Here is a 282,407-nt window from a genome sequence, read left to right as displayed (position 1 = left end):
GTAATGCCAGAAGACGGTGTCCACATAAGAAATGTGATGGGGTCAAAGGAGAGGCATCGTTAATATCCACGTAAGGGTATGTCAAGGGACGGCTGTTTAACACTGCCTCAACCTCAATGAGTATTGTGTTAAGTTCAATAATGTTTAGACAGGCTTCGCCTAGTTTTTTTGAGACATCTTTTTACTAGTCCAACAAGTCTTTCGTAGAATCCTCCCCATCACGGGGCTCGTTCTGTTATGAACTTCCATGTTATGTTATGGTTGGCGAGGAACTGTTGTGATGCATCTGGCTTGAGGACCTGATTTTTCATCGTTTGGAGTTCTTGAGCTCCAGCTTTAAAGGTTTTTGCGTTGTCAGAAATGATACATTCGGGAACTCCACGTCGACTGATAAATCTTCTGAATGCCCTAAGAAAGGCTTGGGTTGTCTGATCTTCTACTAACTCGAGGTGTACGGCTCGTATTGCGGCACAAGTGAACAGACAAACGTAAACTTTAGATGAAGTTCGATTTCCTTGGTCGCGAACATAAAGAGGACCTGCGTAATCGATGCCAGTAAATTGAAAGGCCTGTGATTGTAGAACTCTCGGTTTGGGTAGAGGTGGTGTAGGTACAGATCGAAATGGTGGTCCTTGGATTTTTCTGCATGTTGTGCACTTGGAGATGATTCTTTTAACCAACTGTCGACCTTGTGGAATCCAATATGTTTGTCTTAGCTGAGTTAATGTTTCACAAACTCCACCATGCATAACCGTCTTGTGCATAGATTGGACTATGAGTGAAGTCAAATAATTGTCTTTTGGCATGAGAATGGGAAACTTTGTATCGTGGGGTAGATCTGTGTACTGTTACCGTCCACGACAGCGAAGTAGGTCCTCATCGTCAAGATAAAGGTTGGGTTGTCGTACGATGGCAGGTTCTTTGAATTTATCCCCGTTCTTTAGGTATGATATTTCTTTTTGATAAGTTATTTGTTGAGTTGCTTTTAGTAACAAGTTTCTGGCTTCCAGCATTTCTTTTGTGGTGAGAATGTTATCATTATACGCTTCAGGTGTTTTCCACTTTCTTGCAAAGAGGACAAGAAGGGCAGTAATTCTGACTACACGTGTTAGGGTGCTGTATTTTGTTAACTCAATGATGTTCAGTATGTTGGGATTTTCTTTAATATCTGCCATAATTGTAACTGCCAATTGTGGGTTCTCGTACTCTCGGTTCTCGTGGGGATTGATGATGGTTCGGGTTGTGGAGGCCATGTGTCCTCTGGGTTTCTCAGCCATGGAGGCCCTTGAAACCATAGTTGTTTCTTCTCGTTGAACATTTTGGTATCAAGTCCCCGAGTCAACAAGTCGGCTGGATTCATCGATGTTGGGCAAAATCGCCATGTACTCGGGGATGTTATTTCTTTTATCTTGTGGACTCGTGTACTAACAAATGGTGGTAATTGTTTAGTAGACGATATCCACGATAATACTATTTGGGAATCACTCCAGTATGTGACTTCGCATTTGGTTTTTGTAAGTTGTAGTGTCTTGGTCAGATATTCAGATAACTGCGCTCCTAAGAGTGCTGCTAACAGTTCCAGTCGTGGAAGGGTCTGTGTTTTAATAGGTGCAACTTTGGTTTTAGCCATAACGAACGCAGTGTATACTTCAGCTCCTGATTTTCCTCTTAGGTAAGCCACTGCTCCGTAAGCTAGTTGGCTGCTGTCGCAAAATATATGAAGTTGCCGTGTAGAAATGTCTGTGAGGAAGTATGGTCTGGGTATTTCAATCGACGTCAAATTGCTGATATCGCTGATCCAGTTTAGCCATTGGTTCTCATGATCGCTTGGGACATCCTCATCCCAGCTTAAGTTCTGTTTCCATAGATCTTGGATCATGATCTTTGCTTTGACTGTAATGGGTTCAACATATCCCAGGGGATCAAACAACTTTGATGCAAAGCTGATTGTGGATCTTTTAGCAAGTTTTGTGATAGCTTCCGATTTTTTGATCATGTTTTCGAGTGAAAGTGATAGCGTATCGTTCGTTGAGTTCCACGTGAGTCCTAGAATTTTTGTTGTTTGAGCTGCATGTGCATTATCATCTTGTGCTCTGCGATTTAAAGCGATTGAGTTAGAGGTCCACTGTCGTAAATTCATGCCTGCTTTTTGTAGATAATTTCGCGACAAAGAATAATATTCTAAGGCTTTATCGTGGCAATTAGTTCCTGTGACCACATTGTCCATATACATGTTCTCTGTTAAGTCTTTCATTATCCAGTTATCGTTTTCGTTAAGGTGATATCGTATTGTCGCGTTTAGTAGAAAGGGTGAGGGAGCTGCTCCAAATAGAACGCGGCAAAATCTGTAAGCTTCCAAATTGTCCGCACTGTTAACGGATTTGTTCGTACCTTTTAGCCATAAGAATCTAGTAGCGTCTCTGTCTTGGTTGTTTAGTTCGATTTGAAGGAAAGCGTTTTCTATGTCTGCCGTGAAGGCAACTCTGTGGGTCCTGAACTTTAATAGGATACCAGTTAGATCCTGCATTAGATTTGGACCTGTATGTAGACAGTCATTTAAACTCAATGCTTTTGATGACACTCTGGCAGATGCGTCATAAACTATTCTCATCTTAGTTGTCGAGCTATCCGTTTTAAAAACAGGAAAGTGCGGGATGTAATGTAAAATACCTTCGTGAAGATTGAGGTTCCTCACTTTCTCTATGAAACCGAGATTGACTTGCTCAAGGAGTTGTTCGTTGTATTTCTCAATAAGTCCTGGGTCCTTCTTGTTGAGGCTGTTTAGTAGACTGTTTAACCGTCTTTTGCTTAAAATGAAGTTTGTTGGTAGATCTTGTTTGTTTTGCTTCCATGGGAGTCTTACGTTGTATCTACCGGTCGCTTCGTTAAATCGGATGGTTTTCTGAAAGTCTGTTATGATATCGTCGTTTTTGTCGCTTTCTTCTGGTATCTTGCTGATTTCCCAGAACTTGGTTAATAGGTTATCGAGTTTTGACTCTTGTACTGGCGTTATTTCGATCCTTTGGCACAGTGTGTTTAAGTCGTTCTCGTGGTTGCTCTCGTTTTGAACGGGTCCGGACAGGAGCCATCCGAATTTGCTTTCTATAGCAATCAAGGCTTCGTTTTCAGTTTTGATTATTTTTCCAGTAATCAGCTGACCGTAATAGTCGTTTCCAATGATGATATCAACGTCAAGATTTTCTGGTGATTGCAGACGATCTGCAAGTTTGAGTCCTTTCAATGCAGGAGGTATCTTAAGTTTTTCCATGACTGATAGCGGTGGGCAAATAATTGGAGTTACTAGTGCTTTTATTGTGATATTCTCTGTTTCTGTCGATATCGAGAATGAGACAATATCATATGTTTTCCTGGTACTTTGAAATGAGCCGAAAGTAGTTACATCCAGGAGTTCTTTTCCCGTTGGTTTCAGTTCAAGTTTGTGCGTCATATCTTGAGTAATAAAGGTTCTTTGTGATCCCGTATCGAACAGGATGCGAGCTTGACGATATTGTTTGCCGGCTCCACGTATCTTTGTGACGGCGAATTGCATCAGGATATGATTAGTAGGATGAAGGGAATGTGTTGCTCCCATGTGGGTTGTGTTTTTTGCTGTGGTATTTGTAGGTGGCTGACTACTGTTTGAATTGCTGTTTTCTTTCATCTGATATGATGAACTTTGGTTTGGATTCTCTTGTTTTTCTTCGCAGATTGAAGTATGGTGTTTTCTCTTACATTTCATACAACGACCTTTTGAGTAGCATTGACTTTTCGTGTGTTTGAGTCCAAGACAGTTTAGACATCTTTGTTGGCGTTGAAGGATAGATCTGCGTTCTTCTACTGATGTGATTTTATCGCATCTCTCTGGGCGGTGTGTTTCCGCGCAGTAAGTGCATGGGCGTGTTACTTTCGGTTTTCTGTTGAAAATTCTTTGTTTTTGCTGAGCATTGGCTAATGGCTAGGTAGATTAATGTGCATTCGAGGCGTTGGTGTTTGTTTGAAACTACTGTTATGGAACTGACTCACCGGCGTTTCTTGTTTACTCTCGAGAAATCGTTTGATTCGGAATTGCCAGTCCGATATATTGTCTTGAAACAATAGGGCTGATTCTGTGTCTTTTAGTATTTCTGGCTCTGTCTCCAAAGCCATTACAATTTTAGCATCCATGTGCGCTATTTCCCCAGCTCTTCGTGTGAGTCTGTCCACAAGTGCCTCTAATTCAGCGGGATCTGAATCCTTTGCAGCTATGAGTTTTTCTGCTTTTTTAAAGTCTTGCGTACAGTGTCCTTTGTAGGCTCCTCGGATCGATATCATTTTGGTTATATCCTCTGTCATCCTGGTCACGGCACCAATGTTACAACTATTGTAACTACGAAGTATCACGCGATGGTCAAGACAGCTGTGTTGTTTTATTCATAACTTAGAAGTACATCGCAAGCATTGTGACGTCATAATTACACAATTTATGACAGCCCCATGATGTTCCTCAGAAACCATGGCACACTCTTGGATCCGACCTGTTCTTTTGGAACAATTCGCCCTATTTGCTAGTATCTGATTACTATAGCAAATTCCCTATAATGAGGAAGTTGAGCAACATTCGATCAGATACAACAATTGCCCACCTGAAATCCATATTTGAGGAGCATGGCATTCCAAGCAAACTCGTCACTGGCAATGATACTCAGTTCACTTCCACCATATTCCAGGAGTTTAGCAGTAGCTATGGATTTGTCCACACAACCACTAGCCCATACTTTACACAGGCCAATGGTTTTATCGAGAGAACTGTGCAAACAGTAAAGAACATTCTACAGAAGTGCAAGGAATCTGGTGCAGATCCTCATCTCGCCATGCTATGCCTGCGAAGCACTCCTCTTGACCACAGTATTCCGTCGCCAGCAGAATTCTTGAACTCAAGAGTTTATCAAGCCAACCTTCCAGCAATATCCAAACCAAGCCTCTCCCTATCAGCAGATGGCGATACCAACTCCAAACTCCAAGCAAGGCTGGAAAAGCAACAGTTGCAATACGACAAAACATCCAAACCTCTCCCTGCGGTACACCCTGGAGATCCTGTGCGTGTCTTCAATCCCCACAGCCACAAGTGGGAACCAGGTGTTGTCAAATGCAACATGCAGACCCCTCGCTCTCACCTCGTCGACATGGCAAATGGCAGTGTCCGCCAGCGTAACCGCCGCCACATCCGCCCTACTGGAGAGACCATAACGTTGCAGAATGGCAGCCACGTTGAAACTGCAGAGCCCCCGCTAGCGCCACAACCCGGAACCAGCACCACTCCACCAAGCGCACTATCTAATGAAAGCACCCCCACAAGCGAGCAGGCCACACCAACCTCCCTGGCACCTAGCCCGGCAACCACACCAGGACCTGTGACCAGAGAGACTACACTGCGTCGTTCCACCAGGGTGATCAAACCCCCTGCCAAGTTGAACCTATGAACTGAACTCAAAACTGACTTTCTTACCAAGTTATTGTTGCAGTTTAGGATCATGAACATTTGCATGAACCGTGAACATTGCTTAATTTTTGTTAATCTCGTTAGTTCTGTTGTGCGTATTTTGTTTTACATAGTTGTTCTTCTCCTTCCTCATTTGGAAAAGTTTCTTCTTACGCAACACAAATGTATTGGCGCATGCGCAGGAGGATGTCCTTCGTATGTTTGGGGTTCGAATAAAAAATGTCTGTTACATTGCTTATCTGAACTACAACATTCTGTATACCAACTGTACATCTGTATATCTAGTTTGACAGATTCACTTCTTTAGCGATTTGGAGATGTATTACGCGTGTGGATTTGTGATTAAAGCTATGATAATCTGTTCAAGTTTTTTGGATTTCGGACCCTCGCTGGCATAACAGTCGCCTTTCATTTTAAGATTTAATCCATTCCAAACAGTTTTAGCATGTTTATAATCTTCATCTGAGATATATTCATCATTGATGATATCGTAAGACATTTTTCTTTGGTAATTATTATTCATCAAATTTATCAAAAAAATTCTTTTTTTATAACCTTAAACCGTTCATCTTCAAATTATTTTTTGTATATTTAAATGCTTCATTTGGTAGGTTACTTATTATTTATCAAGACTTGACCTCACGAACAGAAAAATGTAAATGAAAACCAATTTTAAACAACATTAAAGAAAAACCTTTTGAGTTTACTCTTCTAGAACGTACTCACTGTGCTGATGGAAGCTGTGGGAAGAAATTTAAGTTAACGGAAAGAAAGCATCATTGTATAAGGTGTGTAAAAAGCTGGCTTTTACTTTCTTTGTTGGTAACCAAGAATTAATGCCTCGTCATTGTGCCTCTCATTGTATTTAATCGGTAGAATCTCTATTACATAACAATCATGGAGCTGAGACGTTCTCGATATGGCTCTGGGAAATTATTTGTCGCTGTCCTAGCATTTTGTTTATACGCTATCACATATCGTAAGGACAAAGTTGGGGCTGCAACATACATCTCTTTCACGAACTCGTTTCTTTCTCATGGGAGCATGTTCATTTGCAATACTGTCAGAGATTTCTCCAGTAGTCACAAGCGTAATCCACATCAATAATTTATTCTGCTATTGTAATTATTATTTGATTTTTATCGTATTTTTAGTTTCACATGTATTATTTTTAACTTGTGTATAGATGTATAAACATACTGTAATGCGCATATGAAAATTTCATATTGTTAGCGTAATAGAAGTTTGATAAATTATTATTTATTAGCATTATTATGATTATTAATCAAACGGGAAGATTAATCCAAGTGCTTCTTTTTAACGTGATTAGCTCTTTCTTCAACGGAAATAACAGTTTTCATTTCGGCAATATCAAAGGCCACGATCAAAGCCGTTGACATGTGAGGTGTGTAGAAGCGAAAAAAGCAAGAGAAGTACCAGACGCAACGCCAATACATATTAGAACTAGAAGTCTTAATAAGAAGAACCTAGATAATACTACCTATTACATTGCTAAGAGCGGAAGACCGTTTTCAGACTTCAATCAATTGTGCATTCTTTAAGTTAAGAATGGTGTTACATTGGGAGAAACTTATCTAAATGACAAAAGATGTCGTGAGTTTACAGAAGCGATTGCTGAGGTGATGAAACGGGATCAAAAGGAGACAATGAATAATGCTCAGCCACGCTTTTTCACCATAATGGGAGATGGTGGAACTGACACCAGTAACAAAGATTTGGAAATAATCGATGACACAATTCATCCATAGTCGCTGAACATGTCTAAAACCATGAGAATACATCTTTGGTACTTATTCCATTTACTTAACTGTTACATTTCAACAATGTCAGATTACCATATTTCATCAATATGATTCACAATATCACGTGCTGAGTAACTTTCCGCTTAATCAGTCGATGTAATCAATCTGCAAATTGTTGTCGACAACTTATACTATCTCTTAATTGCTTTTCCCATTTTTGACATTTTAACACCAAGTCCAGGTTTTTGTTTTGAGTTGATCATATTTCTTGCCAACCAACGACCCCAATGTCTTTCATTATGAGGTGAATCATATAAACCTTTTATCACTTTTATATCTGCTATATTTTTTGCATTTTTCATCATCTTTACACACAGAATAATCAACATTGTGTTGCATTGCTATTGCATCTGTTTTGCCTGTTGGAGGGCCATTTCCAAGAACTTCTCCTGTTTTTGGATCATATTTCAATTTTTTTCTCAAGATTATTTTAAAGGTCTGTGTAGTTATTTCCAGATAATACCCAACCTTTTATGGGGTTTTGAGATCACACCAATCATTTTGTGGATATCAACAGCTCCACCTTTGTATTTCTCATTTAAAAAGTACGATAAAAAATAAACAAATGTTGTTGTCCTTAAATTTTTAATTTGATTGTTTTGATGTAATAGTATCAAATTTTTTTTGTTGGCATGGTTAACAATCTCTTCAAAGGGTGGCATTCCAAAACTATCAAAGTAATTTATCATACAATTTTTAACATATAGCAACCCAATGTAATCTACTCATATAAGAAGGATTTAAATTATAGATAAATGATTGCTTGTGGTTATGTGGAATTAATCCATCTCTTGATAACACACTTGTTCTTCGTATTTTCAAATATTCACATCATTTCATTAAATCGTAGTTGCTCAATAGTATGTTTTTATAAAATTTGGGTTTTAAACTATTGCTCCCAGTAATGGTATGCCATTGAATGGGCTGTTTTTGCTTAGCAATAAGACTTCTCCCTTTTTTTTTGTTTTATTAAGCTCCCATACCGATAGTTTTTCTTGGCCAATCACCTGAAAAGGGTGGTGATAAAAAAGCCTCCAAACTGGGTTTTTGTTGGTTTATATGAATACCTTGACCTTTTTTAATTCCATTAATAATGTCTAATCTTTGTTTTAGAGTAATAAATGAATGATGAGGCAGCAATTGATTTAAATTTTCAGGCCTCACAAGATAGCCACCTGATATTTTTTTGATTATTTGACTGACCCTTTCTATTACAAGCCAGCAAGAATTTGATATATATCCCTATTTTGTTCTGTATGATTGGTGTTCCAGGTCGAAAACTGAAGAGATTGCATCAGGGGTCTTTGTGATTGGAGCTATGGAGAAAATTTCCAACAACTCGGAGACTCCCTCACAAGCCGAGTGGACCGTGTGACCATTTAAGAAGAGAAGTACTAAGTTGGGGGAAGGTGTGGTCTTTTAAACAATGTCAAATCAATGGGACAGTATACTACAGCAAGAGCTACAAAGTAATAGCAAGAAACAATTTCACAGTGAACTTCTCAGGAAAGAAACGATCAGAAAATGGCTTTGTCCTGAATTATGTAAAGTTCAGGGGAAGTGTTAACAGACATCTTGTAGAGATACGCACTGTGACTGCTAACTAGCATTAACTACTATGCACTACTCAGAATTCTGGTTAAGCACAAAGAACAGCTACCCTATCTCAAGGGAACAATTGTGATTGATCATATCATTAAGGCTGCGGAGACAACAAAGGTTACTGCTGTTCCTCTACAGTGCATTGACCAAAAGTGTAGGTTGGTGGCAACTTCAAACAGAAGTTTCATTTGCCATTTAGCAAACAGATTCAAACAGATTCCTGTAGTGTCCTGTATGTTCATTGTGACTGTTTTTATTATTATAGGATATGTAGTAGGAGCATGTGGTCTCGAGAGGTCAAACGATTAAAAACATGTTGTTGTTATGAAGCGAGTTGTTTAGTATATTAGGACGAAGACACCACAATTCGAAAGAGGCTAAATGTGTAATTTCATCAATTTACAAATACTATATAAAGTTTTGACTTAGAAACTTGTGTTTACATAATAATAACATAGTAAATTTTTTGTCCAAACAAGCCCAAGAACACTATACAATGACCCTGCCCTAAGTGCTCAAACCAGGACTGCTCCACCCAATGACTAATGACTCCGTCGCTTACGATCTAGTGAAAACTGCATTGTCGGAGTCGGAAGCGAAAGCGGAAGAATAAACCAATCCAATGCTTACCCTTTTCGGAAGAGCTCTGTCTAAGAAAATTAAGGCTGTGCATCTACTGGCCCACACAAGGTGGAGACCAAGAATATAATGGTGTACTGGAGAAATAGCCAGCATCTGAAAAGACTTAGTCACTAATTTATACCATTCAATCAGATCAGGTGGATGACCTCAACATTCCCAAGTCAGCCATGCCTAACAACCCTAACTTAACTGCAGAACCAGCTAACAAATAATTGGCATCAACTTCAGATGACAGCAGTATTGATCAGCACCAGAGACTACATCACAACAGATGACTACCAGTGTACCTGAATGACTAACACTGTCCATGAACAACCATACCAATGTACTTATAGGCTTTAACCCATTGTTAGAATTTTGAGACTGATAACCAGCCATTTTTTATCAGTTGAAGTGTTATTGTGGACTTTGGACTTGCTTTTATTTTGTTTCAACTGGGTAGACGATGTTATTTGTCTCTTTAGTAAGACTTACTGTACGTATAGAATTTGATAACTACAACTTAACAGATTTGTTAGGTGGACCTATTACATACAGCTTGAAGTAGCATGCAACAGGCAATCAAAAGAAACACCACTTGACAGGATAAAGGTGCAAAAAACATGCATCCAGTATGCAATAGTAAACTGCAAAAAATGAGGCAATGAAGTAGTCACAAGTGAACAAGTTGTGAAGAAATATAATAAAATTTCAGAAGGTTCTAGCATTCAACATCACACGCATGGCTATTATGTGACACAACCAAGCCCTAAAACTGCAGCGTTATCTTTTCTGATCTTTTTTCCTCCTAATTTGGCTTTCATTCTCAATTCTTTTAATTGGCCATTTGTAAGTTCAGTGTTTGATTACTCTTGAATTAAACTTTTGGTGCACTCTAATGGTCTAATCTCCTCTCTAGTTTAACATGTTTTAACATAAAAATTCAGTAGGTTGAAGGTCATACCTGGTGGAGAAAGTACCCTGAAGCCACACTGGTTCAAGGGTTTTTTGCGAAAGGCATGTGATGTCCTTTACTGGCCTGGACAGGCCACTCAGTGGTCATTGCAACCTACTAACCTGGACTCAAAATCAAAATGTGACATGTGCAACACCCACAAGAAAAACAAACAGAAAGAACCTGTAGGATTAGGCTTTGCATTGCATGCTGGGTTGAAGGTCGATCATCTTGAATAAACCTTGTTCTAGCTTGTGTTTATTCGAAGTCTCCTTTCTTCTTCACCTGATACTACATGGTGGCAGTGGTGGGATCCCTTCCAACGCCATAAAACAGAATGGAGTCCAACTTGAAGATGCGCCTGTAGTTGAAAATCCACCTCCACCCCTTTATCCGCATATATAGCCTACACAGCCTGTAAATTCTCTCCCACTCCCAAGCAAGTTCGAAGGAGTGAACAACCTGAATCAAGCAGACATGTGGCCCAAATGGCTTCAACATTTTGAGTGTTATTGAGTGTTATTGTGCAGTTGACATTGTCAAAACGCTAAGCATAAACGAAGCAACTGCTTCCTTTGACAAAGTCAAAACAGCCCTCAATGGTTGTTTTACAGCCTGCCAGAATGTTATCGTTGAACGAGCACAGTTCAATAGACAAAGACAAAACCCCAGTGAATCCATGGACACCTTTATTCAAGACTTACACCGCCTTGCCAAAAATTGTGAGTACAGAACTCTGAGGGACGACAGAATTATTATTGGAGTCCTCGATGATACACTGTCTGACCGCCTACAAGCTAAATCTGACCTCACTTTCACGGATGCTGCTCATATGAGCAGACAAGCCAAAGCAATTAAACAAAATTGAACCATTGTGCGTGGGGTAGAAACTCAAAATGAAGTTGATTGCATTAGTCAGCCATGCTCTCACAACAAGCAAAAGGCAACAAACAACCAACCTGTATGTAACTGAAACAAAGGATTCATGAAAGAGCCCTCCAAGAATGACAGTCCCTGTTTTTGGTGTGGACGCCATAACCATGACAGGAAGTAGTGCCCAGCTTGAGACACTATTTGTAGTAACTGCAACAAAAAGGGCCATTTCCATTTTGTCTGTCTCAGCAAGAAACCTTATTCAAGAAAGGTACATGCAGTAGAAGAAGAAGAGGAAGAATACATACACTTCCTTGGTGAGATTGGCAGTGATAAGAACTACTTGCCTGCACAGATAGGTGTGAATGCCACATAACACTTCACCCTGAAGCTAAGCCTTTCTGTCTCTACAATCCAAGAAAGATTCCCCATCCACTGATTCCAAAAGTAAAAAGTCAGATGGAGACAATGCTTCAGCAAGGAGTGATCTTGCCCGCAACAGTGCCAACTGAAAGGTGTGCAGGTATTGTCTCTGTCCTTAGACCAAATGGCAGTGTGCATATCTGTGTTGACTTGACTCACCTTAACAAAGCTGTCCAACATGAGATACACCCAACGCCTTCAGTGGATGAGAACCTTGCTTAACTTGGAGACAGGAAGATCTTCTCCAAACTCAACGCCAACAGTGGGTTTTGGCAGATTCCCTTGGATGACAAATTAAAATTGCTCACAACCTTTGTCACACCATTTGATGTTATTGTTTTAACAGACTACCATTTGGTATCAGCTCCGCCCAGAGATCTCCCAACGCACTAAAGGGACACTCTGTCAGACGGATAATGTCCTCATTCATGGGGTGGACCAGTCGGAACATGATGAACACGTACAAGCTGTTCTTCACCACCTACAAGCTGGGTTGAACCTTCATGACAAACATGAGTTTTCATGATCTTCAATTCAATTCCTGGCTCACATCATCGATAGCTCTGGACTCCACGCAGACCCACAGAAGACCACTGCTGTGGCCCAATTCCCAGTCCCTTCAGATGTCACCAGGATACAGCGATTCATGGGGATGGTAAACCATCTTGGAAAGTTTATTTCCCACCTGGCTGACCTCAGTGACCCCCTTTGTCAATTATTACGCAAAAAGTGTTTGGATTTGGGTTTGGGGTAAACCCCAGCAAAAAGCCTTTGAGTAGATCAAGCAAGCACGAGTGTCACCGACAGTCCAAACTGCCCAACGATCATTTCAGCAGATGCTTCCAACACAGGACTTGGTGTGGTCTTATTTCAAGTTCAGGATGATGGACAGCACTGCCCAGTATGTTATGCATCAAGATCTCTCAGTGACACAGAGAAACATTATGCCATAGTTGAAAAAGAAGCCCTTGTAACAACAAGGGCTGGTGAGAGGTTCTCTGATTACGTGCTCGGCATCCCTTTCTCCCTAGAAACAGATCACAAACCACTTACTGTACTCCTGAATACATCAGAATTCTCAAAGATGCCCCTCCATATCCTTTCTTTCCACCCGAGACTTATGAGAAACAACTATTAAGTCCAATATGTACCAGGAAAACATCAAGTCACTGCAGATACATGTCGGGAAATGGTGCTCGCCGACAAAGGAAACTCACGCGTCTGAAGATTTTCACCAGATTTTAATATTTTTTCACTTTGTCGGTACACGTCGTGGTATTCTCTCCTAAATCGATCTTATCTGTCATTCTATCTTTTCTTTTCTCAAGACGAATAGCCTATTTTTACAATCACGTAACATAAAAGGTAACAGAACTCGCTTCCGGTCACGACACTCTCCCCCTATTTGATACCGGAGGTAACAAATACACACAAAAAGAAAATCATTTGTTCAAATTCATTGTTCGTCTTGTCTGGCAATGTCTTTGATACGTTCCGCTGCGGCAACAGCTGCTCTCCTGGGTGTGAATGCCCTGGCTCTGGGGTTGAGGACATTTGACTCTGGGTCTTGAGGCTCCTGATATCGGTCGCATGACAACTCCATGGGGTACAACTGTTGGAGTGCGCGCTCCAGGAACGATTTTCCTGCCCTCAGTCTGGCTGCCCTGACAACACCGTCTCTCCCCTTGATGAGCTTTGCTACAATTCCGAGGTTCCACTTCCCTCTGTTTCTTTCGTCACTTTGGATAAGAACGACGTCTCCGGGTTTAATCTGTGGTTCTTCTTTCTTGTGGTTGAGGTTATGTCTTTCTCTCAAACTCTTGATGTACTCCCCGGTCCATCGGGCCCACAACACATCCTTACAGCGTCGAAGATACTTGGCTCGCTTCCTTAAATCTTTACTCTCGATCGAACCTGGATCATCTTCTGGTAACAGATTGGGCTGGCCAAACATCATGGCATTTGGTGTCAGCGTGGGTAGCTGGACATCGTCTTCCAGATAAGTTAGGGGGCGGTTGTTAAGTGCAACTTCCACATCTAGGAGCACCTCCTCAAACTCGCTCCACGTGAGCCTCGCTCCCCCAACAGACTTGTACAAGGCCCGCTTTACAAGCCCCACCAACCTCTCGTACTGACCGCCCCACCACGGTGCCCTACTCAGGTTGAATTGCCACGTGATCTGTTGGTGTGCCAGGTAATCCTGCATCTTCTCGTCGTTCATGATGCTTCTCAACCATTTCGCCGCCGCAATGAAACTTTTTCCGTTGTCGGAGTACACCTTTTGTGGTCTTCCCCTTCTGGCTATGAACCGTTTCAAGCTTTTAATGAACTCTTCTGTGCTCTGATCGCTTAACAGCTCCAGGTGGATGGCTCTGGTCAGACTACAGGCAAACAACAGGATATAGGCTTTACCTTCCTTCTTCTTACTGATTTTGTATGGTATTGGGCCGGCATAGTCCACGCCCAGTACCTGGAAAGGAACTGAGCCCATGGTGCGGTCAACTGGCAAGTTTCCAGGAGGTGGACTTTGGAATGCCACAGCACGGAACTTTTTACATCCAAAACAACCCCTGATCACTTTCTTGGTTAGCTGCCTCAATCGAGGTATCCAATAGTCACGTCTGATGAAGGCCATCGTGAGTCCAACTCCTCCATGTAAGGTCAGGATATGTGCATCTAGAACCAACTTCTCTGTCAACACTGCACTTGATGGTAGATAGATTGGATAGCTTCCTTGAATTCTACCACGGCACTCGTACAACTCTTCGTTGTTCTTCTGTAGGTTGAGGGTCAACTTGTCCTCGTTGAACTTTTCCGTCATTTCATAGCTTGCTTGGGCCCTCTTTATCCACCATTGCACCTGCTTGTCCGTCTCAGCTGTTGTTAGAGGACCACTGAGTCGTACTGCTTTCTTCAACTTGCAGTTGTTCAGGAATCTCCTTATCCATGCTGTCACCCGTACCGTTTTCCAGAAACTGTTTTTCTCTAAAACTTCATCGAAGTCATCCTTGGTCTCTGTAGCAGTTGCGAAGATTTCTTTTGCGAGTTTAGCTTCCGCTTCGGTTTCTTTGCTCGGTTCTGTGAATACTTCAGCTGGCCAACGATCAGGCTCTGTCAACCATTTTGGACCCATTAACCACAGCTCTCTCAGCTTGTCCGCTTGGCAACCTCTACTGCCAATATCAGCGGGATTCTGGTCGGTACTAACATGCCTCCAGTGAATGTACTCTTTCTCTCGTATCTTGTTCACTCGGTTGGCCACAAATTGCTTGTAGGCACTCCCTTCTCCTCTGATCCAGTGAAGGGCCACAGTACTATCCAGCCATCCATGGACTGATCTAACTGGCCGGCCTTCTAGGGCGTTCTTCACATTCTCGGCGAGGTTTGCCGCCATGTGCGCAGATACTAATTCCAGTCTAGGAATAGTGAGGCCCTTTTTTGCCAAGCGCGATTTCGCTGCCAGCAATCCTCTGCTCACGCCTGAAGCTTGATGAACCACTGCATATACCACAGCTGCTGATCCTGCCCCACTTGTGTCTCCAAACGCGTGTAAATCGATTGCTTCAATGGTTTCTTGCAACCCTGCTAAACTGCGTGGGAATTGAAGGTGGTCTGGGAGGTTTTTTCTGGAATTTTTGCCATTGCCTTCTGATGTTTTCGGGTACGCTTTGGTCCCATGGAAGGTGTTGGTCACAAACTTCTCGATACAAGAACTTCCCCACGAGAGATACTGGTGACGCTAGGCCAAGAGGGTCGTAAATTGAAGCGAGGAACCGCAACATTTCCCTCTTAGTCACTTCTGGGGGTGCTTCTGGAAACTTCACAGCAATGGTGTCCTCCGTCTTGTCCCATGGTAGCCCCAACATCTTGGTTTCTCCGGTTTTAACTCCAAGTTGTTCCTTGGCATAACTTTGTCTCTCGTCTTCCGACTTCGGTTCTTTGTTCGTTTCCAGATCTGGCTCGTTGGAATGCCACTTGTGTAGTTCGAACTGCGCCTCCCCAAAAACTGCAACAGCTGTTTCTTTTAGTTTGCGCACCTTGTCTTTGGTTTCTCCACCGGTAATGACATCGTCCACGTACAGGCTCTTTTTGATCTCTTCCACTTCTTTTGGGTATCTTTCTTTTAGGCTTTCCAGGTGTTGCTGCAGTGTTCCCCCTAACAAGAACGGTGACTGCACCAGGCCAAACAATGCACGGGTAAATCTCAACACTTCCACATTTGATACATCTCTGTTCTTTATCCAGTGGAATCTTAAGGCATCTCGATCTTCTAGTCGAATACGTACTTGCAGGAAGGCCTGCTTAAGGTCACCAGCCAACGCCACTGGCTTCAGACGGTTTCTTATTAGCACATCCCACAGCAGGTTCTGAAGGGGTGGCCCCGTCTCCAAACAATCGTTAAGGGAGGGACTCTTCTCATTTGATCTCGCTGACGCATCGAACACGATTCTCAGCTTGGTGGATTCTGCTGACTCTCTGATGACAGGCTTGTGTGGGATGTAGAACTCTCTTCCCACTGGGTCTGAAGACACCTTCTCTACGATCCCTTTCGCCAACTGATCTTGAATGACTTCGTCATACTGGGCCAGAAGGTTAGGCTCTTTCTGTAATTTCTTTATCAGGCTTTCGAGTCTTCGTAGACTTCCACACTCGTTGTTTGGGAGGAGATCATGACCATGTTTCCATAGTAGCCCTGTCTCATACCATCCTTCATCGCTTCGTCTGAGTTGCTCTTTAAAATCGTCGTACACTGTTTGCTGATCACCATTTGGCCTGTCCTCAAGGCCCAACACGTCAAGACTACACAGCTGGTCGTAATCAGTGGACGACGTTCTGGTGAGATAAACACTGCTCAGGTGTGCTTCCTTTCCGGCCGACATCATTGTCCAGCCTAAAGTGGTTAGCTCAGCTATGGGTTCTCCGGCCTTTCCAATTCTTGGTTTTGTGTCGGTCTTTATCCGTGAGTATTCACTAGCCCCCAGTATCAGATAGATGGGTAGTTCCGATTTCGTGTCTCCATCATCCATGACTACTCCTTCGAGGTGGGTGAACTGGTTGATCTTTTCCGAATATCTTGGGTTGGGCACCGACAGTAGGACACTTTTATCGACTTTGCTTACTGTGGTTGCCATCTCGAAACTCCCATGGGTGTTTGCAATCTTAACGTTGTATTGTTGAATCTTCTGGTTTGTCGAACACATCATCATGTCAATTCTCTTGTGCTCTATTCTTGACGGCTGCTTTCCAAGTCGTTTGACAAGTGCTGCTGAGGCATACGAGCTTCCCGCCCCAGTGTCCAGTAACGCACGGCATGTTACGCCGTCCACATTGACAACCACGATTGGGTAAATGACTGCTCCTTCACTAGTGGCTAGCAACATCTGCTGGGAATCTCTGTCACATATTGAAGTATGATGTCTGCCGTTGCACTTCTGACAACTTCTCACAATACGACACTCAGCAGCTCGGTGTTTGTTACCAGTGCAGTTGAAACATAAACCTTTCTCACTGAGGTGCTTTCTTCTCTGTGCCACACCCACTATCTTGTCACAGTCGAGGGACTTGTGTCCGCTAGATTTGCAATAAACGCATGGTCTCGGTTTCCACTCGTCTTGCCTCGAGTTAAACAATTTGTCTCGGGATTTAGGCGGCAGGGTTCTGCCACTGCTTGGTTCTTCGGATGAAGGCAACGGATTTCTTTCGCACCACTTTCGAAGTGACTCTAACATCTGAGGAAATCCCCACTCTTGCCAGTTGTCGTCCAAACGGACAAGGTCAGCCCTGATGTCAGGTAGTTTGTCCAAGGTAACTCGAACGTAGCCATTTATCTCTTGAATTTTTCCCATGGTTTCCAGTGCTTGAGCATTAGTTGACAGCTTCTCGTAAAATGGGTGTATTTTTGCTGGCTGAGATCCCTGTATGGTGGGTAAGGAAATAATACACTGCATGTGCGCGTTGGACACTTCGCTCGGTTTCCCGTACTTTGCTGTCAGAATGCTTTTAGCTCGTCCGTAGCCTTCTGTATTGTAAGGCAAGCCATCTACCGATGCACGAACTTTGGGGGTGAGAAGCTCTTTGAGGTATGAAAATTTCGCTACTTGTGTAATACTAGCCTTATCGATTTCAGTTTCGAATTGGCTCCAAAACCTCAACCAGTCGAGGTGGGTTCCTTGAAATTTAGTGATGGTTAACTTGGGTAACTTGGCGCCACTCTCCTTTAGAGATTTGTTTCGATCCTCTTCTAATTTCTTTTCGTGGTCGCGTTTGACCTTCAATTTTGCCTCCTCGAGTTTCAACACTTCTTCGTAACGACGATTCCTTTTCTCCTCTTCTTTCTTTTCCTCCTCGTCTCTCAATTCGCGTAAAGCCTCCTCTCGTAGATTCCTTGCCTCTACTCTCACATTATCGGCGAGTTTTTCGAATACGTCGACTTGCCCTTCGATTTCCAATGTCCATTCTCTCACGTCGTTCGGGTCGTCTCCTTGCTCTATTTTTAGCGCTTGTATTTGAACCTTCTGTTCATGAACGCCGTCTAGCTGTTTTTCCAAATCCTTTTGCAATCGCTCTAACGCTTTCAATTCTTTCTTCTCTCGAATTCTAGGTACTTCTTCGGTCGTGAATTTCAACATTCGGAGCTTTGCGTCGATCTTTTTCACCGCTTGCTCAAGCTCAGCCATTTGTTGTTTTTGATAAAACCACGCGGTCAGTGTGATTTCTGTGATGAATTTTCTGTTTCTTTTAAGCCGTGTCCTGGCAGGGTCGCCACTTTTGTCGGGAAATGGTGCTCGCCGACAAAGGAAACTCACGCGTCTGAAGATTTTCACCAGATTTTAATATTTTTTCACTTTGTCGGTACACGTCGTGGTATTCTCTCCTAAATCGATCTTATCTGTCATTCTATCTTTTCTTTTCTCAAGACGAATAGCCTATTTTTACAATCACGTAACATAAAAGGTAACAGAACTCGCTTCCGGTCACGACAATACACTCTCATGTGCTCCTGTTGGCCTGCCCAGGCTAGAAGATAAGCTGCTTCTTGAAGATGTAGAGGCCTTCTCAACTGTACCCTAATGTGCAGATAAAAGGCCACCAGTTGGTAGAAGAAACCGACAATGCAACTTTGACAAGCGTCATAGGGCAAAGGAACTGCCAACACTTGAACCAGGTGACTGGGTTTGGATAAGAGATCAAGTTCAGTATGGCCTGGTGAAAGAGAAAACTTAGAAACCCTGATCTTACCTTGTCACTACAGAAAGGGGTACACTCCAAAGAAACCGCTCGGCCTTAGTAGCTGCAGCAAAACTCACTGAGACCGAACAACACTCAGCTATGCCAGTCGGTGATGTCAATCCTGCCTCACCAGTACCAGTCACCCCAGTATTGCCAGTGCCCAGCACTCTGCTGAGGCATCAGACTCTGCAGGTGCTCCCATCACCAGACAGCTGTGCCAGTAGCCACTCTCCGAATGACACTGGAAGAGTGCATACCTCCACAAAGTCCAAACCCTGCAGTCCTGACAACTTGGTCAGGAAGAACTGTGAGGCCTCAGTACTTCACATGAACATTTTGATTTGTCATTATTATTCCTCTTGTTGTTTGTTTGTTGTATTTACATAGCTTTCCCCTTTAGGGCGAGATGTAGGATTAGGCTTTACATTGCATGCTGGGTTGAAGGTCGGTCATCTTGAATAAACCTCATGCTAGCTTGTGTTTACTTAAAGTCTCCTTTCTTCTTCGCCCAATACTACAGAACCCGATACTACACGATCCACAAAAATGCCAGGTCTCATGTAGCAAAAGAACTCCTCACTTCTGACGAGAAGAATGGTTCATCTCTGAATGGAACAAAATCTTAACATGAAGAGTAGTGCATAGAAAAACCATGCAATCTATCAGCAGCTAAAGAGACCCTAGGAGGTTACCTTGCAAGTTACAGAATCAATATCTCATTTCGCATGAGACTAAATCATACCTGAACAGAAAGTTTAAGTTTAATGAATTTGCCTCCCACAACTGGAAAAGAGGACGAGCAAATATCAATGGCCACTCAGTTGTCAATGCAACTGCAAGTTACAGAATCAATCTCCCATATCACATGGGACTAAATCATACCTGAATGAACAATGGCATTGAATTTCTAGTTTCATTTGTGGCCAGGCTCACAAAATGCATGACATTTTTGTCATAGTTTTAGAGTTACTTCTGCAGAAACTATTTCCGATTGATAATCAAATAATCATACACACAGGATGTGCATCATAAATTTCCTGTATGTCACACTATCATGCCTAGCTTCAGAATCATAAGAATTTCCAGCTATTGTTTGATTCCTTCTAAAAGAAGTACAGTTAGTTGAATTCAGTAGTTCAGAGTGTCAAGACCTGCACTTACAAGTTCAGGACCTCTTGGTCACAGAAAGTAACTCCATTGTAACTGCAAGTTGGTGACCTATTTGACCAAGGATTTGGTATGTCACATTTGACTTTGTTATTATGTCTTAGAGTTTAAGTTCAAGAATAAAACAGTTCATATGTACTTATCTCAATCCAATTGTCTAGTCTTTGCTTGAATCCTTAGTTGATTCATGTTCAAAATTTGTGTAGAGTGTAGTCAGCTTTCAGAACATTGTATTAACCTGTACCTTTCATTCATTAAACATGTTATGCAACACTGTAGTAGGCGGAGTTCATTGGTGAAATCAGTTATTTCATTGTAGTTTTCATTGTTTAGTTCATCAGTAATGACAGATGTTGTCCTGTCACAGAATATGTTGCCAGTTTTCCTAGTTTTATGTCAAAAGGAAAATATGAAAATGCTATTGAGATTAGTTTTATTTAATATTATGTTGTTCTGAGCTACTGTTTTATCAGTATTTACTTGTTTTCGGTTATTTCATGTTTAATTCTAAAAATAGCTCACTATTCAATAGTCATATGTTTGGATAAGAGGATAAGTATTTTATTAAGTGCCACACAATGATCACTGTTCTGTCATGCAATACTTTGAAATTGTCTTGTTTATTAAATTTAGTGCATTGCCATGACAATCTATTGTACTTTTTCTGGTTGTTTTATTTTAATTATTTTATTGTAAATTATTTGTTAGTGATTTGCTATTTGTTATTTATTTCTTTTAGCTTGCAATCACCCTTTTCTTTTCTTGTACTTCCCTGAATAAATAAATTTATTTGTGGCTATAAGTCTGTCTCATTGTTCAAATAACAACATCAGAACCTGCCTCAGTCACACATTGTACAAATATGGCTTAGGTTAAAGTGCTATAAATACTCCATATTCAGAGCTTTCATCAGACTTGTGTTACATGACAAGGAGAAATTTAGAGAGCATCCTTTAGTCATTTGATGCTTTCAAGGAATTTTTTATTGAAAGCCATCTCCTCCCTTAGCAGAAATTGGGATGCAAAAGTTGTGCTTAGTGTTAAGTTTACTACCACAGTTTTTCACTATGTGCCAGCTGCCAGCTGAGAAACAGGTGTAGCAGGCTGTTTTTCAACCAGGGTTACAAAAGACCAGAACAAAATCAAGAAACTAGATCTCTTTTTAAGCCTGCTCATTTATGATCTTAGCTGGCAGACTCTTTCCTTATCTTCAGCCTGGCTGCCACTCTAGGATCTCATTTTAAACCTCACTATGTTCGTGACATGTTGGGTGACATGTGTAGTATCCTGTATGTACCCCCCCCCCCATAGCTTTTGTTTTGTATCCATGTGCTTTTGAAGATAATATATGTTTGAGCTCTTCTTGTTCCAGTATTCTGTCATTTCTTTTGCTGAATAGCTAATTGTTACATTGTTGTTATGCCTCACTGGACAGCAATGCCAAACAGTTCACAACTTTGACATAAACTATACTCATGACATGGAGGATAGATTCAGAGTAATGGTCCAGGAGAAATTGAAGAAAACTATACCCAAAAGACATTTAGCACCCAAAGATCTAATTGCCTTTAAACATGACAAGAAATTTTGTGTAGTAGAATACCCAACAGACTCTCTGGAACAAACAAAGTAGAATCAGAAGATACCTCTTGATTAATACTTGGCTCTGCCAAGCAATTTTCCTCTGTGTCTAAGGAGATCTCCAGATGAATTAATTTAAACAAGTATTTGAATTATATTTTAAGTAGTGAAATCATGTTGTTTCATAGAGGAATTTATGTTAAGTGTCAGGCGTTCACATAGAAAGGACTGGACATCCTGGTAGATGTCATATGACATAAGAAAAAAAACCTTGTGCTAGAGAGAACCTTGCAATAAAAAAGTTGTGAGGATAATCTTATGTTCACTTGGTAAAGAATACATGTGGAAAACCTAAAACCATGTGGATACTCTGTGTAACATATGGCATGGACATAACAAATTATTCTGCCCATAGCAGCAGAGCTGTATCTACATTCTTCTGTAACGCTAAAAGACTAAACATTCCAGAGATTTTGAAAAGTGAAGGGTGGTCTAATTCAAGCACCTTTACATTTTGTAAACTTTGTCCTGTTTACTAGGGATAGAACTCTGACGAACGAGACTCAATTAAACTGTTTTATTTCGCTCTCGTATTCGCTTATTTACATCAGGTGTGTAAAAAGCTACTCTGCAAAATTTGTAAGAAATCACTCTCTTATACGATATTTTCTACATTTTGATTGGTTGTTGCCGAGTACTAATTTAAAAGGGTCATTCAAGGTTGCGTTGATTATGTAAACCATTCAATGTCCATAGTGTTCGCACTCATCATCTGACATGTGTCACGCACGAATCAAAGTCTCCGACACACTCCCCCATGCAACATTGCGTGCAAGGGTGCATTCACCTAGGAGACTTAACGAATTCAACTAAACGAAGAAGTTCTCTATAAATCAAATGTTTCAATTAAGTTCACAATTTTGAAGTTCAGTGAAAAGGAAATTGTGATTCATTGTTCATCTTCAGCAAGGTCCTGGATTCGGGCTCTGGCAGCAACTGCAGCATCCCGTCTCGGCCTGAAAACTAGTGCGTTTGGGTTCAAATCTGCTGTGTGAGTGTCTGCATGTGTCTCACAAGTCTGGTCGCAGTTTAGCTCAAGAGGGTACAGGTGTTGAACAGGCCTCTCTGACATGCCGTTTGCTGTCTTGAGTTGAACTGCGCGGATGATTCCGTCCTTCCCGGGATAGGTTCTGTTTACTATCGCCAGTGGCCAACTCCCACGATTCTTGTTTTCGGTCTTTATAGTTACGACATCTCCAACATTTGGCTGAAATTTGGCCGCTTTGTGTGTCAGGTTGTGCCGCTCCCTTAAAGCTGTTAAATATTCTCTCTGCCACCGCCTCCAGAGATTGTTCTTGCAGTTCCTGAGGTATTTAGCGCGTTTGCGTAGGTCCAGGTCTTTGATCCTCCCTGTTTTCTCTTCTGGCAGCTGACTCGTTCGCTGAAACAGGAATGTTGACGGTGTAAGTGTTGGTAGCTCGACATCATCTTCTACATAACTTAATGGACGTCGATTGATTTGTGTTTCCACGTCGAGCAGTACCTCGCTCAGCTCAGTCCAGGTAAGTACACCTCCCCCAATGACTTTGTACATGGCGGACTTTACGTCTCCAATCAACCGCTCGAATTGACCTCCCCACCAAGGAGCCCGGCTTAAGTTAAATTTCCAGGTTATGTCGTAATCTTCAAGGAGACTTTGGAGGCGCTCATCTCCTCGCAATTGGCGAAGCCATTTCGCAGCCTTGATAAAGGTGCCTCCATTGTCTGAGTAGATAACGCGCGGTCTGCCGCGGCGAGCGATGAGGCGTTTAAGACAGGTAATAAAATTGCTTGTCTCTAGACTAGACAATAATTCTAGGTGCACGGCTCTGGACAGGCTACACGTGAAGATAACCAAGTAAGCTTTCTCCTCGCCCTTCTTGCGTTGTTTATACTTGATAGGACCAGCAAAATCCGTGCCAATAACTTCGAAGGCTGTTCCACCATCTGTACGGTCTGTAGGCAGTAGTCCTGGGGGTGGTACTGTTAAGGGTGAAGCTATGAAACGTTTACAGCCCCAACAAGCAGATCGCACAGACTTCACTAGCTGTCTCAGGGTTGGGATCCAGTACTGTTCACGAATCGCTGCCATGGTAAGGGCCACACCTCCATGTAAGGTTTCGGCATGAATCCTCTGTACAAGCTTCCTCGTAAACACGGCGTCTGCTGGCAGGTACACTGGGTATTTTCCTTGAATTCTCCCATGACATTCGAGAATTCTATCTGCATTGGAAACGAGGTTGAGTTTCTGCCTGGTCTGTTCAAAGTGCGGTTTCTGCAAATCTTGAGACTGGACTCTTTCTATCCACCAGTTCTTGGTCTCTTGAATGTCTTCGCTAGTAAGAGGTCCCTTGCGCACCCTGTGAGTGGTGAACCGTCGCACCCAAGCTTGGATGCGAAGAGCTCGGCGTAAATCATGGCGTTCTAGGAGTTCGTCGAACACGTTCCGTTCTTGTTCAGGTTTCTCATTTGCTAGGCTTAACACTTCTCGGATGACTTTTGCTTCTTCTTCTGAGGTTTCGGATTTCACGGTAACCGGGTTCTCTGGCCACATTTCAGGATTACGTAGCCACGCTGGGCCATTCCACCAAAGCTCTGCGTTGGTTACCTGGCCTCCTCGACTCGCCAGGTCCGCTGGGTTATCGGTAGTGGGCACGTGTCTCCACTGGATCTGTGGGTATTGTCTTATTTTTTGCACGCGGTTAGAGACGAACTGTCGGTACTGACCATTTCCTACAATCCAGTGGAGGGCGACGGTGCTGTCCAGCCAACCGTAGATCATGGGTTCGGGTAGTTCTTTTAGAGCGTTTCTTACGTTGATGACTAAATTGGTAGCCATGTGAGCGCTGACTAACTCCAACCTGGGGACGGTTAGTTCTCTCTTGGCTAATCTTGCTTTTGCTGCAACCAGGGTTTGTGTGATTCCATCTTCTTGGCGTACGACTGAATACACCACTGCTCCAACCCCAGAAGTTGACGCATCCCCAAACACATGCAGCTCAGCGGAGATGACTGGTTGTTGATAAGGTGCTATGGGTCTTCGAGTGGTTACTTCCGCCGGAAGTGACTGCTCCCACCTTTGCCAGCGTATTTTCAGATTCTCTGGGATAGGTGCGTCCCATGATACTTTGCAGTCGCACGCTTCTCGGTAGATTTGCTTCCCTTGCAGTGTAATGGGGGACGCTAAGCCAAGGGGGTTGTACACTTTCGCTAGTTTGGCTAGTACTTCACGTTTTGTCGGTGCACTACTCGCGCTTGGGAACTGCACGGCGATAGAATCTTCGAATTTGTCCCATTTTACGCCCAATAGCTTTGACTCACTTGGCTTGACTAGTAACTGTTGTTTTGCATAAGACTGATCTTCGCTTAATGTGGCTTGGGCGCTGTTTTTACGTAAAGTAGGCTGGGCAACTTCCTCTCCTTGTGCAGGTTGGGTGTCATCTTCCAGCTGTGCATTATTCGAGTGCCATTTGTGTAACTCAAATGTGGCATCCTTCATAATTTTTTGCGTCACCTCCTTTCGTGCTTTTGCTTGCTGTACGTCTTGACCGCCTGTCAACAGGTCGTCTACGTAGAAACTTCGGCGTAGCCGCTCTACCTCCTCCGGGTATTTCTCCGCCCAGGTATCGAGATGGCATTCAAGAACCCCACCTAGAAGAAAGGGTGAGGGGGCGAGTCCAAAGAGTACTCTCGTGAACCGGAATGTCTGCACTTCTGAGTCCGAATCTGTTTGCCAGTGAAAACGGAGGGCATCTCGTTCACTCTCGTGAATCCGGATTTGTAAGAAGGCTTTCTTAATGTCTCCCGCTAGGACAACTGGGTAGGCTCTCTGCTGAATTAGAACGTCCCATAGTTTGTTTTGCAGCGCAGGCCCTGGGTACAGACAGTCATTCAGTGATGGTGAATCGGGTGTCGCTCGGGCAGAGGCGTCATAGACGATCCGCATCTTTGTAGTTTCAGCGGACTTGCGAATCACGCTCTTGTGAGGGATGTAGAACTCTTTCTGTGGCTGTGAAACAGGGGGTGCCTTTTCGATAACGCCTTCTGCCAGCTGTTCTTGAATTATCGCATCGTATTGAGCCGTCAGTTCCTCGCGTTGAAGTTTTCTACTGAGGTTCTTGAGTCGTTTTAAGCTACCTTCCTTGTTTGAGGGCAGTTCTGCGTGGTTAGCTTTCCATGGGAGGGTGGTCTCGTACCAGCCTTCTGGCGAGCGTGCTAGGCGTTCCTTAAACTCATCAAATACCACCGACTGGTCATGATCTGCTATATCACGCAATCCCAAGACGTCCAATCTGCACAGATCTTCGTAGTTGCTTTGACTTGTCTGGGTGAGAAGCATGGTGTTTTTGTCAAACTCCTTTCCCGGGGACATCAGAAACCATCCGAATTTGGTGAGTTCTGCGATAGGGTCATTCTCTTTTCCAATTCTTGGCTTTGTTTCCGTTTTAATTCTGGCGTACTCCCCACTGCCAAGCACCACGTGAACCGGGAGAGACGCTTTTGTGTCATCATCGTAAACATTTACGCCTTTCAAGTGTGGGTGCTTCTCAATTAGCGTGCGATAATTAGGGTTTTCAATAGACAACAACTCTGTCTTGTTCACTTTGGTAGCTTTGACGGACAGCGAAAATTGATGGTTGACAGATCTTAATTCGAGATCGTAGACCTCGAGTTTGGCAATTTTAGAGGACATCAGCATATCGATCGTTTTTGTCTGGACATCGGTTGGCTTTACGCGAAGTAGTTCGATCAGCTTTGCCGACACGTACGAACTGCCGGCTCCAGAATCGATAAGCGCTCTGCATTTAATTCCGTTGACCTCTATGATGACTACTGGGAACAGACCCTCTCCAGTTTGGTTTGTTGTCAAAGCGACCCCATGTGCTGGTGGCTGGTTAACTTGGCTTGTCGGGTTTGGTGTGTCACAAATCGACGTGTGGTGACGCTTATGGCAGCGTTGACAGGCTGATTTGCTCGGACAATAGAACGCGCGGTGGTTCCCAGACACAATCGAAACATAAACGCTTATTTAATAAAATTTGTCTGCGATCAGCGACATGTGTCACTCTTGTACATTCGATGGCTTTGTGATCTTCGCCGCAGTAAACGCAAGGCCAACAGCGGGGTTTACCATCGGCGTCCCGACGTGTGTGGTAAATTCTTGCTTGCTGGCGTACGTTCCGTTTTGTTGATTGCTGTTCTTGCTCACGCTCACGCTGGTTTATATCCATTGGATTTCTCCTGGTCCACAATCGAACTGCTTCTGAAAGTTTTTCAAAGTCCCAGCTTTCCCAGTCGGGGTCGGTCCGGACGAGATCTCCGCGGATCGCTGGCAATTTGTCTAGTGTCATAGACACCGCCCCATTGACTTGTTCCAGTTTGTTTAGTGTCTGCAGGGCTTGCACACAGTACGTTAGCTTTTCGCTAAATTCACCAATTTTTCTCGGGTTTGGGCTTGATATTGAGGGGAGATCCAGAATCTCTTTGATGTAAGCTTTGACGATTTCTGACTCCTTTCCGAACCTCTCGCTTAGGATACTCTTCGCCCGATTGTATCCCTCAGCCGTGAAGGGCAACGCCTCTATTGCTCTTTTCACTTTGACATCCAGTAGTTCTCGAAGGTAGGTAAATTTCGTGATCGGTTGAGCGCCCGTTTTATCGATTGCTTCTGTGAACTGTCCCCAAAATCGTGGCCAGTCCATATAGGTACCGTCAAACTTCGTTATCATCAGTTTAGGCAGCTTGGCTTGTATGTCGCTTGGCGTCGTCGTCGCTTGTTGGGGGTGTGGCTCAACTTGGATTTCTGCCTGCATCTCTATCTTCGCTTTGTGAAACTTAAGTTCTTCTTGCTTGACAATTGTTTCTGCTTCTCTTTTGCGGTCGTCGATCCACGTGCACATTTTATCCACTTCGCAATCCGCTTTTTCCAGTTGTGCGTCGATTCCGCTGTTCCACGCCTCGATATCGGCAATTTCTTCTTTCGCAGCTAGTTTTGTCGCTTCTACTTCTATCCGCATTCGATTTAGTTCTTTACTGAGGGACCGCAGGGTGGACAAATGTCTTTCGATCGCTTCTGACTTCCCTGTTTCTACGATGGTGTTCGTTTTACCAATGCTCATTTTAAGCTGTGTTACTTTGATATCTAGATTCGCTTCAGTCGCTTCCATCTCCGCAATCTTCGCACGGGCGGAAAATCAGGACTAAAATTATACTCACAACAGTTGTCCTTACTGTTATCCTTCAGAATTGTCGCGTTGCCGGAGGTGCCACGTTTTGTAAACTTTGTCCTGTTTACTAGGGATAGAACTCTGACGAACGAGACTCAATTAAACTGTTTTATTTCGCTCTCGTATTCGCTTATTTACATCAGGTGTGTAAAAAGTTACTCTGCAAAATTTGTAAGAAATCACTCTCTTATACGATATTTTCTACATTTTGATTGGTTGTTGCCGAGTACTAATTTAAAAGGGTCATTCAAGGTTGCGTTGATTATGTAAACCATTCAATGTCCATAGTGTTCGCACTCATCATCTGACATGTGTCACGCACGAATCAAAGTCTCCGACATACAAAAAACTATGAAACCAATAGATAACTCACCAACCAAATTTATTTCTGACCTTCATGTTCATGTAACATCTGACATATAGCCTTCACTTTTAGTTTGTTAGTTATCTGTAGATACAGCCATCATTTCTTTTTTTAACTTTTAAACACAACACAAGGAATCACCGTCTAGAGAGTTTTGTATGTAGAAATTTATCCCTTTATAGAGTTTTGTCTGGCAGTTGACATCTTGTTTATGTCAGATTTTGCATATGTAATGTAGAGTAAATTCTTTTTCTCATGAGAATCTTTTTAATCATTGTTGTAATGACGTAGGAAGATCCCCATCAGAGAGTTCTAATAAAGATATTCGATTGTACTGCTATTTTTCACATTTTAATTTTGATTAGCTTCACCATTCTGTTTACATTATGATATTAACCTTTCTAGATAATGCAATAAGTTGAAAGTTTTAAGTTGTAATCATCCACATTTGATCACTTTTTCCATCCTTGTTTAAGTCTGTATTTTTCTTTTATTTTTTTCCGTCTCTTGTGTGAAAGTAACAAGTTTTGACATCCCACAAACCAGCAGTGTACTGTTTTTTTTAAATACATAAATTTACTTGCCTGCCTAGCTCTGCTAGCCTAATTGATTATTAAAGGCAGCCACCACTCTTCGTTACACTTCTCAGAACACAAATAAAGGTTTTTGTTATAATATTTTGGAGAACACTGCTAATAGAAATTTACATGTTACACATGCAATTAAAGCACTTTGACAATTCCTTCGAGTAATTTATCCATTTAAAGTACACCAGAGCCACAAAACGTCTGTTGAATCACTAAAAACTAGAGCTTCTGGCAAAATATTGGAAGTATAGTTACACAGATTTACAGTTACTTACCAAAGCAATTTTAACATATTGATACAAAAAGACATCCTCCATGAAACCATCCACAACACTCATCGCAGAAATTTTACCCGTCTTCAGACACAAGCTGAAATCATAAATTCAAAGTTTCCATCAACAATTTTAGTTATTGTGTTTTGTTAGTTTAGTGGCACAATTTATCTACCAACTTCTGTTCAAAATTTGTAAAATGAATGAGAACCTATAAGTCACTAAAGTAGTATTTACTTATCCAAACAAATTCTCGAGCCTGTAATAGCTTGCCACTTACCCATTTGATGTGTTTGAAAAAACACCAGGGCCGGAAAACTTGGTCAAGTAAATGAATTGGAGGCTTAATTACTGATGAACTTTACGGGAAAATATCATCCAACAATAAACTCCGCATGTCTATACCTTTTTCCCCACTCAAGCCATAAAAGTTTTGTTTAGAATTATAATAGAGTTCGAGTAAACAGGAACAGCCAACAATTCAATAAAATAACAATTTGGATTAACGACCTTCTAATTTGTGACGCTTGTGCTTCAAACTTTCCTTAAAGTAAACTTTTGTTGATCCAGATTAATTCTCACGTTTAAAAAAACAACGAAATGAGAAACATAATTGACACTAGTTTACACTTGTAATCATCTTCTACCGAAACTATAACGAAAGAAATTAAAAGACAAAAAAAAAACTATTGGCTGTGCAAACAAACGTAGCGCTTCGCTGTCATCCGCAAAGTTATAAAACTTGGACGGCACAAACATCGCAGCAAATGATTGCTATATTTGTGAGACCTACCGTGGTAATTATGGCTATTTCAGCGACGTTTCTCTACAAACATCAACTTTCTCTGGCTTGCGACGTGACAGAAACAGCGCTACTCAAACTTTCCGCGCTTTTTTAGCTCGCAAAGTCTCTTGGGACTGAATTGTTGGCGGGAATTATTTTCGAACGAGAAGTCTGCCAGTTAAAAGGTGAGAGTGAAATCTTGAATCTTTTATCCAGTCTCTTTCGGTAAAGCACAGCACCGAATTCAAAATACTGCAGCAGAGAGCAAACTAATTGTGAATTTAATAGATGTTCGTTAATCAAACGAAATATTCAACTCTGTCAGTCTCTGCATGGAATCCTTATGGGCGCGCTTTTCAAAATCAAGCGAGCGATGTTTCATATCAAGTAGTTTAGCTTGAAGGCAAGATTTGAATTGTGATGTGTCAGTCTCCTACAGTACTATGGCGTTGTTTTCGTTTCCACAGCAGATATCAGTCCGGCAAGTTTTTCCTGTCAAATTCGGCTTTAAACACAGCAATGATTGGATTGAGGTCGAACGAACGTAACACATCGACGATATGTGCACCACAACTAGTTATTGTGGAAGGAAACATCGGGGTTGGCAAATCCACTCTGTCTTGTCAGTTAGCTAGAAAGCTCAACTATCGCGTCTTTTTGGAACCCACAACGAAGAATCCTTACCTGGAAAAGTTCTACAAGGATCCGAAGAGATATGCTTTGAAACTACAGTTATGGATCTTCAAACAACGATTCAGGACTTACATTGCAGCAACCAAACATGTCCTTCAAACCGGTGGGTAGCTTCTGTGCAGTCAAACTTTCTATGCTATCAGAGCAATTTTACCTGAATTTTTTTTTTGAGAACTGCTATTTATTAACAAATTAAAGAAATTGGATCGTTATAGATCTCCATTTTGTAAGAAGAAAACATTCTGATCTTTTTCAGAACTCTAAAATATCTTTGGAGCTTAAACCCTTGTTCAGGAAAGCCAGGAGATACTCACCTTTAACTGTAGCATGTGATGAATCTCTCATTCAAATGTTGTTAAAATGTTGCCTAGAGAGGCAGCAAATAAAAGGTCCTTAGTTATCAGCATATAAAAGCTTTTTTAGGTGTAAGAATGGACTCAGAAATCTTCACACTATGGTTGAATATGCCCTGTGAAACTTATATTTTATTCCACAGGCAATACATGTATTTGTTTGTCATTTAATCACTCACATCAGTCTCACATGTGCCATGAAATTGAATTCCCTAACATGTGAATGTGATAAATCTCATTATGTCAATATTTTTTACAGGCCAAGGAGTGCTGTTAGATAGATCAGTTTTCAGTGATACAGTATTTGCTGACGTGAATTTTCAACAAGGGACAATATCTCTAGAAGGTATGAAGTCTCTTAGGCCTCACTCCTTATGTGGAGAATGTTATAACTTTCCTCCAGTAAGCACCCATGCTCTAACAAGTGCCTTCCCCTGATTAAGCACCCACCCCCTTAGGCCTTAATATCAAACAAGTGCCCTGTGTCAAGTAAGTGTCCTCCTTCTTCTGTCACTCTTAAATAGAAGAGATACAAGGAAAACCTATTTCTATTACCACTTTACTTTTACCTTTCTAAGCTTCAATTAAAGTAGAATCAGCTCAGGTTAATAATAAGTATATAAATTGTATATTCAATTGTATTCTTTTGTACTCATGTAAATTAGCCCAACTACCTCATCTTTGGGTTGTGGTTTTAATGTCTCTCAAAGATACTGACTAGGCCAGGTGGGCTAATCTTCATGAATACAAAAGAATACTAATCAAGTCCACCATTTATGCATAATGTCTATGGTATACAGCAAAGCTGATTGGTTGTGAATGTCACAATCCAAATGCAGTCAAACTGTTACTAAATCTTATTTGTGTAACTAGCTACAAGAAATTGATGAGATTTTAAATTGTTTTTAATCTGTGGTCTTGTAATAACTGGTAATCCTTCTGTACATGATCTATAGTTTAGATTAATTAGCTAAAAACAGTATATTAAACTGGCGTTAAGAGGGAATGATTGAAAGGTGTTATAATTGAAAGACAGCTTTAGGCAGTACATGTTCATAATCAGACCACTTTGATGCTGTCGTGCATGGATTTCCATGAAACCATGTAGATTGTAACTTAGCATGATAAAAAGTTGGATCAAACATAAATTTTACAAGTGGTTTTTGAAAAAAGTGAAGAGGTGGTAATTCAGTGTTTAATTGGGTCCTGAATTTAAGTGGAATACAATTAAAATTGTTTTATTAATCATTGCATCACCAGAGATTGATAATTTTTGACATCTTAAATTTCATTTTGTGATAGGTTATGAATATTACAAGGACTTGAAGAAAAAAGCTTTACAGTCAGTTCCAGTTCCTCACACCACCCTGTATCTTGATGTCTCTCCTGAGACTTGCCATGAGCGCATCCGTAGACGAGGAAGGGTATTGAACAATAAATTTCTATATTAACATTTATTTCTCTTAGCAGAGTTGAGAGGAAAAAGACCCTCTGACTTGTTAACCAAACCTGAAATAACTTTCTCTTCCTAAAAATGCATCTTAATTAATCTTATAATTGAATGAGATAGTTGTGGAACTTATTAAATTTTTTTTTTTTTTTTTTTTTATGGTAACTACCAGTTGTTCACAAAGTTATAGCAGCAACTTAAAGAAGTCTGTAGATTTTACTTTTTCTATCCATCCTTTCCCTTTCTGGGAGAAGAGAACTTCTGTCTGATCATTTTCTCAAAGTGATCAGCGTTAGCCCTTCAACCCTTATGGGTAACCAAGACCATTTCTCCTTACAACATCTAAATAATATCAAGCAGACAAGTGATGACAATAAGGACAAATCTCAGTGAGCAGATTACTGGTTGATCCAATTCAAAATTCTCTGAAGTGACATCATGAGAAGTGTATGGCAGACAGCAAAGAGAATCACTAAGTGATGAGATCTTGGGAGTGAAAGGGTTCAATCAGCCTTGATTATCCTAGATTTGTTGTACTGTTCTATTTTTCAGGCTTGGAATTTTTACCAGAAGGTGCAATCACAAATTTGTCTCATTATGTTTATTAATGTAACCCAATTAACAGACCCCTTGCCACTCATCGTGCTTTTTTTTTCAACTCAACCATTTTCACAAACATACTCCATAGGATTATGAAAGTGGGATTCCCCTAGAATACCTTAAAGGACTTGATGCATCCTATAAAAAGTTCTTGGAGGAAATGAGGTTAGATGAAACCTTTCAAATGATGTTTGTCTTGTTTTTCTTTTTAGGAAGTTTAACATACATAAACAAGCAGTCTTGCTGATAATTGTCAGTTGAAACCCTAGAAAGAGCATAGATATTTAATTTCAATAAGTCTCAAAATTATTAAGCCACTGCAACCACTTTTGAAGCCAAGTACCCAGGAGACTGGTACAAAATCATTGCATTTCTCACATGTGACATAGTTCCCTTTGTTAATACATTGGAAACAGTAATTTGGCTCTCAAAGTTTTGAAAGTAGTTAGAAGAAAATGATAAGGAATTCCTATTCCATGTGAGTTACACCAGTGCCTCCAATCTTTGTCCTTAGTCGTGCAGTTATGTAATTTAACAAACAAATTTTTTTATGTTGTTAATTTAAATTCAAGACAAGAGATAATAATAATGGTAGATCTGTATCCTTTTAGGCTTATTGTGTTGAATTTTCTATTGTAAGGTCACTCTTATTTGCACTAAGGGTATTCACATGAGAAAGGGATGACTGTCTCTATATTTGCAGAAATGTTAGATCCAGAGTTTTGGAATATAACTGGACAGATTTTGGATATAACTTTGAAGTGAGTATAATAGTTGATGTACTTCATACTGTATGTATGTTACTGGACTTGTGCCTTACTTTGCAATAAAAGGACTAAGGGGGAAAAAAAAGTTGCTTTAAATGCACCTCTTTATCAGGAGAATGAGAGCATACTTAAATTGTATCAGTTCCATGTAAGAAATAAGTTATTATTTAACCACATTTTAATGATGATCTCAACCCCTAAATCAGTAAGTTGTTCTTTCTTTGCAAGGATGTAAAGTTCAAATGAAACTTCTTGTGAAACTATGTTGTTTAATTGCCTGTCACTGTTTTTTATTTGGCTTAAGTATTATGGTTTTGTGTTCCATTAGGTTGCAGAAGATATTAAAAATGGTGTTGTTTCAAGCTGGAAGGAAGAAGATCTATATGTCTTTAACAAACTGTAAGTTTTGCTTAATTTTTTTGAGGAGGTAATATCAACACATACATTTAAATTTGATTGAAAGGTAAGAAAGAGAAAAGGTATGATAATGTTTTAAAATTACTTTGCTGAGGTATAGAGTATTTAAGGTTTGCATTATTCTACTTCAGAGTATCAGATGAATCACTCATCAAGGAAGCATTGATGCTAAATCATTTTGTTCCAGAGGCTGATATCAGTGAGGAAGAAGAGGTTTGCATAACTTTTTTCTATCATCTGCTTTTTACAACAGTTTACAGCAATCAATAAATCAGAACCACTGCAATGTATTGGCAGATCACAAAACAAAATTATTGAATAAGGAAGATGGTGAATTTTGAGCTTAGCTATGAGAAAAGGAAAGATCTTTGTGTCTGTCAGGTCTGGAACACTTAAAAAAGCATTTTGTTCCCCATTAGGAATAAAACTGCAGCCTTTATGCTTTGCCCTCCAATGTCCTGCCACTGATTTACAGGCAAATTGATGATGAGCTAGGCCATGCTGGGATTGGCTGAGTAGTAAAAAAGGAAAGTTGTATGAGGGTGTTACCATGGAATTAAAATCAGGGAATTGAAAGAGTGGTTTGAACTACTGCATCTTTAAAAGAAAGGTGCCCTTTAACCCTTTAACTCCCAAGATCTGATTGATAATTCTCCCTTCCTGCTGCTTCACATTTCCTTGTAGATTAGTTATGAGAATTTGGTGTTAGATCAGGATAAAAATTCTACCTGGTACACTTGAATACTATCATTGCCTGTTTGCTGGATAATGCATGAATATCATAGGGGGAAGTTTCATGTTAATCACTTCTAGGAGTTAAGGGCTGAAGTGTTTTTTCATCTGGGCTACTGGGGTTTCAGTAGATCCAATGAAGTATGAGTGGCTTTCACTGATACAAGAAACTCTCAACTTTTGAGTGACAAGCAGTTACTTTTAAACTAGACTGCAAATAAGACATTTCTATCCATTTTCGTGCATTTTGTTTCGTGGTAATCTCTTCTCTTAGGTTAAACTTTTGTTTGCTTGTTACTTACCTTTATTTGCTCTTAATGCATGCCCTTTCCAGTGTTTTTCTTTGATCAGTTATTTAAGTAAGGGTTTTTTTTTTTTAGGATGATACTTCAACAGTAGAACCACAATCCCAGCCTACGTGTAAATCAAAGCAAATCAGTGAGACATCAAATGCAAGTTCATCGCAGAAGTTAGAGTCATATTTGGAAAGTTAATTGCTGTAACTTCCTTAACTTAGTTGAAAAGTCCCAATGTTAACAATTTTGCTAAAACGCTATGTATTTATTGTGATCTGCTAAACTTTTATAAATTTCATATCTTAACAGCACAATCTTGGTTGTTAACAGACAAAAAAACCAGATTTGTAAAGATCCAATTTTTGCTGAAAGATAGTTCCATGATCACAAACACAGAAGTGAACAAAATTATAGTGCATTTTCAATATTGAAATTAAAAGCTTTTAAAAATGTTTTTTATCAACTGATACGAACGTTGGACAAAATTATACATTCTTTCTAATCATTTTAAAGAGTCAACTGGGTTATTTATGTGTATTTTAGGCTTGAATAGCCCAGGATTCAAATTTCACCTCACAACAAAGGTTGTTATTGCCATTATACAGAGTGAAGCTACTTTGCCTAGGAAGAGTTTACTTTGTCAAGTCTGGTCTATTTTTGTTAATGGCTTTGTTTTGGTGTGGTGGTATTTTCAAAAAATTCTGAGTGTTTCTCATTGTTCCCAGAAAGGTCATTGTTTTGTCATTTACCAAGGGACCATTTAAGGAAAATTTTAAAAATTCCTAGAACTTACTATATTTTTATAAAAGCCCACTGAGTCTCTCCCCCCATTCAAACACCCCCCCCCCCCACTTTTGTTCCTGCAAGTTGCTGGCAATCATTTGTTGTAAAACTAGAATGGATGAATTATCTATGAATAATACACTTGTGTATTTGGAATGTATTTGGTGTCATTTCCATCAAATAAATTGGCATTTTAACCTACCTGTATACTTAGTTTTCTAAGTTTTATTAGCAGAACATATTTTCCTTGTAAAATAACGGGCACCGTTGGCCATTTTTGGTGGGCTAAGAGATGAGTGGTGGAGGTGCAAGCAACTATCTTCTGTCCAAAGCCTTTTGCATGGTGCTCATCTCTTAAGGGAGCAAAAAACTGCCAGCTGCATAGGCTACAGTACTGCTTTCCATGCTCAGAAGGTCGTCAATGATGGTAGCAATTATTTTTCTCAACAGGAAATCAAGAAACACCTTGATTGAGTGATAACTTTTACTTTTTTAGAACAAACCTCTTCGTAATCAGTCATTAAAAATCAAGGAATTTCAAGCATGAATTTTCTTACTCCCAAAATTGGATTATTAATATCCCCCCCTCCCCCCCAGTTGCTACACATTTCCTTGTAAATTAGTGAGGATAATGTGGTGTGGTATTCTCGTTACCTGTCTGTTTGATTGTGTAAGGTTATTATAGAGAGAAGTTACATGTTAATCACTTGTCAACTTGAAGGGATTGACTAACAAGCCTATCACTTTGAAGCTTCAACATCCTACCCACTGGTAATTGACCGTTGCCATGCCCTGGGGGGTGAAAATTTGAACCTTAGCTGGCCGGGTTGGGGACATTGAACTGGAAGTGTTAAGTGTTTAAAGGTAAAGAGTTCACTTTTGCGAGCAAATGGCTCAGAAAATAATGTCTGCAAGAGTTGTCATGGTTGCTAATTTTTCCCTTTTACAAAAAAAGTTGACCATCAAATCCAGCACTTGGGTAAGGCATTTGAACACAATTTTGGTCCTGGAGCGGGAATTTATCAAACCAATCCTCAAAAATTCAAATAGCCAGGAATTATGCAGAGGGAGAATGTTAAAGCTGCCAATTAATTGACACATAAGTCTTGATCCTGCAGGTAGACATAACCATTTCGCCTCTCTCAATTGCAGCTACCAAGAAGAAATTGTTTGTTTGCAAACACTGTAACTGCCAGTTCATAAAATCAACATAAATGTTATGGGCAAATTTCACAAGCAAATGTCATGGGGCTGCAAGGGGTTACACCCATTGTTTTATATGCTAATCTGCATAAGACCCAATTAAATTGAAATATGGTTTATGAAAGAGAGCAGAAGCTAACGGACAAGTCTTCTGAAGTCAGCTGTCTATTTCCAATCTAAACAGAAGTCCTTAAAAACGAGTTGTGGGGTTTTTTTTTTTTTTGGTTTTTTTTTTAACGGGTTAAATGTTTTTTTTTTTTCAAAACAGGTTAAATCCAAATTCGAGACGGTATGTTTCTTGGTAACTTAAAATTGTTTTACATTGAAATGGGATGTTTGGTGGGAGAAAATTAAATATTCTTATTAAAACTTGCGTCTCAAACTCGCCTTAAGCATCCACATTCTCCATATACTTCTTAATATATTTCCTTTGGTAGTACTGACAAGAACAATTTGTTCAACAATCAAAATTTCAAGGTTGGAGACAATGAACTTTCTTCTCAAGATTTTATGAAATGTTTTGGGATATTACTGTAAAAGGAAATGAAATGGGGGTTACTGCAAGAGTTTAAAGATTTGTTAGCGGGTTCAGTGCGAATCTGCTCTCTACTGCAAGTATTTATCATGGTCCACGATTGAAAATATCGTGAATTTACACTGGATTACCGAAGGCTATATCGACACTCAGTTGATAATAACTTTTTCTTAAATGTGGTGGCTCCTAAAGGAGCCGTTTGGTGAAGAGTTGCTACCCTCCTTGGGTTTTTATTTCTTGGTGGTCTTCTTTGGCGATTTCTTCGCTGCTTTCTTGGCGGGCTTTTTAGCTGCGGGCTTCTTTAAAGCTGGTTTTTTAGCCGCAGGCTTCTTTGCCGCTGGTTTTTTAGCCACTGGTTTCTTCGCTACTGGCTTTTTAGCGGCGGGTTTCTTTGCAACCTTCTTCGCCGCTGGTTTCTTCGCTGTCTTCTTGGCGGCGGGTTTCTTTGGCTTGGCTGCAGGCTTCTTCTTTGCAGCTGGCTTTTTCTTTGGCTTCTTCTCCTTCTTTTCCTCCTTAGCTAACTTAAACGAACCAGAAGCACCGACTCCCTTGGTGTGGACAAACTTTCCACTAGTGGCGCCCCTCTTCAAAGCCATCTTCAAGTGCGAGCCAACCTCATCCACCTTGTAGTTGGCTTTGATGTACTTCTCGATGGCTTGGCGGGAAGAACCATTTCGCTCTTTCGACGCTAAGATAGCAGCTTTGATCATGTCTGCGTAAGGTGGATGCTCGGCTGGCTTTTTGGGCGCAGCTGGCTTCTTCTTAGATGGTGACTTTGCTTCGGACATGTTGTGTGCTGTAAAACCTTCGGAACTAAGACAAGTAATGACTGCTTAGAGCGCGCAAAGAAATATTATGCCTCACGTACGGACCACTGAGGAAACAGGGTTAGACTAAAATGGCGTCGTCTAAACTGTGTTAGTTTGCTTGACATTTTGGTCGATAACGAGCTTATTCAATTACTTCAGATCTTTTCTATTTATAGAGAACTTAGCTACGTTCTCTCATAAAATGTGGATGTAAAATTTACTTTAAATTACTCAAATTAAGAATGACATTTAAGGCTCAAAAATCTACAACGCGGTAAGACTACGAAAGAACTTTGGAAAAATGCGCAAAGAACTTCAGTTTAAGTCACCTTTTATCAGCATTTTAAGAATTACCAGAAAGATTGATTCCTTAATTTTTTTTTGTATGAAATACATAGCCTTTCGATGCATATTCAAAGGCAGAGCAGCCTCTAAACTTGAACAAGAAGAACAAAACTATAACGTCCGCCATTTCATACGTGACCTTAATAAGAGGTATGCTAAATGTCTCGAACAAAGAAAAAGACTTAGAGATGGGGTAACATTGAAGCAATCGTTTGAAACGAAGGGCGATTGAAAAACGCTTTGAGGTTATTTTGGTGGATTTGCCTTGCTTTACTGAAGAGACAGTTTTGCATGAACCGGTTGACGGTTGCGCGCTGTCGACTTCTGATCAGATTTTCATGCCAAGAGCGGAGTTAAGTTAGAGAGAATATTTTCTCAAAATGTGGCAAATTCATTCACGAAAAAAAACTTATAATTAGTTGGCAATGTAATCTTTTTGCTAAACGCTGCAGTAGGCTTCCTCTGAGGTGAGGTGTGCGATTTAGAGGGACGCGAAACAGCAGACTATTTGCGAATATCCAGTTTATTTAATTATCGATCGAATGGGAATAATTTGTCCGACACAATTTAGTAGGTACCGGATTCCAGTAAGACCAACTACCCCAGAAAAGAAAATTTAAGTTTAGTTACATCATAACGTTACGGCAGGATGGAAAGGGTCCTTAATTTCGCTTTTGTATGGAAAAATGATGCATATTCAAAGGAAGGCCGGCCTCTAAATTCGAACAAGAAGAACAAACCTATGACTTCCGCCTTTTCATACTTGACTTGATAAGCGGTGTGCTAATTCGAAAGAAGTAAGTGTAGTTTACATTGCAATTTTACATTTCATGCAGCATGTAAGTCAAGCGTGAGAAAACAAGTATCGTGATGTAAGAAACAGATCCAAAAGATGGCAAAATGTATCAGTTATCGCGGCATATTCATATAATATTAGCGCCAAAATAACATGCACGAAGTGTAAATGAAGAAAGGTAAGGTTAGTTTCTTTAGGTTACTTAAGAAATGAAGACATGGTGTGTTCCTAAGCACGGATATAGGCCAGACATAACTTATATGTCTGTATTGTCGCCAAGACGCGCACCGAGCAAACATGGTGTAACAATTTCAATGGGTTCAACTTCTCTTCAGTGTCGCATTTTATATTTTAAGAATTTATTTAGGTCAACAGGGGCTCATAGATTGGTCATTGCTTTTCTTTATGTGGTGGCTCCTAAAAGAGCCGTTTGTGATTTGAAGTGGAGTCTGCTTATGCTCGTTCTCCGCGGATTCGGCGGGCCAACTGAATGTCCTTGGGCATGATCGTGACACGCTTGGCGTGGATGGCGCACAAGTTGGTGTCTTCAAAAAGACCAACGAGGTAAGCTTCGCTAGCTTCTTGAAGAGCCATCACAGCCGAGCTCTGGAAACGCAGATCAGTCTTGAAGTCTTGAGCGATTTCTCGCACAAGACGCTGGAAGGGCAACTTGCGGATCAACAACTCGGTGGATTTCTGGTAACGACGAATCTCACGAAGAGCTACTGTACCAGGCCTGTAACGATGAGGTTTCTTGACTCCACCGGTAGCAGGAGCGCTCTTACGAGCTGCCTTTGTGGCGAGTTGTTTACGTGGAGCTTTTCCACCGGTCGATTTTCGTGCAGTTTGTTTCGTACGTGCCATCTTGTTCAAAGACTCAGAATAAATGATAATACATAAACTTAACTGAGAAATTGATTTATACCTGGCGGGCTTGTTTCTGATTGGTTCGAAATCAAGAGATTTGATTGGTTAGGTACGAAACCTGTGAATTATTTCTCAGATGTGTGATTATATTTTGATCCGAAATAACTGAAAGGTCGTTTGAGAATAAATTGAGAACTATCCACTCCTTAAATTTTCCATGTAGGATAACTAGAATGCTTAACCTTTTCTTAGCGTGGTTTCGCAACTGACTTCTAGATGCAACAGAGTTGTTTCCAACTATCAAACTAGCGCGCGCAGAATGCCGTGTGATTCATGTTAATACATGTTAATACTGCATTGATAATTATGATTAGATATTTTTCCTCAACCAATAGCAACATGTATTTCCACACTGCTTTCTGAGAGGTCATATCTTTCCCAATAAAATGTAATAACGCACTCTCAGTTGCCATAACTCTTGCACACGAGTAATAATCAACATGTCTGGGCGAGGTAAAGGCGGTAAAGGTCTAGGAAAAGGGGGCGCCAAACGTCACCGAAAGATTCTTCGCGATAACATCCAAGGTATTACCAAACCAGCCATTCGTCGTCTTGCCCGCCGTGGCGGTGTCAAGCGAATTTCTGGCCTGATCTACGAGGAGACTCGTGGCGTTCTAAAAGTTTTCCTCGAGAATGTGATCCGTGATGCTGTGACATACACAGAGCACGCCAAGCGAAAGACTGTCACAGCCATGGATGTTGTGTACGCTCTGAAGAGACAAGGCCGCACTCTATACGGCTTTGGCGGTTAGACAGGCACCACTAACAACAAACAAACGGCTCTTTTAGGAGCCACCAAATATAAGGAAAGTCCTGACCAATAGATGTGTTTGCTTTTTTGCAGTCCATTTAGATTCTATATGCTTCGCTCATACTTCTTGTTTACAAAAGAAAATGATCGCATTATCTGCGCGCGTCATGGTAGGGTCTAAGTGGCGCAAGAAAAAAAAAGCCCGCATAGGAAGGATAAAATATACCTGGCATACACGATTGAAAGCCTTCTCTATTTGTTCTTATTGTTTTTTACATATGAATTAGAAGTACCATTTTTTTTAGTTGCAATCAATGGGCCCACTTGTTAGTCACCCGCATGAGATCACTGTCGGCTTTCTTTTCATTCCGAGTTTCGTTTCGTTTCTTGCATAAGTGTAACGTGCAGCAAATGTATAAATCAAAATCATCATATTCAGGCGCAATTTTTTAATTACCGCCAGTGACGTCGACATAACAAGAGTGTAACGACTAACGATTTTGGCGCGAAAGTTAATACACACATTTGGGTCGAGAAATGTTCCGATGGAGCTAGATTTTGGTGCGCGAAAGCTTTTTCAAATGCATTTGGTCGTTTGTCAACATTCATTTCCCGAGATACCGTAGATTTTTTACCTTTATGGCATCAAACTAGAAACTGGGGAGGAAGGTTATCAAGTGATATTCAGGTTAATCGTTACTTATTCATGTTCACTTGATCGCATTTATTTGGTTAAGACTTTTGCAATATTTGGTGGCTCCTAAAGGAGCCGTTTTTAAGCGTGTTAAAGCTGATTTAGGCCTTGGGTTTCTTCTCAGTCTTCTTAGGCAGAAGTACGGCCTGGATGTTGGGAAGAACACCTCCCTGTGCGATGGTGACCCCGGCGAGCAGTTTGTTCAACTCCTCGTCATTACGGACAGCCAGCTGAAGGTGACGGGGAATGATTCTTGTCTTTTTGTTGTCACGCGCAGCGTTACCTGCCAACTCGAGGATTTCAGCGCTCAGATATTCGAGCACAGCAGCCAAATACACAGGAGCACCAGCGCCAACACGCTCCGCGTAATTGCCTTTGCGGAGAAGACGATGGATACGACCAACTGGGAATTGAAGCCCTGCTCGGGATGAGCGGCTCTTGGACTTGGTGCCCTTAGCTTTACCTTTACCGCGACCAGACATGTCGATACGAACCGCTTTGAGTGCTTTCAGCAAGAGTGAATGGTAAACTTTTTACAACTTTTGATATTTATAGTTGGTTTATTATGCTAGAAGGATCGAAAAGCACCAATCAGTAGCAAGTTTCGTATAATTAAATGTCATCGCAATATTGTTGAACAAAGAGAGAATGACATGGAAATTAACCCCCAGGGTCAGTATAAGAATAAGCCAATCATCGAGCGAGAATTTCGATCCGTATGGTAATAGATCCTTTCACAATTCCGATATAAATACAAACCGAACAACGGTACACAACCATCTATCTTCGTTATTTAACAAGATGCCAGCTAAAGTTGCAGGAAAGAAGGGCGAGAAGAAAGCCGGAAAGGCGAAGGCTATTGCTGATGGAAAGAAAAAGAGGAGAGGCAAGAGAAGAGAAAGCTATGCCATCTACATCTACAAAGTGTTGAAGCAAGTTCACCCTGACACTGGTATCTCCAGCAAAGCCATGGGTATCATGAACTCGTTCGTTAACGACATCTTCGAGCGCATCGCCACCGAAGCATCCCGTCTCGCTCACTACAACAAGAAATCAACCATCAGCTCTCGCGAGATCCAGACCGCCATTAGGCTGCTTCTGCCCGGCGAACTGGCTAAACACGCCGTCAGTGAAGGAACCAAGGCTGTGACCAAGTACACCAGCAGCAAGTAAACTCACTCTGTGGGTTTCCCGCCTAAAACAAACGGCTCCTTTAGGAGCCACCAAATGTCATGAAAGTCGATGCAATATGAGCCTGAATGAAAATTTACCCTTAAATTTCATTTCTGTCGATTGCGATGTTCCCGTAACCTAGAAGAAGGAGTTTTATGTATGTTCTGTTTAAAACTGACCGTCTTATTGAGACGAAAAAGAATGTGATAAATGATGCACATACAACAATGGGTCATGTATAAGCCACGAAGACTATTATTCGTATCATTAACTTCCTTTTTCCAAATTTCTCACTGGATTTTACACTCTCTGAAGGGCCAGGTTTTTTTTTGTATGTAAACGGTACCCTCTTCGCACATAAATACCCGACAACTGACCTAAAACGACATGAAGTTAGACGAGCAACGTACATTTGTTATCAGTGGCGGATCTAGGGGAGGGGCTCGAAGGGCCCGGGTCCCCCCTTATTTTGGGTAAAAAAAAAAAAAAGAAAGAAAAGCCGGCCACACAATTTTTATAATGTTGGTTTTGAGAATTTAGTATTGGATCAACTAATTATCCCCAAATTGATATTTCTCTTTACTCTTATCACTTGTCTGCTTGATATTGTACTGATATTGTACGGAGAAATTCTCTTTTGGTCACTCATGGAAGTTAAAGGGTTAAGATCTAGTGGAAAACATTGATGGAGTAGGAAACACAGGTGGAAATAAATATAAATTCCCCATATTGATAAATTTCTTTATTCTCATCAATTGTGTACTTGACAGTGTATTGGTATTCTAAGCGCAATTTTTGTCTCAGCAACTCAAGGGAGTTAAACCGTTAAGTTTTCACTGAACACTTATTGGGACTGGTATAAGAAACACAGCATATCTTTGACAGTCTGTTCATGATCTCTCATTTTCATCTGTTTTCTGCTGTTTCTGATTGTTTTACTCTCAGATTTTCATTCCCACTTCCTATTTAGGTCTTGCATTTTCAGCCAAAGGTGTTAGTCCATCAGTAAGTATTCCATTCCTAGAGTTATTGCAATATACTTTGACTGAGATCCATCTAACTGATATTTTCACACCGTTCAGAAACTGTACCTTTTTAGAGGTACAAATTCCAAGCTTCCCATCAAAATAATAAGATTATTGATAGTTAAATAACAATTAAGTTTTCCACAAATTTTCCTAATTCATTCTCTTCATAACTGGTTCTTGTAAGCAGCATTTCAGGATAACTACTTGAAGTCCTCTGCACTGAATAAACCCTAACAGTGAAGAGAGAAAGTACTTGATTACTACATGACCTGAGATTTCAGCTTCAATCTGACATAAACTGTTGTTCAGATGTACAGATTACACCATGGGAAATGCACACAAACAATTTTCACTTTTAAATTAAGTAGAATGAATAAATGCAGTGAGTAGGCTGCTTTTCTTAGGTAAGTATTGAATGAGGCACAGAATGTCATAAACAAAGCATTTTTTATACACTGATCTGAGTCATCTAGTTTGGTGGTACTGAGACTTTTGAAAAGCAAAAAGGAAAAATTGCTTGTTTACAGTTTGGCTCAGGTGTCCATATAGCCCCTGCGTATTATAGTAGGCTCAATAATGAAATCAGGAGACCCACAAGTTGATAAAGTTTGACAATTAGAGTAAATTGGATTATGAAATGTTGAAATTGGCAAAGGATCATTTATTATATTCTAAATACAGCACACAGCTGTGCTCAGTGTCAACTAAATCAGAGCAAACTTAGATTTTTCTCTCAGTCTGACTTCCCTTCCAAAGTAATGATGTTTACTTACATGACTTTCTTTTAAAATGCCTTAAAGAATTGCCCATTAGCCATCAAAGAGATTATAGCTGAGTTGATTTCCTGATACATACATATGTCATCTAGAAGTTTTTGTTGTTGTTTTTAACAAGCTTGTTATTTCTTTCTCAAACAACAATGAATTGCGGAAAGTCCCAAACTATGCACTTTTTTTCACTATATTGTCAGCTAACAGGAAATAACCATGAAATTCTTATACATGGGTTTATTTCCAAAGTTTACTTTGAACCATTTTAAGTATCATACATAAACATGTTTCTGACAGTACATAAATCAGTGTTTATGAAAGTTAATGAGGATATTTTTCTAACAAAAGAGAAAGGGGAGGACATTTTGCATGAAAAAAGCATTGAGTGATTATAACTTTTGGCACAATATGCACATAAGCAGATAATAACTAACAAAAATACGTTCCAAAATTGTGGAGAAAATGCATCAACTAGATACCTTTGCTCTTCTTAATATTGAGTCCTTAGATGGGTCATATGGATGCTCCTTGGATGGAATCTCAAGAATAGCTGGAATAGCTTTATCATAATTATCAAGAATATGCCTGATCTCCTCAGCAATCTTACAACAAAATGAACAATGAAAAAAAATACATGATCAGGAGAACAAACAATACATAGATACAATGGTAATCAATGTCCTCTTTTAACTTAGAGGTGCTTCACCCTAATGATTAGTAGCCTTAAAAGCTGATGGGTTTTTTGGGAAAAGTTTGATCAACAAAATGAAGGCAGTGGAACTAACAAAATAAGAAACAGAGCTGCCTGCCTATAAAACCACCAGCTGAAATTCATTATTTCATTTTATCACACCTTTTAATCAAACAGAACAGCTTGAGCTAAACAACATGTCACAAAAAAATAAAGTGTAAATCAAACTGTCTATTTAATGCCAGAAAAGACTGGGATGCTAAGGGAGCCTGTTGGCAGGGAAGGCCTCTGAATTGAAATACCCAGGTTTGAGTTTTAAAAGGGTTCCTACACTGCCTCTCTCCAGTGTTACCTGAAAACTATCAAGGAAAGCTAATTAAGTGCTGTTCATGGAGTAGTCTACAGTGAAGTAGCATCCCATCCTAGAAAAGTGGCAAAAGTTCTTGTCGCTTTATGCCACAGAAAGTAAGAAAAGTTGTGGTGCTGTTGCCCAATTAGTTTGTGGAATATAGCAGTTTCATGCCACTTTTTCTAAGGACCAAATAAGAAGCGTTGTCAATAGTAGAACTTTGTCACTATCTTGATTTAAACTCTTAAGAAAAAAAATCAACTTCTTACATTTTGATTGATCAAAAGAATGGCAATATCACTTCTATTTGTAAACTGCTGAAAGGCTTCTTCAAGTTCACTAACTGAAGTTTCTGTAGAGAACAAATGAAAAGTTATTCAAACAAGAAAAAGATACAAGATAATAAAAAAGTTTATCCTTCCACTGCGAAGACCTGAAAAGTAGATATCTTGACTCATAAATATATTTAGTTTTATCTCAGAGGGCACGGTAACAAATCTTGCAATTCGACTGGTTCTTAGCATGGTCCATACCAAGAACATCCCTTGCTTTGTTGCCATTCTCCATAAATAATTTTTTTTTTCCAGCTGGGCATTATTTTCAAGCAAAGTATTTCAAAGCAAATCAAGCCAATTAATAACTTATTAGTTGTCTCTTCTCTCACTCTCAAATCATTTTGGTTGCCATCTGAAAATTCTTTTCAAAATGAATTTGTGGTAGCAAATGTGTCATTAAATGGGTTGACACACAGCCTAAAAAAAGTTTTCAATTAACTTTTGTCTTTCATAAACACTAACTCAGAAAGTTAAACCTGTGAGATATTTGTTTACAATCGAATTAGTCAATGGAACTTTCACTCATTTAACATCTGAATTCTCTCAATCAATATTTTCTGTATAGCAAAGTTTTCAGTCTTACTTTAAATACACTTTTGGTAAGTCTTTGCAAGTCAACTTGTGCAGTTAAACCATTTGCACCATAAATTGCACAAAAAAAAAAAAAAAATGAATTCCACAAGAAAAAGCTAAATTAAATTCCCCCTGGGTCTAGTTAAAGCGTCTCATTTGACTTCAGTTATTTGGTGGAAAAAGGCCAGATTTGCGCCATTGCAGCAAACACATAAGCAAACCCCCACAACTTCAAAAAATACATTTGAATTTACTTACAAATACTTTCCTTAGAATTTACAGAGCTATTCTTTGTGCAATAATCATCAATGGAAGTAAATAATAATACTTTCTGTAAGATAATTGAATGGTTTTGAAGAAACATTGTCTTGATAGTCATTGAACTTGAGTTTGTTTGCCAAATCAGTACTGTTTGTTTTTTGTTTTGTTTTCGAAAGTGTACATGCTGTTTTTTCTAACACACTTTCTAACTGACAGGTGTCAGATTGTGACAGATACTTGTAAAAATAATGTTTCAAAGTTTGTTTGGAAGCCTTTTAAACAACTTTGCACTACACAAATAAAATTATCTTGGTGAAGTCTCTCTCTTTAATTTGTGTTATCTCTGTTTTAACTACCATTTTCTCACTCCAAAATTGTTCAGTTTCAGGAGGATCTTGCCATAATTACAGCTCTAAAGCATTCCAGTCATTTTAGCAGGAATTTCAAGAAGATTTAGAACAAAATAAAAATGTTAATCACCAGCATGGAGGTCCAAATTTGGAAAAACTGAGCCCTCTGTCTCAAGGTCCAACATGAACCTCTCAGCTGGCAAATAACATACATAAATGCAGTGCTTTCAATAAGATTTGAAGTAGGTGGCTACCTCCGTAAAGCATCCGCCAGAGGATAATGTGAAAAACAATTCCAATCTTGTTAACCCATTGGTTCCACTAGAGTAAAATTGCCTCCAACAGAATTTTCTGTGGTGAACTTTGGTAAATGATCATTTAATTTTACTCTCCTCCTTTGTAACATTTGTTACATAACTGATTGTTTATTTCTATTAAAAATCTTCCATTTGCTGAGTTGCAAACCTGCTGCCTGAGTTTCACACAAGAAGTCCTCTGAAAGGACATGTAGTAACTGGTTACTGAAATTTTAGTCACTATGTTGTAAAATCAAAATCTTATTTTCCAGGAAATTTGGTTTATGGTATGATAAGACAATATCAATAGTTTTTTACTCAAAACTTGTTTATAAAGATAAAAGTCACCTGAAAGAAATCTAAAAGACCTCCAGGTGTTTGAGGTCTCACTTCAGCTTCCAAAAAGTCACAGAAAGATCCAGAATGGTGTTAATGATCCAAAATCGCATAAAACTAAACACTTCTAAAAAGCAGTCAACAAAAATCAAAACTAGATAATATCCAGTGTGAATCAAATTTCCATCTGCATATGTTCTCAAATTTTGAGGCTACGATCCAAACCTTTCTTCACCTGATCTTTGTTTACAGAGGTTTCTTCTGCTTGCAATTGGAAACAAACCTCTCAGTCTCCTGCTTCAAACACTGAACAAATTTTTTGTGATTGCAGGTTCTTGTTTAGTTTTTGTTTTTTTTTTGATGTGTTGTGTTTTTTTTCTTTTTTTTTTTTGTTACTGGGTGAAATTAAAGATTTGCAGTAGTGAATTTCACCAGTTTTATTTCCTAGGAAAACCTCGGAATTATTCTTTTCTGCAGAATTGTCCATTTAATGTTTACATAGGATAATTGAATTAAACCAATCAGCCAATGAATTTAGGTGTTCCTACAGCTCATGTTTCATATCGGATCGTAAACAATCGTTGTGTTAATGTAGAACAAGGTCTTCTTCGATTTTTCAGCAAATACAGCTTTTTTTTTTATAAATTAAAGTTTAGACACTAAGTGTTTAATAGCCTTTTTGTAGTTCTCTTCACAGCCAAGCCTAGGTTAAGTGTCTATAGGCAAGGTCAACATCTTTCCAAAAAAATTTCAAATTTGATTTACATGTGCTATTAACAAGCAAGCTGTTTTAACTAACTTTGATTTTCAAGTTTGTTTTCTAACCAGCAGTTGAGAAGAACTGCTTTTGTTTTATTTATCTAAAAGTATTTAATGATTTTAGTTCAGCACAAATTTGTTTGAAAATTATTTAGGTAACTGACAATGTACACTTCTACTTTGAGCATGATTAACTTTTATAGAACAAGCAAAACAAGCAGAGAAAGAAAACTGCCAGTGAAAGAATGAATTTAACAAACAAAGGCTATAGAATTAAAAAAATAACTGGGGTGAATACTCCAGTACTAACTTGACTGTTATTTTCTATATTATTTATTAACCTTTTTGTTCTGTAAATTTGACTTGGACATGGCAAAGTATACACGGCGATTCACAACAGAATACCTGCCAGAGCTCCAGCGGGTGCTGGGTGTTATTGAAAGAACTGACATGGATTGTTTATCTCTTATGCAAGAAGTTGCTGCTATTGCAAGATGATGCTTTTTATGTGATAGTTTCCTCAACTCTCTTCACTTATATCCGTAAAAGTGTATAATATTAAAACGAGGAATTATTTCCTGATCGCTCTTGTGAGTGTAAGGGTTTATCACGACCACGACGCTAAAAAACTAGCAATAACCCCTCTTTTTCGGTCGCGAAACTGGATCCAAACTAAACGAAAAAAAAATATTTACTGGTACATAGTCAGAAGCAAAAGTTGCATATTAATTTGTAAATTTCTGCTACGAGTCAGTTGGGGTTGCCACCCTATCGATACTGAGCAAAACAAAAGCACTTGGGATACATTCTTAGCACTTCATTATTTTTTTTAAAAAACCGCCTCTTTAAGGATTTTTGTAGAATGGAGGGAATTATTTCACACTCCCCCATATCAGTTGTATGATTGCCGCATCCTGGTTGCAAGTTCCTGAGACTGCAAAAGAATGCAATTTGCTCCTCCCACTAAGTCTGATTTATGTCTTAAGCTTACTCTTTTTTTTTAATCGAGTTAATAAACACAATTCCCAGCAATCAAAGAGAAATTTCTTACCTTTAGTCACAACCAGGAAATTTTTCTGTCTCTTGGCGTTAATTTCTCCTATTCCTCCCAATAGAAAACCAGTGCAAGTGTCCTTAACCAAGAAAAGTGAACCTAAGTCATTCTGACGATAACTAGATAAGATTAAGAAGAGAATTGGTCCTTACCTCGTCTCCTATCACAGCAACAAGTCTTCCCTTCGCACCAGCAGAAATACCTGAGTGCGCCATCTTGGATTCTCGTTTGAGTCGTTCGTCGTGTATGGAGAATTGTAGTGTACACATGATTTCCTCATCGCCGACAACCTCTGTCGTAATCCTGAGGTGTGTGAGACTTTATATAGGATATTTTAACAACTGCAACGATGCCTCGAGTAATCGTAGTAAAGGAGGAGAGCCACTAAATGATCAGCATCGAGGCAATAACACTGAATTTATATTCTTGGTGTAAAAATTATTTGTTTGTATGAATACCGCTCAGAGTTTGGGGCAAACCGGCTGAGCGGCTGCACTACTCATTTCCAGACTATTTCATCTTCACCTGCAGTGAATCGAACAAGATCATCGGCAGACTTATCGATAAAGGATCACATCCATTAATTATGGGAATGAATGAATAGCGAAAAGATCCATACCCCTTTTATAACCCGACAAAAGTTCTTCTTTATGGAAGTAACATTACTCTAAAGAACTGAGCGAGAACTCTTGCTCCGCGTAAGTTTTAGAGAGTAGCTTTATATTGCACGCGCAGCGTTCTACTTTTAAAATAAAACAGTAGGGTATTTCTTTAGTTTCAAGACTAAAAAGCTAACATCTTGTTTAAAAGGACTTAGCGGTATTGTTGGTTGAGATAAATGCAGTTTTCAGGTAATTCAATGCAGAAGAGGGTTAATTCAGTGCAAAGAAGTGATAAACCAAACTGAAAAATTCCTTGAATTGTTTAGCCGAACTTTGAACCTTTTTCCTCCTTAAAGATGTGAAAATATCATTGTATATTATTGTTTTGAACGCACGCGGTTGTTTTGACCGAACGCACAACGTCACTTGCAGGGTTTGAATAAATTATTTTTGCACTTGATGCGCGCGCTTTGCTTCTGCGTAATTTTTATAAGCTATCTCGTATTTTTTCATGTTTTTTTTAGTCTTTTTTTAGTTACTCGTAATTATTTATTCCAAATTGCGCCCGAAATTATGTGATTACCTATACTAACAATACGAGTACATTTTCATGTAACTCGGGTGCAAAGTTGTAACACAAGTGCAAATTACAAATAGCGCGCGCTGCCAAAATTGCGTCCGTCTCGACTCTCTGTGATGCTTTTTCAAGGATTAAAAGCTGCACTCGCCCTACGGGCTCGCTCAATTTTGTTGTCTTTGAAAACTTTACTCGTGCTTATTTGCACCAAATTGCACCCGAAATCATGTTGTTACCAATACTAATTACTGACGTATGATTGCAAATTTAGTAATTCCTAATTGTGACGTAGAATCAGTATTGCGGAGCTTTTCTTCATATTAGGAGTTGAGTTGCAGTGCAGAAACAAATTTTCTTTCAAGAGAAATTTTTTTACGACAAGAAATGAAATTGTGGGTCGGGATTGTGTTCTTGGTTGTGTACGCACAACTGGGAATCAATGCTCGGCCCATTCCAAGATTAAGACCACTAATGAGTGATGGTAGGTAAACATTCTTGTCCGTTCCTGAATTATGTCCTAGTTAATCGATGAACCGAGAATGCCGTCTTGTCGCATCACTGGCCAACAGATAACTGAAGTTCTATTAATCAAATTTAGAATCTGTTTCGATTGAGTGATTACAATGTAACCTAACTTATAACAACAAGAAAGTAATTAGCACAGAGCTGCCAGACGTAACCTACTACTACGATTGTTGAAAAACGCCTGTGCGCGTCAGTGATTGCATAAAAAATGGGACAAAGGAGTTTTTACCGAGTTTTAAGTACTTAGGTGCCAGCTTTCGTCGTTTGATCTGGAGTGAAACCGTGGAACAGAAGTGTTCAAAGGATATGTTGTGTATCCGCGTTAGTTGAATGTCTGCAACCATAAACCCTGAATGAAATTTCAGGCACCTAAAGTTTTCAAAAACTTCGCTTTTTCTTTGACGAGTCTGTACTTTCACTACTTTATGTCCTACATTTTCACAGTTTCCCTGAGTGAGCCCGCGAAAGTCCGTGATGCGTGCAAGCGTATTTCAGCTCCAACTTTCTAAGTTGTACAGTTCGTGATCCATTTAGGTCATGCGCGCGAATTTTTTAGTTTTAGGAGAATTGAGCAAATTATACTTAAGCTAAGGAAAAGTCAGTTCTCAACGATAATTTATCAAAAATTCAAAGAGTAAAGATGAAGCTCTTGATTCTGAAAATAACCATTCCGAAACGGAAGTTTTACACCAGAATGACTCTAATATTAATGACTCCTTTAGTACTAATGGTAAAACTAAGGTAATTTTGCGAAAATTTTTACTGGCGATTAGGTTGCGACTCATGGAGGAATTTTAATATAAAAATTGATACTTATGAATCTTTTTGTGTTAAAGGAGAGCTAGTGCACCATGAAGAAGTCGTCAGGAGAGACAATGATGATGATGAATCTATCGATATTGAAGGTAACCCCATGAAACGTGTCATGAAGATTCACAGCGCAATTAAGGTGATGCTAATGACTCTGTTTTTGCCAAAGGTGAGTTAGATGACGATGAAGAAGCCGAGTGGAGAGACAACAACAACAAGGACTTTATCGATAGTGACGGTGAGCCCTACGAAACGTATCATGGATATTTACAACGAAATTAAGATAATACTAAGACTCTCTTTGTCCTAAAGGCGGGCTTGAAAACGATGAAGAGGTCGAATGGGGAGACAGTGATGATAATGACTTTATCGATGATAAAGATAAGCCCCATGAAGTGTATTATGGAGATTCACAGTGGAATTGAGATGATACTAATGAATCTCTTTGTACGTAAGGTGAGCCAGAAGACGAAGAGGAAGCTAAATGGAGAGACGGTGATGATGAATCCAGCGAAAGTAAAGGTAAACCCCATAAAAACATATGCTTGAGATTAACAACAGAATTAAGCTGATGCAAATCATTCTCTTTGCGCTAAAGGTGAGCCAAATGATGATGCAGAAGCTGAGTGGAGAGAAAGTGAGGATAATGATTCTATCGATAGTAAAGCTAAGCCCCATGGAACAAATCATGCATATCACAAGCGCAATGAAAATGATTCTAATCCAACTATTTTTGCTAAAGGCGAAGTATACGACGATGAAGAAGCCGAAAGGATAGGCGATATTGATGATGACTCCAGCGATAGTAAAGGTAAATCCGATGAAACTGATCATGGAAATTTACATCAGAATTAACAACATGGTAATTACTCTCATTGTGCTTAAGGTGAGTTGGAAGACGACGAAGAAGATGAGTGGAGTGACCGTATTGATAAAGATTCTATGGGTAGTGAAGGTAGGTCCCGTGAAAGTTATCATAAAGATTCACAGCCAAATTAAGACGATTTTAAGGACTCTGTTTGTGTTTAAGGTGAGGCGGATGGCAGTAAAGAAGCCGTGTGGAGAGACGGTGATGATCTTGAGTCTGTCGGTGGTGAAGGTAAGCCCCAAAGAAACTTATCACGGAGATTCACAGCGGAATTGAAATGATAAGTACGACTCTCTTTCTGCGAAAGGTGAGCTGGATGACCATCAAGAAGCCAAATGGAGAGGCTCTGAGGACTATGAATCTATTGATAGTGAAGGTAGGCCCTATAAAACTTATCATGGAGATTCAGAGCAGGATTAGAATGATATTCATGACTCTCTTTGTATGAAAGGTTAGTTGTATGACGATGATGATGATTGAAGTGAGAGATTATAACGAGTCTATCAATGGCTATGGTATGCCCCATGAAACTCATCATGGAAGCTCATACTAGAATTCTAGAGGTATTTATAACTCGTTGTATTCGCTGTAGGTGAGCTGGATGATGATAAAGAAGCCGATTGGAGAGACAGTGATGATCTTGAATCTATCGACAATAAAGGTATCCCCATGAAACTCCCAAGATTCACAGCCTAATAAAGACGATACTAAGTGCTCTCTTTGTGCTAAAGGTGAACCCGATAACGATGAAGATGTACAGTGGAGAGACGGTGATAACGATGACTCTAGCGATAGTGAGGGTAAGCCTCATAAAACTTATCATGGAGATTTATTTCGGAATCAAGATGATACTAACGACTCTCTTCTTGCTTAAGATGAGTTGGATGACAATGAGGAAGATGAGGGGAGGGACCGTGATGATGATGAATCTATCGATAGTGAAGGTAAGCCCTGTGGAACTTGCCATAGGGATTCGCAACACATTTAAAATGATACTTATTACCCTCTTTGTGCTAAAGGTGAGTTGGATGACGATGATGAAGAAGAGTGGAGAGACGGTAATGATGATGAATCTAGCGATAGTAAAGGTCAGCCCCGTTAAACGTATCATGTAGATATACGGCACCTTTAAAAATAATACTTATGACTCTCTATGTGCTAAAGTTGGATCACGATGAATAAGCCGAATGAAGAGACGGCGATGGTTATGAATCTATTGGTAGTGAGGGTAAACCTCATAAAACTTACCATGGAGATTTGCAGTAGAATTAAGATTATTGTAATGACTCTATTTGTATGAAATTCGAGTTTTCTAATGATGAAGAAGATGAGTGGAGAGACAGAGATAATCACGAATCGACCAAAAGTGATGGTTTGCCACATATAGCGTATCATGGAGACCCATTCTAGAATAAGAGATACTAATATCTCACTTCCTACCTGCTACGGGCGAGCCGTATGATTATAAAAAAGCCGAGCGGGGAGGTGATGATCTTGAATTTATCGATAAGGAAGGTATGCCTCGTGAAAGCTATCATGGAAATTTCCAGCTTAACTAAGACGATACTAAGGTAAACTGTCTGTCCTAAAGGTGAGCCTGATAACGTTGAAGATGCAGAGTGGAGAGAGGGAGATAATGATGATTTCATCGATAGTGAGGGTAAGCCCCATGAGAGTTATCATGGAGATTCATAGCAGAATCAAGATGATACTAACGACTCTCTTCGCGCTGAAGGTGAGTTGGATGACGATGATGAAGACGAGTGGAGGGATGGTGATGACAATGAGTCTATCGATAGTGAAGGTAAACCTCATGAAACATATCATGTAGATTTAAAGAATATTTAAAATGATACTTATGAGCCTCTTTGTGCTAAAGGTGAGTTGGATTTCGATGGAGAAGTTGAGTGGAGAGACGGAGATTTGCGACACATTTAAAATGATACTTTTACTCTCTTTGTGCTAAAGGTGAGTTAGATGACGATGCAGAAGTCGAATGGAGAGACGGTGGTGATAAGAAAACTATTGATAGTGAAGGTAAACCTTATAAAACATATCATGGAGATTCGCAACACATTTAAAATAGGAGATACTAATGTCTTACTTTGTATTTGCTTAAGGCGAGCCGGATGATTATAAAGAAACCGAGTGGCGAGACGGTGATGATCTTAAATCTATCGATAACGAAGGTATGCCCCATGAAACATGTTATGGAAATATAACGCTTAACTAAGACGATACTAAGAACTGTGTTTGTCTCAAAGGTGAACCCGATCACGATGAAGATGCCGAGTGGAGATTCAGTGATAATCATGATACCAGCGACAGTGAGGGTAAGCCTCATGAAACTTATTATGGAGATTTATTGCGGAATCAAGATGATACTTACCACTCTCTTCTTGCTTAAGATGAGTTGGATGACGATGATGAAGATGAGAGGAAGGACCATGATAATAATGAATCTATCGATAGTGAAGGTAGGCCCCGTGGAACTTGTCATAGGGATTCGCAACACATTTAAAATGATACTTATTACCCTCTTTGTGCTAAAGGGGAGTTGGATGACGATGATGAAGATGAATGGAGGGACGGTGATGATAGTGAATCAAGCGATAGTAAAGGTAAGCCTCGTTAAACGTATCATGTAGATATACAGCACCTTCAAAATTATACTTATGACTCTCTAAGTGCTAAAGGTGAGTAGTTGGATCACGATGAACAAGCCGAACGAAGAGACGGTGATGGTTTTAAATCTATTGATAGTGAGGGTAAACCCTATAAAACTTATCGTTGAGATTCGCAGTAGAATCAGGGTTATTGTAATGACTCTATTTGTATGAAATGTGAGTTTTCTAATGATGAAGAAGATGAGTGGAGAGACAGAGATGATCACAAATCGATCAAAAGTGATAGTTTGCCACATATAGCGTATCATGGAGACCCATTCTAGAATAAGAGATACTAATATCTCACTTTGCATTTGCTAAAGGCAAGCCGGATGATTATAAAGAAGCCGAGTGGCGAGACGGTGATGATCTTGAATCTATCGATAAGGAAGGTATGCCTCGTAAAAAACTATCATGGAGATTCACAGCTTAACTAAGACGATTCTAAGGATCGACTGTCTTTGTCCCAAAGGTGAACCGGATAACGTTGAAGAGGCAGAGAGGAGAGAGGGGGATAATGATAATCTCAGCGATAGTGAGGGTAAGCCCCATGAGAGTTATCATGGAGATTCATAGCAGAATCAAGATGATACTGACAAATCTCTTCGTGCTAAAGGTGAGTTGGATGACGATGATGAAGATGAATGGAGGGACGGTAATGGTTATGAATATAGCGATAGTGAAGGTAAGCCTCGTTAAACGTATCATGTAGATATACGGCACCTTTAAAATAATACTTATGACTCTCTATGTGCTAAAGGTGAGCTGGATCATGATGAATATGCCGAATGAAGAGACGGCGATGGTTATGAATCTATTGATAGTAAGGGTAAACTTCATAAAACGTATCATGCAGATTTGCAGTAGAAATAAGATTACTGTAATGACTCCCTTTGTATGAAATGTGAGTTTTCTAATGATGAAGAAAATGAGTGGAAAGACAGAGATGATCACGAATCGATCAAAAGTGATAGTTTGCCACATGTAGCGTATCATTGGGACCCATTCTAGAATAAGAGATACTGATGTCACGCTTTGTATTTGCTAAAGGCGAGCCGTATGATTATAAAGAAGCCGAGTGGCGAGAAAGTGATGATCTTGAATCTATCGATAAGGAAGGTACGCCCCATGAATCATATTATGGAAATATACAGCTTAACTAAGACGACACTAAGGACTGTCTTTGTCTCAAAGGTGAACCCGATCACGATGAAGATGCCGAGTGGAGATTCAGTGATAATCATGATACCAGCCACATTGAGGGTAAGCCTCATGAAACTTATTATAGAGATTCATTGCGGAATCAAGATGATACTAACCACTCTCTTATTGCTAAAGATGAGTTGGATGACGATGATGAAGATGAGTGGAGGGACGCTGATGATAATGAATCTATCGATAGTGAAGGTAGGCTCCGGGAAACTTGTCATAGGGATTCGCAACACATTTAAAATGATACTTATTACACTCTTTGTGCTAAAGGTGAGTTGGATGACTATGATGAAGATGAATGGAGGGACGGTGATGATACTGAATCAAGTGATAGTGAAGGTAAGGCTCGTTAAACGTATCATGTAGATATACGGCACCTTTAAAATTATACTTATGACTCTTTATGTGCTAAAGGTGACTAGTAGGATCACGATGAATAAGCCGAATGAAGAGGCGGCGATGGTTATGAATCTATTGATAGTGAGGGTAAACTTCATAAAACTTATCATGGAAATTTGCAGTAGAATTAAGATTATTAAAATGACTCCCTTTGTATGAAATTCGAGTTTTCTAATGATGAAGAAGATGAGTGGAGAGACAGAGATGATCACAAATCGATCAAAAGTGATAGTTTGCCACATATAGCGTATCATGGAGACCCATTCCAGAATAAGAGATACTGATGTCACGCTTTGTATTTGCCAAAGGCGAGCCGTATGATTATAAAGAAGCCGAGTGGCGAGAAAGTGATGATCTTGAATCTATCGATAAGGAAGGTATGCCCCTTGAATCATATTATGGAAATATACAGCTTAACTAAGGCGACACTAAGGACTGTCTTTGTCTCAAAGGTGAACCCGATCACGATGAAGATGCCGAGTGGAGATTCAGTGATAATCGTGATACCAGCGACAGTGAGGGTAAGCCTCATGAAACTTATTATGGAGATTCATTGCGGAATCAAGATGATACTAACCACTCTCTTCTTGCTAAAGATGAAATGGATGACGATGATGAAGATGAGTGGAGGGACGCTGATGATAATGAATCTATCGATAGTGAAGGTAGGCTCCTGGAAACTTGTCATAGGGATTCGCAACACATTTACAATGATACTTATTACACTCTTTGTGCTAAAGGTGAGTTGGATGACGATGATGAAGATGAATGGAGGGACGGTGATGATAGTGAATCAAGCGATAGTGAAGGTAAGGCTCGTTAAACGTATCATGCAGATATACGGCACCTTTAAAATTATACTTATGACTCTCTATGTGCTAAAGGTGAGTAGTTGGTTTAGTAAGTAGAGGTTCATAGCAGAATCAAGATGATACTAACGACTCTCTTCGTGCTAAAGGTGAGTTGGATGACGATGATGAAGATGAGTGGAGGGATGGTGATGATAATGAGTCTATCGATAGTGAAGGTAAACCTCATGATACCTATCATTATAGATTTAAAGAATATTTAAATGTTACTTATAAGCCTCTTTGTGCTAAAGGTGAGCTGGATGACGATGACGAAGCCGGAAGGAGAGACGGTAATGATGAAAAACATATTGATAGTGAAGGTAAGCTTCATAAAACATATGGAGATTCGCAACACAGAAATTCACAGCTTAACTAAGAAGATACTAAGGACTGTCTTTGTCTCAAAGGTGAGCCCGATAACGATGAAGACGCAGGGTGGAGATTCAGTGATAATCATGATACCAGCGACAGTGAGGGTAAGCCCCATGAAACTTATCATGGGCATTCAAAGCAGAATGAAGATGATAGTAACGACTCTCTTCGTGTTAAAGGTGAGTCGGATGAGGATGGGGAAGCTGAATGGAGAGACTATGATGATCAAAAATCTATTGATAGTGAAGGTAAGCTTCATAAAACATATCATGGAAATTCATACACATTTAATATGATACTAATATGCCCTATTGTGTTTAAGGTGGGTTGGATGATGATAATGATGATGAATGGAGGGACAGTTATGATATTGAAGCTATCGAAAGTGAAGGTAAGCCTCATGAAACTTATCACGAAGAGTCGCAACACATTTAAAATGATATTGATAGTAAAGGTAAGGTTCATAAAACATATGGAGATTCGCAACACAGAAATTCACAGCTTAACTAAGACGATACTAAGGACTGTCTTTGTCTCAAAGGTGAGCCCAATAACGATGAAGACGCAGAGTGGAGATTCAGTGATAATCATGATACCAGCGACAGTGAGGGTAAGCCCCATGAAACTTATCATGGAGATTCAAAGCAGAATGAAGATGATACTAACGACTCTCTTTGTGCTAAAGGTGAGTTGGATGACGATACAGAAGCCGAATGGAGAGACGGTGATGATAAAAAAACTATTGATAGTGAAGGTAAACCTCATGAAACATATCATGAAGATTCGCAACACATTTAAAATGATACTAATGACCCTCTTTGTGCTGAAGGTGAGTTGGATGACGATGATGAAGATGAATGGAAAAACGGTGATGATAATAAATCTATCGATAATGAAGGTAAATCTCATGGAACCTATCATGTAGATTTAAAGCATATTTAAAATGATACTTATGACCCTCTTTGTGCTAAAGGTGAGTTGGATTTCAATGGAGAAGATGAGTGGGGAGACGCTTATGATCCTGAATCTGTCGATAGTGGAGGTAAGCCCCAAGAAGCTTATCATGGAGATTCATAACGGAATTAAAATGATACGTACGACTCTCTTTCTACGAAAGGTGAGCTGGATGACGATGAAGAAGCCGACTGGAGAGACAGTGATGATTATGAAGCTATTGATAGTGAAGGTAGGCCCCATAAAACTTATCATGGAAATTCACAGCAGAATTAAGATGATCTTTATGACTCTCTTTGTGTGAAATGTGAGTTTTATACGATGAGGAAGATGACTGGAGAAACCGAGATGATAATGAATATATCACAAATGATGGTTTGCCCCATGTAACGTATCATGGAGACTCAGTATAGAATTAGAAATATACTTATGACTCTCTTTATAATTGCTAAAGGGGAGCCGGATGATTATGGGCAAGCCGAGTCGAAAGGAGGTGATGATCTTAAATCTATCGGTAATGGAGGTATGCCCCATGAAACTTATTATGGAAATGTACAGCGTAGCTAATGCGACACTAAGGACTGTCTTTGTCTCAAAGGTAAGCCCGATAACGATGAAGACGCAGAGTGGAGATTCAGTGATAATGATGATGCCAGCGACAGTGAGGGTAAGCCCCATGAAACTTATCATGGAGATTCATAGCAGAATGAAGATGATACTAACGACTCTCTTCGTGCTAAAGGTGAGTCGGATGACGATGTAGAAGCTGAATGGAGAGACTATGATGATCAAAAATATATTGATGGTGAAGGTAAGCCTCATGAAGCAATTATGGAGATTTGCAGCACATTTAAATGATTACTTATAACCCTTTTTGTGCTAAAGGTGAGTCAGATAACGATGATGAAGATGAATGGAGGGACGGTGATGATAATGAATCTATTGATAATGAAGCCTTATTTCAACTACTAGTTGAGTAGTGTTCATAATTGCCAGGATCGTTTCTATATTCGTTATCATGGAGATTATTCCCAACGGAATTTAAATGATACGAACGACTTCCTTTCTGCGAAAGGTAAGCTGGATGACGATGAAGAAGCCGGCTGGAGAGACAGTGATGATTATGAATCTATTGATAGTGAAGGTAGGTCCCATAAAACTTATCATGGAGATTCACAGTAGAATGTAAATAGTACTAAGTGCATTATTTTTGCTGGAGGTGACCTCAATTGCTCTAAAGAAGCCGAGTGGAGAGAAAGTGACAATAGTGATTCTAAATATGGAAGCGATCTTTGCAGCAATGAACAGTACTTTAGCAGCGCTCTAGCAACTGAGCTAACAAGCCAACTGGGAGCCGGCCATTATAGAGCGCTGCACCGTTATCGCACAGATCATGGGCTCAAATCCCGTACAGGCCTGACATTTTTCACGCCTTATTTTCGCTAATGGGAGGATCGCAGAACTTAATTAGGGAATGATTCTATCGGTAAAGTGAAGGTAAGCCCCATGCAACGTGACATGGATGTTTATTGAGGATTAAGATTATACAAATGACTCTCTTTGCGCTAAAGGCGGGCTAGATGATGACAAAGAAGCCGACACTGAAGGTAAGTCCCATGAAGTTGTCATGGAGATAAACAGCAGAATTAACACGATACTAATAACTCTCTTTGTGCTAAAGGTGAGATGGATGACGACGAGGAAACCCCGTGGTTAGGCGGCGATGATCGTGAATCTGTCAATAGTAAAGGTAAACTCCAAGAAACCTATCATGGAAATTCACAGCAGAATAAAAATGATACTTATGACCTTCTTTATACTAAAGGTGAGTTAGATGACGATGAAGGAGACGACTGGAGCGACGGTGATGATCTTGAATCTATCGATGGTGGAGGTAAGCCCCCTGAAACTTATCAGGGAGATTCACTCGTTGCTAGAGATGACTTCATAGATACCGAAGCTTCAGTTCCAGATACCGAAGGATTTAAGGACGTTCTTGAATTCGCGGATTATTTCGCACAAACTGAAGATACAGAGTGGAGTGACGATGATGGCGAAGAGGTTTCTGAAGGCTATGGAGTTCGTGATGAGGACTCAGAAATTGCATGGTGAAACGACGACGACGAAAACTTTTTAAACTTTTTAAACTTTTTTGATGACTTTGGAAATGATCTGGAGGAAATCTGAAGCTCAGAGGGAAAAGAGGACCTTTCTTATTTTCAATTATTTCAATATGATAACTGTAAACCTGCCTTTGTGGAGTCCATATTTTCTGGAAGGGGAGGCCCCTTAATCAGGATATTTCAGTGAAGACAATATGTGACTGCATTTAACTTGATTCCAATTAATGAGTGGAAGTTTCGATTTCTTTTCCTGAAATTGCAAGTCCATTTTCAGTTTGTAATCGTAACAATAAAACTCTGACAAGTTAAAAACTTATATCTGCAAAGTGTGATAACTCTAAATGCGTATTGGTGCGATAATGCCTAGTTATCAATTTTCGTCGTTTAATTTGGCTCATCCGCTTCTTCACTGACCGAGTGCCTATCTCAAGCCATGGTTCAATCAGGTTTAGGCTCAATGTCATCCAAATTGTATTACAAAATATTTCGCGCTCTTAACGGTTGTCACTTAATCAAGGAATGCCATTGGTGACAACAATCGATCAGTGTCATCAAGACTTACAAATTATAATCGCAGAATAAATGCATAGCTTAGATTGTTGCTATTCATCGGAACAACGGTGACAAGGGTCGTTTATTATTATTCTGCGCATGATTTAATGTACTCGTATAGCGTAGTGACTTCTCGTGTACTGCATACCCTATGTATTTTCGTGAATGTTCTTTCGTTTTACTTGAATTACCTTTTTAATTTCTCCTACTTTCTCAACCCCTTCTCATCTGTTCGTCATAAACGAACAGTTGCTTTCTCAATCCGTGGACTTTTGTAGACTTTTATATAGATGTTTGGGTTTAAGCTGTACTACTTGTTGCCTAAGGAGCTTGAAACAGCTCTGAGAGTTCTTCACAGACGCTCGTGCTGCTTTGAAATGGTAGTTGTATATGGTTATACATTGATAATACTATTAATAATAATAATAACAATAATGATTATAGTATGATAATAATGTTGATAATGATAATAATAGTAATGAGAATAATGGAATTTCGCAGTGGACATTCCACGACGTGGATCTTCCTCTCCACTTTTTGGTTGGGGAAAAAACCGGAAGACCGGAGTATTTCCCTCGAGCAAGGCGAGAACCAACAAAAAACTCAACCCGGCTACATGTGACACCAGTTCCGGCGGTTGAACCCGAGCAACAGAAGAGAGAGTCAAGCGCTAGCACCACAGCGCTATGACCACTGCGCCATTCCTGCTCCTCCGAAGTCGACGCATTGGTATTTTTAGTGGGATCTCTTTTTTACTTTATGAAAAATTAACGATTAATCAAGCGAGGAAAGGACGGGTTATCCTACAAATCGTGTAGAGTGCAATAAAAAATTTAAATTCAGGGGCGCCCGCTTGCCACACTCAAACTGCACGGTGTTTTTTATCGGAGACATTGCTATATTTGGTCATATTTGTTTTCTCCGTCATGTTTAAAGGTCAATTTCGTATCGCAACGTTTTACTTCTGAAGTTGAAGCTTAGGTCAACCAGCTGAATGATATCGCTTCAGCACCGTTATTATTTTTATTTCTAAGACCGGAAGGATTGCTTTTAATCCGAGGCAGTCGTGTTCAGTTCACACCAACTTTACCTCCAACAATAACGTTATCGTTGTGTACGTTCTCTTTAACATAAACAATTGAGGGAACAAATTAGTGGCGGAAAAACCTATTCCCCCTTCCGAAGGCGACAAAAGTTCAACTTTATGGTAGTGGTGTTGCTAAAAGGAATTAAGCTACTACACTTGCTAGGCGTACGTTAGGAAAGTAGAGAGTGTTAGTATGTTTAGACTGAAAACAGCAATAACAAGGACAACTAACACTAGCACTAAGACTGCCACACTTTTGAGCTGCATCTGTAAATGACTCTCGCAGAAATTATGTAAGGCCGTTTAAGCCCTGTTTTTTGTGGACTTTACTCTTATTTTGCTTTTCGCTCAAAACACTCGGACTTTAAACTATGGTAACATAAAACCTTACCAAATTACGTTCGATGTTTTGAAATGGAAAGCAATTGACTTACGGTCGGAATTCTTGGAGTTCATAGGATTGAAAGGTCCCTTCTTAAATTTTCGTCTCAAGACGTCTTTAAAGGAGATTAAGGTATGAATTTGAAATACATTACATGCTGCTCTCATATCGCTTGCTGAATAACTAAAAACAATAGAGCTTTACAACGATACTTAAGAAGTTGTAATGATGTACTATGCCCAAAAACGTTCTCTATCAGAAAAAAGTAAAGAAATCGTAGGAGAACACTGTTATAGGTTTTTTCTTCTGGTGAAGGATCTCTAATATCTAAGGAGGGTCAATGCATTTTACCTAAGCTCCAACCAGCTTTATTCAAAGCGCTCAAAGCTAACTTTGCCCCTTTGCCATCGAACGATTTTCATACGTGCCTTGACCAGAGGATTGAAGTTTGAAATAGTGGGAGAGGCATGGCAATCATTATTAATTTCTTAGTGTTATTAAAAAATACGTAAAACGTTCTACGGATTTTATCTCGGAAAATCTTCACCAGATTTTTTATCAACTTCGGGGATCTGTTTATTGGGATAGCCTTGCTGTTTAGTGAATTTCAACCAACTGAATACAGCCATTTAAAAATTTTTATGCCGCTGTTGTTGACGGAAATATCTCTAAATTAAGGGGGCCCTCTGGTTGAAATTTGGTAAGATTAAAAAATTTTTTGCTTAATTTTTTTTTTTGGAAAATATTTACTTGAATCTATCAAGATTTTAAATATGTTGTTTGTTTTTGCATAAATTCTTTTGCAGAGTCAAATAAACGGCGTTGTTTTGAAGGTTGTTTTTCCGCTGCCACGGTAACTAGTTCAAAACAACCGAATTTTCTCGGCTTAAATGTAAAAGGAACACTCTGTTCCACGTTCCCGTGTTCCCAAAAATCCCATAGTTCATTCCAAATTCTAAAAGTTATTTTCGAGGCCTGGATACACAGCCACAGGAAGCTACAGGGAGCAGCAGAGGGGCATTTTGTTGCGCATGTCCGGTAAATTTTAGTTTGATACGAGAAACCGCTGGTATGCGCCTGCGTCGGTTTCCCTTTCGAGAATCACGAAAGAAAAGAAGCAGTAAAATAAGTCGGAAAAAACAATGGTTCGAGTATTTGAGACAAGCTTTCTTCTCATTTTTTCTTCTGTAACGTAGATGGAAGCGGCAAATCTTTGAAATTATTGTGTGATGTGTGGAAGGAAGTTATTTTCAGAATGCAAAAGATTGTTCGAGTCTTGTCTCGTGATTGTATGGGCGATCGATGAAGATGATGTTATTTTTGAAGGATGCAAGTGGCCTGTCGAAGAGTACAAAAGAATTGGATAGTATACTTTTATCGTGTCATTGCTATCTCAAGTTATCGGTGATCATTTGAAGTACTCGCCTTTCTGTAAGCATTTTTTAGAGCTTCAACTGTACTGCTAGTGCAGTGTACCTCCAATTTTGGCAAAAATGTAAAGTTTACAGAGGTTTATGTTTTGTTTCAAAAGTTTTTTTTTGACATGAATCACAACCGGCAGGGCCGATTACCAAAATAAAAAAGGTCAATGTCGAGTAAAGAAAAGTAAGACAATGCTAATGCTAGAGATATGGTAGCTCCATCTGGTTAGAAATGGAGGAATAATTATGGATTTTATCAGAGTAAGATAAAGTCTTTTCAATCACTAGTCTCGGAAATATCATCAGATATGATCGATGATGTGGGGAAATTGTGAAAGAAAACAAGTACTACTTTGGGCTTCCAGTTGTAAGATGAATAGTTAAATCAATTATTACCCAGTGAAAATCACTATCATTTATCATTTCAACTGCACAAAAAAATCATATACACTATTTGCAACCTTATTCTCCAACCTATTAAATTACAAGAGTTGTGTGACAATTTGATGGTCTGAAAAGACTCTTACACATGCTAAACAACAAAGAACCAGTAAGGCTGATATTTAACAGTGAGGGTAAAAAAAAAAAAAGCCTTTTCTTTTCAGGAATAAGACTTAGTGAGGTCAGATTAAACTAATGTGAAGAGGTTTGTTGATCTCTTTATGAAAATTGATGCTTTACATCTATCAGATTTTAGAGAAATGAGACTTAAGTCAAAAGGGGACTTTGATATTGCATATTCTGGAGTAATGGGCATCAGCTTGGATGCCTATTTGCAGAAATTAATAGTTTTCAAGCCAGGTGTTTAGCTGTGCTAATTTTAAGGCAGAAAATCATAAATCAGTCACTTAAGAAATTTTTAGCTCTGCCTGGAAGCTCAAACACTGTTATGGAACAGGACAATATTTCACCTGATCACTCCTCATATTGTTTTCCCATGAAATTTGGACAAAACTTTCAAAAAACTTTATTGGTAATTTTATAGTTGCAAAAAAAGGTATAGACACAAGTTGCATATAGCATAAGCTAGTTGAGGCAAGTTGTGTGGAGAGAACAAAAGATTGATAATTTATACCAGTAGTAAGCTTCTGGTACTAATGACATTCTCTTGAATGCCAGCTTGCCACAGCAAATGTCACACCTATCCTTTCTGTCAATAGTATTGACCATATGTAGTGGGGTCACTTCACATCTCCCTAAACAGCAGAGAACACAATAGTTAATTCCAATCATCAGTCTCAATTAAGAAATAAAAATTGAAGGATCAAGACTTATCTGGCAAAGAGAAATACAAGTCAAACTGGTTTGAAGACATTTTAACCCGAAATTCGTTTTCAAATATGACAGAAATACTGTAGTTCACATTCTAAAGAAAGAGAGTTCCAGCCCCTTGAGTAATTATTCATTTATTGTATCGCTCACCTCATGTTTTAAGAACCAGAGAAAGTTAGATAATTTTAATCTGCGAGTTTTATAGTACACTTCGACTCAAAATTCATTTCGTATGGCAGAAGTATTCTACTGAAATAAACAAGACAGAATGAAGCTGACGCCATCCGTTTCGAATAACACATGAACATGAAGAAAACGGCACCAGTTTAAACTCATGAGACAAAGCCCACGGATTTTTTTGAGGTAAATGAACTGGTTAGACCGAAGGCTAAATAAATAAACAATGAACTGACAGTGGTGAGAGATTTGGGGGCCATGTGATAAAACAAGTTCTACCGAAGTTTATCCTCTAGTTAGCCATTCAAGCCCAAAAGGGCAATCAGAAAAATTCTCACCAAAACACAGCAAAAAAATTAGATAAAACCGCAGATGATCGAGGCAAGACTATAAACGTTGTTATGACGCATGCCTACGTACCAAGTACAACAGACTTGGAGAGCAAAATGGCCAAAGACAGTTGTGAGCCATGACTTTGAAAATCCACCTCAACCTCTCAAAAACGAATTCGCCGAAGGTTATAGAAAGAGCAACTCAATCCTGAAGCTGGAACATTTTTTTAAGCCTTGTGTCCAATGGGAAAACAAAGAGAAAGAAGATAAGATGTTATTTGAAGTGATTTGAAGCTTGGGGGCCACCTCGAACTTAACGTAATTTTATTTCAAAGTTGAAGTAAAATAAGATCAAATTGTAAACTACCTTCTATTGTCGTAACGAATATCTCACGATCGCCTCCACACATCACTTCGTGATTTATAGAAGTAAGACATCAACATCTTAAGACTAACCTTCAAGGTTTGTAGTCTCATGTGCACATCTTGATCGTTAGCAAATCAAATCTCAAACTTCAAGTTTTCGACTTTTTTTCGCGTTTTGTTCGCACTTTGATCATTAAAATATCCTCATCCCAAGAGCCAGCAAACTCCACAAGTATCCACAGAGTTAGAAATGGTAGTAAACTTGTCATACTCTTCCATCCCTCTCCAAAAAATATCACAGAAAGGTGTCGATCGCTCAGTTGAAAACCCGCAAAAGCGCGCTGAAAATATCAAAATGGCGCCGAACGCGCCGAACAAATTTTCTTGGCGCATGCGCAACAAAATGCCCCTCTGCTACAGGGAGCTACAACAAGGTTTGGCAAAGTCGCCAATTTTGATCAAAGTGTATCAGTTCACAGTTTATAAATTCCGTTTTAACGAGGTAAATGATTATGCTAAAGCTGGGGGAAAAACAGTCTGTTTTAAAGAAAGGTATTTCAAATAAGCGTAAAGGGTTCAAAGGTGTTCAAAAACAAACTGTAAATATCACGTTCGTCGGTGAAGATGATGTGATGAGCGAAATGATTCCACCGCCAGCAATCCCGGTTTCTTCGCGAAAACTTGACGCTTGTGCGGTTGATACCTCTTCCTCGGACGAAAGTATATGATGATAACTTAGAAATCGCTCAAGGATATCGCCTGATATCAATGGAAAGTCTCAGGAAGTTTTTAAACAAAATACATACTCACGTCCCATGTGCCTCAGGTGAGTCTGTTGAAATTTTTGGATAGTGCTACTCATCATGCCGGAAATATGAAACAAAATCCATGATCCACTAATTTATCTGGATTTAAACTGGGAAATTGATAGATTGTTTCTTTTAATTTCTCATGTAGGTAAGTTGAAGTATTAGAGAGCACTGTAAACAGAATGGGGATGAGCAGTTCAGTCTTTGTCAAGTGTGACTGTGACATGATAGAGTTCTTTGCCACGGGTGATCACCCCTCCAACGATACCACTCCAAGGAAAATTCAAGGCAAAGATCTGAATTGACAAATAGTGTACAGTGCATTTGTGATGGGAGTTCAAAAAGAGGGAATTGCCAAGCTGTGTGAAATGCTTAATATGCCATTCAGTATGTCACTCACAACCTGTGAGTGATAATGCTAAAATGGAAGCCAGGAGAAGGGATTCCGAGAGAGTTAAACAGGCAGAGAAGAGAGTACAAAATCAGCACAAGAAGTACAGAGTTGCCAGCAGACAAGCTAAACAGTGCAATGAAGATCTCAGGATGCGTGGAAAGGGTGTGACATGTGCAGCTGGGACTCTTGGGGAAATAGAATCTTGCAAGGAAGGCAAAAAGAAGAAAAAGACTGAGTAGACCAGGAAATAACTTTGGGCATATTTTTTTCAAAATGTTCTTGCCAACATATTGTGTTTTTATGTCAAAGGCCAACTTGGACCCATATTTCCATATATTTTTTCCTTTAAATTGTATTTCCTGCAAATATGGATTTTTTGTGAAAATCTGGGTGCCCCCTGAAATTTCTCAGGATGTATTTGTGCAAACATCACCAAATTTGCCACAGATATTGAGAAATGACATACTACAAACCTATTGAGCAAAATTCAGTTTGACTGAAAAGTATTTGAGTTTTGAGGAGTTTATCTTTTCTCGGAATGAATTGGTTGCCATGGCAACACTAATGATCAAAACTCAATTTTGCTCAATAAGTTTGAAGTGCTTTTTAAGTAGATCCATGTTTCTTAAAACCAGCTCAGTTGGATGTATTTTGTGCTTTAAATTTGAGGGGGCAGAAGAAAGGTTTAAAAATGATAGTCTTTGTATTTGTTAATTAGGTTTAACCCTTTAACTCCCAAGATCTGATTGTTAATTCTCCTCTCTAGCTGCTACACATTTCCTCTTAAATTAGTTATGAGAACTTGGTGCTAGATCAAGATAGCAGCTTCTCCCTGATAAGTTTGAATATTCTCATTACCTGTTTGCTGAATATTGTTTGGGTATTATAGGGAGAAGTTTCTTGTCAATCACTTCTGGGAGTTAAAGGGTTAAGGTTTAATAATGCTTTTTACCACTGTACAAAATCCTACTAATATGATAACTACTAATAAAAATCACAACAATAACTAATAACTAATAATAACCATATAATATTTGTTAAATCTTAACTACCATATAAAAGTACAGTAGTAAAGCAATAGGGGGAAACTGAATTCCCATATAAAAACTGCTCTCCAAGGCTAATATAAATAACTATATGCTGTAGAAGAAAGAAGCCTCTGAACATGTGAAACCACGCTCTCAGTGAAAGGTGTAACAACCTCATTATCCATCTCTTCAGATCTTTCGCAAAATACACTATGAAAGAATTTATTAAATATATTAGCTTTCCCTTTGGGCGTAAAGGTAGATTGACCATCGTATTCAGTACAACTGGGAATACTAAAATAACCAGTGCATGATTTAACGAAGGACCAAAACAACATATTTCCAGTTCGCTTTATTCAAACTATCCTTCACCTATTGCTAAAGGACTTGAATTGAGCCCAATTAGCAGTGGGTCCCTTGAGGATTTTGCTTTCCTCCACAAGCACCGTTTCTTTTAAACAAGGATTCGTAATTCAGAATTAAACCATGGTATATTCCTTTTATACTTCAGGGACTTTGTTGGAATATTACGTTCAACTGCTTCCATAAACAGTGCTTTCCATGCATCCTAAACATCATTCATTTCATCCACTAAGAAAGCAGTAGTCCAAGGTATATTTGAGAAATCGTCCCGTAGACCATTCCAATTAGCAGAACCAAAGTCATGAACAATCCTGGAGGTTTGCCTAGGTCGTGAGATTTTGAGTCTCAAATTAAATACAATAGAATTATGATCAAACACTAAGGTCAAACAACAAATCAGGAGCCGTAGGTAACACCAAATCCAATGTGTTATCTCCCCGTGTAGGATTCAAGACCATTTGATGGGAAAAGTAATCTTGAAATATGGAGCAAAACATCGAGGATAAAGTATCAAAGCCAATAGGACAAGACGGATTGGACCAGTCAACCCTTGGGTAGATTGAAATCTCCATGTAATAAAGTTGTTAAATTGCATCCACTTCTCTCCAACAGGCACAATGATTTTTCTAACTCCAGCAAATGAGAATAAACAAATCTGGTCAACTTTATTATTGGCTGGTATATAGGGTCGTATACTTTCCTCCTGCTAATTTTCAGCAGGTTACCACAAATGGTTATGATCCTGTGACTGTTTTAGTTATGACCTACTCTATTTGTGGATTTCAACCAAAGGGCCTCTTTAAGTCCTGTTAAATAATCCCCTTATCTTTTCGTTGAGCCGAGAAATATTACCCTTTGAATTGCATTGGTTTTCTGTTAGCGTCATGATGTTAAGTTGACAGCTATTTTATTTCCCTTTTTTCCAGTAACGATCTGGCATCTAGCACAGTAACTTTTTGTCAAGCGTAGCGTCATTCAAATAAACGTTTACGACAGTTTACGAGAACAAAAGGAATCGACAACAGCTATCAACTTCGTTTACGAACCCAGCAGAAAACTGAAGCAATTGAATAGGTTGTAATTCTCGGCGTTAATTTTCATACTACACAAAATTAAGAAGGGAAGGAAGAGGGGGCTCGTAGGCCCCGCCTCCGCCGCTCCCTCGTGCCAGTCCTATATATTCTAAAGAGCAGGCTATTAGCTCGAATCGTTCTTGTTGGCTTCTTCTTGATTCTACTCAAATTTTATGAATCTAGATTAGTGTATATGTTTTGCGTTTTAACAAAATAATAGCTGATTCTCTTTGAAATTGGGTAAAATGAAACTTCAGTGCGCTTGGCTTATATATTACTTTTCTAGTTTTGAAGATAACTGCAGTGACTTTAGTTGTCAATAATTTAATCACACTTTATTATGATGTATGTTTTATTCCATATAACTCACTGTTTTCGAAGAAAGATGTTTGCATCATGAATTAAAATATTCTTGTGGTACATAGGTAAGTCAGGAGCCCATCAGGTACGTTAAATATTTATGGAACAACGGATTCAAAATTTGTACAATGCACAATAATTTTTCCTTGCCAAAATCGAACAGTAGCAAGCTTCAAGGAGTAAGCTTCATACATAAATGTTTCATATCAACATTCTACGTTCTTCTTTGTTTTCATATGTTTTCTTCTGTTGTCATTACCGTCTAGTTGTTCTAAGAATGCTAAAACTTTGATCAGCTTGTTACACTGACGAGTGATAAGGCCATTATTGCTGCTGGCAGCTTTTCTTTGTGCATAGCAGTGACATAAATCGACTTGTACTTTCACCTGCAGTAGTTTGAAATGCTTAACGCGTGTGATTCTATTGCTTCAGCAAGTCTGCTTTCACTTTCATAAGATAATAAAACTAGCAATAAATTTACTCATTTCCCCAGAAATTGCAGATCATCACAATCACCCCGTAAGATTTCAGCTTGTGTTGTTGCTTGTTGCGCTCCTTCATTACCAAGGTTTGCAAAAATTATTTGTTTGAACGGGTTTTTCGCGAATCATGTTCTCTTGCTCAAAAGTACAATAAGCTGGAGATAAACCTCGACATATGATAAAATAACCATCCGAATGTAGAAATCATTAGATAAGTGACATGGCACAAGCTGGATAGACCATACTCACGAGACGTCAATGAGATTTCTGATGATTGTCAGAGGGTTTCATGTCTTTCAGAGTGGCTACTTTGATAGCACTAGTCCCTCATGAGATCATGCCTGGAGTCAAGACGGATAACTTATTTGTCCGTGAGTTATGTGCTTACTTTAAAAATTGTGCGATTAAATATTAAAAAAGCCATTTCACTATATTTCATTTCTTTGCGACTTGCGAAACATGCAATCGATCTATCCAGGCGCGAATGATTTTGCCCGGCACGCGAGTGCCTAACGACACGCGCGCGTGTTTCTTGCGGACTCGATAAATTCTTTGTCAATGACATTTGTTCATCCATTTATTCGTGGTGGGGTGCATAGGTATGTTGTGGTGCGTCATACGCTGGTGTAAGATATGGCAGTTTCCCTTTGGTTCCTATGATCTAGCCTATGTCGCAGTAGTTCTTTACTGCTTGTAGGTTCGTGGAGGCACTAGGGTCACGAGCGTGGTATCCGCGCAAGAATGTTGTTGTTAGATCACGCGCCCACGAAGTCGTTCGATACAGAGAAAACATCATGCGAGGTCTAAAGTCTAGTTTGTCTTGTGCGGCGTCTAAAGTCTAAATTCCTCGTATGCACAGCCTGGAAAATGAGATTTTCAGTTTCGATGTGATATCACCAGTTACTGAAATTTACTAAAAGGGAAGTCGACCCGAGAGAATCAACCAGTTTAATATTAAATTTGCCTCGTACCTTTAGCCACAGTTTAATTGATTTCTATCGACATTAACTCGTTTTCATTCCATATTTTATTTTTTGTGGACAAACTTTAATTAATAGTTGGGCCTAATTCGTACTGAACAAACTCTCCAAGATAGACAATTTCTTGCAATATTTTCTTTATGTACCATGGGCGACTCTCAACTTTCGCAGTTTAATTGCCCAATATTTTCCTGGAGTTTCAGTAGGAAACATTGCGAAATTTCGCGGTTCGCTCGCCGTTCGCTCTCAGACAATGACGACATGGATTAATCCAACGTCGAAAACCTTACCATTCGAGCGACTTCATCCCAGACTCTGCGTTAGTTAGATAGTACCAGCTCTTAAGTTGTCAGAGTTGTGAGTCTTATTGCTCAACAAAAATAATATTTGAGAAAGGCGGTATTTATCTTTGTTAGTACTTGATAATACATAGGAATAACTCATCAGTGTCTGATTTTATCACCCTCTGAAAGAGCTCCCCAAGGGATTATGTCCTTGAGGAACCCGCTATAGTAAAGAATAGCCCGGTTTCTGAAGGTCGGACACAGAAAATTTTGTTATAATTACCCAGGAAGGAAATTCCTTTTAATACACACCTAAATCGTCTTCTGTTTCAAAACATACGAAGGGATGACTTTTCACAGGGTCAACCAAAAACAGGCATAATTAATTGATTATTTAGCATGGTCGGTGTCAATTCTGTCTTGACAAAATTATGGATACTTGCACACATGCAACAACAACAAGCATGGTGCCATGATACTCCAAGAAGTTTATTCAAGTGATACTCAGGGAGTTTGAATGAGGTAACCTGTTCTGAAAGAGTGTGGCACAACGGGTTGACGTTTAGTTTCAGGGTTTGGCACATCGTTGTGCACCGATCGGGGTAGATCGTTCGGACAGGATTAAATATGGGGTTTTTTCTATCCGTGACTAAAATCATATAGGCATTTTCAGTTATTGTAACAGAAAATGAGAAATATAACATGTCATTGCGCGAATAAGCTCTTTACGTCACTCGTGCGTCACTGAAGTTGTAGATTGTGTACATGATGTGGCAATGATATTAAATTAAACTCGTTCGTTCTTGCACAAATGTACTTTGATGGTGTTTGTATTTCGCCGAGGTCTTTCTCAATCTCTCCTCCTGCAGTCTTGATATGTATATATGTATTTTTTCTTTATTTTTCGTGGCGAGTTTTTGGTTGAAGAAAGTCATGCGCATTCTTCACTAGGACGTTTAGTCGAGGTGAATAAATCACAAAACCAATCATAACAAAACGACGCGGGCCGGGCAGAGTGAATTTAAACAAAAGAAATAGAAAACCTCATATATCCTTTAAAGTTTCTTGTGTCTTTCTTTTTTACACTTGCGGAGGTAGAAAGAATTTACTGCTAGTAATCAAACCAGCATCTATTCCGTTAGATATTGTTCACAGATGATCTTACCTAGAACATGGATCTCTCAGTTTACTATTTAAGAGAATACTTTGCATAAAGTCTGGACAGAATACACTAAGGAATAATGTACTCGAAACCTAACATTAGAAGGGGTGCCTTACAAATGATCAAATAACAGGTTAAGAGCAAAAAATATAGTGTATCCAGCGCTATCGCTTAAATGCAAGACGATCAAGTTCAAAACTTTTAGGCTGAAAACTTTTCAAAGCGCACTGCAGTCTGCGCTTAAATGTTGTTCGATCCATTCATCCGTGTCTTTCTGTTCATCCTCTCTGCTGGCTATGCGTTCCCACCTGCTCTCAGCACTGGGATATTTTTTAGCAGCAATTGAAATGATCTAGCCGAAATAGTTTACTTATCTTTACAACATAAAAAACGCGGCTCATCTAGAGTGCTTGAATGTTATTTTGAAATCTTTTTTTTTCCTGAACAGCGTCATGTAACCTCGGACTCGAGCTCGTATTGGTCTAAAGTATTTGCATTGTTGAAATGAGCCTGAGTTCTTGGCATTCTTTATCGAAGATTTGATTCGGCAATTTCATCTTCACCCTCGTTAAGTCTTGTCTTTTTTATAGACAAAGAAAGCCCGACCATGTCAGGAACGACTCCTAAACGTACATAGGGGCGCACGCTAAAATTTGGCACCAATTTTCTTTTCAAGTGTTAAAGAACGTAAATAATATTAAAATCCCATACAAACAAGTGCAATATGTACTTTCCATGTGAAATTTTCCCTTGCTGAGGGTCCTTTGAGTAGCATTGAAGGTCATTGCCAAACCGCTTATTTCATTGTTGTTTTCAATGTCATGGAAAAAGCACGTTGCTACAGGTGACAGAACAAGGTTTTGTCATCGACATGCAAAGATGTCTTTCACGAAACTGAATATATTATTTCTGCTCACTTATTCCCTGAGGTGTGGCGCCAATTTCCTTTTCAAGTGTCTAAAGAACACGAGAGAAATATCAAAATTCCCAAAATAATCTTTTTTTCGCGTGATTGATAGTGGGCCAAGTATATACCTTGTATCAGGTAAACGACTGAAAACTTGCTTCTTAACACGATCTGGCCGTTTAAATTGTCTTGATCAGTCGCTCGTGTTGACAGTCCCAGGAAATGAAGTAAAAGGAAGATGAAAAGGAGAAAAATAGCAAAGCGTTTCTGTATATATTTTAATCTTTAAGTATCATGACTTAGACAAAAACGTACTCACGTTTTTAGCTAAAACCGGAAAAGCAAACACGTGCTGACGTAGCCAGCCACGATGTAGTAAGGTCAATTAGAGAGAGCTCTGTAGAACAAAATAAGCGCCTAAACGCAAAAAATACCTCAAAAAATCCAAGGAAAATATTTTGAAAACTATTTTTTAAACTTCTTAAACTTCCTCCATTGAGACGTAAACATGTTTTACACAAATTGCCTACGTGAGGTTATCTTCTCTCGCCTAAGTAAATGCCTGGATGTCCTATATGCAATTCGTCACGAGAGCCTGATATCGCTTGTATTAAGTGCATTAGGTGAGGACTCAAGCATCTGCAAGATTGTTCACAAAATAAAAGTATGTTTTGTTCCATTTTCGAGCGTCCGCGTTGACCTTTGTTTTGTGGCTAACCCTTGAGATGTTTTATTCTATGTTGCCGTGGTCGGCATGTAATGAGCCGGAGGAACTCTTTCGCTCAGAGTCAAATCATAAACGAATCAGGACGTGCGGTTGTGTGTTATTTATTACCACCTCAGTGTTTTAGTACTCTTAAGTTATCCGGAAAACCGATATTATGATTCAGCAATCAGTGCGTCGAAATCACGAACAATGGCTCTCTTTAAATACTAATGTTTCTTTTTCCGTTTTGCTTGACTCAGTGGAGGAAATATTAGTTCATCTATCGGAATATTTAGCTATCTACTCTAAAGTATTTAGAATTTATCTCCGAAAAGTTCTAGTTAATATGCACCTTTCAGTTTCATTACATTTCTCTCGTACCTCCGCCTGTGCTCTTGTTAGCGTAAAATCAAGTGAGAAAGAATTTCATAGCAACAAAAGAATCGATGGTTTAAATATTTCTTTCCCAGAGTCAGTTAAAAGTGATTGATTCACGCACTTTTCTTCACTGTATTGTTGTTATTCATTGATCATTTTTATTGTTAGGCCGCTAGACCTTTCCTTCTTTAGTCCTTCTATCGTACGTGTTCGCACAGGGAGCAGCTGAAAAGACCACGCGAGAAACTCTCACGCTTAGCTTTATGACGATCCATAATGGGGTTTCTAACGCTCTGGAAACAATCTTTGCCTGAATAATTTAGCATCGCCAGACACATTTTCCGTCTTAACGTTCCAAATTGCGTAATTTGAAAACCAAGTGATAAAATCAGAAACACAAAAAGCCAAGACTATTGCAAGTTACAACTTGCGACATTCACACGTCACTCACGTCTCTTGTCTGAGCAAGAGACGTGAGTGGCAGAGTGAAGTAACACATTCACCCAGCATTACACTGGACAGCTTGTCCTTAAGAACAAACAGTCCCTGGACGAAGGGATTCTCCTTCAATCACATATGTCTCGGATGAGTTGCTCAAGCTGCCTGAACAAGATGTAAAAAGACGTATTCGGTCTTTAACTTAGGTTGGCGAAAAAAATTGGATTTTCATTTTCTTGAAATTTTCATATGTTGTTAGATTTCAAACTTGTAGTGATTGCTATTTCAACATTTTCCTCGTGGATTTCTCTACTGGTTCTATCCAGGAGAAACTGAGAGAGAAATCCAACTTTACCTGCGCCATATCCGCTTGAAGAAAAGAAAAAAACGATCTTTGAGAGAGAGGCATGCTATGGATAAAGAAAAACGTTGGACAAAAATTTGCGATTTTATCTCTCAATAATCTTATGACAGTCGCTCGCACACCGGAGTTGGCCAAGCGTGGGATTACTCGACCTGCTCGACTTGAACCTGTGGCGTGATCCGCGCGCGCTTTATGGAAAACGAGACCATGTGAGGGAGAGAACAAACATTAAACAATACAAATAGGGAAGAAAAAAGAACACCGTTAAACATGTGCTATACTCCGTTTATTGGAAAACAGTACGCACCCAAGATACTCTTTTTACCCCGTTCTTCTGAAGAAAAGAACCGTCTCAAGGGAATAACATCAAAGGTGCCACATTTTCTCTCTAGAAACTATAGGATACCGACAGAGTTGTTGAGGGAAGAACATCTTTAACATGAATATTACTGATCTCGTACACACCTGTGGCCCAACCTCAAATTTCACGTCCATTTTGAGGATCCTTGTAAACTGCACCAAAATTTTTTTTTTATGGGAAGTGTCAACTCTGAAGAAAAGGTTCCCGCCAACAACGAAACGCATAGGGAACTTGTTCCTTCAGAGAAAACCCACATAACCACGTGTACGCTGTTCAAGATCCTCTCGCACGACCCGCGAACGTCAAAGTTCAATTTTTTCACGTGTCGGTGTCATGCGGATACCTCGGATCATCCGCAGCAGCCAATCAAAATGGGTATCGTTACTCCCGGTCGAATGTGATTGGATTACCATCTTTACGTAATTTTGGACCAGATAAAACTGTTGTACATCCATCAGTTAGTTAGTTCTCCTAAGATGGCGGACATTATGAATAGCTCTTCCAAGCTGACTGGTATTGAAATGGAAAATCGGGGTCAGTCAGATCCGCCGGTAGGTAGTAACTAACGCGTAGAGACTTTCCACACGATTTGGTTCACCACTGCCCAAGGTAATAATTCTCAGTGACCTCGAAAATGTTTTAATTTTTTCGATCCTCTATTTTTTAGAATTACAATAAAGCTTACTTGCCGGTAGACGAGGAGGCGGGAAATGGACTTCACGAGGACGAAGAGGGTGAAGAATTTGATCCTTGGGCTTTGCCTGAACTCCAAGATCTTGGCCCTAAGTGGTCTGGTAAGTAGTAAAGCTTTTGTTGTTGTAATTTTTGATCTTTTCATGAAATTTATAGTATTTGTGAACCGATTTTCCCGTTCAACACTAATTCTGATTTTGGCGGGCCCACAGAACTTGATGGATGTGGCAAAGTGAAACGAGTGGCTTTGGCAGTTGGCAAGGTCATTCTTCTTCTTGGTCTTCTCTATGTATTTATCTGTTCACTGGACTTCCTCAGTAGTGCCTTCCGATTGCTTGGAGGAAAAGCGGCAGGCGAAGCATTTGCGTCTAATAAAATTTTGAGTAACCCCGTCGCTGGCTTGATGATCGGCATCTTGGCAACGGTTCTTGTCCAAAGTTCATCTACAACCACATCCATCGTTGTTTCAATGGTCGCTGCGCAGAGTAAGTTTGATTTGGTATTTTTAAAAGAAGCATTTAAAATAACACTCCTCAGTACAAGTTTGTGTTAAATATTTGTTGAATTCTTTATTTTTGCTAGCAATCAATCGTTTGGGAGTGAAAACTTGAACACTTCTCTCAGATTTCGTACAGTTTTTTAAAATTTTTCTTCACTTTCTTTGATGTTTTTCGGGTATTAATCGCAGGTTTAGTGAAAACTATTGAATACGTCAATAGTTGCCCCCATTGCCAGTGTTGAGGAACATTTGACACCTGTTGTAATGCACAATTTTGTTTCCGAACATGATTGATTAAATTTTTCATAGTTTTTACTTCACTTGGCAGCTCTTTAAGACTCTAATATTTCGTTGACGAAAAATTCGGTCTTCAGTAATTAAGTATATTGAAAGAGTATCTCGTCAAGTGACGAATTTCAGTGATGTTATTTGCGTAGTAAGTGCTCTTTATGTTGCCATGCCTCATCACCTATAGTTCTGAATACCGAGGTTTGTTAATTTGTGGAGGTTAATGTATGCAAGGGCCATATCAGACACGATTTTTTGTTATTGGTAAAACATTAAATTTAAAACTTCACGCTAATCAAAGGAGATTTGTATTAATTACTTAGGATGAAATTGTGATGTTTCTTGTCCATCATTCGCTCAGAAGTTGTATGGTGACTTGTTAAGGGGTAAATATTGGTCTTGAATGTGGTCTTTGACTGAGTGCAATTGTGTTATTTTAGCTAAATTTTGTTGACATAAACAGCCTTGCTAGATTTTTGAATTGAATTTTAGTAGATGTATAAGAGTATGTACATTTTTTCAGTTTTAGATGTTGAGCCTGCTATTCCAATTGTGATGGGTGCCAATATAGGAACATCAGTCACCAACACCATAGTTTCACTTGCACAAGCTGCTGAGCGTAATGAGTTTCGACGTGCCTTTGCTGGTGCGACAGTACATGATATATTTAACTGGCTGTCTGTGCTCATATTCCTGCCCTTGGAGGTTATCACGCATTTCCTACTTCATCTTACTGGTGAGATCATCGATGTACTTCCTTTGACTCAGAAGAAAGGAACCAACAAAAAGTTGCTGAAGAAATTGACAGAACCATTTACTAAGCTTATAATTCAGTTAGACAAAAAAATTATAGAGAATATTGCACTGGGAGATGAATCAGCAGAGTCAAAATCCCTTATCAAAGACTGTTCACCCAAGGAAGTAACAGAGGCTGTTAATAAAACCTTGAATGGGACTACTTATTTGGAAAATGTGACAACAATTGAACCTGCCTCATGCAAGTTTCTCTTCCATGGTACATCCCTGAGCGACACTGAGGTTGGCATCATAATCCTGGTTCTCTCCATTGGCCTGCTCTGTATCTGTCTTGTCAGTATTGTTAAGGTTCTTCACTCCATGCTTCGTGGTCAGATGGCAAAAATCATCAAGAAGACTGTCAATGCAGACTTCCCTGGACCATTCAAACATCTCACTGGCTACTTGGCAATTCTTGTTGGTGCTGGTCTTACTATGTTGGTACAGTCCAGTTCCATCTTTACGTCAGCCCTTACACCTCTCATAGGAGTTGGAGTTGTCACCATTGAACGAGCCTTCCCTCTTACCTTGGGTTCAAACATTGGAACAACTGCAACAGGTATTTTGGCTGCTTTGGCAAGTTCGTCAAATCTAGACAAGGCCCTTCAGATTGCCTTCTGCCATCTATTCTTCAATATTTCTGGTATCCTGGTGTGGTATCCTATCCCTTACCTGCGAAAAGTTCCCATTGGTTTTGCCAAGTCATTAGGAAACAAAACGGCTGACTACAGATGGTTTGCCATTGCATACCTGGTGTTTGGCTTTTTCCTTCTTCCAGCAGCTGTCTTTGGCTTGTCACTTGCTGGTTGGCAGATTCTCCTTGGTGTAGCTGCACCCCTCCTACTTCTCTTCCTGTTCATTGTCATTGTGAACATCTTTCAGAGGAAAGCTCCTGCCCATTTACCAGACGTTCTCCAAGACTGGGAATGGTTGCCAAAGTGGACACGATCACTAGAGCCTCATGACCGTGTTTTCTCCAAAGTTACTGAGCTGAGCAGAATGTGCCATTCAGACAGGACTAGGCAAGCATCCAACACAGAATCGCGTGTGTAGAAGAGACTGGTTTTTGTATTTATTTAGTCTGGAGCCTATGGTTAGATCAGTAGTTTTCAGAGTTATTCATTAGAAGATGAAAGCAGTTAAAACATGCTGATTTTTGTTTTTGATTATTTTATTTTTATTAACCCTTAGTGTCTTTGAATTATTTATTTTGTCTGAAAAATGCAATTAAAATGATCAAGTCTTTTTTTGTTTTGTGGCAGACATTCTCCAATTTCTGGAATGGGAGAAAGGAACTTTGTGCTAATATGTTACAATAGTAGCTCAATCATGTAGTTTTTCTTTGGAAGCTATTTGGCAAAATACCTAAAACATCTTTTCAGATGGCTAAAATTAAAAGAAATGAAAATTGCTCTACTATTTGGCATAGTGCAAACTTCCTAGTAATGTGAGTAATCTGTTTAGTGACTAAACTTTGTTCCCTGCTAAATGCAATATACGTTAATTAATGGTTCATGTAACTGATCTTAAAACTACTTTGTGGGTAGTGATATTTTCGTAATTCTTGCTTCCTGTTTTTCAGGTTATGTAAACCCCATTTACATCCTAAAAAAAAAAATACATTTAAGGATGAGTGTGCAGGAACTGTAGCTAAAAAACCACTTATCTTTATGATCAAGTTTAACGGTCATGTGGCAAGTCTGACTTCTGATGCATATGGGGTTTACATGTAGATACAGTAACATGCTATGTTAGATTTGTACATTGCTTTTAATGTTGAATAAAACACAGAGCTTGCTTTCATGCTAAGGTAAGTTTGGTATTTATAGTATCATAACTATTGTTAATTTAAAGGACATTGTATTAATGTTTGTTATGAGAATAAACAATTCAATGGGTTGAGTTAAATGAGTTATATATTTTTTATTTGCTCATTTCGGAGTAAACAAGCCCTTTGTCCCATAATATTATTTATAAGGAATGCAAGAGGAAAAGGTCATCTTGAAATTTGTCACCATGATATCTCTTTTTTTTCTCAGGAAGGTTTCATACATTTAAGTATGAGAGTAATAGCTCGGGTTATAACTGTATTATTTTGGCTGATCATCATTTGTTTCATTTTCCAGGTTCTTCAACATAACAGAAAGTAAGCTGGCCGAAAATTAAACCAATAAGAATAGTTCAAACAATGCCACAACTGGGCAATTTAGAAGAATTTTTTTGAAAATATAACCTCAGCCACTGAGGTGTATTAGTTATGAATAAGGAGTCGGCCTTTGAGTGAAATTTAAACTTTCACAAATTGGAACATGAATTCATTGCAAAAAAAAATGCAAAGTCTTGAGGTAGGCTTGTTGTCTTTTTCAATTTTCTTTCATTTTTTGTTGCAGTTTCTCTTTAATAAAAAAAATTGTTTCTTGATGGTTTGTCAACATTTTTGTCTGCATAAATGATATGAATCAGACCAAAACAGCAAATCACTTTGCAGACAGCAGGTGAATATACAAAGCCCATAAATTGTAGAAGTCTGAACTTTTCATGAATTTTTTCTCTCGACAATCAAATTTTGTTATGTCAACCATCAGCATTTGTGCAACAGTTCTGCTGCTAAATGACCATAACCTCATTTTATTTTTCCAAATTTGTCTCTGAAGATTGTGCTGAAGGTCATCTCAGAAATTATGTAAAGGCTTCTGATATTTCTTGGGTTTAACAACTGACCAAGGCAACATTCTCAGGGAAATGACAGCAGAGTCTGGTTTAGTGTTAACAGGCCTTAACGATGTGTTATGCCTCATTGAAACTGATCCATTTGTGACTGAAAGAATGATTGATAGCCATTCATTAAAAAGACAGCTGAGGCGAAAGATGTGCACAGTTGGGGTGAGATTGATGATTAACTGAATGCTGATGGTTTTCTTATAGCGTGTTTTGTTCCATTCGGTTGATTTTATTTGTTTCTTGGACCCCCCTAAAGGGCTTTGTTAAGTAAACCTGTTGCTGTTGCATTGTATGCTGCCTTGAACTGGTTCAACATTGTGATGGGAAAGTCGGAATTACCGTTTGTCTTAGGTGTTTGTTGCTAAGATGAAGTAGTGTATACATCGATTTAAGGATTGGCTTATTTTGATCTAGTAAGAGGAGTTTAAGAGAATGTGAAAAACTCCAGAATTTGAACGATCTTCAAAAATTAATATCACAAACACTCGCTGATTAACGTTATGTCACTTCCGGTGAAATTTTGTCTCATCCTAGCAATTAGCACAAAAAAATTAAAACTTCATTCCTTGGTACATCTGCATACTTGATTTCTTATCTAATCCTTTAACTCCCATGAGTGACCAAGACAATCTACTTGCAATATCCATACAATTTCAAGCGCACAAGTGATGGAAATAGAGAGTAGTGGCAATTAGGGGATTATCAGTTGATTCAGTAACAAATTCTCACAACTAACATCATGGGAATTGTGCAGCAGTCAGTAATGAGAATTACTAATGAGAACTTGGGAGTGAAAGGGTTAACTGGTGAGATCTTAGAGCCTACCCTACCCATAATTCTTAGTTGGCTGTTCTTGAGAATTGGGCGTTTGATTCCAGTTATGTCCCTTAATTAAGAATTTGATAGAGTGTTAAGACTTGGAAGTTTCAAACTGTCCCCTCTTGCAAGGGAGAGGGTCCTAGAGAGGGAAAACAATTTGCAATAACAGTCAGAATGCATTTGACAGGCAATTAAACTCGAACTGGGAAAATCCTTTCATTTTACCCTTTTATTTTTACATAAGTGCTTTCTTATATCTCATCATGCCTGAGTACCGCGTGAAGGTTCTATGACGTCACCTTCCCTCCCTCTCTCCCACATCTCGACATTCGGCAAAATAGAAAAGGTCAGAGCATATCAATCTGTACTTTCTTAACATCACTAACTGGTTAAACAGCCACTTTATTTCTCCTTTTCATGCTCTTTTAAATTAGATGTAGTCCGAAATGAGCGCTAGCTTTACTGTTTGCCCCTGAGGCAGTGATCAGTTTTATTTCCTGAGGATTCAGTGACAAAGATCTACAAAGATCGCCGTAGGATCTCTTTACCTTTGCCAGAAAGCTAAGTATCATAGAAAAATAATGAAATTCAGATTTTACCTGAGCTAAAAACTGATACATCTTGGTAAATTGTAGAATTAAGTTAAGTTTTGTTTACTGTTCTGCTTTCCTGTCCAACATGTCCTCCTCACCTAAATTATCTGATATCAATAATTGCTAATATGAACTAAATTATCAGATATGTATAATCTAAATGAAGTGTGTATCACTGGTACCTAGGAAGGTATGTCCGATAGAGGACTGGGTTTCACTCCTGTAAAACATGGCGGAATCCACGGAATCAAGTGAGTAATGACCCTTTTTGACGTTTTTCAGCAAAAGCGTTCCTTTTCCTCTTGAGTTGTACTATTTATTTTGAAAATGAAATTCATCTAGATCGTGGCAAAAAACAAAAAAAACGACCTACGCTTTTCGAGGTGCTGGAAACAGCTCGAAAAATACTGAGAAGAGATGACCACGGGCAACCCTCTCCTTCTGCATCAACTGGCACGGTTATGAGAACTCGAGCCCCGGCAGTGTACCATTTTTCGAAAGATTCACGTACAGGACGACGCAAGACTCACTGTCAATATCGCCCAAGAAGCAGCGCAGCAGCCAGCGAAAACGTACTTCAGCCGACAGACGTCGGACTCGCGAATGATACCGACGTTCTAGGTATTAACACTAGTATTAATCAATCCTAAATTAGCTTGAGTGATGTAGTACATGTATATCTTTAAGCTTAATTATTAAGATCGGGTGAAGATGTAAGCTTCTTTATTAACTCGATAATTAAGTTCTTCTGCGAGGGAGTTTTAATAAACCTTCTTCTTCTTCTTCTTCTTTTTCCTCTTCTCCTTCTTCTTCTTCTTCTTCTTCTTCTTCTTCTTCTTCTATAATGTATAATGTATAATAATAATAATAATAATAATATATTATTATTATTATTATTATAGTAATGATGATGATGATGATAATGATGATAATAATATTAATGACAATAATAATTGAGATTTATATAGCGCAAGTTCCATATACCCTCACAAATAGAAGAGAGCTGAGAAGGCTATAATTTTGTTCCTGCCAAAGCCAGTAAATTCTTTGATAATAATTTTAGTATCCTAAATTAATGCTGTTTTTAAAAGTGTACTCTTTAATTTAACTGTTTCATCATGTAAACCAAATAAACTACCGAATTTTGTTAAGTTTATCATATTGGAGGTGTAAAGATATACACATGGGTATAGAAAACAAGTTTGTTCTGGTCATTACAGCAAAATCTTAAAAAAGTTGCATTGCCACCCAATTTTTTAGACATTGATTCCTGTTCGGACAGCGGTGTGGATCCGCCATCATCCTCAGCTGAAACAAGTATGAATTTTTTTGTCATCTATTATTATTATTATTATTATTATTATTATTGTTGTTGTTGTTGTTGTTGTTATTATTATTATTATTATTATTATTACAAAGTTTCATCTGTTGCTAGTTCACTTTTATGTTTGCAATAGTTAATTTTGATTTCAAAATTACATTGATAAACATTTAGTGGATCTCAGTTTAAATGTAAAACAGCAAGTTGTAGTGGCTTTATAATAATGCATTAGATGAGAAAGGTATTTTGTAGCCTTGTTGCTTTTATTAGATATCTTTATCATTTATTGTCATCATCATCAGTCATCAATTATTATTCAACAGTTCAAAAACTATCCAGAGAGTTGGAAAACATAATCGTTGCATTGTTATTAATTTAAGGGGTAAGATTTTAATTCATTCATGTTTTTTAATACTAAGCATAGAAAACTCTGCTACAGTCATATCAAAACTATTATTTAAAGTATCATTTGTTGTTTATAAAATTATGCAGTTAATTGAGTGAGTGAACCACACAACTGAACAGGCTATGTAACACTTCATCGCATGTTAGCCTTACAAGAAATTCAAATACTTAGAAAATTGTCACATCAATTGTAGTAAATGTTGTTAAATATCACAAGGTACCTTTTGACATTTTGGCATTTGAGTCTTCTCCTCTCTTTTGAGGTAGGTTTGATATGAACCATGTCCTGTTAAGATGCCTTCAGTGCCAAAAAGACCTACCCACATCCAATCCAGTTGTTGTTACTCAGCTTGGATTTTGGCCTGGTAGTGTCAGCAACATGACCTATGTTTTTGATCCAGAGGTTTTTTTACACTGGGATCTGTTCCAGAAGGAAAGTCCTGGTTGTTCCAAGAGATCTTATCTTACATCTCTTGAACAGTTTTCTTTAAGAAAAGGAAGGGTATGTTTTTCCTACAATGCTGAGTACTAAATTATTAAAACCCCTTTTCTATGCATTAAGGCCCTATTTCCCTCTTAGGGAAAAGGAAATGATGATGATGATGATGATGATGATGATTCTATGAATTAACTGCATGAAGCAGATATCATATTATATAATTATATTCGTGGTTATAGTCAACTACCTCTTAACAGACGCCTCTATAGGATGGACACATTTCATAGACGGACACCTTCTGTTTGTCCCGTACTGTAACTAAACGCCTTATAAGACAGACACCTCTCCAAGACGGACAACCTCCACTTTAAAAACCCTCAATGGACACTTGTGTAATATAGTTTTATGTGAATAATACCTCAAAACAGAAATGTACGTACTGAATATGAAAAGAAATCACTATTTAGAGAAGCAAATTTTTTGTCACGTAACTAAATATGTCAAGAAGAATTAGTCAGGGCGTTGACAATTTCAAACATTCGCACAAAAGCAATGAATTTTCCAATAATATTGTGTTCCAGTTTGTAGTTTTTAGGACTTAAAACACACTAAATACAGTTGTGTATTCATTGTGCATCAGCATCTTCAGTTAAGCTTTATTATCTCAGAATTGCTGGTCTCATGTTACCTCTATAAGTTTATTCTTTTTATTTAAAAAAACTTGATGTATAGTTACTGTAAGGCAAACTAAATTTCCCTGAATGTTCCCTCTCTTACTTGTTACCATGTTCATGGACAAAATTTTCATCTCAGCCTGGCCCTTTGTTGTTAAAGTCATTGAAATTTCTTGCAAATTATCCTGCAAGTGCAAGTCATTTTCGCTTACCAATGATATATATTTTATTTCATGTCTTTTAGGTTGGAACCATCAACAGTAATTCCTTTTCATGTGCTTTTAAGGAGTGGAAATATTGCCAGTCAGCATGATCTCGACACCAAAATAACGATTATCATTATTTCTAAATTGGCCCTGAAATAACAAATAGCATAATTTCAGTGCATGTGTGAGACCTTCGGGCTCGAAGCTTGGGAACTAGTATCCAGGGAAAGATAAAATGGCGGCGAAGGAAATCTCAGTAGTTTAATATTTTAGCGTGAAAAGGCTTGGGTGTTGTGATCTGGTTCTCAAGTAAAAAAAAACTCACGGTCTGCAATGGCCCTACCACCTTTTGAACAACAAGAAAACATTGAAACGGTGGTAAAAAGCAGCAAGTTTCAGCTTAGTCAAAATGTTTTTTAGAAGTATGCAAGCTGGCTATAGTAATAGAAGGTAGAGACCAAACCTTGTCCAGACTAGACGCCTAACAAATGTTCTGTGTGGACAGCCAAATCCCTGGTTAATGGCACATTTTGACTAGGCTATTTGTTATTTAGCTACTAAGTAATCTTATTATTAAAGATTACTGCATTCCTTTTTAATGATTTGCTGCCAATTGTATGCTGTATATAGCTTATGATTTGTGTGATTTTCAAGAGTAAATTAGAAATACCTGAAGATGGTAATGATGTACTAGATAACGTACTTGATGCAAAGCAATTTTGGCACAAAGTGTATGCCTTGTCCTCAGGTGATTTTAACATGCTAATAAGATTTGTTATTCAAATAATATACATCAGCTGGAATGGGAATATTGAAAGAAAAATAATAATATTTAACCATAAAAAGTTTTGGTTTTATGTCCAAATTAAGGACTTAGTTGAAGATCACTGCACTGATCAGGCCTCGAAGGCCAAAAAAGTGCTGTCTGCTGTTAGTTTAATTTTTGTCATTTATATTGATTTATTTCATTTATCAATGTTTCTTTGAGTTATAATTCATTGACCTCTTTCAATAGTGCAGGTTTGCTCATGTAACCTAATCCCACATGTATGTATGTACAATCTCAGTTGAAATTTTGAGTGGCAGGCAAGCTGGCAATAGTAATAGGCAGCAGAAGCCAAATCTTGTCCTGAATAGAAGTCTGACATGTGTGAAATTGGCAGCTATTTCATTGTAGGTGGCCAAATTTTTGGCTGCAGCACATTTTGACCTGGCTGATTGTGTGTGTTATGTATGTGTTCTTCTTTTTAGGTGTTAAACAGGTCAAAGTACCGAAAAAAACCTCTGTGATAACTTGGTAGTCTAAGATGTAAAAATTTTTAATAATAAGGTAAAGCTTGATCATTCTTAAGAGTTTGCATCTGTTCTAAAAGTTTTGGGGAGAGTTAGGGGGGCATTATTTATACAAATGTATTTAAAAAGTAGCAAAAAAATAAAAAGAACTAGGGCAAAATCCCAATTTGCTTTAAAAGTTTATTTTATTAAGAGCATAATTCTGGATATAGCTTGGGATTTGTGTGATTTTCACAAATTGTTGGGTTGTTATGTAAACTTAATTTACAGGAACCTTGTCAATTTTCAGCTTCAAGAACAAGTACATAATTGCAGGAAGAGCTTGAAGCTTGAAAAATTGACTGATGAAACTGGAACAGATGTCATGAGATTTGTACAATAGGTTGGCCTGGGAGGGACCAAGAATTAAAGAATTCATTGATTCTCTTACACCTTTTGTCTGCATAGTGTGCTTCTGTAGAGCTTAGTTATTGCTGTAGAAAACTTTTTTGGAGGGCCCTTGAGATCACTCACTTTTGAGCTAGTTGCCCCTAGGGAAGAGGATATATGTACTTATTATCTTCCTTGGGGGGGGGGGGGTGAAGGGTTAAAGACACTGATTCTTCTTCAGTAGCCACAAGTACCCCTGCATATGGAAATTTTGAACACTATTAAAGGGCTAGTACCCTCATTTCACACTTGAATTTCTAATTTAGTGTAAGTTATGAAAAATAATGAATGTAAATTCATCTTGGTTGTACAGGTTATATCCAGCAGTCCTTAAAAAAAAATAAAAAGGTATTTTTCTGAATTAAAAAAAAAAGTGTTCTTGCTTCAAAGTGCATGATATGTCATTCAATTAATGCTCTAGCAGAGTTTTTGTTTGAAATGCCAAAATCAACTTCACGAGTAAGGACAAAAAAAAAAGGCAATAAGAAAATGTTCTGTATCCTTTATGTCAATTTGGGCTGAAAAACACGTTTTTGTTCCTTTTGCAAAAATTAGCTTATTTCACGACCAAAAACGATGCAAACAAGTTTAAACGTTATGTTTTCAGCAAAACAGCGATAGAATCTGCGAAAAAACAATGGAGACAAGCTAACACACAGTGTTCTCAGTAAAATTTGGGCAAAAAAACCTTAAAAACCAAAAAAAAAAAAATGCACTGACGTACCCATTTTTGGCCAATATAACTGCCAAAACACTGAAAACTAGCTTGAAAGTACATGTTTTTCACAAGATCGCGACGAAATCTGTCTAAAAACTCCAAAATACGGCAGAAATGTACGATTTTTGCAAAATTTTTCGCTAAAGTTGACAAAAACACTCAATTCGACTGAAAAACACGTTTGTTTATTTTTGCAAAAATAAGCTTATTTCAGTTTTAAAAACGCTGCAAAACAGCTAAAACACAATGTTCTCAGCAAAATAGTGCAAGAGTCTGTGGGAAAACACAAAAACCAAGCTTAAACCCAATGTAAATTGATAAAAAGGCCCGAATTGCGCATTTTGGCAGTTATTTTGGCAAAAAATGGTATATTTTGATTTCAAGCAAACTTTCAAGTAGTTGTAAAAGTTTAGAGCCAAACACAATACCAAAAAAAAAATTGGATGTTTTCAGAAAAAATTGTAACCCTCAGCCTAATCATAATCGCACCCTACCCAAGCCCTAACTCTAACTCTAGCTGTGAGCTATCCTAACCCTAACCCTAACCCTAGCCCCGGGTTTGGGTTAGGGCCAGGGTTAAGAACGGAACTTTTCACTCCAGTCAAAATGATGCAACTGGTTAACATGGTCCAACCAGCCAAAACAAGATAAAATGGTTTAAACGGTGAAAAGATTTTAATTACGTGACATGGTCCAATTGGAAGAAACGATCTCACTTAGTAAAATAGTGCAACTGGTTAACATGATCCAACTTGTTAAAATGATGCCAATATCTAAAATGAACAAACTGGTTTAAATGATCCAACCAGTTGAAATGGTCTAACTGGATAATGCATGTGTAACCAGTGAAATTGGTTCAAATAACTCAAGTAATCAACCTGGTAAGAATGGTAATATTAGTTAAAAAGATCCAGCATATTACAGTGGTTCAACTGGTAAAAATAATCATCCAACTACTAAAAGTTATTGAACCCCAATCAAAATTAATCCAACCGCTTCAAATAATCCAACTGGTAAAAATTCTTCAAGTTGTTATTTAAATGAAAAAGGTGACAAAATCTCCTTGAAAATATTTATGAAGAGACTTACACCCTTACCCTAAACTCTAACCTTACCCCCAAACCCTAACCCCAAACCTTCACCCTGGCCCTAACCTCAACCGCAGACCCTCTAACCCTAACACTAAGCCCAAACCCTTACCCTTACCCTAACCCTAACCCTAATCCCAAACCCTAGCCCCACACCATAACCCTAAAACCTAACCCTAAACCCTAACCTATAGCCCTTAACCTAGACCTAACCCTAACCCTAACCCTAACCCTAACCCTAACCCTAACCCTAACCTCAACCTTCTCTATCTATCCTGTAAGTGTACCAGTCGGCCTATCCTTTGTTTTTCAGTAAACTTTCAAGTAGTTACTGAAATTTACAAACGCAATACCAAAAACCCTGCAATTGAATGCTTGTAGAAAAATATTAACGCCAACCCTAAGCATAGCCTCACCCTAGCCTTAACCCTAATTCTGACACTAAACCCCGCTAACCCTAAGCATAATTTACCCTAGCCCTAACCCTGATTGTAACACTAAACCCCTCTGACCCGAAGCAACCCAAACTCTAACCCTAACCAGGTAATGGGCTCCTGCCCTAACCCTATCCTCAACCCTGAATTAAACCCTTTACCATAGCTTAGGATTGGTTTGGGGTTTGGGTTAGGTTTAGGATAGCACAGAGTTAGAGTGAGCACAGGACGAAATAGCATGATTCCATAATTCGGAAAAATGAAACTCTATGTTTCCACGTCATTCACTTCTTCCTTGGACCTGTTATGTTTCCGTTATGATTCCTGAATGGAAATATGACGACACATTTCTGTTGCAATTCTGTCAACGGAATATTATCGTCGCCTGTTTCCGTTACGTTTTCTTGTACGGATTCAAACTTTTACCGTCAAGTAAAACATATATATATAAAGTGCTGTATAGTTCTTACACCACGTTACCATGAAGACGTGATCGTTCGAGGACAACAAAGGCAAATTGGCGTGCATTAGGTGTTTACGTTCGTAGGAATCATAAGAAGTCCTAGAAGCTTCGATGTTTTACACTGAGCTATGTGCATGTTAATTTTGGAACTGTTTCGAAACCTTACAAAATTGAATCTTTTAAACTTACTCTGTGCTTAGATTTTTAAGCAGCTGGATCATTCGAGCCAGTTTAGTCACTCAAACCAGCAATACAATACTAGGCTAACTGGATAGTTTTAGGGTTAGGGTTAGGATTTACAAGTAGGCACACGCAGTTGTGTGGATATTGTGGTACATGGAGTTTAGTGGAGTGTAGATTTTAGCAGTATTTGCCAGTGTTGACATAGTTATAAAATTATGGTTCCAAAGTGCGTGTCACTGTTGAGAACCCAAGAAAATCATGAGAAAGTCGCCGATGGATTAGCCATAAAAATAAGCCCAACTCTGAGTCAATGCCAAACCACAAGAAAGTTGTGAAACTCGCGCCAATGTAAAAAAAAAAAAAACAACTGAGGTTCGAAGTATAGGTCGATGCTAACATCCTATGGAAATCATGGGAAAGTCGAGGAGATTGTTCATGGTACCAACCAATGCCACTTTCCCATAAAAATCAAGAAAGCTGTGGAAACTAGCCAACATATGCTAGAATGACAATCTTTAATAAAATTCATATCTAATAAGAATGTGTGAAATGGCCAATATCGCTCTTGGATGAGATACTGGTTTGCCGTGTTTTGGCAGTTATTTTGGCGAATATGGTTAAAATCAAATCTGTGTAAAAACAGTAAAATCAACGAATTATTGAGGTTCGTCAACATAGGGAGGGTCCTCTTAGTCTAGAGAAAAACTTCTGCCCACGGCTAAAGGCGTTAAATTAATAAATTGATATATCTGGGCGGCATATCAAACAGCAACACTAAACTTCTCCTTTCTCACAGCTTTTTCCCCTTTAACATCTTTGTTCATTCCATTTTTTTTTTAAAGTAAAAACTCGTTTTGGAGGCATAAAGGTCCCTAAAGCAACGTTTCAAGATTTTATGGCGATCTTGTGAAAAACATGTAGTTCCAGCTAGTTTCGAGGGTTTTGGCAGCTATTTACACAAAAAGTGGGTAAAATCAGCCCAATTTCTTGTGTTTCTGACGGTTTTTACGCGTTTTTTCCCCAAATTTTTACTGAGAACACTGCGGTTTAGCTGGAATGAGTGTTTTCACATGGATTGTATCCCTATTTTGTTAAAGACATCGTGCTTTTGAATGTAAAATAGGCTGATTTTTGCCAAAAAAATAAGTGTTTTTCAGGTCGAATTGAGCGCTTTTGTCATTTTTTGCGTAAATTTTGGCAAAAACTCGTGCGTTCTGCCGGATTTTGTTGTTTTTAGATAGATTTCATTGCAATTTTACGAAATACATGTAGTTTCAGCTAGTTTGCAGCGTTTTGGGCTTGAGGCCGGCAAGAGTGATGGTAGACACTCTTAGCAGAGATAATTGTGCTAGCAGATATTAAGATTTCACCTGTAAAGACAATAAATTAATTGAACACAAGAAAAAGGAAACTTGATAAAAAAAATTAGAATAATGGCGGGGAGAAAAGAGGGCTGCACTAAAGATTATGTACATGTGTTCTTGAAACTGAAAATTAACAAGGTTCCTAACAATTTTTGAAAATCACACAAATGCCAAGCTATATCCAGGGTTTTCTATTAATAAAATCAACTCTTAAAACAAATTGGGATTTTACCTTAGTCCTTTTTTTTTACTTTTTATGTACATTATTTATGTAAAAATAATGCTCCCCTGACTCTCCCCCAAATTTCCAGATCAAATGGAAACTCTTAAGAATGATCAAGCTTTACCTTATTATTTAAAATTTTTACATCTTGAATTATCAAGTTATCACAGAAGATTTCTTGGTACTTTAACCTGTTTAACACCCTAAAAGAAGTGCACATATATACTACACACAATCAGCCCAGTCAAAATGTGCCACAGCCGACAATTTGGCTGCCTGCCACAATATAGCTGCCACTACCTTCACACTTTTCACACTTCCATTCAAGACAAGGTTCAGCCTCTGCTGCCTATTACTATCACCAGCTTGCCTTCCACTCAAAAACATTTCGACTGAGCTCATACATACATACATATGTGGGAGATTAGGTTACATGAGTGAACCTGCACTATTGAAAGAGAACAATGAATTACAATTCAAAGAAACATTGATTAATAAAATAAATCACTAAAAAATGACAAAAATCAAACTAACAGCAGACAGTACTCTTTCAGCCTTCTGGACCTGAGCAGTGCAGTGATCTTCAATTAAGTGCTTAATTTGGACATAAAACCAGAACTTGGTATAGCTAAATATTATTATTTTTCTTTTAATATTCCCACTCCAGCTGATGTGTATTATTTGAATTACAAGTCTTATTAGCATGCAAAATCACCTACGGACAAGGCACACACTTTGCACCAAAATAGCTTTGCATCAAGCACATTATCTAGTACATCATTACCATCTTCAGGTATTTCTAATTTACTTGTGAAAATCACACAAATCATTAACTATATACAGCATACAATCAGCAGCAAATTATTAGAAAGGAATGCAGTAAATTTTAATAAGAATATTACCAAGTAGTTAAATAACAAATAGCCCAGTAAAAATGTGCCCGTTGCTGGGAATTTGGTTCTCAATAAAATTAGCTAAAATAGCCAATCTTGAGTTTTACTGCTCACTCAAAATGGGCTGGCAGCTTACAATTTGGCCGCCTACAATGAAGTACCTTCCGCTAACTTCACACTTTTCAGACTGCTTTTCAGGAAGAGGTTTGGCCTCTGCTGCCTATAATTACTACAGCCAGCTTGTCTACTACTCAAAAACATTTTGACTGGGCTGTGTAAGTCTTACTAGCATATAAAAAGCACCTTCAGGTAGATTACAGCAAAGCAGACTTTTTACCAAATGCTCTGCATTAAGTACATCGTTACCCTCTTCAAGTATTTCTAGTTTACTTGTGAAAATCCCACAAATCACAAGGTATATTACATTATACATTCCAGTTGACAAAGCAATCAAGGGTAATTTTTTCATAATGGATGCAATGATCTTCAGTATCAAGATTATTTGGTACCTAAATAGTAAAATGTTCGAGAGAAGAAATAATCATAAACATTTTTTCTTTCTAATCAGCATCGACTTCCAAAAGTAATGGATAATGACCACCTAAAACAAAGAAGAAATAAATCAAATTTGTGATTTCACAGGGCTTCAATACGAAACAAGTATGCATATCTTTTATTTCCCTACCACTTACAAGTAGCAGGAATGGCTGAAATGGCCTTCACGTGAACACAACAGAATCCTATGCGTGTATAACCATGTAGAACTATTTATTCAGTATCGAAATTACATCCCAAATGTCATGATATTTGACTGAAACTCAGCTTACCCATCTTTCGTTTAGACTTCGAAACTTGCTGCTTTTTACCACCGTTTCAATGTTTTCTTGTTGTTCAAAAGGTGGTAGGGCCATTGCAGACCGTGAGTTTTTTTTTACTTGAGAACCAGATCACAACACCCAAGCCTTTTCACGCTAAAATATTAAACTACTGAGATTTCCTTCGCCGCCATTTTATCTTTCCCTGGATACTAGTTCCCAAGCTTCGAGCCCGAAGGTCTCACACATGCACTGAAATTATGCTATTTGTTATTTCAGGGCCAATTTAGAAATAATGATAATCGTTATTTTGGTGTCGAGATCATGCTGACTGGCAATATTTCCACTCCTTAAAAGCACATGAAAAGGAATTACTGTTGATGGTTCCAACCTAAAAGACATGAAATAAAATATATATTATTGGTAAGCGAAAATGACTTGCACTTGCAGGATAATTTGCAAGAAATTTCAATGACTTTAACAACAAAGGGCCAGGTTGAGATGAAAATTTTGTCCACGAACATGGTAACAAGTAAGAGAGGGAACATTCAGGGAAATTTAGTTTGCCTAACAGTAACTATACATCAAGTTTTTTTAAATAAAAAGAATAAACTTATAGAGGTAACATGAGACCAGCAATTCTGAGATAATAAAGCTTAACTGAAGATGCTGATGCACAATGAATACACAACTGTATTTAGTGTGTTTTAAGTCCTAAAAACTACAAACTGGAACACAATATTATTGGAAAATTCATTGCTTTTGTGCGAATGTTTGAAATTGTCAACGCCCTGACTAATTCTTCTTGACATATTTAGTTACGTGACAAAAAATTTGCTTCTCTAAATAGTGATTTCTTTTCATATTCAGTACGTACATTTCTGTTTTGAGGTATTATTCACATAAAACTATATTTCACAAGTGTCCATTGAGGGTTTTTAAAGTGGAGGTTGTCCGTCTTGGAGAGGTGTCTGTCTTATAAGGCGTTTAGTTACAGTACGGGACAAACAGAAGGTGTCCGTCTATGAAATGTGTCCATCCTATAGAGGCGTCTGTTAAGAGGTAGTTGACTATAACCACGAATATAATTATATAATATGATATCTGCTTCATGCAGTTAATTCATAGAATCATCATCATCATCATCATCATCATCATCATTTCCTTTTCCCTAAGAGGGAAATAGAGCCTTAATGCATAGAAAAGGGGTTTTAATAATTTAGTACTCAGCATTGTAGGAAAAACATACCCTTCCTTTTCTTAAAGAAAACTGTTCAAGAGATGTAAGATAAGATCTCTTGGAACAACCAGGACTTTCCTTCTGGAACAGATCCCAGTGTAAAAAAACCACTGGATCAAAAACATAGGTCATGTTGCTGACACTACCAGGCCAAAATCCAAGCTGAGTAACAACAACTGGATTGGATGTGGGTAGGTCTTTTTGGCACTGAAGGCATCTAAACAGGACATGAATGAAGGGGTAAGTTTCTAAAGAAACTGTGGTGCTGCGTCGGTGGGAGAGTATAGAAGGTAATTTAGTGTTAACAACTGGGTTGAAAACGTAAATTAGCCACCGTAAAGAGTAAAAAAGCTGACGTTTCGAGCGTTAGCCCTTCGTCGTCTGACGAAGGGCTAACGCTCGAAACGTCAGCTTTTTTACTCTTTACGGTGGCTAATTTACGTTTTCAACCCAGTTGTTAACACTAAATTACCTTCTAAACAGGACATGGTTCATATCAAACCTACCTAAAAAGAGAGGAGAAGACTCAAATGCCAAAATGTCAAAAGGTACCTTGTGATATTTAACAACATTTACTACAATTGATGTGACAATTTTCTAAGTATTTGAATTTCTTGTAAGGCTAACATGTGATGAAGTGTTACATAGCCTGTTCAGTTGTGTGGTTCACTCACTCAATTAACTGCATAATTTTATAAACAACAAATGATACTTTAAATAATAGTTTTGATATGACTGTAGTAGAGTTTTCTATGCTTAGTATTAAAAAACATGAATGAATTAAAATCTTACCCCTTAAATCAATAACAATGCAACGATTGTTTTCCAACTCTTTGGATAGTTTTTGAACTGTTGAATAATAATTGATGACTGATGATGATGACAATAAATGATAAAGATATCTAATAAAAGCAACAAGGCTACAAAATACCTTTCTCATCTAATGCATTATTATAAAGCCACTACAACTTGCTGTTTTACATTTAAACTGAGATCCACTAAATGTTTATCAATGTAATTTTGAAATCAAAATTAACTATTGCAAACATAAAAGTGAACTAGCAACAGATGAAACTTTGTAATAATAATAATAATAATAACAACAACAACAACAACAACAACAACAACAATAATAATAATAATAATAGATGACAAAAAAATTCATACTTGTTTCAGCTGAGGATGATGGCGGATCCACACCGCTGTCCAAACAGGAATCAATGTCTAAAAAATTGGGTGGCAATGCAACTTTTTTAAGATTTTGCTGTAATGACCAGAACAAACTTGTTTTCTCTACCCATGTGTATATCTTTACACCTCCAATATGATAAACTTAACAAAATTTGGTAGTTTATTTGGTTTACATGATGAAACAGTTAAATTAAAGAATACACTTTTAAAAACAGCATTAATTTAGGATACTAAAATTATTATCAAAGAATTTACTGGCTTTGGCAGGAACAAAATTATAGCCTTCTCAGCTCTCTTCTATTTGTGAGGGTATATGGAACTTGCGCTATATAAATCTCAATTATTATTGTCATTAATATTATTATCATCATTATCATCATCATATCATTACTATAATAATAATAATAATTATTATTATTATTATACATTATTATAGAAGAAGAAGAAGAAGAAGAAGAAGAAGAAGAAGAAGAAGAAGAAGAAGAGGAAAAAGAAGAAGAAGAAGAAGGTTTATTAAAACTCCCTCGCAGAAGAACTTAATTATCGAGTTAATAAAGAATAGAGACTCAATCCCATATAAAGTCCGAGTAAATCCTTAATATGTAAACATTAAAAAGAATCTAAAGGAATACACGTGTCCAAGAAGCTTACATCTTCACCCGATCTTGATAATTAAGCTTAAAGATATACATGTACTACATCGCTCAAGCTAATTTAGGATTGATTAATACGAGTGTTTATACCTAGAACGTCGGTATCATTCGCGAGTCCGACGTCTGTCAGCTGAAGTACGTTTTTGCTGGCTGCTGCGCTGCTTTTTGGGCGATATTGGCAGTGAGTCTTGCGTCGTCCTGTACGTGAATCTTTCGAAAAATGGTACACTGCCGGGGCTCGAGGTCTTATAACCGTGCCAGTTGATGCAGAAGGAGAGGGTTGCCCGTGGTCATCTCTTCTCAGTATTTTTCGAGCTGTTTCCAGCACCTCTAAAAGCGTAGGTCGCTTTTTTCGTTTTTTGCCACGATCTAGATGAATTTCATTTTCAAAATAAATAGTACAACTCAAGAGGAAAAGGAACGCTTTTGCTGAAAAACGTCAAAAAGGGTCATTACTCACTTGATTCCGTGGATTCCGCCATGTTTTACAGGAATGAAACCCAGTCCTCTATCGGACATACCTTCCTAGGTACCAGTGCTACACACTTCATTTAGATTATACATATCTGATAATTTAGTTCATATTAGCAATTATTGATATCAGATAATTTAGGTGAGGAGGACATGTTGACCAGTGATACACACTTCATTTAGATTATACATATCTGATAATTTAGTTCATATTAGCAATTATTGATATCAGATAATTTAGGTGAGGAGGACATGTTGAAATAACTGTCTGACGCTGTTTTTATATCAGGTGCTTTGGAAATCAGCCAAGTGATGAACACAAGCGCTTATTTGTTAGATTTAACCGCTTTTATTTCTTCTACTTTTACCGTCATTTAGCAGCTAATTTACCTTTTCAGTTTGGTTGCATGTAACCACAGTGCTAAACTAATTTGTGACCGCCTTACTCATAAGCCTCTGTGAAATAAAGAAGCGGCTGTTCACAAGTTCTTAAATTCGCATAGATGTTAACAGCAAATTTAACAGCGCTAATTCATAACTCACCTAGAAATACCGTACTTATTTGACTCTCAGCAAATCGGAGAAGCGTCAATGCGGCGTATACTTTTAATGCAAGTGGCAGAAGCGGAGTAGCCTGCGTAACAGTAACGTTTCCATTTCAAGTGCACGCAATTTTCTCAGTACATTGTACAAACTTAACAGTTCAAAAGTGTTTTGTTGCGACCTGTACGGTTTTTTCTCCTTTCGTCAACTGAAAATACTGTGTTAAATGTTTAAGGATAAGTATTGTATTTAAAAATAAAACAAACGTTAAGTTTAAGCTAGTTAGCGACGTTTATCTTGCGCGTGTACGCCATCTCTCAAATATACACACGACAAAATCACACGTCCCTCTTGTTTGTTGTTTGCTATGAGAAAAAAATATATTTCCAGGGGGTATAGGGGGTGGTACAAAATTCTTTGGAAATTCCAGAGGGGTGGGGGGGCTACCACTGCTACCCCAAAATGGAAAATCCGAAGGGGTGGGGGGGTCCTATATGAAATTCCCTCCGTGGTGGGGGTATGGATATTTTCTGGAAATACACATTGCAGGTTTTTGTTTAGTTCTTGTTTTGTTTTTTGATGTGTTGTGTTTTTTTTTTCTTTTTTTTTTTGTTACTGGGTGAAATTAAAGATTTGCGGCAGTGAATTTCACCAGTTTTATTTCCTGGGAAAACCTCAGAATTATTCTTTTCTGCAGAATTGTTCATTTAATGTTTACATAGGATAATTGAATTAAATTAATCAGCCAATGAATTTTAGTTGTTCCTACAGCTCATGTTTCATATCGGATCGTAAACAATCGTCGTGTTAACGTAGAACAAGGTCTTCTTCGATTTTTCAGCAAATACAGCTTTTTTTTTTATAAATTAAAGTTTAGACACTAAGTGTTTAATAGCCTTTTTGTAGTTCTCTTCACAGCCAAGCCTAGGTTAAGTGTCTATAGGCAAGGTCAACATCTTTCCAAAAAAATTTCAAATTTGATTTACATGTGCTATTAACAAGCAAGCTGTTTTAACTAACTTTGATTTTCAAGTTTGTTTTCTAACCAGCAGTTGAGAAGAACTGCTTTTGTTTTATTTATCTAAAAGTATTTAATAATTTTAGTTCAGCACAAATTTGTTTGGAAATTATTTAGGTAACTGACAATGTACACTTCTACTTTGAGCATGATTAACTTTTATAGAACAAGCAAAACAAGCAGAGAAAGAAAACTGCCAGTGAAAGAATGAATCTAACCAACAAAGGCTATAGAATCAAAAGAATAACTGGGGTGGGTATCTGGTGATTTCGCCAACGAGTGATTTCGCCAACGTCACGTTCGCCAACGTCTTTGGTCGCTTGGCCAACGCGATGAATCGCTTGGCCAACGTCCTACTGGTCACTTCGCCAATGTATTAGTTTACTCTAAATAAAAATTTACCATTACTTCTTCTTGCTTCTGTGTGTTATTTATTTGACGTTCGAACTTAGTACGCGCAACTTAAAACACAGTGGGCCCACATAAATGCACGGCACGCCACGCGTCACCGGCACTGTATGTTGCTGAATTTAACTTAGAGCAATAAAGTCGCGTGTGTGCAACCTTTTCCTTAAGTTCTTCTTTAAGGTTTATTTGTCGATAACAGAGATTTATATAATTGCCTTTGAGAGATTTATATAAATACACTGTAGACTACTACTACTACTAATTCTATAACTCCAGCGCATATTATAACTTCGATCAAGAGTATATAAGTATTACAAGAAACACACGCTTGTATATTACCATATGAATAGACGCGTAAACTCATTGTGTTAAAACTTGTTAAATTTACCCTATTGTTCTAAATAAACCAATCCAATTGCTTGAAACTAACTAATTGAGTTACTTGATCGGGAGGCAAAACTCACAGCTATATTACAATCAGGCTGGTCTCTGACAACAAACTGAAACGAATTCAACGACGTACAACAAGAAACATTCAGGCAAAACTATTCGCAAGTTGGGAGAAGTATGAGAACAACGAGAAAACCGCTGCTCAACTACTCAGGACGTGCTCGTGTTTGAATGGACCAGCGCGCTGTAACTGATCATGAACGAACTGAACTAGCGTGAAGTAAGCTGAGAAATAGAAGGTTTTGTAAATAGGTTTTGACTAAAGCATTTTTTTGAATCAGAAGGTTTTGTAAATAAGTTTTGCATTGAAAATATTTTGTGAATCAGAAGGTTTTGTAAATAGGTTTTCCACTAAAATATTTTGCACTTGTAAATATTTATAAAAGTACGTATTGTAATTAAAATGTTGTTGATATTATACTTGTTATATTTTATTTCTGACTCGTTTTGAAGGCTGGAAAACAAACTCTGATTGTTTCTGAAAAATGGTAACTCGCTAATTCACATCGTAACGCATTTTTCAAGTTAAATTTTGAGTTATACATTTTTGGAACACCAACAGTTTTAAATTACCGCGATGTTAGTGCTCACACGCCGGCTTTTTCTGGATCTGTCAAAAATATGCAAATTGTTTGGAAGTCAGCCAAGCGAAACTAGCATTAACTGAAAAATGTTCTGACCCAAGTATCAGCATTACATCCGAAGCATCAGTAAGCACCCTTTTTACTAAGCTATTACTAAGCTATTACTAGATATTTGGCGTTGGCGAAGTGACCAGTAGGACGTTGGCCAAGCGACTCATCGCGTTGGCTAAGCGACCAAAGACGTTGGCGAACGTGACGTTGGCGAAATCACTCGTTGGCGAAATCACCGCAATTCCTGGGGTGAATACTCCAGTACTAACTTGACTGTTATTTTCTATATTATTTATTAACCTTTTTGTTTTGTAAATTTGACTTGGACATGGCAAAGTATACACGGCGATTCACAACAGAATACCTGCCAGAGCTCCAGCGGGTGCCGGGTGTTATTGAAAGAACTGACATGGGTTGTTTATCTCTTATGCAAGAAGTTGCTGCTATTGCAAGATGATGCTTTTTATGTGATAGTTTCCTCAACTCTCTTCACTTATATCCGTAAAAGTGTATAATATTAAAACGAGGAATTATTTCCTGATCGCTCTTGTGAGTGTAAGGGTTGATCACGACCACGACGCTAAAAAACTAGCAATAACCCCTCTTTTTCGGTTGCGAAACTGGATCCAAACTAAACGAAAAAAAAATATTTACCGGTACATAGTCAGAAGCAAAAGTTGCATATTAATTTGTAAATTTCTGCTACGAGTCAATTGGGGTTGCCACCCTATCGATACTGAGCAAAACAAAAGCACTTGGGATACATTCTTAGCACTTCAATAGTTAAAAAAAAAACCGCCTCTTTAAGAATTTTTGTAGAATGGAGGGGATTATTTCACACTCCCCCATATCAGTTGCATGATTGCCGCATCCTGGTTGCAAGTTCCTGAGACTACAAAAGAATGCAATTTGCTCCTCCTACTAAGTCTGATTTATTTCTTAAGCTTACTCTTTTTTTAATCGAGTTAATGAACACAATTCCCAGCAATCAAAGAGAAATTTCTTACCTTTAGTCACAACCAGGAAATTTTTCTGTCTCTTGGCGTTAATTTCTCCTATTCCTCCCAATAGAAAACCAGTGCAAGTGTCCTTAACCAAGAAAAGTGAACCTAAGTCATTCTGACGATAACTAGACAAGATTATATAGAGAATTGGTCCTTACCTCGTCTCCTATCACAGCAACAAGTCTTCCCTTCGCACCAGCAGAAATACCTGAGTGCGCCATCTTGGATTCTCGTTTGAGTCGTACGTCGTGTATGGAGAATTGTAGTGTACACATGATTTCCTCATCGCCGACAACCCTGAGGTGTGTGAGACTTTATATAGGATATTTCAACAATTGCAACGATGCCTCGAGTAATCGTAGTAAAGGAGGAGAGCCACTAAATGATCAGCATCGAGGCAATAACACTGAATTTATATTCTTGGTGTAAAAATTATTTGTTTGTATGAATACCGCTCAGAGTTTAGGGCAAACCGGCTGAGCGGCTGCACTACTCATTTCCACTGACTATTTCATCTTCACCTGCAGTGAATCGAACAAGATCATCGGCAGACTTATCGATAAAGGATCACATCCATTAATTATGGGAATGAATGAATAGCGAAAAGATCCATACCCCTTTTATAAGCCGACAAAAGTTCTTCTTTATGGAAGTAACATTGCTCTAAAGAACTGAGCGAGAACTCTTGCTCCGCGTAAGTTTTAGAGATTAGCTTTACATTGCACGCGCAGCGTTCTACTTTTAAAATAAAACAGTAGGGTATTTCTTTAGTTTCAAGACTAAAAAGCTAACATCTTGTTTAAAAGGACTTAGCGGTATTGTACTGTAATTGTAATTGCAGTGTAATTATTTAATTAATAAGATACATGAAAAAATTACTCAATTCTTATTGGTTGAGATAAATGCAGTTTCAGGTAATTCAATGCAGAAGAGGGTTAATTCAGTGCAAAGAAGTGATAAACCAAACTGAACAATTCCTTGAATTGTTTAGCCGAACTTTGAACCTTTTTCCTCCTTAAAGATGTGAAAATATCATTGTATATTATTGTTTTGAACGCACGCGGTTGTTTTGACCGAACGCACAACGTCACTTGCAGGGTTTGAATAAATTATTTTTGCACTTGATGCGAGCGCTTTGCTTCTGCATAAGCTATCTCGTATTTTTTCATGTTTTTTTTAGTCTTTGAAAATAGTTACTCGTAATTATTTATTCCAAATTGCGCTCGAAATTATGTGATTACCTATACTTACAATACGAGTACATTTTCATGTAACTGGGGTGCAAAGTTGTAACACAAGTGCAAATTACAAATAGCGTGCGCGCTGCCAAAACTGCGTCCGTCTCGACTTTCTGTGATGCTTTTTTAAAGATTAAAAGTTGCACTCGCCCTACGGGCTCGTCCAATTTTGTTGTCTTTGAAAACTTTACTCGTGCTTATTTGCACCAAATTGCACCCGAAATCATGTTGTAACCAATACTAATTACTGACGTATGATTGCAAATTTAGTAATTCCTAATTGTGACGTAGAATCAGTATTGCGGAGCTTTTCTTCATATTAGGAGTTGAGTTGCAGTGCGGAAACAAATTTTCTTTCAAGAGATAACTGAAGTTCTATTAATTAAATTTAGAATCTGTTTCGATTGAGTGATTACAATGTAACCTAACTTATAACAACAAGAAAGTAATTAGCACAGAGCTGCCAGACGTAACCTACTTCAAAGCGACGATTGTTGAGAAACGCCTGTGCGCATCAGTAATTGCATAAAAAATGGGACAAAGGAGTTTTTACCGAGTTTTAAGTACTTAGGTGCCAGCTTTCGTCGTTTGATCTGGAGTGAAACCGTGGAACAGAAGTGTTCAAAAGATATGTTGTGTACCCGCCTTAGTTGAATTTCTGCAACCATAAACCCTGAATGAAATTTCAGGCACCGAAAGTTTTCAAAAACTTCGCTTTTTCTTTGACGAGTCTGTACTTTCACTACTTTATGTCCTACATTTTCACGGTTTCCCTGAGTGAGCCCACGAAAGTCCGTGACGCGTGCAAGCGTATTTCAGCTCCACCTTTTTAAGTTGTACAGTTCGTGATCCATTAAGGTCATGCGCGCGAATTTTTTAGTTTTAGGAGCATTGAGCAAATTAAACTTAAGCTAAGGAAAAGTCAGTTCTCAACGATAATTTATCAAAAATTCAAAGAGTAAAGATGAAGCTCTTGATTCTGAAAATAACCATTCCGAAACGGAAGTTTTACACCAGAGTGACTCTAATATTAATGACTCCTTTAGTACTAATGGTAAAACTAAGGTAATTTTGCGAAAGCTTTTACTGGCGATTAGGTTGCGATTCATGGAGGAATTTTAATATAAAAATTGATACTTATGAATCTTTTTGTGTTAAAGGAGAGCTAGTGCACTATGAAGAAGTCGTCAGGAGAGACAATGATGATGATGAATCTATCGATATTGAAGGTAACCCCATGAAACGTGTCATGAAGATTCACAGCGCAATTAAGGTGATGCTAATGACTCTGTTTTTGCCAAAGGTGAGTTAGATGACGATGAAGAAGCCGAGTGGAGAGACAACAACAATAAGGACTTTATCGATAGTGACGGTGAGCCCTACGAAACGTATCATGGATATTTACAACGAAATTAAGATAATACTAAGACTCTCTTTGTCCTAAAGGCGGGCTTGAAAACGATGAAGAGGTCGAATGGGGAGACAGTGATGATAATGACTTTATCGATGATAAAGATAGGCCCCATGAAGTGTATTATGGAGATTCACAGTGGAATTGAGATGATACTAATGAATCTCTTTGTATGTAAGGTGAGCCAGAAGAAGAAGAGGAAGCTAAATGGAGAGACGGTGATGATGAATCTAGCGAAAGTAAAGGTAAACCCCATAAAAACATATGCTTGAGATTAACAACAGAATTAAGCTGATACAAATAATTCTCTTTGCGCTAAAGGTGAGCCAAATGATGATGCAGAAGCTGAGTGGAGAGAAAGTGAGGATAATGATTCTATCGATAGTAAAGCTAAGCCCCATGGAACAAATCATGCATATCACAAGCGCAATGAAAATGATTCTAATCCAACTATTTTTGCTAAAGGTGAAGTATACGACGATGAAGAAGCCGAAAGGATAGGCGATATTGATGATGACTCCAGCGATAGTAAAGGTAAATCCGATGAAACTGATCATGGAAATTTACATCGGAATTAACAACATGGTAATTACTCTCATTGTGCTTAAGGTGAGTTGGAAGACGACGAAGAAGATGAGTGGAGTGACCGTATTGATAACGATTCTATGGGTAGTGAGGGTAGGCCCCGTGAAAGTTATCATGAAGATTCACAGCCAAATTAAGACGATTTTAAGGACTCTGTTTGTGTTTAAGGTGAGGCGGATGGCAGTAAAGAAGCCGTGTGGAGAGACGGTGATGATCTTGAATCTGTCGATGGTGAAGGTAATTCCCAAAAAAACTTATCACGGAGATTCACAGCGGAATTGAAATGATAAGTGCGACTCTCTTTCAGCGAAAGGTGAGCTGGATGACCATCAAGAAGCCAAATGGAGAGACTCTGAGGACTATGAATCTATTGATAGTGAAGGTAGGCCCTACAAAACTTATCATGGAGATTCAGAGCAGGATTAGAATGATATTCATGACTCTCTTTGTATGAAAGGTTAGTTGTATGACGATGATGATGATTGAAGTGAGAGATTATAACGAGTCTATCAATGGCTATGGTATGCCCCATGAAACTCATCATGGAAGCTCATACTAGAATTCAAGAGGTATTAATAACTCGTTGTATTCGCTGTAGGTGAGCTGGATGATGATAAAGAAGCCGATTGGAGAGACAGTGATGATCTTGAATCTATCGACAGTAAAGGTATCCCCATGAAACTCCCGAGATTCACAGCCTAATAAAGACGATACTAAGTGCTCTCTTTGTGCTAAAGGTGAACCCGATAACGATGAAGATGCACAGTGGAGAGACGGTGATAACAATGACTCTAGCGATAGTGAGGGTAAGCCTCATAAAACTTATCATGGAGATTTATTTCGGAATCAAGATGATACTAACGACTCTCTTCTTGCTTAAGATGAGTTGGATGACAATGAGGAAGATGAGGGGAGGGACCGTGATGATGATGAATCTATCGATAGTGAAGGTAAGCCCTGTGGAACTTGCCATAGGGATTCGCAACACATTTAAAATGATCCTTATTACCCTCTTTGTGCTAAAGGTGAGTTGGATGACGATGATGAAGATGAGTGGAGAGACGGTAATGATGATGAATCTAGCGATGGTGAAGGTAAGCCTCGTTAAACGTATCATGTAGATATACGGCACCTTTAAAAATAATAATTATGACTCTCTATGTACTAAAGTTGGATCACGATGAATAAGCCGAATGAAGAGACGGCGATGGTTATGAATCTATTGGTAGTGAGGGTAAACCTCATAAAACTTATCATGGAGATTTGCAGTAGAATTAAGATTATTGTAATGACTCTCTTTGTATGAAATGTGAGTTTTCTAATGATGAAGAAGATGAGTAGAGAGACAAAGATGATCACGAATCGATCAAAAGTGATGGTTTGCCACATATAGCGTATCATGGAGACCCATTCTAGAATAAGAGATACTAATATCTCACTTCCTACCTGCTACGGGCGAGCCGTATGAATATAAAGAAGCCCAACGGGGAGAAGGTGATGATCTTGAATCTATCGATAAGGAAGGTATGCCTCGTGAAAGCTATCATGGAGATTTCCAGCTTAACTAAGACGATACTAAGATAAACTGTCTGTCCTAAAGGTGAGCCTGATAACGTTGAAGATGCAGAGTGGAGAGAGGGAGATAATGATGATTTCATCGATAGTGAGGGTAAGCCCCATGAGAGTTATCATGGAGATTCATAGCAGAATCAAGATGATACTAACGACTCTCTTCGCGCTAAAGGTGAGTTGGATGACGATGATGAAGAAGAGTGGAGGGACGGTGATGATAATGAGTCTATCGATAGTGAAGGTAAACCTCATAAAACATATCATGGAGATTCTCAACACATTTAAAATAGGAGGAACTAAAGTCTTTCTTTTTATTTGTTAAAGGCGAGCCGGATGATTATAAAGAGGTTGAGTGGCGAGACGGTGATGGTCTTAAGTCTATCGATAATGAAGGTATGCCACATTAAACATATTATGGAAATATACAGCTTAACTAAGACGACACAAAGGACTGTCTTTGTCTCAAAGGTGAACCCGATCACGATGAAGATGCAGAGTGGAGATTCAGTGATAATCATGATACCAGCGATAGTGAGGGTAAGCCTCATGAAACTTATTATGAAGATTCATTGCGGAATCAAGATGATACTAACGACTCTCTTCTTGCTTAAGATGAGTTGGGTGACGATGATGAAGATGAGTGGAGGGACGCTGATGATAATGAATCTATCGATAGTGAAGGTAGGCCCCGTGGAACTTGTCATAGGGATTCGCAACACATTCAATATGATATTTATTACCCTCCTTGTGAAAAAGGTGAGTTGAATGACGATGATGAAGATGAATGGAGGGACGGGGATGATAGTGAATCAAGCGGTAGTGAAGGTAAGCCTCGTTAAACGTATCATGCAGATATACGGCACCTTTAAAATTATACTTATGACTCTCTATGTGCTAAAGGTGAGTAGTTGGTTTAGTTAGTAGAGATTCATAGCAGAATCAAGATGATACTAACGACTCTCTTCGCGCTAAAGGTGAGTTGGATGACGATGATGAAGATGAGTGGAGGGATGGTGATGATAATGAGTCTATCGATAGTGAAGGTACACTGTAAAATGAAAAGAGCCAAATTGACCCCAAAAGCCAAATTGGCCCCAATTTCTCGAGGGCCAGTTTGGCCCATCAAGGTTCGTTTTGGACTATTTGAGCCAAAACGGGCGTGACAAGTACCATTTCGACCCCTCCAAAATCTGAATTGGCCCCTATGAATTCTACTTTGGAACTTTTTCTCAATTTGGCCCTTCCAAGAGCCAAGTAGGATTGACCAATTTGGCCCCAACGAGGTGCAATTTTTGAAAAAAAAAGAAAATATGAAAATAATTTTCGTTTTTCGACCATATTTCGTTCCCTATACTATTCCTTATAAAGTGTTCAAATTTTCAACGGTTCCTCTCGTAACTGAACACCGAGTCACATAACGAATTAATCGTTGGCTTTTTCTCGAGACGTGAGCGTGAGCTGGCTGTGATGGCCTTAGTCGAACCTAGACCACGTGCGTCGGAAACAATAATGAATTATAGCAGCGAATTCGTCACTGAAGAGGCTGTTTCTTGGCTACAGTCGCATGGAATGAGACTTAAGAAAGGAAAGGTAGGCAAAAGAAATTTCTTAACAACGTATTTTACTGCAACTTTACATTCACAAACTTGACCGCTCCATTGATCTTTGTTCGTATCTTATCTTGCAGAAAAAGACGGTTGCGGTGGCCAAGATCTCCTTGCGATCGCCCAAGATGCAGACGTACCAAGGCACTACATCCCTATTATAAAAGAGCGTCTAAAGCTCAAGAAATTGATTGCAATGAACGCTGAACCTAGAGATGACACGAGTTCTTCGTCGGTACGATAATTAATTTTCCCACCAGAGAATTTGACGCATGAATGGTTCGCCTCTTCTCCCGAGTCTTGTTGAGTCTCAGCGGTTTCGCAACTAAAGTCACGTGATCAAATTTTGGCGCCGAGAGATAGAGACGGTTACAGTTCGAATACTGCATTTGCACAAGATGGATTTAACTTATTTCAAGATTCTCTGATTTTAGGATCTCTCACTCTGAATTCTTAATCTTTTTCTTGAAAAGATGAACTGATATTTTTATGTCTATGTCTTTGTTTGCATCCACTTAAGCTGATTTTTTGGCTATCACTCTTTCAGCGTGCAGAATCAAGTCCTTCGAGTAAGACGGTTCAAACGTCGATTGATGATTCAGAAAACATCAGCGATTATGAAAATTTAGAGGTGACATTGGCACCGAAAGAAATGGGTAAATCAATATTATAAATCGCTCAAGGATCTCTGTTTTATGGACGAGGCGACAGAACTGAGCACTGTCTAAGTAAGTTCTTGTATATTAAACTTAGCAGGATGGTGAAGAGTACATTATCGACTACTTTCTTTCGATTATATCCTAAAGGAAAACACACAAGGTGCCAGTTGGTCAGTTAAAGATGACAAATCTCGGGGATTGCTCCTACAAAAATGGCGAGATTTGCTTTATTTTTATTGAAATATATTAGATATGTATTTACTTGCACCATACATAAAACAAAGTAAACCCAATTTTTAAATCTGGTAAATTAAAAAATTAGTGAATTGATAGGATGTTATCAGACAGTTTAATTTTTTTGAAAACAAATATTTACCTACAGGTTCCTCCTGAATGGCTTTCGAAATTCCAACTACCATCGAGGGTAAGAAACTTTTCTTTGTTTTGTTTTTTAAGTCTACAAGCAATCCTTATTTATTCATGAATACTGAACTAAAACTGAAGTGCATAGATGTATGATTTCTTTTCTTGATAAGTACATATACAGTTTGGTGAAAATACATCATTGATGATCACCATTATTGTGTTTTTACTTCTTATGCACAGTTTGCTTACAAATATTTTGCAACTTTGTAGTTGCAAAAATTTACTGTTCTCCGACAACAAATTAATTTGCTCATTTGTTTGTTTTTTTGTACAGTTCTCTGCCTCAGTAGAGTTGGATACCCAGAAGGGATATCTCATCAGCAGTACTCTGAGCAACAGTGGATTGCAAAAAAAAATTATTGCAGAGTATCCTTGTATGGTTAGCAGGATACTAGACTAAGTTGACTTGGAAACTGAATGGATTGGTATGGTCTAAAAATCTATTGCTTCACCTCTTCTGCTTGCAGTGAAGAGAGACAATTTTGTGGTGCTGAATCTCTTGCCTTAAAATAAAAAGTTGCAAAATAATCACTCTCACCTTTTAAGTTCATGACCTGTGTTCTTGTGTGTTTGTCATCACATGCATTTAATGAAGTTGTGACCATTTTGGAGGTACAAGTCCAAAAAACTGCTACTTTGGTACTAAGATGAACAGCTAAAATTTCTGAGCCCATTTGCCAATGAAGTCCAGATACAAGGGTTCAAGTACTTTGGGGTTGTATTAATTTTGCCTTTTTGTTTAGTTTTTTTGATTTTGCAATTTTTTAAAATATTCCTGTTGTCAAACCATTAGATAAATATTGGACATAGAATAGCTGATTTTTTTCAGATATTTTGGGAGTCATACATTAGTTTTTCAAGTCTTGAATGGGAGACAAATTACACACATTGAGCTAAACTTCCACTTCCATTTCTGGTGTTTTAGCTTATAGTTTTAGAAAAACAATATGTACATATAAATATATGTAAATGTGGGGGTAGAGTCTACCTTGGCATAAAGTGCTCAATGCTGTGGTAGTAGAGCTAAGTATACATAAGTTAAAGAATTAAAGAGGACACATCAATTCTCTGTGACTCAAAATTTCGCACCTAAACGCTTGTCAGACAGAACTTTTCTGTCTGACAAACACTTAGGCACAAAACTCAGTCACAGAGAATTGATGCATCCTCTTTAATTCTTTAACTTAAGTGTGTATATATATATATATATTCTTTTTTTCTGGCTACAGGCACTTTTTGCACTTTGGCTTGATTTTAATGTGGTTGTAAAACTTGTTTTTATTGCATAGAGTAGCTGATGTTGATTCAGCAATCAGAGATTATGTCCAGCACAAATTTTAATTGTTGGAGATCTTCAGTACATCAATCAAATGAATATAGTAACAGAGGGAAGTGTAATTTGTCACTTCTCATAAGAAAAGATTCTTGATGCTCTCATTGGGTTACTTGGCTTATTTATATTTTCTTACAATCGGTCAAAGGCAATTTTGACTTTTTTTAGAGCAAGCATTGCTTGAAATTGGGCACAGGCAGACTCTTGTCACTGTTTCCTCTATTTTCAATGACTTAGCAAATGCCTGCGGTAGTACTTGCTGATAGTTTATATTTTGATAATATCTAGAGTAGTAATATGAGTGCATGTATTCTCACATCCACTGGAAGAATACTCTTTGCTGCTCTAAGGCTCTTTGTTTTTCATATGCACAAATCAAACAAGGTCTATATTCTTGTGCAGGAACTGGACCATTTGTTGCCTCTGTCTTATTTTGATAATTTTCTGTACTTTAAATCAGTCTTAATTATAAGCTGCTTTACATTACCACATTTGCTAAGTCATTGAAAAGGGAAGCTTTACTCACAAGTGTCTCTTGGGTGTAATTTCTTGCAATGCTTGCACTGTTAAGAAGTATACTGATTTAGGGAAGAGATCTATTTTAGAAAATGGTTGAATTAATGTTAAATATGTATGTATGTTATATTCTTTCACATGATGTTTCAAAGTTTGTCTGTTTTATACCACAATTAAGATTCTTAATAACTGTAAAATCAGGTAGCATAAAAGGCTTTTACAGAAACAATATCTAGAAGCTAATAAATGAGTGTTTGAAAGATAAAGTATGTGGTGTATTTTCATTATTTGAATGTAAGGGGGAAAATCAGCATGGAGAGGAAAGAGCCCTCTACTTCTGAAGTGGCCCACAATGGAGCTGAATTGGGTCTTTTTAAAGGGGCCATTTGTGAGAGGGCTGAAATTTCGGGGGCTGTTTTGGCCCCTATAAATTTCAAAGTGGCCCCTGTATTTTTCAAATTCACCCTTCACATGGTCCAATTTGGCCCCTACAACGGGGTCAATTCAGCCCCAAAATTGGTGCCAAAAACAGCCCCATTTCAATGGGGCTGAATTGACCCTAAGCAAGTGCCAAACTGGACTCACTCGTTTTGGCCCCATTTTTGGGGCCAAATCAGCTCTTTTAATTTTACAGTGTAAACCTCATGAAACCTATCATATCATAAAGAATATTTAAAATGTTACTTATGAGCCTCTTTGTGCTAAAGGTGAGCTGGATGACGATGACGAAGCCGGAAGGAGAGACGGTAATGATGAAAAACATATGATAGTGAAGGTAAGCTTCATAAAACATATGGAGATTCGCAACACAGAAATTCACAGCTTAACTAAGACGATACTAAGGACTATCTTTGTCTCAAAGGTGAGCCCGATAACGATGAAGACGCAGAGTGGAGACTCAGTGATAATGATGATGCCAGCGACAGTGAGGGTAAGCGCCATGAAACTTATCATGGGCATTCAAAGCAGAATGAAGATGATACTAACGACTCTCTTCGTGTTAAAGGTGAGTTGGATGAGGATGTGGAAGCTGAATGGAGAGACTATGATGATGAAAAATCTATTGATAGTGAAGGTAAGCTTCATAAAACATATCATGGAGATTCATACACATTTAATATGTATAGCAGAATCAAGATGATACTACCGACTCTCTTCGTGCTAAAGGTGAGTTGGATGACGATGTAGAAGCTGAATGGAGAGACTATGATGATCAAAAATATATTAATGGTGAAGGTAAGCCTCATGAAGCTATTATGAAGATTTGCAGCACATTTAAATGATTACTTATAACCCTGTTTGTGCTAAAGGTGAGTTGGATGACGATAATGAAGATGAATGGAGGGACGGTGATGATAATGAATCTATTGATAATGAAGCCTTGTTTCAACTACTAGTTGAGTAGTGTTCATAATTGCCAGGATCGTTTCTATATTCGTTATCATGGAGATTATTCCCAACGGAATTTAAATGATACGAACGACTTTCTTTCTGCGAAAGGTAAGCTGGATGACGATGAAGAAGCCGACTGGAGAGACAGTGATGATTATGAATCTATTGATAGTGAAGGTAGGTCCCATAAAACTTACGATGATTCTATCGGTAAAGAGAAGGTAAGCCCCATGCGACGTGACATGGATGTTTATTGAGGATTAAGATTATACTAATGACTCTCTTTGCGCTAAAGGTGGGGTAGATGATGACAAAGAAGCCGACACTGAAGGTAAGTCCCATGAAGTTATCATGGAGATAAACAGCAGAATTAACACGATACTAATAACTCTCTTTGTGCTAAAGGTGAGATGGATGACGACGAGGAAACCCTGTGGTTAGGCGGCGAAGATCTTGAATCTGTCAATAGCAAAGGTAAACTCCAAGAAACCTATCATGGAAATTCACATCAGAATAAAAATGATACTTATGACCTTCTTTATACTCAAGGTGAGTTAGATGACGATGAAGAAGACGACTGGAGCGACGGTGATGATCTTGAATCTATCGATGGTGGAGGTAAGCCCCCTGAAACTTATCAGGGAGATTCACTCGTTGCTAGAGATGACTTCATAGATACCGAAGCTTCAGTTCCAGATACCGAAGGATTAAGGACGTTCTTGAATTCGCAGATTATTTCGCACAAACTGAAGATACAGAGTGGAGTGACGATGATGGCCAAGAGGTTTCTGAAGGCTATGGAGTTTGTGATTAGGACTCAGAAATTGCATGGTGAAACGACGACGACGAAAACTTTTTAAACTTTTTTGATGACTTTGGAAATGATCTGGAGGAAATCTGAAGCTCAGAGGGAAAAGAGGACCTTTGTTATTTTCAGTTATTTCAATATGATAACTGTTAACCTGCCTTCGTGGAGTCCATATTTTCTGGAAGGGGAGGCCCCTTAATCAGGATATTTCAGTGAAGACAATATGTGACTGCATTTAACTTGATTCCAATTAATGAGTGGAAGTTTCGATTTCTTTTCCTGAAATTGCAAGTCCATTTACAGTTTGTAATCGTAACAATAAAACTCTGACAAGTTAAAAACTTATTTCTGCAAAGTGTGATAACTCTAAGTGCGTAGTGGTGCGATAATGCCTAGTTATCAATTTTCGTCGTTTAATTTGGCTCATCCGCTTCTTCACTGACCGAGTGCCTATCTCAGGGCATGGTTCAATCAGGTTTAGGCTCAATGTCATCCAAATTGTATTGCAAAATATTTCGCGCTCTTAACGGTTGTCACTTAATCAAGGAATGCCATTGGTGACAACAATCGATCAGTGTCATCAAGACTTACAAATTATAATCGCAGAATAAATGCATAGCTTAGATTGTTGCTATTCAACGGAACAACGGTGACAAGGGTCGTTTATTATTATTCTGCGCATGATTTAATGTACCCGCATAGCGTAGTGACTTCTCGTGTACTGCATACCCTATGTATTTTCGTGAATGTTCTTTCGTTTTACTTGAATTACCTTTTTAATTTCTCCTACTTTCTCAACCCCTTCTCATCTGTTCGTCATAAACGAACAGTTGCTTTCTCAATCCGTGGACTTTAGTAGACTTTTATATAGATGTTTGGGTTTAAGCTGTACTAATTGTTGCTTAAGGAGCTTGAAACAGCTCTGAGAGTTCTTCACAGACGCTGGTGCTACTTTGAAATGGTAGATTTATATGGTAATATGTTGATAATAATATTAATAATAATAATAACAATAATGATTATTAGTATGATAATAATGTTGATAATAATAACAATAGTAATGGGAATAATGGAATTTCGCAGTGGACATTCCACGACGTGACTCTTCCTCTCCACTTTTTGGTGGGGGAAAAAACCGGAAGACCGGAGTATTTCCCTCGAGCAAGGCGACAACCAACAAAAAACTCAACCCGGCTACATGTGACACCAGTTCCGGCGATTGAACCCGAGCAACAGAGGAGGGAGGCAAGCGCTAGCACCACAGCGCTATCACCACTGCGCCATCCCCGCTCCTCCGAAGTCGACGCATTGGTATTTTTAGTGGGATTACTTTTTTACTTTTATGAAAATTAACGATTAATCAAGCAAGGAAAGGACGGGTTACCCTACAAATCGTGTAGAGTGCAATAAAAAATTTAAATTCAGGGGCGCCCGCTTGCCACACTCAAACTGCACGGTGTTTTTTATCGGAGACATTGCTATATTTGGTCATATTTGTTTTCTCCGTCATGTTTAAAGGTCAATTTCGTATCGCAACGTTTTACTTCTGAAGTTGAAACTTAGGTCAACCAGCTGAATTATATCGCTTCAGCACCATTATTATTTTTATTTCTAAGACCGGAAAGATTGCTTTTAATCCGAGGCAGTCGTGTTCAGTTCACACCAACTTTACCTCCGACAATAGCGTTATCGTTGTGTACGTTCTCTTTAACATAAACAATTGAGGGAACAAATTAGTGGCGGAAAAACCTATTCCCCCTTCCGAACGCGACAAAAGTTCTTCTTTATGGTAGTAGTGTTGCTAAAAGGAATCAAGCTACTACACTTGCTAGGCGAACGTTAGGAAAGTAGAGAGTGTTAGTATGTTTAGACTGAAAACAGCAATAACAAGGACAACTAACGCTAGCACTAAGACTGCCACACTTTTGAGCTGCATCTGTAAATGACTCTCGCAGAAATTATGTAAGGCCATTTAAGCCCTGTTTTTTGTGGACTTTACACTTATTTTGCTTTTCGCTCAAAACACTCGGACTTTAAACTATGGTAACATAAAACCTTACCAAATTACGTTCGATGTTTTGAAATGGAAAGCTATTGACTTACGGTCGGAATTCTTGGAGTTCATAGGATTGAAAGGTCCCTTCTTAAATTTTCGTCTCAAGACGTCTTCAAAGGAGATGAAGGTATGAATTTGAAATACATTACATGCTGCTCTCATATCGCTTGCTGAATAACTAAAAACAATAGAGCTTTACAACGATACTTAAGAAGTTGTAATTATGTACTATGCCCAAAAACGTTCTCTATCAGAAAAAAGTAAAGAAATCGTAGGAGAACACTGTTATAGGTTTGTTCTTCTAATGAGGGATCTCTAATATCTAAGGAGGTCAATGTATTTAACTAAGCTCCAACCAGCTTTATTCAAAGCGCTCAAAGCAAACTTTGCCCCTTTGCCATCGAACGATTTTCATACGTGCCTTGACCAGAGGATTGAAGTTTGAAATGGTGGGAGAGGCATGGCAATCATTATTAATTTCTTAGGGTTATTAGAAAATACGTAAACCGTTCTACGGATTTTATCTCGGAAAATCTTCACCAGATTTTTTATCAACTTCGGGGATCTGTTTATTGGGATAGCCTTGCTGTTGAGTGAATTTCAACCAATTAAATACAGCCATTTAAAAATTTTTATGCCGCTGTTGTTGACGGAAATATCTCTAAATTAAGGGGGCCCTCTGGTTGAAATTTGGTAAGATTAAAAAATTTGTTGCTTAATTTTTTTTTTGGAAAATATTTACTTGAATCTATCAAGATTTTAAATATGTTGTTTGTTTTTGCATAAATTCTTTTGCAGAGTCAAATAAACGGCGTTGTTTTGAAGGTTGCTTTTCCGCTGCCACGGTAACTAGTTCAAAACAACCGAATTTTCTCGGCTTAAATGTAAAAGGAACACTCTGTTCCACGTTCCCGTGTTCCCAAAAATCCCATAGTTCATTCCAAATTCTAAAAGTTATTTTGGAGGCCTGGATACACAGCTACAGGAAGCTACAGGGAGCAGCGAGCTACAACAAGGTCTGGCAAAGTCGCCAGTTTTGATCAAAGTGTATCAGTTCACAGTTTATAAATTCCGTTTTAACGAGGTATATGATTATGCTAAAGCTGGGGGAAAAACAGTCTGTTTTAAAGAAAGGTATTTCAAATAAGTGTAAAGGGTTCAAAGGTGTTCAAAAACAAACTGTAAATATCACGTTCTTCGGTGAAGATGATGTGATGAGCGAAATGATTCCACCACCAGCAATCCCGGTTTCTTCGCGAAAACTTGGCGCTTGTGCGGTTGATACCTCTTCCTCGGACGAAAGTAGGTAAAATTTCCGCACAGCCCCATCCTACATTATGCATTCAGTTCTTGAACAGAGAAAACAATGACAAAAACAATACATTTCCGTTGGGAAAACAGATTTGTTTTACAATAGTATGGGGCTGTGCGGAACCTTTACCCGAAAGTATATGATGATGACTTAGAAATTTCTCAAGGACATCGCCTGATATCAATGGAAAGTCTCAGGAAGTTTTTAAACAAAATACATACTCACGTCCCATGTGCCTCAGGTGAGTCTGTTGAAATTTTTGCATTGTGCTACTTATCATGCTGGAAAATATGAAACAAAATCCATGATCACTAATTTATCTGGATTTAAACTAGGAAATTGATAGATTGTTTCTTTTAATTTCTCGTGTAGGTAAGTTGAAGTATTAGAGAGCACTGTAAACAGAATGGGGATGAGCAGTTCAGTCTTTGTCAAGTGTGACTGTGGCATGATAGAGTTCTTTGTCACTGGTGATCACCCCTCCAACGATACCACTCCAAGGAAAATTCAAGGCAAAGATCTGAATTGACAAATAGTGTACAGTGCATTTGTGATGGGAGTTAAAAAAGAGGGAATTGCCAAGCTGTGTGAAATGCTTAACATGCTGTTCAGTATGTCACTCACAACCTGTGAGTGATAATGCTAAACTGGAAGCTAGGAGAAGGGATTCAGAGAGAATTAAACAGGCAGAGAAGAGAGTACAAAATCAGCACAAGAAATACAGAGTTGCCAGCAGACAAGCTAAACAGTGCAATGAGGATCTCAGGATGCGTGGAAAGGGTGTGACATGTGCAGCTGAGACTCTTGGGGAAATAGAATCTTGCAATGAAGGTAAAAAGAAGAAAAAGACTAAGTAGACCAGGAAATAACTTTGGGCATATTTGTTTCAAAATGTTCTTGCCAACATATTGTGTTTTTATGTTAAAGGCCAACTTGGACCCATATTTCCATTTATTTTTTCCTTTAAATTGTATTTCCTGCAAATATGGATTTTTCGTGAAAATCTGGGTGCCCCCTGAAATTTCTCAGGATGTATTTGTGCAAACATCACCAAATTTGCCACAGATATTGAGACATGACATACTAGAAACCTATTGAGCAAAATTCAGTTTGACTGAAAAGTATTTGAGTTTTGAGGAGTTAATCTTTTCTCGGAATGAATTGGTCGCCATGGCAACATTAATGATCAAAACTCAATTTTGCTCAATAGGTTTGAAGTGCTTTTTAAGTAGATCCATGTTTCTTAAAACCAGCTCAGTTGGATGTATTTTGTGCTTTAAATTTGAGGGGGCAGAAGAAAGGTTTAAAAATGATAGTCTTTGTATTTGTTAATTAGGTTTAACCCTTTAACTCCCAAGATCTTATTGTTAATTCTTCCCTCTAGCTGCTACACATTTCCTCGTAAATTAGTTATGAGAACTTGGTGCTAGATCAAGATAGCAGCTTCTCCTTGATAAGTTTGAATATTCTCATTACCTGTTTGCTGAATATTGTTTGGGTATTATAGGGAGAAGTTTCTTGTCAATCACTTCTGGGAGTTAAAGTTTAATAATGCTTTTCACCACTGTACAAAATCCTACTATTATGATAACTACTAATAAAAATCACAACAATAACTAATAACTAATAATAACCATATAATATTTGTTAAATCTTGACTACCATATAAAAGTACAGTAGTTAAAGGAAAGCAATAGGGGGAAACTGAATTCCCATATAAAAACTGCTCTCCAAGGCTAATATAAATAACTATACGCTGTATAAGAAAGAAGCCACTGAACATGTGAAACCATGCTCTCAGTGAAAGGTGTAACAACCTCATTATCCATCTCTTCAGATCTTTCGTGAAATACACTATGAAAGAATTTATTAAATATATTAGCTTTCCCTTTGGGTGTAAAGGTAGATTGACCATTGTATTCAGTACAACTGGGAATACTAAAATAACCAGTGCATAATTTAACAAAGGACCAAAACAACATATTTCTAGTTCGCTTTATTCAAACTATCCTTCACCCTATTGCTAAAGGACTTGAATTGAGCCCAATTAGCAGTGCGTCCCTTGAGGATTTTGCTTTCCTCCACAAGCGCCGTTTCTTTTAAACAAGGATTCGTAATTCAGAATTAAACCATGGTATATTCCTTTTATACTTCAGGGACTTTGTTGGAATATTACGTTCAACTGCTTCCATAAACAGTGCTTTCCATGCATCCCAAACATCATTCATATCATCCACTAAGAAAGCAGTTGTCCAAGGCATATATGAGAAATCGTCCCGTAGACCATTCCAATTAGCAGAACCAAAGTCATGAACAATCCTGGAGGTTTGCCTTGGTCGTGAGATTTTGAGTCTCAAATTAAATGCAATAGAATTATGATCAAACACTAAGGTCAAACAACAAATCAGGAGCCGTAAGTAACACCAAATCCAATATGTTATCTCCCCGTGTAGGATTCAAGACCATTTGATGGGAAAAGTAATCTTGAGATATGGAGCAAAACATCGAGGATAAAGTATCAAAGCCAATAGGACAAGACGGATTGGACCAGTCAACCCTTGGGTAGATTGAAATCTCCAAGTAATAAAGTTGTCAAAGTGCATCCACCTCTCTCCAACAGGCACAATGATTTTTCTAACTCCAGCAAATGAGAATAAACAAATCTGGTCAACTTTATTATTGGCTGGTATATAGGGTCGTATACTTTCCTCCTGCTAATTTTCAGCAGGTTACCACAAATGGTTATGATCCTGTGACTGTTTTAGTTATGACCTACTCTGTTTGTGGATTTCAACCAAAGGGCCTCTTTAAGTTCTGTTAAATAATCCCCTTATTTTTTCGTTGAGCCGAGAAATATTACCCTTTGAATTGCATTGGTTTTCTGTTAGTGTCATGATGTTAAGTTGACAGCTATTTTATTTCCCTTTTTTCCAGTAACGATCTGGCATCTAGCACAGTAACTTTTGGTCAAGCGTAGCGTCATTCAAATAAACGTTTACGACAGTTTACGAGAACAAAAGGAATCGACAACAGCTATCAACTTCGTTTACGAACCCAGCAGAAAACTGAAGCAATTGAATAGGTTGTAATTCTCGGCGTTAATTTTCATACTACACAAAATTAAAGAAGGGAAGGTAGAGGGGGCTCGTAGGCCCCGCCTCCGCCGCTCCCTCGTGCCAGTCCTATATATCCTAAAGAGCAGGCTATTAGCTTGAATCGTTCTTGTTGGCTTCTTCTTGATTCTACTAAAATTTTATAATACTAGATTAGTGTATATGTTTTGCGTTTTAACAAAATAATAGCTGATTCTCTTTGAAATTAAGTAAAATGAAACTTCAGTGCGCTTGGCTTATATATTACTTTTCTAGTTTTGAAGATAACTGCAGTGACTGTAGTTGTCAATAATTTAATCACACTTTATTATGATGTATGTTTTATTCCATATAACTCACTGTTTTCGAAGAAAGATGTTTGCATCATGAATGAAAATATTCTTGTGGTACATAGGTAAGTCAGGAGCCCATCAGGTACGTTAAATATTTATGGAACAACGGATTCAAAATTTGTACAATGCACAGTAATTTTTCCTTGCCAAAATCGAACAATAGCAAGCTTCTAGGAGTAAGCTTCATACATAAATGTTTCATATCAACATTCTACGTTCTTCGTTTTCATATATTTTCTTGTGTTGTCATTACCGTCTAATTGTTCTAAGAATGCTAAAACTTTGATCAGCTTGTTACACTGACGAGTGAAAAGGCCATCATTGCTGCTGGCAGCTTTTCTTTGTGCATAGCAGTGACATAAATCGACTTGTACTTTCACCTGCAGTAGTTTGAAATGCTTAACGCGTGTGATCCTATTGTTTCAGCAAGTCTGCTTTCACTTTCATAAGATAATAAGACTAGCCATAAATTTACTCATTTCCCCAGAAATTGCAGATCATCACAATCACCCCGTAAGATTTCAGCTTGTGTTGTTTCTTGTTGCGCTCCTTCATTACCAAGGTTTGCAAAAATTATTTGTTTGAACGGGTTTTTCGCGAATCATGTTCTCTTGCTCAAAAGTACAATAAGCTGGAGATAAACCTTGACATATAATAAAATAACCATCCGAATGTAGAAATCATTAGATAAGTGACATGGCACAAGCCAGATGGACCATACTCACGAGACGTCAATGAGATTTCTGATGCTTGTCAGAGGGTTTCATGTCTTTCAGAGTGGCTACTTTGATAGCACTAGTCCCTCATGAGATCATGCTTGGAGTCAAGACGGATAACTTATTTGTCCGTGAGTTATGTGCTTACTTTAAAAATTGTGCGATTAAATATTAAAAAAGCCATTTCACTATATTTCATTTCTTTGCGACTTGCGAAACATGCAATCGATCTATCCAGGCGCGAATGATTTTGCCCGGCACGCGAGTGCGAAACGTCACGCGCGCGTGTTTCTTGCGGACTCGATAAATTCTTTGTCAATGACATTTGTTCATCCATTTATTCGTGGTGGGGTGCATAGGTATGTTGTGGTGCGTCATACGCTGGTGTAAGATATGGCAGTTTCCCTTTGGTTCCTACGATCTAGCCTATGTCGCAGTAGTCCTTTACTGCTTGTAGGTTCGTGGAGGCACCAGGGTCACGAGCGTGATATCCGCGCAAGAATGTTGTTGTTAGATCACGCGCCCACGAAGTCGTTCGGTAAAGAGAGAACATCATGCGAGGTCTAAAGTCTAGTTTGTCTTGTGCGGCGTCTAAAGTCTAAATTCCTCGTATGCACAGCCTGGAAAATGAGATTTTCAGTTTCGATGTGATATCACCAGTTACTGAAATTTACTAAAAGGGAAGTCGACCCGAGAGAATCAACCAGTTTAATATTAAATTTGCCTCGTACCTTTAGCCACAGTTAAATTGATTTCTATCGACATTAACTCATTTTCATTCCATATTTTATTTTTTGTGGACAAACTTTAATTAATAGTTGGGCCTAATTCGTACTGAACAAACTCTCTTCAAGATAGACAATTTCTTGCATAAAAAACGCGGGCCATCTAGAGTGCTTGAATGTTATTTTGAAATCTTTTTTTCCATCTGAACAGCGTCATGTAGCCTCGGACTCGAGCTCGTATTGGTCTAAAGTATTTGCATTGTTGAAATGAGCCTGAGTTCTTGGCACTCTTTATCGAAGATTTGATTCGGCAATTTCATCTTCACCCTCGTTAAGTCTTGTTTTTTTTTTTATAGACAAAGAAAGCCCGACCATGTCAAGAACGACTCCTAAACGTAGATAGGCGCGCAAGTGTTAACTCTGAAGAAAAGGTTCCCGCTAACAAAGAAACGCACAGGGAACTTGTTCCTTCAGAGAAAACCCACATAACCACGTGTACGCTGTTCAAGATCCCTATCGCACGACCCGCGAACGTCAAAGTTCAATTTTTTCACGTGTCGGTGTCATGCGGATACCTCGGATCATCCGCAGCAGCCAATCAAAATGGGTATCGTTACTCCCAGTTTAATGTGATTGGATTACCGTCTTTACGTAATTTTGGACGAGATAAAACTGTTGTACATCTCATTATTAGTTAGTTCTCCTAAAATGACAGACACATTGGATATTTCTGCTCGAATGACGATCATAGAAATGGAAGCTCCAGGTCAGGCAGATCCGCCGGTAGGTAGTAACTAACGCGTAGAGACTTTCCACACGATTTGGTTCACCACTGCCCAAGGTAATAATTCTCAGTGACTTCGAAAATGTTTTAATTTTTTCGATCCTCTATTTTTTAGAATTCCAATACAGCTTACTTGCCGGTAGACGAGGAGGCAGGAAATGGACTTCACGAGGACGAAGAGGGTGAAGAATTTGATCCTTGGGCTTTGCCTGAACTCCAAGATCTTGGCCCTAAGTGGTCTGGTAAGTAGTAAAGCTTTTGTTGTTGTACTTTTTGATCTTGTCATGAAATTTATAGCATTTGTGAACCGATTTTCCCGTTCAACACTAATTCTGATTTTGGCGGGTCCACAGAACTTGATGGATGCGGCAAAGTGAAACGAGTGTCTTTGGCAGTTGCCAAGGTCATTCTTCTTCTTGGTCTTCTCTATGTATTTATCTGTTCACTGGACTTCCTCAGCAGTGCCTTCCGATTGCTTGGAGGAAAAGCGGCAGGCGAAGCATTTGCGTCTAATAAAATTTTGAGTAACCCGATCGCTGGCTTGATGATCGGCATCTTGGCGACGGTTCTTGTCCAAAGTTCATCTACAACCACATCCATCGTTGTTTCAATGGTCGCTGCGCAGAGTAAGTTTGATTTGGTATTTTTAAAAGAAGCATTTTAAATAATACTCCTCAGTACAAGTTTGTGTTAAATATTTGTTGAATTCTTTATTTTTGTTAGCAATCAATCGTTTGGGGGTGAAAACTTGGAACACTTCTCTAAGATTTCGTACAGTTTTTTAAAAATTTTCTTCACTTTCCTCGATGTTTTTCGGGTATTAATCGTAGGTCTAGTGAAAACTATTGGATACGTTAATAGGGTAAAATTTCCGCACAGCCCCATCCTACATTATGCATTCAGTTCTTGAACAGAGAAAACAATGACAAAAACAATACATTTCCGTTGGGAAAACAGATTTGTTTTACAATAGTATGGGGCTGTGCGGAAACTTTGCTGTTAATAGTTGCCCCCATTGCCAGTGTTGAGGAACATTTGACACCTGTTATAATGCACAATTTTGTTTCCGAACATAACTAAATTTTTCAGTGTTTTAACTTCACTTGCAGCTCTTTAAGACTCTAATAATTTCGTTGACGAAAAATTCGATCTTCAATAAGTAAGTATACTGAAAGGGGTTCTCGTCAAGTGACGAATTTCAGTGATGTTATTTGCGTGGTAGGTGCTCTTTATGTTGCTCTGCCTCATTACCTATAGTTCTGATTATATTAAAATACCGAGGTTTGTTAATTTGTGGAGGTTAATGTATGCAAGGGCCATATCAGACACGATTTTTTTTTTATTGGCAAAACATTAAATTTAAAACTTCATGCCAATCAAAGGAGATTTGTATTAATTACTTAAGATGAAATTGTGATGTTTCTTGTCCATCATTCGCTCAGAAGTTGTATGGTGACTTGTTAGGGGTAAATATTGGTCTTGAATGTGGTCTTTTGACTGAGTCCAATTGTGTTATTTTAGCTAAATTTTGTTGACATAAACAGCCTTGCTAGATTTATGAATTAAATTGAATTTTAGTAGATGTAAAAGAGTATGTGTACATTTTTTCAGTTTTAGATGTTGAACCTGCTATTCCAATTGTGATGGGTGCCAACATAGGAACATCAGTCACCAACACCATAGTTTCGCTTGCACAAGCTGCTGAACGTAATGAGTTTCGACGTGCCTTTGCTGGTGCGACAGTACATGATATATTTAACTGGCTGTCTGTGCTCATATTCCTACCCTTGGAGGTTATCACGCATTTCCTACTTCATCTTACTGATGCGTTCATCGATGTACTTCCTTTGACTCAGAAGAAAGGAACCAACAAAAAGTTGCTGAAGAAATTGACAGAACCATTTACTAAGCTTATAATTCAGTTAGACAACAAAATTATAGAGAAGATTGCACTGGGAGATAAATCATCAGAGGCAAAATCCCTTATCAAAGACTGTTCACCCAAGGAAGTAATAGAGACTGTCAATAAAACTTTGAATGGGACTACTTTTTTGGAAAATGTGACAACAATTGAACCTGCCTCATGCAAGTTTCTCTTCCATGGTACTTCCCTGAGCGACACTAAGGTTGGCATCATAATCCTGGTTCTCTCCATTGGCCTGCTCTGTATCTGTCTTGTCAGTATTGTTAAGGTTCTTCACTCCATGCTTCGTGGTCAGATGGCAAAAATCATCAAGAAGACCGTCAATGCAGACTTCCCTGGACCATTCAAACATCTCACTGGCTACTTGACAATTCTTGTTGGTGCTGGTCTTACTATGTTGGTCCAGTCCAGTGCCATCTTTACATCAGCCCTTACACCTCTGATAGGAGTTGGAGTCGTTACCATTGAACGAGCCTTCCCTCTTACCTTGGGTTCAAACATTGGAACAACTGCAACAGGTATTTTGGCTGCTTTGGCAAGTTCGTCAAATCTGGACAAGGCCCTTCAGATTGCCTTCTGCCATCTATTCTTCAATATTTCCGGTATCCTGGTGTGGTATCCTATCCCTTACCTGCGAAAAGTTCCCATTGGTTTTGCCAAGTCATTAGGAAACAAAACGGCTGACTACAGATGGTTTGCCATTGCATACCTGGTGTTTGGCTTTTTCCTTTTTCCAGCCGCTGTCATTGGCTTATCAACTGCTAGTTGGCAGATTCTCCTTGGTGTAGCTGCACCCCTCCTACTTCTCTTCCTGTTCATTGTCATTGTGAACATCTTTGTAAGGAAACCTCCTGGTCATTTAGCAGGAGTCTTTGAAATCCTTTTGAGGTATCTTAATATCCTCATCTTACCAGTGAGGTCACTTATCTACTTTCTTTGACTTGCCAGAGTGACTGGTTTTTGTATTTATTTAGTCTGGAGCCTATGGTTAGATCAGTAGTTTTCAGAGTTATTCATTAGAAGATGAAAGCAGTTAAAACATGCTGATTTTTGTTTTTGATTATTTTATTTTAATTAACCCTTAGTGTCTTTGAATCATTTATTTTGTCTGATAAATGCAATTAAAACGATCAAGTTTTTTTTGTTTTGTGGCAGACATTCTCCAATTTGTGGAATGGGAGAAAGGAACTCTGTGCTAATATGTTACAATAGTAGCTCAATCATGTAGTTTTTCTTTGGAAGCTATTTGGCAAAATACCTAAAACATCTTTTCAGATGGCTAAAATTAAAAGAAGTGAAAATTGCTCTACTATTTGGCATGGTGCAAACTTCCTAGTAATGTGAGTAATCTCTTTAGTGACTAAACTTTGTTCCCTGCTAAATGTTATATACATTAATTAGTGGTTCATGTAACAGTGATCTTAAAACTACTTTGTGGGTAGTGATATTTTCGTAATTCTTGCTTCCTGTTTTTCAGGTTATGTAAACCCTATTTACATCCAAAAAAAAATACATCTATGGATTAGTGTGCAGGAATTGTAGCTAAAAAACCAATTATCTTTATGATCAAGTTAAACGGTCATGTGTCTAGTCTGACTTCTGATGCATATGGGGTTTACATGTAGATACAGTAACATGCTATGTTAGATTTGTACATTGCTTTTAATGTTGAATAAAACACAGAGCTTGCTTTCATGCTAAGGTAAGTTTGTTATTTATAGTATCATAACTATTGTTAATTTAAAGGACATTGTATTAATGTTTGTTATGAGAATAAACAATTCAATGGGTTGAGTTAAATGAGTTATATATTTTTTATTTGCTCATTTCGGAGTAAACAAGCCCTTTGTCCCATAATATTATTTATAAAGAATGCAAGAGGAAAAGGTCATCTTCAAATTGGTCACCATATCTCTCTTTTTTTTTTCTCAGGAAGGTTTCATACATTTAAGTATGAGAATAATAGCTCGGGTTATAACTGTATTATTTTGTCTGATCATCATTTGTTTCATTTTCCAGGTTCTTCAACATAACAGAAAGTAAGCTGGCCGAAAATTAAACCAATAAGAATAGTTCAAACAATGCCACAACTGGGCAATTTAGAAGAATTTTTTTGAAAATATAACCTCAGCCACTGAGGTGTATTAGTTATGAATAAGGAGTCGGCCTTTGAGTGAAATTTAAACTTTCACAAATTGGAACATGAATTCATTGCAAAAAAAAATGCAAAGTCTTGAGGTAGGCTTGTTGTCTTTTTCAATTTTCTTTCATTTTTTGTTGCAGTTTCTCTTTAATAAAAAAAAATTGTTTCTTGACAGTTTGTCAATATTTTTGTCTGCATAAATGATATGAATCAGACCAAAACAGCAAATCACTTTGCAGACAGCAGGTGAATATACAAAGCCCATAAATTGTAGAAGTCTGAACTTTTCATGAATTTTTTTCTCTCGACAATCAAATTTTGTTATGTCAACCATCAGCATTTGTGCAACAGTTCTGCTGCTAAATGACCATAACCTTATTTTATTTGTCCAAATTTGTCTCTGAAGATTGTGCTGAAGGTCATCTCAGAAGTTATGTAAAGGCTTCTGATATTTCTTGGGTTTAACAAAAGACCAAGGCAACATTCTCAGGGAAATGACAGCAGAGTCTGGTTTAGTGTTAACAGGCCTGAACGATGTGTTATGCCTCATTGAAACTGATCCATTTGTGACTGAAAGAATGATTGATAGCCATTCATTAAAAAGACAGCTGAGGCGAAAGATGTGCACAGTTGGGGTGAGATTGATGATTAACTGAATGCTGATGGTTTTCTATTAGCGTGTTCTGTTCCATTCGGTTGATTTTATTTGTTTCAACTAGTGTCTTGGACCACCATAAAGGGCTTTGTTAAGTAAACCTGTTGCTGTTGCATTGTATGCTGACTTGAACTGGTTCAACATTGTGATGGGAAAGTCGGAATTACTGTTTGTCTTAGGTGTTCGTTGCTAGGATGAAGTAGTGTATACATCGATTTAAGGATTAGCTTATTTTGATCTAGTAAGAGGAGTTTAAGAGAATGTGAAAAGCTCCAGAATTTGAACGATCTTCCAAAATTAATATCACAAACACTCGCTGATTAGCGTTATGTCACTTCCGGTGAAATTTTGTCTCATCCTAGCAATTAGCAGAAAAGAATTTAAACTTCATTCCCTGGTACATCTGCATACTTGATTTCTTATTTAATCCTTTAACTCCCATGAGTGACCAAGACAATCTACTCGCAATATCCATACAATTTCAAGCGCACAAGTGATGGAAATAGAGAGTAGTGGCAATTAGGGGATTATCAGTTGATTCAGTAACAAATTCTCACAACTAACATCATGGGAATTGTGCAGCAGTCAGTAATGAGAATTACTAATGAGAACTTGGGAGTGAAAGGGTTAACTGGTGAGATCTTAGAGCCTACCCTACCCATAATTCTTAGTTGGCTGTTCTTGAGAATTGGGCGTTTGATTCCAGTGATGTCCCTTAATTAAGAATTTGATAGAGTGTTAAGACTTGGAAGTTTCAAACTGTCCCCTCTTGCAAGGGAGAGGGTCCTAGAGAGGGAAAACAATTTGCAATAACAGTCAGAATGCATTTGATAGGCAATTAAACTCGAACTGGGAAAATCCTTTCATTTTACCCTTTTATTTTTACATAAGTGCTTTCTTACATCTCATCATGCCTAAGTACCGCGTGAAGGTTCTATGACGTCACCTTCCCTCCCTCTCTCCCACATCTCGACATTCGGCAAAATAGAAAAGGTCAGAGCATATCAATCTGTACTTTCTTAACATCGCTAACTGGTTAAACAGCCACTTTATTTCTCCTTTTCATGCTCTTTTAAATTAGATGTAGTCCGAAATGAGCGCTAGCTTTACTGTTTGCCCCTGAGGCAGTGATCAGTTTTATTTCCTGAGGATTCAGTGACAAAGATCTACAAAGATCGCCGTAGGATCTCTTTACCTTTGCCAGAAAGCTAAGTATCATAGAAAAATAATGAAATTCAGATTTTACCTGAGCTAAAAACTGATACATCTTGGTAAATTGTAGAATTAAGTTAAGTTTTGTTTACTGTTCTGCTTTCTTGTCACGTAGGGCAGACAATTGGTTTCAAATACAGCTCTCTGATTGGCTACTATGCCATCCGTATGTAATAATTTATGCGATGCTCGCAAATTATTTCTCCTCCTTCGCGACTTTCTGTGTCAAATTGTGGTTAAAATAGTCGGTATTTTGGGATGAAAATGTGTTTCCATCGATTTCAATCGTTTCAATGACGTATATTGACAAACAGAAGTGAAAGGTTTTCTTCTTGAAGCGAGGAGAACACAGTTTTCTCAAAAATCAAAGCGGAATATGTAATGAGGGATATTTCATGAATCATGGCGGATTGGGTTGAATATTTCTCTCGACACACACCTCCTGGAAACCTGAAAGAAGTGAGGGCATCTGTCTGTGAATTTGCAGGTAAACATCGGGCAGCTGGAAAAGAAATAGTGTTTGTGACGGTGAGTTGTTAGTCTATAGCTTTCACAGATATTTTAAGAAGAAAACTACTCGGGCCGGAAATCCATGCATATGCACATACACTCCTTAATCTGACATTACGATTAAAACATGCAAGAAATAGTATATATTATGACATAATAATGTTACTAAAATTCATTTATACTTCCAAAATTTAGAATTAATCGAGTTGCTTTAAGCAGAATTGTCATTTTGAGAGGTGACGTGCTTTTGCTGCGAAATGCACGAAAGCTAGTCGTGATCAGTTGAGCGTTTCAACAGCGACCTTATGATTTTAATTGTTAATGTTTGTGCGCAATAATTTTCTCGAAGTTCGACAACATCTTGAGAGAAGTGTTTATGTTTTGATATTGGGAATTAATCCCGCAGTTTTTGGGGTATTTAAATTTTGGAAATAACATCGGTTTGTTTGTGTGTATTTGAGCGTAACCTTGCCAAGATTATTTTAATCCCCGAGAGTGGAGTATATTTGCATCTACTCTTGGTTCCGCTTGTGTGAATTGCTGTTCGTTCTCAGATGCGAGCTACGCTATACTATTATAATGAAAATGATACATTTACATAATGTTTTATCCATAAAGTATTCATAATTCTCTGATTAAAATATCTGGAATTTTGGTGCGCAAACTTACACTTGTGACTAGAAAACGGGGACACTAAATCAGAGTAGTGCAGATACGAAATCAAATTTTCAGCTTAGCAGAACGGATTATTCCAATCTGTGTATTGTGCTCTTATGAATATTCAGTCATACGTCGATCGCAATCCCAATTATTTTGGTGCAAAAAATTAAAATAGTATCAACTTGGAATTTTGTCATTTCTCTTTGTGGCAACAGACTAAATTCCCTGGACACAAATCGTTATTGTTAAATAACCATAAGGAGGAGATTTGACTTTTTTTTATGACAAATGAAAGCAAGGAATGTCATAAAACCATAGTGTGCTTTATCCATCCATAGAATGGTTGACAGCTCATACACTGTAGCCTTTTGAAGGAGAGGTATGCTCCAGATACCATCCAATTTTTATTTCTGTCAGTTACCCTTTACACCATGATAATAATAATAATCATTATAATAACAACTTTGTCTAAGGAGTGTGACACACAACAGTAATTCAACTGATGAACTAGTGGCCCTCGATCCTAAAAGTACAGTAATTAGAATTAAAATGTATTTTAGGATTATAAAACTGGTTAACAGGTCTATAAGAATGCAAGCTGAAAGTGAGATAAAATAAAATATGCTGCTTGGGTCAGGTTAAATGGCATTCAGACTGAGTGCACTAAATTTGAGTAGATGATACATATAAGCAGGACAGCATCCTTGTAAATGCTTCAAGACTAAAGTTCTCTTATTTAACTTAACTTTGTAATAGAAAGGGAGCTATGCTAATTTCTTAAAGAGTTTCATGCTGTTTGAACATGTGTCAGCTTCCAAGGTAACCATCCATCACATCAATTAGCATATTCTCCATACATTTCCTAAGTTGCTAACAAGGAGAATTTCTGTAACAATGAAGAGTTCATTTAGTTAATGAGTATTACCTTTATTCTTGTGACCTTTATGTGAGATTCTGGTGTGATATTGTATTCAAGATATAGATAGCTTTTAACATATAAGTTTATTACACAAGGTATTTTGAGATTCCAAAGAATCTTTTGTGCTAAAAACTTAACCATGGTATGGAACTGGAGGAAGGGGGATTTTGGGGTGTCCATCTCCACCCCCCCTTGATAAGATGAAGTTTTTATTCAACCACTTACAAACCTTATAATTCAGGAAGCAAAAGAAGTGTAAATCAGAAGATTCTACTTGTTGTGAATCACTAAGTGCTTATCTGACAAAATGTCCTTTTCAGTAAAACACAGAGATTGTTGTTGAGACAGTGGAGTTGGTATCTTGGGTTTGATGGATAGTGACTGCCCCTTAAAAAAATTCCTCCAGGTTTCTTAATTTTTTAGGCTGAGATGAGTGAGCAGTTTCTCATTTGATTGTAACTATTGTTCTTGATAGTCTGGAGGCACTCGTGTACCACTGGAGGAAAATGCTGTTCGTTTTCTTGATAACTTCAGCATGGGAACCAGAGGATCTGCTTCTGCTGAGTATCCTTGATAAGAAGCTATTTGTATGAAGCTGTCTTGATGGGTGATTTGTCTGTGTTTAGAAATTGCAACTTAATGATGTATTGTGTTTAAAAAAGATCTTGTTTCCACCACACATTTCTGAGAGCTTATTAACAGTACTTACAGAATACTGCTGACTTTACAGGTGAATTTGCTTGAACAGGCAAAGTGGCCAATCCTAGTGAATAAAACTGAGTGAGTGATCAAAGTCTGTAAAAGGCTCTAGAGGTTACAAATTTAGAGCTCCATAGATTTATCAGGTGCTCAGACTTTTCCTTTTTTTTTTGGTTGCCAAAACATAAGAATCAAATAATGTTCATCATTTGTTGATTCCTTGACCGTTAATCCTTAAGGTATTTTCTAGAGCAAGGTTATGCTGTGGTATTTCTACACAGGCAGGGATCATTGCGGCCTTTCACAAGGCACTTCCCAACTGAAGATGTTCTTGATCTGTTACAACTCAAAGACATGCCTGATGGATCTACTCAAGTTCAAGGTTGGTTATTTTTGGATTTTTTTTTTTCTGTTGGAAAACTTATTTTCAAGAGATAATCAGAGACTTGGTTGCCAGGTATCAAATTTGTCTATTTTCATTTTTTCTTCCTATCATTTTTTTTTATCTCTAGTGAATGCAAGCAAAGTGCCAAAATTGACCCAAGTTCTGAAAATTTACAGACAGGTATGCATTACATTTTGATACCCCTAGAATGCTGATGTTGTGTTGGAAGATATCATTAATAGTATATAATGGGGCTCTTTGGTGGGAATTGTTTGTGTGCAAGTCCCTCTGGTTTGCCTTTTGAGACATGACATGTTCTTATGAGTCCTGAATAGAAACACCCCCCCCCCCCACCCCCCTCCCCACTTCAGGAAAACTCTTCAGAAGTGAGCATTTTATATTTAGGATTAACAGATTTTTCTGGCTTACATTCAATTTTGCATTTGGATACAACCTAGGCAAATGGGGTCCAATACTCAGAGTCTTAACTTACTGATAAAATTTATGCTAGGAATAAAAATGTGTTTTGAAAAGAGACACTTGTCTTTTTTGAATGCTGCTTTCATATGACTTTTTAATGCAATTTTCTGATAGGCACCTTTGAAATGAAAGCCATATTAAGCCATACATTACAAGTCCAACCATGAAAGAAAACTTTGTAAGCTCTTCTATTCATTTCATGTGGAAGGCTTACCATTTAATCTGAACTCGATGTACGATAATTTTCAGCTGTTTACCCGTGGGTAATCTGTTGATTTTGCATTTAACATGCGCCACTTCAGGTAATAGGGAGGTGCAGGTTATGTGGTAATTTTAAAATCTACTGGTAGTTGAATTGAAAAAAATTCTCACCTACATGCGTTTCCACCTCTCAAATTAATTTTATTGTATTAAGAGTGCCACAAAGCAGCATGAAAACATGATGCCAACTCGGGTTTATTTCACGCATAATTAGTTGTGTGATGAACAAATTATTATTGGCATGCGTGAAAACAAAACCTTGATGGTGACAAAAATAATCCAAAGATATCCGGTACATCAGTAACAAATTTCCATTTAACACTAGCTTGAGCTAAAGAGAATTTTCCCATTTTAAGGGACTTGTTAGGCTCAATAGAACTGGAGATCTCTATTTTTTTTGGAAATAGCCAACCTGGCTTTCTTTCAACAAATCAACATGGCACTGAACGATCGCTCGCACAAAATGTGGCCACAAATTTGCATTCTGTCAAGTATGAAACTTTGAGATTTGGGCATGGGCTGCTAGTGTTTTTACTTTATAATTTTATCAATAAAGAACATGCTAAAATTGAAGAATTGTGCATGTGTCTGAATTTCTTTGACCTTTAAACTTGACAAGGAAGCTTTAAAGCTTTCAAAAGTTAGATTAGACAACTTTTAAAAGACTGAAATGTATCGCCTTAATTTCACGTTTTCGCCACCAAAAAGTTCAATAACATAACATGCAGGTTATCCACCAGTGCGGGTCATCTGTTGACTTTTTTTTTCGCCGTATGCAATAATTGGCTGGTGCAGGTAAACGGCTTTGTGGGTAAACAGCTGGAAATTATGGTAGTCATTCCTGTTTTTCTTGCTTGTGTGAAAACTTTATCAAATTATGGTTGATTGTTTACATTTTTAGTAGAGATGTTTAATGTTCTCCAGATAACTTGTGATCTTGTGGTAGGTGTGCTTGTGGGTTGAGGAGAGATTTCAGGGCCAATAGGAAAAAATAGGCAAGAGGGCAGGATCCACTAGTTGATATTGCTGAAGTCTTCTCTATACCAAAGTGGTGATTTATCAGGAGATACTTTGAGCTATAACTAGAGTGGAGTTCCATATCTAGGGTGACTTCAAACAACTGGTGGCAGCTGTGATTAAGGATTCAATCAAATTATTAATTAGCACTTATATTGGAAAATATTAAATTGAAAGTTACAAGACCTTTAGTTATTTTGATGATTGTTTGAGCTTTGTTGTGTTTCAGGTACAAGCTGCTGGCACATTGTTGTTGATTGAGTACAATAGTTTGTCAGAGTACTTGTTTCTTTTGAGGAGTGTGGCCGAGTCTCTAGCTCCTCATGGACCTGCAGTTATGATGTACTTAGCAGCTGCAGTCTCTGACTTTTACATCCCTCCTCAAGATTTAGTAAGACTTCTCTTCTTTATTATTTACCATATTTCCTTTAATAAACTCTGAGGCACTTATGTAAAACTTTCAATTGCTTAAAAGGAGGGGCACATACTAAAACTATTAACATGTACTGATTCTGAGCCAGTTGAAGCTTAAAAGTTTTAAATAAAGTGGCAATAGAAACAGATTTTCCAAGTAATCCTACTCTGTAAGAAAGTGAGGAAGAACAGAGTTGGGTGGGAAGAGAGTGCTTATTCAAGGGTTTGCCTGATTGACATAATGGCTAAGGGATTGGGCACTTATTCAGCGGAGGGTGCTTATTGGAGCTTGGGTGCTTATTTAAGACTATGATATATGATGAAAATATGTGGCTTTGAAAAAAAAAATGCATGTACAGGGACAAGTGTAATTTCTTTGATAAACCAAGTCAAAATAATTTGATACATTTAGGTAATACTACAGAATAATGATGACCACCAAGCAACATAAAGACATTTTGTCCCTTACAAATGTGTTGTAACAATATGGAAGACTAGTTTTTCTATTTGACTTCCTATATTCTTCAGATTATTGTTTGTAACATTCTAACAATGAGCTTTTTTGCTTTAGATGGTTAAATGTTAAGCCATGTGAACAAGCATAATGTTATAACATGTCATAAATCTTCTAGAATACTGAAAAATTAATTGACATTCTCTTGATGTATTATTTGTACAGCCAAAACACAAGATTCAATCAAATGCTCCTCTGCAGCTTAACTTGGTGCAGTCCCCTAAAATGATGGCACCTCTTGTGAAAGAATGGATACCACAGGCATTTACTGTCTCATTTAAGGCAAGGAAATCTTATAAAATTAAAGAATTACTTAGTATCACTATTCATTGCTGCTTTGAGATCAACTTTTCCAGTGGTTTACTGTTTGATGATGGAACCCTTTCATTCATAAGGTCAAATTAACATTGATTCTCCTTACCATCTACCATGCATTTTTTGAGATAACGTTATTAAGAATTTGGTTTTAAATCATTCCAAATATAACCCCAGGTTTATATTACTCTAAATGCTCATTACCTTCTGCAATTATTATATTGACATGGGGAAAAAAAGGAGAAATTCTCTCATGGTCACTCCTGGGAGGAGAGGGTTAAGGCATATGGCTTTAATTTATTTTTATTAAAGATGTTTGAGTTTACTTTTAATTGCTTTTAATTATGTCCTTTGTGGTGACACCTAAGGAAAAGATATACACAATCTATTTGATGCTGAACATAGATTTTCTTCACTTTGCTATATCATAACTACCAAGACTGCCAGTCTCAATTAATTAAAATGTTGACATAAACTCCTCTTTGGTGTATAGTTGGAGACCGACATGAACATTATCTCTAAGAAGGCACGCGAGGCTTTAGCCAAGTACTCACATCAGGTAATTTTTTTATATTTTCTGTTCCCTACTTGTTGATTATGTGCCAATCAATTCACTCCCTAAGCAACCAAGGGGCATTTCTGTCATTTGTGCCTGAGGAGTGGGGAATTTGAACCTTGCCTGGTTGGGGTCAAGAAGTTGAATATATCTTAATATAATTTATGTCTTTTAATATGGAGGTGTTTAAAGGTAAGGAGTTCACTTCTATGAATGAATGGATTGGAAGGAAAGGTCTACATGGTTTAGGTTTAAAGCATGGTCAAAGAATAGAAAGTCACTGTCCCTTATTTTGCCCTCTAACCATCAAATTTGACACTTGGGTAAGGCATGTAAAAACACTTTTGGTTCCTTAGGGGGTTGGAAGTTGAATGAACCAATCTTCAAAAGTTCCAATGTCTGGGTAGGGGGCAACGTTCAAGCTTGAAATTGATCAAACCATTACTTCTACTGGTTCACTTTTACATAAGAATTTGGTGGAGGTGTAGACTGTGAGGTACACTGTAAATAGCACTTGACCATTAAGCAGCACTTTGGCACTTTTTTTTTTTTTTTTTTTTTAACATTTTTTTTATTTTCACTTAAAGCACAAATACTAGAGTAATACAAACAAATACAAAGTTAATTACACTAACGCTTACGCTACTCACTAACACTAATTACGAAATACTACATTACATTACATTCACAGTCGGCTAGATTTAATTTATGTTGTGGTTATATAATAATATAAGCCTAATTTGTACAAATACTAATCTACATCAAATTCCTTTTTTGGTAGAACGACTGTATATACAACTGCGTCTATAACTGTTAATACCCGATACTCATCTATTGAATTACACTAACATGTTTTCCCATTTTTTATAATGAACAGATTCTTTTTTATTCTTTTTTGCAATCAAAAATTCAAATTTCCGAGTTTCAGATGTTTTAGCCTTCAGTAAGGATACAGACGGCTTGATATTTTTACAACGACATGAATAAATGGTATATTTTCCAAGAATGATTATGTGATTTAACAAACAATTCCCAGGGATATTATCGGAAATACCAAAGAGGATTGTTACCTCATCAAGCTTATCAATTTTCATATTGTAAGTATTTAACCAAGAAATAACCGAAAGCCAAAAGTTTTTAGTGTAGGTACAGCTGATTAGAAGATGCTCAAGAGTTTCTTCGTGACTTTGGCACTTGGGTAGTGCATTTTTGGAATTTGAGTCATCCAGTATCCAAGAGTTCAAATGTTTGTGTAGGGGAGCAGTGTTGAAGCTTTGAATTGATTGACCCATTACCTCTACTGATTTACATTTACTTAAGAATTTGGTTGAGTAGGAGGCTGTGAAGTAGCAAGTGACCATTTAGCAGCCATTATGGATTAAGTTCCTATGATCAATTCTACTTTACCTTGTTTTTGTAGCATGTGAGACATTTCCCATGGATCTCTATTGACAATACTTTCATACTTGTAGGGTATTCTCACTTTAATACAAGAAAGTAATAAAGAAGTCCTCAAAATCTACAGCAATATCCAAATCTGTAAAGGAAGAGAAAGATGAATCAATTATACATGACTGATCACTAGTTATTTCTTAGTACATTGGACTAAATTTAATCATCATTATCCAACTGCACAGAGTAGAGTACAAATAACACTCAAGTTGAGTACAAATATCATGCAATACTTGGACAGTTGGTCATTTTGTGCTGGAAAAAAACCTGTTTGACTGGTTGGCTGCATATGCTATGCTCAGCTATCTGCCTTAGTTTTCAGGCCTGATGGGAAATGTGCATAAAATAAAGCAGTTGGATAATATATAACTTACCAGATGTTTTGGTGTGTAGTACTGCTCAGTATTTTGAATGGTTACATATGCATTTTGACTTTCCCTGATGGCTCTTCAAAATTCAGCACAACTTATAAAAATAATTAGGGATACTACACACCAAATTGTGTAATTAGATTTATATACCAATTCCTAAATTTGCTCTAGGTGGTGGTATCAAACATCCTACAAACTCGCAAGAAGACAGTTGTGATGATCACTCCTACTCAAGAGACAGCTATATGGATGTCAGATTCTGAATTAGAGGCTGGTAGAGAAATTGAGGAAAAGATTGTTGCTGATCTTAAGAAAATGCACCAGCACTTCTATACTTCTGTTGTGATGCAAGGTACATAACATTTTGGTTATAAGCTTGCACTTTCACCAGTCTAGTAACTTTGTGGTATCTTTGAATATTAAAACATCTCACATAATGAATTAACACTGGGACAACTATTTAATGCACTTGAGGAACAGCCTGATTAATCTACAGTAATTTGCTTATGGCATGTGGCATGTGCCTTTACTCAAAACTGACTGGCCAGATTGGGTTCTCTGAAAATTCAGCCAAGTCCTCTTTTGAAGTCTTCCCTAAGTTGTGAAGAGGAAAATTATTGCTCAAAAATAATCTCTCTCATTTTCTTTATTCTCAGCTTAATTTTTTAACTAATAGCAAACTGGCTAACCTCCACAGAGAAAGAGGCAGGGCAGCCTACAAAATCTTCAGAATGCCAGCTCTTAAAACAAAACATGCTAATATAATTTATCATTATCTTATCACATTAGCCATAAATGAATAATCTGGTCTGTCAGTTCTGCTTAACAGTTTAATGCACTAACCAAAAAATCCAACTTGGTGAGTTACATTTAGCTATGATTTGTGAGTGTCCTTAGATGGTAAGCACTCTTAAAGTAAGAAGGGTCCAGAACTTTTGGCCGTGATGTTGTCAAGTGCGATTCACTTATTTGTCATGTACTTTCCGAAGAAAGGACAAAAGTTGGTCGAGAACTTGAAGTCGGTAAAGATAAATTTACAAGTTTAGGTTTTGGAGGTTAATCAACCTGACAGCTCCAATCACCTTTTCAAAATTTATAAGTGTGGTTTATTTACTTTTATTGCTGTAACATTGGCAATTAACATAGAGTTTGTCTTCCTTTTAAGAATTGAAGGCTAATTCAGCATGCTTAAAGATGTAGTTTTTTTTTCAGTGTAGGAATTAAAAGGCTCAAACAAAGTTAGTAATGCATTGCTGGATACTTGGAGGGAGTGCTTTAAATAAAAACAAGAACATTTACTGAATCAGCAAAAGAAGGAGTTTTCCTTTGTGTGGTGTTGTTATTTCTCACAACTAGCAGCAGTGTTGCCTTGCACTGTCTCCTTTCACACAGCCTTGGCAGACAAACCCACATTGCATTTATTGGTTGGCATAAGCACTGATAATTTTTTAAATTAAATTTCAACTGCACTAAGAGTGCACTATCACTTGTATGCACTGTCTTTATTGTCAAAATTGCATAAATGATTCTATGTCTAAACAGGTAATAATTTCGGATTTATGATTGTTATCAGTGAAAGCCCTCTATAACCTGATATTTCATCTCAAGAAACACATTGGGCTGGTTATTTACACGAGGTCTAACCCAAACCACAGTTTCCCGCAAGCAGTGGGCCTCTGGGATTCTCTGTAAGAGGGTTGTTTTCATTAAATATATATCCTTTAACTGCTAGCTTTCAGCCCTCTTGAAACTGTTCGCAAAAATAAATTTTCTGATAAAAGATTAAGCTAAATTCAAGATTGTTTATAACACAATTTTGTTGACAATGGTTAAACTTTGGTTAAATAACTGTCCCATTAATTTAATTAACATGGTGAAGTGCAATTAGTATAAAAAGTGAAAATAAGGTAGCCTGAAAAGTCTATAAAAAAGTCTAAGGTACACACCATTATAGTCCAAGAGCTTTTGAGTTTTTTTTTTGTTTTTGTTTTTGTTTTTTTGGGGGGGGGGGCGGCATCCTTGGACTTGTGTTTAGGGGAAAAAATGCAATGTTTTGAATTTATGGCACAACTTTTTCTCTTTAATGAACCATTGCGGGGTTTATGACTTGCAGTCAGCATCATGTACTGTAACCATGGATAATGCTTAAATCATCAGCTTTTAAAATTTTTCTAAAATAGATAATCAAGTATACTCAGTGTTTCACTAGTCATCGTTGTGGCAAAATACTCTCTTCTGAAATTAATAACCTTCAAATGTTAATGGTAACGGTAACATTAACAATAATGCTCATGATAATAACGACAATAATGCTAATGATGATTGATGTTTGTCAAAAATTGAGTAACCCTGTGAGTCAAGACTAATAAATACCTCTTACTCATTTTCTTGATTTGTACTGTAAGTTATGGACCAAGTTTTTCTGGTCAGATTTATGGCCCAAGCGGGAAACCATAAATTTGAGCGAAAAAAAATGAAGTTCTGTAACACTGTGTGGATTAAGAAAACAAGGTCGTTGAGATATTTTTTAAATCTGTGGGTTACAACAGGGAAAACAGCCTGCTTAACATAATGCAGGCACTAAGAGATATGTTAAATGGAGTCATAAATGGAGATCCCTTTAAAAAGAAAGTAGGTGGTTGTTGCTCTTAGTATTGTTAAAACTAACTTTTAAATACTTAATTGTAACTGTAACAACACACCATCTATTATTAATATAGGTAACACAAGGTCAGTTATTGGCTCTGAACAACTTTGTCAGAATACCAACCAGTCGATACAGTCGAGTATGCAGGTAAGTATGTGTGGCAAGTCACTATACAACAATATACGCTTGATTGCAAAAACTAAAAAGTTTTACAATGAATAGTGATCCTGTACGGCTTTATGGGTTAGATGTACATGATTTCCACTGTTGGTTACACACAGGGAATGAAGAAAGCTATCCAAGCTTTCCTGAAAGAAATGATTTTCCATGAATAACAAGAGTGAGTCACTGATTATATATGAGTGTGAATATTTCTCACAAAGGCATTGGGTCTCATTGTTCATGGATCATGCTCTTGAGGTGTCAGTATTTTTTGCAATTGAGTGTAATGTACTCTACCTATGCAAGGATTCTCTTTTTTTTATCATAAGATTTATGAATATTAAAAAAACTATATCAAAAATAATGATTTAAATGCAGTAAAAAGAATCATAATGTCATTGTGTATGAATCTTATTAAGCTTTCTGGCCATTTAAACTGGTAAGCCACTTGCCACTTCCTTAGCTGAGAAGAAGTTTTATGGTGTACAAGCTGTATGTGTAGTTTGAATTCAGATTTAAGCCAAGCCATTAAATTGGTGACATGTTATTTCAAGTTCTCTTATATGAGAGAAGACTGAGAAGAATTACAAGTTAAACTGATTTGAAGCATTTTTTTTTTTAACCAAAGACTAGGAACTAGATCTGTATTTTGTGTGTTTATTTGGTATGGTTTCTGTATCTGGTTTGAAACTCAGTGTTTTTGCCATCTGCTTAGGTGGGCCATTTTGTCACAAGCCAGATACAAGCTCTTCCTGTTTCTCAAAATGGAGGTGTAATTTCTGGGTACTCGACTTACACTATTCCAACCTCCTCACTTACTCTTCCGGCACCAGTGGTTACACAAATTCAAGTGGTGAAAGCCCAGGAACCACCTCCTTCACAAGAAGTGAGCCAGACATCAGTTGAGGAGTTGTCAGATTCACCAAATTCCTCAGCACAGATCTTTGGCACACTATCTGATAGTTGCTTAACAGCTGACATGAAAGCCTTCATTGAGTCCTTCCGGGCACGGCGGATTGCTCTGGGATACACTCAGGAAGATGTGGGTAATGAGCTGTCCCACAGCAATGGACATTCCTCTTACAGTCAGTCATTTATTTCACGATTTGAATCTAAAAACCTTGGTCTGAAGGCTGCAGAAAAAATGAAGCCAGTTTTGCAAGGCTGGATTGAGCAAAAAGAACAGGAGTGTGCCAAAGGGTTGAGAATGTGCAAGAAGCGCAAAAGAAGAACTTCTTTCTCAAATGAAACTCTTCAGTATTTGATTCATGCATTTGAACAGAATCCAAAGCCTAGCAGTGCAGAAATTACTGAAATTTCCTCTAAGTTGGGCCTTGAGCCAGTTACTGTTAGAGTCTGGTTCTGCAACCGAAAGCAAATGATGAAGCGAATGGCCTCTGGAAAAGGCCGCCCTAATCTCTCACTTAAAGCAGAGCTTGATGCTAAGAAACAAGAAGACCAGAGCATTGAGAAAGAACCAACAAAACTAGATTTTACCAACATGCCAGTTGGTCAGTTCTCTTTCACAGAAGACCGCGTAAAAGCCTTGGTGTGTTTGACTTCTGAGGGAAGCCCAGTGAAAAGTTCTCGCCCTACAGTTTCTACTACTGATGTGAGCTTTGCCCAAGTGCATGATAATAGTATTGTTCATTCAGTGTCTGGAACACGGAACACTGTACCAGAAAACACACAACTCATTGAGCCAGCACTAATCAGTAATGGAGTAGCTACATATGAGACAGTCTCTAATGTACCTTTGACTGAATCTCAAAGTTGAATGAGACACTCAATTCTTGACTTGAAACAGTTTAAGTCTGACAAGTCTGCTGGTTTTTTTATGATAGGGTGCAGTGAAAACACACTAGTTAGTTAAAGTGACTTGAAGACAACCCTTTGCATGGAACCAAGGTGATCGCTGTTTTAGAAGCTGTAGATCAGTGGAAAACAAGTTTGCTCATATCCATAAATAGATGTATATTCTTAATTTTCTATGACCCAAGAATTAAAAAATTGTTGCTGTATTTGTTTCATGACCAAGTTTGTGGGAGAAAGTGTCCAGTGTCTACTGTGAGGTTCACCCAAGAATGATGCATTTCTTGCTCTCAACATATACAGCTTCATATTTCTGAAGTAGATCTTGGCTAGTATTTGCTAACCTCATGGGAACTTCGAATTATCTTTGGATCTTTCTAATTTATTCTAATTGGCTATTTTTGATTAATTTGGTGTAGGTCTCTTCACATTTTAACGATACCTTTTGGGAAGTAAGTGTAATTTGTTCTTCATATAGCTGTTTTAGCATTGGCAGGTAATCATTCATCTAAGATCTGGATAAACATTTACTTAGGGAAAAGTCCTTTCTGAGGTTCATGTAGATGCATGCAATTCAGTACAAGTTTTAATCAGCCAGATAGATATAATTTGAAGGCCATTCATTTCACACCTTGATTATGTACATGTAGATTTAATTGTCCACATGTAGTTATTGGAATTCTAACTGTTACATTGTCTTGTCAGTTCCTTTTTAAATTCATGTGGTTGTTTGCATGTCACCTGTTTACTATTCCCAAGGTGTTGCCAGAGGGCAGGTTCTCGTGTACTTCAAAGAAATGAAATTTGTAGAAAATGTGATCAAATTACTTTTTAACTCTAAAGATCTGATGGTCAATTCTCTCCTCTAGCTGTCACACCTCTGTTAGATGAAGATAACTTTTGACTGATAATTTTGTGAATTACCATTACCTGTTTGGTGGATAATGTATGGATATTATAAGGAGAAGTTACTTGACAATCACTTCTGGAAGTTAAAGGGTTAATTAAGTATTGAGACAAGTTGTAAAGTAGCTGGTAATCAATTATGCTTTAAACGTCTCATTTCACTTGTGATTCTTTGTAGAAACTACTTCCACAAGTAGAACAAAATATTGAAAATAAGTGCTGGTAGCTTATTGTGTAGAGAATCAATTTAAATGATTTTTTTGAGTGGAATTTATGTTCCAGAGATATGGGAGAATTATTTTGTAATTCTCACCTGATTTTGTTGTACTTCAAGCACCATAGGTTTGCTGGTCAGGATGAGATTGGTTAGTCATTGTAATTATTAAATAAGTTGCTAACTAAGTATAGAGCTGAAGCAGTAAAATTTAAGTCTTGTTACGCAAAATTTAATTCTAATAGTTTTCCAGCTAGGTATTAATAGAAGTTGATAATTAACAGCATATCAGCATGTTGCCTTTTTATTCCAATGGTCAATTACAACGTGCCTGATGAGCAGTAATAATTATTGTTATGATGTAGAGGTATGCTTTTTGTAACACCAGGAAAGCTTGAGTCAAAATAAAGGTTTTAAACTAACTCAAATAAGTGTGGGTGATATTATTCAGAGAAACATAATTCTTTTTGGGGTAAAAGAAGGGGTTACCAGGGTTTTGACTATCTTACAAAGTATTTCTAGATGATTGTTCAATACAGGAACCTTTGAACCCTAATTTTGAAGATTATTACACTGAAAATGCAAAGACTCCATTTCAAAACAATGTGTTACCACATTTCTGTGTCCAGCTTCCACTCCATTACTTCAATCAGTTAAAAAATAAAGGGTTAAAGGAGAGGTGTGTTCAACTGGTAATTTTCATCTTGGCCCTTAAAAAAAGTATAGATATTCAATGTGCACCACATTTGAGATCCCAAAAAGTAGCCTGATTGTTCCAAAATTGTTTTCCAAGGTGCTGAGAATTTGACAATGGACAGCCCCATTTCAAAAAATGGGAAACAAGACCCTATTTAATTCACAAACCACAGCTGCACTGGTTATTAGATAAAGGAACATTTTGTTATTTCTGTAGCTGCTCCTGATAGTTCAAACAGATTGCCAAAGGATGGGGAAGAAAGGAGGGATACAAAAGGCAGCATGGAAGTCAAAAGTGGAGACAGGTTTTGAAATGTTAAGTTACTCTACAAATCTAAGAATGTGGCCAATTTTATAAAGTCATGTGATAATACTTTGTAATGGTTGATATAAAAGTTGCCTAATTTTTTGAAGCATACTTCTCCTACATATTGCAGGTCTTCTTGAGAGCTTAGATACCTAGTGGCCTAGAAGTTAGTGGTTTCAGTACTAAATGTTTTCAATACTTCAGTTGAAGTGCCACAGCGATTTTCATCATACAAACAATTGTTACTGGTACTTCACCAAAAGCTTCCACAATCTATAGTCAATCCTCTTTTATACATTGAATCCACCTCCACTCTAACTGTACCACACCAGTGTGTATGTGGTATGCCCTCCTATCACACCAGCACTTGTCTTGAATCCTTGCCACATGCAAACCAATAATATCATTTTTCATTTGAATCATTTGAAGGTTCTCGATATTGCTTTGGAAGCTTAAAACCCACTAAGCTTGCCACTTCTTCCACAGGCCTCTCCCCCACCCCCTTGTATTTTTCATGAAGCATCTGTAACAGATTATGTAACAACCATCAACCATTTATTTATCACAAAATGCAGGTATACAGTTGAGCAATAGAGGGCACTTTCTTTCAGTTCACTGGTGTCATAATCCATGTTTGATGTTAGATTGCCAGAACACAAAAAAGTATGTACATCATAAGCCCCAGCCAAGTGTTCTACAAACTTTTCTTGTGTTCTCCCAATATTACTATATGCCAGTAAACTGATAGAAAGACTGGTCTATTGCTTTTATATGACAAATTCAAATTTCTGTGGGTTTACCAGTGTAATGAATGATATGCTGTAGTTTCTCAGCTATTTTACAAACTTTACTAATGACTTCCTTGATTGAGTTATTTCAGGTCAGAGTGATTTCAAACTAGTTTGGTTTCTACTTTCTTTCTTTTGATTAAAGAACAAAGGAGACATCAACTACAGTAGTTTAAAATTTAAACAAATTTTACATAATTATGATGAAAATGAAATAAAACTCACCTGAGCCATTCTTTGACTTCTAAGTAAGCAAAGATAATACACACAATCAAAGTAGAGCTTCTGTGCTAAAGCTTCTCCAGCCTGGGAATAATTATGAAACTCTGTTATCAGATACTGGCCTTCCAAACTTGAAGTAACAGGTTCCTATTTGAATAGGAATTAACATGAAAAGGAATCACTAGTTAAAAAATGAATTAATATCTACACTCCTGGCTTTCATACATCAGCCTTTAAAACTTACATTTAAAAGGGCAAAATGGAAAGTATTTTTAAGAGGCATTTCTTAAAGACTAAGCAATATGAGCTGCAGGCATAAGATTTCAATCATTTTTAACCAAAAAACAATTTTGATGAGGATAAGCCTTCAGGTCATTAAAATAAACATCTAGCATATGACTTGCACCCTGCTCTCCTCTCAATGCAGAAAATGAATCTTCAAATCCCATTCATGTGAGTTTATCATTCTCACTGCCCTAATGTATGTTGGTTGCACAAGTCCAGCAAATTCAATTATTGAAAACCACTTCAGACTCCAGCAAATCATACGTCTGAATTTTTCAGGCTCAGCCAAGGGCTCTGGGATTCAGGTATTTATGCATTTTTCAACTGAGGTGTGAGTATTCAGCATTTTTGTGTCAAAATGCAGTACATGAATCATCTCAATTTCTTATTTGTATAGATTTTGGTATTTTGTTTATAGACACATGCCAACAACTCTAAGCAATTTTAGAAAATTGGTTATGTTTTGACAATCCTAGGGTATATTACTATCTCAAGGGAGGAAATGTGATATTTAAGAATCCCACCAACCCCCATCCCCTCCCTTCCCTTTCTCTTTCTGAGGGAACGCCCGAAACACAGAGATGGGGTGAGGGGAGTAATTGATACTCTAGCTTGAGTTCAAGGAAACAGGGGTGGCAACCATCGCCTGTTTAAGGAGTATTGAAATAATTAAAAAATTGTTTGACATATCATCTACATCTGGAAGAGAAATTTTACAGTGAATTTAAACTGATTGAAGAATTTTGAAGCTGTTCAAAGGCTTTCAGCTAAGTGCACTAAGTTAATTTTTTTTTAAATTGAAACAACTTACATGAATATAAGGGCCAAAACGCACGCAGCACCTTGGATTTCATGGCATCACATCGCTTCTACTTTTCTCCTTGATTCTCTCTGGCTTCATGTTAAAACTAAGCTTACTCATGCAAGCACATGTGATGCACGGGAGAACATGGGGGCTAGTGGCCCTGGATCATGTGTACTATAGGTGGACTCGGTCGACATATCGGGCGATAGTCGCCCGATATGTCGGTCGACTATCGGTCGACCATCGGTCGACTATCGGTCGACTATCGGTCGACTATCGGTCGATAGTCGACCGACTATCGGTCGACTATCGGTCGATAGTCGGTCGACTATCGACCGATAGTCGACCGATAAATGTGTCGACCGATATAGTCTTAAACCATCGATACTCGACCGATACATGACCGATACTTGACCGATACTTGACCGATACATGACCGATACTTGACCGATACATGACCGATACTTGACCGATACATGACCGATACATGACCGATACTTGACCGATACATGACCGATACTTGACCGATACTTGACCGATACTTGACCGATACTTGACCGATACTTGACCGATACTTGACCGATGCTTGACCGATACTTGACCGATGCTTGACCGATACTTGACCGATACATGACCGATACATCACCGACACTTGACCGATACTTGACCGACACTTGACCGATACTTGACCGATACTTGACCGATACATGACCGATACTTGACCGATACTTGACCGATACTTGACCGATACTTGACCGATACTTGACCGACACTTGACTGATACGTGACCGGTACTTCACCGGTACTTCACCGATACTTGACCGACACTTCACCGATACTTGACCGACACTTCACCGATACTTCACTGATGCTTGGCCGATAATTCATTGCCCCCCGGGGAGGAGGGTTTATTTCACGATAAAAGATATAAAACTCTTATAAGTAATATGATTACCTCATAATTTAGATACAAATTGCATGTCTGGAATCCAGTTTTAGATTTCTCTTGTGCCGGCCATGGTGCGTGTCGTCTCCGGTAGCGAATTCCAAGTCCTTACAGCGGCGAAGTAACGAAGAGACCTTAGACCATGTTTTGTACATGTTAATTTAGGTATCAAAGCATATTTGTGCCCCTTTCATTAAGATACGTGTTCTTTACTTGAAATGAATTAGCTGTAGTGGTGGGTGTCTTCTTTTGAAAACATCTGTCTATCGTAATTAACATATCTTGGGTGAGACGACCTTTTAATGTGTTATTTAAACCAATCAAATTGAGCATTCTTTCTTAATGAAGGGTCTTTGCTATAAATACATGTCATACCTAAGTGCACGGTCCCTTACCCTCTCTAGTTTTTCAAGTATATTCAACCTATTGACTTCGCCTGTTACTTTTCCGGAGATAGATGTGGTGTGAGAATTAAGGATCTGTGTTCACTTACAGTAGATCAAAATTATGAGATCTACAACGCACGATGTTCATGCGTTGGAGACTTACTACACCCTTTTCAAAGGTTAGGTTATATTTGGTTTTATTATCTGTGCTTTGGAAGCTTATTTCATTGGACAATGAATGGCATTTTAATTTTTTTTTCCGCCGCCGCTGTCATTATTCTTTAAAAAAAAGTGTCACCGTCTGTCGATAAAGAGCACACAATTCGACTATTTAAAGGGTTAAAAACCTCCAGTTTGAGACATAACGGCAAACGGGACGTCGGTAGAGTGAACTCGCAATACTTCCAGCCGCACTCATAAAGTTTTGATTTCTATTTCATTCTATATCAAGCGCGTGTTTTTAGTAAACGTCAAAACAATTCTAACCCTGTTTGTTCCCATTGGACCGCGAGTAAAGAAATTTCACTTTCCGATGATGTAGTCTTCAACGCTGGTGTATTAAATGGTGGTGACGGTTGAAAATATAGATCGTATTAGGTTCCGTAGCTTTGTAAATCCACTTTATAGGGATATAACTGTTTCGAGATATTTGTCCGACAAAAGCTTAAAAGCGTATGCGACAATACCAAATGGCTTTATGGGTTAAAGTAATTTACCACTGCTTGGTCGAAGTTCTCGTTGCTTCAACGCAATAGAGAGAGATAGCATGAGCTCGCATGTTCATGGATTCTCCTTCCTTCCGGCTGTTTTGGACGGTTGATGGAGGACATTGCAGAACAATATCCACTTTAAATACCCAGAGGTTGGGGTACTCCCATATACATGTATGTGCCGCGGGATAGGGTATGGTTTTGGCGGTTATCGTTTTGCCTCTGTTAGCATTGTGTTTCCGTTGTGATCTGTAGATAGGATATGTAAATTGTATCGCCTAAAATTGCAGTGTGTAAATGGCCAGCTAAACAAAAAACCAAATTCCGCTAAAATTGTCAACAACGCGATTTTATCGAGATTTGTGTTTTGCCGCGCGTGGTTAGCCGTTGTTTGGTGATTGTTTTTCCTTGAATAGGGTGTCATATTTCGTGTTTGGACAATTCTCGTTTGTTTCATCCTTAAAGTGGGACAGGGTTTAAGACTCTTCGAGGCACACACTTATTCAAAATTTACGGGAGTACCCCCTCCCCCGAAACGGGACAGTTCCTGTGACCTTAGTGCAACATTGGTGCAGTTTGGTATTTTTTTCAATTTTAGACTCAGAAGCATATACGGTAAAAAACCCGCTTATAGGAACCTAATTTTTTCCAAGCAAGGCTAAGAAGGTTATTATAAAAGATGGTGCTAAACTGGAAAATTTGGCTACTCAGGTTCTTGTTTTCAAATAGACTGCGAGCAGTCTCTTTTGCTGTGAAATCCCACTGGAACGAACGGGGAAAAAGCGGACGTGATCGACGAGCGATGAGGGGCGAAGCCGTGATCTGCGAGCAGCAGGGGCGCCAGTCACAGCGAAAAGAGAATGCAGCTTGGCTGCTCACCGCTTGTCGATCGTGCCCACTGCTCGCAGTCTAGTTTTCAAAATAAATGAGTTGTTTGTCATTGGAGGGCGTGGCCTATTTTTGGTATTGTATGCATAATATGTTAAAAATCCAAGCATATATTTACCAAGTTTACAAAGCTATCCAAGACAAACAGAACAAAACGCAACATTAATATATGGAACTGTGTTGTTGCTTTGACTGAATTTCTCAAAAAAAGAACCTGTTTCAAAGTTGTAGGCTAAAACAGGTTTTCGTGTAAAAGGAGTTTTAATGTACAATTTTTGTCTAACATTTTCAGTTAATCTATTTTTTTCTTAAAATCTAGGTTCTTAAAAAAGGGCTTTTTACTGTACCTGTAATAAATTCAAACATTGCAATAGTCTAGCACACTCGAGTTATTTTACGCGAGGTATTTTGAGCATTTGACGTCATTTTCCCTAATTCGCAACCAGGCTATAATTGGAACGAGATAAAGAAATGGCGACTGCAACTTCTCGGAAATAAAAAAATACAAATTAAAAAAAAGATTTCTGATGGTCGTAATGGATTGATATTTAGCAAGGTATTTTAGACAGTCATATTTTATACGAAATTATGAAAAATGGATATCGACTGTTTGATCGTAGTAGCACTTTAAAAACATTACTATCCCCCTACACTTCTGGAGGTGGAAGTCTACGAGAAGTTTCCATTTACCCACTTTTTGTTTAGCAATTTATTAAAGCTTTGAATATTTATCATCGTGAGGCCTCCTTTATCGTAATCATTGATCATTTGTGTCCTTTTAATTTTGTCCCCTTTGCTTTCCCAGAGAAAGTCATATAGCAGGGTATTGATTTCCTTAATTGCACCCTGATGCGTCGGAAGATATGTACAATTTGGGATATTGCAAAAGCTTTTATGATCGTGATTTTACATAGAAGAGTAAGTCTACTAGCAGACCAGCTGCTTAGGGTGTTTTTTACTCTCTCAATTTTTTCTGAAAAAATGGCATCGCCAGAACACCTCAGAACGCTTTAAAGGTAGTGCAAAATGCGATGGAAAATTTGGAGCTATGTGATGTTTGGAGAATTTTTAATCCAAATGGCAAGAGGTTTATCTGGAGGCAAAGACAATCAGATATTCATTGCAGACTTGATTTCGTTTTAGTAAGTCAAATTACAGTATTTACCCGCTTATAAGAATCTGAGTTCTCAGTTCTAAATCTACTCGTAGGGTGTACTCATGTGAATTCTAATTCAAAACCAACATGTACATACTACCGTTTTTCATACATTATTTAAACCAAATTTAGAGATTTTTATAGTTCATACATGTTTAAGTTCATTACTTTTGAGAGTCATGTCTTTTATCTTTGCCTGATGATCTTTAAGGTTCATTTTCTAAAACAGAAACCTGTTTCAAATATAGGCTAAATAGGTTCTTTTGTAAAGGGGGTCTAAATTGGTATTTTTAGTCTAACAGGTTCGTGAATTCTAGGTTCTTATAAGCGGATAAGTTCTGTATTTCCGACAGGTGGGTGCCGCGGAGTTCCCTATTTAAGGATGAAAAAAATTGATACCGTTGTTAAGGCCCAAACCCCCAAAAAGACGCCCTATTCTAGGTAAAATAACAAGAATAATAAAAAAAAACAAACAACGGCTGACCTTGCACTGCAAAAAGAAGTCTTTATAAAATCGCTTTGCTTATGAGTTTAACCGCCTAGTTCAGTTTCAAAAGATCATTTACTTTTCGTTTAGCTGGGCAGTTACACACTGCAATTTTAGCTGATACAATTTAGGTGGATCCCATTACCGACATAAATTGGACAGTTAATATCGGTAACGTTGAACAAGGAATATAACGTTGAGGCCCTGTTAGAGCTATAAGAGCTATGGAATAATGATTATTTTAGGTAAGTTGGATTAAGGGCAGCATGACATCAGGGATAAAGCATAAGCCGGGTAGTTTTAGGAATAATGGAAATACGTTAAGGCACAACATTAGTTACACAAGAGCGACCAACTTTACAATGTATTTTTCCATTACCAAATGGGAACATATATCGAAAAAACCTCGCACTCTTTCTTAGCCTATTTTCTTCTGAGCGATATGGTCGGTAAGTGAACCTATACTTGGCCGATACTTGACCGATACTTGACCGATACTTGGCCGACACTTGACCGACACTTGACCGACACTTGACCGACACTTGACCGATCCTTGACCGACACTTGACCGACACTTAACCGATCCTTGACCGATACTTGACCGATACTTGACCGATACTTGACCGATACTTGACCGCTACTTGACCGCTGCTTGACCGCTACTTGACCGCTACTTGACCGCTACTTGACCGCTACTTGACCGATACTTGACCGATACTTGACCGATACTTGACCGATACTTGACCGATACTTGACCGATACTTGACCGATACTTGACCGATACTTGACCGATACTTGACCGAACCTTGACCGATACTTGACCGATACTTGACCGATACTTGACCGATACTTGACCGATACTTGACCGATACTTGACCGATACTTGACCGATACTTGACCGATACTTGACCGATACTTGACCGATACTTGACCGATACTTGACCGATACTTGACCGATACTTGACCGATACTTGACCGATACTTGACCGATACTTGACCGATACTTGACCGATACTTGACCGATACTTGACCGATACTTGACCGATACTTGACCGGTACTTGACCGATACTTGACCGATATATATCGGTCGATGCATCGGGCGACAGTCGACCGATATATCGGTCGACTATCGGTCGAGTATCGGCCGACTATCGTCCGATAGTCGGTCGAGCATCGACCGATAGTCGACCGATAGTCGACCGATAGTCGACCGATAGTCGACCGATAGTCGACCGATAGTCGACCGATAGTCGATCGATATATCGGTCGACTGTCGCCCGATATGTCGACCGAGTCCACCTATAGTACACATGATCCGTGGCCCTTGGGACGATAGTACTCGCGTTTCGCGCAAGAATTAACAGGTTTTTCAGATTTCCTATTCAATACAGCCCTTTTTTTTTAAAAAATTACCTTAAATGGCAAAAGATGTCGCAACTCCCTCAGTATTCCTCGAAAAACTTGCAACCGCTGGGAAGTCATGACCAACCGGACTTGACACTCCATTTACTATTTCAGTAGCCTATGTGTAGCCGTACCCTCCCCCACAAAGTGAAACGGAAGCAAGGGAACCTCGCCTCCGTTTTACCTTGGCGAAGGCTACCTTTTTAGTTAGGAAGTTCCAGATGTTATGAGACCGCACATTTTCTTATCAGTGGTTAAGCCTCGCCACAAAGTTCCACTCATGTAACTCCATATATTTTGTCCCTGTTGGTGACTTATGGCGGCCGCCGAAAGTTCTAAGGCCCTATCTCTTGGAGACATTTTTGAACAAGGGTTTGTTTTACATTGTGAGATAGAAGATGACGATGGATCGAGCACCTCGGAGATATTTCAGGTATTTTTTTTACATTCATTCTGAGTTGTATGATTAGTGTATTTTTACATACTACGTTTGTTTGGATTTTCAATTTTGTGCGTTGCGGAATGAAATCGTGGACGTTATTAAAATTAAGTACAGGGCTACAATCAAAGTGACGCTATAATGAGCTCGTAGATATATTGTGCAGAATATGACAAGAATATATACTGATTATACTAGAATTCAATGGTACTGTGTTCTCAAGAAACAGAATCGAGCCATTGGCAACTGAAGGGGGTTAGGGTAGCCCACTCGGTTAGTAGACCGAATGAAGAAAATAATTAAATTGATATCCCCCTGACAGTAGCTTTATTCATTTTGATATATTACTTATACTGCAATAGTAAAGAATACTTTGCCTATGATATGTTAACCCTTCAACTCCTGGGATCTGAATGTTAATTCTCCCTTCTAGCTGGTACTAATTTCCTTGTTAAATTTGGTGTTAGATCAAGATAAAAACCTCCTCCTGAAAAGTCTGAATATTCTCAATACCTGTTCGTTGGATAATGTAAGGATGTTATAGGGAGAAGTTACAAGTCACTTCTGGGAGTTAAAAGGTTAATGCAACAAAATTTGCATATTGAATCTCTGTACCACTACTTCATATGCCTCGAATATCCACAAGGAAAAAGGTGTGCAATGAAATGCCCAGGAAGTACCCTCAACGACAAAGCTGTAATTTTTAACCTTAGAAGGTTACAACCTACTGTATTTGAAACTTTTAGTAGTTAACATTGTGATCAATAGATCTGAGAAGTTGTTTTCAGATGTGTGAGAAAGTTCCCCAGAGAGGTATCCTTAAACGCTAATTTTATTAAATTTATTGAATTTTATCTCATGTTTAAAAAGGGAAAACAAGTGGGTTCAAAACACAATGAGGAGCTTTTAAAAACCTTTATGAGGAATCAGGAAATTTTTACACTGTACTGCATCACACAGATGACACTTTTATTTTCCTCATTTGTGGGGGCTGGTGGTATTGAGTTATTTCATGTGTTCTTGATGGATCAACTGATACTGTTTCATTCATTTTTTCTGTGTAGAAGAAGGTCAGCACTGCTGTAGATCACTTTGTTCGTGCCACAGAAATAGTCAATGGTTTGGCTTTGTTCAGTGGAAATGAAGATTTGTCTGAGGTTCCAACTTCTGAGTTAAGGTGAGTGTAAGGTTATGGGGACTGTACGTGGTGTAGGAGTTTGACTCATCAGGAGTTGAGAACAGTACAGTTAATAACTGAGAGCAAGTGGGAACTGATTGTGATTAGAGTTAGTGTGAGGTTTGAGTCAGTTATCTCTATAGAATCAAGGCATTTGAAACTATTGAACCATAAATTCGTTACAAACTCTAACTTGGATGATAATTACATGTAACTCCTACTCACCAATTTGGAATTGGCTAATGGTGGATATATCTGCTGCTAGCCACCAACACTGAGGTGATAGTGTAGCACAAAAAAAGATGAATCTTATTGATTTTTTCCTGCAATGATTACAATATTTTCGGGCACAAATCCTGTGCTCATTGCTGGAATAGAATATTAAATTGCTGGAATAGTAACGTATATTTGGAGTTTGAATAGCCAATCAGAGCATGCCTTCAATGCCATGTTATCTTTTGGTATATACTAAAAATTATTATCAAGACATTTTTATTCAGTAATAATTATGCATTCCCTCCTGTGGTACCAAGATTTTGCTGTTATTTTACTACCAAGTGTACAATGTTGAATAAATGCCTTAATATTCTTATTTCCTCAGATATCTATTGTTACCAGCTTTTCTTGGTGACCTGTTTCTGAGGAAGATTGAAACTGATAGAATGACTTTACTTAACATTGCAAAGGTCTGTTTAATATATGAACCATACACTGAATTATGAAAAAAAAAAAAAGAAAAAAGAGAGACTTGTTGACAAATTCCTTCTTCACAATTACTGTGTAGCCATTACTTTGATGTGCATCTTCTCAAATAAATATGATGAATCTGTAATTGTTTCAAGAACAAAGTAATATTTCCTACAAATTACATTCCATGTAATGAAACTTACTTAGTTTGTAGCACTTGCCAACAACTATCAGCACCCTATAAAAGACTTATTTAAGACATTTGCTCAACAATTGCAATGAACAGAATTACCCACAGATAAAAACTGACCAGTCACAACTGACTTACACCACTTGATTCTCAGCAAATAACATCATGGCAAAACAAACTGATCAATTTACACAAACCAAATTTATAACACTCAACTGACAACAACTTCTCACTTGACCCCGATTAAAACTCCCATTAAGTTTGTCAAAATGTCAGTCACCACAACCAACAAGAGTCCTTCTCAGGATTTCTCTCACTCAGAAGATCAAATTACACGAATAAACTTAGCACTTTGTGTTTTCTTGCCTTAGGTTTACTTTATTGACTTTCTTAAAAGATGTAAAAATTATGGAGTAAAAGACATGGTAAGTATGATAATTTTACATTTTGATGTTTACAGTTATTTTTACTTAATGCATAACTTTATTTCTCAGACTGTAAATAGAGCTCTTTAAATTTTGAGAAGGATGTAGATTGTCCAGTGTTTGCCTTTTAGTTATGATATGTCTTTGAACTAAGCTTGGAATGATTTTTAAAAATAAAAGTTCTCTCTGTCTTGGCACAAAGCTTTGTATATTTTTAGGACACTTGCCTTCCTCCTCCATATTTCAATAGGACTAGATAGCCTGCATTTTTATCAGTCATTTACCTTGATACAATAGGGAAATAAATACATGTAGTTTTAGTATGTACAATCATACTAACTCTCCTGCATACACTGTGTAAGGACCTCTCCAGATACTATGAAGAAACAGATGAACCAAGAGTGGAAGAAAAAAGTATCAATCAAATGGCAAACAGTCGTCAAGAAAAAATAGCAAGATACAAGGAACAAAAGGAACAAGAAAAAAGAATAAAGGTTAAGAATTCAGTATTTTTTGTGTAGTACTGTTGCATACAATTCTGGGGAAACTGTGCCAAATTCCTGCACAAGGCAAGTTACTTTTGGTATTTAGGGAGCGAATAACTATACTTAATTATTTTTGAATAAGAATTTTCAGTTTACTCTCAAACAAGCAATGCAATTTAGATGCTTATTAAGAATTGTATTCTCATGGAATAGAAAAAGGAATGGTAGTTTATTGAAATGGGTGTTTTCTCTTTGGTGATACAGTGAAACTTTTAACATTTGCTAGTTATGGAAATAAAGTATAATTGGTCATCAATGTTTGCAGGAACTCCAGAATATCCTTGGTGAGTCATCCAGGCCTGTAACAGATGAAGATACTCAGGTGATTGAATTTACAATTTATGATGCTCTGATTACACTCTAACCCCCTTAACTCCCACAAGTGACCCAATTTCTCCTTACAATATCAAATACAATATCAAGCAGTCAATTAGGTGATGAAAATAAAGATAAATATCAATTGGGGGACTGTTTGTTGATCCAATACCGAATTCTCAGAACTAAAATCATACAAATTGTATGGTAGACATTAAGGAAAATTACTAAATGAGATCTTAGGAGTAGAAGGGTTAAGTCTTAAATGATTATCACTCATTCTAGCTTTTTTTTGTCCTTATTACCAGCTTGTTCAATGTTTATTAGGGAGAGTTAACATAATCACTTCTTCCAGTTAAGGGATTAAAACTGCACTATAACATTACCTTTCTTTTGTGTGTTTTTTTTGGTTCTTATATTTAATTTGAATTTTTTTGTATTTCACAGAGAAGTTATTATGTTCTGCTCTTAAAGTTTTGGATCAACAAAGTTGTGGATCATTTAGCAAGTCTTCAAAGTAAGTCTTTTGATTTACAGGTGCAACAACTGACCGCTCAAACAGGCTCCTAATGGGGCCATGAATGGCAGTTTACAGTCCAAAGTAAAGCATTTTTTTAAATGTTTCTGGTTCTCATTACAGGATTATTTCCCACATAATAGTACTTTAGTTTTAATAGTACTTAGCACTATGTTTTTTGATAGAGGTGAAAGTGCAGGAAGAGAGTTGTTCTTGCCTTCTGTTTGCCATCCATATCTTGAAAACATGTGTGCCTAGGTTCTCTTTGAAATTTTACCACTTAAGAAATTAATATGAAGAAGTGTATTTGCATACCTTGAGTCACTAATCTCACTGTTTCAGGGTAGTGTTTAGACAAGAGTAGTGGAGGTTAGACTGTGTTTCTGGCAATGGAAATTTAGCTCTTTGATTATATTTGATGTACACTTAATTTTGGCCAACATACAAGTTTAATTAAATGCATGTGTAGGCAACCAGGAATTATAATTACATTTTTATTCCCTTCACCAATGCATGCCTGCTCAATAGATGTGTCCATTTTCTACAGGTTTGTTTGTGTGTTTTTGTGGGAAAAATTAGCTCTTGTTGAGGGTGAAGTGTGCAGGTTCCTGTTGCTATTGTATTGCTGATCTCTCCTTTGTACTTCTTTGAAATTCACAGGTGAAGTGGAGATCTTGAATCACATGCAGACACTAAAAGGCAGAGCAGATGACAGACCTGTAACCACAAAGGTTTGTCTGCCATTGTTGCTTTCTTGTTTAGCTTTAAGTGAAAAACTGAATTAGGCTGTTCATCCTTCATGGCTGGGAATTGGGCAGAAGGGATTGCATTTAGTTTGTTCTATAACTTACCCTTTTTCTTGTTGTTGTGCCATTTGATGAATTGATGTACTGGTAAACAGTATCTTCCAAAATAAATTATTGTTCATCTCTTGCCCAACTTTTTCTGAACTAGTTTCATTCCAGTTTATGGCCTGTCAATTGTCTGTTTATTACTAGCCTCCACTTGTTGGAGGGAAACTGTTCTTCCAAATGAACATAACTGTATGATTATTAAAATGGTGTAAAACTTTGAGCATTCAAAATTAAATCGTACCATGCACAGATTTTACTATAACTTTTGCATAGCTCTTCAGTATTTGTGGGAAGAGAAAATCACCCTTCCTTCTTGTTGCTACAATTAAACTGTATCAAATAATTTTATTTTAGCCTCAACAGAGCTTTAAACCAATTCTGATAACTAGGGAAATGATTAGGGTAAGTAATGTTTTACTGCACTTTCTCTGCTAATAAAGCTGGTAGATAATTCAAGGCTATGTAAACTAAGCTAATGACCTAATTACTGCCACTCCATCAAACTCTGCACATCCTATGAACACTCCCCTCTAACCTTCAATCTTTTAAATATGCCTCCTTCTGATGAATACCTAGAGCCCAATGAAAACCATTCCCCAAGGTTGACAAGGCTATCAGAGAACCACATGGCCTTTTGTGCATTCCTGGTGAAGCATGAAAAGAGTATAATTACAAGTGATATCAGTCCAGTCATTCACATTCTTGCTGAGTAAAAAGTGGTGTCACACCTGAAGCTGCAATATGTATTTGTTTCAGACCTTTTAGTTGTAATTTCATGCTAATGAGTGCTTCTTTTACTGTCAGAACAAAGTCTTTGGGGCAGGGTACCCAAGTGTTCCTACCATGTCACAGGAGGAATTCCTAGAAAAAGAAATTCTTGAGGGAAAAGTTGTGTTAGATTACAAAGAGTGAGTCATGTCTTTTGTTTGTCATTGTTTACAACAAATTTCCTGGGAAAGTTCTCCTAGATTTCACACTGTAGGCCTCTAGGTTAGATTTACAGTATTATGGTTCTCTAGCTTCCTTCAATTTGGTCAAGTTCTTATTAATTTTTTTTTCCTCCTGCAGCTAACTTTAGCTATGGCTTTTGATGTACTGTGCCAATGATACATTTGAAAGTTTTTAGTTTCTTAACAGAAACCTCTCCCCTGCTCACCCATGAGTGAAAACTAATTATCATCAGTTCCCAATTTGGTGCTACTAGACAAGCATCTAGCCAGCCCCTCACAATAATTTTGAGGCCTTCAAGACCCTCATGTGACAGAGCCAATAGTAGCTAGAATTGTCAGAGAATTTCCAATAAAACCATGTAAAACCATGTAATGACCTAAATCTTGTTAAGAAATCTTCCTGGAAAGTGCTTTGGATTTCTGCTCTCAGATTTAAACTTTCTTAACTGTTTCCTTCCTCATTGTTGTTGTTACTGAGAACATAGATCTAAAGTTGAAATACTATTTCTGTGTGGTCCAGGGACCAAATGAAGAATAAGGGCAAGACAAGTGATGATGAATCTGAAAGTGAAGATGACCCTGATAAGCTTCAGAAGAAAAGAGACTGGGATGAGTGGAAAGATGGTGAGTCTGTTGACCACTTAGCAAGTTAAAAGCTAATTTGAAACTAAAAACCTGTTTTCAATTAGGAAACACAGGAAAATAATCAGTTATCAAAAGGTGAACCACAACTTAACTTCAAGTTGTTATTTTTAACTTCACACAATGATAGTAAATAATACTTTTTTTCAGACCACCGCCGTGGATGGGGCAATAGGGAGAATATGGGATGAAGTGATGGCAACAGAGGGCAGCAGAAGGCTCCCTTTTACCAGAGGCCTTCTCCTTGGTATGCTTACCTTGAGCAAGAAGTGAGGGTAGCACCTGCTTAAGATCAAGATCTACTGGACAAACCAAATGAGAACCTTCTTAAGAGGAAGGTGGACTGCATTTAACTGAATCAGCCTGAGAAAGAGAAGTAAGAACTAAGTTTGTGAGATTATCCTCAAGGGAAGCCATGCACACTGTAATTCAAAAGACAGGCAGCAACAACCAAGGATACAAGGAAGAATTGTTCTTAGATCGTTTGAACTAAAAGATGCAACCCATAATTTGTTATCAGCTTTTAAATTTTTCAAGTAGAGAAATCCACTCTAGCCATTAATGTGATCTTGGCCAAATAAATAACATACCCACAGACACATCAAGTTCCAGCATCATTAGGTGATTCATTCTCAAAATAAATGTTCCTTTGCAAAGCTATTTTTGTTTCCACAAATACTACTTCTCTTCAAATGTAACCAGTCCACCTCAGTTAAATTTTCCAATTTTCGTACAGCAAAACCATCAAACTGCATGTTTTTCCAGTTATAAATTGAAAATGATTTAGAATATGGCAACCCCAAAACCTTAGCACACAAGCCATCGGTGAGTGGAATAGTTATGCTCTCACCTTATGATTTGTAAGGAAGGCCCACCCAGGAGTAAATTTTGTGGAGACATATTGCTCCTTCATGTAACTGGGACATACTTATGAGTATGCTGCTTGAGACATGTTGCTGGGACATGAATCAGGGACAGAGCAGAAGCAACTGTAGCAAGGACATTTTGTGGTAAACAGTCCAGTTTTGGCACATTGGTGTTAAGCTCCACAATGTCCTTGCCACATGTCCCCTACACAAAGGGAAATTCACAGGAAAGTAACATGGAAAGTATCAAAATTTTCTAGGCTGCACTCAGTTGTACAAAATTTTTAAAACTTATTTTCAATTTGCCAAGATCAGTTTTTGTCTTAGTTAATCCACTTAGACAATCAGAGTGACATTTTATAAGTTACTTTCAGAGGTAAGCAAACAGTGCAGCTTATATGGGTGTTACTCCCCTACACAAGCTTCAAAATTATGTGTCACCCCAAAATTATGATTTAGGATGGTTCAGGTATGAAATTAAACGTCTTTCACCATTATGGTATTGAAACACATGTGGTATTCAAGAATATCCTTTAAGGATATTTCTTTCAGCTTAAAATAAAGAGTAGAGGTAAAGAAGCCAAAATATTTTTTGTGCTCTAGAAGGAACTTCAGATCAAGATGAGTTCAAATTTGTTTGATTTGAAACTTCCATTTTTCTGTTGATTTGTGTAGAATGCGCTCGGGAAAGAAGGAGTCGTGTCTTAGAGTCTACATCCCTTCTCTCCCCCCAGTGTGTTCCCGAGAGCCTTAGCAATGGGCATAGGCTGCTTTTGGAAAATGTGTAGGGAGAAATTTTCTATCAAAGCACGTTCAGAAGAGCTGATATCCCATCAAGGTACCCAATGTAGATATTTACTGGGACTGGAAACAGATAACTGTAAAAGGGGAAGGAATTGTTATAATTTCGTCAAAATTGATCCCCCATCCTCGATTCCCGATTTACAATTGTTGAGTGCTGACTTTCCAGGAAACACCATTACTTCCTCTTTATTTCTTGCTCCAATCATTTCGCTAAGCAAGATTCTGTGTAACCCCAAACAACATTATGCATACAATTCTTTGAAGAAAGGAAGGAAAACGATGGCGAAAAGTTTGCCATTGGGAGTAATGCATAGAAATTGGAAGTAATGCATAGAAAGAGTATTGGGAGTAACGAGTGGTTTGGAGATCTTTCCCATCACTTTTTTAACGATGAAATTTTTCCAGACTGTCTTTAGTTCCTCTATCTCAGTATCCAACTGAAAGTAAGAAGGGCCAGCATGCACTACCGTCACTGATTATACCGTGTATATCTGTCGCTTGACTTCGCCCAGCGATAACATCCATTCGAAAATACGTTCTTAACTGCAATTTTCGTCTGTATGCTATATGCGTGGCTCATTAACCAAGAGCACAAGCACAGGGTCACTTCGATCACTCTTAAAATGGCGTTATCGGGTTGTTTTAAAGCATGGTGAAAGTTCATGCGCCCAAGGCTAACTGAATGACTAAACCCCGGCTGAAATTCCGTAGAACCCTTACAATTCCAAAAGAAAGTATTACTACCAAAGGCTGGGTAAACCATTGTTTTCGCTATTGTATTATAACGAGATATGAGGTGGAACACGGAAGTTTTGCGCTGAACTGGGCTACATATCAATATGAAAGAGAGCTGGACACTACTCTACCCAGACTCTCTCAGGTAGAATTTATGTTCCCTTCGTTTTGAGTGTCTTCGTCTGTATCAGATCGTTTTCCGTGAATTGTTAAGTGGAAAAGGTAGCTTCAGTATGTCGAAGGCTCCTCCAGGTTGGTCAAGCAAACTTTATTGACTTTAGTTCAAATTTTAGCAACAAAAGTAATTCTTGTTGTGCTTTTTGGAAGGACAAATCTTCTGCTTTCTTTGCTTATGTCATACTGCGTAAGCTTTTTAATTAGCTTAGTTGACAATATGCTAACCTTTTTGTCATTTTCGAACGAAGGTTGATTGAAGCATTGATGCTAGGAGGGATAAATCTAAGAGAAAAGGGGAAGGAATACTGTTGTTCCTTAGGAGTTGATAGTTACACGTGATACAATGATTGCACGATACAGAGTCACTAATTACATTCTGCCAATTCATTTAATTCATCGAAAGGACGTCATAGTTAGCATAACATGAGATCTGCTAATGGCGAAAAACTCCTGTTTTGTCTACATGAGAAGATTTTTTCTGTGATTTCGAAACAAGCAATATGCAATTCTTCCTAACACATCAGTAAGTGGTATGCGTCTAGCAAGGATTGAGATCTGAATAGGTTAGTCTAAGCTTGCTATGGAACTTTGTACTCGCTCATATAATTCCTCATAATGCGTAGAGCGAAAAATAAGTTTCCATAAAGATGGAGCTCTTTCAGCTGAATGACATACTCCATTTGCTAATCAAGTATTTGGGTTTTTCTGTGAGAAATGTAGCAAAAGAGGACATACTTATTGATCACTCCTTGTCTGAATATAAAATAGGTTACCATAGGTAATGGAAAATCTTGTAGGGGAATTCTGTGTGATAGCTGTTGAACTCTCTCATCTCTGAAGGTGATCAAAACCCCAAGTAACAACAAGTACTCTTTGTATCGAGACTGTCTCAAAATATCTATGTACAAATGATCTACTGTATAGCTTCTTTTCTATGTAATTTGATATGGCAAAAGATTTGAAAATATTAAATTTCCTTCTTGTTAATATTTTAATCTTTGGGTAGAAATTTCCTAAAACTACCTTCTAGAGGTAGAATTTTCAGTGTTCTCTGACTGCTAATGATTGTTCCCTGGAAAACATACAAAAAATTGCCATTCTAAAATGTGAAATGCTGTAAAATTTCTATGCTGTATATACAGTAATGTGCATTCTTAAAAGTTCAGTAATTTAGGCCAAGCAAAGTTATCAACTTTAAACATGCTTGTAGAAATTTTAATACTTTCATAGGAAGCTAATATTCTCACACCAAACACTGTCATTTCATTTGCACCACTTACATATAATTAGAGGTCCATTTTCATAAAATTAACAAAAAAAAAACTTATTTACATATTTACTTAAAAAAAGACAGCTGTAACAACTGTTATATATTAATTGTTAAGTTTGTGAATTGGCATTCTACCAGTTTAAGGTCACCTTTGTACAGGTTAATGTAACTCACTAAGGACCCTCCATTCCATAGTAAATGTCTTTTTGCATTTACTTAAGAACCTTGTATTCAGTTAAGTGTGCTGCAAAAAGGTGCAGCGTATCTTGAATTTAGGAAATAAATGAAGAATAACAAACTGTCGAACTTCCTTCTTAAATTCTCTTTTTGTTTTGATGACAGGAATGGCTTTGTAGAGGTATCCTAAAAACCAAAATATCCTAAAGCAGTTTGAATGAATCTGTGAAAATGTATATTTCTAATCTCTAATAGAAAAGACAAATCACAAAAGAGTTCATAAAAAAATTCCCATCCAAATACTGTAAATGGCAAATATAAGGATTTTTTTCCTATAATTTGGTAGGTTCATACCCAAAGCAGGGTGTAGGATACCCAACTCAGCAGCCAGCATACCCAACCCAACCTCAGCCCATGCAGTATCCACTGCAGGGACAGTTTGCAAGTGGTGCTGCAGGTGGACAAATGTATGGTGTCCCACCTCCTCCATACAGCGAAATGCCAATATCAGGACATGCCCCCCAACAAGCTCCTAGTGGAATGTACAATGTAAGTTGACAGTCAATGGTAATTAGAATACCTACCAATGTTAAACACCTATGAAAATTAGGTTTTTGAAATCTAATATTGTAAGGTTGTGTTCTGGGGTAGAGTTGACTTTGTTTACTCCATGATATGTATTTTTCGTGCTTTTGTGATCTGTTAAGTTTCCTTGAGGTGAAGTTTAGTGCCTTACATTATGTTATTTCATGTTGCACTACCCTCATTAAGTGTTAACATTTTGAAGCAAGAATTTTTTGAATGTTTATCATCATCCCTGAGCCTGTCAGACCTTGTGGTGACATAAAATTCTGGTCTATACAGCTGTGAACTCCAAACCATGAGTTTTTCAATTGTAAAACTGTAAGCTTAAGTGTTACGTACATCACAAGGAACCAGAATATGGATTTAATCTCACTTCTTTGAAGCTAAACATGATCTTGTTGACGTTGAGTATTTTACTAGACTGATAATTACATTGATGCTGCAGGGTTGGCCAGGTTTCTCTAAATCATTAATAAATTAACATCCAAATATTTAATATATTAACATCTAAATATTTAATAAATTAACATCTAAATAATAAATTGGTCTTGAAGATGCATAGTTAACTTATCAACAATTCTTAGGAATTTGAAGAAAGGAAATAGGTGAACATGGAATAGTTGGGAAACTTTTCTAATATTTTTTAGTTAAGCAATATGTAGAAGAAGGTCTGACGTAGAAGTCTGTTATGAGAAATTACCATATATGTGTTACATTGATATCTTCATTCTGCTTGTGCAAACACATACATCATGAAAGAGAGATTGCCACCAGTACATTATATATGATGTAATTTAAATTTTCCCTTGTTTAAAATTTTTTAAACCAATTTGACTTTTAACATCTCTTGTTTTAGATTTCAGTATCATATCAAACCTGTATTAAGCAGCACCATGTTAGGCAGTCACCCTGCATCAAGCAGTGGGTTGTTTAAGCCATGAAATTGTTTCCCCTTTAGTACTGTAATATTCACCTCTATTAAGCAGTCAGGCCTATTAAGGGGTTGTGGTCACTCATACTTAGTCCTAGAGGCCGTTTGTATTGTTCTCCACCAGTATAAAACAGTAAAATAATCTTTCAAGTAAAATTTAATCCATCTTTATCTCCTAAAATCTGTGTAAGTAGTATTTTTGAGCAAGTTTTTATAAATTAAGTAATCAATTACGGCAAAACATGGAGATTTCCACAATTTTTTATAATACTCCTATTCTGTGGAATCTGTATCAAGCGGTCAACCTGTATTAAGTAGGCTCATTGTCATTCCCCGTGGCCAACTGCTTAATACAGTTTTGAATAAAAGAAAAACAAAAATAAAATTGAATTTGGTCTTCAAAATTTTAAATCAAGGAAAGGTTCAAACCAAAATATACACAGTAGATAAAAATACCTCTTGAAAATTTTTTGTCCAATAATTGTGTCATGTTTATCACAAAACAGGTTACTGGATAATCATATACCATGATGATGTTAAATAACAGAACAAAGGTTCCTCCGTTACCCATTTATGTTGTAAGGAAGATTTAACCTTCAAACTTGTTTGAGGAAGAGGGAGATGTTGCCAAAAGAGAGGAACTTGCTTCTGAGAAATATTTCTTAGAAGGGGAGTGATATGGATCAGCTAATAACTTGATAGCATACACTTTGGTGTAGACTTGGTTAATAGAGTTTAATAGACTTTTGGTTGTATCCTCACTGATTTTGTTTTATTTATCTTATGAAGCCTCAACTGCAGATGCAGCAGTATCCTGGTATGACTGCTGGAGGACACTATGCCAGGCAACAGTATCCTGTGGGACAATACCCTGCACAAGTTCCCCCACAACAACTGGTCCATGGTGCCTTTGACCCAGGTGCAAGGTTTGGACCTGGATCATCAGTGAATATTCCAGTAAGAGCAAAAATTTTCAGTTTCATTATTCTTTGCTGTTTCTTAAAGGATAACTCACATTTCTCCCTCATAACCTAATTGATAGCCCTGCTTCCCTCTTACCTCCCTCTCTCCCTCCCTCTCTCCCCCCCCTCCCCCCCTTTAAATCAATCTTATAAGACTCATAATGCAGTCCAATCCATATGTAAATTGTATAGCCTCATCACAAAATTGGGTGAGTAAAGGAAGGATTGAATGTAAAGATAGGCATTTTGATGTAGTAAGTGCTGTGGAGTTCAAAGAATTAGTTCTCTGAAGAAGGTCACATGATTGTAGTAATCATGAAATTGAAGATTGAAGTTTTTTTTCAGTATAAGTGTTTGCTATTGTTTGATGGTAATAACTTGTTGAAATAAAGATTTAAAACCTCTTCTCACCACACCCTTTGCAAAATACAAAGAAGCAAATACGAAAATCATTGAACTATGGAATGGCTACTTTCTTTAGTCTGTTCCCCTCCTCCCCCCCGGGAAGTCACAGTAAGTTGTTTATCATTGTTCTGATACTCACCAAGAGATAACAAACAATTCGCAACAACACATAGGAATGTTGATGGCTCAGCAAGTAGGAGTGATGGGGACACAATAATTTAGGCTCAGTCCATGGTTGAATGAATTTCTTAGTATCTTCATCATGAATTAAGAGATTATCTTTTTTTTGTTTGACTTGACAGCCCCCTCCACCAGGATATGCTCCCAATACAGCTCAGGCATTGGCTTCTCAAGGTCAGCCTGTGAATGTTCAACAACGACAAGCTGGGTGGTTCAGTGGAGGAACAGGCGGGGGATATACCTTTTGGTAAACCTCTGTCATTCAGCTGTCTGTACTGTACTCTGCTGTTAATTAGTGAAAATCATTAGAATTTAACTCATGCTAACACAATAAGTTTCACTGAAGTCAATGTTGTCTTAATGAAGAAATCTCTGTATACCTTGACAAATTTGTTACCCAGTTCTGCTGAGTTCATTTCCCATTCTTGCTCTTGAGCATTACCTATTGAAAGAACTGGAATTAATGGTCAGCTAAAAATTCCATAGTTAAGGGCATTCAAAACCAACTACAACAGTAACAGTACAGTACAGTTTAATCGACTGGCTGAGCTATTGAAATTTTGACGAAATGTCAAGATTCTTGATATTTCATTTCAAAGATCTACCTCTGTTTCTGGCGCTCGGTTCTGTTTGTAGTCTAAACTGTTCATTTTCCTGCTGATAATGGCTTCAAGTATATCTACACTGTAGTGACATGTAAGTAGTTCAAACGCAGCAAAATAAAGAGTCATGTGACATCTTGTTTGCTGGTCAGAGGTTTAATGACTTAAATTGGATAGGGGCTAGCTCAAAAATCCCATGATGATTACTTGTTCATTATAAAACTACTTTCTTGCTTCATTTTAATACCATTTTTGTGAGCAAAAAAAGATTAATTGTTGTTGTTGTTGAAACGCATAACTTTCTGTGGTAGTTGTTGCCTTACCTTGGCCAACCTTGCACAGTTTCGTTTTAGACAATCTTGCACGCAAAGCTTATCACCAAGTAAAGGTACTGTTGGCCTGTGAAATCAAAATCACAAACATATGTACCAGCTAAACAAAGAACCTCAGCTGAATGTTCCTGTACGTACATCTGGACCACGACTAACTGCTTCAAATTGAATTAGAATATTCAGTGTACGAGTGAAAAGTTTCCAATTAAACGTGCAGTTCTCATGAATTCTCATCCGGTACCAGAACTCGTAACCGATTTTGATCTTCACCATTGCAGTTTAAGTTTCAACACCTGTATCGCGTAAAAGTACGAGTTTTTATTGTTTTTACTTAAGGCAAAGATGATTTATTATCTCCATGTAGTTCTAGTGACCAGTCGCTCTCGAATAGAACTCGTTGTGTGGGGTAATGAAACTGTAAGTATGTTGGCCAAGTCTTTCGTGACGTATTCTTGCGCTTTTGCTCCTGGTGACACCAATCAGTAATAAGGAGAGCGAAAAAGGTTATATGCTAATACGTATGATAGAAGTAATCGTATAGTATTGTTTGTGGCACAAACGAAAGTGCTTTCGCTAACTTGCAGATGATTTTATGAAATGAAGAGTAGGGAAAGCGGAAATCTATTGGAAAGACATCAAGTCACTCTTGAACAAAGAAATTAGCATCCATTCTAAAATTTTCCAGATTTTGCTTTTCACTTGTTTCCCGCGTAATGTTAGGCTCGAATCCTGCCTCTACCCTCTCCTTCCCTCCTCCTTAAGTGAACATCTACTTCAAATTTTGCTGCGCCAAAAGGCACTGGTTTCCAGTCGTTGCAATTGAGTTCTGACACAGACATAGATCATGTGCGAAAAAGAAATATGGGCCAGATCCAACTTCGATCCCAGAACAAGACTAACTCTAAGAAAACGAACGCTAGATATGATGGATGTTTTTATTTGTTTCCTCTTAGAATATTAGAACAAACAATAAGTTTGTTAAGCCTATCACCCCAGGAGAATATAGTACACCTGCAACACCACCCCCCACCCCCAACACAAACTTTATTAAAAGACGCACGATCAATTGGACCAGAACGTAACGTGACGATCGTAGTCTAACTAGTAACCAAACAGAGATCGCCCTACTACACTGGTGGTCCTGAGCACCTTACGCTGTGAGCACCTTACGCTGTGACCACCAAGGGCAACATGGAGGATTCCACTTAGTATTCAGCAAATTTACAAGAGTTACCTAAAGCATCAAATTAAAAAAGACGTTCATATCTGTGTTTTGTTTTCGTTTCTTTCCTTGCAGACTGAAAAAAAAACGGGAACGGGTGTTTTTGCATACGAAAGAACTAACCTTGAATTACAAGAATATTAAAATAGAAGAATATTAAAATAGTCCAATAAACGAGGGACAAATATACCACATACAAAAAAAACTGGCCGTTTTCACTTTCGGACACAACTAGCTGCGTATGCATCGGTCACGTCATATAAGCATTTCACGCTTCACACTTAAAGTATTCCTTTAAAGGAGACAGAAGATGCCGTATTACAGGAACACTCCAAGACTTCCCTAACAGCCGCTGTCTCTGTGAGCGCCCCATGTTACTGACGTCGGTGTAATGCGATGGTAAACCAAACAACCTAAAGCCAAGATGGAAAGCAAAGAAGTTCTATTTTTAAAGCGCAATTAGTAGCGGAGGACGCAATGTCATCCTGATCAGCGTGTTAGACTCTGAGTCCAGAAATTTCCAGTTGTGAGTATTGTGCGCTTTACCCACATAGTGGCTTTCTCATCCATGAGTATGTGATCCCATCCATTAGGCGTACAAATACGCATGTCATATTATGAACACTGGAAGGAATTCGCGCCGAATGGGTCAATTGGCTCGGGTGTAGCTTAGGTAACGAGAAACCAATTGGGTTTAGCCGAAGGGAATAGTAAATAGTGTAAAGTAGTTTCCTGGGTAAGGATAGTCTGATGAAGGCTGGAAAACTTTCGACACTAAAGCACACGTGGAATAACAACAAACTGCTATATTTGCCATGGCAACGACCTCCAATTGTTTCTTTTAAATCTTCTTAGAGTCTTGGTCGCTCAAAATTACTCGCGAATGAGGCACCAACCGGGAATCGATGGATTTCCACTCACTCATTTCTAGTAAAACGAGTTTTCTTTTTCAATTTTCAACAAGAAAAGCTAACTAGACCACGGTTGCGAAAGTTTCCCCGGTGAATCAAAGATTATCACAAGCACAGTTGACTAAGAAATCAAACAATAGAAGGTGTGGTTGACATAGGAAATTTCTCGCCTATCCAAGTTTCCTAATCCGTCGTTTCTTCAAAGCAAGACTAGCCTCTAACTGGGTACAAGGTACATAGAAATGAACTGATTTGAATATGATTATACCTTGTGTAGCAGCTGAGCCTAAACTCCTGTTCGCGTGCATTTTTGGACCAGACAAAGTAAATCATGAGGCCAATCGAGATATTTTGGTTTACAGAGGAAGTTATTACCACTTGTGCTATATATATCTATATATATATATCCGCCGTAATTCTCAAGGTCAACCAGTCATAACCATTGAGAAAAGCAATCGAAAAAACTGCATGATTTCAATTTTGACCCGCGCTTTCGCGTTGTCCCGTACTTGGGGCGGTTTGTTTTTCTTTGTTTGAATAATCATTGGCTGATTGTAATATTTACCTTTGTTCTGAATGGCCAAAAATGTAGCTTTACTTTTAGATTTAGGACATCAAGACAACTCGATTCACCATATTCTCTTAACAACACTCAATCACAGTGCACTGCATGCTGTGTGCCAACGAGTGAAAAATTGCCGTTTGAAGGAAATCACTCTTTGGTTGAGCACTCTATTTCGCAGGGGTAAAAGGAACAAAAAATGTTTCATTTCTGTCTCGTGGCCGTAATGATTACCTCTCCATCTCCGTGATCCAAAGTACATCTTCCTTCCGCTGTCCATCTGCTCCTGTATACTGAACTGGAAACAGACCTTTCTTGGTTTGAAGCATAGAGTTGGCATTGGTAGTCAGAGTTTGTACTTTAGTGAACTAAAAAATTACAAGATTAAAAAAACTGCTTTTAAGCAGCTGGATCGCTCACCAAGAAGTAAATTGAGTAGAAATTATACTATCTGTCGTACTAAGTAATACTACATTATCTATTAACTTTGGTTTCTTTCTCTCTTACTGCTCTCTCTTAATTTTTTGAATTTTCTTTAAATAAAAACTGACTTTAATTGGACAGGGACTAACTCGAAAATCTCACAGTTCCTCTCGCCTCGAAGCTCGAATATTGATTACTTGTTCATTATAAAACGATTTTTTTTCGTTTCATTTTGATACCATTTTGCTGAACAAAAAAGATTTGTTGTTGTTGAAACACGCATAATTTACAACTATTTTTTGGTAGTTGTTGCCTTACCTTGGCCTGCCTTCCACAGTTTGGTTCTAGACAATCCTGCAAGCAAAGCTTATCACCGGGTAAAGGCACTGTTGGCCTGTGAAATCAAAGTCACAAACGTATGCACTAAACATAGGACCTCAGCTTCATGCCTATTCACTAACTATCTTGCTGACTTGAACATAAATGAATAAGTTTTTCATAACAGTGGTTCACTGATACACTAGATGAATCTAAGAGCCCTCGCACTGAGCAAGTTCTCTCCATAATCACTGTGTTTATTTGAGGATGTTTGTCTTTCCCAGAAGCGGAATTAGATTCGTGTTCCATCCTCAGAATCATTTACGGCTTTACGGCATGAACATGTGTTGGAAAAGAAGCTAATAATGTCGAAACAAATGTTTTATGTCCAATACAAACTTGCGACAAATTTCAAACAGTTCCGTTACACTCAGCTCAAGTTTTCTTTCGCTTCAATTGCTATATAGAACACTATATTAATACTGAAGACATGAAAAAGTACAGTACGTAAGAGCTACAGTACAAATGAATCACCTGTTCATTCCGGGCAGATTTCCCCAGAAATAACGAGCTCTGTGAGCAGGAGAGATCTCTTTGGCGTCCACTACCACTGGATTACACTGCCATAAAGAAACAAAATTCTGTTTGACAACTGCATTTAATCTGAACTCCAGTCAAACTAAGATAGTCTGAGTAGCTCACCAGCACTGATTGGTTACTGCACATTGTACTGTAGGACCGAACGACTCGAAACACGATTGACCAAGGGTGAATCCAAGATTAACTCCTTAAATATAACTCTTGATTCTGAAGTAATAATCCCGCCTTAGAAAAAGGATAACTCGGCTTAGAAAAGCTTCCACAATTAAACTCAGATCACTAAAGGGAATCAACATGTTAAATAGTAGTATGTCACAAACCTGGCCTTTTTACAGAGACGGAAAGAGAAAATTTGAAACCTATGATTTGAGGGACAAAATATTATGTGTGTATAGTTAAACAATTTAAACAGTTCCCACCTCTAGAAATCTTGAAATAATCTTCTTGTCATCTGCTCTCATGCCAACGACATTTTCAAAAAGCCAAAAGAAAGGTCTCTCCATATCTGACTTAGGTCTTACGAATTGAAGGAGCCGAAAAAAGTCAAAGAACAGACGGCCAGTTCCCTCTAGATGAGAAAAAGAAGAAATAGAATACACTTAACTTGCAAGCAGGATGGTGACATTATTTCAACACGGGAAAATAAACGAACAAAAAACCCTAACCCTTAACACCCAAACATTAGTTTATTAGTTGCATATTCTCCATATTGTTCTCTATAAATTTCCTAAGGTGTTGAAACGTAGAATTTGTTCAACAATCAGGAGCTTCATTAGTAACTGATAATTTATCTTATTCTTGTGACCGTAACATGTGATTCAGGGGTGACATTTTAGGAAAAATAGATGCCAGTCACTCTTACAGGTCAAACGGTTAAATACCCTAAGAAGTAATAATTGCTGTGTAAGACCTGCAATTCACTGGTATCTGAAATTTCCAATAAACGCGTATCGGAAACGTTATTTGCGATTTGTCAAGCTAGCCTTTAGGTAGAAAGAAATTTTACGAATGACACAAGGATAATATGCTGCAGTAAACCTTACAAAAGAACCAGTAACTCCCTTAACCTACCACAAATTCCTCGTCTCACTGGGTTTGCGATGGAAAGATCATTACATGGACTTCCTCCAAACACAAAGTCAAATGGTCCAAGTTCTTCAATCTTAAAACATTACACATGGAAATCAAATGAGCAACATCTAGCAGAGTCTGACGGAATCAGTCAGGTAGGAAACAAAAACAAAACCAAAGAACCGTGAAACAAAGAACACACAAAAGAAAAATGGACAAAAAAATAGAAAGACGCAAAGTCCAATAACAACTACAAGAAAATGCGCACACCTCATCTCTGGAGATTTGCGTGATGTCACCAACATGCTGGATCTTATCTCCATGCTGCACCTTGGCCACCTAGAAAGCGCGAAAATACAAGTGACTAAACTTGATACTTAAAAAAATTTATTCTTCTTTCCCCTGTTTACAGTTATGCTGATTATATGAAATATTTTGAACCACTTCGTGTCAGTATCGCAAAAATTTCGAATCTGGATTCAGGGCTGAACATTAATAAAACAGAACCAAATAGAAAGGTAATTTCAGAGAAGAAGACTCGTGAGAGCATTTTAGCACATTGATCATCGACTGTCACAGAAATTTCCACCGCGTTGTTTGTGAGGTTTTCTCTTCATGTACCCCTTCTCTGCCGTGAAAACATGAGCAAACATTAAGCAAAATAGCTGGTTATGTAGAGTTCGTTTTTACCAACCTGTATGGCTTGTTCATCGATTTCAGATGCGTAGTACACTTCGATTTCAACACCAAGTTCTTTCAAGGCTTGGAAACCTGTAAGGGCGAATAAAATCAATACATTGATGCTCTCAACACTTTGATCTTCTGACGTGATTAATACGCAACTTCTCCATACGATGACAATGAGAAGAGAGAAACTTATCAGCTCAAGGTTGTTATCTTGATATGATACCAAATTCTCTTAACTAAAATACAAGGAATTGTATAAAAGCTGAAAAGGGAAAGTTATAATTCATATCTCGTGAGTTTAAAGGTTAAGGACAAGTGGTTTGTTGAAGGTGTGTCAGACTCTCATTTGAAAAATCAGAAAGACCGTGATTCTTCAGTTCGTCGTCTTTGTAGAGGGACAATGGGCGGAAAAAGACAAAACGCTTTGTAAAACTATAAGTATTCGCAGTATTGAACACACACTGTACATGAGTAAAAGAAAAAACCGGTTTAAATTAGACAGGATAAACTTCCAACACATAAGAGAAATTTTTGAGAGAATCGCTCATGATCCAAGTCATCACCATGTCGCGGGTGCAAGTCAGCATGTCGCAATGGGAATGTTATATCTGACAGGTTGAGAGGGGAGCTGGAAGTGAGATTTCCAGCCAATCACAGGGCATAGCGGGCAAAAAATGATGCAATCCATTGTTCATATTTAGTTACGTGGAATACTAACCAGAAGCTATTCCATCAAACAGCGACAAGACTCGAATTGGTCTGCGCTCTTCCGGGGGAACTGCTGGGAAAATATATGGCTGTTTCTGCAAAAAGAGGAAGAATATTATTCACAAATAATGGGTCAATAGTTAAACCTAACTCACACAGCAGTCATTAATGCGCTGATCAATTCAAAGTTTCAACATCCCCCCCCAGGTATTTAAACTTTTTGAAGAATGGTTCGTTCAAATCCTCCCCAATCCCTGGCCTTAAATTGTGTTCAAATGCCCTTGCCAAATGTCAGATTTGATGGTCAGTAATTTCGTTAAAGGCAAAATCAGCCTCCGTGATTTCTACCCATTGACCCACATTGACTACGCGAAACGTTGAAGCTTGAAATCGATCGACGCATAAACATGGGTGAACAAAGAAAAGGTGATTCTTTCCATCCTCCTAACTGACTTTTTAGAAAAAGCAATGCCTCATAACTCGTTGCGACCTGCAGGTGCTAAAATAAAAACTACTTAGATCGAGGTCTCGCTTTTTTCAGTTCCGAATTTCTTAACACCATTTGCAAGATCTAATCAGCCTTTGCGCCTCCCTGCGCGGTGTTTGGTCAAGTATAATACACGTTACTTTCATCAAGGTAACAATCATTATTGATCGCTCAGGAGGGTGGGGTGGAGGGTTTTGCTTATGTCACGATAAGATTTCCTTGACCCACCCCCCCCCCCCCCATGAGGTTCTGTAACATTTTTAAGATCCCCATCTCATTAGAAGTTCATTCGCAGTCACTTTTTTGTAGTCTCCCCTTTATACACTGATGGCCACGACTGATCCCCTCACGAGTCCTAATAAAAACCACGCAATCCCCCCCCCCCCCCGAATTCCGGGCAATAAATAACACGACTCGTTCTTATTCATAAAATACTTAACACCACTCCAGTGAACTTCACAAAGTAAATCTTTTAGTAGACCTACGAAAGGTTTCTTACAAAATCGTGCTCTTTGTCGTTCATAAAGAACTCTTGCAGTTTAGCAGACCAGTTGTGTCGGGGCCTGATAAGTCCTTGACACCCTCCTGAACACATGTAACACACCCAATTGTCAGCTGCGGCAATCTACACAAGAAGAAAGAAGACAGTTTTTAAAATCTAAGTGAGATTGGACTGTGATTAGAATTAACTCACAAAACTATGAACATCTTAAATGTCTGGAATTATCAAGACATGCAAGCAAACCACAACACCATAAATTAATTTTCGTAACTGCGTGTAGTTGGGTGTTTCTGCAACTGACCGTTTTTTTTTCTCGACAGAGTAACAAACCATATTTCTTGTAATCGTTTCACGTTGTCCTTCAGTAACGTGTTGATGATTTTATGGACGAGTCAACTGAGGACTTGAAATACAGTATTTCTTTTTTATTCTAAGCTTTCGCCGTTCTATGGCATTGTCAGGGAATATAAAGAAAACATTCAACTCAACAGATGTCCATATTTATAATGGTTATAGGACTGAGCGGAGTCCAATTCGGTCTGCCATCCTACGAGTGATTAAAAAAAAAAATCGGACGACTGCTGAGGGGGAGACCGATTTGTTAATCACGAGCGTGATTACAGACAGAATTGGACGAAACGAAGTTCTGTTACCAATTCATCAACACTGTGTCAAATTTGAGAAAGAAACTAGACATCGGCCATACGTTTTCACAAAAAAACAGCAACAGTGAACTCGGCGAAATGTGTGACAAAAACGCGCGCACATGACGCACACTGCTCAAATCGGGCTTGTGACGACCAATCACGTTCGAGAATTTTGTTATAGTTTTGGTTAATAATAGTACCGCAGGGTCTTCCTCACGCTCTGACCGTCAAATCTGATATACCAGCTCTGACCACCGACAAAATCAGCAACATTCATCTGTTTTGCTAACTCTCTCGCCTTAGGTCAAATCATGACGATAGTAACTGCACGGCTACATTCTCTCTGATTGACAATCCACTCTGTTAAGGTCGTTTCCAATGCGGGAAATTTTACGATTCCCGTACGCTGACCTTTTGGTTGTTTTGCCACAGCATCTTTTTTTTTTCGCCAGTTTCGGATCATGGAATCGTCTATTTTAGTCCCTCGAGCATGCTGCTCGATTACATATTACATAGTAATGGATGAAATTGAACTGGACCAATGGAACCTTGGGCCATTTTTGGACCATTTTTTGGACCATTTCTTCAGACATTTTTTGAACCATTTCTGGACAATTTATTTTTACTATTTGTTATCGCCGCAGTACTTATACTCAGGGCTTGCTTACAAGCTATACGAAAAGTGCTTATACATAAAAGAGAGTATATTAGTCGTAATGCATGTGGTAATTTTTTGACGCATAGAAAGCAAAAAGCAAGTGAACAAAAGGTAGATTGTCATGTAATATTGTCACATAAACCAGTGCCTTAGTATTACTCATAGCAAAAGTAGTTGTTTACTGATAAAATGAACAGATTTCTCATGGGTAATCGTCCGCAAATTACAGTGCTTAAATTCACTCACCTCTTTGACTGCACTTCTACCACATAACATCCCTATACAGAGACTACAGTATGACCTGAAAAAGTCAATTGAGTAAATTTATAATCAAGTGATCTAATCATACAAGTGAGGGTAGCCTTTCAGGACGGTGGTGAGTTGTTTGTTAGTCAAGTGACCGAAGTCTAGTTTGTGAAAAAACTAATTTTACAAATACAAACGGGGGTAAGTTTCTAGGGAAACTGTGGTGCTGTTTCCGTGGGAGACTGAGTACAACAGGGTAATTTAGTATTATCAACTGAGTTGATAACGTAAATCGGCCACCGTAAAGAGTTTTGAGCTGACGTTTCGAGCATTAGCCCCTTACCAGAGCGAGTGGCTACCGCTCGAGACGTCAGCTTTGAAACTCTTTACGATGGCCTATTTACGTTATCAACTCAGTTGCTAATACTAAATTATTATAATTTACTAATAAATATATCGGTTTAATGAGGCTGGAAAGTTATGAGTCCTGAAAAAGAGTCTTCAAGTTACACCTGTATTCAATTCAATTTAAGATGTATTTTGATTTAGTCCTTGCTTGTGTAAATCATCCCTTCAACCCACATTAACTGTGTCCTTCATCCACACACAGGCAAGGGGCAATACATAATGAGGAGCCTGCGGGGGCTAAGTGATTCCCTTCCTCCCTGTTACAACGTAACTTGTTCTCATTATTCAAGAAATGTCTCAAGAATACTGCCCACGATTTGTACAAACGTTTACCTGAAGCAGCCAGTGTTATCACACATGAAAACTTCCTTGCCATCTCCACAGATTGTGCAATACATCTGACATCAAAGTGCAAGGTTAATGAGCAAAGTAATGTTAACTAATAATTCAGTTCTTTTAAAGGTAATGTGCTATGTACATTGTTGGGAAAGTGAATTATTGACAAGCAGTTGAAAAAGGTAGTTCAACTGACGGTAGAAAAATTCTGGAAAAGTAATTTTTTGACTGTTAACCCTTCATCTTGCCCTCTGTAGCTCCACAAGATGGTTAACACTCAAAAAACTGCTTTGTAGCCTGTAATCAACTACACTGACATGTTTCACAAGATATGACAATAACTTTTAACCACAGAAAATGTCATGAACTACATCTGAGAATAATTAAGCAGGTCAGCAGAAAAGTCTGATATTTTCCAATTAAATGCATCCAACCTTTAAAGTTATTTTTAGAGTTTAGAAGGGTGACAACTAGGTAATCATAAAATAAAGAATAAATTAAGCCATCAGTACACACTTTACTTACCTGAGAACCATCTTCATCATATAGATAAACATTTTCCAAGAAAGAAGTCTAAAAGACATAATTAGGATTCATTTTAAAATCACCACAAGTCCTCAACACATGATATACATGAAATTACACACTTAAATATTAAAGTAGGTTATAATTATCATTTAAAAAGTTTGTGGTACCTTACATTCTTTACACAGACCTCCCTCAAACAATGGATGTTCAGTGAAAACTCTATCATCACCACATGCAAGACAGATACCTACACAACAGCAACACAAAGAAAATACCATTTCGTAACTTAAAAAAAGGTGATGAAAAGTGTCTAGCTTAAAATGGATCACTACCAAACTTACTGAATGACTTATTACTGAATGATTGACTGACTGAGAGTATGATGACTGACTGATTAACAATGACTGATTGACTGCAGAGCTGTGAACCAACTGACTGACTGACTGTATGACTGACTGACTGTATGACTGATTGACTGACTGACTGACTGACTGACTGACTGCAGGTTATTTAGTGTTAACAACTGGGTTGAAAACGTAAATTAGCCACCGTAAAGGGTAAAAAAGCTGACGTTTCGAGCGTTAGCCCTTCGTCAGAGCCCTTCGTCAATTGCTCTGACGAAGGGCTAACGCTCAAAACGTCAGCTTTTTTACCCTTTACGGTGGCTAATTTACGTTTTCAACCCAGTTGTTAACACTAAATAACCTGCTATACTCTCCCACCAACGCAGCACCAGTTTCTTTAGAAACTTACCCCTTTATTCATTTGACTGACTGACTGACTGACTGACTGACTAACTGACTGACTAACTGACTGACTGAATGATTGACTGACTGACTAACTGACTGACTGATTGACTAACTGACTGACTGATTGACTAACTGACTGACTGAATGATTGACTGACTGACTAACTGACTGACTGATTGACTAACTGACTGACTGAATGATTGACTGACTGACTAACTGACTGACTGAATGATTGACTGACTGACTAACTGACTGACTGAATGATTGACTGACTGACTACCTAACTGACTGGATAATTTAGTGTTATCAACTGAGTTGATAACATAAATTGGCCACATTAAAGAGTTTAAAGGCTGATGTTTCAAGCATTAGCCCTTCATCAGAGCAATTGCCTTGACAAAGGGCTAACAGCACTCAAAACATCAGCCTTTAAACTCTTTAAGGTGGCCAATTTATGTTATCAACTCAGTTGATAACCCTAAATTATCCTGTTATATTCTCCCATCGACACAGCACCATGGTTTCTTTAGAAACTTACCACCACTAACTAACTAACTGACAAACTGACTGACTGACTGACTGACTGACTGACCAACTGACTGACTGACTGACCAACAGAAGCCATGATAGGCTGACTGCAGACTGACTTACTGACTGACCAAAAGAATGACTGACTAATTGACTGACTGATTGTCTGATGGTCTGATAACTAACTGATTAACTTACTGACTGACTGCCTAACAAACCAACAGAAGACATGTTATGGGCTGTTGACTGACTGACTAACCAACAACAAGTTGTGGGCTGATTACCAAACTGACCAGCTGGTTGACAAATTACTTCGAATTGACTGCCTGACTAGCTCACTGTGACTGATATCTGATAGATTATCCACCACCATCATCACTGAATAAATCCTTGACTTGCTGACCCACTGTTGACAATTTGTTTTTCCCAATTGTTGTCAACATCTTTTATTACTGAACAAACCTTAGCAAAGAAAATTAGTTTCATATTAGGCAACACTCTAACCTGAAATTTTCTTTTTTCCATCTGCTACTGCATCAAACAGAGCTAAAAAATTTATACATACATTATATTTATTTTATCATCTATTATGATAAATTTTAATAATCCAGAATTCATAAAATACAATTTTCATGATGTTGCTTTCTAGCACTTACATCTTTTTCTATCATGGTGAATGCATGTAACAAGGACCATGGTCGATCAGATTCAATCAGTGAAAAAATAAAGGTTGTTTATGTAATATCATGGTCTCAAATTAAAACGATTCAATTATTCCTGACATGTGCAAGCTGTATTTAAACCTGAGCAACACTCTCAATGTTAAGAAAAAGTAAAGCTCTAAAAAAAGAGATAATTTAAAGTTTATTGCATGTCTGTGAAGAGCCAGTTAGCCTGCAAAAAAATCACAATTACTTTTGCTGGTGTATTTACAATACACTTGGATGAAGCCACTTGGTCAACACCACCTGCAAAAAAGACTATTATTCACATGATTGACTGAGTCATTTGGGGAAAGGATAATTTTTACCTTTGATATTTTCTGCCAGGTTTGGTTCATTGATTGGTTTACCAAAGCGTGCCTTTTGATCAGCAGTCATTTCCTCTGACGTCAGATCCATTTCATTTAGTGGTACTGGAGTGTCTACCATATCCTCTAGGGGTTGAGAAATACTACTTTCAGTGACAGATACAATTCTGTTCAATAAATTTTCAAACATGAATTGTCACACCATTTTAATCCTTGATTTCTCTAATTGTAACATCATTTACCTACTATTAACTAATCTAACTAGTACAACAGAAGCATGCAAAATACCCAGCAACACTGTTTACTGAATTATGACTAGGAAACAATTTGCTCTAGAAGAAAATCAAGCAATCATTCCCTCTTCATCTCAAGCATTTATACAAATCCAAACTTTACGACAATCACCTGGTTTAAGAATATACTAAAGGTTAATTTTCTGTCATAGAATTTGTGCATACAACAGAACTTTTTAGTTGAAAGGTTACATGCCATTGACTGAGAATCAGTGCTCCATAGAATGCACTTAAAAAGGTTTGAAGTGTAAAAGGCTAACTACTGATTTCATGATCTCAAAGAATGGCCAATGCTCTAAAAGAATGAGATTGATACAGCAAAGTTAAAAAACATGTCTTAGACATAATGAGTAGAATGCAAACTCACTATAGTTAAATACAGGACATGATGAATGTGTTTAGACTGTTAAGAGGAACAATGAATGATTTGTTGCCTATGGCATCCAGATTTCAAATCCAGCTTCTCCAGTGTGCCTAAATGATTTAGCAACCTTACTTCCAAAAACCAAGACTACTCAATACTTTCCATTGTTAATAACTGTGATTAGGTCATGTCTGACCATGTAAACACAGTCATGAGTAGTTCTGATTTACCTTCACTTGGTGCAAACCCTTCAGGGCCACTTGGCTCAAACCCATTTAATGCCCACTGCACCATTATTTCAATTTTCTTTTTTTCACTAAGTTGTTCATCCTCTCTCTCCATCTCAGCGTTTGGTTCAGCCTTCTTTCCTGGTCTAGAGCTGCCTCCTCTCTTCCCTTTCTTTGACTTTTCTTGTTTGCTGCTCTTAGAGAACACTTTACCACATCTTTTTGCTGCTATCTAGTGAAAAAAAAATGTTACATACCATAATGATTTGATTCAGCACCCTTGTTCCAATAAGACCCCCTTTCTATCAAGAGCCTCCCTCAAATTTCATGTTTGTTTTAATCTCCATCTTAGTCTCTCAACTATACTATGTTCATGTGAGAGCACATTTCCTTCAAACAAATAATCTTGTTTCAAATTGTGTGGTGATTGCTTGGCTGGTCAACCCTAGCCAAGAAGGATCAAGGGACAACAAATATGTTTTCCAGTCTTCTGGATTTTTTCAAAATAATAAACATTAAAGTTTTGTTTTGCATAGTCTGCTCTTTCTAAAAAAAGAAATAAGTTCCCCATCCCTAATAAGCATCCTGTCTTAAATAAGCTCCCTCTCTTGAGGAACCAAAAGTAAATAAGTGCCCCAGGGGCTAAAGTGAATCATTACCATGGGCAAGTTGAGTGAAGATTGCTAAGAGCTTCATTTATTTATATTTATTCTATACCAAGGATTTTCCCAAAAACCAAAAAAGGTTTTTTCAAAAGGTCCTGTTCTGCAAAGAGATTTCATACAATGACTATACAGTTTTTTTGGGGGGGGGGTGAGTTCTTGGGAAAAAGAATTGAACAACTGAATTAATGACTGACAGACTAACTGACTCATATAAAAAAAAAACAAATACAGATAGACAGACAGACAGACAGACAGATAGACATATCAACAGACAGCCTGACTGACTAACATTTGGACTGACACCCTTCTCACTTATTGACTGACTGATATAAGAACAAACTACCCCTAAAATACAGGTAGACAGTCTGACTGACTGGTATCAGACAGACCAACATATAGACAAGCAGTCCACTGACTGACTAACATCTGGACAGTTGGTCCAGTGACTCACTGATATCTGGATAGTCAGTCCAGTGACTCACTAACTGAAATACAGACAGACAGTCCTGATCACTGACTTACTGACTGATATATCAGCAGAAAGACTGACTGACTGACTGACATATGTACCAACAGTCCACCGACTTACTGACTGATATATGAACCAACAGTCCACTGACTTAATCCTTAACTGACATATAAACAGACTGACTGACTGATATATGGACAGATAAAGCCATACCTATGAAAATGAAAAGCATCAATAATAAATAATAGCAGGTACCTCTAAGCTGGTAACGATGGCTGTCTTATAAAGACCTCTCATCCTTGATAGGTGAAAACTCTCTTTGAACTCGTAAAGTGGCCGTAAACATACAACAGGAAGCTACAAAATAAATAAAAAAGTCTGGCCTGTTATTGTAATAAATATACATCTTTGGTTACTTGCATTTTAAGACTTTACAATGAGATGATAAAGAAACCAACTTAAGTATTTCTCTTTCCAACTGAATGTGCAAAATTAATAAAGAGCTAGAACCCACATGATCAGTCAATTTGTTTGGGCTCTTTGTAAGTTCACTGACTAATAGTGCATTCTTGGCACCATTTTCCCTAACCTTAATATCCCAAATCTCTTATTATAATACCAAGAGAACATAAAGCAGGGTGTAAGATCTGTCTCCAAACAAACTAAACAAGATGGGGCTCAACCAGTAAATAAATGATGGTAATGAAAAAATGTGTGTATTTGGTTTTGCTGCATGTCTGTTAACACTCTTTAACTGGGATTGGAAACATAACAGCTCTTCCTACTCTAAACCAACAGATCAACAACTACTTAGCAGTTTGAGCTTCCTTGCAATGTTAACCCATCACTCTTATTGGCTGATGTCATCACTTTGGTATTAGCTTTGGAGCTGACACTAAATAAACTATAACAAACCATTGATATTTTGTTATCTCCAAACCACTTGATCCAATAAGAACCTTCTACAGCTGGGGACTTTTGTGCTTCAATATTGGAAATAACTCGCCCAGGCCACCAGTCAAATCCTTTCAATCTGCCCCAGATCAACTGCCCAATGAGATATTTGACTGGTTCTACCTGCGAGATATCAAATACTTTGTAACCTAGTAAATCTCAGACCTTAAATAAAACTTGTATGGAGAAATTTTAGGCAAATAGTCAGGAAACAATTGCTTTTTTCCTACAAGCAGTCACTCTCAACAAAAGAAATATAAGAGCTATTATTTTAACATATTAACTCTAATGAGTGACCAAAACAGAATTTCTCCTTACATTATAAACATTATAAATACAATAACAAGCAGATAAGTGATGATCATAAAGAAAAATATCAATTAGGAGATTATCAGTTGATCCAATACCAAATTCTCCAAACATACATGATAAGAATTGTATCACTGATAGTAAGGAGAATTATTAAATAAATAAGACCTTAAGAGTGAAGAGATTAAAAAGGACCACAGATAGTTCAAAAGTTTTGTCTGATAATTTTCCTACTAAATTTGTCTCAGTGTCCACGTAAATTCCTGGTTCTTTTAACATTCAACAAAGCATTAACTTCATTATGCAAACCTACAAGACTATTTGAAGATCATTTTAGATCAATGTCAGTATCTGAGCAGCTGTGCACTTGCCCCTCCCCTTAATAAACAGCAGTCAACTGATAACAAGTTAGGGTTAATTTTGAGCTAGGGGAGGGGTAGGTGTGCAGTTACTCAGATACGGACATTGATTCACATCAGTTATTTACCTCTTCATGATTGGCTGTCTCCTTATCACTGGAAGTTGGTGTGTGACCCTTTTTTAGTTGAAGAGGAGTGACAGGTATCATGAGATCACTTTTCAGGCGAAACTTTTTCTTACTTCTGTAATCTGAGGCTGAAAAGTTCAGCTTTCTCTTGGCTCGTATCTTTTTTGTCATGGTACCTTGTTTGACTGTGTCTGAGTTGCTGGGGGTTGACTGTAAAGGCACAAAAGATTTGTGAAAAAGTGACAGGAAAGAAATCCTTCAACTGCCCTGTGTAATAAGTCCATTGTAAAGTGGATTGGAGGAAATTTGAATATCTTCAAAGCTCTTAGCTCATATCTTTGAGAGCTTAAAAGATCATCTATGGCCATATCTAGTGATCATGATGTGCGAGTGTTCTCAAAAAACCATTACAAATGGAGGAAATAACACTGTGACTGTCTGGAACACATCCAGCAAGGAATTTTCTTTTTATCATTTAAAGTAATGTAATGGAGGAGTTCTGTTCATGACCAGCATAAAAATCAGCCACAGCCAAGCTGGTGATGTGTGAGTGTTCTTAATTAAAAAGCCATTACAAATGGTGGAAATAAAACTGTGACTCTTGAAGGAACTTACACAAATTTGAATTTTAAAATTTTTGGTAATTTTCATGCTTTTGATGTATATTTGATGTAATCTTTCTATGAGTTCAGGCATTCCAAAAAATTGTTCCAATTTGCTGTTTATGTAAATTTCATCTTTGAGTACAATTGAGTACATATATGAATTATCTAGAAAAGCCACAACAAACACATCACTCCTTTAAATACTTTCATCTTTTGGAATTTTAATTTACTTCTTACAGATAAATGAGGATATTTCTTGGGGCAAGATTTCATATTTGATTACACAATCAGCTGAATTTCCCATTCCAAATTCATTTACCAAACAAAGTTCTCTGAGCATGCAAAAAAGGGAAGAGATATGAACAGCTCCAAATTCTCCAAAGGGGATGCATAACAATTAAATAATTTTCTAATGGCAAGAAAAGAAAGTTGATAAGGGAGATTGCTTCTGAAAACCACCTCACCAATGTGGATACCATGGGTAATATTAATCATTAACATTGTTCCTGTCATTGCTAATGACATTATCCTTGTAACAAACAGGTCACTAATACTTTCATTATCATTATCATTAAAATGTTGGTTTTGCTGTTTCTGTGTTGTCACTGTCAGTAACACTGTCTCTGTTGTAGTCACTGTCAGTGTCAGTGTGTCTGTCACTGTCATTGTGTCTGTCACTGTCAGTGTCATTGCATCTGTGATTGTCAGTGTCATTGTGTCTGTCACTGTCAGTATCATTGTGTCTGTCACTGTCAATGTATCTGTCACTGTCAATGTCATTGCCTCTGTTGTAGTCACTGTCGGTGTCATGGTCTCTCTTATTGTCCCTGTGAGTGTCACTATTGCTGTCTTTGTCACTTTCATTGTCGCCATCACTTTCACAGTCTCTGTTATTGTTATCCTGATTACCTTTGTCATTTATGTCATCACAAATTTGGGTAAGTTTCACATAATTTTATCTCATGTTTATTCTTGTGAGATTTGATGTATTTAGTGAATCAAAATGGACCAGACTGAAGAGTGAAAAATATCTTTAAGAAATGTGAAGTACAACTTTGATATGCCATACCTTGAAGTAATGAATTAAACTTATGTTTTCATCATATGCACTGTACTTCTCTTCTACTTGAAGTTTGTTTATAAGGATTGTTCATCAATAATTTTAAGTCAACATACATGTATTTTTGGTATGTGCTCTCAGCTTCTCTCTGTTGTTTCTCTGTCTTAAAGTAATCATTGTAATTGTGATCATTCCTCTCCTTGTCTTCATTCACCATTCTCCCTCTTACTGTCACTGTAAATGTCACTGTCACTGTCATTGTTATTGTTACTGCCTCTGCTGTTTCTCTGGTCATTGTTATTGTAATTTTCATTGTCAATATCATTATATCACTATGTATGTGGTAAATTTTTTCACCGATCAACAACTTAAATTTGGTTAATTAGTTATTGAATATTTCGCGTTCTCTCTTGCTACACAGGAGACTTGACAAAAGTTATCTTTGAATAACGGAAAACATGTCCAATCCAAAAAACTGGTAGGTCTGCGGTTCTTCCTCATATCAAATGAACTCTGCTCCTTTGTACAGTCAAAAACTGATTTGAAGTTCACAGTCAGCTTGCTATCGTAGACGAATCGAGGTTCTCAACAGTAAGCCAGAACCACGAAACCTTCAAATTTCAGTGCGAGTTACAAGAAAATTACCTTTCATGCACTTTCCAAGTTGTCCAATTCACTCGTACACCTCCCATTTGATTGATGAAATCTCGCAATTTCGAACCTAATTATTTATGTTTGTTTGTATTCGAAATATTATGCTTTTTCATTCGTGTCGAGCAAATTTACTCAACCCTGCATATGCTCATGACATAAAGTGAACATTTCAAAATCACTTCTACAGTACTTGGACACTGAACAGTGTGGTTTCGATATTGTCAGACTACAATAGCTATCATTTACATAATTGTGGAAAGATGCCAAAAATAGCTTTCTGTCGCATGCCTAAGGAGTCAATCTCCATATTCACCAAGACTGATTGTGCTACTCATTCACTTCTTACATAGTATTTCATGGTACGGAGATTACATCTTTGCTTTGTTTTGTACAAATAAGCTTCAAAATAATCTTCTCCAAAATGTACGCGCGTGTAACTGATCAAATTGGTAACGATATTCGCGATCTACTTAGACTCCACTTTCCACAATTTGTTTCAGCTCCTTCGACCCAGAACAGTCACTTCTAACGACCATTTTTGACTTTGGCTAGGAAATGACATGAGTAGCGATTGACATAAATCTTTCGTTAAGATTACCCAATTAAATAACGCTATAAAAACAAACCGTCATTGTCGTGTTATCTCTGCAAGAAACAGCTGATACCAACAAGCCTTATCGCTTATTTGCATAAACTCGAGCATGCTTTGTCTTTGAATAGTGTCCACAGCTAGTGACAAATAAACGTGACAAAGTTTATTGATCTAACCACACAACTGAAACAAAGACTGCTCCACCGGAATAATCAAACTGAAGGCACTTACCGCCATGCTGTGGGCAGCAATCTGATCTGATCACTGAATGTAAGTGAGCACCGATCGTGCCTAAATCCCTGCTGGCAAAAAGGACAACCAAGAAGCACAGGTAACCCAAGTTGTAGATATGCAAATGCTAAGTTGCGCAATATGACACCTCTTACTTCCGCTCACTTATTACCAACCTTCAAGCGCGTCAAAACATCATAAGTAGCGTCAGATAACTTATTCTCGCAAATTCGAGCATCATGTTTTTGAGTGTCGCCCCTTGAACCGTGACATTATACCGAAAATTATGCTCAAAATTTTTCATGATGCTTAATTCCATTATTCATGATGATAGCCGTTAAGATGTCTCAAACTACACCCCCTTATTCCTACTACTATCAAGTGAAACTTGCTAAGAATAACTGGAAATAATTATTAAAGAACAAGCGAGAAAAACAAGGTCACTCTTGACATTTATCAGGCTGCAGAATTTATCTCTTGTTAGACGGCAACATCGAGGGAAATTCTAGGAGGTTTAGTCATTATGTCAGCATTACGTTCGATGCTCTGACTGTAGCATTCGAAGTTTCAACATCCCCCCCTGAGCAACCCCTGGGTATTTGAACTTTTGAAGATTGGCTTGTCCAAATTCCTGACCCTACCCCCCATCAGGTCAAAAATTGTGTTTAGATGCACCGCTCAGATTTTTCGTAAAACGAAAATCCAGTGGCCGTGATTTTCTACACATTGACAAAGCCTTACTGACCTTTCCCTTTTCTTCGCAGTCATTCGCTTTTGAAAGGGAATTGTTTACCCTTAATCACCCCCATGTTATAGTTACCAGTGGGGGGGAGGATGTTGAAGCTTTGAAGTGATCGGCGCATCATGCCCAAAATTATGTTGGTCTAATTTATCCGACCACGGTAATGAAAGGAACTAGTCGATCGTGGAAACTTTGCGCAATTATCCAAGTCGTTGACATAATATTACAGTACTTTAAACGATGAAAAAAAATTCCTTGCAGGATGTGTTTCCAACGGCAACAGTAACTGATACAAAAATTCACTGGTTCAAAATAATCGAATTATCCCGCTTCCATATGGTTCAAACCGAGATGAACCTTGGAATACTTCTCTATAACAACTGTATAGGCATGTGACGCCTAATGGAGTGCCAGTATCTACAAATATGATTTTCGAGAGAAAAAGAAGAGCATAAGAACATTTCTGTCTTTTCAACTCCAAATGTATAATAGAGAAAGAGATGTAACCGTAAATTTGCCAAAATTGTAGCCGTCAGCCGTAAAAGCCATCACTGATCCATTTAAACGCTCTTTTGACGAAAACAATTACTGACTGCTTAGGAACACTATATTTTTTTTATATCTTATTGGACGTTTGGTGGGTAGTAACGCTGGGTGCTTTTACGAGCTGTCCCGTATTTTGACAAGCTTAAAGATTTTTTGACCATTCTTTATTGAGATGTAAAAGCGAACCAGATAAAGAGCCGTAGCAAGCGTACACTACTGGTTAAACAAGCTTTTTTTTTAACAGTGCAAAATAAGCAACTGTTGGAAAATGGCGTATTAACTGTATTGAGGGAAGAATTTCTTATATGCCGATTGGCTGAGATATAGGGCATTTTTCATTGATTTTGGTAATTGCCCCGTGCAATAACCAAATTTAGAAACATTAAACGAAACCGTGAGCAAAACGAAACAAAACAAGCGAAACCAACGAAACGACCAGAACAAAACGATCGAAGCGAAAAAAAAGCTACCGACCAAAAAAAAACGACCGAAAATAATATACAAAACAGTCAATAACTATAAAATGAATGCCCAGGGGTGTCATATTTGTCTCGTTTCGATAGTGGTCTTCTCCTGATCTACCTCACGGGGCAATTCAACTATCGTATCTCTCAACAGCCATCGGCTTGGCGTAAGGCGTCGAGGAAACCTTAATTTAAAAAACTGAAATAAAAATAAAATAACAAAAAAAATCATGGGCATAGACGTTTCCAATGAATTATACTTACCGCCATACTGTGGGTAGTAATCTGATCTGATCACTGATTATAACTGAGCACCGATCGTGATAAATCCCTGCCGGCAAAAAGGATAACCTACAAGCACAGGTCACCCAAGTTGTATATATGCAAATACTAAGTTGCGCATTATGACACCTCTAACTTCCGTTCACCTATTACTGACCTTTAAGCGCGTCAAAACGTCATAAGTAGCGTCAGATAACTTATGCTTGCAAATTCGAGCATCATGTTTTGAGTGTAAAAGAAGAGCATAAGAACATTTCTGTCTTTTCAACTTCAAATGTCTAATAGAGAAAGAGATGTAACCGTAAATTTGCCAAAATTGTAGCCGTCAGCCGTAAAAGCCATCACTGATCCATTTAAACGCTCTTTTGACGAAAACAATTACTGACTGCTTAAAAGCACTATATTTTTATATCTTATTAGACGTTTGGTATGTAGTAACGCTGAGGGCTTTTACGAGCTGTCCCGTATTTTGACAAGCCTAAAGATTTTATCCGCATTCTTTATTTAAATGTAAAAGCGAACCAGATAAAGAGGCGTAGCAGGCGCACCCTACTGGTTAAACAAGCTTTTTTTTTAACAGTGCAAAATAAGCAATTATTTGAAAATGGCGTATTAACTGTATAGAGGGAACAATTATTTATATGCCGATTGACTGAGATATAGGGCATTTTTCATTGATTTCGGTAATTGCCCCGTACAATAACCAAAATTTAGAAATATTAAACGAAACCGTGAGCAAAACGAAACAAAACAAGCGAAACCAACGAAACGACCAGAACGAAACGATCGAAACGAAACAAACCTACCGACCAAACAAAACGACCGAAACGACCAACAATAATATACAAAACAGTCAATAACTATAAAATGAATGCCCAGGGGTGTCATATTTGTCTCGTTCGATAGTGGTCTCCTCCTGATCTACCTCACAGGACAATTCAATTATCGTATCTCTCGACAGCCATCGGCTTGGCGTAAGGCGTGGAGGAAACCTTAGTTTAAAAAACTGAATTAAAAATAACACATTAAAAAAATCACGGGTATAGAAGTTTCCAATGAATTATACTTACCGCCATACTGTGGGCAGCAATCTGATCTGATCACTGATTATAAGTGAGCACCGATCGTGCCTAAATATCTGCTGACAAAAAGGATAACCTAGAAGCACAGGTAACCCAAGTTGTATATATGCAAATGCTAAGTTGCGCGATATGACACCTCTAACTTCCGCTCACTTATTACTGACCATTAAGCGCGTCAAAACGTCATAAATAGCGTCAGATAACTTATGCTCGCAAATTCGAGCATCATGTTTTGAGTGTAAAAGAAGAGCATAAGAACATTTCTGTCTTTTCAACTCCAAATGTATAATAGAGAAAAAGATTAAACCATAAAAAACAGCCAATAATTATAAAATGAATGCCCAGGGGTGTCATATTTGTCTCGTTTCGATAGTGGTCTTCTCCTGATCTACCTCACGGGGCAATTCAATTATCGTATCTCTCGATAGCCATCGGCTTGGCGTAAGGCGTCGAGGAAACCTTAATTTAAAAAACTGAAATAAAAATAAAATAATAATAAAAAAAATCATGGGCATAGACGTTTCCAATGAATTATACTTACCGCCATACTGTGGGTAGTAATCTGATCTGATCACTGATTATAACTGAGCACCGATCGTGAAAAAGGCAAAAAGGACAACCAAGAAGCACAGGTAACCCAAGTTGTAGATATGCAAATGCTAGGTTCCGCATTATGACACCTCTTACTTCCGTTCACCTATTACTGACCTTTAAGCGCATCAAAACGTCATAAGTAGCGTCAGATAACTTATGCTCGCAAATTCGAGCATCGTGCTTTTGAGTGTCACTCCTTGAACCATGGCATTATAGCGAAAATTATCCTCAAAATTTTTTACAATGCCAATTCAATTATATATGATAATAGCCGTTAAGATGCCCCAACTTACCCCCCCCCCCCTATTCCTACTACTATCAGGTGAAACTTGCTAAGAATAACTGGAAATAATTATTAAAGAACAAGCGAGAAAAACAAGGTCACTCTTGACATTTATCAGGCTGCAGAATTTATCTCTTGTTAGACGGCAACATCGAGGGAAATTCTAGGAGGTTTAGTCATTATGTCAGCATTACGTTCGATGCTCTGACTGTAGCATTCGAAGTTTCAACATCCCCCCCTGAGCAACCCCCGGGTATTTGAACTTTTGAAGATTGGCTTGTCCAAATTCCTGACCCTACCCCCCATCAGGTCAAAAATTGTGTTTGGATGCACCGCTCAGATTTTTCATAAAACGAAAATCCAGTGGCCGTAACTTTCTACACATTGAAAAAGCCTTACTGACCTTTTCCCTTTTCTTCGCAGTCATTCGCTTGTGAAAGTGAATTGTTTACCTTCAAAAATCCCCATGTTAAAAAGATATAACACTTGTATTCCGTTGGAAAGATTTGACACTTATGGTTCAAATTCTCCATTCCAGCCAGCCAAGGTCTAAATCCCCCCCCCTCCGGTATGGACGACGATCAAATGCCCGTGGGTCACCAGTGTGGGAGGGGATGTTGAAGCTTCGAAATGATCGGCACATCATGTCCAAAATTATGTTGGTTTAATTTTTCCGACCATGGTAATGAACGGAACTAATCGATCGTGGAAACGTTGCGCAATTATCCAAGTCGTTGACATAATATTACAGTATATTAAACGATGAAAAAAAATTCCTTGCAGGATGTGTTTCCAACGGCGACAGGAACTGATACAAAATTTCACTGGTTAAAAATAATCGAATTATCCCGCTTCAATATGGTTCAAACCGAGATGAAACCCTTGGAATACTTCTCTATAACAACTGTATAGGCATGTGACGCCTAATGGAGTGCCAGTATCTACAAATATGATTTTTGAGAGAAAAAGAAGAGCATAAGAACATTTCTGTCTTTTCAACTCCAAATGTATAATAGAGAAAGAGATGTAACCGTAAATTTGCCAAAATTGTAGCCGTCAGCCGTAAAAGCCATCATTCATCCATTTAAACGCTCTTTTGACGAAAACAGTTATTGACTGCTTAGAAACATTAAACTTTTTTATATCTTATTGGAGGTTTGGTGTGTAGTAACGCTGAGGGCTTTTACGAGCTGTCCTGTATTTTGACAAGCCTAGAGATTTTGTCCGCATTCTTTATTAAGATGTAAAAGCGAACCAGATAAAGAGGCGTAGCAGGCGCACCCTACTGGTTAAACAAGCTTTTTTTTAACAGTGCAAAATAAGCAATTACTTGAAAATGGCGTATTAACTGTATAGAGGGAAGAATTACTTTTATTCTGACCACACTCAGGCGAGGTATTCAATGTGAAAGTTTATTTAGGATGAGTCAGCCAGTCTTGCAGTCTACACATCCTACTACAATCTGCAATGTACTGCAAGTATTCACTAAAACTGAAGGGTTATACAAAAATAGACTGTGCTACGCCAGATACGAAAAATCACTAAAAAACTACTCTTTAGAAGTGGCCAAAAAATATGTGGAAACGTATTCCTCGTCTAATGCAGCAGCACTATACTCCGAGGAAAGGATAACTAAAATAAACTTAGTTACACTACTAATCACAAAGAAAATTCAATGAAAGCAGTGATATTTTATAAAGAGTTGTAAAAAAAATCACATCAAAAAAAAAAGAAAAAGAAAGTGGTCGAACCTAAGACTGACCGACGTAGAATGGCTTAATTTTCCCGCGAAAAGCTTAAATAATCCGAAACTACCGTGTTGCCATGCGAACCTCTTCAACGTGCCGTCTGAGTTTTAAACTGCTCGCGTGGTGGAAAAAAGGTTTCGTGAGACGGCCTTAACATTTAAAAGCTGTAAATGCGAGAGAACATCTGCAGTGCAATCTACATTTAACTGCGACATTCCAATCTCTCTCGTCTCGATCGTTGTGATAGTTTTTTTTTGGTCATAACAGTTGTTTAGTTTTGGTCGTTTCGCGTGTTTCACTTGTTTCGTTTGTTTCGGGTTTTAGTACGTAGCAAACATGCTAAATTTAATTGATGAGGAATGTTTATCATCAGGGTTGCTTTCATTGCTTTGACGTTGATATACAAAATTAGAATTTCATTCAGCTGATCCGTGCGTTCTACTGTTCATCGACGGTAGTTGGACACTGAAATGGCTTCCTACGAAACGTGCGTTGTTGATCTTCATTATAAAAAAAAAATTTTCCTTTTGTACTATAAACAAGCAATCGCTTGGTTCCTTGTATAATTAAGGATTGATATCACTCGTGTTTTCAGAAGTCGTAGAAATTCCCCTTAATTGTGGCTTCGTGACTCGCGCTGAAAGCATGCCTGAAAAGAATCCTTCATTTTACTCAGCCCCATGCGATGAACGTGATACTTAATAGTTTTCAACTCCGGTTATCGGCTCTTATTCCGAGTCACCTTATATGGAAATGCATTGCACAAATTGTTTCAGAGCTGAAAAAGGCTCCAAATATTCCAAACGTTCAGGATTTAATAAGACTTAATTAATAAAACAATTATTCCATGAGCGCGTGTTGGATACGAGATTATTGGTTACAGCCAACTCGGCGCTACGTGCCTCACTGCCTATTTACCATCTCCTGAAATAATTGTTAAACATTTGTTGAATATTCGTACTTAATTTTCGCGTTATTTGTACTCTGGTTAGTGCAGCTTGATACTGAATCTTGGTGTTTCTCCCATGAGTTTTAATTTCAGAATCTTTAGAGCACTAAATCATGAAAGCTAAGTTCTCGTCCTCACCAATAACTGTCAGAGACTTCAATGAACTTTCAACAAAAAGAATTACGTCAGGTACCCAAATCCGTTTACAGAGATCTCTAAACTCTAAGACTAAACTGGCGCAAGGTGTCAAAAACACCCTTCATTGTGTCTATACGTGTTGTTAACTCTAAAATAAATTTATTTGCCCCCAAACAAAAAGACTTACGTGTCCTATATTTGCTATATAGTTCATTGTTAACTAAAACACAAAGTCAATGGGGATTGGCAGGGTATACTGAAGGGTCAAATTAAAGGGGGACAGGGTCAGAGCATCCAAGGATGATTGAGCAATCTGGTGATTTTTAATAGCAATAGACTGTTCTTTGCACAAGAGTCACGTGTTTTAATGGAAAGTTAATAAGTCTCCAGACATCAGTATAAGACATAATATGTTTCGCTAGTTCGTCGTATTTGTCTTCAGACTTGACACTCGCGGTAAATTTGACCCTACTCCTCCTCTTTTCGTTAATGTAATTATATGGTATGAGACCTTGCCTTTTTTATCGTGCCTTTACGTTCGCTGGAGCTTGACAAATCTTTGATTAATCATACTATATCTAATTTTTAGACCATAGATCGGCCATCTTTCGTGGCAAAAATTTATCCCAACACAGACTTGTCTGGTTTTTATTTGTCACAGTGCTCTTGCAAGCAAAGCTTTACTGTTGACCTGGAAATCGACCAAAATATCCACAAAGGTATAATTTCATACTCAGTGCAGATTTCCAACAAGGGGGGGGACATGAATGAGACATGCATGTTTTGAAGCCAGCTTAGTATAGGTAATCACTTGATTTCGAATGCAATTTGGTGTAAATAAGCGCAAGTAACAAGTGCTTATTTACTCCAAATTGCACGAGAAATCATATTGTTACTTGTTTATGATCTACATGAAAAAAGCATGACAGAAAGTCGAGACATACGAAATTTTGACAGCGCGCGCGCTATTTGTAATTTGCACTCGTATTACAACTTTGCACTCGTGTTTCATGAAAAATGCACTGTTTCCAGCCAATCAGATGCGCATAATTTGTTCTCGTATATTATCAAATAAGTAGAATAAAATAAGATGGTTTTGATCCACCTAAACTTTGTATAATGTTGCATCTTGATGAAATATTTATTGATCATGCATCACCAAGAGAGGTTCAGACGTTACAAAGAGCTACAACCAGTTACAAAAGTAGTCGAGACAAGTTACCATGTGTCATAATGTGATCTTCTCACTCCCCTCTTGGCAATGTTGGTAGCTGAGCAGTGTCATGTAAAAAACTTCAATGAAAAACATTGAATATGGGAAGAAGGGTAGCTCTTGGTTTTTTCACTAAATTTCTCTCTTGGCCATCTGATGAGGTTGGTATGCTCATTTTTTGTTCAAGATGACTCAACATTTTTGTAACTGATTGTAGCTTGATACTGTTTCAATGATACCTGGTCTCTTCGCCGACGCCCTTGGTCAATTAGCTGACACCACAGGTCAACTTTCCGACGTCAATTTCCCTACACTAGTTTTGTTACTCGATTTGCTACACTTAAAGCGTTGTTTATGCCCCCTTTGAAAACGAAATTAAAATCTGGGCCTTTCAAAATAAAACTAAAATAGTTCTGAATGAAAAAGTTTCGGCATTTACTAACTCATACGTACTTCCTACTCAGCTGACGAACGTATCAAAACAATTCATAACGTGAAGCAGAGTGTGAAGGGGAATTTCTGGTTAAACACAACCACATAATGCTATGCGCGAATGTTTCGTATATTTTGCAGTCTTATTCGTTTTTCATTTTGTCATCTTTTTATTGAGCTCTCAAGTTGCCTCAGAAATATTACAAATTTAATTTCATAGATATTCAGTCAAAATGTATTTTACATCTTATAAACAATAATGTTATTGATATAATGTTTTTTCTTACATCTATAGACAAAACACGAGTACTCCAACAATCTTACGCTGGAATAGATCGTATCCACATATTTTCATATATCTGGTTTTTATTGACACTCTAACTTTACAAAGGCCGGCCGGCTTTGCATACAAAATATCACGTGGTGCGTATAGCCCATGGCATTCCTTTTTCGATCCTGGATTTTCGTCAATAACAATAGCAGCGGCGGTTCAAGGTCAATTTTTCTTTTCTTCGATTATTCCTTGCTGGTCATGTATAAGAATAGGCTCAAATTATATTGGCCAGAAGGAGTCATAAAATATGCGAAGGAATCATTCGAAAAGCTACGTGATATTCCATATCACTGCATTGCCAAATCATTCTGCAAAGTATGATTTTTGTCATGATACAATATTTAACTTTTCATTGCAAAACTTACAGCTGCTTCGTTATCATTGTTTTTTTGTTTGTTTGAAGCTCATAAGCCTAGTATACACATGTAGTGTCCAGGTCCCACTCTGCTTGATAACAACTGGCTGAGGGGTTGACAAAGTGCTGTTGAGGAAAGGGTGGCTTGGGATATGATTCTTTTGGCATAGGAAGAAGCTGCTGAGGTGCGTGCGGGCTCACAGGCTTTGGCTCCCGACACTCTGGCTTGATGTAAGGTTTCTGTGAATCAGGAAATGCCATGCTGAAGAGGGCCTCAGGACTGCACACAAATTTGTAGACATAACGTTCGCCAGCTACTTTCTGCATAATTCCTTTCTCGTAGTAATAACGAAGAGAACGGCTCAGTTTGTCGTAGTTCATGGCAGGACGGTTTTTCTGAATTCCCCATCGACGAGCTACTTCTTCAGGGTCAATGAGTTTGAACTCCATGCCACGCCCCGTCCAAGCGATAAACGAGGAACATTCAGGCTCGTCCAAAAGAGCCACAAGGAACTGCCACAGTTGCAATGAGCCCCGTCTTTGGAAGGCCCTGGGTTCTGGATATGTGACACCGTTCGGAACTTTAAACTCAGGACCTATGTTTTGCAAAAGAACGGCACGTTTTAATAACTTACACATCCATTTTAGACTTTACGGTGACCTTACTGGTGATTTAAAGAATGACATCCAAAGGGAGATATTCATACAATCAGTCGTATTTTTCTTGGCAAGTTAAACATAAACATTACTTTTGAAAAATTCATTGTTGCATGTAAAAGTATAGAAATTTAATAGATCATTCATGAATCATTCATACACAGTTAGCTGCTAATGTCAAAGTGATTCTGTTTCAGATATTACTCGGAAAAACAGTCTGGACCAGAAAATAGAAAAAAAAACACAATTACATTCGCAATGAGGCCAGATGTGCAGGAAATCTTTAGGACTATTGACAACTTTCGAACCAAACCAATACACCATTTTATGAATCAAAAAAGCAGCGAGGGCTATCTTGGTGGGTGAAAAGCAAATTTTGTCTGAAGTCGCAATAATTGAATTACATGTTTTTCAGGAAGGCAAGATGTCCACTTCATAAACAGGGAAAATTTGATTGTGAATATTTTTAGTTACTTAGGTTCGAAACAGCAATGAATAAATCTTTAAAGCACATTTAATTGTATACTGCCTTTTTCACCTTTCGAAGTTATAAGTAACCTTTCAAAACTAAAAGAATACGCTGTTCCGTTTGTTTTTCCCCGAGAAGAAATGCCGAGTGTATCAAATACCTAAAAGCCGTTTCTAGGAGCGCTCTGCAACAATTTTTTAAACGTGGTTTAAATTTCGTCTCCTTTCATGCTTCGTTTTTTCATTTTCCCTAATTTTCACCGTGTGTTTAAGGCCATGCCTATCGAAAAGTTTTTTTTGATTCCTAACCGAAGAATAGAAGAATTATTTTCCCATTTTGCTGAGTGTATTCAAATTAGACTGCTCTCGTAAAATGCTACTCTTTACAGCTGTTACGCATACTAAATAGTTCAAAATAACCGAGCAGAGAAAAGCCATGTGTGGGGAGCGTATTAGCCAGAGCTTATCATTGAAAGAATACGATGAAACTTGATTAATTGCAAGAAAACACCATTAGCTGCACTTTGACAAAGCGCCCAGAGATATGAAATGGCTCTTCTAACTTTCCATTGATATTCAAAACACTTTTAGTCGATTAAGAAACTTCAGCGCAGCAGATGACGCATTTGTAAGTCCGAAGGTTGCTCTGTTTGCATAATGTAGTTTGGCCGTGATCTTTGCGATAGAGACATCCCATGGGTTTTTACGAGCAATAGTTTTCATTTGAAATTGCTGTCTTCGCGTGTGGCTTAATTTGATGTTCGGTGGGTGATCTCTGCAAAAACGTTTGCATTTCACGTTTTAATTAAGTTACAAAACGAAAATAACAAATAAAAGATCGAAATTAATCTTGCGACGTGCAAAGTTCCCTTAACAGAATAGAAATCAAACGATTTTGACATTTGTCAAAGATTCTGAAAAGTTTGGCGTCATCATGTTTGGTTTTCCTAAAAGTAATTTATCTTGTAATTATTCAAAAAAGGAGAGCAAAGAAGCAATACTTTCTGGAAAAAAGGTAAAAAATGATTAGACCGACATTGTGTTTCCCACTGGTTTTTGAACAAAACCGTATTCACGCGGACTTAGTTGGTTGTGTGCTCATTGTCTATTTTAGCTATTTCAAGTGGCGCTAACATCCGGGTCTTTCAAACACTCCTCGCACACCCATTTTGAATCGAGGCATAGATCTCGTTGGAAAAGTTGCGTTTTTGCCTAATATTTATGTCTTAATCAGCAAGAAAACTTCCTGAAATTAATTGATGATATAGAATCGAAAAGGAGGTGAATTTTCCACCAATTTAAGCAATTACACGTTAGCGGATGGTTTCGTTTTCTTAAGGCAAGATACGAATAAAAAAATTGCTTGGCAAGAATAATGGTTAAGTAAAGATTACACTGTAGCTTTTATCCGGAAAACGGTTTACTTCGTGTAATGACTAGGTAATGGCAAAGTGTTTGATAAATATCTCAACGGTGTTCATGTGTCGCATTGAATATTTCTTGGGTGCCTTGCTGCTTTACGAATGTAATCAAAATAAGTCTGGTAATTAGTGCAATACAGAGATAGCGCGCACGCTTTTAGCGCAAAATTCATCTCATCAGTTATCGAGCTAGAATTTGCGATTTTGGAGCACTTTGTATCCGTTCGTTAAAAAATATGTCCAGAAAGAAAATCAACATTTTTATAAATCCTCAGAAAACGAGAAAGTTCTATAGAGCTAGATATGATATCCAATAGGTTTAATTTTGACCAAATAAAGCAGGTGCAATGAAAAATTTAATGCTTTTTTCCATGGTCTTCTTTCACATCGGTTTATTATCGAGAAATAGAAAATCTTGTAAAGGAAACCCCCTCTGTGATACGCGTAATACCTTGATCGTTTGCAAACTAGAGCGGTGTTGTATAAATCATATTAATTTACCAGCAAGTATCTTCCGTTCACTCAAGTATTTGTACAAATATTTTTCTGTGTTCGTTGCTGTTCAGTTTGCTGTCACATACACAAAAAAAATCAGAAAGTAAAGAAGCAGGCGAAATCTGCGACAGATTAATTTCCATCGAAATGGAAAAAAAGGTTTACTTGCGACATTTAATGGGTTTACCTTTGCACGAAACTCGAGTCGACGCAAAGGGTTATAAAAACCTTTAGTAGGGAAAAAATTGTTAGACTTACCGTCCCTATAAGTTGGCTTGTGTTCTTTGAAGTCGGTGTATTTATGATATCTCTCTGCGTACGGCAAAGGTTCGTCGTAAAAGGAATGAACACTTGGATCATAAACTGCAGCTTAAGAAGAAAGTGAAAGAAAAAATTAGAACATTGCAAATTACCACATTATTCCAAAATAACTCAATTTCGCTCTAAGACAAAGATGACAGCGAATATCTTTTTACCAGAGAAAATAAGAAAATTATATTAGTTTTTTGAGATTTCAATTATTTTCTACTTTCAAGTAAATGGCAAAAACTTCGAGTGAGTTTATTTTTTCTTACCGAACGTGTGCATGGAGGCCATGAATGTTACTGCTCTTTCAGATCAAAGAAGGATTCGCAGCAAAGATAAATGAAACATTTCTTAAACGGCTGAGAGCTATTATTCGGTCAGTGGCAAGCAAAGTTGAATGCTGCTTTGTAACGTATTACGTCCGGTCGTTGTTTAGCCCAAATAAGAGACAAAATGGTAAAGTCCTTAAGCACTGTGTTTTGGTGAAAATCACCGGAGCTTCCACTACCGAGAGCTCACACAACCTTTAAACTGAGGTGGTATCTTTTGAAATAGTTTCAATATTAAATACCACTATGTCAGCAGTATTATGATATTTTTTCTGCCAAGCGGATTTAACAGTACGCGTGTCCCTTTGATAACAGAAACGTTTAAACAGGAAAGAAAATAGGCTTGTCACCATGCAGCCGTAAATCACTGAAATCTCGACGCAATCTCGCAGTGTACTGAGAGAAGTATGCTATCATTACAACCTATTCACTGGTGCGTTTCTGCCCCCTAAATTTTCGCTTTGGATTGGTTCACTACATTATTTCAGATTCCAATGCCTTTTTCGTTTCAGAAGCGCTAGTAAAAATTAACCCGTTTCCCGTGTTCGGAGTGTTTTAAAGTACACTCTTAAATCTCTGATCGTTTCCGCCCTTTCTTGTTGACATATCGCTTCCCGTTTACCACTGTAAATATCCTGTCTTTGGTATAAATTGAGGCTTCCCTTCCTCTTTATTCCAATATTTTAATGCACGACGAGGCCTTGTACACAGTTACTGTGCGTGAAATGGAGTTAAGACCGTTCAGTTGTGGGTTAGAAATAAAAACACCTCGGCAGTACCTCAGTGGTACAAACGGCTAGAGGGCCGCGTCAAAACAAAGCAGAGCTCAACGAAAAATCGCTCCACGATTGCTTTAGGCGGCTGCGTGAAGACGGATCGCTTCAAGAACGATTCACGAGAAAACATTCGTTTATTGAATGAAAAGTTCTAGTAATATCGTTCATCCAACCGTGTGAATGGCAGTGGAGCTGCAGAAAAGGCCATTCGCCGCATAAATCGCGGCTAGCAGAAATTAACGAGAGGCACACAGCATGGAACGATTATTCGACACAGAAAACCCTAAAATTGCCTTCAAATTGTTTTGGTGGACAGATCTCAGTTTATAATAGACAGGATCACTATGCATTCACTGACTATTTTCGAAGGAACATGATCTATTAACCTAGTTGCAGGTGATTTTATGTGCCTCGAGGTTTTTCTATTTTTTTATTTTTGAAAATTGTACCGTCTTCCGTTTCTACAATTAAAGAAACTGTGAATTGAATTATTAGCCATACTTTGTGCTCGCATTTTATTTTCTAGAATATTTAGAACGCATTGGGTAAGTCTGAGTTTCAGATTCAGAACGCGACAAAACTGTGAAATGGCAAATTCAACGTTAACTATTCGAGTGAGTTGATCGGGATGTGGGCTGAAGTGTTTGGTATCACCATGATAGGAGAAGCTACCTACTTATGTAATTAATCGAATGAAAGAAACCAAAATCCGCATAAACAAGAACAAACTACAGAGCTCATCAAATCATCGATTCATTCACGTGTGAACATTGATTGAAACACTTTCGTGAGTCTCTGGAAGCCGTTGAAAAATTTTTACTGACATTTTGTGAGCAATTCTCTGGTGACATTGCTCGCGTCGCTTGAAAAGGCTCCGAATTCAACGTACTTATTTTCTTAAGCAACTTCAAACAAACTTGATCGAGCGAAAAGAAACTCTATATTCTGAACTTCAACATAGCTTAATTCCTTTATTTGTATAATAAAAATGAGCAGAGTTAAGAGGTGTGTTTTTATTCGATTCGCTGTCAATAAATGCTCTTTTCTATATCATGGCGGTTACCAACAAGACTGCAAAGAAGAGAAAATCTCTTCTGCTTCATTTGAGCGCAATTGGGAAATTAAAAGGTCATGTATAACACTTTTGCAACTAATTTCTACCGGTAAGAGAACAAGGTTTTGTGCGCTTTGAATAGATATTCAGGAGGAAGAGAACTTTAAAACACTAATCAGCTGAAATTTAGCCCATTGAAAGCTAAAATACACCTGCATGATGATTGTGAATTTTAAACGACTCTCCTACACCAAGCAAATTAAATTACCTTTGACAATACCGAGTAAATGGCTCTCAAAATCTAAACTAATTTTAAAAAGTTTGGAAAAGCCTATCATGTTTTACCGTGCTTCAAGGCTTAAAATGCCCCACTGAAATGTACCGCTGTCAACGTATAATTTAATTACAGAAATACAAAATGCAAACAATAGCATCTTGGCTTGTGAGAAATCTGGAAGCTTGGATTGTAACACTAGATCGAGTAGTGAATTTGCGAAGCGGCGGGGAATAAACGATCCAAGGAACTAAGCCAAGGATTCATCCCAAATGTAAACTAGGGATCTTCCTAAAACCCTTTGAAAATGTTTTTACCTCAATTAGCGAGTATTTTTTTTGTTAAGATTTTTAAGTGGAGAAAAGCATCATAACTCGCATACAAAAAAAGAAAACAACTCGCACTCACAAAAACAAGAATACTGAAGGTCGAGAAGAAAAAATATAGCCGATTATTTTAAGTCCAGAGCGAATGGTGTTTGAAAATAATTTAATTGATTTTGAAAATGAAAAAGAGCAAGAAATTGCTTTCGGGAAAGAAAGAGCATCTGGCTTAAGGCTGTCATGAGTTCATATGTGTTTGCCAAAGAAAATATTAAAGTGATGCAGCAATCATGGTAAAAACATCTGCGCCTTAAATTTCAGATATTGTGTTCGGTTCACTCCATAACAATTAAAATTAATTTCAACATTTTCTATCATAAAATCAAAGCGCCATGAATATTCATAATGTGTGGGCTATCAAAATGTCTAATTAGAATGAAAAACAATTCACCGAGTGGTATTTTACAATGGAAAAAATTTACCCTCTGTTGAAGATGTTTGGAGGCCATAACACTCGGCCTGTTGATGCACCTGATGATGAAACGACGCGAGACTTTGTAAACGTTCTGAAAGGAAGAGATAATAAATTACGCGAAGCCGCCAACAGAATATATATATATAGGGGAAGCCATTTGTTAGTGCTTTAACCACAAAACATATATACTTTATCAAAGCACCTAAACAAAAGGGCAGAGCTTAAAAACCGTTTACAACGCGTTCGTTTATCAGTTATCTAACAATTTCACAAACTGAAATGAGCAGCAGTAACAACTAGTACATTTCTTGTGCTAAACACACGTGACAGATTTCATACACTGCTGTTAATCGAGGCAGGGAATTGGAGTTGAAAAACCACAGTAATTGCTGTAAAGATAGCAAAAAAAGGCTTATTAAAAAATAACTTTCACTCTTCATAAAATTTTCATTCCTAAATGAGCGGAGAAGAATTGATTGGCGCTGGGTGGTCATTGCTTTAAAATGTCTTTGCCTTTTGCCAGTGGGGGAAAATCAAGAACAGAATGTGATACAGCCCAACAAAAGTGTTTCTTTCAACAAGTGTACATTTCAAGTGAAGAAAAAATTAAATTAACGACGAAAAATACAAGACTTGATTTTATTACTCCACGGATGTAGCAAAGCATGAAAATTTAGTATTAGTTCATAAAAAAAGTAGAAGGAACGAAAAATTAAAACATTGGAAGAGACAGCAAAGAACAAACACTTCAGAACTGAGACGAGAGAAGAAGTTTTTTCGAAGCGTACCTTGGTCGTAGGGATTCTCGCATGTCGTGTAATCGATAGGTTCCTGCTTGATGGAAGGATAGCTAGGAGCTTGCGATGAATCGAAAGGCGTGCTGTCGTACGCTAACTGTCTGTAGCCCTTCATACAGTGAAAACCCGATGGCTGAGCTGAGCAGGTGTATACTAAAGGGGAACTGCTTGAAGCATGGCTTTCACTGATCATTCTCATGTAGGAAGAGTTGTCGCTGGCCTTGTCCATCTTATTTGTGTTCTTGAGTGTTCCTCGGCGATAGTGTTCAGTCTGTTGACAGGCGCGCTCCCTCGGCTCTGCTTTAATGTGTGTGGCATAGCAGCCTACAAAACGAGAAAAAATATACCTCTAGACAAAAATGCCTATTCATTTTCAAAACAAAACTAACGTTATGAATGGCCTAAACAAAAAAGAATGCCTTATTTACATAATGAAAAAATGGGATGGGGGCAGAGCAAGGAAAACAAGCGAAATGTACAACTTTTGTTGGGAAAATAATACGCCGGGTGATTGTATTATTGCTTGAAAATCAAGGCTCCCCATAAAAACAAGAAAAAAACTGTTATTTAACTTCGTTTTAGGCAAATAGAGACCTGAAAAATATTCATCGATATTTAAGGCCATTTATCGGCGCGGATCTTTTGATGCGGTTTTTAGTGACTTTTCTCCAGTTGGAAAATGGCTGCAAATTTATGAGCATCATAACATTACAGCGGTGTTTTTAAGGCATAAATAATCTAACCCCGAGGCAAAAAACAAGGAGAGATTGGGAAAAAACGCTGTCACCAGAGATAACATTAATTACGGTGGTGTTTCAGCGGTCAGAAATCTTACTTAAGGCACGTGTTTACCGACAAAATTCGACTTAATTAACGTTCCTCTAACAACTACATGAAGACGCGGAAAAAAATTTGGCGACATTTACAGCTGGAGGTAACTTCGCTCAAAAAAAACTGTTTTTCTGCTTCTTACCCTATACCTGTTGCTTAGTAAGAAACGTACACCTAATCTTCTTTGAATATTTTTTTCAGGTAACACAACAATATATTTGACAGTTACCTTCTTTCGAAGAAGTCGAGTTCCCTTCGATTTCTGGGACAAATTGCTCGTCTGTCGTACTTGGCTGGTATGGCCGGGCTTTAAAAGTCACACAGAAAGAGAAAATTAAACGTTATGCGTCTAAGATCTGAGTTTAATGAATTCGGCACTTTTTCATCAATTATTCAGGATGTTTCATTCCCTACGCTAATAAAATTATCGCTAACTCGCCGCACACTTCACGTTAACGTAGTTACCTTCAATCATCCAGTGTTCTTGCATTTGGCACAAATCTTGAAATAATTCTGACAAAAGATAAAAAATGATCCGATCTATTTCGTTTTCAATTTTTTTTTGGAACGTCAGACAATCTAATAAACACAAATATTGGCAACCAAGCGTAGGTTATGATTACCTTGCGAGTCTAGAGACAAATTTTCACCCTGTCCGCGAATACGCTCAACGGGACTACAAGATTTTCGTTCGACGTGAGTAGGTCTTGAAGAGAGCTGACGAAAGTAAATGAAGAAAGTGATCGATGAATGGAAACAAAACTGAAAGTATCTTTGTTAGCGAGACATCATTTGTGAGTAGTTTACCTTCGGGTACATGTGTGGAACCTCCTGATCGTATGTAGAGTCGAACTGGTACATTCTATCTCAGTGTGTAAGTTACACACCGTTTTTGAAAATCTTGCGATGCCGTAACGAGTCAACTATCGGGCTTATATTGGTTTTTTTTGTTATGAAACACGGCAAATATAAAAGCTATATGGGCGAACTCCGTATCGGTATGAATTAATTTAGGGCTTGTAGTAAAAAATGGCAACTGGCGGTACACTCCAGTGTGTTATATTTGGCCGGCTTTGTCATATTCACACGAGATCATAGTTGTAGATTTTAGCTGTCCGGCTTTTGATCAAATCTTTCATTTATCGTGAACGCGTTTCTCATTGGTTTACCAATTTATTCCTTTTGATGTATGATTGGTCATTTGCAAGTAGCAATTCAGCGAGTGTCAATTTCTGTCTATTGACCAATCATAACAATGAAGACAATTAGACTCATTTGGCACACGTTAGCTGTCGCGGCGAGTTGGCGAACGCGTGCCTTGCTTGTCATTCAGCGCTACACCTAATAACATGATCACATTCAACAATCGCTCTCATCGAGGTTAAAAACTCGAAGGGGGTTGAACTGGGAGGTAAACCGTTCCCGCCCGAAACACCGGCTAAATTGCCAGCTACAGACATCAGTGAAGCGACATCGGCCTTGTCCGCTCTTATTGGACTCAAGATTACAAAAAGACAAATTTCAAATAGTTGTTTACTTTGTTCTTTTTGGTGAAAATACGAGATGCGTGCGATTTAATTTACAGGTTAAACCTTGGGGGTGGTCCCCAAGGGGAAAAACGTACACGAAAACCCTGAAGAAAGTAGGGTGGGATTTACAATCATTTAGCAGAATGAATGCGAGCTCCTGACGGGAGCTGATTTTAATGCTCTTGCAGAAAAGGGGCTAAGCTTTGAAACAAAAAACCCCGTGGAAACCGAACATCAAGTACGCTAATTGGTATTGTGTGACGAGAAAATGAGTTAGCATTTTATTGTTCGCGCTACATACAGGTGACGATGAAATTCACTTTTTCATCAATTCTAAAAAAGTCGTTCCCAAACTTGATTATTATATTAGCAAACAATCTCTGTCTGTTTTGATAATTTTTTGCAGCAATTAAACGGGTGACTTTTTTACTAAAAATACTATCTGAGTAACCCTGGCCTTGTAATGTTCGCAATTTATCTTTGCATTAAATGAATTTCTTAGGGTTCGTGAGTGTTGGCTGTTTAATGGAAAAATTTTCCCACGCTTTAATATGAATTGATGAGGACAACTACACAATTTTTTTGCACAAATTCTCTTGAAATTGGACATTTTCAACTGCTCAGCAAACTTATTGTCCAGTTTTCTATCGCCAAAGTGGTATTTATTTCCGGGTCCCGCTCATACATTGATGTTGTTTGAGCAAGCTATCAGACCAGTCATAAATGTATTGAACTTTACTCATTCCCTTCTACACGTTACATTTGGCGGCAAGCACGCTCGTCATAATACCCTTTCCCAGCTTGATTGAGTTTTTCATCAAGCTCTATTTGACTCTGTGTGTGTTGTGTTGTCGAACCATTGTTGATTGTAGAAGCCCACGTATCATATGCACTCTTGTTTAGTTTTTTTAAAATGAAAATAGAACACAGTGATAAAGTAACTGACAAACCAAAGCGTAGGTGCGTCAGCCCTCGCATTGCGCTCACGTCACGCAGAACAACGCAATATTTTTGGAGCGCGCCGCACGGTCACGTACGAGAAAACGGACACGCGGGAAATCGAAAATGCGTAATTTTTATCAATGGAATAAAGGAGAAATGATCACTATCGGTTTGAAAGGCAAGTGTGAAGTTATCAGTATTTGAAAGAGCGAGGTTTTTATTTTTTACATCGACACGAGGCACAAATGATCAACTTTTCAATAAGAAAAAGACACAATCGGAGAACTATAGAAAAGAAGTTAATACGCTCAAAATGGGAAATTGAAAAACACAAACAATCACATCATTTGATATTTCCTGCAAAATTTACTGTCCAGTGACTAAAAGGTTTGCAACTGATACGACTTGACTTGCCAGTGGATTGCGTTTGTCACCGAGCGTATGAAAAGGCACCGACAACTTATTGCCTGTGATAACTAAATTCACCTTAAGCTCAGAAAATGTTCCCCCGAATAAAGCATAATCCCTTTTTACTTCTGTTCTCTTTTGATGAACGAAATACTCTTTTTGTGATAAACAGAAAAATGAGAGTTAAACGGCAAGTCTTTAGTGCAAGCCGCGCCATGAACAACATGCCAAGCCAATTCTGCCATACACCTTTGGTAAACAAGAATTTCACAGAGTGATGTAATGAAGTCGAGTTTTTAGATTTCGCTCTTAGTGGTTAGACGTGATCCAGTAACGACTTAAGTCGCTATCGTTTAGAACTTTGTAGCGAGCGCCACCTGACCTACTAGCCTGATAATAATACATTAGATATTCAGTCGCCATGAGATGTGAAAATCTTGGAGCGTAGCAGCTGCAATTCTCGTTTACCTTTCTTTCTTTTTACAATATCTCTAATAAGTCTTGGGCTTTGTTTCGACAAAATAAGCGAAAATTATGAACAAACTCGTTCAGGGTATCCTCTCGTCACAAAATTTTGACTTTTTTAGATTCTTTACCCTGCATTTCATAATTATGAGTTGCATTTGCTACTCAGAATAACTTCCTTTCTGCTGGCATATTTGGCAACAACTTATCCAGTGAGAGTTAATTTTATTCACAAATTTAATTTATTGGAGAGTTTTTCTATAGCAATTGTTGTTTTTTACGGCAGAAAGCCTAAATGTTTACTTCTCATCATTCGAATTGCTGCCGTGAAAAACAATAAGAGAAACACTTTGTGTTGGTTGCTGTATTAAACAGAAAATAATTTTTTTCCTAATCCGCAAAGTTGGCCTGAAATCTGACATTGAAGGAAAGTTCTCTAGTGTGCAGTGTAAAATGTTTGCTCATATTACAAACGCAGTAGACGGACAGATTCAACACTTTTACTGAAATGAAACTCGCGTCACAACTTTGCTCGTCTCATCCAATTTTTCGCACTTCGAGAACAATACAAGATCATTTGCGATTTAAGCCGCTAAAAAAAAGACAGCTTCCTCGTGAAACTTAAACGATAGAGGAAACTTTTCTTTTTTGTGGGGCTTAGAGAAGTAGAAAAGATAATAGCAACTTCACAAGTCAGTGAAAACACACAACGACAATAGCACCAACATACGATTTAGTTACACCTGTTATTGCGTGTAGTGCGCACGCGTCAGAAACACACCAAACAAATCATTCCCTCCTGTAGCTCGTCTTTTGTCTTCTTCTTAGAAGTTTGTTCTTAATCAAAGATTTCTTTTTTGAAATGAACAAATGCAAAGACATTTCCATGAACATCTCCCTTGTTTTGACCACAAAAATCGATCACATAGAGACCCACTAGCTCTGTTTTGAAACTTATAGAGATTAAGAACATTAGAATATTTAATTAAATTATATTTAATTTATTTAATTTATTTTGACACAATTGCTTTGTCTTCTAAGTAATCTATAACTCTTCCTCCTTGCGCTATAATGAAACGCGACCAATTGATTTGTTAGTTTTAGCTCCCTTTCTAATGGAAAATGATCTCGGCCTTGTTTTCAAAATAATTTATATGCAACGAGAACTTTAAAAAAAGGCCTAACCACACACTCTGAAAAAATAAAAGAGAAAAAAATCGCTCTTGAAGAAAATCCCTCTGTCGGCTTGGCGCGCGCATTGATGGCAGGCTTCTGTATATGACAGAATTTTCCGGAATTTTGATGGGATCTCAATTGTTGTTTGCTCTGAGAAAGAAATGAGAGCAGACGGAAAAGCTAGCTAAATTACTTAAACTGTACTGACGTACTTTTAACGCAGTTCTGGTATATCAAAGTTCCACGCATAGGAGACTTGACATGTTCATTCAAGGAACATTAACGGACTTACCTGCTTCCGGTCGAAGATTCAAAGGGGCTTTCAGAATTTGTTTCACGAAATTTTCGTGAGAAATTTCATGAAAGAGCCGTTTTCTTTGAATGAAACAAAGTAAGTCGTTAGCTCGTAACTGAAGCGAATTCAATAGCTATTTCGTCAGGCACGCTAACTCAATCTGAAAGCTAAAACCGTTTCTTTGTGAAAGTCGTTCATGCAAAGACGGGTGATATTTTCATTCGCTCACGTGGGTTACTCGGTGTTCAGCTGCATGGTAAAATTAGTAATATGCATTTACGGATGAAGTTATTAGTTAAAAATCCGAATAATTGGAGGGATATAGAGTTTCGAAATGTTAGAAGCACTTGTACAATAAAATCTTGTTCGTTTGAACGTGCTATTCGAAGTAATCAATTTCATCGCTGAAAGAAACTAAAAAATATTAAAACTGAGAGAAAGGTTAAGAAAACCGGGATAAACTTTCACCACAGTCTGAATTTTTTTTAAGTGTCCTTCATGCAGTGATCTTGTTTTCCCATAAATTTTCGCCACAAGATATACTTAATTTGAGTTTTATTCGATAAAAGGTAAGATTGTAAGAATGATTTGTTATTATCCTATTTTTCAATGCCGGCTGCAAGATTTTTTTTCTGTGTTTTGAGATGGCTTCCTGAAACCAAGTTTTTGTTTTTCTCAGTAGTGCGACAGAATTATTCTTTAATCAGTGAAAACTGGATTAATAACGCACAAGCAATTAAACCATTGTTTATGAGGCTGAATGAACAAAATGAAAAATCGGGTATTTCCTTATATTACAAGTCCAAACATAACAATTCTTTGTTTCTTAAGCTCTAATTCCACCTCTTTTTAACGCCTCTACCTCATCAGAGCAGAAATCGCATCTTTAATCGTCCGCTTCGAAATACCCGTTTCATTGATTCCACAGAGAAATAAAATCACATACTACATCTATAACAAAACAGTTTAATTTAAATCTTAGTTTGGAAATTGTGGACGATTTTTGGAGAGTTCAATTCCGGGTATAGCAGACTCGAAACTCTTCAATTTTAACTAAACTCATTAAGAATGAAAATGATTTGGTGCATGGCAGCAACCCAAATGAAACAGTAGCTTTTTTGAATTATTGGCTAATAATTTCAGACGATGCTAAGCCCTAATAGCCAACTTTAAAATTAAAAAAGAAATTCGACTTGTTTCAATACAAGACAGAATTGAACAGCCTATGTCAAGAATAATTACTGTCGTGCCACGATTCACACTGTATACCGACTCTATTGCTGGTCTAAAAGCATAATTACTTTTCAGAAATCGGAATTATTTCCAACTAGGTATTGATCTTTTCAAATCACACGTGTGTGCGTGTAAGTTTTTGTTAATCGAGGTTCGATTTAGTCCACCTACCTAAGGCGGAAGCATATCACCTTTAATTGATATTATCGCACTATCCTTGCGTCTTCTCGCTAACAAATCCATCCTGAATTAGCGAATTAAGTTTTTCCGGAGATCTTTTCACAGTAACAATGGTGAGAAATATATGCTCTGTGTGCTGGGTTTTGTTGAGTATTTTAACGCGTAATTCTCGCCCCTTTTTTCAACAAGAGGCAAGTTTAAGTAATTACTAGAAAGCCGAAAAAACGAGTTGTATTTCCATGACATATAAACACACACCCAAAAAAAAAAAAACAAAAAAAAAAACGATGGCTTTTGTTGCTCGCAAGTTTTGAATAAATGTAATTACTCACATCATATTTATTGAAATATTCAGAGTCCCGGCGGGTCCATCTGCCTCCGTATCTCCCAAAATATCGGCCCAGGAAAAACTATTAGGGCAAAATATTTGCTTGTTTTTGCGAGATAAGCTCCAAATGCAATATCATGTTATATGGGTTATGTATTATTTAGACCACCTTAACGAAATATTTTTGAAAAGATTATCCTGTGGTATCTGTAAATTTGCTTGTCGTCAGTAAGTCTGTTAACTTAGGTAACTACTACCTCGGTGTGCAATAATTGCTTATTTACTACCTCTTGAAAATGATCAAACGCCATTATGACAAAATTCCTTCCCCATTTGTCTGAATAAATTTGGAGGAACTCGTCTTAAATATAGCAGCAACACAGAGATTTCTACCCTAGGTAAGGAATTAGATATTTATGACTGTGCTAGCTCATGAGTTGAACGATTGTAAACTCAATAAGAACAAGGAAAAAAAAAAGAGCGGTGAATGGTAGGCTTTTCAGTTTTACATGTGCACTATGGCACAGAATAAACTCGGAGGAGGAAAATCACGTTTATATTACAGCTTAAAACTTATGAATGCTCCTTCCATTCAATCAGGCTGACAATAGACAATTAGACACCCGTTAATTATCGACATAATTCCGTCTCCATGGATCGTTATTTAACCTGAACCAAGATAAAAACACATTGCAAAGGGATGAGAAGAAAGAATTTCTATTCAAGGTTTCAATCCCTTGTTCATTTAGTTCGACAGTTTGACTACTGATTACCTCTCCGTCATTTGGATCGCTCACATTTTGTGGGAAAGAATTTCGAGAGAACTGTCGCTAATTGACCCTAAAGAATTGCCCCACATTAAATTCTGGCTAAGGTTCCTTTAATAAGGTGATTTTGAATGAAATTATTTTCGAGGCTCTTTTTTTTAGTTTTGTCGTCCTGCTTGAAGTTTGATTTTTTCCGTCAGCGTTTGTTGCATTAGCATCACGTCCTCTGGCATCTTGTCACGAATTTTGAATTGTAAAAACGATTTTAAATAATGGCGAAAATGCACACTCAACTCGGAACTACTCATTTTCGGAAGAATCATATTCCAGGTTGTATTTATCAAGTTTGAAGGCAGCATTTTTGCGTTAACCAGCAGTGCATATTTCAGGAGACTCCCTTTTCTACTGATATATGCTCCCTTATCTTTTTTTTCAGCAGTCCTCTAAGATTCATTCTTAAGGTTACCTGAGAACTGCTGCTTTAAAACTTGTTTAGTGTGACCGGGACCAGAATCCCTCAGCTTTTTTCACTCCAACATCAGTAAGCATATTCTCCACACTGTTCTCTCTACATATCTTATGGTCCTGAAGAGGAATTTTCTTTAACATCAAGGGGCTTTCGGTTTAAGTTGGAATTCCTCTTTATCTATCTCATGACCTTAATGTTTGATTCAGTTCAGAGAAAATAGATGCCAGTCACTCTTCGTATCAAGAAAAGCGGATCAACTTTGGTTACAATAGGTTTTGTTAAATGATTTCAAATGACCGTATATATGCACTTTGGAACAGTGGCGGAAACAGCCTTAAAATACACGCGGGATTTTAAAAATTTCCGTGTATCATACTAGCGGCAAATTAAAACCATCGGCAAAACTGAAGGAGAGACAAATCCTCCCCGTGGAAGTGACGACGGATTAAATGGAATGCTTAATAGAAGCGCGTGTCATTTCCGCACGCAAGACAGAATGGGAATGATCGCTACAACTGGCAACCCGGAGAGTTCCAATCGTCCAATTCTGAGACAATTGGAACGATCTCGGGCGATCGTATGAATACCAGTACAACTCATTTCTCTCTTGTTGATGGCGGTAATGTTGATCTTCAGAGTCTCTGGCGATTGTTTGACCTGGTTTTTATGAAACCGCTTTGATCACCTGGTCATTATTTGGGATTAGGAGGGGCGAGCTCTTCCGATCTAGTTATCAGTCTTTAAGGTTATTGTTAGTAATACATCTTGGTAAGAGAAATAAACTAAGACATAATCATTTCACTCGATAACAAACTTTTTTTTTCCTTGATAACAACGGTTGGATTTCGAAACAGTTTGTTTTGGGTCGCAAGGAGTGCCTGACTCGACAACAGTGTTTCCGGTTTCTTTTTTCGTTTTTCCTCCTCTTTTCATTGTTTTAAAAAAGGCTGTGTAACGTTTTCAAAAAGTTTTTAGAGAGAAATGCATATTATTGATTCCAGATGTTGTTAGATTTTTATTTCAAACCTATTTTGTTTATCTTGTACCAAAAAGGTGAACAAAGTTCGAAAAGGCACCTGATCATGGCAGGAAATAAAATAAAAAGCCAGTAAAAGCTTAGAATTATCAACACGTTGCTATCTTTAACCATTTATAAGAAATTTTCCATAAACGATGTCACTTCCTCCGCCTGGAACAGGTGCACAGGTGTAATTTCCTGTTGAGGAAAAGCACTACTGAAAAGATCATACGTAAGACTACATCACATTAAAGGATCCACACGAGATTCCTTGGAACAAAAGTAGATCAGAAATCATAGGTTTTTTTGCAAGCTGCCAATTTGGTGTTACAAAAAGATATCGGTCGAAAAAGAAGTTGCGTGGAAGAGAATCCTGACATTGAAAAGGAGGTTAAAACCAGTAGAAGTCTTCGAAGGAGTGAACAACAGAGAGTGCTTAAGAACTACATCAACAAGTTCATGTTTGTACAACACCCGTCCAAACATAGGCAGAATATCAAATTTGTTATCCAACTGCACAAAATAGAGTACAAATAACGTGCGAATAGAGTAAAAATATCCTGCGATATTCTACGATTATTTGAACAGTTGGTTATTTTGTACTGTAAAAAAACCTGTTTAATCAGTCAGCTGCGCGCGCTACGCTTCTCTATACGCTCTGCTTTTCCCGCCTTATGAGAAATGAACAGAAAGACTCAGCAGAAAAAAAAGTGGTTGGATAATAAATAACTTATTAGACGTATTGGTGTGTAGTATCGCTGAGTATTTCTACGGCACAACTCGTTAAAATACTCAGCGACACTACAAACCAAAAGGTCTCATAAGATATATATATATATCTAATTTTGTTAAATTAAATGTTAATGAACGGAACTTCGATTCCAACTGTGTCACAAACAGAGTCCGTCATAGGAACCAAAACTGGCGCCTGATGAGCAATCTGCCGGTTCCCTCAATTCCGTATCCGTCTGCTTTGGGGAAAAAAAGAATTGCAATCCTAAAGGCATACAATGTTTAGATTTCAAAACGTTATCCTGACCTCAGGTGCTATTCGAGAAAAATAATGATGATGGTGAAAGAAAAACAACACCGATTGTTGGAAACTTTCTTTAAAATTCTTGCCCAAAGGTTCGTAGCATTCAAATACAAAGAACAGGATGCTTCATCTTTCTATAGTTATATCAACATCCAGCACCCCAACATTAAGATTACTATGGAGAGGGAAGAAAACCACCAGCTCCCCTTCTTAATTGTTCCTTTAAAAGACAATAGAAATCAGGGCTTTATCACCTCGGTGTTTCACAAGAAGACTCCTACACTGGTCTTCTCACTGAGTTTTACAGTTTTGTACCTTTCAGTTACAAATCAGGATTAATACGCACTCTTGTAGACCGAACATTTAAATTAGTAATATATGGGCTGGCTTTCACCTTGACGTAAATAACTTTACTCATCGAGGATGTTGTAAGAAAATTTCTTAACAATAACTTCATGTCCGATTCTTCTCAGAGTGCCGCTCGCAAGGAAAATTGTTTTTATTTTAAATTACCGTACATCGGTCCTTTTTCCATCACAACGCAACGCAGAATTAAGAAATTAGTTAGCACATTTTGCAGCGACCTTGACATTAAGTTGGTGTTCACCCCGTTTAAAATTAAGAGTTGGTTTGGGGTCAAGGATCCTATCCCTGCGGGTTTACGATTGCGAGTTATTTATAAGTTTTCATATGTAGGCTGTACTGCCTGTTAGTTGGTGAAACCAACAATCACGTCGCAGTTCGCATCCGCAAACATCTCTCTTCTGACAAACATTCCCACATCTTTCAGCACCTGAGAGATTCTGAAAATTGTCGCTCCCTTTGTTCAGAAGATTGTTTTAAAATTCTGGACTCTGCTTTCACAAGCTTCCAATTGAAAATTAAGGAAGCCATGCACATCCTCTGGGAGCAGCCGTCTCTAAATTCTCAGATCAAACATCTTAATTTATCCCTTTCATACTAATTAGTCTCCCTAATTAGCTTAAGTAGTTTCACTTTTTTGTTTTTTTAATTATTCTTGTTAACATCTCACTTTGCTATACTATTTATTGCATAATTTCATTTATTTCTCATTATACAACTGACGATGGATGATGTTTCATCCGAAACATGTTTTGTCTTCATTAAAAAATATAAAAAAAAATAAACTTCAAAAGCATCGTGTGGTTCATCAAAGCGATATCTTACTTCGAGCTGCAACGAAGCCTTATCGTCATGAATATTATTATTATTTTTATGATTACAATTGTTATTATTTTCAATATCATTATCATCATTACTGAGAATCATTTTGATTGTCATTGTCAGTATCATTAGTATTATTATCATTACCGTTATTATTATTATCACTTTGAACCTTTTTTCTTTAGCAGCACCACTAAAATCATTCAATGAGAAAAGATAAATTGGAAAGGAACGAGAAAAATTCGTGGGAGGTCCAAGAAAAGATTATCAGTCTCATCAGTCTGTCTCAAGTATGTCCAAAGTGGAGGACGGTATTGATACTGAGTCAAACACTTCAAAGGGATTGCGTCAACGTCTTGTCAAACCTTTAAGCCCTGTTTTTCTAAGTGGATAGTTTACAATCCGAGTCAGCGTACTCCATCTTTGATCACGCTTGTTCTGTCTTGGTTTGCTCTCTTTCTTGTGCTTTTTCTTTTTTTTTGCTAATCCACTGGATACTTTGTAGTTAAAAAAAAAAGTGCCTGAACTTAACGTTATTTTAAATGACGCAATAAGCGACCGATGAATTTGACGTTGATCGTTAAGTGCTTTAAGTGCGGCTAACCTGATCCTTAAAGAAGGACGAGAATAGCATGACAGACAATGATGAGGGAGCAATATTCAACGAGATAACACCACGTCGCGGACGAGGGGGTCTTCTTTCATACGAGCTAGACAGATAAGGACCGATTTTAGTCCGAAACGGGTTTCAATTTAGACCTCTATGGTTTTAAAATGGGTTTGGTATCAAGGGAACCACCCTCTCTTCATTTCCACTGGAATTGATGAGAGAATAAAGGAACAGAGAAAGAGACTTAAACAAAATGTTACGTGCGATCTTCTGATGCATTTTACTATATCTTAACCTTGGCACTGATGCGAAACTCTGGTGCGCAATTACTGTTGAAAACCACCGGGAAACGTCACTCATGTAATATGCTAAGCGGTTTCGCAAACACGAACACGGCAATTAAACGTAGTTAAGGATTACAAAACTTTTCAATTAACCGACTGAAGGTCAAAACAATTCAGTGTGTTACCCATGAACTTATTTCGAAAGTTACGTTCAGAAACGAATACTGATAAGCAGCCAGGTGTGGAAACAGGTGTAGAAAGTGACTTTTAATGAGGTACAATGATGGGTACCCTGCTCCCCTCCCCTCGGAGCCACGAACTCCTTGTCTGCAAAGGGACAACGAAGGCGAGCGCGGATTTAGAGGTCAGATCTTTTCGAAACCTCAGGCCTCTATTATTCGAAGAGCTGTCTGCGATGATCCAAGATAAATAGCCAGGCGAGGTTTTTAATTTATTTTCTCCAAAACCGTACATTAGGCTTGGGTTTTTTAGCGAGGGTAAAACTGAAAGACTAGTCGTCACTGAAAATAGAACTGAGCAGTGATACTCTCCTCTGAGCCATCAGAACTACATGAAAATGATATATATCCGTGAAAGAAAAAAAAAATAAAAGAAAGAAAGAAAGATAGAAAACAGGTTGTGGACGAATGTAACAAGTAAGTAAAAAGCCATGCAAAGATAATCGAGACAAATTTACGCGCACAGTGGCTGCATCTACACTTCAGTGCGCAACTTTGAAACATTCAATAGCTACCCGACTGAGGTACAGTTCATATTCTAGTAATGTTGGAGAATTCTAAGGAAGCCTCATCGAAGCCCGTTGATATGATGATGTACCGTGAGACATATTTTGCAAAGGGAGGTTGCAAGGTAATTGAAAAGAAGTAGCGTTTGACCTCAGTAAGCAATTTTATCTCTTATATCCAACATTTATTAGCGTGCACGGAGCAAATCAATCACCATATACACGTAAACAAAATTGGTATTAAGAGCCACTTCTTTCACAAGCACTCCTAAAAAGGGTCTCTTCTACGGATGAAATATTTTCAACTTCACGGGGCAATTTTTAGGGAGAAAAATCTTTGCTGGGAACGTTGTAGAAAATGGTTGATGCTGAAGGTATTAGTTAGCAATTCTTTTAAGAAAGATACATTACTATCGGTTAGGAAACCAGAAATGGTTTCAGGTTTCAAGTGAAGCAATCGAACCTCCCCGGAACAAAGCACTTGTGATTGTACCTTTGATAGCTCTTAACAACATACTTGACGGGATATCGCTAATGGCTACGAACGCGGAAAGTCAAGTCAAATAATTACGACGTGAGGGGAAAGAATTACGAACAGTTGAGAGAAGTTTGTACGACTGAAGTATTTAAAACATGTTCCACTGTTGTTTACTTTGAAATGCAAAACATCACGTCTACGCGCGGTTGTGCAAGGGCGTATCTGTAACCGTGCCAAAATCTGCATTCACTGAGTACATAGCTGTAGTATTGAACATGTAACATTCTTCTGACAGTTTGTTAAAGTTGTCTGGTGACCAGCTGCTCTAATCATTGTGTTTTAAGAACGCCCGCCCCCGCCACGTGTCGTACAATAATGAGCCCTCTTAAAGAGAGCAGTGCCGTCACCTTGCGTTTACAGGGCTTAACAAATTTACCTTGCTAATCAAAAATGCATTCTTCATGTAAAACTTCAGCAAATTTAATGTCAATTACTATGTTGTTAGTTGACTAGGAAATGCGTAAAAAGCTTTAGAAACAACGTCAGAGATCCGGTGGCTTGTGAAAGAGGCTAATCAAATTTAAAACAAAACTTGCCTTAAGGCTAACTTGCCGAAGATCAATGAAACTCACTCGGATTTTGTTGTTCAAGAGGCTTAGTGTCCGCTCGAGTGAAAAAGACCCATTGTTTTCGTCTTTTAAGGGGTTGTCGTACGTTATTTCGGGCAACCAATCAAACGACACGTCGCTGTGATTTATTTGTCCAACGTGTGTATTGTCCTTGAACAATAAGCTGATATTATTGCTTTGAATGAAAAAAGGCACAGACATTGATGAAAGAGCCATTGTTATTCTCTAATAAACTTTATTTATATATTGCGATCTAGGAACTGTCTTACAGAATGTTCGGATCAAATGTACAACATGGTCTTGTCTATGCGCCTCAACAACCTAAGTATGACCATAAGAAGTGAACACGCCACTGGCTCTCCTTGGTTTAATTACTTAAGATTCTATAAGAACACATAGCTTATTTACATTTTCTAGTATTCAAGAGCCATGCTTCTAACGAAACGCTAACAATCTATCTTACTTCTGTTATATATAATATATAAATTTTCTTTTTATGATCTGAAGACTCAATTGCTCACAACACAAAGTTTCGATCAAGCGGTTTGATAATAACGGACCGCCTTTTGCGAAGACATGACTAACAGTAGACTTGCATAACATGAGCAATTCCCTGGTCGAATATCTTTGATGAGACTTCGGGCAACTCGATGTTGTTGGTTAATGTTACAAGTTTTCAGTGTAGTATGGTTTGATGCGAATCGCCATGCGGTTGACACGTGTGCTCCGCTGTTAACACTTCTAACACAATTATCAGTCAAAAACTGTTGTAGCACTCGGCAATGTTGTACCAAATTGTGATGTAACCGGCTGTAGATAAATCGCAAGGTGCACAACAGGCAAGAAATTTATACAAAATATAAACGCGTGCAACGGAAAGTATTGCACTTAGCTGTCGTGCTGACGTACCAGAGTTCATTCAATTTACAACTCACTGACACTTTGTACAACTGTATGTTACATTACGAAGCAATAGAGTGAAGGAATGTCTGTGCGGGAATGTCTTTTGACAGTTGCTCCACATTGTAGATTTTGTTTTGTTTTGAACAGAACTCGTCAAGGGTTCGTTTGGTTCTGTTTGTGTGTGTATCTCTTACACTTGCACGAGCGTACAACTCGTACCCGATACTTGAACTTGTTCCCGTCTATGCACACCACAGTCACCTTCTTAGTTTTAACTTCGTCCGGGACACAACGCCACTCTCTCTTACGACGACTGATGACTTTGGAATATTCCGGAAACCAGGGCAGCTCATCCATAGGCATGCACTGTCCATCGCAAATTAGGTCGCGGAATGGTCTTCTACTCGTGCAGCGGCCATTCGACACATACCTACGAATCCGGATTCCTTGACATCCAAGATTGAGAATGCCTAAGAAACAATACACATATGGTCAATAACAGACTTCCTTTGCACGCTGTCGACTCGTGGCACCACACACGCGTCCGGCCACTGACGAGTGTGAATGAAAATTTTCTGTACTGATCAATGGGTAAATAGCGCACAAGCGACGGATTCAAACAGTGTAAAAGTTTGTTAGAAGATGAATCATTTTGCTGCTAAATTACCTGCTGTTTGATGTGGCTTCTCTAATTCCAAGCCTGTTTCATCAGCAGAACTTTGAACCGCGTTCGTTTCATTTGTAGCTGCTACACGAGGAATTGATTTTGCGGACGGTTCGTTCTGCCCATGTCCTCGCGCCTTTTGGCGAGCAATAACTCCATCCCAACACTTGCAGACGACAACGATTAGCAGTATGAAATTCCGTCGCCAACATCTCAATAAGATCATTATGCGTCGGGAATTTTTGTTCACAGTTATGAACGACTTTACAAGGAAGTTTAAGGTTAGGAAACAAAACTTTCCGTGTGTGGTGCTTTGCTGTTCAACAACTGGGAGGCGAATGTCAATAACACGAGATCTGGCGCCACTTGACATGAGATGTGCATGGCTGACCAATCGTAAAGCGTAGCTCCATAATAGCGCGCTCCCGCGAATGAACACAAATGACTTTGAAAATGAATCGGGTCAAACACAAAACACAAAGAGTTGTGTATTATTAAGAATATAAAAACAACCCAAAACACACCCTGAACGTTCTTTCTTAAACTGTGAATAAAAGCGACGTGAAAACAGTTGTGAAAGTTTGTTTAGCGAACAGCCACGTTCCTATTGGTGGTATGTAAATGAAGACTAAGTCTTGGTAAGCATCTTCCAGTATTCGTTTCCGGAGTCCTTTCATAATTTTATTGCACGCATGCTATTGGCAAACAAAAGCGAATAAACATCATCAATGTACAAAACGCATTCGCGTCTAACGTTTTATAAGGATTATCTCGGAATTTTGAGGATCTGAAGAACTGTGTTGAGGATGAAAAAAACTAACAGATCGAAGATTCTAGAAATTACCTTTTTATGTGACGCTTGTCGTGCGAATTAAGTGGTCTCATTGTCAGTACGGTTACTCTTCACACAAAAGCTCTGCATGTAGCCTACCTCCCGTGATTTGTCAGGAGGTGCTCTTTCTGCTAATTTCACAGGTTGTCACAGTCCTTTTCTTAAACCATTTTCATGGAAAGCGACAAATCTTCTCCAATGAATGAAAATTGATCAATTTAGTAAGAAAAACAATATATTCTTCTATGTGCTGTGGCTGATATCAACTCTCAAACAGATCTTAGAGATAGAACTAAGTGTTGAGACGCCCCTAAATACAGGCCGCTTGTTTCACGCGGTTGTTATCTTTGGATAGTACTGCTCTAATAGGTTTGCCGTGAATTTTCGTACTCCAGTGTTTGGATTTAAATCAGGTCAGTCCTTTCTGCTTTCGTCTTCTATTTACGTTACTATTTTAAGACCTAAGTGAGTTGGCATGTCTTTTGTAAAACAAGAACTCGTTTCGATGTACCAATATATATAAATTGGTCGTGCTATTAAACCACTCATAGTATCGTTATCTTTACGTATTTGCACGGAAATGCTTATCACGCTGTACAAACTTTACCGCTATGCGTTTGAAGGAGTAAAACCGCTTGATAATAGTGTACTTGCCAATAACTTGAGGCACTTTTTGCTCACGTCACGGAAATAAAGAACTATAATTACTTTCGAGTGTTCCAATTCCGGTTATGTTTGGATGAGTTCCCTAATTTCTCTTCGTAAAAGATCTGCTTCGCTCTTGATGTTGGTTAAAACGTCAGAACCCTAGCTCTTCTCAATAATTCACTGATATTTCTGTGCGCAATCATCACACACATGCCACAAGCTATATCAAACACTATGAAACGTGTCGCTCATTTTAAAATAATTTTATAGTACGCATATTAATTGTTTACGAAGGAAACTCGGGACAGCAGTTGATTTCAGGAGTTCTACATCAGAAGATTAAGACATACGTGATTGTAACCGGGAGAGCATGCAACCCAGGGAATAATTTCTTTACTGGTTTTTCCCGATGGGTAGCTAAATGGGTAGCTAAATAAAAAGTAAAACAGGGAAAAAATGAATAAATAGATAGCTGAATGACTAAATAAATATATTAAATCAATGCACTAATTAAATAAATAAATGAAGAAATAGGTTAATTAATTAAGGAGGAAGTTGGTCGGTGAATATGTAAATAGTTCAAGCGTTGATGACATACGTGTAAATCAGGAAAAATAATTAAAAAAAAAATACACATATAGCTTGACAAGGCTTGATGATCACTCGATCACTCAGAGTATTTGACCTCAATAGAAAACTGGTAAACATGATATTGAAATTTGGTGAAACAAATGCATCAATAACGTAGCGTATTGAATTAGAGAATCGAAAAAGTTGTCCCTTTAAACTATAAAAAGAACATGTTTTTTTTCATAAAAAATCACAAAACTTGAATCATAGAAGTGGTTACTGTCAGAGACAAGATTGTCTCTCGAAGAGATATGAAGGGCCTATTTGTTCGCGTAAAGAAATAGATGAAGGAATTTAGTGGTCTATCAATCTCACCAGAAAAAATGGTCTATATTTGTTTGGTTAAATTTCCCTGGTGTTTTAATGTCGCTGTGAAAACTAAAGATGAATCTTCCTTTTTTCTTTTTTAGTTTTCTTAACAAATGCGCGTCTTGTGTTGCTATTACGTCTTCTCTCTGTCCATTGGACTGTCAAACATTCTCTGTACATTTTCTCTGATTCAAGTTAAAATTATTGTTATACAATGATACTCCTGAATGCCACCACGTGGCCAAAAATAAATCTCAAAGTTAGCGACACAATCAGGAATCAATAGGTCTGACTTTAACCAATCTGGTTCCTCATGTCATAATTGGGTACATGTAACATGTATGTAACGAAGCATGTGTTAACCCAATTTTATTTTATCTTTTTAATTTTTAAGCATGGGCCCATAACATGGGCCTGTAAAGGCGAGTTTGGATTTCGAAATACCCTCAGGTTCAAGGTATTTTCTATGGCTAACTTAACGAAAACAGATATTATTCTACGCTGGAGGTCTTTTTGTGAATTGAATTAGCCCCAACGACTCGAATAATTTATTTACCCTTTAAACCTTAACATCAGTAAGCGTATTCTCAATACCGTCCTCCACACATATCCAAAAGTGCAGTTAAGGAGAATTTGTTTTTGAAACAATACAGAGCTTCTTTAGTTGTTGATAATTCCATTGCTCTTGCGACGTTCATGAGCGATTCAGGGATGATGTTGTAAGAAGAAATTCGATGCTGGTCACCCATGTGGATTTTACTATCTATGTCCTGAAGCTCGCATGCAAACAGCGTGCCATTTGCTCATGTTCATTCATAAACCAGTGTAAGGCCATGTACGTGTACGTTTGTCCGCAATCCTGATATTAAACCGTTGATGTCTTATCAGCTCGCTAGTGGCTTTACTTCGCAATTCGCCTCATTTCCTCCCCTACTTCAAGTTCTAGTAGCCACCACTGTAGCGTCTAACTTGCCTCAGCTAACAACCTCTGCGATCTTCAGTCACTGAAGCTTGATGAGTGGGTTCATTTCAATGAAAGACAGTTGAAGATTCAAGGAAATTAAACGTTTAGAGTTGAACAAATGCCAAACTTCACAATTTTGAGTCGAAACCAAATGAATCAGAAAAAGATACGATACTCTCTCATTTGTATTAGACTCAGCACATGCAAAATTCGACGCTTATGTCTCAAATATCGTGAGGACTTAAACTTTTACTTTTCTTGCATTTTATCAAGACTTACTAAAAAAAAAACCAAAACAACAACAACAACAAAGCGCCACATATAAATTTGGTCAACATTTACTTCTTCAAGAGCCCTAGAAATTAACAATTTCACAAGGATGTTTGTAATCCTCGTCAGTAAAAACTAGCAAAATACATAAATATTACAAGCAGACACCGCTATAAAGAATTAAGGTGTAGCGTATATCGGGTGTAACATGGACTTGTAAAGTGATACAGAATCGGCTTCCTAGCGCTGTGCGAGTTACCACACCAAGTCGCAGATCAATCAACAGAAGTAACCCGACAGCTCTTTTTTTTAAGCAAGAAAAACTTCATTAAGCCAGTGTGAGTTATTTTCAGTCACTGCTGGTTGGTTGGTGTGAAGTTTGATTTATAAAACACGAAAATATTTGGTTTTGTCCAGGCTGACGCATGCGCAGCTGCTGACTTAAAAACCGTAACGTTTAGCAGCAGTAAATCAGCTGCTGCCCAGTCCTCACGCCAAATAGGCGTAAGTATCTTTCTCTCCTTCCACTCGCTCGAGGTATTCCTTTTCTATTAGGATGTCGATACATTTCTGTAAACATAAATCCACAAACAAAAGAAAGAGAAAAAGAGAAATATCATTAGTAAGGTCACTGCTTCTATTGCAGTGCGCATCCTTACTGCGCATTCATTCAAGAGTAATTTACGCCATTACCGAACCAAGAGTTTCAGGTTGGCTATGCAAGACCCAATGCGCAATGTATAAGAGCTCTGGGGGTCGAGACTGGGTGTGCGCACGTTCGTTGAAAAGTAACAACTAATTTTGTGAGCCAGAACACGCCAGAAAGGCAAGCCGCTGCCGATAGTGGTCATCTATCTTTGCTATCGATTCTTCGAACTTGAATGGATGTTTTAACCCTTTAACTCCCACAAGTGATCAAACAGAATTTCTCCCAACCAAAATCAATACAATATCAAGAGGACGAGTGATAAGAATACAGAAAAATATCAATTAGGGAATTATTAGTTGATCCAATACCAAATTCTTTGTATGGCAAACTGTGAGGAGAACTAGTAATGAGACCTTAAAGTGAAAGGGTTCAGTAAGTAAGCCATTTCTCGCAGCACAACACAAACCGTAAGTCGTAGGAAACGTGAATTAAGTAAGCCCTCACAAATACAAGCAAAAGACCTGCATGTATATAGAGCTTCTGCTCCCTAACGGGTGCGAGAAATCTTCCTTACTTGAAAATTCAAGTTTCAAAACGATTATGAACCAAGGAACTTACCCTCTTTAAACACAATAGTCAGTTTGGCTTGGTAGTCAAATGCAGAAACATGAGAAAGAGCGGAAAAAGATATACCTTAATGACTGGAACCCTGGGTTTGAATCTGCTCGACAGCTGTGATAACACCTCTGCCAGCAGAGGTTGGTGTTTTAGCATCTTCCTCATCTTCATGATTCGTACAATTGCCGCCTGTGAACAAAGTAACAAAACTTGGTTACATCAGAGACACCAACGTCAGTTCTTCCTCTCCAGGCAGCAATGTGTCATTATCAAGCAAGATTCTTATGCTGGGCTGTCCGCCTGAGACAGGTTTAACATGTTATCAGCGCAATCTTGTCTATAAGACAAGAGTCGAGACTGTTTAAATTTGGACTTGAGAGTAAAGTTAATAGGCCACAAAGTCTCTTTGCCCTCTAGTATTTTCCAACTGTTATATTTCCAGTCGCAGCCCATTCATGGGACGCGAGGATTTGAGGTTCGCTGACATGAGCACTAACCTCAGATACTAGTTCTGCTAATATTACTACACTAATAACAGTAATTAATAATAATAATAATAATAATAATAGTAATAGGAATACTCGATATTTTTTGCCTTCGCAAAAGAATATCAGTACGCATGGCATACCTTTGCAGTACAGATGCACCACAGGCTCATTCAACATTTGCATAATGAACAGAAAAAATGGCCTCGCAACAAAGGTCACGCACAAACAACTTTTTACCTGAATGAGAAGTTTCCTGTCTTCCTCGATGTATTTGTGTGTTTGTTCCTGTTCTTGTTTCTGCTCTGTTTTCATCGGCACATTGATGTTAACCCTCAGTTTCTTACTGTCAAGTGAACAAATTTCATTCAAATTTACACGTTACAAGTGTGCAAATTCGGTAAACCTTAGTGTCGCTAGAAACAGATACTCCGAAATCCGTCACCATTATGCTATGTTTTACCGATTAGGATGCACATGTACCATTTGATAATCACATAAAATTCAAACACTTTAATACACACTTGCCTTTTGTATCCTAAGTTAAGGCTGACTGAGGTCTGGCGGTCTATGTTGGAGCCATCATCAGATGTCTCGCACACCTGGCCGAATGAAAAAAAAACCATTTGCCTAAGCATTGTAAATTCGTCCTTAACTCGGTCTTTTTGGCCTAACTGATCGACGAGGAATACTACAACCATCAAAATCTGATGGGAAGACGCACAATGCAACCTTCCACAAGTAATTCACGTTTCCATTGTTTACCAATACTTTTAAGCGAATTCGTTTTAATCGAGACAAAATTCCCCCATGTTGGACTGTTTACTCCTGAAAAGCAACTTACAGCCAGAGTGCCAAAGGAGTCAGAATACATTGAGGTTGAATTATTTTTGAGAGAATCACACTGCTTCTAAACTAGATTCAAAAATTCTCTCAGAGCTTATCAAACAAAATCACAGTCTCACTCACAAGAAGCTTTGACTTCAACAAAATTCCCAGGACTTGCGAGAGAATATCCTGCGAACAGAGAAATCATTGAAGGTATTTAACTATGTTTCGGTGCAAAATATATATAAAACAGATTAATGGCACGGATCGAAGAGTTTCAGATAATTAACGTTCCTTGACTAAGAACTAAAGTGATGGAAGAAATATCTGTAAGTTTCTGGCTTTGTTAAAGAATAATTTATCGTGAACACGATATTGTACAAGATTGTAAATAAAAGGAACATTTCTCTGCCAGATTACAAGAGTGATAGAATTTTAAAAGTAATTTTTTTCTTACACTGCAAAGAGCACTCACCGTTTTAAGTTGAGTCTGTTCTTGAATCTGTTCCATAGTCAGACTCTCCGAGTTATTGAACATGAGCAAAACTCCCATCTGATATGTTGATGCCTACAACCAAAAAAAATACATTTTTCGCGACACAAAAAGCTGCAAGCAACTAAGAATAAGCATCGCTTCCAAGGCGCAATAGGCAGTAGGGTTTTCTACGGAGAGACAGGAGAAGCGTGAGCTATGAGAGAGTCAAGCGAAAGCATAGGGCAAAATGGAGCAAACATACTAGGCGCAGGGGAAGGGAGGGGAGGGCAGGGCTTTTTCCGTCCCTGTCCAACCAACTAGTTCATCGCTTATCACTCGCTTTCGCCCCATGACCTCGCACACCTCCTCCCCAGATAAGAGGAGACAAAAATACCTGCCAGGCAGGGCAAGAAAGCGATTGCAACAGAGCGTTTATTATTGGGTATCACCAAAACCAAAGTAATCATATCAACCATGAGAATGAGAAGTCAAAGTGAAAACGAGCAACCTGTGTGTAAGGAGGGAAAATGCGACTGAAAGAGTAAGAATTAGTTTTATTTTTCAACTGATTGATTGAAAGGTTGGTGTTTTTTTATATTTATCAGGGCAGAGTAAAGCAAAACCGATGCAATTCCGCATTATTTTCGAAAATGTCACAAAGCACTTTGTTTGCCTAGTGGATCAACTATTGCAGTGAGACTATTAGCACAACTGATGAAGGGCAAAACGTTTCGCGACTATCATTTTATCGTTGAATGCACCAGGGTGCGTGGTATTTTACTTAAATAATAAGAGTGCGGTTCGTATACGCGAAGGAAAAAACGAAATTGAATACAATGAAACACCACACTACCCAAAAGAACTGTGCCCTCACCTGCAGAATGTAACGGTTTTTGAAGCAGTTTGTGACTAGTTCTCCCTGTAAGAACAATTAACAGCTTCCATTAGTTTACGTTTGTGGCAAGTGGATAACGAATCAGCATCAGGTTCAAGAGGTATTTCTCCAAAAAATTTAAAAAGAAAAGAGTGATTGCACCGCAGCTGGAAAAGATGATTCTGTGACTTAACATCCTGTTGTTTGGAATGATAGCTTTTTCAGGCTACATTTTTCCACACGAATTACGGCTCAGGAGTAGTAGTACCACTATGTAACACCTTCTCTGATGTGATTTAAGAATGTCTGTGAGAACACAGTTTTGTTGACCTTAGACATGTGGTAGACCCAATGTAGCTTCCGACCACTGTGTTGACTGCTGTAAAATGTCGTGAAACGTTGATGACTTCTTTCCATCTACGTTAGAAAAGGAGGAACAAAGTTTAGCTCACACAGCCGCTGCTGATAGATGTCGAAAGGCTTCATTTTCACAGAGATGACAGATATGCTTGTGTAGCACACACTACGGTGTATTCAAGTTTATTTTGTGTCATTCGCAGGTTTAATCGTTGAACGACTACAAACTTAAAGCGGATGCTATATGCAGTGCAATGCAGCTAGATGAAGTGATGTGGAATACAATGCAATACAGTATAGGTAAGGCTTATTGCGAGTGTGAAAACAAGTGTTTCGTTCGAAAAGATTCCTTCACACTTGAAAGCATTTCAAAATCAAACCGTTTTACCTCTGCTGGTAGTGAAAATGGTGCTGATTGCTGGAACGGCCACGAGCCTGAACTTAAAACCTGGATTGTAAAGTCCACTACGAATACAGAAATCAGAACAAAAAATATTCAGTACTACAAACAGTGAAATAATAATGATAATAATAATAATAATGATGATGATAATAGTAATAATAATAGTGATAATAATAGTAATAATAATAAATGAACGAATCATCGAAGAAGTTACTTATTCTAAAGATACCACCTAAAAAAAACATTACTCTTGCTTCCATACTAAGTCAGTTCATAGTAAATTTATCTTCATCGCGCGCAGTGAAGATAGCGGTTATATCTGCAAACGCGGAGATAACGATGCTGACGTGGTAACAAGATATACCTAAATGACATTGTATGCTTAATTTGAATTTATATCATCTAATCATCATCATCGAAAAAAATTCTTATAGAGAGCTTATACAACATTCATGCAAGCTGAGTTTGAATGCAGGTGATCACTGCATTTAGTGCTCTTAAATGTATTAAAATTGTCTTTGATAAGAATACTTCACTATTATCTATAACATAAAAGAACACTATGACATCCATACCTCATCAACACTCGAAGATGCAAGTAAAATTTGTATTCGTGCACAGCCACGCAAAATCATATACAGTATACAGTAGCATTAGTTTCGTACAACTTCACTTTGTAGTGACTTACAATCTAAGGATTCTGTGTTTGCTAGATGTGCCTTGAACTTGTCATTGAGATCTTTGCTAACACCTATGTCTTGAAACATTCTTTGAAGTTTTGATGTGTACTCAAAACCACATGCTTGCTGTTAGGAGAGAACAAATCGAAACAATGACATCCAAGGTAACAAAAAATCCTCCTGACTATATTCTGATTGCATTGTGTGATGGCCTTGGTGGGAGTAGCCCTAAAGAAAACTTCACTCGAGAGAACTTTGGTGATTTACTATTTAGGTTTCATTGCCTGTGGTAGTCATTCTAACTGACAAAAACGTTTCCAGGACTCCTCCCATATATAATCAGAACACTCCCCTTTACCTGCATAGTCTCAGCCTTGTGTGTACATCTCTAGGAGTTTTTGTCAGCCAACTTCCGATGACTAGCAGGATGAACTATACTGGGGAAAAGGTTTCTTGTAGCCTACTTCTTACTCAGATTTATCCAGTCCAAAAAAACCTTTCACTGCAGACAGAACTAAGTACCCTAATGATTGTGAATGTCTGAACTGTAAGTCAAAACTGCTTCCTTTGACTGACAAAACAATGTTAGATTTTGACGGACGTTACTGTTATTGGGACCTTGCACTGTGTCCCTTTGGTGTCTGTATGAGAGGTTTGACTGTACAACTAAATGTGAGTTCCTTGCATTGATACACTTTCCATCCTTATATGCTGTGTCTAATGATTGTGTTACCTTAAGTTTAGAAATCATGCTAGCTTCTGCATCATCTGAAGCTGAGTTATGTTGTACTAATCTCTTAGCCAACATCTTGGAATAAAACTTCTGGAAAACATCTTTGTCTTCAATGTACTTGAACACAACCATCTACACAACATTTGAATGGAAACACATAGCAGTCAAAAAGTCTCTTTAAGGTTGGCAACATGAAAAAACTGTATGGTGAAAAATTTTATGCATGACCACTCACTACAGAGTTGAGAATGTCTTCCAATTCAGCTTCTTCTGGATTCTTTGAGCTATGAATGAAATAGTATTAATGTTCAGATGTGATTTCAAATTTTATCCAGAATCGAGAACATAATGCAGAGTTCTTAGAAGAAATCAAAAGCCTTTCTAGAGGTGGTAATCAGTATGCCTCCTAAATCTACCCTCACAATCTTTTAACAAGGCATTTCTTGCATACATACAACCTGGAAGAACTTTATGCTTTTGTATATTAGAAGAATAATTTTAACAGATTACCTTTTTTTTAGCAGTGAATCGCAGTATCTGGCAAGAAGTTCAGGAGACTTTGATGAGCTATTAGCTTGTTTAGTGACAGAGTTACTATTAATAAATTTCCCACATGCCTGTTAAAATAAAAGAAAGTAATAACACATTACTAACATCAAATAACAACTAATCACTCAAAATGGACAACTCATTCTGCTGAAAAAGGAGTTATTAAAAAAGCTTGTCTCATCAACAGGTGGCCAAAAGGAAACCTTTATTTACTCTTTGCATTTCCATGTAAACTGAAGACTGATACTTTAAAGATATTTGTTTCATCCAACCATGGGCATACTCCATAAAGCTAAAGTACCTTGTCTAGTGCTGCTACAAATCCAGCATCATTGTTAAAAGCTGTCAAGACAAGGGCATTGTACTTGTGATGTACTTCAAGAATAGTTTCTACATACACCTTGGGGTCCTGAAAGAGTAACATATCATTAATAAATAATCAAATATCCTCTTCCACTACTGATAATTTGAAATAATAAAACATTCATTATGAAAAACAAGATATGTGTTAGTCTTACTCACATTAAATGCTTGATCTCCACACTTTTCTAAAGCATTAAGACCCTGGTTTGTTATGTGATTTTCCAAAAGGATTCGAAGCTGCCCTAATCCATCAGGTATTCTGGCAACCAAGTTGTACATGCGACCAAGATCTGAGATACAAACAGAAATTACAGTAAAAGGGTAAATTGGAGGGCAAATAGAGAAATTCAATTTGACAAAACTAACTCAAGATGTCCTAGTTTTTTTTTGTTTTTTTTTTGAGACATAAAGGGCCGAAAAGTTTTGGAAAATTAAAGATCAAGAAGGACAAATATTCTGAGTTAATACTTAAGTTATTTGCATGAGATAAGTCATTCCTAGTAGGCTTATTAATATTTTTACAAACCTTACCTTCATTCTTGTCATCATCTAAAAGATTTTGGAATTCTGAATAAAAAATATCCAGATGCTTTTCTATCAGCACATGTTCACATTTCCTTGCAAGCTAGAAACAAAGAAGGCAGCACCTTTAGTGGAGATTACAAACTAATTTCCAAGCTGCTCATGTTTGTATGCACTGGACCAAAATTCAATACTTTTTAGCAACAGGTACATATCACCAACACATCTTTCTCTCTTTGATAGGGGAGCTCAAAATTACCTCCTTCTTAATCTTTCTCTATGTAGAAAGCTTTCTACATTTCTGTACAACCATTATCAGTTGGATGAGGTGTGGAAAAAGTTTAGAGATGGTGTGGTTATGGGCAATCTTCCTCATAACCAGTGGTACAGAAATCTCAAGAAAAGTGTATTCCCAACTGTCAAACATGAAAGCCTGCCAAAAGCAGTCAAACGACATGTTGCATATGGAAACAGAGCCAGTTGTGTGTAACAAACATACAATTCCAATGATAAAATGTGGTCGCCAAACTTCTATAGCTCCTAACTCCACTAAAAATCATATCAGATCATTTCAATTTAAAATTTAATCAGGCTGAGATACAAATCCTGACACTGGAGCTAGATTTTTCTTTAAACCCCTACCAATGAAAATTTCTGGCATCTTATTTATTTCAGCTTAACTCCTTTTCAAGAAAAGTAATTGCAATATCAAGCCTATTTTATCATTCATTTCATACTCCATCTTGTGTGCTCTCATGTAGGTAAACTTGGACCCTTCTTTGTTCCTCTAATAGTCTGGCCTCAGCCTGATAAAAACAATAATACAAAATTATACAGAAATCAAATGAAAGTCATACATGTTTAAATTGTTTCACATCAATATACATGTACATGTGAAGTGTTATTTTGTTCATTTCAAGTTTCAAAATATAACTACAATCATTTATGACACTAAAATTAGACACAGCTCTCCTCTTTCACATACACACACATACACACACACACACACAAAAAAAAGAAAACTGCTTAAAAATCAATAAGGTAAAAAAAGGTTAAACCTGCCTCCCCTCATATTCAAAGTAAAGGATTAACAGCTGCAACACTACATGTAGTACATTCAAACACTGATTATCCAGACCTCATTTATCTGTTTTTTTTTTTCTTATACAAAATCTTTGGGTCCCATTTTTTATGAATATCAATTAATCACATTCCCGATCCATATAACTTTTTTCCATCATGCAAAGCACATGTAATGAAACTTCCATTGGTAAAGAATTTGTTCCACTCTTCAAAGCAATTGAATGCTTAGATAAATTTTTGCAAATACCTTTGGCCAATGGTAACAATTTATGTACCATGATTTGAGAATGTGCTTTAATTCCTACGCAATGTTAATAGGTCCTTTAGGTTATTCAGTTTTATTTTGGCTCATTAATATTCATATTTTTACTATCCAGACTATTCAACACCATCTTCATGAGTCCAGACAATCGAGATTCAACTGCAACTTTGATGAGAAGTTTGAGGATATAGAATGAAAGGATGATGGAGACATAGTAATTCAAGCCCACTGAGAAAGTCTCAAGTATGTGTACAGGGGCATCTGCAACTACTGTTAGTCAGTCACATACTACAGGAAATTTCTCAGAGAGCAATAATGGAGCTGAAGTATTTCCTACCAATAATCAGAATCCTCTAAAATAAAGGTAATAACACAAGCAAGAAGCTTACATGTTACAGTTTTAATTGATGCAACTCTACCTTTTTCATGTACTCTGTTACAGGGTTTTCCCTCAGAAATTCTGTACTTTCTGTTGTGTAAAATCTCTCTGTATCTTCCAAAAATACTGACTCAAAAGAGGCTTTGTAAACACTGAGGGTAGGTCCTTTTGCTGAAGGATCATCTTCATTCAGGCCAAGTTCAACTGTAAGAAGAAAAATTCATATATCTATGTACTCAACAAAACATGCTGTTTCTGATTGGTCAATGACGAAATCATGGCTGCAACCAAATAATCTTCATTCATCAGTGCAACTCCAGTAGTAAATGCTGTACAACTGGATTAAAAGCAAACAGACGCAAAATATACATGTACAACTTGGAAATTAGAATTAAACATGACCAGCATCCTATTTCTCCTGACAGCAATACTGCTGAATCATTCAGTAAGATTGTGATAAGGGAAATGATAACGGACCTACAAAGCTTTGATTATTAAACAAATTCACCCTGTCAGTACCATAGGAAATGTATTAAGAAGAGCATGTAGAAGAGGAGTATTAATGTTGGTGTATAAAGGAGTAATGTAACATTCTGCAGTGGAAAGTGAATATTAAATAAAAATTCTGTTTTATTTTCACTTTCCACTGCAGACTACAAGCATTTACTCAAATTAATTTTATCCATATTTTTCCAAACCAAATTAACTTGTCCTCACTGGAAACATCAGAAGGGTGTGTTTCAATAGTTTGCAAGGTGAATATATGTAAAGCAGTTTAAGGATTAATCCAAAATCAAAATGTACCATAACACTGGATCACTCCACTGACAAGTCTCGTGTTGATGGTTTCACCATTCCTTTCTCTCTCAATTAACCTCAGCACAGCATTTGTCACCTGTTAAAAGCATGGTAGTGATGAGCCCACTGGATAAAAAGGAACCCTGAACACTACAACAAGTATTGACACAAAGATAAGGAGACTGATGAGTTGTCAAGTCATTACCTGTCTGTTGAGTGGTCGGAATAGATTTTCCCTCCATGTTACTAGGGCAAGCTTAAAGTGGACAAGAACAAAATTAAATTAAGAGTAGTTGGTAAAAAGTGTCTAACCAGAACTAAATGATTTCTATGTGTACATATCAATGATAAACAAAAAGGGGAGAGAGTATCTGTGTATGTGTGTATTTTGCATACACTAATACACAAATATTTTTTGTCTTGTTTCTATTTCACTTTGTGGTGTGGCCAGCCTCAAAAAGCTTTGATGTCATGTTTTTTATTTCTCATTCTAATGGCTTAAATCATCATATCTCAGGGATACATGAACCACATGTATGCATGCACAACTGTACACACATAAAGTCAAGCAATTTCAAGATACTGGTACAGTAAACCAAAAAAAAAAGTGTCATAAAAATAAGGTGACATGAACTAGAGAAATGACACTAGAGCTGTAAGTGATAAAGTGATCCTTGTGGCCAAGTTTTTAATTTACGCAATTCACACAAATGAAGCCTGAAAGGTAAACTTCCTTTGACAATCTATACGTGCACATCTATATTGCTGATACTTACTGAATAAATTTCATATATGCCTTTTCTTCCTTCATCACACTCTCGGCGAACCCAATGTCGGTTGAGATAAGCGCATACCCCATTTAAAACTTTGCTTGAAAACCTATAATCCTCCCAGCGGTGGGTGTAGAATTTAAGGACAGACTCATCCATCAGATCAGCACCATCCTATCACAAACAGTCACAGTTTATCTCCAGTTATTTTACGGAAGACACCAAGGCCTAGTTGATAGCACACTAGACTGCGGGTTCATAGGTCCAAGTGTTTTTGGTTTGTCATTGCATAGTGTTCCCTGGAAAAGACTCTTAGGTCTGATAAATACATGTATTCTATATTACTTTTCATGTATGCCCAGGTAAAAATAGTGTCAACAGTTGCACTACATTAGGTCCAGGGAAGTTGGTACCTTCAAAACATACAACTTGTAACTGTCCAAGTACACATACAAGTCCATGTGGAGCAAAGTTAATAGTACCATGATAGTTGCATGAAGAAACTTAACACAGACAAATTCATTAGTGCTGACCACATATAGTACCGCTCGAGTATGCATTAGCAGAAAAACGCAAACAAAACGCCCAAAAAATCTGTATAAGGAAGACACCAGTATCTGATAGTGTCCAGTGCAGTTTCATGCAACAAGCACAACTGAAAATTAGCTGAAAACATGTCCTAACCTTCTGCATGCCTATAAGATAAGTCCTAAGGAAGTCTTTGAGTCTTTTATACAATTCAAGGCCTACAAACTGGGCTCCTGTGAAGAAATACAAACATTTGTTCAAACTTGGTTATATCTGGGACATAACTATAGTAAGTAAAAACACAGCTATTTTGATTCACAGGACACCAGACAACATTGTTCAGACTCTCTTTTATCATAACTCCTGTTGTCAACATTGTTTAGAGACGAATTGGGGAGAGTCAATAACCTTAGAAAAAAAAAAAAACTAGGTAATCCATAAAGCACTAAAAGATAAAGTACAGAGTACAGACAAATTGCATGTGTTTTCTTGGCAGTAACCAAAGGACTTATGGCAAAATTGTAAACTGTTCTTATGCAAATTCTACTTCTCTATTCTTAGCAAAATGAATGTAGAGTTACTAGATCAATCTAACAGTCCAAAAGTAAGGACCCTGACCCAGGGTGTGAAATTAACTTTTTTTTCTGATAGCCACTTGGCTCCTAAATTCTTCAAAGTGGTAGCCAATTCAAAAAAGTTGGTTGCCATTTTCAAAGACAAACAAAATCTTACTTTACGCTGTCAGCGTTCTAGATAGACCCTCCAAAATTATGTTAGGGAAAAGATTCTTTAACGTGCTCCAAAGTGGACACTAGGATGGATGATATATAACGTTCAGGCTCATCTAAATCCAAGATGGCGTCTAGTTATCGATCGAGATGCATGTGCTACGTTTTGGAAACAAACTTAACGAGGAAGATTGCTGCGGATTTATCTTTGCAAGTCTTTTTAATTTACTATATCTCTTGGTAAGGTTATGTTGAAACGTTCTAGTCGCCAATTTGGCGACTAACTTTCAGGATTTGGTCGCCAAAGTGAAAAATTTAGTCGCATTGGCGCCTGTATTAGGTGCAATTTCATGCCCTGCCCTGACCCCTCTCATAAGTAAGTTATAATTGTTGTTATAATTGTTGTTATAATTGTTGTTGTAATTGTTGTTGTAATTGCACAAAATATTCTTTCCTGCTTGTTTCTCTCCTTTTTTAAAAGTTGGGGAAAGTCTTGGTTTTATGGAAAAAATTTTGGATAGCCACCTTGATACTCTCCAGTTTTCTATGAGTATCTCCTGGTGGCTAACATTATCTTTCCATTTAAAGGGCACTTTGGCAAATTTCTGACCACATTAAATTTTGCAGAATTTGCAAAAGTCTGGAGCCCCACTGACAGGTTTTTTTTCTGCTTCTTTCCCTGGATTGATAACTTTAGTGGTATGTACTTTCAGGTAACCAAACATGTGCATGTGTCACACAAAGGTCTCTTGGGTATATAACAAGTGCATTTAGAGTATCTCATTCATGTATATGAGGACTACTATTAAAGCTTTCATGTAAAATAATATTCAAAGATAAATTGAAATAATTTACCCTTTAACTCCCAAGATATGATTGTTAATTCTCCCCTCTAGCTGCTCCACGTTTTCTTAGAATTGGTTGAGAAGATTTGGTTTTGGATCAAGATAACTTCTACCTGATAAGTTTCTCATTACCCGTTTGCTGGATTATGTAGAATATTACAAGGAGAAGTTACATGTTAATCACTTCTGGGAGTTAAAGGGTTAAATGAAGATTAATGAATGACCTACCTCCCTGATTTGGTGCCTTCTTTTGCTTTGGAACTCTGGATTGTGACTGTTGATGAACACTGGTGCAGTGATTGTACACATGTCTGAAAACCTGTCAAGGAACTTAACAAACAACAAACACATACATCCACACATAAATTGGCTCAAAGGGTTACCACATTCAAAGGTTTTTTCTAAGTACCTTGAATTTTCCCTGAGGATTCTAAAATTCCCTAACCAACTGATGAGCAATTAAATAGATGTGACAGTGAAAGGCATAACAGATACTAATAGAAAACTATTTGAACAGTAAAAACGCATAGCTGACGAATGGTTGACGAATGGTCCTTGAAGTGTTCGTACCATTTGCCTAACCGTTCAAAGTGAATAAATTATTTAAATGGTTTGGTCAGCTGTTTGAATGGGTGAGAAAAAATTTCGAACAGATGTGTAGAAATTTTGGACAGGCAAACCGTTTGAATGGGTGAATAAATTATTTCAACAATTTGATAAGCCATTCAAATGGTTTGCTTAGCTGCTTTTTCCTGACCTGCGGCAACCATGAGCTCAAATAATCATACATCACTTAAGGGAAAGCAATAGCACTGTGAAACAGAGGAAGTTCAGAAATTTTGGCTTCTGATATAGTGTAAAGTTATCTCATGATGAGGAATTTTTCAAGTGATTATTGCAATATAAATGTTCCCTCTCTGGATATACCCTTGAAATGGAAATAACAAGTGAAAATACATATTTCAGATTTGTAAACCAGGCTTAAAGCAAAATCTTTTTTTATCCAGAGACTTTCAGTTTGATACTGAACACATCCTTGTGATGAACCACTGAATTGTTCACAGAGAACTATTTTAGAGTACCAGGGTTGTGAGGGCATGCTGCACTATGCAAATTAAACAAGAACAATACCAACAAACAAACAAACAAACAAACAAATCAGCAAGTACAATTGAGGGAACCCTTTCAATGGCAAAATTTCCTATTTTTCTTTGTATGAGGAAACCATATCCCTGCATGTGAGCAATCAATGAGGTTCTACAGAAAAAGCACTTGAAATTGAATGGCACCGGTGAAGAGCACACATCAAAGCCTTATGACTTAGCTTTTGATTCAATTTATAATCCACAAAGTGCCTTTAGACTCACGACCAAAGTCTTGAACAGCGATAAAATGGTTCTGTGGAGTTTTGGTAACACTGTTAAAAGGACCATAACAACTATATAAAAAATCACTTTGTTGATTACAGTAGTGCAATACCTAGTGTATACAACACCATGACATGATTCACAACCAGAAGGATACGTGTAAAGTTCCATGTAGCGTGGTTTAGACATACTTTGTTGCTTATAAACATGCTGTATTCCTTCTCTAAGGTCATCCCAGATTTCATCTAAAGTAATTTGACGTAATCCATGAGGATTTTGTGTCCTAGAAGCCATCGTGTTCATTATTGTAGCCTCAACGAACGCAAGCTATCGTAAGACGGGCTTCTTGGAAAAAAATGCTTTCCTTGTGAGTCAGAGGAAAGCTTCGCAGCTCTCTTTACCAATAAAACTATCCTCCAAAAGATAACAGTGACAGTTAGAAACTTACAAGCTTCATCCCAAACGAGAAGAGTTCACAGTTTGACAACTCGGATGCATATACAGTCGCCAACCCAACTGAATGGTTGAAATAAATGCTTGTTTTATCGCGTAAAAGGCGTCAATCAGGCACGGTTTCTTTAAGATATAAAATCCATTCCTTTATCTTGAGGTCTACTTGAAAAATACTCCGTGCCTGGACAGAGATATCATCTTTTTATGACTTTCTTTTTCGTACATAGCCGGAGGAACGTAAAAGTAATATGGCGGCAGATCTGTGACGTCACAAAGCCAAGACCGAAATGCATGCTCACCCGCGCCTTTCAAATAAATTCCGTGTCACGCGGTTTAATCTGCAGCGGACAAAAGGAGGAGAAATTATTTTTTCTTTCCGTAAATTTCCCATAGATATAAGAAAATTATATCAGAATAGTAGATAAAATATGGCCGTGAATCTAGTTATTTAAGGATCTAATCCCTTGAATTTATCTATAAACTGGCCAGCTGGGACTGTAAGATCATTCTGAGTCCTCAGATAAATAACTTGCCTCCTTGGTTACTTCTATCATTTGTCAGTATGATTTTTCAAAACGAAACAAGCAGAAATAAAAAGTGAATTATTCACAAAAATACAAACAAATGGGACCTAGATAGAAAATTTTTTTAAGGCAACGAGAATCCTCAGATGGTAGAAAATGATAGTCTCCCCCTCCCTAAAGTGGGGGGGGGGGGGGAGGGGGGGAATTCCTAGTTATAGGCTGATGGAGATGATCAGCTGGATGGAGTCGCATTTTCACCATTTTCAGTGGAGTTACTAGAATGGGGTCACGCATTTCCGGAATCTTGGGGATAGGAAAATTCAATTTTTGTTCGCCTGATCATGACTACTACAATTTGTTATTGCCATCTTTTGCAATTCTAATACAACACCGCCACCTTTGGTAGATCTAAAAAGTCTCAGCCATATTTCATAAGTATGCATCAACTCCTAAAACTATGTTTGGCTTTATATTAGAAGCTTTCTTTTTAAATAACTGAGGTTGTTGAACTCATCAGAAATGAACCTATATTTCCGCATGTCTACTGTTTGATGATCATTAGGGACGAAATTCTGAGAATTTGTGCGGAGTAATGCCATAAAATGTAAAGTTCGTATTATTGAGGAGTGAAATTCTTGTTGTATTGTTTATTATGCAGTTTTCGATTATTTTGCTAATTTTTTTGGTTGACCTTGGGAACTAAAAACCTGTCCGTACACATGCTTGTCGTAGGTTCGATACAGGTGGGCATATTTGAGATTTCTCCAGAGCAGGCTAATAACAAACACTAAATATGATGGTATTTTGTGATTTTGCACGTTCCATATGTTGTATTAGAATTGCAAAAGATGGCAATAACAAATTGTAGTAGTCATGATCAGGTGAACAAAAATTGAGACTGTCACTAGGAACCAAATTGCAAAACATTGAAATAATACTAGAAAATGATATTCCTAATTGTTGCTGACTCTGATTCCATAATAAATCGAAGGAACAGAAGGATATCGCATATACTCTTCGTTTTCACATATCTTAATTTTGCAGATGATAAGTTATTTTCGCTTTTTAGTCATGGCTTTCGGAAATGGCGCAGGGTTGAATGATATTTTAGAATTCAGGGTTAATGGGTCAAAGTCCATAAGGCAAAGCGTCACAAACTGGTTAAATTACGTTAATATTTTACCCTGTATTTCACTCAATTCTTATCATTGCAGGGGAGATTACCAGTTTTCTAATAATGCATTAGGGGGATGGCTAAATCCGGCAACAAAATGTGTCAACTAAAAACCGGAAAACAATATAAGAGTACCGTGAATTCTCATAAGTTTCCGTATTTTTATGATACCTTATCATGGGTTCAGTTGTTTCTCGGATCGTGGAAAATTGTCGTTGAGTATTAGTTTAACGGGGAAAAAACGAAACAAGGATGGTTTGAATTAAATCAAAACGGATTAAAGTGAAAAAAATCATTGACAAATGCGGAAAATTTGGGCTGAGTTCTCGAGATTTTTTAGCTTTTTATTAAGAGGGCTCTGTAAGCTCAATTTGACAGTTTGAGATATTCCATTTATTTTTTTTTAACCTAGCATCAATTCAATTTGTTGTAGTTTCATTGTACAAGCTGTAAAAGGACACTTGATCTCTGTATTGCAAAAATGTTTGTCCCCTTCTAAGATTAAAAAAAGATTCACCTCGCAATAACTTGACAATTAGACAGAGATTTATTGAACGCAAAACTCAGTTCAGTACAGTACGTACTAGTAGAATAGGACAGGATACTTCTGTCAATTTTTCTGCAATATTCATTGTATTTTTAACAAAAGCACCGGGACATTTCACTTCCTTAGCATCGACCTTTATTTACAGTGTAAAACTAAATCAGTGCAAAGTGAAATGCAGCAGCTTTCTCCACTATGAACCGTTTTTCCAGCATGAGAAGTTTCGGAACTTAAAAATTAAGTGTAACAGATCATAAGACTACAAAACATTCGTCTGGCAAATAAAACGTAGCTTGCATCTTCCTTGTCTAAATTAGACTACTTTGATGACAAAGTTACTCTTCGTTTCAGCTGGATCGATCCCCAATTAGCACTGGCGCGTGTTCAACTTCCCAGTATTTACAATGTGACGGGAAGTTTTTTGGTAAAGATTCTCATTTATTTTCATTCTCAATATTTTCATCATAGTCTTTCCGGAAAAGATCTTGATAATATAACTTCAATATAGTTTGCATTCGGTCCATCAATTTGAAAGGCATTAAATTTAGTTTGAATATCGTTACACCAAACTTGGAGAAAATTCCCGGCTTTCTTCATTTAAGCAAACTCTGGCCTATTCTCTCTCTTTTCAAACCCCTCTCTCTCACCCTGGGGCGAGAGAATGAGAGAACCTGGGAACGAATTTGATTCTTAAGATTGAAGTCTGTGGTCAGGTCTTGCTGATAAGATTATTTTAGCAAAAATCATACAAATCAACTCCAGAAATTTGATTGAAATTTTTGTTCGAATGTTCTTAATTGCTTTATTACTTTTAGTGAGAAGTTGACTGACGCAGGCAACAGCTCTACACAGCTGTGCCTTGTTTCAGGCAGAAACTTGCAGATTTGGGAGTGAGAAAAATTTCATGAATCAAGTGCATCATTTATTTTGATAGGAACTCATATGCATAAGTGTTTTAAGAGTTAAGCCCTCAACGTTGTTCAACGTTGGGAGTGAGAAAAATTTCATGAATCAAGTGCATCATTTATTTTGATAGGAACTCATATGCATAAGTGTTTTAAGAGTTAAGCCCTCAACGTTGTTCAACGTTGGGAGTGAGAAAAATTTCATGAATCAAGTGCATCATTTATTTTGATAGGAACTCATATGCATAAGTGTTTTAAGAGTTAACCCCTCAACGTTGTTCATGTTGAGTAAGAAGGAATAGCCTTAATCCTTTACTCCCATGGGTGACCAAGACAGAATTTCACCTAAGAATATCAATACAATTTCTAACAGACAGGTGAAAGAAATATATCAATTGGGAATTATTAGTTGATCCAAAACCAAAATCTCCAATCTAGCATCAAAAACATAACTAAGTAAATTTAAGAACAAGACAACTTTATATATTTTTTTAAATTTCATTTTGACTTAACTGAAGAAAGCTAAAACTGTCGCTTTTCTCACACGAAGTAGAAATAACGGGATGTAGAAGAGAGAAAGACGGAAATTGTAATAACCAGCAGATTTGCGATTGCTGTCGCTCCCTCAAGATAGCTCTGATGACACGTCAATCAGTAGATGAGCTGAAAAAGACAGCTGATGATGTAAATTTCCGCAAAAAGAGATTATTAAAGCGAAACCTGAAACCCACGCGACTCCCTCGGTGCAGGGTCAGTTTATCGTTTGACAGCACTGGAATACAGTTTACGTAAAGATCATAGTAGAAATTACTCGTAAAACCTTACGTGCGAGAGAGTGAGTAATCGACAATCCCTCGAGTCAGGAATTTTCGGATATATTGACTTACAACGATAGTGAAACTCAAGTATCATATTAAGCTTTCTTCAGGATTTTAATCAACAAAAACACTTAATCTTGGTGTCGCTGTCCGCTCAGTAGAAATGTCTGGTGACTGCGGACTCATCTTTAAGTAAATTTTGAAGAAATTAACTAGTACCTAGGCTAGTGCCCGTCTAGTACTTGTTTCATCGTATGTGTTTGGTATTCTATTAATATCCTTTATCTTACAGTCGAAGCCGGCAGAACGATGTGTCGTCCAAGAGTTACTGCAGCCTTGCTCATGTTCATTCCTTGTTTGGTTTTCTCCGCGGAGATTCCGAATATCTTACCGGGTGATATTGCTCCTTCATTTGTTCTTCAAGCAAAGGAAGTAATTCATGGTACCGACGTACTTCTCAGATATGGAGGCAACGATTCCAACATCCAAGGACCCATTGTGTTCCTCGCGTATACCGACCGCTCAGGATTCTTAGATCGTCTTCTATCCGACCCAGATTGCTTCAAGACTCTAATGGAGAACTCCCCTGACAATACAAATTACGTGTTTCTTTTTTATGCGACTTCTTCATCTTCGGTCAAAGATGCTGCTGACCAGCTCGCTCGGAGATTTAAAGAAGCAATGTATAACTACTTTTTTCGGTAAGTCCTATGTCCCTCAGAATTGCTTTTCACTCTCGCGTTAATTAACTACATTGAGATTGTTGTGACCCGAATGAGTTCCGAAATACAAAACCAGGCTTCTTCATGATAGCGATACTAGAGTATTGTGACCCGAAAGAGTTCCGAAATACACGAGCAGGCCTCTTCACAACAGTGATACTAGCTAAGAAATTGCAACATCTTGGCCGACAAGGACCATTTTTACCTAAGGTGCAATATTTTGGAAAATTAACCCAAGTTTCGTGATCCGGAAGTCACGAATTTCACTTCCTTTCCCTAAACCCGAGCGGAAATGTTTTTCGCCATGAACACAATGCTGAACGACACTCGGAAAGAGGCACTGAAATTGAGGTTCAGGCAATCTTGATTTTCCGTTTGTTGACTTCTTTACCTCGGAGGGTCCTGACTTTTTACAACAGTGAGATCAATCCCTATATACACGCCGGCCAAGAGTGAGGTTTATTGGATTAGTAACTCTGGGATGCACTCATGTATTCATTGAATATAGTGTTGGCCACCCTCATGAAATGAAATAAACATCTGTCACTCTTCAATTCTATTTCATTAAGAGCACTACCATCTTGGGTCCGCGGCAGCTGTGAACCTTGCTCCGGGTAAAGGATTCTTAGAACACCTTTGGCAAAAAGCCACCAGCGTAGATTTGCTGTCCAAAGAAAACTGAAGCCCTTGATATATTAGTTAGTAACACAACACAAACAAAAGGAACTTGAAATAGCACGTCCCAAAAATTATCAAAGTTTACTGCTTACATTACAACTGTAAGAGCAGCTGAAACCATTTACTACAGTAATTAATAATGTACACGAAAAAATTACGCGCGTCTGATCAGCTGAAAACGAGTGCATTTTTCATGTAACACAAGTGCAACTTACAAATAGCGCGCGCGCTATTTGTAAGTTGCACTTGTCGGAGTATTTTAAGAGGGATCATGTGGTTTTCAGGAGGAACAGATGTAGGATCAGTGGTAGGCAACAGAATATAAATCGGAGAAGATAGAAAATTGACTGCCTATTAACTGCTATTGAAGAAGGGGGGGGCATATATATTGCATAATCTTATGAGGCGATCAGGTAAATTTCATCGTGACATAACCAAAGGAAACGTGTGAATCGGAATTTACAGGCTTCATTGCTGTTGCAGATCCAGCAGGTCCCTCGAATTCTCCCGGGTGAGGAGATTCCCTACCTTGACCGCGAGAATGGGAACATTACTGGATTTCAGTAACAACTGGCTTTCGCGGGTACATATTGCGACATTTCCTGTATTTACTCTCGGAAATTGGATCCCGCGGGTGCTATCTCAGTGGTATTGTTCCGGGCACGGGTGTGGCTTTGCCCAGATCGTCATTGAAAATGATAAAGGTACTGCCATACATTTAGAGAATTAGTTTAGACACAAGAAATCAACTGTCAGAGACGGACAATAGGGCAGTTTTCCTGAATGTAAGGATTCCATCAACTTAACTTTAGTCTCAGACGGAAACGGAAGTTTGTTTCTCCAGACTTGTGCACTTTAGATTCTTGCTTTAAAATAATAATACTAACACTCTTACTCTTAAAAGTCGTCTTTATCGACAAAACCAATCTCTAGGTCAGGCTTCATGCACACCTATAGGAAACATGCTTCGTTCTGCCGGAAACTGTCAGAAAGGGAAGACAGTGTGTCTTAAAACTAAGACCAAGAGCTTCTTTTTCTGTTCCCTCTTCGTAAATAATTATAAATACCATTAGCTTTACTTGATCTATTTTGAATTTTCACATTACGCATTTTGTACTAAAGTTGTGTCGAATACTATTAGGAAAGGACATTATCCTGTTTTGAGTACGGTCTTATTACCTTTCTTTGTTTAAATATCAATGCTAATAACTTGTAATTTTTGACTTTAATGAAGGTGAAATCCACACGGTGTCAAAGCGTTTAGATGCACGCTATGATTGGCTGCCGTCTCCAGACACGCTCGCAAAATACGGACATTTGCAAGTGGCGTTTGTTGGAGATGCCTGCAATGCCAGCTCGTTTGTGAATCCTGTAAATGGTAAACTTGCCCTCGTTTCAATGGAGGGCGTCCAATGTTCATACTTTACAAAGGTTAGTTGCTGTTTGTTCTTCAATTTCTCGAAAGCCTTGCCTGATAAACGTTTGTCATGCTAGGAGACTATTATCTAGAAAGATGTCACTCATCTGAACGCGATCGTGGAACAAAAAAAAAAAGCGCCACCGAGAAATTTAAGCGTTCGACATTCCAATTTTGCTTTCGGATGCTTAACAAATTGTGAGCAAAGCCTTACTGTCTTTCACTTTACCCCCCAGGTACAAAACTCTGAGAAAAATGGCGCTCTTGGTGTCCTGGTGTTTCCTGAACCGAACCAGGCTTTGCTAGACATGAACTGTAACGGCTCAGAATGTAACACACAGCTCAACATCCCAGCATCCATGATTCCACATAGCATTGGGTTTAATTTGAGCAAGGGCAGTGGTATTTATGTCCGTTTCCAGACAACGCCCTCAGACACATTTGTATTTGGAATTGACGGGGAGGGCAAAGTGGAGGAAACCGGTTGGTTTTTGTATCCGTCCACGCTCTTCATGGCCTATCAGGCCCAGTGGTGAGTTTACTTTAAACTCAGTTTCTGGAGTACTGTACTTTTGTTGTTTGAGTTGTTAGTCGATGGAAGCATTTACAGAATACAGGGCCATTAAGGTCGGCACTTTGTCGGCATGCTGTGAAGAACGAGGCAGAACACAAAAGGATCAGTATTATGAATCGGTGAGGGGTAAATAAGTGGCCCAACATTCTGTAGTTTTACTGGTCGCTGTATCTCTTTGTATCACTTCCACCAAGGACATCGGATCACGTAAATCACGTAATACGTATATGTAGTGACGACAGAACGCTGTTTACATCTGTACATTTGAAGAGATTGGAGGGTTTATAGTTATCCTTATACATCAGTGTCTCCGCCTCAATCCTGGTTGGCCACGAGTTGATTCTCGCTGGCATTGCTTTCGTTTTGTATTACATACCTGCAACAATGTTTGTCTTATTCCCCCTAGCCTCAGAGCCATGTTAGAATTTCAATATATCAAAAATGGCGTATGACAACACTGTTTTCCATTGGGACAAATAACATATTGGTTGTTGTTGTTGTTATTGTTTTTTTTTTAGTGCAGTTCCGTTTACGTTATCATTCTCTCCAACAGTAGTGGGAACTGACCTCCCACCTCGGTCGAGAGCGGAAACATTGTATTGAAGTTCAGTTTTTAGTAGACCAGTGTTTTAGAGAAAAAACCCTAACATTTCATTACCTTTGTTAACACAGGTTTAATTATAAAACGCAGTTGTTGAAGAACTTGACAACGGGAGATGCGATGGTAATCAACGTGTTCAACCACAGTGTGATGCAGGGAGAGAAAGGGGTTAGCGGTACTGTTCATCTGCCTTCTTTGAATGGTAAGATACAGGTATTACGATGCATTCGATTCCCTTCATTGTCCAGACAAAGGTGATACTTCCCTGAATGCCGGTAAGACGATGTGGAAAACCAATCTGCGCATAGGAAATAGCGAAATATCTCTGAAATTTCGTGAAAAATTTGATTGTGTTTAAGGACGAGATTTTAGCACAAACACTGTGTTCCTAAAATTTGTTGAAATAAGGTATTCACGTGTTTCTCTTTGTTCTGTGTTCTTACTGTCTAGTGAGCTTTGAATTTGTCAGAAATTATTGTGGCAACAAATTACCAATAACCATTATTTGCCACGCTAAGATCAAGCCCAAAACAACTTTTCTTCAGTAGTTTGGTTTGAGATCTAAATTGTTTGATATCTCTATTTAAGTTCATTGTGAATGCGGTTTGGTTTTGTGGCAATCACAGCTGACGTTTTCACTTCTCTTTCTAAGACCTCCAGAGGTACGAACACGTGGAATTGGACTTTGCTTTATCGTGCCCAGGCTCCAGAGACGAAACTTGCGCCAGATGGGATCACGTAATACAGCTGTACGTTTGCTGTAACTCTACAAGTGAGCTATGTGGCCTGGAACTAGGCAGATGGATAACACCCTTTAGACGGTAGGAGTAGAAACCAGAGACAAGCACATTTGTTACTTTTTTTGTTGATGCCATGATAGATGACGTCTCGAAGGATGCCAGGAAAATGCTTGTTATCAAGTCAATCAGCACACTTTTGAAATAGCCGAGAAGATGGTAAAAACATTACAACTTTGATGATCATTGTCTGTTTGTTTCCACACAGACGTATTGGACGCTGGTTAACGCCAGTGAAGCCGCTGATTCCTCTGCTACAATCCGCGGACTCCGACTCAACCAACACTTGTAACTTTACAATGAAAACAGTTCCCTGGGCAATGGCGTGGGTTCCAACACTCAACATCAGACTTGTTGGCAAAATACAAGGTATTACCCTGACTCAGCTCTACGCAATGAAAACTTTCTTTCCGTCAGTTTCACGGGGTGCTTATTAACTATAATAATACCTTTTTGTATCCTCTTTAATGCTAAACTGAAGAAGATTACTGAACTTTGGTTTTTCTGTACGTTACTGCCTAACATTTTTACTCACATGTTCATCTTTATTCACAGTATTAAACAAGTATGAGACATTTCGCTCGAGGGAGAAGACTCTTGTTCCAGTAGAGGTTATACCACTCTTCAGGGGAGGAACATTTGACAAGAATTACAACACCAAATACAGACCCTTTACTTTTGCTCCTCCACAAGGAACTGACAAAGTAAAGCTTGTCGCAACCATAACAGGCCATGGCAGTGATAATAACAACTGCGCCGAGTTCTGCGTCACATCGCATCATTTTGTTGTCAACAACAAACATAACTATACCCGTGTGTTCAAAAACGCCGGCACCGCCCTAGGGTGTGCTGACCGCGTGCCAGAGGGAGTGGTACCAAATGAGCATGGCACGTGGCTGTATGGGCGGGACGGTTGGTGTGATGGCCAGGAGGTAGTACCCTGGGTCGTGGATATAACAAGTGCACTAACTCCTGAAAATCAGATAAAGTACTTTGGTTGGTTTAACAATACTGATCCCAATCCAACACGTGACCCTGGTGATATCATCATGTACTCTTATTTAGTGTACTACAAGTACTTAGCCCCGGAGCCGGACCTCCCTCGGCCAACCACATGAGTAGGATCTGGATACGACATAAACAAATAGTTTGACCTTTGAATGACATTCGAGCCGCATACTCTGATACATGTTACGGCTGGTAATATTTTCACTCGTAACAAAATGCGAAATAAAAATTTCAAAAGAAGGCGGGGACCGGCAGCCCCTCAGCTCCGAAGATTGTTCTATTCTGATCCATTTTCCCGGCAGTTTGGCTATTAATATACATGGCTGTAGAGGACGAATAGCCTTACAGCGAAGCGACAAGGGCCGAGAGAAGTGTTTGCATAGCCTTCTGAAAAATTCTTTGTTCTCATTGGCTAAATCGAGCGTATTCAAGGCCCCTAGTACGGAATATTTGCGTGTAGATGACTTCTCTCCTCCTTTATGGCAATATTAGGGTCTTTTCGCAAACCACGACGACGACGGTAACGAGGACCTTGTAAAACAAAATATCTAATGATCAAAACAATAGCTTAGCATGTGCATTTCAATCCTCTGCAAAACAACTACGTGAAATCACCAAAATTTGCGTAGCCTGAGAGCGGAAACCCGAGGGTAAATAAGTCTCCATTTTGAACTCAACGCCGCTCACATTTGTTATGCTGAATTAAAGGTGTAGCGCTGTAAGACACGGTAAACACGTCCAACCATTTGCAAAATTCTGACTTAAAATTTAACATTTTTTTTTTCTTTTGATGTCTACCTCAGCGTTGCCGTCCTGGCTGCTTAATATCCCTAATGTTTTTGTCCCACGTTTGGTAAATAAGAACCATAATGAACTCAAAATGTGCCATATTCCTATGTCTATTTCACTAATTTCGTCCACAATTTTTGTACCTTGGTGAACATTGAAGAAAGCAGTGTTTCCTTGCCAGCTTTACTGTTAATTATAATGGTTGCAAAATCTGTTTCGGTTTGAAATAAGTGATTTCACAAAATACAGACCGAATTAGACCACACTAAGTCTTGTCACCAGTTTGACCGATGAATATTCTGAGTGGAACAGACATATGTATTAAAAGAACAGCTCGTAATTCCAATTTCTCTAATCCAGTTAAGGCATTTTCTGACGCTGAGAATTCCTCCATTTCGGAAAAATCTACAATTTATCATGGTAAGTTGTTGTTGCTTTGGTTACTGTAATGAATGCATGATTGGTGACTTTGCATTCGAGTTTGCATAAATGATTGGTTATGCAACTGTCAAGATACAGCAAACTGTCTATCTAAACTTCCGATGAGACTCTTCCTTAACAACTCTAAAGAATAATAAGTGAAAAATAAAGCAATTCATCATCTGCATGTTAAAGAAAACAATAACGGCTATATTAAAAGAGTAATGATTATAACTAGTACTTTAGTTGTATTTCTAGTGAACTATGGCAAAGGAAAACTCCTAAACTCAGACCAATTGCACGTTAAATACTATCGTAGACCTCAAGTGACCGCTCCATCCTTTTTGTGATAAAAGTTTATTGGATTTTTCTAAAGACTTCCTTGCAAAAATGGAAAAAACTCTTGCGCATGATTTTACACTTTGAAAGAGGACTCTTCAAAGAAACTTCTTCAGCTCCACCGTACATTTAGTAGGGTATGTTACCAGTTAGATATTTGTGCTAGTAAACTACACTGTGTGTTTCACGAAAAGTGTTTTTTTAACTTTACTGATCTACTCTCCATCATTCTCAGGAATAACGTCACTTTCTTGTTTTAAAGGATCATCTCTGTTGATTCTGGCCAGCTCGCTCTGCGCTACATTACTCAAAACCGCAGGTGAGGATTGAAATCTCGCGCGGCGTGCGATCTTTTCATTACAGTCTGGCCTTTCAATCTTTGGCAAAGCTAAACTCTTCCGGTGCTTCAATGGAGGAGGAAATTCCTTACTCCTTTCCTGTCTGTATGGCAAAGGCCATACGACAAGGCCTTGGTCAGTGCTTTCTAACGGCGGCAAACGTTTTAATTCAAGGAAACTCATGGGTGACCTTGAAGCTGCACCTTCAGAGTGTCGTCGTTGATACAACTTGTAATCTCGCTTTGTTGCGTTTGCAAGCATGTCTCCTTTATCAGCGACATGTGTTTGAACTGCAGTTTTAACACTTAGCCTTGTTTCCGTTGTGTTTTTACCGGGATCGATGGCTTTAAGTTCTCGTCGCAGCGAGACAAGATTTCGCTGAATATTTTTCATTTCTCGTTGCTCTTCTTTCGCCAAGTTTCCCAGCCGGCGTCCGAGCCGTTCTTTCTCTCGTTCGTTCTTTAGTTTGGCCTCGACAACATTTTTTATTATTTTACGGCGCAAAGCTTGTGCTTTTTCGTCGTTCTCCTCATCTTCAGCGACAATCATGGCTTCAAATTTTTCACGATGCAATGAATTTAAAACTACTGAGTCGACAAGCAATACTTGGTGCCGTGACCGCACATCACTTCAGTTTGCATTGCTTCATTCTTAAAACGTAACAACAGAAACTTCTAAAAGCGTAAATCATTCATCTTGTTTTTGAGAGTAAATTAATAATTGATTTGTTGCCCCTGGCGAAGTTTTGTTTAATCAACAATGCTTCAGAAACACAATTATTAGCGGGTTGTTACCGACAAAACACTTTTGAAAGCATTTTCACAAGGACCTCATCTAAATGAGAAAGCAATCGGTACGTGCCCGTTTTCCTTACTGTCCTACAACAACGTTGCCAGTCGGATACAGTTTGATAGAAAGTTCTTAAACAGGAGCGAATTTCACAGCAAATACGATCGGCAGGTGTTTCGCAGTTTTCACAATACAATCTGTTTAGCCAATGAGACTTTTTCACACGTTCAAAGGCTGTTTTTGTTTTAATTAAATAGACCATCTTCAGCTACCGGGCCGAGAACTTAGGCGAAGCTAATTGGATCTAATTGCTAAACGTCCCGCGAAAAAAAAGAAAACCAAACTCGTATAAAAATTTACTTTCATGTTTTGACTCGTCTCGTTCGAGTTCTATTTTTTTTATCTGAACTGCAAAAGAACGATATTTTATTCAGATAAAAAATAGCATACCTTGATGTTAATTACGACCTTCTTCGTTTCAAATTTGGATGTCTTTCTTTTAAGGAGGCTTTTAAGTAAGAGAGTCTCAATGGGATGATTACTCTTACGGTTAACGGTGAAAATTTTGGCCCTCTTACAGCCAAAGGTTATTCATTTCCGTTAATTTTTGAAGAGGAATTATAACGGTTAATTTTTTTTTAACTAATAACAGTTAAATTGTCAAGTTTTTACGCCCAACGGCTAGAATTTTGAGCCGTTTTACGGCTGACGATTAAACCTATTGAGACCCTACGGTAAGCCTCGATTTACGTAGCACCTACAGACTCAGTTTTCATGGCCCACATCCAATAGGGAAAGGGGACTAGAAATGACTTACAGGCTCCCCATCCAGGACTTCCAAACGGGGTGGGGTATATTTAATAGCGGTTGTGTTAGAAGGCATATCAAAACCTGGCTGAGATCCAGAATATGATTCGTTATGTGTCCACTGCATAGTAGCTCATATAAAATGAACACCGCACACAGTATGAGTTTCCTTAGTTGAAGACCTACAATGAACAGGAAACTACTTGATATAGGCTTCCAATTATGGTTAAAATTTGTACTGAAACTCTATCTGGCTCATATGAATAGCAACGCCTTTAGAACTCCGAGAGTAAAGGGGGGGGGGGGGGGAGGGGTTTTAGCAAGGAGGGAAAAAGGAAGAGAACGTTTACATTTGATATCAGGGACGAATCATCTCTTTAAATTTTTTTGTTCAACGCTGTTCTGCTATTCTGAACAAGTCACTTCTGAAGGTATTGCAAAGTATGTAAACACCTGCGCTTCGCAGTTCGTAAGATTTGACCTCATTTTGTTCCATGTTCGTCATTTAAAATCTACGGCAATATTGTGCATTATAAACCCTCCTTACGTTCTTTTGTGTTAGCCTTGTCTCTTTAGTGATTCTCTACCTTTCGCTTATTTTCAATGCAACTAAAATCATCAAAATGACCCTAAAGTTTACGATGCAGATCCTCTGCTTTGAAACGAAAAATTGAGAAATCAAGGGCACGATGATTTGGAGAATGCAAATTATTTTACGTGTAATTGGACTAAGGAGATAAATTACCCGTTAGATGTTTCGTAAGTGGGCATTGAGACGTGGGGGGGGGGGGGAAGGGACTCGAAAGCGAAAGCACAGCGTAGGGGAGAGCTCTCGCGTTCTACACTATTATTCGCGCGCTTGCTTTATAATATGAAAAAAAAAGGAGAGGGAGAGGCAGAGTGGGTGTGTGTCAACCAATCTTTTTGTTGTCATCAGCACTCTCTGTAGAACGCATTCCTGAGGTAAAAATGACTAGATTTTCAACAAATACAATGTATTGATTTTATCTGCTTCTTACGTTGAGTTATTTTCAGCAAGACTGATTTCAACTGTATCGTGTTGTTAAAAACAGACATCAGTGGATGACCATTATTATGAGCTACCCGGCGACTCCAATACAGTTTGGGTCGAACCCAAATAAGAATCTTTCGTTTCAGACGTCCCTTGTAGATGCATCGTCTCATGTTAACAAAACACCCACCCAGACCCAGTCCTAATGATTACATCTACAAACAATACCTCCGGCGAAAATCACAGCTACTCGGTTGATAAAATTTACGATCGTTACACAATGTGTACATCTACAGATTATTATCACACAATAATGACTATATTCAGTAAAACTTTGATCTTAGATCAGCTATTTCGCCTTCCATCGCTTAAAGGCTCTGTAACATGTTCTGCACTTTGTTTCATGGGAAGAACCAGTAAAACAAAATCTCAAATCTTGCACTCAGCCCCTTGTGAACAGTAAATAATATGTTTTAGACTGTACCCTCAGCTGTGCTAACTGTTCTATGATAAATGCACTGTGGGCAAAGAAAAGTCTTCAAACGATGTGTGCGGGAGATATGTTCAACTACATGGCACAAAAACCTGGTCCTTTGTGCAAGATGTTCGTTGTACAAACTGTAGAGTTGGCAAAATCATGGAAAAACTGATTCCTCAAGGCGAACCAAATGAACGTAAAAAATTATTGAGATTTGCCAACATAATCTGAAATCAGAGTTATTTTTTTCAAGAAGTTACCGACCAAAATGTGCGAATACCAATTTTCCATTAGCTTCTCTGAAAGACCAATCGAACAAACGAACAAACTATTTATTTACAATAATTTCAAATCATCAAAAATAGTTTAAAGTGCATATAATACCCCATTCACACCAAAGCTTAGACATGTTTTAGAGCTCTTTGTTAAACACGGATCAAAATTGTATTCTACAAAGAAGCTGTTTAGACCGATGTTTGTCGACTTCAAATTTAGCACATTGAAAATACAATTAAGTGACTACTTGAAACCTATGGAAAACTCAGTTTTTCAGTTCTCTGTTTTTCATTCGGTTAAACCCGGTTTAAGTAAACAAGTTTTGCTGATGTAAATGGGATGTAAGTTTTGTTGGTACAGTTTCCGCCATCCTAATCTATTCATATACACAGAAAGTTTCGGAAGTGAGGTTAGTTTGGAGACATAAGTCGTAAAAAAAAAACAGCCAAATTTCACGCTAAATTTGAGAAATACATGGATTATCTAGTTTCCCATGTCATAACTAGTAAGTAAATCTGAGCAAATAAATCTATGGTTTGGGAAACATCGTAAAAGTTAAAGAAAGATATTATTATTCTTGTCACGAGTGTGGTACGAAGAAAAAAAGCTAAGTTTGCAATGAGAAATCAAACCCATGACCTTTTGGTACCGCGCTCTGATACTCTACCTCTGAGCCAAACTGGAAAACTCAATGGTAAGCCAGGTGATTACAAAGTTCATGCGAAAGCGTCATTTTTCCCTTTTCCACACATGTTCCACGACTTAACTCAAAAAATTTACAGTAAAAAACTACAGTACTGACATTTGTTGGTTGATTGATCTCAGTTTTATAAAGGAGCAGTTTTACAATTGATGTCGAAAAACCAAAACTGAAGTAATTCCAGCGACTATCGATTACATCATCACAAGCCAATGAAAAGTCAAAGTGAAAGCAAGTAAACTGCTTGAAGCGTAGTTTGTAGTTTTGGATCTGATTGGTTGAGAGGACCGCGCAAGTTTTCTTGGCCAATCACAGAGCAAAGTTAAGTAAAACCAAAAAATCCAGGATTCCTTTCGACACCCAATTGAAAACTGCTCCAATTGGGCATTTGTGAGATACCATGAGATACCATGAGAAAACTGCCATGGGGAAGAAAATAACAGCTGCCAAAGAGTAAAAATTCATTCGGTCAACTTAACATCACAATAAAAAAAAAATCAATTAATTAATCAAATTAATTCACAGCACATCGACCCCATTAGTTGCACCATTGTGTGTTACCGCTGTACAGCATGCACGAAGTTGTAATTGTACAGCACCGGCAAGGACTTCTCTCATGTTGCTGGTGCTCAAGCCCCAAGAAGGGTTCTCGGTAAGTTCGAGGAGGTGGATTGGGGAAGACAAGCAGTGGTGATGGCGACATGACAGGCTCCGGGTGGTTGCCGTTTGCCATCTTGAGTTCTTTGCGCCATTTAAACCGTCTGTTCTTGAACCAGGTCTGAAGGGATCCGGGAAAAAATAAAAATTGAGTGAAAAGAAGATATTATCCGGCGATTTGAAAGAGCTGACGAAGGTTACTTAAAGGTAGTAGGTATGATTTTCAAACTGAGTTAGGCCACAGAAAATGGATGTTTTTAAAAGTCACCTTGCCTTACATTCTAATCAACTAACTCAGATTTTATCTAAGGCAAATTGAAGAATGTATGGGAGTCTATTTACCTGTACAGTAACGGGAGAAAGTCCAAGTTTGAAAGCCAAGTTATCACGCTCTACACCCGTCAAATACAAAGATGAAAGGAAAGAATTCTCAAGGGCAACTTTCTGATAGATTGAGAATCGTGTCCGTTCAATCTTTCGCTTGTGAGCATTGGCAGTAGGCACAGGGTCATCAGAACTCTTTTGGAAATCTCCTGAAATTAGATAACATTAAGCGACTGTTAGCTATAATTCTCCAGATTTAAATGATTTAACTGGCTCTATCGGCTTCTGAGTTACGAGATGTTTATCTTCCTAATCGAAGGAGAAAGAGACGAACCATTGTGTTTCATTTCAACCCCTAATTTTTATCAACGCATGTTTGTCTCGTATCCTTCTGATTGATCATTCAAAGACACCAACCTATTTCTTGTTAAATAAAAAGGACTTTGCGTTGAAGGAATCTAGTCGATTATTTGATATAAACCATCCACCTGGCCATAGTGAGACAGAGGTAACCGTCTTCTGTCTCGTATCCTTCTCATTTACCATTGGAAAACAAGCAATTGCATGTTTTTCAAAGGGTAATTTTACGTCCACAAAATTGAGAAACCTATTCGGCAATAACGAGATAATGGTGGCCGTATTTTTTTTCCTCACAACAAACAGGGAAACAGAGCAAGCGAGTAAGCCTTAAGCAGAGCTCGTATTATTGAGTAACTCCCTTTCAACTCGTTGGGCGGCTTTCTTGTTTCATTTGAATAAGTTTTCTGAGCTGATCTTCCTTGCATACGAAAAAACATCCCAGCCGTGAAAATTAAAGTCAATATACCTCTAAGTTTAAGGCCACTGTTAAAAAAATGATCTAAGCCAGTCAAACTTATCCTAACGAACGTTTCTGTATCAAGATATCGCCTTGTTTTTTTCCTTTGCTGAGGAAAATCGCGGTCTTACCAATTTATTGTGTAATCAAAGAGCATCACGACTAGTCAAAATCTTCACCTCACGTACCTTCTAATGGAAACGTACTCGACGCACTTTCAGACATCGGTTTTTTATCACAGGAAGAAAGCGATTTTTGGGCGAAGAAACGGTGCATGTCAAACTGTTTAGTCTCCATGGCTCTTGTGTTCTGGCCTTACCAACACCTCCGCCAAATCTGATGATGGTTGTGTTCGCTCTAATACAAACTAGAGAAGGATATCGTCTCCCATTCGCTGAGCGGGTCACTGACGTCACAAATTTAGAAGAATGTTTATATTTTCAGGTTCAGTCTTCTGCTAATTACGTAACAAATTAACCGACCAATCACGTGCTATCGCTTTATTGAACGTGTTCTCTAAACTCCCAAAGGAATAATGTTGAACGTAACAAGAAAGAAAGAATTACGAAGGGTGAACGCTCGAAACGTCAGCTTTAAAACTCAATTTACGTTATCAACTCAGTTCATTATACTTAATTACCCTGTTTTACTCTTCCACAGACGCAGCACCACAGTTTCTTTAGAAACTTACCCCCTCTAACATGAAAGAAAGCCGACACTTGAATGCCCTGTTTTTAACATGGATGCTCTCTGGTTATTCGTCACTTTCGAAAATTCAAATCCTCTGGGAAGTAGAATGGGAATGTGATTAGATGGATAATCTCCCCCTTAAAAATAAACTGTAGTTATCAACCCTTCGGGATTTTCATTTTCAATCGATATGTTGCTGTTAATCGAAGTGCCACCTGCAAACTCGTGAATTTCCTGTGCATGTTATAATAGGAATATAACCACAAATGTACTAGAACTCGATGATTTTGTGATTCCAAGGAAAACAATTGAGCCGTCATCCCCACAAGAGCCCTCCCTTTATAATTCCGCCATCTTTATTTTGATACATGCTCTCCCCAAATTCCCGTGCGAACGCCTTGACGAAGTCCAATATTTCTTATGCATAAGCTTAGTAAATCCACGAATAAAGACGAAACACGTTTGTGCGCAATTTAAGAACTTTCTTCATCACAAATACGTTGCTGCAAAGAAGCATATACCTGTAGCCGTAAAGACAACTTAATGTGATCCACGGTATTGACGTACGCAAGGAACAAAAGTGGACTTTAATGTGACCTAATGTGTTTCCAGTGTCATAAGTTAGCGACCTTCTGCTTTCTTTTCTTCTCAGATCGATAGACTCTATTTTCAAACAATTGTAACCTCAAGATCATTTCCAATATATCAACTACTTACAAAACGAACTGCGGCTGGAGCAAGTAAGGTCAATAAGTTGTTTATCACACGGCACTCATACAAAACTTGTTCAGTTTGAATTTTCCAGCTTTCTGACCTTCTCCGTGAAAACCGTCCGTATGGCAGGATACGGACCAAGTGGGAACCAATCAGAACGCTTGGATTTACCTCAGGACTACCCTGCCATTTAATATTACTGTACTCTTCCGCCTATAAATTCCATGAAACTGTGTAGCTTTTTTGCGTAATGTTAATGATTCTCGGATTAGAAGATTTTGCCATGTATAATAACACATGATACAAAATGTTTTTTTCTTAATTTTTTAGCTTAACCAAACTCTAAAACTGTGAATGTCTTAATTTTTCAGTAAGGAAAACATCACAACTTTGAAGGTGGAATACTATCATCTTTCCAAGTGTATTCTGGCAGAGAGCACTCATCTGCAACAAAAACAACAAAAAGTATGTGGGTAATTCCTTCAATAACCCTCCCACCCTGATCTCAAAAATAAATTGGGAAAAAGAAGGGGGTGTGGCTATTGCATTAAATTGAGGGTGGAGGTTTAATGTTACTAAATTTTGCCCAATACATTACATCTTTCTTTTGACAGCAGCACCACAAGAGTATCCACAAAGAAACATTTTTTTGCATTGTTCTACTGACAATCATAATGATTGATTCAGGACTTGTAACAGGAGCTAAAAGATTGGAAAAATTCCATATCCATGTGGAAATCTCTTAATAAGTTTAAAGGTCTGTAAATTTGAACAGTTGCATCTACTATAATCAACAGTTGATGTTTCGATATTTGCCCAGTATTTTTAAACAGACAAACAAATAAACAAAACAAGAAAAAGCAGAAAGACAAAGGACTGGACAGGAGGAGTGTATCAATACTCAGGAGGGGGGGGGGAACTTGTTTTTTCTAAGGCAGATCTGTCAGTATGACCCATAAATAATGTAGCACAGCACAGTACAGCACGGTACTACTACTACCTACTACTACCTTGAATAGGTGCTTGGGTGCTTATTTAAAATTTTGGCTAAAAGGGAGGGTGCTTAATTAATATTATCCAGCAATGATTCCTCCATATAAAAAGTTTGAAAAGTTATAAATAAAGTGGTCATAGAAACAGGTTTCCTTGTATCCCTACTAATCAAGAAAGTGAGAAGGGGGTCACTTATTTGAGGGGAGTGCTCATATGACATTATGGTCTAGGCCCAGGGTGTGGGCACCTATTAGGGGGAAGGCTCTTATCTGAGAGTGGATGCTTATTCAAGGAAATAGGGCTCATGAAACCATTCCATTGAGCAATTGCCTCACCTGCTGTTGGTATGTTACTAACAAACACTTTACTTGATGCACCATCCACATCAATTGTAGTTCCTGTTATGTAAGCTGCTGCTGGGGAGAGGAGAAAGCTGACAGCTCCGGCTACCTGAATAACAACAGAGAGTTCTGCTCATATGCATGATGTAGCCATATACAGTAAGACTTTAACCATGTTTTATTTAGCAAAGATACATAGCATCTCAAGCTACACTCTGAGCCCTTATCACTAAGATTGAAATAAATTGGATAATCTTTCTAATTATATCCACATGATGCTTTTGACATTGCTTGTCCTAAATGTATGCAGGAGTGGGGTCACATATCAACCTAGTAATGGCCTTTAGCTTACTATGTAGTCTTTGTGGATTGTGGGAGAGCATTGCAACTTGGAATCCAGAAGTCTAAGGCTTGATTCTGGACTCAAAATGTTTTAATTGTCCCATGCTTGTGACAAAATAAAGTTGAACCTGTACTGAGTGGCATTATATTAAGTGGTCACCCTGTATTAAGCAATTATTTGTCAAAGTTCCAAATTTTTTTCCCCTCTATTCAGCAGTCACCTCTATGAGTAACTCTGTGCGAGTTCTTTTTCAGAGGGATAACTGCCCAAAACCAATTAGAAGGGAAAAAAAGGGTACCATTGCTCTTACTTCTGCTGTGGTTCCACATCTTTTGGCTGGTAACATATTGGCCATCCTTTGAAACAGCTCAGGGTCAGGGTAGTTCTGTGCAGCAGTGTCAGAGTACACCACACCCTAGAGAAATAAAATGCTAATTCATGCTGTGAATACATGTACCTCTTGCCAGTACGGTGTATCTCTTGTGCATCCTTTTGTTCACCATACCAACAGTAAACACAATTAGCAAGAAAAAACACCAGGATATAGCATAATTTTGGAGAGTGGAGAGGTCATTCTTAGCAAGATCAGCACTCTTTCATGAACGTTTGTATCCTAAGTCTTACTCCCCATTACCACTATTTTGTCAGATTGACAGAGATCAAACTGAACGTAACATATTTACCCTTTGATGAACAGTCCAAAAATAATACAGAATTGTCACTATGATAAGCTGCAACCCTGCTGATTGCAAAGGGAAAGCTAAGTGCTCTTTATTTTTGATATTATTTTCAAAGTGACATGAGCTTGACTGCATGTATAAAAATGTTTGTTCTGTAGGTAAGGCAGATCAATACTAACATACTGGTGCCACACAGTTGATCCTAACTCCAAAACGTATCCATTCAACAGCTAGGCTCATGGTCAAGTTGTGAACTCCTGCTCGAGCTGCACCACTATGTCTAAATTAAATATAGTAATGACAATACAGAAAAGTGAGTCAGTAGACTGACCTCTCTTCTTTGACACAAAAAGTTGCTTTTTTTAAGTTCTTTGTTTTTGTAAATCAACTCTTATCAATTCTTGATTGTAAAAAGTGCAACTTATGTGTAAATTTGCTGAAATACAGCTATTTAAAATTACTAAAGAAACATTATTTTAACCTCAGCAGAGTCAAAATTTTACACTTGCAGACAAGCACTAGCTGTTCATACAGGAAGAAAACAAAAAAAATCACAACTTACGCCATTCCTGGGAAACCCTTGCTCATGTCCACAATGATGTTTACAATTGAACCACCATTTTTGGACATCCACAATCTGAATGCTAAACACAGACACATTCTCAGTTATTTCATAACAACTACACAGTTAACATAGAGCACTTGTTGCAAATTTGACTCATACTGAGGAAAGGCAAAGTCCTATACAAGAAAAGGTGCAATTATTTCTAGATGAATTGTGATCCTTTCCTAACATTTAAGGTTATCATAGTAATACCATAGTCTCCTATAACATCCCTACTTTCAGCTCTACCTATCTCTGTTTCAATAATAATTGTTCTATGCTAAAGGAATTTCTTATTAGGCTTTTCGATGGTTAGGCTTCAAACTTATTTTTATAGAACTCTCTGTGGCTTACTGCAAAATGGTTTCCCTCAGAAAACTATACCAATGGTTCATTGAAGACAGTGTTTACCTTCTTTACAGCACAGAAATGTCCCATTCAAGTTTGTGTCAACCACAGCTTTCCAACCCTTCAAAGACATGTTTGCCACAGGTGACATAAACTGACCACCCCCATTGTTGACAAGAAAGTCGATTTTACCATAGGAAGAGAGGGTTTCCTCCATCAAGTTTGTTACCTAAAATATTACAGTTTACATTTGTTTTGAATATTGTCAAAGACAGTATACACTAGCATATAAACCACAATCAAAGATAAGTCAAACCCTGAGTTTGTAAACTCACATTTTGGAAAAAGAACTCTAAAGAAATAGCAAAATGAGTCTTGAGAAAGTTGCCTCACATTGGTTGCTTAATCAAACTTACACCCACGTATCCTCAGTTACAAATAAAACAGAGAATAATTGGAATCGATTTCTGATAATTTTGGCTGTAATTGTATGGATGTCAAATCAACTGTTTAAGACTTATGTTTGATTTTACTCTCACTGGTATTGTTCAACCAATATCATATTTTCTAATACAAAATGACAAAAATCATTTTAACTTTCACTGAAGTGTTGTAGGACAGTTCCACAGAAAGATTTCATGTAACATGGATCCAAATTTTAACAGATGCAAAGACTGCGTCAGATTAGATGAAAAGGATGTGTGTCACTTGAACTATCAACGTACTAATAAGGGTATGAAGAGAGTAAAGAGAAAAGCCTGCTCCTGAGTCCAGTGGCTCACACTGGTCTGAAGTGTACTGACATCTAAATTATTCTCATTGGAGAAAAAAAATAGAGTTGGGTAGAAAGGATTATGAACTTTTTATAACAAATTTTGAACGAAATGATCTTTGGAGCTAGACATGTGCAGCAAACATCAATTGAGAAAACGCCTCCCTTGGCCTCTCCAGATAGAACAGGTGGGGAGGCTGTGATAACACCAATTCTTGCATTGGAACCTCACGGCAGAATGTACAGCGCTGTACATGCAGAGAAAGGCATATCCTCCCCGACAATCCCGGAAACAATATTATCTTTGTAATATTTCAATAACTCGGCCGTTGGAAACAAAGAACCGGTAGTTACCTGTTTTTCGTCTCTAATATTGCAAGGAACTACTTTCACCTCTCCAGTACTCGACGGTTGTACATAGCGACACAATTCCTCAGCCGTTCTTTTCAGTCTTTCCTCATTTCTAGAGGAAATAACAACCTTACTGCCAAGGTAGAGTAATTCTCTCGCAATTGCCTTTCCAATACCCGTACCACCGCCAGTGACAATTGCTACTTTGCCCTCAAATAACCCTGGCCGGAAGACAGACATCATGCTCCACCTATGGGTTGCGAACTGCGTGTCTCGCGCGAGTCGTGGCGAAGGTAAAGGTTGCGCATGATCAAAGTATTTCCAAAAAGTTGTTGTAATACTGCGGGCACTAATTTTAATAGAGCCTCCAGCTCTTACTGGCCAGCGGAATTTATTTTCAAGAAAGACGTGTTCCTTAAAATTTTTTGAAAATGCAGGTATGTAAACTCGTGTTTTTCTGTAGAATGTGTCAAATTTGCTTAAGAATGATCTCTTGTTATATGTTCCCCATGCAAGAAACAAGATGACTCAACAGGGAATACGAGAGAGGCGGAACTGCTCCCAATCGACATCTATTACAACAAACTTTTGGGTAAGGATTTAGAGCCGATAACAAACCGAAATTATGTTATGCTATGGCTATAAATAAACTCTTGGAAATAATCATGAAAAATGGGCCTTCAAATTTAAGTCAATAAAGGAAATTTAGAATTTGACTACACATCATGAGGAGTGGAATGAGTTGAGATTGCCGAGGTTGGCATGGAAATCCCCAATGTAAATGGTGGACGGATTAATTGAAACGTAAACCATTGATTCTTCAAGGAGTTTGATTTATTACATAGCTTTCGAAAGGTTTAGTTAATGTCTTTGTGTTCATCCTGATTCAAATTTAATCACTCTTTTTCTGGATTAGAGACGAAACAGCAAGGATAAACAACAACAACATCAACACTACCTTGTACTTTTACATTAATAACTGTAGATCCCAAGCTGGTGGCTCTTCCAAATTCAGATTTGTCCTTTCAAGAGAACAATTGTATCCTCTATTCATATGAATCAAAGGTTCTTGTTTGAAAATTTTTATTTACCTCTGATTGCACTTCTATCTTGTTGAAAAAAAATACAGACTGGCTTTTGGACAGAAGACACTGTGATGTGAAATGGCAGACAGGTGTTTTGGAGGTTAGAGAGAAAATTAATGCAGCCATTCAGGATATGCCGCCTGTGGATGAAATCACACAGCTTCTTTCTGGAACATGTGAGTCATTCTTAGACATGTTTTAGACATTTCATTAATCCCTAACGGTGATAAGCTTCTAATTTCTCCAAACAGTATCACCCCTGAATCAAACATTAAGGTCATGAGAGTAAAGAAAATGATCATGGTCACAAATTCTCTTTGAAGGTACCATAGGAAAAGTATAGAGAATAGTATGGAGAACTTGCATACTGATGTTAGGGTGTGAAGGGTCACAGTGGACTCATTTGATTACACAGTTCATTGCTAGAACGTGATTAAAATACATGTCCTTAAAAACTTATAAAACTGCAAAAACTTATTTATGCATTCAGTTTGTGTTTATTTTTGCTATAAAATTATTATGATGTTAGTTATGAAAATTTGGTATTGGATGAATGGATAATCTCCTAATTGATAATTTCATTGATTCTCATTACTTTCCGACTTGATTCTGTATAGCTCTTGCAAGGAGAAATTCTGTCTTGATCACTTGTGAGAGTAAAAAGGTTAACAGTATTAGAAGCTTGTATTCTTGTTACAGTTATTGTTAACCTAGATTATTTTTAAACCCTGCTTGTACTTTGGGTAAGTCAGGTTGAGAATATTTGTATGTATACTAATTATTTCATTTTAACTTTTACAGACATCAACTACTTTCACTGTATCAGAATTGTAGAATTACTAAAGATATCAGAATCAGCAACAAAAAACATTTTTGGTGGTTATTCGTCAAAGAGGATGAAGGTTAGTAACTTGGATGCAGCATTAAACTGTGGTGACACATACATGCTACTGCTGTGACTGGATGGAATGGCTCACCAATTTTTCATTCTTTTTTCCATCCTGAACAACTTGAAAGTTCTGCCTCTTCATTGAAGGGTCATATCTTTTTTCTGTTTTCATCCAGTTATTAAGAGGAAATGCTACTGAATACAGTTGAACCTGTGTAAAGTGGCTCCATCTTATGTGGTCACCCTGGTTTAAGTGGTCAGTTTTCAAAGTCAGGAACTTTTTTTCCTCTTTAACTCCCATAAGTGACCAAGAATGAATTTCTCCTAACAATTTTGAAACAACATTAAGAAGACAAGTGATGAGAATTAAGAAAAATATGAATTAGGGAATTATCAGTTGATCCAATACCAAATTCTCCAAAACAACATCATGAGAATTGTATGGCAGACAGTAAGGAGAATTACTAATGAGATCTTGGGAGTCAAAAGATTAAGTACTGTACAGTTATTTAATCACCTCTATTATCCACCTCTCTATCAAGATGGGAAGTACATCTGCGTCTGAATTAATGTTGCTATGTTGTCAAAATGACACAACAGACAGATTTGTAGAAGTTTTACAATGAAAGTAAAGTTTAAACATTTATTAACTTATATATTGCATCAGGAATCAAAGGAAAGTGTAGGATGACATTAATATATTTTCTTATAACAGGACTGGCAAGAAATTGTGAAGCTATATGAAAAAAATAACATCAACCTAGGTACAGTATTTTTCAATTATTGGGCTGTTCATTTGTTAGAGCTTGATACTAACAACTGCTAAATGTCTTAAACACACCTTTCACGATTTCCTCTAGTTCTTTTAAAAATGTGTTACTACTGACAGTATTTTCTCAATCACTGAATCACAATGTATGAGTTAACTCAGACATTAGTTGGGTAATTCACCATATCTTGCTCAACCTCATCCAATAATTGCTTATTGTTTGCCAAAGACAATGTTTTACAAATGACATAAAAAATGAAAACACTCAAGTCCAAAATTGTTGGTATGGTAGAATGATTATGTAGTCATGTAATTTAATGATTTGTTCAGTTATAAAGAAGTTGATGGAGGTTTGACATTATGTTAAGCCATAATTTTATCTCATATACAGGTTATATTGGATCAATTTGGTCTTAATTCAATCACTAGCATGTAAAATGCTATTGCACAGTTTTTAGTTTACTGATCCTTAGTTACTAGCTAGTGAAATAGCTAATTAAAAAACAAGTGAAAAAAACCAATTACTGTACCTAAATATCCACTTTCATGTAAACCTGATAAACTAATAATAGAGATACTATTATACAATAACAGAGATTTCAAAAATTATTTTCCTTTAACCCTTTAACTCCCAGGATCTGATTGTTAATTCTCCCCTCTAGCTGCTACACATTTCCTTGTAAATTAGTTGCAAGAATTTGGTGTTAGATCAAGACAACAACTTCTACCTGATACATTTAAGTTCTCTCATTGACTTTTTGCTGGATAGAGGATGGATATTGTAGGAAGTATTTACATGTGAATCACTTCTGGGAGTTAAAGAGTTAAGATGATTAGATATTGCTGTTAGTGGCTAATGTAAAGAAGTGCAATGCTATGTAAAATCAGAAGCAGTGCAATAATAAACAATAAGAGTCAGCTACAGGATTTTGCTTCATGATTAATTGAGGGAATTGACATCATTACAAGTAGAAGATGACCTGGAAAGGCAGGATATACATTAAAATAAACTGTCAGTAGCATATTACATGTACCTATTATCTAACAGAGGTCCTTTGAAAACTCTCTAACTTTATTGTCACAAGCTCATGGCATTTTTTATTTCAGCTGAAGCTGCTCACCTTTTAATAAGGAATGTCAACTATGAGATCCCATCATTAAAGCGGCAAATAGGAAAGTGTCAGCAGACTCAAAGGGTAGGGTTGATTAAAAAAGAGATTAATTGATAGAATTGATTGGTTATGACAAACATTGTTATCTATTAGTGGCTAAGTGCATGCATGCCCTCGAGGTACTGTTAGTACTAACACATTGACATGTACTGTGTGATTAAGGATTGCACAAGGAAGGAGAGTGAATATTCATCCAATGCAGCATTATTTAAAGAAAAGTATCAAAGTGTGTGCCGACAAATGGGTATTAAGGTATGTGTATGGAATTGTAATGATCTGTAAGTTTGCAAAGCTTACATCTACTATAAATGGGTAATATATACGTACATGTACACATTTATTTACATTTATATGGAGCAACAAGATTCAATTTTATTTTCAGGGTGATGATGTGAAAACAGAATTATTGAGTCTACTGAATGAATTGCCTGAACTATACGAAGGGATTGTATCATCCATTGGCAGTTTAAAGAATGCAACTCATTATTACGAGGCATTTGTCAACTTTTTAGTTCCAAGGTGTGTTACACAACATACGTCTTATTCATTGTGTAAATACATATACTGTAAACTTTTTTTCTGCAAGTCGCTTAGAACCATGTACATGTGACACATACTGTACCACTCACGTATATGTTAACCGAAAAATGCAAATTAAACATGCCAAAAATCACATGCAATTGCGAATAAAAAAATCGTCTGCATCAAAAAATCGCATGTATGCACGCGACCTTGAAATATTGGCCTCATTAGTATGTATGAGGTAGTCCTTTTGTTTTTCTATCGTTGGCAGTTTATTGTTTGAAAGAATAGGCCACACTGTAGTAGCACTAAAATACTACATGGCTACCAACGACAAGCAAACTTGTGTGTTGCAATCGCCATTCAAACTGACCTTCCCAATATGCTGTTACCAATGCAACTTCATAATTGGAATATATAAACGATTTATCATTTTCCTACAGAATTTATTTATCAAAATAGCCATTTGACACTTCGTAGATAGATACATCTGTCGCAACGGCCTGGGAATTTGTTCAAAGTAAATTCAGTCTCAGTGTATTGTAATTTGGTAGAATCAGCTAAGGTGCCTGTCTGTTACCAGTTGTCACGTTCTGAGTGCAAACCCATGCCTGAATGCTCATTTCATAGCTTTTGTCATTTGTGAACATGCTGTTCTTGGAGAAAACTGTTAATATAGTGGTATAAATTTGAAATACTTAAAAATGCCTGATATAGGCATTTATATTATGTGCCGTCCAGAAGCTTTCCTACATGTAGTTTTTGGGTGGGGGTAAAGGGGTAAGGGAGTAGGGAGGTAGGGAGGGAGGGAGGGAGGGAGGAAGGAAGGAAGGGAGGAAGGGAGGAAGGGAGGAAGGGAGGAAGGGAGGTAGGGAGGTAGGGAGGAAGGGAGGTAGGGTGGTTGTCAGAAGGGACAGTCAATATCACCGATTTCTCTGAGTCGTAAAGATTTTTTAGCTGCATCTGCACAGGTCTTACAATAAGGCAGCTCTCTTATTGCCACCATTTTTCTATTTATTGCAAGCACATGTTTGTGTATTTTTAATTAATAGCTTAGTCATCAACCCCATTCTGTCGTAGGGCTATCTTTGGTCTCACAGGGGTATTCTTTAGTAAGAAAAAATATTTAACACTTTCAATTTCACCAGAAGTTCCTATAGGTTTTCATACAGGAATGAAAAATGTGAGGTTAATTTCCATTAGTGAACGTTGTATCTCTTAGTTGGTACATAAGCATTTAGCAGGTGTTTATCACTGAATAACCCACTATACTCCAAAGTTTATTTGAATTGAAATCTCTCTACCTTTATTTGAACACAGAGATGTAATTATTATCTTACTAACCTGGTTTTCTTGATACTTACTGTACGTTATGGAACCTTGTTTTTTTTCTGAGGGGAAAATTCTTGGTTCATAACTTTAAGTCGTGACTTCAAACTTGATTAGTTTAAGGTACTACCAGTAAGTTTCTCAGCTGGAATTGTTCTTTTACAAGTAAGGGTATACTTATTATTTTTCAGTTATAACAATGAGAAAGAGAGCTCTGAGGTGACTACACCACTTGTACGACACATCCAAAAGCATGGTAACAGCACAGTTTATCAGTGGAGGACTGGCAAGATACCATCGGTATGAATGTTTCCAACGTTTTCCTGATAAAATGTATGAAGATGTGTAACAAATCTTTGTTTTGTTAATTTAAGGTTATTATTCCTGACAAAAGACCAGAGACAACAAATGTAGAAAATGAAGAAAGTGGGGATGTGAGTGACTTTGAATGTGTAATTTTTTTATTAAAAAACCTAACATTTATTATTGATATGACTAAGAGTGTTGACATTTGACATAAAGAAGTTAAACAATTTCCTCTTATATGATGAATAAATTAGGTACATGCATGCATTACATGGACCAGGAATTACAATGTATCATGGTTTGGCTGTTACAAGTTCAATCATGAAGCAAATTAACAACATGGAGTTAAAGAAGGCATCTTAGTAAGATTTCACTCAGATAAGTCATCAACACAGCCAACAGAATTGAAACTCCAAAAGCACAAGAAGAGCAGAACAGGCAGTCAGCAACAAAAGTGGACATACATGTATGAGGGAACAACATAGACTTCTTGCACTCATAATTATGATGAAAACGCCCAAATAAGAGTGTGTCAAGATGTACCAATAGTGGCTTACTATCTTGCTTTTTAAATAAGGAGGGGGATTAATTTATCATCATGGCCTGGCAAAGACTAGCAGTTTAGCAGTTGAATAAATGTCACAGTCTACAATTAAAAGTATTTCTCTTTTGTGATTATAATGTTTAATATCATAATCCTGTATATATATATATATATTTTTTTTTTTCTGTTCCTACAGATTGACTGGGGCATTGAAACTGTTACCACCACTGACACTGGGGAAGATAATATTGATTGGGGGGAGGGTGGTGAGGAAGACACAGGGGGGATAGACTGGGGGGATAGTGGTGAGACTATTGACTGGGGTGAAACAGGGCAGGATAATCAGGACAGTGCTATTGATTGGGGAGATGACACTGGGACTGCTGACCATGAGGTGACAGTGGATAGTGGAGGAATTACATTGGAAGGATCTGGTCAAGGTCAGTAACAACGTGGTGCATTTTCATTTGCGTTATTGCAATTTAAGTTTTGTGAGTAATGTGTAGATAAGCAAGTTAAGAGCAGTGACGTTATTTTTTAGATGAAGAAGGAGTGATAAGTGGTGAAGATGCCGAGACTTTAATGGATACAACTCAAACAAGAAATCTCTTAATTGACGAGCTCCTGGAGGTGAGTGTCATGTACATTTTGTTTATCCTTTTTGTTATTTAGTGTTTCTTTTCTCAGCAAGATTTCTTTGCACTCTTCTTTCTACAGCTTCAGGGTTTCTTACGCCAGAGACTGATGGAGATGAAGAGTGATTCTGATGTCTTGTCAGCCAATCAGGTATCTTACACTGTGCTTGTAGTTATCAAGTTTATAGTACTTATCAGAGTTTCTGTCCAAATAGATGCTACATGTTGCAAGCTCTGCCCACTGACTTACAAGAGAGCTCTTAAGCTAGTGGCAAGCTAAGCAATTTGCCATAGATGGAGGCAGTATATGTTAAGGTTAGAGTGTTCCCCCTTCCCTCGAAGACCTTTCTTACACGCCCGTTCCGATCCCGTTCTATCTTTTCCACTATCCTCCTGGAGCGAGATAAAGAGAGAGAGATATATATCCTGGGTAAGGGGTTGATGCCAGTGAATGTATGTGTACATTTTAGAAATTTCTTTACGTTAAATAACTATAATGCACCCATAGAAACAGTAGCAAAGGCGTAAGTCCTATCAAAATAAATTGTTATGGCCAGGCAGGGAAATAGAAATGGTAATATTACCAGTGATTGCAATAATATTGAACAATGAAAATCAGTTCCATTTTAAGAAATGTGTTTTGGTTGTAATTTCTATTGTTTGTGTGTTTAGTTTCAGTCGGCTCCTCAGCTAATTCAAATGCAGTCAGTGGAATCAGTCCAATCCATGGAGTCCGCTGTAACAGATGTTCTGTCGACCCTCACTTCAATGAAGATGCACAATTTGTTTTTACTTAAAACTTCTCCTCGGTAATGTTAATAACCAATCAGTTCTCAGATCTCACTTTTGATGATCCTTATTGACTGTCATACTTTTGTCATATTAGAAGTTTAATCGAAAAACATATCCTTAGTTGCTAATTTTCTTTTTCTCATTAGCTATTTATGTGACATCGTATTAAGACTGTAACAAGAATTTATCTGTGGATCACTCCCATCTGCTATGCGATTGGTCCGAAATGTCGTCGGTTGAAGGTTACACAAAAATTTCGCTTCTTTGGGTGGGTGGGGGAAGGGGAGTGTAGGGTGATTGTCAAGAAGGGACAGGAGGGACGGTCAATATCACAGATTTCTCTGAGTCGTTTTTTTAATACATCTGCATAGCTCCTACGATAAGGCAGCTATCAAATTGCCGCCGTTCTCTATTTATTGCGAGCAAGCGTTTGTGTATTTTAATCAATAACTTATGGTCCTTTCTCTTTCCAGATACCTGGACCGCTTAGCTGATTCCCTTCAGCAAAAACTTAAAGTCTCAGAAAAACTGGTAACGTCCATTAAAGTGATGGCTGATAAACGACAGGCGGCCACCATAGAACAGAGAGACTTGGAACCTAAACTTGAAATTATCAGAACTAAAACAAAAGAACTACAAGAACAGGTAAGACAGCAAAGTTACTACTTTCAGTGGAATTAATCTGTTGTGTTGTGTCGGGGGGCAGGGGAAGTGCGAAGTTTGTTATCAATTTGGAAATAAAAGGCCGTACTTGTGTTGGATTTCGAAAATTTGACGTTTCAAGCAGTAGTCTGAATCTCGGTGCAAAGGACTAAAGGCTAGCTTGCAAATGGCTAACCCTTCGAAAGTCATAATTTGTTACTTGATTATTTGTTGTTTGAATCCCCGGCTTTGAACACTAAAACATTTGCTAGACAACGGCCATCATGAGCTACTTATGAGACATAACGCCTTGGGAAAGTAAGAGGCCAGGTCTTATTTCAGATGACAGGAGTTAAAAAGCTTTTAGTAAAGATGCGCGTCTCGAGTATAGCCATGTCCCACACGTTTGCGTGAAGATCCTGCGTGTCACCTGTTTTGAGATGTGTCTGACTTCTGCCTTTCTCTGAAAGAGGAATGGAAGTGAAGGAAACAGAAGTCCTGACAATATACCGACCTCTACCTGTGACAGTCTATTCTGTGTCCAATTGTCGACCTCATCTGAGTCACTTTTGGTAATACGGTAAAAAAATACCCCACCCCCCGACAAAAGCCATTATCAGACCTGATAAGCTAGTTTCATTATATATTTTTTGTAAAATATGTGTTTTGCTGCCCTATCAACCATGTCTTCGTCGTTATCCATTTTCCTTTTTCAGATTTCTCAAGAAATATCCAAGAAATACAAGAACAGGCCGGTGAATATAATGGGTGAAATAAACACTATTTAGAAACAGGTTGTTTATTTCATGTTTACTGTGTTGTCATTTCTGGTGTTTAAATTGAAGTTATATTAAATAAAACTACAGCAATGTTAAAAAAAAAAACACTCAAAATAATGTTGTCATTCATTTCGTTAAATTCGCGGTATTTATAAATAATGTATCATAGAGAATGAATTTTTTAGCTCTACAATAGTTGGACAAATGCCCCGTGTATTAATAGGCCATTTTACAGTTGTGTACTTAGTTGCCAAGCCTTTGATTTGGAGTGAAGCTGTGGGTGACCTTGTTGTGATAGAGACCAGTATCTAGTTAGCATGATAACAAAGTAATTTGCATCTGAAAAGCAGCAAGGTTTGTATCATAACAAGGTGTACCTTAACCTCACTCCTGTTCAAAGGCTTGGCAACCAAGCACATAACTGTAAAATGGACTATTCTTGAACAAATATCAAAGTGCTCTGTGAGCAAACTCGTGAATTGACACATGATTTTTTAGATTATGTTTAATGTTATCTAAGTAAGTAAATGTGGGTGAAAAGTGAAATTTACTGTCTTTCGTTGTAAATATTAGAAAATCAAGGCAATACTGTCTTAATGAAAACATTAACGATTCCCTCTTTATCAAATGAGACAAACGGGAACGAGTTTTGAGTGATATAACTAAGCCAAGCCTGCCACCGTCATTTTGGATCTCCGCCTGGGTAGATTTAGGTCACGTGCTAGGCAACGTATGATCAATAACAAGATAGAATTTCATTTCAGGCCTATTTATCAATTTTGTGGTGTGTAACTTTCGCATTTTAGTACGTTGTTTGTATGTTGAATCTTCAAATTGTCTTGAAACTTAAAAGAAAATTGTTCTTTAAAAATTCACTGAAAATCGGTAGCTAAAATTGTTTGTTTAGGTGTTATCTGATTTTCGTGTTGACTTGTTATTTCGTCAGTCGCCGGCATCTTTTGTTGCTTCTCACAGGAAAAACACACGCGACGAAACGTAATGATCAATTTTGTCCTCAATCTCACGCTATAACAGAAAAAGCTTTTGAACATCTGTAAACTCCGAGCGCTTCGCAGTAAGTGATATTTTCAATGAATCTTCGGATTGTTTTCAAGTTCAAGGACTGTAAATTACAATTTTATGAAAAACGAAGGTTGTTCTGTTATTTCAGTGTGAATCCTTGCATGCCTGCCAGTCGCTGGCGCCGCTTGTTGAAACTAAAACGAAAAAAAAAACTCTTTTAAGATTATCATTGGCTTCTTTTTCACCCCACCACTATTCTTAGAAACAAAGGTCGCCATTTCGTCTGTTTATTGCTCGCCAAAAACTATAAAATGCACTCAAAAGCCTAAAATCTAAAAAAAGTTTACAGGAATCGACCAATCGAGCGAGCGAGCGAGCGAGCGAGCGAATGCCATTCCCCACATCGTATCTATAACTCGCTCTTGCGCATGCGCGCAATTCACGAGTTAAAAAAGGAGAGCATATTATGATATTGTGATTAGAGGTTTATTGTTTAAGCGTCAAACTTGTGGCAGCGTTATCTAAAGCAAGTAACAAAGCATGTGGCATACATTGCATGAGCAACACTGAAATCACCCCGCCCTCCCCTCCCATCCCTTTCCTTCTCACTAGCTGTTGTACCCTCTTGAATATCACTAATTGCAAAGGAATTTCAGAGTTATGGCAGACTTGTAAGTCGCCCAGTCTCCTACGTCCAGAGAATGGCTACAAAGGAGACTGGAAGTTAATCATCTTCTCGCTAGTTGTTGTGCCCTTTTCAAAATAGCCAATTGCAAAGGAGTTTCGATGGGACACTACAGAAGTTTCAACACTAAAATCAGAGTTCTGACAAAACAAAAAAATAACAAAACAACTATTAATAGCAAAACAATTAGTTTATTTAAAATCAACTGTGGTTATCAACATGTTACCACAGAGACTTAAATTAAGATTATGAGCAAGTACTCTTCTGTCAACACTAACAAATGAGAGATCCTTTCTATAACTCCAACAAAGCAATTTTCTAAGTTTTTTTACATGAAAATTTTCAAAACATTTAATTTCTAGTCGTTATCAAACACAAACGTCCTTTTTCTGTGTGCCAATTATAGCATTCTCCTCCACTTTAATGAAAGAGCACAAGAGCCTCCTGAAAAACTATTCTAAATGTTGACATAAAAATAACAATCTAACAACTAAATAAGATTTTGCTTGAAATTGAACGTGCCATCACCTTGGTATATATAACTGCTCTTGTACCCTGCATTATGGGAAAGGAAACATCTGTAATTATTCGTCCTGACCACTGAGACGATGACTGAGTCTCGTTTTAGAACGCTGCAAACTCAAACTCGGTTAACTCGAGCGTTTTTGCATGTTTTTCAGTCATCCCTATCTGTAAAATATATCCTTTGTTACCCTCCCTCCCCCCCCCTCCATATACTTCAGGGAACACAACACTGACCATGGTCACATCTACAAGTTGGTATCAACCCTGTGCCGGTTTTCCATTTTGCAGGAAACCGTTTGAGGTGAAAGAGAACGTTTGCCAATTGACTGGGAATCGTAACATTAAATTCAACACTTCACAAATGGGGGATTCTGGTGATAGTAACCAAGGTCACCATACGTAACACAAACCAAACCCCTATTTTTGAGGATAGTTTGCAACCAGCGCCAATGGCAGAGGAAATTCAGTCGGCCCAAAGGGCGGAAAAACGAAGATAATGGGCCTAATTGGTCGTATGAAAATTGAAAAATGAGTTTAGTTTTGAGTTCATCAAGGAAAAAAAAAGGATTTCATATATGTAATACCGTATTCCTCGAATAACCACCCACGCTCTAATAAGCCCCCCCCCCCCACAATAAGCGGCCAACCCCTAGCCCCTAAAATCAAACAAGCGCCCCCTCCTTTTTTCTCACTTTGTCAAACAGTTTGGATACGTTTTATATATAACTTTTTAAGCTTCAGTTAGAATAGTTTCTTAATAGGCGCCACTTTCCAATGAGGACCCCCACTTAAGCTTAAACTTTAAATTAGAGCCCGGGTGCTTATTCGGGGAAATAGGGGGATTGAAATGCACAAGAAGATGAAGAACTGACTCACAACTTTTTTTGTGCACGATAACAAGAGTTGCTATGTGCTCTTCATCGGAGAAATGTGATATTTACCCAGCCATGACCAGCGCTATCATAGCAACATTCATTTTGTTGATTTGTTCCATTGTTAAAAGATCCTCCCCCTCCCCCACAGGAAATATCCTCATTAGCCCCGCCACTTCCCCCAGTGAAACCACCACCACCGCCGGGTCCCCTGTTGGAAATACGTAAACCACCGCCACCTCCGAACCCACCAAGAATCTTTCCACCCTCTCCCCCCTGAAGATATCCTGAACCTCCTTTTCCCCCTCCTTTACTAGAGCTCGTTGCATTATGTCCATTACTATGGAAGCCGCCACCACCACCACCTGCAATACAATCAAAAAGTGATCAGTGATCCTCTTAAAAATAGCACCCATACATTTAATTTCTCGCGATCAAACGACGATCTGCAGTGTTCCGAAACTTAGTTTAGTTCTTTATTTTTAAAGTTTAATTAGTGGAGATTGTTAGCAACAAAGAAGCTCGCGAGGAAAAGTCAGCGTAAAAATGCTGCAATTAACTTTTTAGTTGGTGCTTCTGTTTAATTCAGATCTGCAGTTAACGAATGAGAAGCCTTGTCAAGTTTTTCGATGTCATCTCCTGCGGTATATTCGCGGATCCATGTCGATAATTACTAAATATACAGGAAATTTGAAAAGTAAAGAGGAAAAATTTAACAGAATCTTAAGTATTACATGAGGCGCTAGCTTCCAAAAGAATCATCAAAGAAAATCCTCAAAATTAATGTTGAGAATTTTGATAATTACAGTTTTTATAAATCCTCCAAATTTGATTATCAGCGACTTACTCTATCATTGGGTTGGAGATAGTGAAGGATGGCAGTAGAATGCAACGAATTTCTCAGTATTTATAAAAAGAAAATTCTCCACCAACCACATTCTCCACCATTAATAAGTCCTCCTTGTCCTTCTCTTCCCCCTGATCCCAGTGACGAGTTGTTCCCTGCATTTGCAGTGGTATTTGTGGACGCATCACATCCCGGGTGTTGTTCTGACATATTTTTGATTCCCCCTCCACCTCCAGCTATGATTAAAGGCGTGTTGTTTCGTCTCACAACAAATGTACCTCCACCACCTCCAGCAGTTTTTGAGTTGTTTTTCCCTTTTTTCCCTTCTTGACCAACAAGTATATGAATGATCTCATCTTTGGTCAAAATAAAGTTTCCAATCATTCGTGCCCCTCTTCCACCGTTCTTGATGATACTGTCCTCAACGTACCCCCCTGAGGCTCCTATTGCTTCTATTCTGTATTCGCCAGTGTGTGGCACAGTCCATTGTTGAATACCGCTGGACAATGTAACTTGCCCGTCGTGATCCTGACCTGCGTAGTGACTTCCAATTTGGACTGGACCAGTACGTCCACCCTTACCAAGAGTTGTAAACACTGCTGTAAATCCTGTATAATAATCGCAAAATGAAAGGGAAAGTTATCGTACTGCTAAGAAATTAATTGTCAAATTACTTTGGGTATTGCCAATGTTGCACACTACCGCTTACAAAAAAAAAGTATTCCTGTAAATTCGGCAGATATGGCTATCTTCATGACGGTATCTTCGCACTGGCTCTGGTAATGATCATAGAATCTACTTTCACCCGCAAATATGCTGTCACTCTTGCTGGTAACTCCTCGGAAACTGGTAAATTCACCAAGCTGCATAGTTTTCAACGTCGCAAAATGCAAATTCGTTCACATCTTTAAGAAGGACATCTCTCGAGTGTGTACCTTACCCTTAAGACCTAAGCATCACTGATTCCCGTGATCTCCAATGGGCAGAGCATGCAGCAGAAATCACCTCAAAGGCCAACAAAACCTTTCGTGAATCAGGCGAGTTTTCCGCGCTGTCAATGACGTTTAGATAAGGAAGCTTCTGTGCTGTCCTATGGTCAGACGCAAACTTAAATAATGCTCCTGCCTATGGTCTCCTTATTATACAGTCATACACAGAGCATTAATTGAGAAAATCCAAAGGTCTCTGGCTAAGTTTATTCTTAATTACCCACTGAATAACGTCTCTTATGCTGATGGGCTCGTTCTGCTGGGCCTGCTGCCGTACAGAAATTAGGGACATTACACTATACAAACTATACAATACAAACTTTATTGACACTCCCTTTTCAGTGACAATTAACACTCTTGTACAAGTTTAAGTCTGGTACTATAAAATATGGAGAGATAAGATAGAATGATAAAATAACAGTTACCTATGCATTTGGTTCCATTTCCACGAAATCCATCTTTACACGTGCAGTTGTACGATCCCAGGGTATTGTTACACTCAGCATTCACATCACAGTTGTGTGTTCCGTCAGCACATTCGTCCAAGTCTAGAGAATCAAAAAAGAAACATCTTTTGTACGGAACCTGTTTTCATGTTTTTATCTCGTTTTTTGTGGTGTTGTTGTTTCCCGTTTGTTTGCTTTAGTAGATTTTTGCGATGTTATAGTCAGCTACTTTATTCTAATTTTCTCGTTACCATGTTCCCGTAAATAGCGTAACTCCATATTCCGCATATAAACAGACACACAACCCACAATTCCCCCATTTGCTCTGACGAAGGACTAGCGCTCGATACTTCAGATTTTAAACTCGCAATAGTGGCCTATTTGACGTCATCAACTCACTTGATACAACTAAATGACCTTTGCAGTTAGTTCCATTTCCATGAAATCCATCTTTACAGATGCACTTGTAAGATCCCAGGGTATTGTTACACTCCGCATTCTCATCACAGCCGTTTGTTTCACTAGAACACTCATCTATGTCTGAGACAACAAAATGAGCGCCACATTTATGTAAGGGTTTGTGTGTATTTGACGTGCTCTAGCTAAGAGTGTTTTCGCCTCCATGCTAACGTTCCCCGTTGTCAGATAAGAAATGGTCACACATTCATTTTACTGAATACAAAAAAATTTAGAGGATTCCTCACCTCTATCACAATCGTGACCTTCAAATCCAGATCCAAAAGCACACAAACACTGATAATCTCTGTGTGTAAAGCCAGCTTGGCATGTTGCATTATTTCTGCAAGGATTACTGACGCAAGCATTCTTAAGAAGAAAAAGAATATGACCACTTCAATTTTTGTGTTTGTCTTCGGCGCGTGCATTCCTGTTTGCGAGTGCAGAATGTTATGCATGTTTGTGAAATCTACGCGTCTTCCCTCATTTCCATGTATTCCACGCAAGCTTTTTTGTTATTTACTCAAATATTTGTGTTGAGCACATTGGTTCCCGTCTCAAGTGTGGCACTGTTCAGAGCGAGAGCAAAGTCTGCGTGTATCTTATAAATGTATAAAAACAGCTCCAGAACCAGTCATTCTTAAATAACAAAGTATGCCTCCCTTAATTCTTTATTTCAACATTTTAAACGTTCAATTATCGTAACCTATATTCTGGTGGGTGGAAGGAGAATTTAGAGGAGTGCAGAGGCTGGGGGATGCTTAGTCTTGTAAAAAGGCCTCAACGAGTACAAAGTCTCATACTCTTGGCTTAAAAACGTCATCCTCACCTCAGCTCCGCGGTAAATGTAACTTTCGTTTTTTACCAGTTCTCCATCGTGTTCAATGGTCGCGTTATTCAGATCACACTTGTGTGTTCCAGACGCCTGTCTTAGCTTATGGAAGTTATAACTGACACAGTTAGGTTCCAGATAGCATTGTAACCTGCAGAGATCCTCGTCGAATACTTCAATAGTTCGAACCGTGTAATTCTCCAACCTGTAGCCAGGTTTAGGAAAACTGGTAAACTGCAAATTGCGGCAGTTGCCTGGTGAACAATTATATGAAGAAAGTTGCTACGTCACTTAGTTGCTTTAGTTTAGCACCAAAAGAGTGATTTATATTAATAAACTGACCTATCATGTTATCTTCCTTTGGTTGCGATCAGCTATAGTGATCGAACGATTGTTGCACAAATCCATAAACACCTTTGTTGTTACATAGAGTGAATCGTGTTTATCACGTGATAATGGTCCTCTCGTCTGAGCATGCTTGGTTCTTTAAAAAAAGGGTTATTATCGGAACGTGTCGTGAAGTTTTTATTGTGTTATGTCGCGTGACTTCAGCTTTCGACCAAACTGCGTATCAATTATGAAAAGTGCGAGAAGACAAAATTAGTCACCCACGCAAAACTCATGACCTTCTTAACTTTATCAACTCCACGGTACGCAATTTAGGTCCTGGCTTTCTACCTCTAAGGATGTAACAAACGTTTTCACTGCATACTGTACATTAACGATCACTAAAAGGCGAAACGCTGAAATTCATTCTTGAGCATGCACAACATAAGGGTATAATTGCGGACGATATGAGGAAAAAATCCTGAACTGTCAATTGTCGTCTTTGTTAATTAAATCTTTTGTTTGAACCACCTACTTTTGTCTCAAGCTAAGTAAGAACTTCCTTTCTGCGGTGGATCATAAATAACTTATGCCATAGCTCTACCAACTCTCTCGAATACACGAATTCAGCCTTCGATTTAGGTTTTTTCAAATATCAACCAACATGTAGATCAACTTTGGAGCCAGATTGTAAAAAAAAAGTCAGGTTTTTCCACAGATAACACGATTAAGTGCGTTATGTTGCTCGCTGTAACGAACTAAAAGGTTTCTTCACCAAGAATTGAAAAGCTTTACTCCAGTGTAAAGTTTTAAGTTTAACAAGACAAGCCATTTTGGTTGAGTTTAGATGAGCCTCTCAACTCATCTATCGTGCACGATCAAAAAAGTCGAACACGTCTCTAGACTTCAATTCATTGAAGAGACAGTGACTGTTTTTCTTTTCTAAAGTTAACTTTACTTTAAGATACTCCAATAAGCGCCCCTTCTTTTTTAATTTAGATGAAATAATTAATTATATTTGATATTAGTTGGAGAAGCTTATGCGATTACTTTAAGATTCAGTTGTTGTAAACAAAAAAAAATTTGAAATGAAAAAATAATTTGTCGCCTTGGTAAACATTGAAATATACACAAACCATAACAAAGTCATAACTGTGGTAAAATCTTACCTTGTCCTTCCGGTATTAGGGAGGCTAAAACAATGAGAACGAAGTAGTAGAGTACAGAGAGCATGTTCTCAGAAAACACCAGTTATAACTCTAGCTAACAGCCATAGTGAATTTTTCAAACATGAGGGAAACATCATGCAAAATATAACAGTTCAAGTTTAATCTCCGTTCAAATACTCCACTCCTATATTATTTATGAGGTTCTCAGTTGTTTTCGTGCACGAATTAGTTACTTTGGGATTTAGTTGGTTGATAAAACTCGATTATACAGAATGCACGTAAATCTTTTTTAATGCAAAATATTTCTTAGGAAATTGGACCTATGCCAATCGACGAAACGAGTAATTAGCCATATCGATCTTTGATGAAGAGTTTTTTTCAAACATAATCACCCGCAGCCATCTCAGCCGATATTGCAGCGTGCTTCCGTTCTGGAAAAGAGTCACTCGAGATGAATGATTGACATTTTTTGAAAGTGTGTGTCAATTATTTAAAGATCTTGTGACTGCTCCGTTCAATTAGAAATTGTGTAGAAAATCCTTGAACCATAAATTGTAGGAGTGAAAGAAATCGGAGAGGTGAGTGTCTGAGAATCAATCGAGGGCTTTAAAACATTTGAACAATTGACCAATGACTCTTACCACACTAACTGAGTTCAAAGAGCGCTCGCTTAAAACTGGTGCTCAGGCTCTTTTTCCTTGTCATTATCTTTCATCTTTTGAGCGGATTACCGTTGTTCTTTCTGTCCCAGATGCCCGTGCAATGTGCAATCTGCTTCATGCGAAAAAAAAGATGTTAGGTGTGATTTAGTCGGGCCAAAGAGCAGAATTAAGAGGGTGGAAAAAGGTATTTGCGTGACGCGTGATGGCTCCAAAATTTGCAGTGTGACGTGTGATTGAACCCAAATTATCCGCGTGACGCGGGACCGGACAACACAACGTGATGCGTGATTTGCTATTTTGCAAGCGCATGATGCGTGATTTACAAGACTTCTTATTAGAATTCCATGATAAGTGAACGCCCTTTAACCTAGAAAGATACCAATCATCAAAAGTAAATAGGGTCATAACGAAGATCAATTAAACGTGGCATCCGTGTCATTGTTTTCTGGTCTTTTCCGTTCTTTCCAAATTAGCAAAGTTCATACTAGTTCTCGCGGGATAACTAGTTAGCCATATATGAGTTCAAACTATGATGACTATAGGATGCCCAGACGAGTAAACGCTCGCAGAGCGTCTAGTTTCAACAAGTAAGTCGTTTTTATTTGTCAAACAAAAAGCAATATGACAAGTGAGATGCAATTCATTCCAGGGCAAAAAACGGTAGATGCAAGATAATTTTTGATGATACATCCGATAGTTTGAAATCTTACATTATTAGCTTAGCGTACTTACTCTTTCTTAAGTGACACGTGATTGGGTTAAAAAAATTCTCCGTGATGTGGTGTGATTGAAACCCACCTTTGCCACCCTCAATTTAGGAATACTGGGTCTGACTGATCGTATGAAAATTGAAAATCCGAAGTTAGTTTTACTCTAATCGACAAAAACCAAAAAGTGATTGAATGATAAACCCTCATAGTCAATTGAAAACCATTTTTAAACATGTAAGACTTGAGATACACAAGTTCTATATAAAATATTTATCGATTTTAGATCTTTCATTTTATTTAAAGGTTGATTATCAGTTGATAATAACCCTAAAATATCTCGGTAACTGTTTTTCACATTATGTCAACCTATAAGCGAAAGCAACTTGTGTCTAAAATACCTCTCACCCTAAGAACACTTAACGCTCACAAAAACAGAGTCTTTACCACACAGCTTTCAAAGTTACATTACACCAAAGCACCTAAATTCTTATAACCACAATATCGCATGTGATAAAATTTACTTGTCTTGATATAATTGTCAGTTTATTTGGGCTACAGCGTAAAAAGGTAAGTTGCTTTCTGAGTCAGATGTTCGGAATTCCGAGCCAAATTTCCAGGATCTTCTCTTAAATATTGCAACACGATGACGAAATTTGGTAACTTTAAGTATTCTTGCTCTAATATAATTTACTGAAAATTACACATGACCACTGTCAATATCACAGATTTGTCTCAGTCGTAAAGTCTTTTAAATGCATCTGCAACGCTCCTACGATAAGGCAGCTATCGCATTGCCGCCGTTCTCTATTTATTGCGAGCAAGTGTTTGTGTATTTTAATCAATGACTTATGGTCCTTTCTGTGTCGGCGAGCATGGGAAGCACAAAATTTGTTATCAATTTGGAAATAAAAAGCCGTATACGTGTTGAGTTTCGAAAATTTGACAAAATTTGACAAATTTATTATTTCGCAAATGGGGGACTCTGGTGATAGCAACCAAGGACGCCATACGTAATACAAACCGAACCCTTATTTTTGACGATAATTTACAACCAGCGCCAATGGCAGAGGAAATTCAGTCGGCCCAAAGGAGGAAAAAACAAAGACCTGACTGGTCGTATAAAAATTGAAAATTGAGTTTAGTTTTGAGCTGATCAAGGAAAAAAATGATTTCATAATAAACTTTCACAGTCAATTGAAAATCATTTTTAGTTATATGTAATACCGTATTCCTCGAATAACCACCCACGCTCTAATAAGCCTCCTCCCCCCCAATTAGCGGCCACGCCCCAGCCCCTAAAATCAAACAAGCGCCCCCCTCCTTTTCTCCCACTTTTTCAAACATTTTGGATACGAAGAAAACCTGTGTTTATTTCCATTTTATGTAACTTTTTAAGCTTCAGGTAGAATAGTTTCTTATTTTAAGATAAATGTAATACCGTATTTCCTGGAGTAACTACCCAATCCCTAATAAGCCCCCTCCCCCAAAAGGCGCCACCCCCTAACCCATAATATCAAACAAGCGCCCCCTCCTTTTTTCTCACTTTGTCAAAAAGTTTGGATACGAGGAAAACCTGTATTTATTTCTATGGTGTTGGAAATCCTTGAATCATAAACTGTAGGAGTAATAGAAATCGGGTGAGTGTCTGAGAATCAATTGAGGGCTTTAAAATATTAGAACAATTGTCAATGGCTCTAACCAAACTACACTGAGTTCGAAGAGTGCTCGCTTAAAACTAGTGCTCACGCTCTTTTTCCTTGTCGTTATCCGTCATTTTTTATGCGGATAACCGCTGTCCTTTCTGTCCCAGGTGCCCGTGCAATGTGCGATCTGCTTCATGCGAAAAAAAAATGTTGAGTGCGAAAATTGAGTCGGTCCAAAGAGCAGAATTAAGGGATATTGGGTCTAACTGATCGTATGAAAATTCAAAATCTGCACTTAGTTTTACTCAAATCAACGGAAACAAAAAAGTGATGACACGATAAACCCTCATA

The 282,407-nt window shown here is 37.9% G+C and overlaps 28 protein-coding genes, 4 long non-coding RNA genes and 2 pseudogenes across 56 annotated transcripts in view; 15 read left to right on the top strand and 19 right to left on the bottom strand.

Moving 5' to 3' along the window:
- The window catches only part of LOC113667646 (meiosis-specific protein MEI4-like), a 51,733-nt gene extending 20,613 nt beyond the window's left edge, over positions 1-31,120 (bottom strand). For 2 of the 5 annotated variants that reach the window (XM_089182005.1, XM_089182006.1), the window contains exons 1-2: positions 30,037-30,132; positions 29,247-29,340 (exon numbers count right to left, since the gene is read on the bottom strand). In XM_089182005.1, the coding sequence (XP_089038131.1) occupies positions 29,247-29,309 (63 nt within the window). In that variant the 5' untranslated portion in view covers positions 29,310-29,340; positions 30,037-30,132. Of the gene's footprint in view, positions 1-29,246; positions 29,341-30,036; positions 30,164-31,034 lie in introns of those variants that run through there. The other 3 variants (XM_089182002.1, XM_089182001.1, XM_089182003.1) reach the window with 3 other exon arrangements.
- On the bottom strand, positions 14,319-17,077 carry LOC149039993 (uncharacterized; annotated as a pseudogene).
- Positions 22,317-23,885, bottom strand: LOC149039992 (uncharacterized). The gene has a single exon (XM_089181785.1). It carries the CDS (start codon positions 23,883-23,885, stop codon positions 22,704-22,706), a length of 1,182 nt encoding a protein of 393 aa, XP_089037911.1. The 3' UTR covers positions 22,317-22,703.
- On the bottom strand, positions 23,892-25,997 carry LOC149039991 (uncharacterized; the record flags this gene model as incomplete). Its single annotated transcript, XM_089183080.1, has 1 exon — positions 23,892-25,997. A coding segment is annotated over exon 1 (1,848 nt), but the record flags the coding sequence as incomplete, so codon positions are not given.
- On the top strand, positions 30,152-36,319 carry LOC113680876 (deoxyguanosine kinase). 4 transcript variants are annotated; one of them, XM_027197926.2, is made up of 9 exons: positions 30,152-30,212; positions 30,495-30,823; positions 31,333-31,419; positions 32,376-32,497; positions 33,212-33,288; positions 33,827-33,884; positions 34,219-34,289; positions 34,439-34,520; positions 35,420-36,319. In XM_027197926.2, the coding sequence occupies exons 2-9, from the start codon at positions 30,547-30,549 to the stop codon at positions 35,531-35,533; spliced, it is 888 nt and encodes a 295-aa protein (XP_027053727.2). In that variant the 5' UTR covers positions 30,152-30,212; positions 30,495-30,546; the 3' UTR covers positions 35,534-36,319. The 4 variants fall into 4 exon arrangements, with proteins under 4 accessions (XP_027053727.2, XP_089038134.1, XP_027053724.2 ...); XM_089182008.1 differs by having other exon boundaries at positions 34,727-35,787; XM_027197923.2 differs by lacking the exon at positions 30,152-30,212 and having other exon boundaries at positions 30,242-30,823.
- A 1,764-nt stretch (positions 36,320-38,083) lies between these two features.
- On the bottom strand, positions 38,084-39,656 carry LOC113680856 (histone H1). The gene has a single exon (XM_089182009.1). The coding sequence runs from the start codon at positions 38,642-38,644 to the stop codon at positions 38,087-38,089; it is 558 nt and encodes a 185-aa protein (XP_089038135.1). The 5' UTR covers positions 38,645-39,656; the 3' UTR covers positions 38,084-38,086.
- Positions 39,657-40,136: 480 nt separating this feature from the next.
- On the bottom strand, positions 40,137-40,814 carry LOC113680858 (histone H3). Its single transcript, XM_027197908.2, has one exon. The coding sequence runs from the start codon at positions 40,668-40,670 to the stop codon at positions 40,260-40,262; it is 411 nt and encodes a 136-aa protein (XP_027053709.1). The 5' UTR covers positions 40,671-40,814; the 3' UTR covers positions 40,137-40,259.
- LOC149039990 (histone H4) lies at positions 40,154-41,592 on the top strand. Its single transcript, XM_089182011.1, has one exon. The coding sequence runs from the start codon at positions 41,174-41,176 to the stop codon at positions 41,483-41,485; it is 312 nt and encodes a 103-aa protein (XP_089038137.1). The 5' UTR covers positions 40,154-41,173; the 3' UTR covers positions 41,486-41,592.
- A 595-nt stretch (positions 41,593-42,187) lies between these two features.
- On the bottom strand, positions 42,188-42,695 carry LOC113680857 (histone H2A). Its single transcript, XM_027197907.2, has one exon. It carries the CDS (start codon positions 42,658-42,660, stop codon positions 42,280-42,282), a length of 381 nt encoding a protein of 126 aa, XP_027053708.1. The 5' UTR covers positions 42,661-42,695; the 3' UTR covers positions 42,188-42,279.
- On the top strand, positions 42,688-44,088 carry LOC113680859 (histone H2B.1). Its single transcript, XM_089182010.1, has one exon. The coding sequence runs from the start codon at positions 42,827-42,829 to the stop codon at positions 43,349-43,351; it is 525 nt and encodes a 174-aa protein (XP_089038136.1). The 5' UTR covers positions 42,688-42,826; the 3' UTR covers positions 43,352-44,088.
- On the bottom strand, positions 44,081-50,503 carry LOC113680867 (V-type proton ATPase subunit F). Its single transcript, XM_027197916.2, has 5 exons — positions 50,306-50,503; positions 50,151-50,232; positions 46,459-46,541; positions 45,629-45,751; positions 44,081-44,609 (listed from the first exon to the last, which is right to left on the bottom strand). Exons 1-5 carry the CDS (start codon positions 50,420-50,422, stop codon positions 44,580-44,582), a joined length of 435 nt encoding a protein of 144 aa, XP_027053717.2. The 5' UTR covers positions 50,423-50,503; the 3' UTR covers positions 44,081-44,579.
- Positions 50,504-50,986: 483 nt separating this feature from the next.
- LOC113680881 (uncharacterized) lies at positions 50,987-62,428 on the top strand. Its single transcript, XM_089182000.1, has 46 exons — positions 50,987-51,813; positions 52,694-52,762; positions 52,837-52,905; positions 53,124-53,189; positions 53,410-53,478; positions 53,554-53,622; positions 53,698-53,766; positions 53,843-53,911; positions 54,128-54,196; positions 54,267-54,335; positions 54,411-54,479; positions 54,555-54,623; positions 55,127-55,195; positions 55,271-55,339; positions 55,504-55,572; positions 55,656-55,724; positions 55,800-55,868; positions 55,944-56,012; positions 56,088-56,156; positions 56,525-56,593; positions 56,674-56,742; positions 56,818-56,886; positions 57,252-57,320; positions 57,396-57,464; positions 57,540-57,608; positions 57,684-57,752; positions 58,121-58,189; positions 58,265-58,333; positions 58,409-58,477; positions 58,553-58,621; positions 58,771-58,839; positions 58,915-58,983; positions 59,071-59,139; positions 59,215-59,283; positions 59,358-59,426; positions 59,577-59,645; positions 59,721-59,789; positions 59,865-59,933; positions 60,009-60,077; positions 60,153-60,221; positions 60,444-60,512; positions 60,588-60,656; positions 60,732-60,800; positions 61,065-61,133; positions 61,671-61,739; positions 61,815-62,428. The coding sequence occupies exons 1-46, from the start codon at positions 51,717-51,719 to the stop codon at positions 62,099-62,101; spliced, it is 3,417 nt and encodes a 1,138-aa protein (XP_089038126.1). The 5' UTR covers positions 50,987-51,716; the 3' UTR covers positions 62,102-62,428.
- Positions 62,429-66,497: 4,069 nt separating this feature from the next.
- Positions 66,498-68,114, bottom strand: LOC149039989 (uncharacterized). Its single transcript, XR_016179659.1, has 2 exons — positions 67,792-68,114; positions 66,498-66,750 (listed from the first exon to the last, which is right to left on the bottom strand). It is a non-coding gene; the product is annotated as an uncharacterized LOC149039989 (long non-coding RNA).
- On the top strand, positions 68,115-70,963 carry LOC149039988 (uncharacterized). Its single transcript, XR_016179657.1, has 2 exons — positions 68,115-68,527; positions 68,659-70,963. It is a non-coding gene; the product is annotated as an uncharacterized LOC149039988 (long non-coding RNA).
- Positions 69,914-78,125, bottom strand: LOC149039987 (uncharacterized). Its single transcript, XR_016179658.1, has 2 exons — positions 72,460-78,125; positions 69,914-70,921 (listed from the first exon to the last, which is right to left on the bottom strand). It is a non-coding gene; the product is annotated as an uncharacterized LOC149039987 (long non-coding RNA).
- A 129-nt stretch (positions 78,126-78,254) lies between these two features.
- Positions 78,255-81,973, top strand: LOC113680849 (sodium-dependent phosphate transport protein 2B). Its single transcript, XM_027197899.2, has 4 exons — positions 78,255-78,341; positions 78,458-78,584; positions 78,696-78,968; positions 79,794-81,973. The coding sequence occupies exons 1-4, from the start codon at positions 78,267-78,269 to the stop codon at positions 81,116-81,118; spliced, it is 1,800 nt and encodes a 599-aa protein (XP_027053700.2). The 5' UTR covers positions 78,255-78,266; the 3' UTR covers positions 81,119-81,973.
- A 2,303-nt stretch (positions 81,974-84,276) lies between these two features.
- LOC149039986 (uncharacterized) lies at positions 84,277-88,965 on the top strand. Of its 2 annotated transcripts, XM_089181995.1 has the most exons (5): positions 84,277-84,449; positions 84,541-84,819; positions 85,459-85,515; positions 86,188-86,426; positions 87,282-88,965. In XM_089181995.1, exons 1-5 carry the CDS (start codon positions 84,428-84,430, stop codon positions 87,348-87,350), a joined length of 666 nt encoding a protein of 221 aa, XP_089038121.1. In that variant the 5' UTR covers positions 84,277-84,427; the 3' UTR covers positions 87,351-88,965. The 2 variants fall into 2 exon arrangements, with proteins under 2 accessions (XP_089038121.1, XP_089038122.1); XM_089181996.1 differs by lacking the exon at positions 85,459-85,515.
- On the bottom strand, positions 84,827-98,864 carry LOC149039985 (uncharacterized). Of its 5 annotated transcripts, XR_016179655.1 has the most exons (5): positions 98,691-98,864; positions 98,321-98,599; positions 97,554-97,610; positions 95,159-95,537; positions 93,542-94,932 (listed from the first exon to the last, which is right to left on the bottom strand). XR_016179655.1 is itself a non-coding variant. In XM_089181998.1 (4 exons), the coding sequence occupies exons 1-4, from the start codon at positions 98,710-98,712 to the stop codon at positions 84,937-84,939; spliced, it is 444 nt and encodes a 147-aa protein (XP_089038124.1). In that variant the 5' UTR covers positions 98,713-98,864; the 3' UTR covers positions 84,827-84,936. The 5 variants fall into 5 exon arrangements, 3 of the variants coding, with proteins under 3 accessions (XP_089038124.1, XP_089038125.1, XP_089038123.1); XM_089181998.1 differs by lacking the exons at positions 93,542-94,932; positions 95,159-95,537 and adding an exon at positions 84,827-85,022; XM_089181999.1 differs by having other exon boundaries at positions 93,542-95,537.
- Positions 98,865-108,608: 9,744 nt separating this feature from the next.
- LOC149039984 (uncharacterized) lies at positions 108,609-112,236 on the top strand. Of its 2 annotated transcripts, XR_016179562.1 has the most exons (4): positions 108,609-109,155; positions 109,253-109,404; positions 109,717-110,252; positions 110,529-112,236. It is a non-coding gene; the product is annotated as an uncharacterized LOC149039984 (long non-coding RNA). The 2 variants fall into 2 exon arrangements; XR_016179563.1 differs by lacking the exons at positions 108,609-109,155; positions 109,253-109,404 and having other exon boundaries at positions 109,431-109,897; positions 110,211-110,252.
- Positions 112,237-123,265: 11,029 nt separating this feature from the next.
- LOC149039983 (sodium-dependent phosphate transport protein 2B-like) lies at positions 123,266-126,205 on the top strand. Its single transcript, XM_089181499.1, has 4 exons — positions 123,266-123,340; positions 123,457-123,583; positions 123,695-123,967; positions 124,953-126,205. Exons 1-4 carry the CDS (start codon positions 123,266-123,268, stop codon positions 126,203-126,205), a joined length of 1,728 nt encoding a protein of 575 aa, XP_089037625.1.
- Positions 126,206-129,049: 2,844 nt separating this feature from the next.
- LOC113680872 (uncharacterized) lies at positions 129,050-143,997 on the top strand. 2 transcript variants are annotated; one of them, XM_089181992.1, is made up of 11 exons: positions 129,050-129,803; positions 130,784-130,824; positions 131,840-131,928; positions 132,303-132,445; positions 132,576-132,628; positions 134,436-134,597; positions 135,300-135,416; positions 135,943-136,008; positions 138,000-138,180; positions 140,549-140,622; positions 141,353-143,997. In XM_089181992.1, the coding sequence occupies exons 3-11, from the start codon at positions 131,900-131,902 to the stop codon at positions 142,412-142,414; spliced, it is 1,887 nt and encodes a 628-aa protein (XP_089038118.1). In that variant the 5' UTR covers positions 129,050-129,803; positions 130,784-130,824; positions 131,840-131,899; the 3' UTR covers positions 142,415-143,997. The 2 variants fall into 2 exon arrangements, with proteins under 2 accessions (XP_089038118.1, XP_027053721.2); XM_027197920.2 differs by lacking the exon at positions 130,784-130,824 and having other exon boundaries at positions 129,051-129,803.
- Positions 143,858-152,861, bottom strand: LOC113680874 (protein FMC1 homolog). Its single transcript, XM_027197921.2, has 3 exons — positions 152,660-152,861; positions 145,586-145,729; positions 143,858-145,095 (listed from the first exon to the last, which is right to left on the bottom strand). Exons 1-3 carry the CDS (start codon positions 152,750-152,752, stop codon positions 144,976-144,978), a joined length of 357 nt encoding a protein of 118 aa, XP_027053722.1. The 5' UTR covers positions 152,753-152,861; the 3' UTR covers positions 143,858-144,975.
- Positions 152,813-160,051, top strand: LOC113680875 (immunoglobulin-binding protein 1). Its single transcript, XM_027197922.2, has 12 exons — positions 152,813-153,083; positions 154,154-154,266; positions 154,868-154,952; positions 155,515-155,568; positions 155,931-156,062; positions 156,379-156,435; positions 156,876-156,945; positions 157,606-157,676; positions 158,154-158,201; positions 158,604-158,707; positions 159,270-159,373; positions 159,542-160,051. The coding sequence occupies exons 1-12, from the start codon at positions 152,967-152,969 to the stop codon at positions 159,580-159,582; spliced, it is 996 nt and encodes a 331-aa protein (XP_027053723.2). The 5' UTR covers positions 152,813-152,966; the 3' UTR covers positions 159,583-160,051.
- Positions 160,052-161,912: 1,861 nt separating this feature from the next.
- Positions 161,913-167,225, top strand: LOC113680842 (uncharacterized). The gene is made up of 4 exons (XM_027197891.2): positions 161,913-162,048; positions 163,767-163,969; positions 165,726-165,893; positions 166,606-167,225. Exons 1-4 carry the CDS (start codon positions 162,030-162,032, stop codon positions 166,732-166,734), a joined length of 519 nt encoding a protein of 172 aa, XP_027053692.2. The 5' UTR covers positions 161,913-162,029; the 3' UTR covers positions 166,735-167,225.
- Positions 167,226-168,338: 1,113 nt separating this feature from the next.
- LOC113680843 (DNA (cytosine-5)-methyltransferase 3A) lies at positions 168,339-190,644 on the bottom strand. Of its 6 annotated transcripts, none has more exons than XM_089181987.1 (22): positions 190,053-190,155; positions 188,965-189,051; positions 183,807-184,016; positions 182,972-183,133; positions 182,312-182,413; positions 180,926-181,154; positions 180,039-180,164; positions 179,513-179,554; positions 177,899-177,978; positions 177,729-177,776; positions 177,201-177,265; positions 176,460-176,514; positions 174,906-175,031; positions 173,930-174,014; positions 173,219-173,295; positions 172,795-172,863; positions 172,525-172,615; positions 171,873-172,021; positions 171,388-171,473; positions 170,854-170,929; positions 170,347-170,480; positions 168,339-169,052 (listed from the first exon to the last, which is right to left on the bottom strand). In XM_089181987.1, exons 2-22 carry the CDS (start codon positions 188,968-188,970, stop codon positions 168,908-168,910), a joined length of 2,163 nt encoding a protein of 720 aa, XP_089038113.1. In that variant the 5' UTR covers positions 188,971-189,051; positions 190,053-190,155; the 3' UTR covers positions 168,339-168,907. The 6 variants fall into 6 exon arrangements, with proteins under 6 accessions (XP_089038113.1, XP_089038115.1, XP_089038114.1 ...); XM_089181989.1 differs by having other exon boundaries at positions 188,965-189,031; positions 190,053-190,116; XM_089181988.1 differs by lacking the exon at positions 188,965-189,051 and having other exon boundaries at positions 190,053-190,644.
- Positions 190,645-195,571: 4,927 nt separating this feature from the next.
- LOC113680854 (ETS translocation variant 1) lies at positions 195,572-209,367 on the bottom strand. Of its 3 annotated transcripts, none has more exons than XM_089181993.1 (8): positions 209,129-209,367; positions 204,940-205,033; positions 204,782-204,829; positions 204,546-204,623; positions 203,477-203,809; positions 202,696-202,779; positions 199,410-199,520; positions 195,572-196,706 (listed from the first exon to the last, which is right to left on the bottom strand). In XM_089181993.1, exons 3-8 carry the CDS (start codon positions 204,804-204,806, stop codon positions 196,168-196,170), a joined length of 1,170 nt encoding a protein of 389 aa, XP_089038119.1. In that variant the 5' UTR covers positions 204,807-204,829; positions 204,940-205,033; positions 209,129-209,367; the 3' UTR covers positions 195,572-196,167. The 3 variants fall into 3 exon arrangements, with proteins under 3 accessions (XP_089038119.1, XP_027053703.2, XP_027053704.1); XM_027197902.2 differs by lacking the exon at positions 209,129-209,367 and adding an exon at positions 205,124-205,462; XM_027197903.2 differs by lacking the exons at positions 204,546-204,623; positions 204,782-204,829; positions 204,940-205,033; positions 209,129-209,367 and adding an exon at positions 204,080-204,294.
- A 4,691-nt stretch (positions 209,368-214,058) lies between these two features.
- Positions 214,059-215,215, top strand: LOC149039982 (uncharacterized; annotated as a pseudogene).
- Positions 215,216-218,311: 3,096 nt separating this feature from the next.
- LOC113680871 (sclerostin) lies at positions 218,312-220,699 on the bottom strand. Its single transcript, XM_027197919.2, has 2 exons — positions 219,664-220,699; positions 218,312-219,466 (listed from the first exon to the last, which is right to left on the bottom strand). Exons 1-2 carry the CDS (start codon positions 220,031-220,033, stop codon positions 219,150-219,152), a joined length of 687 nt encoding a protein of 228 aa, XP_027053720.1. The 5' UTR covers positions 220,034-220,699; the 3' UTR covers positions 218,312-219,149.
- A 2,666-nt stretch (positions 220,700-223,365) lies between these two features.
- LOC113680847 (cullin-1) lies at positions 223,366-237,959 on the bottom strand. Its single transcript, XM_027197898.2, has 24 exons — positions 237,767-237,959; positions 236,471-236,553; positions 234,826-234,902; positions 234,148-234,315; positions 233,577-233,627; positions 233,378-233,468; positions 232,614-232,777; positions 231,587-231,655; positions 230,859-230,952; positions 230,487-230,617; positions 230,266-230,373; positions 229,926-230,032; positions 229,651-229,699; positions 229,416-229,547; positions 228,691-228,808; positions 227,988-228,064; positions 227,573-227,659; positions 227,243-227,287; positions 226,369-226,461; positions 226,035-226,082; positions 225,594-225,667; positions 225,306-225,411; positions 224,656-224,769; positions 223,366-223,883 (listed from the first exon to the last, which is right to left on the bottom strand). Exons 1-24 carry the CDS (start codon positions 237,910-237,912, stop codon positions 223,803-223,805), a joined length of 2,313 nt encoding a protein of 770 aa, XP_027053699.2. The 5' UTR covers positions 237,913-237,959; the 3' UTR covers positions 223,366-223,802.
- Positions 237,960-241,905: 3,946 nt separating this feature from the next.
- LOC113680869 (uncharacterized) lies at positions 241,906-248,094 on the top strand. Its single transcript, XM_089182781.1, has 9 exons — positions 241,906-242,044; positions 242,320-242,728; positions 243,911-244,131; positions 244,662-244,858; positions 245,081-245,376; positions 246,091-246,221; positions 246,672-246,840; positions 247,025-247,185; positions 247,372-248,094. Exons 2-9 carry the CDS (start codon positions 242,337-242,339, stop codon positions 247,932-247,934), a joined length of 2,130 nt encoding a protein of 709 aa, XP_089038907.1. The 5' UTR covers positions 241,906-242,044; positions 242,320-242,336; the 3' UTR covers positions 247,935-248,094.
- A 5,018-nt stretch (positions 248,095-253,112) lies between these two features.
- Positions 253,113-256,008, bottom strand: LOC113680865 (retinal homeobox protein Rax). The gene is made up of 3 exons (XM_027197914.2): positions 255,759-256,008; positions 254,772-254,962; positions 253,113-254,550 (listed from the first exon to the last, which is right to left on the bottom strand). The coding sequence occupies exons 1-3, from the start codon at positions 255,865-255,867 to the stop codon at positions 254,311-254,313; spliced, it is 540 nt and encodes a 179-aa protein (XP_027053715.1). The 5' UTR covers positions 255,868-256,008; the 3' UTR covers positions 253,113-254,310.
- A 713-nt stretch (positions 256,009-256,721) lies between these two features.
- On the bottom strand, positions 256,722-261,696 carry LOC113680864 (peroxisomal trans-2-enoyl-CoA reductase). Its single transcript, XM_027197913.2, has 7 exons — positions 261,410-261,696; positions 260,347-260,512; positions 259,894-259,975; positions 259,515-259,611; positions 258,962-259,066; positions 258,303-258,417; positions 256,722-257,418 (listed from the first exon to the last, which is right to left on the bottom strand). Exons 1-7 carry the CDS (start codon positions 261,647-261,649, stop codon positions 257,357-257,359), a joined length of 867 nt encoding a protein of 288 aa, XP_027053714.2. The 5' UTR covers positions 261,650-261,696; the 3' UTR covers positions 256,722-257,356.
- Positions 261,697-261,766: 70 nt separating this feature from the next.
- Positions 261,767-270,984, top strand: LOC113680866 (CDK5 regulatory subunit-associated protein 3). 3 transcript variants are annotated; one of them, XM_027197915.2, is made up of 16 exons: positions 261,767-261,843; positions 261,923-261,998; positions 262,536-262,667; positions 263,293-263,393; positions 264,096-264,144; positions 265,257-265,345; positions 265,484-265,573; positions 265,704-265,840; positions 267,364-267,472; positions 267,547-267,606; positions 268,219-268,462; positions 268,564-268,652; positions 268,740-268,808; positions 269,330-269,466; positions 269,923-270,094; positions 270,808-270,984. In XM_027197915.2, exons 1-16 carry the CDS (start codon positions 261,838-261,840, stop codon positions 270,877-270,879), a joined length of 1,632 nt encoding a protein of 543 aa, XP_027053716.2. In that variant the 5' UTR covers positions 261,767-261,837; the 3' UTR covers positions 270,880-270,984. The 3 variants fall into 3 exon arrangements, with proteins under 3 accessions (XP_027053716.2, XP_089038906.1, XP_089038905.1); XM_089182780.1 differs by lacking the exons at positions 269,923-270,094; positions 270,808-270,984 and adding an exon at positions 269,596-269,686; XM_089182779.1 differs by lacking the exon at positions 267,547-267,606 and having other exon boundaries at positions 261,774-261,843.
- Positions 270,985-273,781: 2,797 nt separating this feature from the next.
- On the bottom strand, positions 273,782-279,174 carry LOC113680888 (uncharacterized). 2 transcript variants are annotated; one of them, XM_089182777.1, is made up of 7 exons: positions 279,042-279,174; positions 277,543-277,799; positions 276,962-277,082; positions 276,675-276,797; positions 276,237-276,359; positions 274,909-275,430; positions 273,782-274,340 (listed from the first exon to the last, which is right to left on the bottom strand). In XM_089182777.1, the coding sequence occupies exons 1-7, from the start codon at positions 279,103-279,105 to the stop codon at positions 274,021-274,023; spliced, it is 1,530 nt and encodes a 509-aa protein (XP_089038903.1). In that variant the 5' UTR covers positions 279,106-279,174; the 3' UTR covers positions 273,782-274,020. The 2 variants fall into 2 exon arrangements, with proteins under 2 accessions (XP_089038903.1, XP_089038904.1); XM_089182778.1 differs by lacking the exon at positions 276,675-276,797.
- Between the last annotated feature and the right edge of the window lie 3,233 nt (positions 279,175-282,407).

Source organism: Pocillopora damicornis, chromosome 9 (genome assembly GCF_964200805.1).
Source record: "Pocillopora damicornis chromosome 9, jaPocDami1.2, whole genome shotgun sequence".
Lineage (NCBI taxonomy): Eukaryota > Metazoa > Cnidaria > Anthozoa > Scleractinia > Pocilloporidae > Pocillopora > Pocillopora damicornis.
The sequence above is the reverse complement of the archived record's forward strand: the minus strand, read 5'-3'. Positions and strand labels throughout refer to the sequence as shown.

Bases quoted from the DNA above. Each gene is read 5' to 3' on its own strand.
- LOC113680849 (XM_027197899.2), top strand. From the start codon at position 78,267: ATGGCGGACATTATGAATAGCTCTTCCAAGCTGACTGGTATTGAAATG. The intron at 78,342-78,457 runs GTAGGTAGTAAC...TCTATTTTTTAG, and splicing joins GGGGTCAGTCAGATCCGCCG to AATTACAATAAAGCTTACTT. The intron at 78,585-78,695 runs GTAAGTAGTAAA...GCGGGCCCACAG, and splicing joins TCTTGGCCCTAAGTGGTCTG to AACTTGATGGATGTGGCAAA.
- LOC113680874 (XM_027197921.2), bottom strand. From the start codon at position 152,752: ATGGAGTGTCAAGTCCGGTTGGTCATGACTTCCCAGCGGTTGCAAGTT. The intron at 145,730-152,659 runs GTAATTTTTTAA...CTATTCAAATAG, and splicing joins GACATCTTTTGCCATTTAAG to GAACCTGTTACTTCAAGTTT. The intron at 145,096-145,585 runs GTGAGTTTTATT...AATCTGTTACAG, and splicing joins GAAGTCAAAGAATGGCTCAG to ATGCTTCATGAAAAATACAA.
- LOC113680876 (XM_027197923.2), top strand. From the start codon at position 30,448: ATGTGTCAGTCTCCTACAGTACTATGGCGTTGTTTTCGTTTCCACAGC. The intron at 31,420-32,375 runs GTATGAAGTCTC...ATTTTGTGATAG, and splicing joins AGGGACAATATCTCTAGAAG to GTTATGAATATTACAAGGAC. The intron at 34,521-35,419 runs GTTTGCATAACT...TTTTTTTTTTAG, and splicing joins ATATCAGTGAGGAAGAAGAG to GATGATACTTCAACAGTAGA.
- LOC113680869 (XM_089182781.1), top strand. From the start codon at position 242,337: ATGTGTCGTCCAAGAGTTACTGCAGCCTTGCTCATGTTCATTCCTTGT. The intron at 242,729-243,910 runs GTAAGTCCTATG...TTGCTGTTGCAG, and splicing joins ATGTATAACTACTTTTTTCG to ATCCAGCAGGTCCCTCGAAT. The intron at 244,132-244,661 runs GTACTGCCATAC...ACTTTAATGAAG, and splicing joins CGTCATTGAAAATGATAAAG to GTGAAATCCACACGGTGTCA.
- LOC113680875 (XM_027197922.2), top strand. From the start codon at position 152,967: ATGGCGGCCGCCGAAAGTTCTAAGGCCCTATCTCTTGGAGACATTTTT. The intron at 154,267-154,867 runs GTGAGTGTAAGG...TTATTTCCTCAG, and splicing joins GTTCCAACTTCTGAGTTAAG to ATATCTATTGTTACCAGCTT. The intron at 156,946-157,605 runs GTAAGTCTTTTG...TGAAATTCACAG, and splicing joins TCATTTAGCAAGTCTTCAAA to GTGAAGTGGAGATCTTGAAT.
- LOC113680843 (XM_089181988.1), bottom strand. The intron at 183,134-183,806 runs GTAAATAACTGA...GATATCTCGCAG, and splicing joins AGACAGCCAATCATGAAGAG to GTAGAACCAGTCAAATATCT. The intron at 177,266-177,728 runs GTAAGTAAAGTG...CTTTGATGTCAG, and splicing joins ATGATGAAGATGGTTCTCAG to ATGTATTGCACAATCTGTGG.
- LOC113680867 (XM_027197916.2), bottom strand. From the start codon at position 50,422: ATGTGTACACTACAATTCTCCATACACGACGAACGACTCAAACGAGAA. The intron at 50,233-50,305 runs GTAAGGACCAAT...TTCTTGGTTAAG, and splicing joins TTGCTGTGATAGGAGACGAG to GACACTTGCACTGGTTTTCT. The intron at 44,610-45,628 runs GTATCTAGTTGA...CTTCACTGTTAG, and splicing joins CAATATTAAGAAGAGCAAAG to GGTTTATTCAGTGCAGAGGA.
- LOC113680858 (XM_027197908.2), bottom strand. From the start codon at position 40,670: ATGGCACGTACGAAACAAACTGCACGAAAATCGACCGGTGGAAAAGCT.
- LOC113680871 (XM_027197919.2), bottom strand. From the start codon at position 220,033: ATGTCAAGTGGCGCCAGATCTCGTGTTATTGACATTCGCCTCCCAGTT. The intron at 219,467-219,663 runs GTAATTTAGCAG...ATTGTTTCTTAG, and splicing joins GAAGCCACATCAAACAGCAG to GCATTCTCAATCTTGGATGT.
- LOC149039990 (XM_089182011.1), top strand. From the start codon at position 41,174: ATGTCTGGGCGAGGTAAAGGCGGTAAAGGTCTAGGAAAAGGGGGCGCC.
- LOC113680872 (XM_027197920.2), top strand. From the start codon at position 129,678: ATGGCGGATTGGGTTGAATATTTCTCTCGACACACACCTCCTGGAAAC. The intron at 129,804-131,839 runs GTGAGTTGTTAG...TGTTCTTGATAG, and splicing joins AAGAAATAGTGTTTGTGACG to TCTGGAGGCACTCGTGTACC. The intron at 138,181-140,548 runs GTACATAACATT...TTATTAATATAG, and splicing joins TACTTCTGTTGTGATGCAAG to GTAACACAAGGTCAGTTATT.
- LOC149039992 (XM_089181785.1), bottom strand. From the start codon at position 23,885: ATGGCAGCGATTCGTGAACAGTACTGGATCCCAACCCTGAGACAGCTA.
- LOC113680847 (XM_027197898.2), bottom strand. From the start codon at position 237,912: ATGAACACGATGGCTTCTAGGACACAAAATCCTCATGGATTACGTCAA. The intron at 234,903-236,470 runs GTAGGTCATTCA...ATTTCTTCACAG, and splicing joins GAAGGCACCAAATCAGGGAG to GAGCCCAGTTTGTAGGCCTT. The intron at 230,033-230,265 runs GTACTTTAGCTT...TTATTTTAACAG, and splicing joins TTGTAGCAGCACTAGACAAG to GCATGTGGGAAATTTATTAA.
- LOC113680865 (XM_027197914.2), bottom strand. From the start codon at position 255,867: ATGGAGACTAAACAGTTTGACATGCACCGTTTCTTCGCCCAAAAATCG. The intron at 254,963-255,758 runs GTACGTGAGGTG...ATCTAATTTCAG, and splicing joins GAGTACGTTTCCATTAGAAG to GAGATTTCCAAAAGAGTTCT. The intron at 254,551-254,771 runs GTAAATAGACTC...GGATCCCTTCAG, and splicing joins TTTCTCCCGTTACTGTACAG to ACCTGGTTCAAGAACAGACG.
- LOC149039986 (XM_089181995.1), top strand. From the start codon at position 84,428: ATGGCGGAATCCACGGAATCAA. The intron at 84,450-84,540 runs GTGAGTAATGAC...AAATTCATCTAG, and splicing joins GGCGGAATCCACGGAATCAA to ATCGTGGCAAAAAACAAAAA. The intron at 86,427-87,281 runs GTATGTTTTTCC...CATGTCTTTTAG, and splicing joins TTTCTTTAAGAAAAGGAAGG to GTTGGAACCATCAACAGTAA.
- LOC113680856 (XM_089182009.1), bottom strand. From the start codon at position 38,644: ATGTCCGAAGCAAAGTCACCATCTAAGAAGAAGCCAGCTGCGCCCAAA.
- LOC113680888 (XM_089182777.1), bottom strand. From the start codon at position 279,105: ATGCTCTCTGTACTCTACTACTTCGTTCTCATTGTTTTAGCCTCCCTA. The intron at 276,798-276,961 runs GTGAGGAATCCT...TTGTTGTCTCAG, and splicing joins AGGTCACGATTGTGATAGAG to ACATAGATGAGTGTTCTAGT. The intron at 275,431-276,236 runs GTAACTGTTATT...ATTATTATACAG, and splicing joins AAATGGAACCAAATGCATAG to GATTTACAGCAGTGTTTACA.
- LOC149039983 (XM_089181499.1), top strand. From the start codon at position 123,266: ATGACAGACACATTGGATATTTCTGCTCGAATGACGATCATAGAAATG. The intron at 123,341-123,456 runs GTAGGTAGTAAC...TCTATTTTTTAG, and splicing joins CAGGTCAGGCAGATCCGCCG to AATTCCAATACAGCTTACTT. The intron at 123,968-124,952 runs GTAAGTTTGATT...ACATTTTTTCAG, and splicing joins TTCAATGGTCGCTGCGCAGA to TTTTAGATGTTGAACCTGCT.
- LOC113680866 (XM_027197915.2), top strand. The intron at 262,668-263,292 runs GTGAGTCATTCT...TAACTTTTACAG, and splicing joins ACAGCTTCTTTCTGGAACAT to ACATCAACTACTTTCACTGT. The intron at 268,653-268,739 runs GTGAGTGTCATG...TTCTTTCTACAG, and splicing joins TAATTGACGAGCTCCTGGAG to CTTCAGGGTTTCTTACGCCA.
- LOC113680859 (XM_089182010.1), top strand. From the start codon at position 42,827: ATGACATGGAAATTAACCCCCAGGGTCAGTATAAGAATAAGCCAATCA.
- LOC149039985 (XM_089181997.1), bottom strand. From the start codon at position 98,712: ATGGCGGAATCCACGGAATCAA. The intron at 98,600-98,690 runs GTGAGTAATGAC...AAATTCATCTAG, and splicing joins GGCGGAATCCACGGAATCAA to ATCGTGGCAAAAAACGAAAA. The intron at 97,236-97,553 runs GTATGAATTTTT...ATTATTCAACAG, and splicing joins ATCATCCTCAGCTGAAACAA to TTCAAAAACTATCCAAAGAG.
- LOC113680854 (XM_027197902.2), bottom strand. From the start codon at position 205,177: ATGTACCAGTTCGACTCTACATACGATCAGGAGGTTCCACACATGTAC. The intron at 204,830-204,939 runs GTAATCATAACC...ATCTTTTGTCAG, and splicing joins TTTGTCTCTAGACTCGCAAG to AATTATTTCAAGATTTGTGC. The intron at 199,521-202,695 runs GTAAATTTTTTC...TTTCTTCTTAAG, and splicing joins CCAAACATCTTCAACAGAGG to CTGCAGTTTATGATCCAAGT.
- LOC113680842 (XM_027197891.2), top strand. The intron at 163,970-165,725 runs GTAAGTTGACAG...TATCTTATGAAG, and splicing joins CTCCTAGTGGAATGTACAAT to CCTCAACTGCAGATGCAGCA. The intron at 165,894-166,605 runs GTAAGAGCAAAA...TTGACTTGACAG, and splicing joins GATCATCAGTGAATATTCCA to CCCCCTCCACCAGGATATGC.
- LOC113680857 (XM_027197907.2), bottom strand. From the start codon at position 42,660: ATGTCTGGTCGCGGTAAAGGTAAAGCTAAGGGCACCAAGTCCAAGAGC.
- LOC113680864 (XM_027197913.2), bottom strand. From the start codon at position 261,649: ATGATGTCTGTCTTCCGGCCAGGGTTATTTGAGGGCAAAGTAGCAATT. The intron at 259,976-260,346 runs GTAAACACTGTC...GTCTGTGTTTAG, and splicing joins ATTTCTGTGCTGTAAAGAAG to CATTCAGATTGTGGATGTCC. The intron at 258,418-258,961 runs GTAAGAGCAATG...GTTGTTATTCAG, and splicing joins GATGTGGAACCACAGCAGAA to GTAGCCGGAGCTGTCAGCTT.
- LOC113680881 (XM_089182000.1), top strand. From the start codon at position 51,717: ATGAAATTGTGGGTCGGGATTGTGTTCTTGGTTGTGTACGCACAACTG. The intron at 51,814-52,693 runs GTAGGTAAACAT...TTTGTGTTAAAG, and splicing joins AAGACCACTAATGAGTGATG to GAGAGCTAGTGCACCATGAA. The intron at 55,196-55,270 runs GTAAGCCCCATG...TTCGCGCTGAAG, and splicing joins TGATTTCATCGATAGTGAGG to GTGAGTTGGATGACGATGAT.